General features: G+C 42.2%; 17 protein-coding genes, 1 long non-coding RNA gene and 1 pseudogene across 43 annotated transcripts; 9 read left to right on the forward strand and 10 right to left on the reverse strand.

Moving 5' to 3' along the window:
• Nucleotides 1–208: 208 nt before the first annotated feature.
• On the reverse strand, nt 209–23,328 carry zgc:101569 (enoyl-CoA hydratase). Of its 2 annotated transcripts, none has more exons than XM_021562661.2 (6): nt 23,005–23,328; nt 22,228–22,398; nt 17,635–17,732; nt 15,980–16,124; nt 7,854–8,003; nt 209–801 (listed from the first exon to the last, which is right to left on the reverse strand). In XM_021562661.2, the coding sequence occupies exons 1-6, from the start codon at nt 23,156–23,158 to the stop codon at nt 569–571; spliced, it is 951 nt and encodes a 316-aa protein (XP_021418336.1). In that variant the 5' UTR covers nt 23,159–23,328; the 3' UTR covers nt 209–568. The 2 variants fall into 2 exon arrangements, with proteins under 2 accessions (XP_021418336.1, XP_036799932.1); XM_036944037.1 differs by lacking the exon at nt 209–801 and adding an exon at nt 5,404–5,770.
• Nucleotides 22,387–46,508, forward strand: rec8b (REC8 meiotic recombination protein b). 4 transcript variants are annotated; one of them, XM_021562658.2, is made up of 18 exons: nt 22,387–22,536; nt 32,932–33,000; nt 33,303–33,445; nt 34,075–34,150; nt 34,924–35,044; nt 35,287–35,362; nt 35,456–35,523; nt 35,724–35,802; nt 37,226–37,301; nt 37,443–37,659; nt 37,876–38,013; nt 38,281–38,353; nt 39,081–39,253; nt 40,720–40,771; nt 41,525–41,591; nt 45,042–45,158; nt 45,517–45,623; nt 45,725–46,508. In XM_021562658.2, exons 1-18 carry the CDS (start codon nt 22,409–22,411, stop codon nt 45,904–45,906), a joined length of 1,962 nt encoding a protein of 653 aa, XP_021418333.2. In that variant the 5' UTR covers nt 22,387–22,408; the 3' UTR covers nt 45,907–46,508. The 4 variants fall into 4 exon arrangements, 3 of the variants coding, with proteins under 3 accessions (XP_021418333.2, XP_021418335.2, XP_021418334.2); XM_021562660.2 differs by having other exon boundaries at nt 45,754–46,508; XM_021562659.2 differs by lacking the exon at nt 22,387–22,536 and adding an exon at nt 32,487–32,754.
• Nucleotides 23,710–32,050, reverse strand: pdcd6 (programmed cell death 6). 2 transcript variants are annotated; one of them, XM_021562208.2, is made up of 6 exons: nt 31,817–32,050; nt 28,907–28,968; nt 26,237–26,281; nt 25,169–25,336; nt 24,704–24,813; nt 23,710–24,361 (listed from the first exon to the last, which is right to left on the reverse strand). In XM_021562208.2, the coding sequence occupies exons 1-6, from the start codon at nt 31,903–31,905 to the stop codon at nt 24,263–24,265; spliced, it is 573 nt and encodes a 190-aa protein (XP_021417883.1). In that variant the 5' UTR covers nt 31,906–32,050; the 3' UTR covers nt 23,710–24,262.
• A 2,665-nt stretch (nt 46,509–49,173) lies between the features above and the next one.
• On the reverse strand, nt 49,174–60,688 carry ipo4 (importin 4). Its single transcript, XM_021562664.2, has 29 exons — nt 60,309–60,688; nt 59,918–60,004; nt 58,920–58,999; nt 58,738–58,779; nt 58,410–58,539; nt 58,022–58,201; nt 57,850–57,915; nt 57,612–57,713; nt 57,419–57,502; nt 57,127–57,282; nt 56,973–57,026; nt 56,642–56,751; nt 56,193–56,431; nt 55,381–55,494; nt 54,962–55,075; nt 54,674–54,797; nt 54,396–54,507; nt 54,154–54,275; nt 53,851–53,928; nt 53,552–53,609; nt 53,338–53,443; nt 52,938–53,131; nt 51,583–51,633; nt 51,357–51,482; nt 50,877–51,103; nt 50,446–50,578; nt 50,035–50,139; nt 49,804–49,873; nt 49,174–49,707 (listed from the first exon to the last, which is right to left on the reverse strand). The coding sequence occupies exons 1-29, from the start codon at nt 60,372–60,374 to the stop codon at nt 49,577–49,579; spliced, it is 3,261 nt and encodes a 1,086-aa protein (XP_021418339.2). The 5' UTR covers nt 60,375–60,688; the 3' UTR covers nt 49,174–49,576.
• A 2,601-nt stretch (nt 60,689–63,289) lies between these two features.
• Nucleotides 63,290–66,239, forward strand: nanog (nanog homeobox). 2 transcript variants are annotated; one of them, XM_021562668.2, is made up of 4 exons: nt 63,290–63,785; nt 64,171–64,526; nt 64,628–64,744; nt 65,168–66,239. In XM_021562668.2, exons 1-4 carry the CDS (start codon nt 63,401–63,403, stop codon nt 65,450–65,452), a joined length of 1,143 nt encoding a protein of 380 aa, XP_021418343.2. In that variant the 5' UTR covers nt 63,290–63,400; the 3' UTR covers nt 65,453–66,239. The 2 variants fall into 2 exon arrangements, with proteins under 2 accessions (XP_021418343.2, XP_021418344.2); XM_021562669.2 differs by having other exon boundaries at nt 65,174–66,239.
• An 81-nt stretch (nt 66,240–66,320) lies between these two features.
• On the reverse strand, nt 66,321–72,363 carry tm9sf1 (transmembrane 9 superfamily member 1). 4 transcript variants are annotated; one of them, XM_021562667.2, is made up of 10 exons: nt 72,134–72,360; nt 71,922–71,998; nt 71,332–71,552; nt 70,880–71,011; nt 70,649–70,771; nt 70,192–70,544; nt 69,356–69,510; nt 68,539–68,724; nt 67,904–68,177; nt 66,321–67,498 (listed from the first exon to the last, which is right to left on the reverse strand). In XM_021562667.2, exons 3-10 carry the CDS (start codon nt 71,545–71,547, stop codon nt 67,105–67,107), a joined length of 1,833 nt encoding a protein of 610 aa, XP_021418342.2. In that variant the 5' UTR covers nt 71,548–71,552; nt 71,922–71,998; nt 72,134–72,360; the 3' UTR covers nt 66,321–67,104. The 4 variants fall into 4 exon arrangements, with proteins under 4 accessions (XP_021418342.2, XP_021418340.2, XP_036799933.1 ...); XM_021562665.2 differs by having other exon boundaries at nt 71,917–71,998; XM_036944038.1 differs by having other exon boundaries at nt 71,917–72,363.
• Nucleotides 72,364–73,781: 1,418 nt separating this feature from the next.
• LOC110490942 lies at nt 73,782–76,185 on the forward strand (annotated as a pseudogene).
• Nucleotides 76,186–83,611: 7,426 nt separating this feature from the next.
• Nucleotides 83,612–86,713, forward strand: LOC110490943 (vascular cell adhesion protein 1). Its single transcript, XM_021564361.2, has 6 exons — nt 83,612–83,624; nt 83,788–84,093; nt 84,224–84,490; nt 85,855–85,954; nt 86,065–86,122; nt 86,437–86,713. The coding sequence occupies exons 1-6, from the start codon at nt 83,612–83,614 to the stop codon at nt 86,683–86,685; spliced, it is 993 nt and encodes a 330-aa protein (XP_021420036.2). The 3' UTR covers nt 86,686–86,713.
• Nucleotides 86,714–111,405: 24,692 nt separating this feature from the next.
• LOC110489769 (phosphoenolpyruvate carboxykinase 2 (mitochondrial)) lies at nt 111,406–135,518 on the reverse strand. 3 transcript variants are annotated; one of them, XM_036944040.1, is made up of 11 exons: nt 135,392–135,512; nt 135,131–135,185; nt 122,025–122,237; nt 121,473–121,657; nt 120,776–120,982; nt 118,810–118,997; nt 114,625–114,787; nt 114,114–114,329; nt 113,143–113,280; nt 112,844–112,939; nt 111,406–112,601 (listed from the first exon to the last, which is right to left on the reverse strand). In XM_036944040.1, exons 3-11 carry the CDS (start codon nt 122,054–122,056, stop codon nt 112,123–112,125), a joined length of 1,704 nt encoding a protein of 567 aa, XP_036799935.1. In that variant the 5' UTR covers nt 122,057–122,237; nt 135,131–135,185; nt 135,392–135,512; the 3' UTR covers nt 111,406–112,122. The 3 variants fall into 3 exon arrangements, with proteins under 3 accessions (XP_036799935.1, XP_036799936.1, XP_036799934.1); XM_036944041.1 differs by lacking the exon at nt 135,131–135,185 and having other exon boundaries at nt 135,392–135,518; XM_036944039.1 differs by lacking the exons at nt 135,131–135,185; nt 135,392–135,512 and adding an exon at nt 133,272–133,840.
• Nucleotides 135,519–146,069: 10,551 nt separating this feature from the next.
• On the forward strand, nt 146,070–150,436 carry LOC110489770 (proteasome activator complex subunit 1). Its single transcript, XM_021562671.2, has 11 exons — nt 146,070–146,524; nt 146,829–146,861; nt 146,964–147,026; nt 147,167–147,268; nt 147,406–147,463; nt 148,894–148,991; nt 149,157–149,225; nt 149,341–149,408; nt 149,540–149,594; nt 149,706–149,792; nt 150,123–150,436. The coding sequence occupies exons 1-11, from the start codon at nt 146,486–146,488 to the stop codon at nt 150,201–150,203; spliced, it is 753 nt and encodes a 250-aa protein (XP_021418346.1). The 5' UTR covers nt 146,070–146,485; the 3' UTR covers nt 150,204–150,436.
• Nucleotides 150,437–150,688: 252 nt separating this feature from the next.
• On the reverse strand, nt 150,689–151,589 carry LOC110490944 (fat storage-inducing transmembrane protein 1). The gene is given in 4 exon segments (XM_021564362.2): nt 150,689–150,889; nt 150,891–151,254; nt 151,256–151,389; nt 151,431–151,589. Coding segments are annotated over 4 exon segments (858 nt in total).
• Nucleotides 151,590–156,175: 4,586 nt separating this feature from the next.
• Nucleotides 156,176–173,159, reverse strand: dcaf11 (ddb1 and cul4 associated factor 11). 4 transcript variants are annotated; one of them, XM_021562673.2, is made up of 15 exons: nt 172,976–173,159; nt 170,902–171,149; nt 170,459–170,586; nt 170,092–170,210; nt 169,939–170,003; nt 169,627–169,727; nt 169,301–169,447; nt 168,885–168,939; nt 168,313–168,381; nt 168,123–168,180; nt 167,675–167,860; nt 164,282–164,435; nt 157,947–158,099; nt 157,668–157,774; nt 156,176–157,444 (listed from the first exon to the last, which is right to left on the reverse strand). In XM_021562673.2, exons 2-15 carry the CDS (start codon nt 171,111–171,113, stop codon nt 157,373–157,375), a joined length of 1,626 nt encoding a protein of 541 aa, XP_021418348.1. In that variant the 5' UTR covers nt 171,114–171,149; nt 172,976–173,159; the 3' UTR covers nt 156,176–157,372. The 4 variants fall into 4 exon arrangements, with proteins under 4 accessions (XP_021418348.1, XP_021418351.1, XP_021418349.1 ...); XM_021562676.2 differs by having other exon boundaries at nt 170,902–171,124; nt 172,684–173,159; XM_021562674.2 differs by having other exon boundaries at nt 172,684–173,159.
• Nucleotides 173,160–175,431: 2,272 nt separating this feature from the next.
• Nucleotides 175,432–177,679, reverse strand: thtpa (thiamine triphosphatase). 4 transcript variants are annotated; one of them, XM_021562679.2, is made up of 5 exons: nt 177,537–177,679; nt 177,237–177,312; nt 176,603–176,842; nt 176,288–176,467; nt 175,432–175,665 (listed from the first exon to the last, which is right to left on the reverse strand). In XM_021562679.2, exons 1-5 carry the CDS (start codon nt 177,540–177,542, stop codon nt 175,565–175,567), a joined length of 603 nt encoding a protein of 200 aa, XP_021418354.1. In that variant the 5' UTR covers nt 177,543–177,679; the 3' UTR covers nt 175,432–175,564. The 4 variants fall into 4 exon arrangements, with proteins under 4 accessions (XP_021418354.1, XP_021418355.1, XP_021418352.1 ...); XM_021562680.2 differs by having other exon boundaries at nt 176,603–176,839; nt 177,537–177,663; XM_021562677.2 differs by having other exon boundaries at nt 176,288–176,842.
• A 393-nt stretch (nt 177,680–178,072) lies between these two features.
• Nucleotides 178,073–191,466, forward strand: zfhx2 (zinc finger homeobox 2). 4 transcript variants are annotated; one of them, XM_036944042.1, is made up of 6 exons: nt 178,073–178,552; nt 180,461–180,619; nt 183,803–183,857; nt 184,135–184,164; nt 184,267–188,318; nt 188,627–191,466. In XM_036944042.1, the coding sequence occupies exons 1-6, from the start codon at nt 178,454–178,456 to the stop codon at nt 189,017–189,019; spliced, it is 4,788 nt and encodes a 1,595-aa protein (XP_036799937.1). In that variant the 5' UTR covers nt 178,073–178,453; the 3' UTR covers nt 189,020–191,466. The 4 variants fall into 4 exon arrangements, with proteins under 4 accessions (XP_036799937.1, XP_021418356.2, XP_021418357.2 ...); XM_021562681.2 differs by having other exon boundaries at nt 178,078–178,552; nt 184,135–188,318; XM_021562682.2 differs by lacking the exon at nt 178,073–178,552 and adding an exon at nt 178,893–179,872 and having other exon boundaries at nt 184,135–188,318.
• A 7,056-nt stretch (nt 191,467–198,522) lies between these two features.
• On the forward strand, nt 198,523–214,892 carry pabpn1 (poly(A) binding protein, nuclear 1). Of its 5 annotated transcripts, none has more exons than XM_036944045.1 (8): nt 198,523–198,802; nt 198,833–199,078; nt 200,735–200,843; nt 202,543–202,610; nt 202,866–202,972; nt 204,140–204,227; nt 204,858–205,012; nt 214,314–214,552. In XM_036944045.1, exons 2-8 carry the CDS (start codon nt 198,932–198,934, stop codon nt 214,498–214,500), a joined length of 861 nt encoding a protein of 286 aa, XP_036799940.1. In that variant the 5' UTR covers nt 198,523–198,802; nt 198,833–198,931; the 3' UTR covers nt 214,501–214,552. The 5 variants fall into 5 exon arrangements, with proteins under 5 accessions (XP_036799940.1, XP_036799939.1, XP_036799938.1 ...); XM_036944044.1 differs by having other exon boundaries at nt 198,523–198,799; nt 198,831–199,078; XM_036944043.1 differs by having other exon boundaries at nt 198,523–199,078.
• A 5,210-nt stretch (nt 214,893–220,102) lies between these two features.
• Nucleotides 220,103–226,010, reverse strand: ngdn (neuroguidin, EIF4E binding protein). The gene is made up of 11 exons (XM_021562686.2): nt 225,917–226,010; nt 225,579–225,638; nt 224,827–224,898; nt 224,578–224,715; nt 224,292–224,376; nt 224,113–224,165; nt 223,495–223,615; nt 223,149–223,323; nt 222,852–223,002; nt 222,529–222,595; nt 220,103–220,265 (listed from the first exon to the last, which is right to left on the reverse strand). Exons 1-11 carry the CDS (start codon nt 225,956–225,958, stop codon nt 220,252–220,254), a joined length of 978 nt encoding a protein of 325 aa, XP_021418361.1. The 5' UTR covers nt 225,959–226,010; the 3' UTR covers nt 220,103–220,251.
• Nucleotides 226,011–229,617: 3,607 nt separating this feature from the next.
• On the forward strand, nt 229,618–231,286 carry cebp1 (CCAAT/enhancer binding protein (C/EBP) 1). Of its 2 annotated transcripts, none has more exons than XM_021562687.2 (3): nt 229,618–229,754; nt 230,025–230,342; nt 230,510–231,286. In XM_021562687.2, the coding sequence occupies exons 2-3, from the start codon at nt 230,025–230,027 to the stop codon at nt 230,825–230,827; spliced, it is 636 nt and encodes a 211-aa protein (XP_021418362.1). In that variant the 5' UTR covers nt 229,618–229,754; the 3' UTR covers nt 230,828–231,286. The 2 variants fall into 2 exon arrangements, with proteins under 2 accessions (XP_021418362.1, XP_021418363.1); XM_021562688.2 differs by having other exon boundaries at nt 229,627–229,754; nt 230,050–230,342.
• An 11,720-nt stretch (nt 231,287–243,006) lies between these two features.
• Nucleotides 243,007–254,653, forward strand: slc22a17 (solute carrier family 22 member 17). Its single transcript, XM_021562689.2, has 10 exons — nt 243,007–243,520; nt 244,428–244,949; nt 247,073–247,176; nt 247,628–247,782; nt 249,703–249,868; nt 250,522–250,637; nt 250,765–250,870; nt 251,735–251,958; nt 252,652–252,763; nt 252,958–254,653. The coding sequence occupies exons 2-10, from the start codon at nt 244,488–244,490 to the stop codon at nt 253,232–253,234; spliced, it is 1,722 nt and encodes a 573-aa protein (XP_021418364.2). The 5' UTR covers nt 243,007–243,520; nt 244,428–244,487; the 3' UTR covers nt 253,235–254,653.
• An 18,667-nt stretch (nt 254,654–273,320) lies between these two features.
• Nucleotides 273,321–278,475, reverse strand: LOC110489780. The gene is made up of 3 exons (XR_002468620.2): nt 278,189–278,475; nt 276,555–276,670; nt 273,321–273,378 (listed from the first exon to the last, which is right to left on the reverse strand). It is a non-coding gene; the product is annotated as an uncharacterized LOC110489780 (long non-coding RNA).
• Nucleotides 278,476–284,813: the final 6,338 nt, after the last annotated feature.

Raw genomic sequence — 284,813 nt, forward strand, 5'->3', positions numbered from 1 at the left:
AGGAAAGGTTTGTCGAGATCGGTGTAGAAGAACTTGACTGGCCTGCACAGAGCCCTGACCTCAACTCCATCAAACAGCTTTGGGATGAATTGGACCGCCGACTGCAAGCCAGGCCTAATTGCCCAACATCAGTGCCGACCTCACAAATGCTCGTGGCTGAATGGAAGCAAGTTCCCACAACAATGTTCCAACATGTAATGGAAAGCATTCCCAAAAGAGTGGAGGCTGTTATAGCAGCAAAGGGGGGACCAACTCCATATTAATGCCCATAATTTTAGAATGAGATGTTCGACGAGCAGGTGTCCACATACGTTTGGTCATGTAGTGTACATAGTCATACACTATGTAGTCATGTTTACAACTCTCCTTCCGTAGCCTCCAACTGCTCTTAAATGCAAGTAAAACTAAATGCATGCTCTTCAACCGAACTCTGTGTTGTTGTATATGTCAAACTGCTATGCTTTATCTTGGACAGGTTGCAGTTGCAAATGAGAACTTATTCTCAACTAGCCTACCTGGTTAAATAAAGGTGAAATAAAAAAAATAAGCATACCTAAATAAAGTGTTACTAGCGCTTTGAGGAGAATTTCCCGCCTCTTCCTGTCCCTGAGCTGAACGTGGTTGCCCCGGCGACAGACTCAGTCTGGATGATTGGCGCTCCATGGTCCATTTCGTACTGCAAGGCCAAGCTGAAGGAGGGGGCATCATAGACACTGTAGAGGGCAGAGGAGCGGTCTGCACGCATGCACTGCTGGGGGAAGGTGCTGATCTGCTCAGCTAGCTCCAGAGCTGCCTGCAGAGCTGAGACACACACACGCAAAAACACACACACAAGATATGTAAGTGAGCATTGTAAAGAAACAGACTCATGCGGAGGCAAATAAGCACATACATGTACACACATACACACCACCAAGCGTACATTCATTACACACCACCAACTGTACACTAATCAAAATCAAACTTTATTTGTCACATGCGCCGAATACAACACCTTACAGAGAAATGCTTACATAAAAGCCCTTAACCAACAGTGCAGTTCAAGAAAGAGTTAAGAGAATATTTCACAAATAAAATGAAGTAAAAAATAATAACAATAATGAGGCTTTATTACCTTTATTTATTTTATTTTATTTAACTAGGCAAGTCAGTTAAGAACAAATTCTTATTTTCAATGACGGCCTAGGAACGGCGACAGACTCAGTCTGGATGAGTGGCGCTTCTGCCTGTTCAGGGGCAGAACCTTGTCAGCTCAGGGGTTTGAACTTGCAACCTTCCGGTTACTAGTCCAACGCTCTAACCACTAGGCTACCCTGCCGCCCCAACACTTTATACAGGGGGTACCGGTACCGATTCAATGTGCGGGGTTACAGGTTAATAATAATAACAAATAGCGAGTAGCAGCAGTGTACAAAACAAATGGGGGGGGGGGGGGTCAATGTAAATAGTCCGGTGGCCATTTGATTAATTGTTCAGCAGTCTTATAACCCATAATAATGAGATGTTCGACTAGCAGGTAGAAGGGGTAGAAGCTGTTAAGGACCCTTTTAGTCCTAGACTTGGTGCTCTGGTACCGCTAGCCGTGCGGTAGCAGAGAAAACAGTCTATGACTTGGGTGACTGGAGTCTCTGAAATTTTTGGAGGCTTTACTCTGACACCGCCTGGTATATAGGTCCTGGATGACGGGAGGATTGGCCCCAGTGATGTACTGGGCCGTCCGCATTAGCTCCTGTCGCGCCTTACTGTCAGATGCCAAGCATTTTCCATAGCAGGCAGTAATGCAACAAGTCAGGCAGGATGCTCTCGATGGTGCAGCTGTATAACATTTTAAGGATCTGGGGACCCATGCCAAATCTGTTCAGTCTCCTGTGGGGGAAAGGTGTTGTCGTGCCCTCTTCACAACTGTCTTGGTGTGTTTGGACCATGATAGTTCGTTGGTGATGTGGACAACAAGGAACTTGAAACTCTCGACCCGCTCCACTACAGCCCCATCGATGTTAATGGGGGCCTGTTCAGCCCGCCTTTTCCAGTAGTCTACAATCAGCTCCTTTGTCTTGCTCACATTGAGGGAGAGGTTGTTGTCCTGGCACCACACTGCCAGGTCTCTGACCTCCTCCCCATAGGCTGTCTCATCGTTGTGGGTGATAACACTGTTGTGTCGTCAGCAAACTTAATGATGGTGTTGGAGTCGTGTTTGACCACGCAGTCGTGGGTGAACAGGGAGTACAGGAGGGGACTCCCCCCCCCCCCCCCTTAAGTTGTGCGAGGTCTTTGTGGGCTATACTCAGCCTTGTCTCAGGATGGTAAGTTGGTGGTTGAAGATATCCCTCTAGTGGTGTGGGGGCTGTGCTTTGGCAAAGTGGGTGGGGTTATATCCTTCCTGTTTGGCCCTGTCCGGGGGTGTCCTCGGATGGGGCCACAGTGTCTCCTGACCCCTCCTGTCTCAGCCTCCAGTATTTATGCTGCAGTAGTTTATGTGTCGGGGGGCTAGGGTCAGTTTGTTATATCTGGAGTACTTCTCCTGTCCTATTCGGTGTCCTGTGTGAATCTAAGTGTGCGTTCTCTAATTCTCTCCTTCTCTCTTTCTCTCTCTCGGAGGACCTGAGCCCTAGGACCATGCCCCAGGACTACCTGACATGATGACTCCTTGCTGTCCCCAGTCCACCTGGCTGTGCTGCTGCTCCAGTTTCAACTGTTCTGCCTTATTATTATTCGACCATGCTGATCATTTATGAACATTTGAACATCTTGGCCATGTTCTGTTATAATCTCCACACGGCACAGCCAGAAGAGGACTGGCCATCCCACATATGCTCTCTCTAATTCTCTCTTTCTTTCTCTCTCTCGGAGGACCTGAGCCCTAGGACCATGCCCCAGGAATACCTGACATGATGACTCCTTGCTGTCCCCAGTCCACCTGACTGTGCTGCTGCTCCAGTTTCAACTATTCTGCCTTATTATTATTCGACCATGCTGGTCATTTATGAACATTTGAACATCTTGACCATGTTTTGTTATAATCTCCACCCGGCACAGCCAGAAGAGGACTGGCCACCCCACATAGCCTGGTTCCTCTCTAGGTTTCTTCCTAGGTTTTGGCCTTTCTAGGGAGTTTTTTCCTAGCCACCGTGCTTCTACACCTGCATTGCTTGCTGTTTGGGGTTTTAGGCTGGGTTTCTGTACAGCACTTTGAGATATCAGCTGATGTACGAAGGGCTATATAAAATAAATTTGATTGATTGATTGATTGACTAAGTACACACCCCTGAGGGGGCCCAGTGTTTACGATCAGTGTGGCAGACGTGTTGTTGCCTACCCTTACCACCTGGGGGTGGCCCGTCAGGAAGTCCAGGATCCAGTTCCAGAGGGGGGTGTTTAGTCCCAGGGTCCTTAGGTTAGTGATGAGCTTTGTGGGCACTATGGTGTTGAACGCTACACTGTAGTCAATGAACAGCATTCTCACATAGGTGTTCCTTTTGTCCAGGTGGGAAAGGGCAGTGTGGAGTGCGATTGAGATCGCATCATCTGTGGATCTGTTGGGGCGGTATGCAAATTGGAGTGGGTCTAGGGTATAAGGGAGGATGTTGTTTATGTGAGCCTTAAGTGTTACGTGCCTCGAAGTGAGCATGAAAGGCATTTAGCTCATTTGGTAGGCTCGCGTCACTGGGCGCTTCTGGGTTTCCCTTTGTAGTCCGTAATAGTTTTCAAGCCCTGCCACATCCGAGGAGAGTCAGAGCCGGTGTAGTAGGATTCAGTCTTAATCCTGTATTGAAGCTTTGCTTGTTTGATGGTTCGTCTGAGGGCATAGCGGGATTTCTTATAAGCGTCCGGATTAGTGTCCCCCTCCTTGAAAGTGGCAGCTCTAGCCTTTAGCTCAGTGCAGATGTTGCCGGTACTCCATGGCATCTGGTTAGGATATGTACGTAGTCACCGTGGGGACGGCGTTGTTGATGCATCTATTGATGAAGCCAATGAGGTGGTATACTCCTCAATGCCATTGGATGATTTCCAGAACATATTCCAGTCTGTGCTAGCAAAACAGTCCTGTAGCGTAGCATCCGCGTCATCTGACCTCTTCCGTATTGAGCGAGTCACTGGTACTTCCTGCTTTAGTTTTTGTTTGTAAGCAGGAATCAGGAGGACAGAATTATAGTCAGATTTGCCAAATGGAGGGCGGGGGAGAGCTTTGTATGCATCTCTGTGTGTGGAGTAAAGGTGGTCTAGAGTTCTTTTTTCCTCTGGTTGCACATGTGACATGCTGGTAGAAATTAGGAGAAATGGATTTCAGTTTGCCTGCATTAGTCACCGGCCACTAGGAGAGCAATCTCCATAGACAAACATTGGCAGTAGAATGGCCTTGCTGAAGAGCTCAGTGACTTAACGTGCCACCGTCATAGGATGCCACCTTTCCAAATCAAATTTCTGCCCTGCTAGAGCTGTCCTGGTCAACTGGGAGTGCTGTTATTGTGAAGTGGAAACTTCTTGGTGCAACAACGGCTCAGCCGCGAAGTGGTAGGCCACACAAGCTCACAGAACGGGAGTGCTGAAGCTTTAAAAAGCTTTTTGTCTGTCCTCGATTGCAACACTCACTACCTAGTTCCAAACTGTGTGGAGTATAGGTGGTCTAGAGTTTTTTCCCCTCTGGTTGCACATGTGACATGCTGGTAGAAATGAGGTAAAACGGATTTAATTAAGTTTGCCTGTGTTAAAGTCCCCGGCCACTAGGAGCGCCGCTTCTGGGAGAGCGTTTTCTTGTTTGCTTGTGGCCTTATACAGTTGGTGTGGAGTGTGCAGTCTTAGTACCCGCATCAGTTTGTGGTGGTAAATAGACAGCTACAAATAATATAGATGAGAACTCTCTAGGTAGATAGTGTGGTCTACAGCTCATCATAAGGTACTCTACCTAAGGCGAGCAATATCTCGAGACTTCTTTAATATTAGACATCGCACACCAGCTGTTATTGACAAATAGACACACCCCCACTGCTCGTCTTACCAGACGTAGATTCTCTGTCCTGCCAGTGCATTGAAAAATCCCACCAGCTCTATATTATCCGCGTCGTCGTTCAGCCACGACGAGTGAAACAACGAGTGAACGACGAGTGAAACACGACGAGTGAAACAATTTACAGTTTTTAATGTCCCGTTGGTAGGATAATCTTAATTGTAGGTCATCAATTTTATTTTCCAATGATTGCACATTGCCCAATAGAACGGATGGCAGTGGAGGTTTACCCACTCACCTACGAATTCTCAGAAGGCAGCCCGACCTCCGCACCCTTTTCTCCGTCTTTTATCACTCAAATGATGGGGATTTGGCCCTGTTCCCGAGAAAGCAGTATATCCTTTGCGCCGGACTCGTTAAAGGAAAAAGATCCAGTTCGAGGTGAGTAATTGCTGTTCTGATGTCCAGAAGTTATTTTCGGTCATAAGAGACGGTAGCAGCAACATTATGTACAAAATAAGTTAAAATAAGTTGGTTAGGAGCATGTAAAATGTCAGCCATCCCCTCTGGCACCATTCTAAACATTCACACCACCAAGCGTACTCATACACACCACCAAGCGAGTGTTATACACAAACACACAGGATATATACCCTCTGTAGTTAGTTTCAATAAATACATTAGCATAGGAAACTTGGCAGCTATTCAGTTACAGCTACTGCTGGTGCATCCTCCCTTCCTCCTGCACTTCCTGCCTCTCTGTGCTTGAGCCAAGCCACTTTGTTCCCTGGGCCACATGAAAGCACTGGATGACATCCACATCTCCTATGGAAGCAAAGGGCTGATGTGAGTGATGCCCAAGTGCCCCCTCTCTCTTTGAGCTATCTCTAACCAAAGTGATCAGCCTCAGAGTCCAATTAGTCGGACTTGGCTGTGGGAATGACTTCCGAAAAGACTTAACTTAATCTTCTAATGTTTTTTGAGGAATTTTAACCAGGAAAGCACATGAAAAGGCTTTTCATAGGGATGAAGGAGTTGGAGTTCACACATTCATAGCAAAAATGCCATTTTGGAAATTATACATAGTCCAATTCAACTATCATTGCTCATAAATTTGATGAAGTTATTCGTAAGGTTTATTCCAACCAATGAAATGGCATACAAATTTGATAACTCTTGAGTAAAATAGCTTACATAAATCTGTCTAATCTACCACAGCCATTACATTGGAACAGATACAGTGGGGCAAAAAAGTATTTAGTCAGCCACCAATTGTGCAAGTTCTCCCACTTAAAAAGATGAGAGAGGCCTGTAATTTTCATCATAGGTACACTTCAACTATGACAGACAAAATGAGAAAAGAAAATCCAGAAAATCACATTGTAGGATTTTTAATGAATTTATTTGCAAATTATGGTGCAAAATAAGTATTTGGTCACCTACAAACAAGCAAGATTTCTGGCTCTCACAGACCTGTAACTTCTTCTTTGTCCTGTCGTTACCTGTATTAATGGCACCTGTTTGAACTTGTTATCAGTATAAAAGACACCTGTCCACAACCTCAAACAGTCACACTCCAAACTCCACTGGCCAAGACCAAAGAGCTGTCAAAGGACACCAGAAACAAAATTGTAGACCTGCACCAGGCTGGGAAGACTGAATCTGCAATAGGTAAGCAGCTTGGTTTGAAGAAATCAACTGTGGGAGCAATTATTAGGAAATGGAAGACATACAAGACCACTGATAATCTCCCTCGATCTGGGGCTCCACTCAAGATCTCACCCCGTGTGGTCAAAATGATCACAAGAACGGTGAGCAAAAATCCCAGAACCACATGGGGGGACCTAGTGAATGACCTGCAGAGAGCTGGGACCAAAGTAACAAAGCCTACCATCAGTAACACACTACCCGCCAGGGACTCAAATCCTGCAGTGCCAGACGTGTCCCCCTGCTTAAGCCAGTACATGTCCAGGCCCATCTGAAGTTTGCTAGAGAGCATTTGGATGATCCAGAAGAAGATTGGGAGAATGTCATATGGTCAGATGAAACCAAAATATAACTTTTTGGTAAAAATTCAACTCGTCGTGTTTGGAGGACAAAGAATGCTGAGTTGCATCCAAAGAACACCATACCTACTGTGAAGCATGGGGGTGGAAACATCATGCTTTGGGGCTGTTTTTCTCAAAGGGACCATGACTACTGATCCGTGTAAAGGAAAGAATGAATGGGGCCATGTATCGTGAGATTTTGAGTGAAAACCTCCTTCCATCAGCAAGGGCATTGAAGATGAAACGTGGCTGGGTCTTTCAGCATGACAATGATCCCAAACACACCGCCCGGGCAACGAAGGAGTGGCTTCGTAAGAAGCATTTCAAGGTCCTGGAGTGGCCTAGCCAGTCTCCAGATCTCAACCCCATAGAAAATCTTTGGAGGAAGTTGAAAGTCCGTGTTGCCCAGCAACAGCCCCAAAACATCACTGCTCTAGAGGAGATCTGCATGGAGGAATGGGCCAAAATACCAGCAACAGTGTGTGAAAACCTTGTGAAGACTTACAGAAAACGTTTGACCTCTGTCATTGTCAACAAAGGGTATATAACAAAGTATTGAGATAAACTTTTGTTATTGACCAAATACTTATTTTCCACCATAATTTGCAAATAAAATTCATAAAAAATACTACAATGTGATTTTCTGGATTTTGTTTTCTCATTTTGTCTGTCATAGTTGAAGTGTACCTACAATTACAGGCCTCTCTCATCTTTCTAAGTGGGAGAACTTGCACAATTGGTGACTGACTAAATACTTTTTACACTGTAACAAAACTTCAAAATGCAGTTAAAAAAATACTTGTTCAGAGTGAGGAGAGGAATATTACCAACAAAACCTCAAGAGAGGGCATATTTCTTACCTTGGCCATCCGGTACCACTCTGTTAGCCAATCCGAAGGCTAAGGCCTCCTGTGCCCCAATGGGTCTTCCAGTCAGAATCAAGTCCATAGCCCGGGAGAGACCAATGAGACGGGGGAGCCGGACTGTACCCCCATCAATCAAGGGGACGCCTAAGGAGACAAGGGAATCATCCATGAGTGACATTCTAAGGAGGGCTGCAGGACTTTACAGAGTGGTTGACTATTCTAGTCTTACTGTTGCACACAGACATACACATACGCTTATAAGTGGGTAGGTAGACTGTGAGGGAGTTTATCACTCATGCGTTCCACCCAGTGATGTAGTGTTAAAAATATATATGGGAGTAAACGCTGACCGCCGTTCGTGGTGAGTAAAGCAATGCTCCTTATACTTTTAATGCATTTTCTGCAAAAGGTGGGTAAACGCTCGTGCAAAATTAAAAAGCTGCATAAACAGTGTTGTCATGCTTTTACCCTCCACTACACACACTCCTGGTTGCACCAATGTATGACTTAAAAATGAATGTTTTTCCACCAACACTGAGTGGCTCCTAAAATATCATATTTCATATACAAATGAAATCTAAGTTTATTGGTAGCGTACACATATTTGTAGGTGTTATATCAGGTGCAGTAAAATGCTGACGTTACAAGCTCCAACAGTGCAGTAGAATGTCTTGCAAATACAATACTAATAAACAAATAATCAAAAATCAAAACAAGAAATCAAGATATGACAGTACGAGTCCAATTAATGATCCAGAGTAGCTAAATTAAAGTGACCATGTCCACCAGCCAGAGAATTCTGATAGTTGGATATTTGCGGAAGCCCTTGTGGCCGTGAGGCAGATGGAGGTAGAGTTTTACTGGCCTCCGAAGCACAGGGAGCTTGTGTCCTCAAGTCCTGTCAGTCAGAGATTCTGCTTGACCACCCATTATTAAGAGCATATGAGTCCAACATATTTTCATAACCTGAACTCATCTTTCTGGGTTTTCGGTGGGAGTTCCCCAGGGGAGAGTTGTGGAAACACTAATTCTATTCATTCATACTCCTCGCTACATTCTCGGAGTCCTTCAAATAAATCACATTTGAATACATTGAATACCAGTGTTAATACATCTGCAACCAATCGAGAGGCCTCGGGTCAAAAACTCAGCACATATGGCAACCTGACACAAGACAGGTTCTTAGGGAGGGAGCTCTTTGTCAGCAAATACATATTTCCCTGTCTCTACCGGTCAGGTCGATTCCGTTGAAAATTCCTATGAAAGAGTGTGCTGCCAATAGCCCAAGGTGAAGAAATCTGACTTCAATTCCATTATTTAAAAAACATTTTTTTAAATTTTTTTTACAAAGGCATCACAACAATAACATCGCATTACAGACTTTAAGTCCATTTGTTACATTTTCTCAAACAGGATGGCCAGTTTGAGCAATTCCACCCCACATACTGATGAGTCCCTCTCCCCCTCGCAAACACACACACACCACAACCCCCTAGTTTCTCTCAGGGCCGGAGGCTAGATTAGATTGTGGCGCAGAGAGCCTCTTCAGTCCGTGTCCAGAACTAACAGGCCAGATTGGAGAGAGAGGAGCCAGGTTGGGCCAGATAATCTTTAGTGCTGTTGGCACCGTGCTATCAGCCCTCGGAAGGGTCCTCTCTTATCCAGCAGCCGCCTCAAACCCTGTCTGTCTCAAACTAGTCCTGTTTGCATTAACACACCAGCCTATCCTTTGTTCCCTATGAATGGAATCCAGTGTGTTGGGCAACGGCCCCTTGAAATTGTCTGGGGGGGGGGGGGGGGGGGGGGATCTGAGAATGAGAAAGGCCATTTTGTGGATATACCAGAACTTCCTTTAATTCCTCATCTATTCAAAGCAGATAAATCCATCTAGAGTCATACCAGTTTTAACATTTTTTTTTGCGTGTGTCAGCAGAACCCATTGTCCAATAATAGATATAGGTGGTTCTCTTCCTGACTGTCAGCCTTATCCTCTGCATTGCAGGGGTAGTGCAGGAGGATATGCCTTTTACCACTTTTTTATCCAATGTTTTTTTTCTAAAACGCTGCTATGCTGGGGAGATGATGGTTAACCATTCACATTCCAATAATCATGTCTATGTATGCTGGTTGCAACAATGGCCTCACTTAGGGCTGTGGCTGTCATGACATTTTGTCAGCTGGTTATTGCAAAAGACTGCTTATAAGTCCTGTGCCATTATATTATATTATGGCATTGTTGAATACTTGTTTCTGATTGGCTTGAAGGGCATTATGTATATCTGCACGGTAGAATTCAATGGCTATAGTTCATTCTTACATGTTCTATGTTTGAGCTGCTTTTGAAAGAAAAAGTAGAATTGAAAACATTATTGGCATTGTTGAATTCGATTTTCATAATGGCAAGCTAGGACTGATGGTTTGGTTAGCTAAACGAGCAAGTCTGTTTGTTTGATTACCACGGCAACTACTGTAGCTACAGTGCCTTGCGAAAGTATTCGGCCCCCTTGAACTTTGCGACCTTTTGCCACATTTCAGGCTTCAAACATAAAGATATAAAACTGTATTTTTTTGTGAAGAATCAACAACAAGTGGGACACAATCATGAAGTGGAACGACATTTATTGGACATTTCAAACTTTTTTAGCAAATCAAAAACTGAAAAATTGGGCGTGCAAAATTATTCAGCCCCTTTACTTTCAATGCAGCAAATTCTCTCCAGAAATTCAGTGAGGATCTCTGAATGATCCAATGTTGACCTAAATGACTAATGATGATAAATACAATCCACCTGTGTAATCAAGTCTCCGTATAAATGCACCTGCACTGTGATAGTCTCAGAGGTCCGTTAAAAGCGCAGAGAGCATCATGAAGAACAAGGAACACACCAGGCATGTCCGAGATACTGTTGTGAAGAAGTTTAAAGCCGGATTTGGATACAAAAAGATTTCCCAAGCTTTAAACATCCCAAGGAGCACTGTGCAAGCAATAATATTGAAATGGAAGGAGTATCAGACCACTGCAAATCTACCAAGACCTGGCCGTCCCTCTAAACTTTCAGCTCATACAAGGAGAAGACTGATCAGAGATGCAGCCAAGAGGCCCATGATCACTCTGGATGAACTGCAGAGATCTACAGCTGAGGTGGGAGACTCTGTCCATAGGACAACAATCAGTCGTATATTGCACAAATCTGGCCTTTATGGAAGAGTGGCAAGAAGAAAGCCATTTCTTAAAGATATCCATAAAAAGTGTTGTTTAAAGTTTGCCACAAGCCACCTGGGAGACAGGTGGAAGAAGCCTGGAAGAAGGTGCTCTGGTCAGATGAAACCAAAATTGAACTTTTTGGCAACAATGCAAAACGTTATGTTTGGCGTAAAAGCAACACAGCTGAACACACCATCCCCACTGTCAAACATGGTGGTGGCAGCATCATGGTTTGGGCCTGCTTTTCTTCAGCAGGGACAGGGAAGATGGTTAAAATTGATGGGAAGATGGATGGAGCCAAATACAGGACCATTCTGGAAGAAAACCTGATGGAGTCTGCAAAAGACCTGAGACTAGGACGGAGATTTGTCTTCCAACAAGACAATGATCCAGAACATAAAGCAAAATCTACAATGGAATGGTTCAAAAATAAACATATCCAGGTGTTAGAATGGCCAAGTCAAAGTCCAGACCTGAATCCAATCGAGAATCTGTGGAAAGAACTGAAAACTGCTGTTCACTTAATGCTCTCCATCCAACCTCACTGAGCTCGAGCTGTTTTGCAAGGAGGAATGGGAAAAAATGTCAGTCTCTCGATGTGCAAAACTGATAGAGACATACCCCAAGCGACTTACAGCTGTAATCGCAGCAAAAGGTGGCGCTACAAAGTATTAACTTAAGGGGGCTGAATAATTTTGCACGCCCAATTTTTCTGTTTTTGATTTGTTAAAAAAGTTTGAAATATCCAATAAATGTCGTTCCACTTCATGATTGTGTCCCACTTGTTGTTGATTCTTCACAAAAAAATACAGTTTTATATCTTTATGTTTGAAGCCTGAAATGTGGCAAAAGGTCGCAAAGTTCAAGGGGGCCGAATACTTTCGCAAGGCACTGTATCTAGTAAACTTGCTAGCTACTTCAGTGGATGTTGAACACATTTCTAGCTGAAAATGTGTTAAATTATAGCCATGGTATAAAAGGGATAATCAACTCGGGGCTCAATGCGTTCTCTGGAAAACAGTGGAAGGTCAGTTCAACTCCGCTTGCACATCGTGGAACACACCTTCCGAGTCGTTCATTATTTTACATTGAACGCAGCCCCTCGATGATTATCCCTTACGTATATGATTTTATAGTAATACGAATATAATTTAACTTAGCTGATATTTGAAATGGCTATGTTGAGTGGAAAACGTGATCATTTGAAACAGATGTATAGTTATTTGGCAACTTTAGATGTGAATGATACAAACGTTAGAATGTCTTTGAAATCAAAACATTATCTATTGATGATTTGAGAAAGTAGCAAAAAAAAATAAGCTTGTTCCTTGCCTCAGGCTGCACAGCTGTTCTCTCGTCAAGTGATCATATTTTCACCCATCAGACTATTCTCAATTGAATCTGGTCTTTACTAGTAAAATTTGTTTAGATTTAGAATGGCCCATTATCAAATGGGCAGGAACAAGGGAAAAAAGACATGTCATCCGGCCGCTCGCTTTCCCGCCGGACCGTTTTTCAATGATGCCGGATAGGCATAGGTTTTATAGTGGAGCATGTGCTTAATTTGAGCAGCTGATATATACATATAAGAACACTTTCACTCCATGTTTGAGAAGCATGCTCTAGCTGCGCGACAGGTAATATTACGCCCAAACCCTGCAGCTACCCAGTGCTTGATTTGGAACATCAATAGTAACATGATTTCGCAACAAAACATATTTTACTAAACTGTTGACAGCCCCCCTGCGCGCTCTAGAAAGGAATAGAGAGAGTAGGAGATGGAAACGCACAGGGGTGAGATGCTGTATAGCTAAAGGTAATGTGTCAACCAATTAATTCTGAAGAAAAAAAGGCCTATTCCTAGGCAATTCAAAAACAAATGCACTATAATTGTAGGCCAACTCTGTAAGCCGCCCTGCACAATCAATGAACCAACAGCATTGCCTAGGGCTATACATTCTCTCCCAGACTCATGGATATACATCTTGGAGCATAGCATAAGGTAACCAGTCCATCCTGTATGAATAATAATACAGTCCACACTCAAAGGCAATAAATCAAATTTGTTTAATTTTGAAGTATAGGCTAGACCAATTATGTAGCAAAAACAACTTAAATCACTTTAGTTTTTCTGACTTTTTAATTCCGTTTTTTTTTTTTGGGGGGGGGGGGGGGGGGGGGGGCTCATGAGAAGCTCTAATGTGGGTATTGGTGTTTTGAATGAATCATCACCTTAAAAAGCGCTGTCCATTTTGTTGCCTTATTGAAACAACATCCACAACAACCATGTTTTACACTCAGTTTCAACCTGTTGTTAAACTTCTTTCTTCAAATGTATCATCAGTGAGGTGAGTTTAAAAAGCACAATACTGTTTTGATGATAAGAGTTTTGATTTGATTTTCAAATGCATTGATGTCAGAGTGATTAGAGGGACAATAGAGCCCTGAGTACCAGACCATTAAGACCTGAAGGTTGTTAGCAAGTTGGGTAAGAGGAGATTAACGTGACGGTCACATGGAATTTTCCTGCGGTCATGACTCATGGCTGCCGGTGTGGCGGTAATACAGTCACCACAACAGCCCTAGCCTCACTCTCATTCATTTGCTTCCTCTTGGTTCAAACACCACATCTATAGGTACAGTAAGACTGCCAGTACAACAGTGAAGTGTTGAACTCTGTGAAACAGTTTGGGCAGACGACTGATGTTTTTTAGTTTGAACTGAGCTGTGCTGGAGATACAGGCATCTGCACCACTTCAAAGCAAAGCTGTCCACAATGGACTCTCATGAGGGTTAATGTGATTAAGTTTGATGCGGATTAAAGATTTCCAGCCAAATCCGTACGGAACGGATACAGAGATGAGAACGTGAACCTTTAACGAAGGTTCACTTTGAAACACTCCGACACTCCATCTTGGAGAAATATTTTGGGCTTAATACACTGTCACAGGATTCCCTTTTTGTTCAGCACATCAAAGAAATATTTGGACGTTTTTTGGTGTCTGCGAGTTCATTGTTTGATGAAGGCCTCCCCATGGGCTCTGAAGAACGCACAGGACATTCTGAGAACTAGAGTTTAACTCACATCCAGTAAACCACAGAGACGCACAGTGCTGCAGGTGCCTTTCTAGCCACTAGCCAGATCCTCTAGTCTTAAGATTAGGGTGTGGTCTTTCTAGTCTCTCTGCAGGCTTGGGGTCAGGTCCAGTCCAGTATCACACACAGTCTCTGGCAGCTGTATCTCACCCCACCACCCCATCCATCTCACTAATTGGATATTTTAGCGCAGCCGGAACGTCCCGGAGCCAAGGCCAAGGACAGCCAGGAGGTTCGAAATTCAGGTTCTGCTAAGGACTCCCTGTAGAGGTTAGACTAACTGTCCACTCCTGTGCCCATGCACTGCTTAGAGGGGAAGTATTCAGCCATGCAGCTTCACGTAGCAGAGCTTTTGAATGGTATCCCCATGTCATCAATAACAAGTCATCGGATAGTTGTTTGAATTGGCCAACATGATGTCAGCTTTGGACCGGGCTGTGCTCTAAACATGTGGGCTATCCTATGATCCCTCGTTTTGGCCTTCCTCGTTTTTCCACACGAGACGGGGCTCCAATGAATCATGTGACAGGAAGCTGTCACTCACTTGTGTCTTCCATTGGGCCACATGACATAGATTATTATGACATAGGGTTATTCATTCAAACCACAGGGGATCCCTTGGGCTGATGTCCAAGTGTTTCTCCACCAAAAACGCTAACAGAATTCTCCCATTAAACTAAAGAGATGCAACAAGCCTACCAGAGAGATAGACTACAGAGGAGTAGAGTTACTTTTGATGAGTAGAGCCTTACTGCTATACACTCCAGGCTAACTACAGAGTGGAGGAACACAACGTCCACAGCTGATAACTGGGTATGGTCAAAATAACAATTACACTGCTAAACTCACATCCAATTATAGAACGAGCCACAGTGGCCAAACTAAGCTGGGGAAACGACTGGGGAAAGTGTTGACAAACAACCCAGGGGTTTGTGGAATGAGGCATAGCTGAGATGGTGTGGTGGCTGAACATAAGCAGCTGAGAGGAAATGTGCCTCTGCCGCCAACAGTGTCAAAACCTCACAGAGCACACATGCTCCACTCTGGGCTGCTTAAGGAGATCTAAAGTGAGCGATTAGTCATTCCCCTTTCACCAGCTCAATTCGGTACGTATCAAGGAAAGGAGACAATTTGAGGATTGAGGAAGCCAATAGACTATTACGATTTACCCCTAATGTCATGCACTTAGCGGCGTCAGTATGATGTGATGTGAAGAAGACGAGACATGGTGGCCATGCCCCTGCCACAAGACAGTCTGAACGGTGGCACTGGCTCTGGCCCTAGCTCTGGTCGCAAGTCAGGCAAGGGCACTGCCAGGATGCTGTTTAATTACAGAGCCAAAATGATAAGCCCCATTTAGAGAAAGAGACCCAGGATCTACCCGCTGCCAGTAAATTATAGTACGGCCGGTCCTATTTATAAACACAGAGGTCATATTTTTAACCCCGGAGGCAGACTGGTATCGAGATGGGAGATGCTACTACACGCTACATTCATTTCCTCTCCTTCTGGTTATCAGAGAGTGCAGCATGTACAGTACTGGTGTCTGTACATGCAATGCTTTCAAAGGCCATGGTCATTGCTGCTATCGCAGTTACTGAAACCCAAACAGGAGAAAGCTAAAGTGATAATGGCTTGAAATTCTATGTTGCTGTTGAAAGGAAAATGAATCAGGCACTTTGTAACAATTTTGACTTCCACTGGTGGGCTACGGGCTGCAACCTCACACAAGTACATGGCATACACACACACTTGTGGGGGGGGGTGGACCAGGCTCAGGGAGGTGGCTAGGGGTCATCTCGTAGGTGGGATACACATACCAAATCTGCGACAGAACACCCCCATGACAGCGCTCTCCTCCACCACTCTCAGGTCAGCCAACAGAGCCAGCTCCAGCCCTCCAGCCACTGCGTAGCCACTGACCGCTGCTATCAACGGCTTGGACAACACCAGTCGGGAGGGACCCTGGGAAGCACACAACATGACACACACACCCTGAGCGAGGCATGAAAAGAATACACTCCCTAAACAAGGCTGCAACTAGACTTCCTGCACAAACATACTCCCACAACAAGGAAGGACCTCGGTCTTTACAAGAATACAAGAATACACAAGCTTGAAAGACTGGCAATAGAGATAACAGATTATATACAGTGCCTTCAGAAAGTATTCATACCCCTTGACTTATTCCACATTTTGTTGTGTTACAGCCCAAATTCAAAATGGAGTCCACCTGTGGCCAATTCAATTGCTTGGACACAATTTAGAAAGAAACACACCTGTATATATAAGGTCCCATAGTTGACAGTGCATGTCAGAGCATAAACTATATCATGAAGTCCAAGGACCTGTCTGTAGATCTCCAAGATATAATTGTGATGAGACATATCTGGGGAAGGGTATAAAACATTTTCTAGAGTGTTGAAAGTTCCCAAGAGCCGAGTTGTCACCATCATTGCAAAATTGAAAAAATATGGAACTACCCAGTCTCTGCCTAGAGCTGGTCGTTCGACCAAACTGAGAAACTGGGCAAGAAGGACATTGGTCAGGGAGAGGTGACCAAGAACCCAATGCCCACTCTGAGCTATAGAGTTCCTTGGCTGAGATGGAAGAACTTGCCAGAAGGACAACCATCTCTACAGCACTTCACTAATCTGGGCTTTATGGGAGAGTGGCCAGGTGGAAACCACTCCTGAGAAAAAGGCACAAGACAGCACGCTTGGAGTTGGTAAGAACGCACGTGAAAGACTCTGAGAGCATAAGGCAAAAGATGATGTAGTCTGATGAGACAAAAATGTTGCAAAGCGCTATGTCTATAGAAAACCAGGTACAGCTCATAACTTGTCTAACACCATCCCTACTGCGAAGCATGGTGGTGGCAGCATCATGCTATGGGGATGCTTTTCAGCGGCAGGAACTGGGAGACTGGTAAGGATAGAGGGAACAATGAATGGAGCCAAATACAGGCAAATCCTTGATGAGAAACTGCTTCAGAGTGCAAACAACAGACTGAGGGGCAAAGATTTACGTTCCAACATGACAATGATCCCAAACATACAGCCAAAGCAAAATTTGAATGGCTTCAGAACAAGAATGTGAAAGTCATTGCGTGGCCCAGACTTGAATACCACTGAAAATCTGTGGAAAGACTTGAAGATTGCTGTTCACCGCTGCTCCCCATCTAACTTAACAGAGCTTGAGAAAATCTGGAAGGAAGAATGGGAGAAATTTAATAAAATTTGAATTCAGGCTGGAACACAACAAAATGTGGAATAAGTCAAGGGGTAAGAATACTTTCTGAATGCACTGTATGAAAGACATACCACAACTGAACTATTTATAAAGAGGGGTCAATAATGACAAACAGATACATTGAAAGTTAGGTTGTGTGTTATCAGTCATCAACGGTTCTGTGCACACTGATCGCGTGTGAGGGTGATGCAAAGTCAAGGAAGGTTTTTGCAGATGCGCGCACCATAGGAGCAGGACCTTTGGTGACATCTTGCTCCAATTTGAGGGAGGCAGTGTGATGGGCCAGCTCTTTCAGATCGTAACCAGCACAGAAATTCCCTCCTGGAAGAGACCACAAAATTACAAAGTATGGCAGCTGGCAACTGAAGAGGAAGGGAAAATGACGAGGATGAAAAAAAACACAACAACTTGAAGAAGAGAGGCAGGGCTGCAATTTAGAAATGAATGAGGAAATATGGCTGGCTGGCACACAAATGGTTTTCTGCTCTTGGCTTGGGCTCAGTCTCTCTTTACTGCACAATGCTCTCATTAATGGTAGAATAACGCACCCTGACCAAAGCCCCTTCCATTGGATTCATGTGGTAATTACAACATTACCCAGGAGGCCTACAAACACTAAGTCACAGGCGCTGAGGCGGAGGGCTGTAAAACGGTGTGACCGCTCTGTTTCTAACTGTAATGAGACTGAGGATGAGAAATGTGCTACAACACCCCTCCACTGAGACTGGCTTGATTACAGCAGCAGTGGATCTGAGGAGGAGTGTTCTTTAAAAGGCTGTGTCTGTGTAATTATATGCCGGTGCTTTCTGGATTTGATTGAATCTGTACGAAGACATATTGTAAAAGGACTATATCAGGAGATATTATGATATAATTTTCTGTTTTTAAAACTGATGAGAGCATATTGTGACTTCATGGTGAGTTTAGAATCAGAGAAACAAGCTACAACCAATATGCAAATTGTGCAGTGCACACAACTCTTTGGGGAAAAGCACTTTAAAAGTATTTTATTATTGATATTAATGGAAAAGTTGAAGTAACATACCCACATCTCAAGTTTGGATTTGGCCTCACGCGACAACACTTTATCGTATGTTCTCTACAATGGGGATAAAATGGCCTCATTGAAAGGTGCTACAACAGTGACCTTTGCAGCTATTTCAGCAGTTAGCAAACCTACAGATTCCCCCATCCCCCTTACTATAAAAACAGAGAAATACGATTCCAAAAAACTCAAAATATGTGCCAACAGATTTATAACAAAATTTATAACAGAGGTAATTACTCATAATTTAGTGAAAAGTACTGAAACAATTCTCCCAAAATGGCGATGAAAATTATCATGTTTTGGACTAATTTGGACCAAATAGCTTCCTTATGGCTGCACTGTTAGTATTCCAGACTGGACATGTCTAGCTGTCACCTCCACAAGTAAAGAGATTAGTATTTACCAGGGCAGTACCACATTTCAACCTACAAACTGGATTTACACTCCAATTAACAACGATGGCCAGCACAGGAATCCAAGTGCACTCTGCCAGATTCGTCCATTACGTTGGTCAAAGTTAAGCCAAATAACACAAGGCAATTACCGACACACTATTTTCAGTTCAGCGCCGAAGTGACCAGCATTTAGCAGCCGTCATTTCTGGGTTACAGCTTTGAGGTGTTTAAGCATTAACATAAAGCCTCTCTGCCGACGCTACACTCTAAGAGAGGAGAATTGATCCTGGTTGAAAAAATAATTTCCATTGTGGGAGTTCATTTGGATGGGGTGAGATTATCTTTTGGAGAGGTATTAAGTGTGTATAATTCTCGCTCCCTGGTTGACACAGAGCAGGGCCCTAGAAGCTGTGAGCATACATATGTTAATACAGACACTGCGGCGGCCGTCATGGCTGGCTCTCAGGACCCCTGTGAGCCCATCTCCTGGATGCTGTTAAATCAGGGCTAATTAGGCAGTGTGAGCGGGGGATGAGGAGGAGGAGTGGAGGATGTGATTCCCACTCATGGCTTCTAGCGCCTGCAGTTAGCCGGCGAAATGATTCAAAGTGAGTTTGATCTCTCACCCCAGCTGATTGGGCAGCATTGTTCTACATGTGTAATTAAGGATATCTAAATAATTGGTGACTGTTTATAGTGTGTTATTGGGAGCCCGCCCACATAATTATATTCTGCCGAAATGATAAGGAAGTCATGTTCTTAAGGGGTTATTATGAACACCTTGCTATGTAGGAATAAGATATATACAGTGCCTTCAGAAAGTATTCATACCCCTTGACTTATTCCACATTTTGATGTGTTACAGCCAGAATTCAAAATGGATGATTCTTTTTTACCCATCTACACACAATATCCCATAATAACAAAGTGAAAACATGTTTTTAGAAATGTTTTTATCGAAGGCACTGTAAATATCATAATAGCCTGAATGTAAATGTCCTTATTAGCATTCTGTTGTCAAAGACATACAAAATATACCGTTTCCATCCAATAAAAGGGGTGTAATTGCATCTCTATGAGTTTGCTGTCTACTGTTCTGTATGTCTGGGGGAGAGTGGGATGTCATGTTTGTACGTGTAACTGTTAGTGAGCCGTGGAAAGAAAATACATCAGGTGTTTTTTTAATAAAAAAAGAATATTCATTTTGGGTCAAAAAACACTAAAATCACCAGAAATTCAGCTAAAATGTGTTAAATTTAGGAAATCTGTTCTGAAGTATTCCCAAAATTAAAATAGAAAAGTGCCTTCAGAAAGCATACTTTCTGCAGACTTATTCCACATTTTGTTTACAGCCTGAATTCAACATGGATTCTTTTTTTCTCACACAAATGACACACAATACCCCATAATAAAAAACATGTTTTTAAAAAGGTTTACAAATGTATTGTAAATGAAATACATAAATCCAATTTACATAACTATTCACACCCCTGAGTCAATACATGTTAGAATCACCTTTAGCAGCGATTACAGATGTGATTCTTTCTGGATTAGTCTCTAAGAGCTTTGCACACCTGGATTGTACAATATTTGCACATTATTTTAGACAGCCATTTTTCAGTCTTGCTATAGATTTTCAAGCAGATTTAAATCAAAATTGTAACTAGGCCACTCAAGAACATTGTTTGCCGTCTTGGTAAGCAAGTCCAGTGTATATTTGTCCTGGTCTTTTAGGTCTTTGTTCTGCTAAAAGGTGAATTTGTCTAAAGACTTAACCAGGTTTTCCGCTAGGATTTTGCCTGTGCTTAGCTCTATTCCATAAATGTTTATCCTACAAAACTCCCTAGTGATTGTCAATGGCAAGCATGGCAAGCATACCCATAACATGATGACAGTCATGATGATGATGACATGCTTGAAAATATGAAGTTGTACTCAGTGATGTGTTGTGTTGTACTTGCCCCCATCCAACACAACAGTTTTACTTTAGTGCCTTATTGCAAACCGGATGCATGTTTTGGAATATTTGTATTCTGTACAGGCTTCCTTCTTTTCACTCTGTCATTTAGGTTAGTATTGTGGAGTAACTACAATGTTGTTGATCCATCCTCAGTTTTCTCCTATTACATCAATTAAACCCTGTAACTGTTTTAATTGGCCTCATGGTGACATCCCTGAGTGGTTTCCTTCCTCTCCGGCAACAGAGTTAGTAAGGATGCCTGTATATTTGTAGTGACTGGGTGTATTGATACACCATCCAAAGTGTATTTAATAACTTCACCATGCTCAAAGGGATATTCAATGTCTGCTTTTTATTTGTATTTTTACCCATCTACCAATAGGTGCCGTTCTTTGTGAGGCATTGGAAAACCTCCCTGGTCTTTGTGGTTGAATCTGTGTTTGAAATCCACTGTTCGACTGAGGGACCTTACAGATAATGGTATGTGTGGGGTATAGAGATGAGGTAGACATTCAAAAATCATGTTAAACACTATTATTGCACACAGAGTGAGTCCATGCAACATAGTGACTTGTTAAGCAAATATTTACTCATTAACTTATTTAGGGATTGCCATAACAAAGGGACTGAATACTTATTAACTCAAGACATTTCAGCTTTTCATTTTTAATTCATATGCATAAAAATGGAAAAAAACATAATTCCACTTTGAAGTTATGGGGTATTGTGTTTAGGCCAGTGTCACAAAATCTCAATTTAATCCATTTTAAATTCAGGCTGTAAAACAACAAAATGTAGAAAAAGTCAAGGGACATGAAAACGTTCTGAAGGTACTGTATGTGATCGTGTCTCAATGTATAAAATGATTGTATTTAAAAAATAATCTATTTTCGTGCTTAGTTGTGGTCAACTTGCAGTGTACACATTATTATAATTATGTTCCAGCCCCGACCATCCGCTACGACAAAAATCGGCTTGTGGCTGAATCTAGTTGCCTACTACTGCAATATATCATCATCAGCCATGTCTCTGGTGTTGTCATAGAGACCCTCTTTGCTTGTCTCTATGTGCTAATGTCATGGGCGGGATCTGAACCGAGGTCTACTGCAGAAGAAACCAACATCTTAACTATTGGTCCAAGAAGAAATTCCCTCTGACAGATTTTGAAGTCCCAGGCGGGGCTACCTCATCATGTGACCATGAGCAACTGCTACATTAACCTGCTGACCTAGCCTAGATGCCAGTCAGTTTCTGCTCTCTTGCCAACTCTTTCTGGAATTATCATTCAAAACACGTTTGACTTGACAATGGACTAGGCAAAAGCACAAACAGATCTGGGACCAGGCTACTGCTGACCTGCCATCAGAGGCTTTGCTGAGCTCCTGTCTGTAGTGTGCAAGGTGTATGTCTAACCGTTGCCATGCAGCACTGCTACGGTCAGGGCGGGGTCGCTGTCGAAGGCCGTGAGCTCGTCCAGCAGCCGTCCAGCCGTCTCCTGGTTCACCGCGTTCCGCACCTCGGGCCGGTTGATCGCCACGGTGACCACTGACCCCCTCCTCTCCTTCACCACAGTCCGCCCGGCGACTGCACAACAATGGGAGAGAAGAGAAGTGAGACCGCAGCACTTAGAAAGAAATGTCCCCAAAGCTGGGACTGGAATAGATCATGGCTGAGGATGAAGCTCTGTGGCAGAGAGCGTACAGTTGACTTGACATATTTACGGTAAGAAAAAGGGACCGAAATCAAGGTAGTTGCATCCAAAATAACTTCAACAAAAGAGATGAGAGATCCAACATCACCCCACCCATCCTACAATCATACAAAGTAAACAGTGTGAGAGCCAAAACACAATTCCATATAATATAGTATATGAAATAGTGTGACTTGATTCAATATTGACTACAATTTCATATTCCAATTGGAAGTCCTTGGAAGTCAAGGACAGTAAATTGAGTGTGCAGAACTCCACACAAATTATATCCACATATCCTAAATGCCTGTTTTGTAACAAAGTGATACATAATGGCGCATGTTTTGAGAAATATATGTCTCAAATATTTTATGAATATACTAGGCTCCACATTCCACTCTGCCGCATGTCCATGGTCTGGTCTGAAAGCAAGTATTTGCTGCCCTCGGCTGCCAGAGATATGCCATTGCATATGACAACTGTGTTCTTCGACGTACTACCTTTCTCTGATTCCTTTCCGGCTGTAGTGCTGTAAGGGCTATTTTTCTCAGAATACTTTTTTCCAAGTAACCGGACTAGGGCAGTAGCAGCTCGCCAGCTCAGATTTCTAGCTAACAAAGCACGTGTCGTACTCTGACACGCTCGGAGAGTCATAGTTGTGATTGACAAGCACAAATAGAAACTTCTGAAGCTTACAGGAACTAAAGTAGCCCTATTTCAAAAGTGAATGTCCCTTATGCACACCTACAAACAAAATCAAATAAAAATGTCTACCCATCAACAAACGTTCCAATGTTTACTAATAATGTGCAGCACCTTGCAAGTTCCCCCCCAGAAACAAGGCAAGCTGTAAGTAAGGTTCTGCACATGATTGGAGCATGCAGGGGTGTTAAACACAAGTGCAGACAGGAGAGGGCAAAGTTGAGCCATTTCTTGCACTGCAGTTGCACATTCCCGCACAGAGGTACATTTTCTGTAGAAAAGAAAGTTCCTAAGCACAGATGAATAGTTGTTAGTTAGAAGTACAGTGCCTCTTGACTAAGTCTACCTCTTCCCAGAAAAGGATTATCTTATCATCAAATCATGACAATTCTATTTATCCATCTTCAGTCAATAATTGTATACAGTAACAATTTATACTATTGTGTCTGTCTACAGCAAACTATTAGGTCTTTCCACCACACATTAAATTCAGAGCTCACAACTTTTTTTCAGGTTTCTTTTTTAATAAAAGGAGGTTCCTCTTGCATTTATACAGTTTAAGGCATCATGCACACAAAAAAATAAACGATACAAAAGCGTACTCTTCTTCTACCTAAAATAATAACAGGCTAACTTTTTTATAGATTTGCTGGTTAAAAATATGTCTTTACAAATATGGCATTAGCTGGCATGTCAGTGAATCTAAAAGCAGGCTTTGTGCCCAACCATAACCTGCTTTCACAGTATTTGTAAACATGACTTCAGCAAAATAGATCTGAGATTAAGAGTGTATGCTTTGAACATTGGCAAAAGTCCCCCAGAAGCATGCGGTTATTTGTCCTAAATGATATGTACAATGCAGGTTTACCTTAAACACAGATATTCATTATTAAGATAAGATTCAGACATTAAACAAACATTATGAACAATGACAGACAGAACATAATGTCTTTATATCCTATCCCAGAGTCCCAGTCATCTTGATCAAGGAAGACACGTGGATGTGGGAAGGATTTGGCTTTGGCACAGTTGTGTCCAGTTGTGCTGTTGGATCTACTATACAACGTTGAAAACCATGGATAGATACTGTTCATAAGAAACCTGGATCCAGCCGTCTTGGTCTGTGTCGTACCTCCTGAACACGTCGGTCAACCTCTGAAAGTGACAAAGAACATTTTACAGTAGATCTTGACTTAGACATACTAGCCAGTACAGATGCCATTTTGGTAAATAAACATCAATGGCCTCTTTCCCAGTCACACATTAAGCCTAGTCCAGGACTAAAAAGCATTCTCAATTGAGATTCTACATTGAAAGAGTTTAGTCAAGGACTAGGCTTAATCTGTGTCTGAGAAACCAGCCCAAAATACCATACTGAGCCAACACAAAGTCCAATTTCAACATGGGCTGTATATACTGTACACACAATATTTTGACAAAACAATGTAGGCTACATAACCAGTGCTATGTGCACAGGAAGCCCAGTAGGACGGTTACCTGTAGAACGATACAACACTGGATGAAGTCATCAAAGGCCACTTGTCCCTTCCTCTGCCTGTCAAACTTCTCTATGAGAGTATTGTAGAACTGGTCAGAGAGGCGATACCCTGAGGAGGACAGAGAATAGTCAACATCACAGAAACACATCTGTTCAACAACCCTTAACCAATTTGTAACATGCATAGGGCTTTCACCTGCTTACTTCACATACAGGACTAAGAACTACTACATTTCAATAAGGGTAGAAAACAACAACATGCATGCGAGGCGAACAATTAATATTGTCATGCATCTACACAACTATTTTGGCACATATCTTTATCCAGGCTCATGCATGTTGACCTTACTTGATCTTACAGAAAGGCATTAGAATATCGGATCTGACCTTGTGAACCACAGAAATGAATGTAACTGGTATAGCGGTTGGCCCGCCACCAGTATGGTCAAATAAAGAAGGCATACTTTGCTCACCGAATCCAGTCAGTGCCTGCTTAAGCTCGTTCTTGTCGATGAAGCCCGAGTTGTCTCTGTCGTAGGTGCGGAAGATGTTCTGCCAGTCCGTGATGTACTTCCACACTCCGGCAAACTCGTTGAAGTTCACCCCTCCTTTGTTCTCCCTGTCAAACATGGCTGTAAGACGGAAGTCAATAGAGAAGATATGAGTGAGAGCTAGAGGTCTGTTCAGAAGGGTGCAATGTTACAAAACAATGTTCAGATAGAAATGCATTTTGTAGAATATGTATGTTTTATTCTGTCTTAGTCTTATAGAATCAGGCACCATGTAAACTTTATTCATTATATTTCTCTCCTCAAAATTCTGAAATGTTACTACACTGAATAGACCCCTGAGAAACACCACCTAAGAAGAAGGGACAGCTGGGAAGTGTAGTTCAATGCTAGAAGGCATAACGTCAACACACTGGACTAAGGACTACCATAGCATCTGTTATGACACAGAGTTAAAGAAATCTTGCCCGTTTGAACTTTCCCCTGCGGTTTAATCCAATTACATCCTAACAAAGTGCTTCATCGCATGGAAGGCCCAGGGCTGGTCGGCTGGATGGCCATTTGAATACAACTGATTTACTGTGTACAGTACAGTCAGAGTGGGAAGCAATGGTGGATTATTGAGATTCAAAATAATAGCACTAAATATAAAACTAGTTGTATCTTCTTAGTATATTTTTCTATTCATATTCAGCTACACTTGGACTAAAGCAGATTCCAGCTAGTGAAAGGGTAAGTGTGTAAGCCAATCAATAGTCAGTGGATGGTTATAGATAGATGCCTTAAGAAATAAAAAAACACCTCCTGTTTGTTAGAAAGAAATGCTCCTTATTCCCCCTTTTACCAATAGCTGCATGCTTCCACTTAACTGGGGAGACGGGTTGAAATGTGTCACGTTAATGAAAAGGGTTGCTATGGGGATAACGTATAAAACAATGGTAGTACACCAGGTCAGAACAATATAGGCTTGTCATTGTGCAAGTTTGTTTGTGTGTCATGGGTCAAAGAGGGACAAATACTCACATATGATTGATCGGACTGTCACTGGGTTGAAAGGTGTCCATGTACCTACAGAGAGAAGATAGTCATTGTTGTTCAACAATCTTTTCTCTAAGACATTCTGCCACAAAAAGTTAAATTGCACAGGACGGCTGTGCCAAGTTAATTAATACATTTGGACTTTAATGAACTAGGCTATTTATAACAGAACAAGAAGAAGAGGGAAATAGGCCAAGTAAAGAGTTAGGAGGACTTAAGCAACCATTCTGTTCTTATCTTGGGTATTCTTTTTACCAAGCCAGTATTTTGGGTAACAGAGGAGAACTGCTGGAGATTTATCAGGGTTTCTTAAACCTTGCTGACTCACCATCTCAACCTTTTCACTCTCACTGCTCTGAGGGGGGAGAGAAAGCGATAGAGCGAGAGATAGAGGAGGCTTTGCAGTCCAGTAAAGTGAACCACTTTTCACATTAAGCCTTTCCTCTGCAACGACAAGCCTCGAACAGATGTCTCCCACTCAGGCCGCTCTGCCTCCTTATTCCGACCTGGGCTAGTTTTACAGCTGGGTGGGACTGGCTGGGATTTGGTCTGGGCCAAGGAACAGACATGAAGCGTCTGGACTACACCCAGAACAGAGAGAAATGGTCAGGTCTCCAGCCAGACTCCCCATTCTCCAGCAGCTGTGAGGTCAACAACAGTGACTGGCCATGTCCGAGAGAGGTGCCCTGTCTGTTGGTCAAGCCCCCAGACGGGCACCACAGGAGTGTGTGCGTGTTTGCGTGTGTGTCGAGGCTGCCCCCGCCCGGCCTGTGAGACAAAGCTTCCTCTGTCTAGCACACACACTGGACCTTCTCACTGCGCTGCCCAGTGCCCACTCATGACGAGGTTGGGGGAACAGGGAGTGGCACATGGAAGAAAAAAAACAGGGTGACCGCAAAACTGCGCCCCACAGGAGAGGCTTAGTGAGAGCGCTCTAACACACATACACACACCTCGAAAGGGCCTCACACAGGTTTGAATTCACACAGATACACACACTCATTCACTTACTACTAACTGCTCCAGGCAGGCTAAAACAGCATGTGCAAGGTTGAGCTCAACCTTGAGATAGAAAATGACCACCAGTTCCCCTCCCCTCACCCCTGTCCTACATGCAGTACAGGCAGGGTGCTGAGCAGGGAACCTCTTCTCCACAGATGCCAGACAATCTGCCCCGTTGCTGTCAAAGCCATACATGATTGTTTTGTGTTATTATTCTGCCCTTAGAAAAATGTTCATGAGGCGATTCAGGAGTAGTCAATGCGGGAGTTTTTCTCATTAGTAGATGGGCCTATATTCCCTTGGCACGTTGATTTGCCATTGGAACTACTCAGCACAGTGAATGCAATGCTGTCGATTTCAGCAACTACTTGGCTGGTTGCTCCGGAAAAAACTAAATAAAATCAAAGCACATTAATCTCAGTCGGGGAGGAGAGGTACATTTTGACAGGTGGTTGGTGCAGAGCGGGGCCTCAGAGGACCGTTAATATGGAGCGCTAGCTAAAAGACCCCGACACCTATAAAAGATTCCCTTTATTGATAGACTGGCGATGTACAACAGGGGCCATCTGTTTCTCATCAGGGAGCGGCACTGTCACAGGGTCTGATGGAGAGAGGACGTCAGCCCCGAGAGGACGAGCAACAGCTTATAGTGGTAACACTACACAGTCTGCCTGAGAGGAGGAGAGGGATATCAAGGGAAGGGGTGAGGGGAGAAGTGGGAAGACAGGAGGACAGGATCGATAAGAGAAGAGGAGAATGGAGAGGTGAAAAGAGCAGGGGGGGGGGGGGGGGAATCAGGAAAGAGGGAACAGAGAGGTCTGGGGGGGGTGTCAGCGTGATATAGTGACAGCACCGTGGCATGGTCAGTGAAGTGCATGGCCGAGAACGGGGCACAGCTTGCATTTAGTCAGCAGCCTGCACACAGTCTCACTGGCACAGCCAAATCATGACACAGCCCTACTAATGAACACGACTGGACTGACTGTGTGAACACTGCGCCTGCCTGCCTGCCTTCCACACAGCTTGGGTCATCAGTATTCTGAACCAGGGATACTACCAGATAACTGCTCCTTTCATCGCTCTTGGGCCTCAACACTTTTTCACAGTGTAAAAAAAACTGTTTGAGAGAAGAATGTCCATTCATACCCTTTCAAAACCCTTTCCGCAGAGAGACCTTGACCAATTCAAAATGTTGAGGTACAGAATACATGTTTGTTGTAAAGATGATCCCAACGTCTGGTGTGCTGTACTCTAGTAACTAGCGCCCTAAGCTACAAAACACGATGCTCACTCATAGCATTGATTCAATCATGAGCATATCTCGCCATCCAGCCCAGTGGAAAGACTAATGTCTGGTTGTGCTTGTGGCGTTGGCTAAGCCACTCCGCTCTGTCATATCTCAACAACAAAAGGGTGTTGAGTTAATTATCAGGTGGCACATGTCGTCAGCCATTTCCTGTCTCATTCAGGAAGTACTTTCCCTTTGTCACCAGACAACCTTTCCATCTGTTTTTTTGAGGTAAAAACAAAACGTCTGTGTCAATTTCAAGTTCAGACCACCAACTCTCCTCAGCAAGCTTCTCTCTGTTCCTCGCCAGGTGTTGAAATGAGAGGAGGAGGCGTTGAGGTCTAGAGGAGAAGGAAGAGACGTACCGTTCGATAAGGCCTGCTGGAGCTCTGTGTCTGATATCACACAGCTCCTGTCCTTGTCCACTCTGGGGAGGAAACACACAATTAGATACAGACAGGCAGACTGTATCAAACACACAATGCAGCCCAGCTGAAACCCTACCGGTGCTACGCTGTAAGCCCCTTGTCAGGATCTAAACACTCCATTCAATGGGAGTGTGTGGGCTGGGCTAGGGACAGGACGATGACTTGTGGGGATGGTGGATGGTGCTCGTTTTACACTCGCCACCATCCCCAACATCACAGATCAGTGAAAAGTGAAACCAAAACTAGCCAACATGTTTAACATGACAAGCATAGAAGTTGGGTACCGTACAGCACAAACAGATCTGGGATCAGGCTAGCTAATACTGTATATTGAGTGCAATGCCAAAGAAAGGAGACTTCAGATACTTTCTTCATCAAGAGAAAATAGATCAGAGATGCAATAAACTGTTTTGCTTTGAATTTACAATACACATAAATATCTTATTGCCTTCTATTGTACAATCTCAGAACCCACTGCCTTTCAGTATAAAGCTATGCGCTAGGCCATCTGTTATAGAAGTGTAACATCACAAACTAATTAGCCTAATTTTTTAAATCGTGTTCCAATTGAATACGATTAGAATGGTACAGTCGTTCTGTTTAGACGTGGGAGACGTTTTGTGAGAGTTGAACATTAACACAAATTAGAGGCCTTGCCTTCCAGTTCTGGAATAACCTCTTCTGTGAAATGTAGCACAATCCTCCAATGACTCACATGTTCCTTAGCAACCTCCCCAGACCAACCTACCAACAACACACCAACCCAACTGCAGGCCACATAGAAATACAAAACCTGACTTTCCATGAAGGCACGCTTTGTGACTTCCTCCAGAATGAAAGAAATGGAGTGCTTGGTCACACGGGGGACGTACCTAACCTTAACCAAACACTTTTAGAGTAGAGTCTGTGCTGTGCGTGTGTGTGTCTCACTGCTCAATCTCACTTACTTTGTTACCCCTCCTCAGGTTTGACTTACCTCACTGGGTTTTACATCAAATTAGGTGAATTGAAAGTGCGTCATTAAAATTCATTTCCCTGGCCTGAAGCAGAACCATCATCCCATTTTCTGAATGGTGCTCAGAACAAATCCCAAACATTAGTTGTACACATTAGTACTACAAGCAGCACAGCAGCCATTGGAATCGTAACATTTCACCAGCCTGTCTCAGTTTTTCCTATGGAGCTATTCAAGTTATGACATGCCTGGCGGAACTTAGTTTTCCAGTCAAATGGTTTAGCAGCTTATCTCATGCTGCCTCTCATGGTAGGGGGAAGTGGAGGTAGCTCTTCTGAACACAAAGCCGATTTTCAGACAAAATTATCCTAAACATGTGTTTACTCACTGACGGCAGACAGTGTAAGCAATTGTTTGTCTTGTCACGTATCAGATGTTGATCTATGCCTAGATGGCTCCTTTGCTGTTCTACTCTAGGCTATGTATTTGGCTGTGTTTACACAGAGTCCAATTCTGATCCTTTTTTCACCAATGGGTCTTTTGACCAATCAGATCAGCTCTGAAAACAATCTGATGTGAAAAGTTCTGATGTGATTGGTCAAAAGATTAGAATTGGGTAGCCTGTGTAAACTCAAGCCTTTTTGGCCTACATTTGACATGCCAGTGTAATAACACATGACCATGGACTAGTGAGTTTTGTTTAGGTCTAGTGACTACTTGTTTGTCATGGGATCATGTCATGGAATCTAATGATCATATAGGCAGAGTGGAAAAGGATCATTCTATGACTCAAGCCTAACAAAATGCTAAGAAAAGCACCAGGTTGCTGGTGACTAATGGATTTCCACTTTGACAACTCGAGTCATATGACCCAGAGTTCCAGCCCCAGTGTGTTGCTTCAGCTCAGGCTAGGTACACCTCTGAAGTGTGGAGTGTGTGGAATACTGATAGACAGATAAGACCAAGTTTTCTAGGTTTTGCCTCCTTATAAATTATTCTCCAAAGTGTTTTGTGTTTTACAAAGTGTTTTGCTGCCTGCAGCATTTTAATGTTGTGAGAAAGCAGAGCACCATGGATCCTCTGCAGTATTACATAACTCAATACCAGGGACTAACATGAAGCGAGACATCTCACTCACTCCTTTCTTCTGGTTGATATACAGTCAATGAACTAAGAAGACCAGGCCCAGCTGATAAGGCATTGGTGAATATGGGAGAACCACCCATTTAACAGACCGGTGACAATTTTTTCAGAAACGGTCATGAGTGGGACATCTTCATTTATCAACCATATTTGTCAATACTACAGATAGGGGAAATTAGATCTTCCCTCTCTTTCTACAACGTTTTGCCAGCTATTGTCAGTTTTAAGTAGTGGTAGATTGTCATGTCTGCTCTCTTGTCAGTCCCTGTAAAATAAAGTGTATTCAAAACTAATTGAATAGAATAACGGACCAACACAATAGAAACAGATAGCTAATTAAAATGATCTCATAATTTACTAACGTTACATGACTGACATTGATCATATCTACGCCCTATACTGGTTGTAACTGGTAACTGTATAGAATACAATTAAAAAAACAAGGCATTGTATGTGTGTGGTAGGAAAATGTCATATGCAAAAGTAAATAGAAAACTGACAGGCAAAATAAATCCTGATATTTGAATTTCTTAAAGAAAAACAAAAAATAAGTATTTCAAATGTAATCACCGAACCACGGCTATAATACTAAGACAAAAATAATAACTTTTTATGCATACCGAACATAAACTGCTATAGTATTATAATCTCTGCCCATTATGCCCTGTGGCAGCAGTTTTCAAAATGAAGCTCAAATCAATGCGGAGTACCGTTATTTCGATAGCCACGAAAGACGTCTTTCCACTCACCTCTGAAATATATTCCAAAGAAAACCTTGATCCGGCGCCGGTTGTTGTTGAGGTTGTCCTCTATACGGACTACCTGTATGATATGCCATTTTAAAAGCTTTTTAATTGGTGTTGTGAAAAATATGTGTACCCTGTACTCGTTTCAATCTGACACTGACATTCTCCGCGCAGAGGCGTGGCATCTAACTCACCACTTCCCGTAAGAAAATTTGGAAACGTCATAGGGCTACCTCCTTAGTGGGTGACTCCACTTTCACTCTTTTCACGCCACTTCAATACAAAGTGATTAACGTCGCAGGTTATGAGAGTAATAAAAAGTCACTTCGGTATCGAAGTGGCGTGAAAAGAGTTTCCCACTTCCACACGTTTTTGATTGGTCTTCTGCCCGGCCAAATGATTTACCAAAGCTTTCTGGTGTGAAATTCTAAATCACGTTATTGCACGAGACGCACTACAGGTTAGACTGCATGTTCTCCCTCACAGCAGTTTCTAAAGAAGCGACCTAATTAAACGTTTGAGTTTTAAATGATTTCCAACATAATCTGATGTTCACTTAGCTAGAACTAAAACATGTTCAGCCTACCATCTACCGCTACTATATTATCTAAATTACAGACTGATGTGTTTATCAGATCCATGTATTCATTCTCTAGCTATCTAATCTTTTTGGACTACTGCACTCTCCATGATTGGTCAAAAACCTAAACGTCATCAAGCTAGCTACGTTTGGCGCGAATTTCGATAACGCTGCTCTCTGAGGAGAATCTGCCTGTAACGTTAGCTGTCTAGCAGCTGACATCAACCCTTTTATTGATCAATCTGATCTTTTTACGTTCTACACACCAAATTGCAAAACAGTATTTCTGCATGAATTGAGGAAAGATGTTTTACTATCCAAACGTTCTTCAGAGGCACACCGGTTGCTTTTCCACTATTTGGTGAGTTGCTCTCTAGCATTAGCTAGCTAGCTAATATTAGCTAGGCTAGCATCCTCTTAGGCTGAGTTTAATATTTTGTAGCTTGTGAATCTCAGTCAATGTAATGTGAGTATGCCATCATCATCAGTGACCTTTCCATTTCTGGTATTGTCATGCTGTTTTGTTTCTGTGTTTTAGGTTGGCTGCCACCAAAGGGATCAGGATAACACGCAGAGAGCTTCTGAGGGTCAACGTTGGGCGGACATGGTAACCACAATCCTTCTCCCTTTCTATGTCTGAGGGAAAATATTATGTCAAGTGATCAACCCATGGTCCCTGCTTAGCTAGTCCCTGCCCCAGTATCTCTGCGTTAGAGATGTCAACTATGAAGTGTCTCCTCCCTAACACCCATGAAGCTCCGATTCAAACTCCCACGCATTAACGTTATAATGTAAAAATGTTTTTAAAAAACTCACAAAATATGGTGTTTGTGCCATGGCCATACACATCATTTGTGAATGTGATAGTAATCTGATGTCAATCATGTAGCTATGGTGGTGTATTTGCAGTGAGGACATCATGGATTACGTGACGGTCCAGGTGGCTCCACTCTGCCCTGGTCTCCCTCGGCCTCGCTTCTCCCTCTACCTGTCCTCCCAGCTGCAGTATGGGGTGGTTATCGTCTACCACCGCCAGTGTGGTTTCCTTCTGGGTGAGAGAGAGGGGAAGGATTAAAGTAAAGGGCATACAGAGATTACAGACTAACGCCATGTAAAGAGATGCTTGTCGAAATAGTCCGGTAATCAGAGACACTATATCAGGTCTAATGGCAAGACAAGCTACAGGACCAAGGACACTGATTGAACTGAAATGCAGCCTACCAGTTACTCTCCATCCATACACACTCATTGATACAACCTGAGACAATAAAGTATACAACCACATTGTTGCTAGAGGTCGAAATGAATGATTACGCTTAGATATACTCACTTATCATAACAGGCAACTCGATAGTCTGATATAGCCTCCTAAGCAGCCAGACATAAATCATGCTAACAGATACACAGATCCACTATCATATCGTGTTCAGGGTCACCAGCTTGTACAGAACCATGTGTTCAGAACCGCAGCTGTCCAGTCAGGAGGATGTATTTGTATGTATGCATGCCATGGCAGGTAGCCTAGCGGTTAAGAGCGTTGAGGTTGCTGGTTTGAATCCCAGAGCCAACTACGTGAAAAATCTGTTTAAGTGCCCTTGAGCAAGGCACATAACCCTAATTGCTTATGGATAAGAATGTCTGCTAAATTACCTCACCGCAAACTTTTTCTCCTTCCTTTTAGAGGAGATCCAGCAGACCATTGAGCGCCTGGTACGCTCTGAGAGACACGCACGCATCGACCTGGCTGACCCTGACAGGTGAAAAAACACACAAACCATTACCCGTATGTCCCATACACACATGCCCCCTTGAGTTGTCAGATATAACTGTCACACATACACTGAGTGTACAAAACATTAAGAACACCTTCCTAATATTTAGTTGCACCCCCTTTTGCCCTCAGAAAACCTCAATTCGTTGGGGCGTGTCGAAAGAGTTCCACGGGGATGCTGGCCCATGTTGACTCTAATGCTCCCACAGTTGTCTAGTTGGTTGGATGTCCTTTGGGTGTTCGATCATTCTTGATACACACGGGAAACTGTTGAGCGTGAAAAACCCAGTAGCGTTGCAGCTCTTGACACACCGGTGCGCCTGGTGCCTACTACCATACCCCGTTCAAAGGAACTTCAATCAGTGTAGATGAAGGGGAGGAGACACTAAAAAGGAGTTTTAATCCTTGAGACAATTGAGACATGGATTAAGTATTTGTGCCATTGAGGGTGAATGGGCATAACAAAAGATTTAAGTGGATTTAACAAATTACATCAATAAGGGATCATAGCTTTCAGCTGGATTCACCCAGTCAGTCTATGTAATGGAAAGATCAGGTGTTCTTAATGTTTTGTACACTCCGTGTATATTGACAATAATAATGGATTGGATTTATGTACTGTTTTTTTTATTAGGTCAAAAGGTACTGTACATTGTGTACATTGTATGGCGTTCACCACCAATGTGTCGCCTGGGTGATTCATGTCAGCCGTTTTGTAGCCATGTTGTAGTAATAACATTAGCACCCTTCCCTCCCCAGACAAGCCCCAAATGTCCCAGACTCCCTGTTCCTGCTGGAGGAGGCCGAGGGGGCACAGGACCCCTTCTTTGGGGTGATGGGCTTTGAGCACCTGCTGCCTAGTCCCTATAGAATCCCTCAGGTATACAACCATTTCTACACAATTTTTACCTAGTTAACACATTTCCAACGGTATGTCACTACAAAAATATGTAACCTCCATACGGCCACAGTCAATTCCTATGTACACAAAGTACACAAAACACCTTTTCAAGACACACATTTAACTTTACCCTCATTGAGTCACCTTGTGAGTTGATAATGTATTTATTGATTGAACACCGTTCTAACAACACTCCCTCTGTGTGTCTCGTTCATTTCCAGCCATGGCAGCTGATGGAGAGCATGACTCCAGAGCGCCCCATAGGGGCCAGTCCTGGAACTGCACCAGAGGACGGAGGTGAGACTGAGTGACAGTCTTATTTGGGATGGAAAATCCTCAGCAACAAATCTGCATTACTAATGTTTGTTGCCCTCTGTCTCTCACTCTCAGGTTTCAAATCCCCTCCTGATGCCATTACCCTGAAAGAGAAGGAGCAGCTTGTCATCGTTGCTGCTGAGGTGACCTGAATATAGTGTTGTAATATACTGATAAAAGGACATAGAAAGGCTATTGTGTATATTTATAAACCTTTACTCACTTTGCCTATTAAGAGACCATGTGAACACAACAAGGAATTTGGATCCAAAAGGATCTTTCCTGAGCTCTCAATCGTTCCTGAAGTTGAACTCAGTCTCCCTCTGCCCTTCTCTCCATAAAGTTTGAAGGAGCTGAGCTTCCTGAAGCCACTGGCAAAGAGATTGACATGCTTCTGGAGCAGCAGGACCAATTCCATGACGGTGAGAGAAGAGAGGGAGAGTAAAGAATAGAGCCCTGCACATGCCTGCAACGTTCAGGCCCAATTGCTTCTGCCAAATTAAAGGCCTTGCCGAACCTGAAATCAGAAATAACTTCCTTCATTATTATCCATTAGCTGCTGGTCTCTGTATGTCCTCCCCTCCCTGGGCTAGTGGTGCGCGTTTCAGCAGTTTATTCACCTGCAGTTGCTAATAACACATCCACAACCGCCCGACTACACAGTGCCTTCAGAAAGTATTCACACCCCTTGACTTTTTCCACATTTTGTTGTGTTACAGCCTGAACATTTCAAATTGATACAATTTAGAGTTTTTGGTCCCTGGCCTACACACAATAAATACCCCATAATGTCAAAGTAGAATTATCTTATTTGACATTTTTACAAATTAATCAAAAATGAAAAGCTGAAATGTCTTGAGTCAATAAGTATTCAACCCCTTAAGTTCAGGAGTAAAAATGTGCTTAACGAGTCACGTAAGTTGCATGGACTCACTCTGTGTGCAATAATAGTGTTTAGCCACAAAAGACCAGGGAGTTTTTTTTAATGCCTCGCAAAGAAGGGCACTTATTGGTAGGGAGATATAACACTATACCGGTCCATTGACCAGATTGGTGCACATTCAACAAATATGATTTAACAAAGTGGATATTCGTCAAATCTGTCATGATTTATGTATTGTAACAGGCCTACAATGTGGTAACTTAAGTCCAATTTGGATATATTTGGCTGTTTTCGATGCTGGTTAGCATAGCTAGCATATGGAATTGGTGGTGGTAGTCAGTTGTTTTTAACTGTAATGCAGTTAGTTGATTGGTGACGATGACATGAACAAGTGTTGGGGTTGACATCCATACAAACATTACACTCAGATTTTTACCTCAATATGAAATACACATATAAATAATAGACTAAATGTAGGCACATTTTGCTTGGGGGCAATGAGGATATTCAGGATCTTTCCCCCACGTGTTTCCATGGCAATTATATTGTGTTGGTCAAGTTTGATTTACCTTTTTACCACATCAATCACTACCCTGCATCCGCTCTGCTGCTAGTCTGCCTGTATAGTATCCATAGCAACGGCTCCGCTTTGGGCTGCTCAATGGCGAGATGCAAAAGAGCAGTTAGCGAGCTACTTTTCATCACTTTAAACTCCGGAACATTCTTATTTTCCGTTAAATAATCTCTCTTGTCGACTCGGACAATGGTCACCACGTTATGGTCTTAGTAAGATATGAGATAGGCTACTGTGCAACAGCATAAGCAAATTGCTCAGACCGTACCCTAGTAATTGATGAAAAAACAGGCCTTTGTAACATATTAGAACCCGTAAGACCAATAATGAAAGGGAAATAAGTGAGTAAATATACGTTTGCGTAAACTGGTGTGTGTGTGTTGTACAGAGCTAGAAGAGAGGGAAAGGGAGAGAGAGGGAGAGAGAACCAGGGACATGGAGTCAGGCATGACCTCCATTGACCAGTAAGTTATATGGAATAATCATGTTTTCTGACAGGGCAGGTCACCTTGATCTTCTATTATCTTCCCATGTCTTTTTTAAAACGTACTCTTTGTTGTATTGTTTTTCTTTCTCTCTGTGTGTGTGTGTGTGTGTGTCTCCAGGCTGAAGGTGTCGGTGGTGGTGGGGGACAGTGTGTGGCTGCTGGACGAGGAGACCGGCCTGCCCATGGAGGTGCCTTTAGAAGTCATTCCCATGGAGATGACCCCCCCTCCTCAGGTGGCCATGCCCTCTGCCCCAGATACCTCCGAGAGAGCGGGGGAGTCAGAGAGTCAGTCAGAGAGGGGGACGGAGAAAGCGGCAGAAAGTTCCTGTGGCGAGGTTTGTGTGTGTGTGTTCACACTGTTCTGTGTGTGACTCATCATGAGGACTCAGGAATCCAAGCATCCGTATGAACAAGATATTTCTGTCCTATATTTTCTCCTGCCAATTGTGTGGGTGTGTACAGGCTCCTCTCAGTTTGATCTATCCATTACCCTCCCATCTGCTGTCTTCCTCTCTGTTCTTGCCTCTCTCATCCCTCTCTCATCATCCCAGCTCCCCCATATAGATGCTCCTCCTCCTATGAGGCGGGGTCGCAGGCGCCAGCTCATCTTTGCAGACCCTCAGGTGCAGATCTCCCAGGATACCATGCGGGTGCAGATCGAGGACACTAAGGCTGAGACTCTGCTCCTGGTAAAACTCAAGCCTTCCACTACTTATCCTTCACTAATCTTACCAGAGTTGTGTTCATTACGGCATGCAACAGTAATGTTTTAAAGGGTTTGCAACTGGAAACAAAAATGTAAGTTTCTTATTGGACAGGTCCAGGTAGTCCCTCCCTGTTTCAGTGGGTTTTCTTCCATTTGGTGCCTGATGAACACCACCCACATCAGTGATTACTTCAAAGAAAATTAGGATATAATCGTATTCTCATTGCTTTGTTCTGTGCCTCCTCCTCAGTCTCAGGTGCTGATAAACTTTCCTGCCCAGAAGAAGCTCCTCCCAGCAGAGCTCTACACTGCCCCTTCTGGCTGTGAGTATATGACTCCTTTCCTGAGATGGTAGTAATATGGTCATTTAGTAGATGTTTTGCTTCAGCCAGCAGCATACCACCCTGCATACCACTGCTGGCTTACTTCTGAAGCTAAGCAGGGTTGGTCCTGGTCAGTTCCTGGATGGGAGACCAGATGCTGCTGGAAGTGGTGTTGGAGGGCCAGTAGGAGGCCCTCTTTCATCTGGTCTAAAAAAATATCCCAATGCCCTAGGGCAGTGATTGGGGACACTGCCCTGTGTAGGGTGCCGTCTTTCGGATGGGACGTTAAACGGGTGTCCTGACTCTCTGAGGTCATTAAAGATCCCAATGCACTTATCGTAAGAGTAGGGGTGTTAACCCCGGTGTCCTGGCTAAATTCCCAATCTGGCCCTCAAACCATCACAGTCACCTAATAATCCCCAGTTTACAATTGGCTCATTCATCCCCCTCCTCTCCCCTGTAACTATTCCCCAGGTCGTTGCTGCAAATGAGAACGTGTTCAGTCAACTTACCTGGTAAAATAACAGATACATTTTAAAAAATCTAAGCAACTCATAGTTCTTATATAGTAGTACAGTATGTGTATGAATCCAATGTAGCATTCAAACCCATAACCTGGATGTTGCCAGCACCTTGCTCCAACCAACGGAGCCACCTCACAACTGCCACACCATGAGGTTATAATGATGATTTCACTGAGTCTTTTCTCTCTCTTTCCTCGACGCAGCTCTACTGCACCCTGACCTCCTGTTGCTATGGAAACAGTGCGCCGTCCTCACTACGCTTCCTCGCACCGGGGAGAGAGGCAGAGAGGAGAAGACTGAGGAGGAGGGCAGCTCCGAGATGGAGAGAGTGAGGATAGAGGTGGAGAGGAAGAGGATGGACTCTAGCATGCGAGAGGTGAGCGGATCTACAGTACCAGTCAAAAGTTTGGAGGCACCCACTCATTCCAGGGTTTTTCTTCTATTTTCTGCATTGTAAAATAATAGTGAAGACATCAAAAATATGAAATAACACATATGGAATCATGTAGTAACCAAATAATCGTTCTAAATATTGAGAGTCTTCAAAGTAGCCACCCTTTGCCTTGATGACAGCTTTGCACACGCTTGGCATTCTCTCAACCAGCTTCGTGAGGTAGTTACCTGGAATAGATTTCAATTAACAGGTGTGCCTTGTTAAAAGTGGAATTTCTTTCCTCAATGCATTTTAGCTATTCATTTGTGTTGTGGGAAGGTAGGGCAGTATACAGACGATAGCCCTGTATGGTAAAATACCAACTCCATATTATGTCAAGAACAGCTCAAATAAGCAAAGAGAAACGACAGTCCATCATTACTTTAAGACATCTAAAGTTTCTTTAGTGCAGCAAAAACGATCAAGCTCTATGATGAAACTGGCTCTCATGAGGACCGCCACAAGAAAGGAAGACCGAGTTACTTCTGCTGCAGAGGATAAGTTCATTGGAGTTACCAGCCTCAGAAATTGCAGCCCAAATAAATGCTTCATAGTTCAAGTAACAGACACATCTCAACATCCGCTATTCAGAGGAGACTATGTGAATCAGGCCTTCATGGTCGAATTGCTGCAAAGAAACCACTACTAAAGGACACCAATAATAAGAAGAGACTTGCTTGGGCCAAGAAACAGGAGCAATGGACATTTGACCGGTGGACTGATGAGTCCAAATTTGAGATTTTTGGTTCCAATCGCCATGTCTTTGTGAAACGCAGAGTAAGTGAACGGATGATCTCCGCATGTGTAGTTCCCACCGTGACGCATGGAGGAGGGGGTGTGATGGTGCTTTGCTGGTGACACTGATTTATTTAGAATTTAAGGCACACTTAAACAACATGGCAACCACAGCATTCTGCAGTGATACGCCATCCCATCTGGTTTGCGCTAGGTGGAACTATTAATTCGTTTTTCAACAGGACAATGACCCAACTCACCTCCAGGCTGTGTAAGGGCTATTTGACCAAGAAGGAGAGTGATGGAGTGCTGCATCAGATGACCTGGCCTCCACAATCACTCAGACCTCAACCCAATTGAGATGGTTTGGGATGAGTTGGACTGCAGGGTGAAGTTTGACACCATATTCTTCTAAATGACCAATGCCGTCAGGGGACACTTGAGCAGGACATTTGTAAGCAGTAATTTACATAATAAAGACTTGTGGGTGAATTCAAATGTACCCAAGGGAGAAGTTGAATAAGACAGTGAATACTGTTAATAATATCTCAAATGACTCAGAGAGCCTGGAATAACAGCATCTAGTCTACACTGCTTCGTTTTTCATGTATACAGACAGTTCAGAAATGTCTGAAGTCTAGATGACTGTCTTTTCTCTCCTCTTGTATCCCCAGATCCCACGAGAGTTGCTGAAATCAGGAGGAACAGCCCCATCTGAAGCATCAGGTCAAACATTGTTTTCCTGTCAGTTACTTGAAATTATAAAATGACGCCCACAGGACTAGAATAAGATTCTACTTCTATGATGATGCCATTGAAATGTACATACAATCATTTTACCGCAGTAGTGTAAAGTACATAAGTAAAAATACTTTAAAGTACTACTTAAGTAGTTTTTTGGGGGTATCTGTACTTTTATTTTACTATTTCTATTTTTTTTACAACTTTTACTTCACTACATTTTCCCTAAGACCCAAAAGTACTCGTTACATTTTGAATGCTTAGCAGGACAGGAAAATTGTCCAATTCACACACTCATCAAGAGAGCATCCCTGGTCATCTCTACTGCCTCTGATCTGGCAGACTCACTAAACATAAATGCTTATTTTGTAAATTATGTCTGAGTGTTGGAGTCTGCCCCTGGGTATTCGTGTGTGTGTGTGTGTGTGTGTGTGTGTATATGTGTATATATATATATATATTTTTTTTTATCAATCTGGTTTGCTTAATATAAAGACTTAAAAATGATTTATACTTTTACTTGTGATACTTAAGTATACTTTAGCAATTACATTTACTTTTGATACTTAAGTTTATTTAAAACCAAATACCTTTAGACTTTTACTCAAGTTGTATAGTACTGGGTGACTTTGACTTGAGTCATTTTCTTTACCTTTTCTCAAGTATGAGAATTGGGTACTTTTTCCACCACTGCTTTACTGTTGCATTTTGATATCTGTTTGTGTTCTATGTTTTCAGCCGAGGTTCTTCTAGACGTGTCCAGAGAGGACAAATCCCTCGAGCAGATCACCCCTGTCAGCAGATGGTGATATGTGTATATATATGTATTTTATATATATGTATGTGTGTGTATATACAGTGGGGAGAACAAGTATTTGATACACTGCCGATTTTGCAGGTTTTCCTACTTACAAAGCATGTAGATGTCTGTAATTTTTATCATAGGTATACTTCAACTGTGAGAGACGGAATCTAAAACAAAAATCCAGAAAATCACATTGTATGATTTTTAAGTAATTAATTAGCATTTTATTGCATGATATTTGATAACCTACCAACCAGTAAGAATTCTGGCTCTCACAGACCTCTTAGTTTTTCTTTAAGAAGCCCTCCTGTTCTCCACTCATTACCTGTATTAACTGCACCTGTTTGAACTCGTTACCTGTATAAAAGACACCTGTCCACACACTCAATCAAACAGACTCCAACCTCTCCACAATGGCCAAGACCAGAGAGCTGTGTAAAGACATCAGGGTTAAATTGTAGACCTGCACAAGGCTGGGATGGGCTACAGGACAAAAGGCAAGCAGCTTGGTGAGAAGGCAACAACTGTTGGTGCAATTATTAGAAAATGGAAGAAGTTCAAGATGACGGTCAATCACCCTCGGTCTGGGGCTCCATGAAAGATCTCACCTCGTGGGGCATCAATGATCAGGAGGAAGGTGAGGGATCAGCCCAGAACTACACGGCAGGACCTGGTCAATGACCTGAAGAGAGCTGGGACCACAGTCTCAAAGAAAACCATTAGTAACACACTACGCCGTCATGGATTAAAATCCTGCAGCGCACGCAAGGTCCCCCTGCTCAAGCCAGTGCATGTCCAGGCCCGTCTGAAGTTTGCCAATGACCATCTGGATGATCCAGAGGAGGAATGGGAGAAGGTCATGTGGTCTGATGAGACAAAAATAGAGCTTTTTGGTCTAAACTCCACTCGCTGTGTTTGGAGGAAGAAGAAGGATGAGTACAACCCCAAGAACACCATTCCAACCGTGAAGCATGGAGGTGGAAACATCATTCTTTGGGAATGCTTTTCTGCAAAGGGGACAGGACGACTGCACCGTATTGAGGGGAGGATGGATGGGGCCATGTATTGCGAGATCTTGGCCAACAACCTCCTTCCCTCAGTAAGAGCATTGAAGATGGGTCGTGGCTGGGTCTTCCAGCATGACAAGGACCCCAAAAAAACCACAGCCAGGGCAACTAAGGAGTGGCTTCGTAAGAAGCACCTCAAGGTCCTGGAGTGGCCTAGCCAGTCTCCAGACCTGAACCCAATAGAACATCTTTGGAGGGAGCTGAAAGTCCGTATTGTCCAGCGACAGCCCCGAAACCTGAAGGATCTGGAGAAGGTCTGTATGTGGGCCAAAATCCCTGCTGCAGTGTGTGCAAACCTGGTCAAGAACTACAGGAAATGTATGATCTCTGTAATTGCAAACAAAGGTTTCTGTGCCAAATATTAAGTTCTGCTTTTCTGATGTATCACATACTTATGTCATGCAATAAAATGCAAATTAATTACTTAAATCATACAATGTGATTTTCTGGATTTTTGTTTTAGATTCCGTCTCACAATTGAAGTGTACCTATGATAAAAATTAGACTTCTAAATGCTTTGTAAGTAGGAAAATCGGCAGTGTATCAAATACTTATTCTCCCCACTGTATGTATGTACATACATGTGTGTGTGTGTATACATACATACATACATACATACATACATACATACATACAGTGGGGCAAAAAAGTATTTAGTCAACCACCAATTGTGCAAGTTCTCCCACTTAAAAAGATGAGGCCTGTGATTTTCATCATAGGTACACTTCAACTATGACAGAGAAAATGAGGATAATTTTTTTTCCAGGAAATCACATTGTAGGATTTTTAATGAATTTAATTGCAAATGATGGTGGAAAATAAGTATTTGGTCAATAACAAATGTTTATCTCAATACTTTGTTATATACCCTTTGTTGGCAATGACAGAGGTCAAACGTTTTCTGTAAGTCTTCACAAGGTTTTCACACACTGTTGCTGGTATTTTGGCCCATTCCCCCATGCAGATCTCCTAGAGCAGTGATGTTTTGGGGCTGTTGCTTGGCAACACAGACTTTCAACTCCATCCAAAGATTTTCTATGTGGTTGAGATCTGGAGACTGGCTAGGCCACTCCAGGACCTTGAAATGCTTCTTACGAAACCACTCCTTCGTTGCCCGGGCGGTGTGTTTGGGAGTATTGTCATGCTGAAAGACCCAGCCACGTTTCATCTTCAATGCCCTTGCTGATGGAAGGAGGTTTTCACTCAAAATCTCACGATACATGGCCCCATTCATTCTTTCCTTTACACGGGTCAGTCGTCCTGGTCCCTTTGCAGAAAAACAGCCCCAAAGCATGATGTTTCCACCCCCATGCTTCACAGTAGGTATGGATGCAACTCAGCATTCTTTGTCCTCCTAACACGACGAGTTAAGTTTTTACCAAAAAGTTATATTTTGGTTTCATCTGACCATATGACATTCTCCCAATCTTCTTCTGGATCATCCAAATGCTCTCTAGCAAACTTCAGACGGGCCTGGACATGTACTGGCTTAAGTAGCGGGACACGTCTGGCACTGCAGGATTTGAGTCCCTTGCGGCGTAGTGTGTTACTGATGGTAGGCTTTGTTACTTTGTTCCCAGCTCTCTGCAGGTCATTCACTAGGTCCCCCCGTGTGGTTCTGGGATTTTTGCTCACCATTCTTGTGATCATTTTGACCACACGGGGTGAGATCTTGTGTGGAGCTCCAGATCGAGGGAGATTATCAGGGGTCGTATGTCTTCCATTTCCTAATAATTGCTCCCACAGTTGATTTCTTCAAACCAAGCTGCTTACCTATTGCAGATTCAGTCTTCCCAGCCTGGTGCAGGTCTACAATTTTGTTTCTGGTGTCCTTTGACAGCTCTTTGGTCTTGGCCATAGTGGAGATTGGAGTGTGACTGTTTGAGGTTGTGGACAGGTGTCTTTTATACTGATAACAAGTTCAAACAGGTGCCATTAATACAGGTAACGAGTGGAGGACAGAGGAGCCTCTTAAAGAAGAAGTTACAGGTCTGTGAGAGCCAGAAATCTTGCTTGTTTGTAGGTGACCAAATACTTATTTTCCACCATAATTTGCATATAAATTCATTAAAAATCCTACAATGTGATTTTCTGGATTATTTTTCTTCTCATTTTGTCTGTCATAGTTGAAGTGTACCTATGATGAAAATTACAGGCCTCTCATCTTTTTACGTGGGAGAACTTGCACAATTGGTGGCTGACTAAACACTTTTTTGCCCCACTGTACATACATACATACATACATATGTGAGTTAGTGAGAGAAAAAATAAGAGGATATATAGTTGTATCATTATGTAGTTGTCTGGGTCCTGGTTGGATAGCGCTGAGACTTTGCCCATTTCTATCCATAAGTGTCACTTTTAACTAATACTGACTGTTCAGGTCTCCTATGGAAGAAGCCCCAGTGCCTATGGAGGCTATAGAAGAGGAACATGTGGCTCTACCAGACAGAGAAGAGGAGACAGACGGTAGAGGGGTCACTGCAGAGGGCCTGTTGAGGTGTAGTATTACTAATCACCCATCTATCATCACTACCCTGCTATCTATTCTATCTATATCCTAACATTTACATTTGAGTCATTTAGCAGACACACTTATCCAGAGCAACCTAGCGTTAGTGCATTCATCTTAAGATAGCTAGGTGGGACAACCACATATCAGTCATAGAAAGTGGGGGGTTCGTCAAGTGCAATTGTGTTGGTTCAGGAATTTGATGGCAAAAGTGGGGAGGCCAGCCAACAGCTTCTAACTCAGTCATTACTGCACTACTATTCTATCTTCTTTATATCTATTCTCTCTAACTGAAACTCTAGGCAGTGTTTTTCACATGGCTATCATCTCCCTCTGCTCCTTTCAGTGTGGTGTCCTCGTACCTCCTGAGGTTTGGGAAAGTCACCTTTTACTCTCTGTTGCCCCTGGAGGCAGACCGCACTACTGCAGCCCACATTCTCTCCAAACTGCTAGGTGAGAGCTGACAGAGAGAACAGAGGAAAAATGGATATCACTTGTGGGGCTATATGCATGTATGCATTCCAATATTGTTTTACTTAACTAACAACATGCAGGTATTTTGTGTTGTGTTGTGATGGTCCAGAGCTGGTGTCTGCTGGGGACCTGGCTGTATGTCAGGCTGAACCCTACAGCCCCATCACCATCATCCCTGGACCACTCAGCACCGTGCAGGCCTGAGGAACACAGAGGATGTCTCCACCAGGGTTTGACTTGGACAGGATTTCACCTCAGCTGAGTACCGGCACCTCAAATGTTCTACTGCTTGAGCTCCTGTTCCTCTTATGGAATATTAGCTTAAAAGTATTGTGGAGCTCCTGCACCTAATTATAAACAGTACCCAGCACGAGCACCGGCACCTATTTCAGTCCAAGTTAAGCAGTGGTCTCCACAGGATGTGTGCTGCCATACTTTTATAACAGAGTAATAATGTTCATGTCCCAAATATCATTCGTACGAGATCATCACCTCAAACTGATTTGTAGGACACACCCAAAACGATGACCTCTTGGAGTTAACATTTTTTGTAACCTTTATAAGTGAAACCTTTTTATAAGAAGTGAAATTACTGAAGGGAAAAGCTTTTTTTATTCAAAGTTGGTATTTTTTAAATTAATCTATTGAATAGCGTATATATTTAATACTGTACCTAGCATATTTTTTTAATACTCATTTATTTGTCAATTGTCATACAAGTTGAAATTGTTGACAAAGTTTTTGTTTAACCTTTGGTGGTTTTTGTATCTTATCAATTGTGGTATGATGTTGCTCTGTTCTTACGTTGAAGCATTCATTCAATGTATTTTTTAAATAAAATGCATGTTTACTCATTATTAATAAGCCTCAAATGTAATTCTATCAAGTTAAAATACTGCCATTATCTCCCAGTCATTTGGGATCTACTCAATAGATAGTGTTGTCCAACGTGGACTCAATTTAAGACCATATCTGACTAACTTTGATTTGGGGATTAACTATCTCTTTAAATTTGTGGTCAATCAATGATATTACAGTGGGATAGCCTTGTAGTTTGCTACACTGATGTATTTTTGAGGAATAGGCTACAGGGGGCAGTAGAGGATCATGAACAAGTCAGTCACCAACTCACCAGCAGAGGTTTACTCTGGACTATGACCTCATTGCTCTCTCCTGGATTGAAGTCATTGTGCCTAGCTGGCATAATCATATCTGATCTCATGGCTGAATTACTCAATACAATTAACTGTTGGTTAGAAGGAGAGGGAGTTGTGCAACCTGTATCACACAGCACAAGTCTGTAGCCTCATGCTGCAATATGCAAAAGAGGCAGAGGTCAATGCTGTGGTATATGGGTTAATGGTGACCTCAGCCTGTTTCTCTGCTGAATGCAGATCAGACCAGAATAGGCGTGACGGAGTGTCCATGTTTGGGGAGCGAAGGCATGGCTGCTGGGCCAGATATTTAATGTTTCATGTTCTAGTTCTGAACTAAGGAAACTGACATTACTAGTGTAAACCCTTAACCAAGATAATTATTGGTTCCTTTATTTTACTAATTGTTTTTTTTAGATAAATTTACCATTTACTTTACATATTCAAAGGTGTTGGGTTAAATGTAGAAGACACATTTCAGTTGAATGCATTCCGTTGTACAACTGACTAGATATCCCCATCTCTTCCTGCTAAGGCCAAATGATCAACTCTGCCATTGTCACTTCAGAGGGCAGGGCACTGAAATGCATCAGAAATGAATCTCTGAAATGCCCTGACATTGGAAAACAATTATATGTCCATCTGTTGGGTTGTTGGTGTGGTAACTAGGTGATAGGTTTGTTGTGAAACCCTGGTATGTCGCATGGGTGTTAGTCCCCATCGCTGTACTGGGGACAGAACACACACACATGCATATAAGAATTATCAGGGGGAACAGTTTAACGCTTTTTTTTCATGCTTACAATGTGACACCACACTGCCAATATTAATCGATCCAGGCTCACTGGCAGAGAGATGGGGAGGCAGTGAGACAAGCTGATCGGAACAATCAGTTAGGGTCAAAATATTTACAAGCGGTCAGCCAAAGTCACTGCATATATAACAAATTAACTATGTTTAAAAAAGAAAAAAGGGCATTTTGAGATGAAGTGTGGTAACGTGCCCTTTTGACCCTACAGAAAGAGTTAGCTCTTAAGCATGTCAATTTGGTATGTAAAGAGGATCGCTAGGCTTTCACACACACACCAGGGAAATCATTTTGAACATTCTTTAAGTGCAGTCTTTGTATTTTGTTGCAAGCTTTGACCTACAATACATTCACCTTGAAACACTGACTGATACAGGTGATTCATAAAGTACTTTCAAGTACAACTTAAGTCATTTTTGGAGGGGTATCTGTACTTAACTATTCATATTTGACAACATACTTCACTACATTCCTATAGAAAATGTACTTTTACTCCATACATTTTGAATGCTTAGCAGGATGAGAAAATGGCCCAATTCACACACTTAAAGAGAACATCCATGGGCATCCCTACTGTCTCTGACCTGGTGGACTAATTAAACACAAATGCTTAATTTTAAAATTGTGTTGTAGTGGGCAATCCGTAAATTTAAATATATAATTTTGCGGTCTGGTTCGCTTAATATAAGCAATTTGAAATGATTTATACTTTTACTGTTGATACTTAAGTATATTTAAAACCAAATACTTTTATACTTAGTATTTTACTGGGTGACATTCACTTTTGCGTAATTTCCTATTAAGGTATCTACTTTTACTCAAGTATGAAGGTGAGGGAACACTTGTGATAATCACCGGCAAAAGCATCAGTGCAATTAAACATGGATCAGTCACTTGGATGTTGAAATCAGACGTCCTCCAGTGATTTCCCAAGTATAAATACAATACTATGTCATGACTTATCTGGACCACCTATTGAGATGTGCCTTTTGTTAAGTAAATGAGGTGTTAAGAGGTGAAAAGTAGACTGGAGTGCCTCTACGTAGACTCTATAGACTTAAGTTTGTCCAGCTATTGCCGGTAATATGCACATGCCAGATGGATTTGAGTAGGTGATGTAACTAGTAGTTACTGATTGTGGGCTGAAAGAACTGTTGATAGAATGAAATAATAATTATAAATGGGAAGATCTGTTAGATTTGATTGCTGAATCCAGCAGAAGCTGTTAAGCAAGTGTGTTGAGTATCTGCCAGAAAGCATACGATGCCAATTGTGTCAGATGTAAATAAAATACTGAGAAAAAAAAGCCTTTTCATAATGAGTAAATATAAAATCCTGTAGTTTGAGAATAAAGAAAGAACTGGAGATACTATGCAACACACACCACACTGGAGTTCAGATGAGTGCATTGTGGCCGATTTGCCCCGATTCACAAAACCACCTTACTAAGCACGATGGGGAGCTCTCTGAATAAGGGACAGCTGAGAGAGAAACAATGGAACCGGAAAAGGGGGGGGGATCGTACGATGAGTGAGGGGAAAGGCAAAGAACACTGCATGACACTGACAAGTCTGCAAAAAAGGCATTTATCATGAGTTCAGTTCATTGTTTCATACTCAATACTAGCCCAGCCAGAAGTTAATCAAATTTGTGGCAAAAGGGGGACAGCAGCAAATAGATAAGAGGCTCTCAGGTACAACAAGGGTAACAAGTGACAAAAAAAAAACCACAGGTGACGCACACAAAATGAAATCATTAAAATAATAAAAACAGGCAATATAAATAAAAAAGTTAATACTGGGAACAACCTCTGAAAAATTATAATACTACCAATAGTAGAATGGTTCAAGTGCCGGAGTTTAGCAAATTTGAATGACCCAACTACTGTCCCATTTTTCATCTAGTAAAAAATAAAAAATACATTTCACTGGCTTTCACTGGAGAATGAAATAGTTGCTTGGTGTGGTGTGTTACGATTGGCTGACGGCCGCAGTCAGCTTCATCTTTTGCTCGGCGGGAAGTGACCTCACGGCACCCTCAAATTTCTGGGAGTGGCGCTGAGCGACGTCTCGGAGCAGCATGACCAGGGTGTTCTGGGTTTCTGGATGACCAACATTGTCATAACGTTTTATATCTACATACGACAACTTAGGTATACGAAGAAGAAAGGAAACCTGTCACGATTTAAAGTTCTTACCTGGATCAAGGTCCTTGGTTCCCAGGACGTGGCTGGAAGCAGATACTATTGGCTTAATTTGACTCACCACCTAAGGAGACAACACTTATTACTAGCCAACATTGTGGAATTACACATTCAGAGTTCAATTCTAGATCTGTGCGTATTTACATAGAAACGGACAATAAAGTATCATATGATGTGATCAGTTTAAGAAAGCCAAACAGGCTAAATAAATGAGTGGGAACATACCATTGCAGGGTTCTGTGAGTAGAGCATGGCCAGGCAGCTGTACACAGTCTTATTCTCCTCCATGTCCTCCTTCAGAGGGAGGCAGGCCAGGAGGGCAGGGAACACCTAGGACAGAGAGATAAGAGTTATCCATGTCAGCATCACTGAGGACACTCAACTCTTCAACTCGTGTGGCGGTGTACGTCAATAAGCCTGTGGCAAACTCACATTGTAAATCTAATATACAGCATTTGGGACATTGAAGAATTGGAGACAAGGCCATAGACACAGGTCACAGATATTCTCAGAGCAACTCAAAGTTCCATCAGAGCAACTCAAAAGTTCCACACAAATCTTCCAGAGTCATTACAAACACCTGGAGTTAGGCATTGGCCCGGCATAAAATCCCATGCATGAAAATGCAGACAGTACCTGTTCCAGAGGGACACCCTCCATGTGGCTCATGATCATCCTGCAGAGTGCAGCGCACAGATTGTCAATCACCCTCCTGTCCTGTTCTTTGGACAGCAGGTTGGAGAAGAGGGACAGCATCATGGGGTAGTCTCTGGGAGGGACAGGAGTTGAGGAAAACACCCATGGCTGCTGGACAGGCCAGTACTACAGTAATAGAATCTAAATCATATGGTCAGTGCTGGTCAATGTACCTAGCTACTCATGTGAACTATATCATTGAGTTAAAAGAGATTCTCCGTTACGTTTGTATACGTTTTAGCCAGTAGTTCTTAGTCGCCAAAGTACCGCAGCATGTCTTTAACAATGCTCAAACACAATCACATACACCCACATAGAAAAACACACACACACACACACACAGAGAATAGACACATTATTGAGAGGGATACTGAGCGACGAGTGGTCCAGCAGCCTGGGCCAGAGCTCCCAGTCCAAACACGCTGTTGTTGCGAACCTCGCTATCACTGTCTCTCACCCCGGCCACCAGCACAGGCAGCAGCCGATTGGACAGTTTACCAGCACAGGCTCTTCCCCCGGACACACTGACCAGGGATTGCAGGATCTCTCCGAGCGTGCCCACGGAGAAGGAACGGTCAGCCACCGTGCACGATGATTTCTGAGGAACAAATCCATCCTCATTCAATACACATCAAACTAAAGGTTTATCCTTCAGTATGCCTCTGTACTTAACGCTGACATATTTTACAAAATAAAAACAACATTCGTTGAATTTTTTTTTGTTTGAATTTCAACAGAAAATGAATTAGGAATTAGGTCTATTAATTTCTATATTGATAGATTGTCAACTGGAGTAAATGACTTGGGTTATTTGAACCCAATGCTAACGGTCTAGTGGTAGGTCGACTCACAGCCTTGTTCATGATGAGGGGCAGCAGCTCGTTGAGATGGGGCTGGAAGGTGTCCGCTGGTACGGCGGAGGCCAGCAGAGGAATCCCCTCACCTGCAAACTCCTGGAGCATGGCATCATACTCCGCCTAGAACACACAACATGGTCATATAATTTGCACCATACACTTGGAACTACATCCGATCCTGCCAGTGCTGGAGTGTGACGAAAAAGAGAGGAAACCCCACCTGCTGTTCGTCATCATCTGCCTCATCTCCTCCTCCGTCCTGACAGACAGTCTGTAGACACAGGGTAAGGGGAGGGTCAAAGGATTATCACATTCTTCTATTATGCTACGATGCCCTTTAACCCCTTATATTTGTGGGAATTGGCCTATATGGATAGAGCCAAATTGAAATGTTTTAACAGAAGAACTGTAAAAAGCATATGCATGACCGTGGTAGCAATTGAAAGAGAACACTTGGTCTGATAAATTATGGGGAAATTATAACAAAAAGTGAGGACACAACAGTTCACCTGACAAGTCAATGTAAACATGACACGTTTGATTTTATGTGCATTTTACATTTACTGTACTTTTCACAGCATTTGTCAATAACAAAGTCTAAAAATACTCCTGATACATTCAGCAACATAAGAATATTCATTGACATTTTGGAGTAGGTGCAAGATAAGAAAAAAAACTATTCCCAGGGTTTGAATGAGAGGTCTAACTGGTGTCTCCAACTGTGCACAGTTCATAAGTCAGTTCAAAGCACTTATGACTTTAAAATTATTTTGGCTAGTAAAAAGTCTTAGTGGCTGGTAGATTTTTAAATAGTACATTTTAGGCCCTGTATGCAATCCAAAAACATTTCATTATAAATCGCTATCTGGGTCAGGTTGGCATAATTTTAAAGCTTATTCTATTGCCAACATGACTAGCTAAGTTATACAACGTGATCTTACAGTGTTAGGCTTACAAAAGGCACTTCAGACAAACAGATCGGACTCATGAGTGCATTCAAGTGCATGTTCCGCTGCAAATGTTCTTCACAATACGACAAACACAGGCTCATTGAGTTCAGGACAACCCAGTCTATAACGCATGTCTTCCTTGTAACTGTGGATCAAACATAGCCATTGTAAATGTTGATCATGTCAAGTCAATTTTCAAATATGGAAATATGACCTGCACATTTGAACTCATAGGTGTATGGTTTGCTTGTATGACATCGAAGCGATATTTATTATAATCCTCAACATTTCATTTGTCAGAACACAGACTCCTCTCAATTTACAGCATTTCCCTCAGACAACAAATGTGCAAAAGTATCCCAATTAGCGGAAGGGATGGGGTATCTTGTCGCATGCAGTGCTGACGTCATGTATAGCATGTTACTGTATAGCCACTGGATTCCAATTTAGGCGCTGATCAATGACAAAATGGGGCATTTTCAACCCGTATATAGGATGACTGGGGCTGTGAGTGGAAAGAGCTACGTCCACACAAACACATATCCTAATATCAGATATCCTAAATTAATAAATGGGGGAAATCCTGTCTGTGAAGAGCACTCAGGCTTGGTTTGTGTCAGCTCACCCTCTTCTTGAGCACATCTCGGATGGCCTGACTGATCTCCTGCAGGCGCCCGGGGCTCTGCAGTGCTTCACCCTGGCAGGCCTTCAGCACGGCGTTCATGGCCTCCAGCACACCCATCACCACCTGGCGCTCACGCTCACCGCGCACCGCCTCCAAGAAGCTGGGAAGCACCACCCCCAGCAGCTTCTGCATGGCTGAGGGACGAACGGATGGAAGGAAGCTTAAATTGTTTTTTTTTTTTTAGACAAGCCTGACTAATTCCCAGAATGAATGTCTTAACTATTATCTCATTTGATACATTTAATAATTCTCTTTGAAAAACTCTATAATAGCACCACATAAGATGCCTCAGAAATTCAAAGAGCCAAAGCTCTGAAGAGGTAGAGGTTGAGTGAGTTACCCTGGTGGTTGGCCTCAGTGGGATTCTCCTGCCACACTTTATGTTGAGCTCGGCAGAACTGGCCCATGGCCCCGAAGGCAGCCCTGCGTACGTCCTCGTGGGGGAACTGAGGGGAGGACGGAACGCATGGTCAGAGAGTCAACGCTGACCAACATACAAACTACCCATGACACAAAGGGAGAAGAGGATGGATGAGCTGTGCTACAGTACTTACATCACGCAGCTCATAGACCTGCTGAAAGCTGGACTCCAGGAAGGGCTGGAAGGCGGCACTGAAGGGGTGAAAAGGATAAGGAGACATCAGGGACAACACATTTCCCTTTGCATACTGGAAGACAGTGGAAGTTTAATGAGGAAAAGTTGCTGCGAAGTGAGATGATTGTATCGACAGATTTACAAGGACTCTAGGCACAGAGGGGTCAACCGGAGTAGTGGCTAGCTGCAGATACCATGCAACCCAGATGGTTTGTGACATGCAACACTCAAAATAACTCTTTGCTCTTGAGTCTTTACCCGGTGTTGAAGGCAATCTCTCCCAGAGCATCACAGGCGTCCTCCTTCTCGTCAATGTAGGCGTTTTCCACACTGAACCTGGGGAATGGAGAGAGCACAGAGATTAAAATGGAGAAGGACAGAGGGAATCCCCTCCATCTAGTTCTTTAGGCACAAGCATGACAAACAAAATGGCTTCCATTTGTTTCAATTGACTAGTTTTATGTCAGCTGCTTTGAAGGTTTCATTGTGTCTTTACTCCTGCCCCACAAAAAAAACACATCAAAGGTCATAAAATGAAAGATAATCAGATGAGAAACGTACCCGGCTGTGTCTGGGTCCACGGTGTCGGCCCCCTCGTCATCCAAAATGGCATCTCCCTCGGCGTCATCATCATCATCGTCGTCGTCCAGCAGGACAAAAGTCTTGTCCTCCTCAAGGTGAGCCTAAGGATGAAAATTATTTTTAAAAACTATGTAAACTATATTTTTAGCAATTTCTCAATGGTGTAAGAGAATAGAATAGAGTGTGAATAGGAGTTATAGCACAGTGTCTGTCAGACTGACCGTGACTCCCTCTGTGGACTTGAGGGACAACAGCATGATGGTGGTGATAGCTGTGAGGTGGGGGCTCAGACAGTCTGGACTCACTGTGGACACAGCTGAGAACAGGCTGTACCTGTACACAGAAAGAGACAGAGAAGGATTGAGGGGGAGGAGAAGCACATGGGTTCAATACAAAGTCATCAGAAAGTCAGAAAACAGTCATGCACTCTGAACGCCAAACCCAACAGGCTGGCAGGACTTCTATTAGAGTGGGAGCATCTCAGACACACACTACATACGTGCAGCGCCGCAGGTCGGGGTCGTCGATGGCGTTGGTGAGGTTGAGTCCCAGCTGAACACACTCTGCAGCCAGGGGGCTGAACACATCCTTGCCTATGGTGCGGGCCAGCACTGACAGAGTATCTGACAGAACAAAGGAAACCCCATTCGTCATCTAGACGTGACTTGGGTTAAAAGACTATCTATGACGCAAGACAGATCAGCTCTAATCTGTCAATAGCATGGACTACAAGTGTCTGCTGGATGACCACATCAAACTGACTAAGGCTTAGAGATAGTTAGCCTACCTAGAGCCTGTGTTTGCAGAGCCCTCATCTCATCCCTTGTGTCAGTGAGGAAGCCCTTCAGGCTCTCAATAACAGGTGGGAAGTAAGGAACTAGCTTATCTTTGGCTGCATTGGCTGAAAGGAAGAGAAGGGATGAAAGGTTAATACAGTTACAGTGATACACATTCCAGTATTTTAAAATGTCTAAAATAGACACTTGATGCATCTCAATAGTCTCAAGTGTCCTCCTCTCCTTGTGTCCTTTCCATCTGCCCTGACCTGAAAGATGTTTTCAAAGCAACTGGCACTACTTTTGACTTTAGCAGTCCTTTGAGATAAATGTGGATGAAGGAAGACTCAAGCGGAAGCCATTCTAAATTATTGAGCTGTAACATGCGCTATTGAAAGGCTCAATCCTAAATGGACTTTTGCAGTGTTACCTATAGCTCCTATGGCACTGACAGCCAGCTCTTTTAGCTTCAGGTTCTCTGCGTTGCTGAGGGCAGACAACATGGTCTCCATCAGGGTGGGCAGGTAGGGCTCAATCTCCGAACCTGATAGAGGATGGAACAGTTCATGAAAACATCAGAACAGAGGGGGTTAAAAAAATTATTTCCCCCAAATGACATGTTCAAATCTTGCATTATCAGTACCTTAAAAGTAGTCTAGGAGCGAGACTAGAGAGCCAGAGGCTCAACATTTGTTTACAACAGCTTAGCATTTTGGCATCCTCCAATTAGTATAGAATAGAACCAAACAGACTTGGGTTGAATATTGGAATGCATTTGGAAATACACTTCCAAGTATTTGAAAAAACCCAAATATACTCAGGAATTTGAAAATAGTGTTTGAAATACGTTTTGGAAAATACTTTAACACAATTGCTAAAAAAATAAAAGTAATTCAAAAACTAAAATAAAAGTAATTTGGGCTGTGTATTTCAAAACACTCAAATAAACAGAAAAAGTATTTTAAATAACAAATACACATGTTTCTGAACCCAGATCTGGGACCATTTTTTTTTTTTACCTTTATTTAACTAGGCAAGTCAGTTAAGAACAAATTCTTATTTTCAATGACGGCCTAGGAACAGTGGGTTAACTGCTTTGTTAACGGGGCAGAACGACAGATTTGTACCTTGTCAGCTCGGGGATTTGATCTTGCTACGACACACTAGGCTACGCTGCAGCCCCAAATAATAGCAAGACAGTTGAGTATGGATCAGGATAAAGGTGAATGGGAGGATCCTCACCCAGGTTTTCCATGAAGTTCTCCAGGGCGTAGAAGGCCTTTGTGATGTGTCCGATCTTGGCCTGGTTCAAAGCCGACATGTAGCCCAGCAAAAGTGGCATCAGCTCGGCACAGTACTTACTGACCTCGGGCTGCAGGTGCTCTGAGAACTGTCCCAGGGCAAAGAGGCCGGCGCTGCGGACTACCTGGTTATTGTCTGACAGACTCTGGCACACCGTCTGCAGCATGGAGGACAGCAACCTGACACACAGAGGAACAGACGGACAGTGGGATTAGCAGGAAAGACAATAGTTCCATTTGAATGACAGAAAATAAGACAGAAAAACTTTGCTCTGGATTATTTCAGATCCAAAACACACTAAAGGACTGGATATTGACAAATGTAACAAATTAAATCAACTGTTTTTTGGACAGGGAGCCACTGAATAAGAGAAAGCAGCATCGACTCACTTGGTCCGTATGTGGTCGGCACAGCCCTCAGCCAGCACTGCCATACACATCAAGCCTGCCTTCCTCTCATAGGGGTTCTCACTGGCCAGGCACACCTGGGTCAGGGGCATCTGATGGACATGCCACGGGTCAGACATGCATACATAATAAAACTATTTGTACTTCTACGCATGGAAATGTGTGTACAACTCAGTATGACTGCAGGTTATAAACAATGCAGCTACTAATACAATGATGGCTACATACTGCTGCAGCACAGAGATGTCATGAAGTGTCTGACTGAAAGGCAAATTATAGCATTCATATAAAGCAAGTGAGTGTGTTTACTAACCAGCTGCTGGAATAGTTTCTCAGGGGGCATGTGAAGAGCCATGGTGTCAATAACCTGCAGTCGAAAAGAGATTATATTTTAGGCACAAAAAAAAAATATATATATAATATATATTCTGTTCTTTGTATGTGGTTATTTCTTAAGGGAAGTTGACCTGAGCAGCAAAGTGTTTAGGACTCTCGTTGTCGGTGTCGCCCTCGTCGCCATTCTCCTCATCCTCTGGGTCCTCCTCCCCAGGTGGGGGCGCTGCACTCAGCACAGGGAACACTGTCTGCAGGATGGGATTCAGCAGCTTCTGCTTTAGCACCGTCTGCAGGAGGCAGAGAGCACAGAATACATCACTGACAAGCTACACATATTTTAACTGACAAAAAGGATAAAAAGGCACAGTGCTCGGGGTGCATCTCCATAGTCTAAAGCATCCATTTATAACTGGGTGACTTTACCTTGCTCTTGAGTCGGATGAGAAAAGCGATGCAGGAAAGAGCCTTTACACGCAGGGAGTCAGTCAGGGTGGTGTCTGCACTGACCTGAGACGAACATACACACATTTCACTGTCAACAAGATAACCCATCACATTCCCTTCAATGTAAGTAAAAAGTCATTACAAATATAATTAGAAGAAGCTCTGTTCTCACCTCCAAGCAGAAATGGACAATTTCAGCAATGTGTGGCACAATGATGGACACCTCACTCTCCATCAGCTCATCAAACACCTCCATGGCATCACTGGCCTGACCCTGGTCAGAAACATTCCAATCAAGGGACAATAGTGTTTGAAGCTCCATTTAATAGTAATCCCAGAAGACTTATGCAATCATCAGTGCAATACAGCAGTGGTGCTAGTGGGGGCTGACATATTGAACTACACCCTACTTGGTCTGCCTTGATTAGGTGTTTGAGCGCAATGATCAGTCTTGGGATGAGGGCGCGCATGAGGTTCTGAAAGACACAGGACATTTCATTTCAGCACAGCAATGAAGGATGATGGTAGACTACATTTCTGTTCACGCCAAAAAGGCATAAAATAGATTGATTCTGGCCTCACCATCTCCTCTGTGCCAGTGTAGGCAGTCATAGCAGTGAGGGTGAGGATGCAGTAGTACATAGCTGTGGGGTTGTCCAGGTCTTGCAGCACGGTGCCAAACAGCTGCAGCAGTTGGCGGTAATGGGGCTTGAAGGGCTCTGGGTTGGACTCCACCACTTTGCTGAGCAAGAGTAGACCTACCTGAGAGAGACAGGGGTATTTTAGTGATTGGCTGAGGGTACCTAAGATACATAGAATGTATTCAAAATATTTTGATCTATGCATATTCTGACCAATCAGTAAGCAACCATCAAGAGCTGAAATCAAAGCCACATACTGCAAAACCTCTCTTTGTTCATGTACAACAAATACATCACTGCGTTTTAGTTCTGTCTATAGAAGCTGATACCTGTCTGTCCGTTGGGTTGTTGCTCTTGGTGGACTGGTTGAGGAGTGTGAATAGAGCAGGCCAGCGGTCTGGCGTCTCGTGTTTGACCATCACTGCACTGAGCTGTGAGAGGGAGTGGCGCACTGTGTGTCTGGAAGCAGAGGAGAGTTATTGTCAAGTTCAGATTGAACAAGTTTAATTGGTGTGTTGGATGGGTTAGTGGTAATGGTCAGATAGGTTGTAGCTATAAATCTGTATTATAACCCATTGATATTTTAGTAGGATATGCCTAGTTTTCCACCTCAAAAGCTATGTGACTGTTTTTATGTAAAGGATAAAAGATACTTACTCTGTCTCCTGCTGAAAAGCTTGTAGTACCACTGCTTTCAGACTAAGAAGCAAGAAAGAAAAAAGAAAAAAATACAATGGCAACATATAACAAATAAAGCTCAGTGGGAATTCATTCAACAGTCCAACACAGAAGACTTAGATATGGCTGATTGTGGGGGAATTAGACAAAGGGCAGCCAACCTCTCTCTGTGATCAAGGCTAATCTTCTTCCAATGCTTCTTTACTCTCATCCGCAACATCACTGCAGCTGACTGGCGGATCTGAAGGGAGGGTAGAAAAACAATGAATGCACTGAAGAGAGCTGGCGATAAGCCATACAAATAGAACACATACAACCGAGTAGGGCATGCAAACCCCTGGGTTACACATACCTTCAGAAAGTATTCACAACCCTTGACTTTTTTCCACATTTTGTTGTGTTAGAGCATTCGTTTCAAATGTATCAAATGTAAATAAAATAAAAACATCACTGGCCTACACACAATACCCCATAATGTCAAAGTAGAATACGTTTTTACAAATTATTTTAAAAAGAAAATAATTATTCAACCCCTTTGTTATGGCAAACCTAAATAGGTTCAGTAGTAAAAATGTGCTTAACAAGTCACATAATAAGTTGCATGGACTCACTGTGTGCAATGACTACCTCATCTCTGTACCCTACACATACAATTTCACACAGATTCAACCACACAGATCGGGGAGGTTTTCCAATGCTTCGCAAAGGGCACCTATTGAGCATGGTGAAGTTGTGAATCACACTTTAGAGTTATTAATTACACTTTTTTTAAGAATAATGGGCAAATGTTACACACTCCAGGTGTGGAAAGCTCTTAGAGACTTGTGCAGAAAGAGATTCACAGCTGTAGTCGCTGACAAAGGTGCTTCTACAAAGTATTGACTCAGGGGTGTGAATACCTATATAAATTAGATATTTCTGTATTTGATTTAATGCATTTGCTAACATTTTTTTATTTTTTATTAACTTTGTCATTATTGGTTATTGTGTGTAGATTGGTGAGAAAAAAAAATATTCACAAAATCTTTTCTGTTTTGAATTCAGGCTTTAACAACAAAATGCTAAATAAGTCAAGGGGTATGAATACTTTCTCAAGGCACTGTATCTAGCACACTGATGATAGGCGTTTGTCTAACTAATATGTAACCTAGTTACATACCTGTGGGTTCTGGGACCCAGTCATGACAGCACACAACGCTGGGATTATGGCTGGGTCTTTAAAAGCCAGCTTCAACTGGGCGGTGGCCTGTAGGGGGAGAAAAATATGTTGGATATGGTAAAAACTGACTGGAATAAAGAAAGCTATCCAGGCAGGCAGCTTAAACGTTAGCGAACTGTCAAGTTTATGAAGTGACTAAGATTGCGTTTGAATACAGTCAGTTAGCCACACTGGTTCGTGACGCGACATAATTTGGCTAGCAACAGGTGTCCATTTTGATTAACAGTTAGCTTAGTTAGTTAGCTAGCTAACGTTAGTTACCGGTGCTTGTTATCAAAGCATGTCAGGGTAAATCCCACATTTATAGGTTCAGTAAGGAATCATTCATTACCTGCTGAATAATCGCATTGTCAGGCTGCGTAAGTTGTAAGAGAATCTGTTCTAGTTCCCCAGACATCTTGGCTCTTCCGAAAATCTGTGTTTCTGATGGTAACGTTATTCAAAATGATGTGCTAAAAGTTGGCCCTTAACAGGGCTAAACAGTGAACTAACTTGACTAATGTGATAATTTCTCTAGCTAGTTAGCAACCTTGCTAACTAGCGCATCAAAATATTGATGGTTCTTTTTTTTACACCGGTTTAGTAACCCAAATCGGCGGCGGTTGAGATTTGAGTGTCGCTCCCAGTCTGGTTAGTTCCATCAAGTCACCACGCGGGACAGAACCATAGACATTAAACCAGGGACAGAACCCTAGGAGTTCCACGTGAACCGCGTTGTTAAAGGGACCACATTGAAATACACAAACACATCCTGCACAAATGTACAGCGCCTGCTTTTGGACGGAGGGTAAACCATGATCAGTTATTGTTAGTGAGCGAACAGCACAAACTACTATTTGCATGACTAATTCTGAACGTTTTGAAGTTGCAAAAACGTTGTTGTAGTTGAAAATGACTCAATTGACATGCATAGTAGTATAGGTGACAATTTGCATTTTCTTTAAGCAACAAAAGCGGGAGTACCTCGTCCCACACTGTGACACTAAAGACATCGATTAACGAAAAAACAACTTGCCTGACTGATCTTCCTGTTCCTATCTTTTGTTTTCACAGGCATCATATGTTCTTTTCACAGGCATCAAGGTGGACAACTCATTTTCTTATTAAAATGTAAACATTTTCTGTCATCACAAATTCTAATGTAAAGGTTTATCTAGAATAATATTTGGTGCCACAGTCTAAACATAATTATGATGTAGACCTTAATTCAAAGAACACTTACTTATAAAACTACTATACTTATAAAACGTTAAATACTGTACTATAATACGTATTGATTCATTGATGAGGTAAAACAAAACAAAACATTTTTTTTTTTTTACAAACGAATAAAGAACTGTCCACGAATATAGTCTACACACTCACGTATATATATATACGTATATATATATATAGTTTATATATATATAAACTTAGCCTTTATTTAACAACAAATTCTTATTTACAATGACGGCCTACACTGGCCAAACCCGGACGACTCTTGGCCAATTGTGCGCGCCATATGGGACACCCAATCACGGCCGGTTGTGATACAGCCTGGAATTGAACCAGGGTTTTTGTGTCTGACCGCTGAGCCCCTACATACACGTGTCCAAGTATGTACATTTTTCTGTGCAGCTACAAAAGATACAAAATGCATTTAGTGTACAAATAGGCCTAGCATTTAGAATAAAATCGCATTTAGGATACTGTCTTAGCTACAGTATCCCCCCCCCCCCCCCCTTTGGGACTATGTTAATAGTCCCATAGGCACAACATTATCACATATTTTCACCACAACTGTATAATTTAAATGTCAATGCAGCCAAGGAGGTGTACAACAAACAAGCATTTGAATGGTAATACTTGAGACAGTTTGTGCCAGTTTGTGAAAGTATTGCTACCAGGGTTGACCATACACAGCATTTACATGTCCAGCCATTGGTCACAAATTGTATCTGAGGGTAAAAGAGGGTAAAAGCTCAAGTACAAAGTAATCAGTGATCACCTTTGTATTTGAGGTGTACTAACTGCATGATCAACAACATGCTGTGAGAGACATGTAGATGGGGGTTTCAATTTGCACGTTTAAACCAAACAACAAAGACACATTACAATCCCTTTTGATTGAATCATGGAGTGATAATCACATCTAAACATGATGAGTTGCCCCCTGACAGTTATCTGTCTGGACAAAAACATAGGGAGTGTAAAGTAAAATAATAGTCTTTAGGCTATTTACTACATTCTTGTCCATTGCAATTTTGGAATTTAATTCAATTTCTGGAGATTAAATTAATACACATATTTCTACCACTCTCAGCCATTTAGGCCACCATTGCTAAACACATTTTTGTAGGTAAAAGGAATCCATATATTTATACCACTCACAGCCACCACCATTGCTAAAAATGTTTTGTCTCTCTCCACAATTCAAGAATTATGGTTAGACAACTGTTAACTTGGTTGAAAAACGGTTAAAATTAGTACTCCCCCGAGGGTACCTGAACAACAATGGGACATATCTGAAGAGACACTTTATGGCAGAGATGTGAGGAAATGAACATTCTGATCCAAGGAGAGATAAACATGTTTGACATGTGTAATAAATTAGGCCTACATAGAAGTGATAGGCTGTGCCACTATGTTTGATAGATATGTCAATTATAGTGATAACCCACTGGGCACAGACATTAATTCAACATATATTCCATATTGGTTAAACGTAATTTCATTGAAATGAAGTGAAAACAATGTGGATTCAACCAGTGTGTGCCCAGTGGTTCAATTCAAGAGTTGACAATAAAAATGTCTTAAAACGTTATGGGCCTATTTAAATTAAAATATGAGATAAGCAGGCTGAGCACAACACCCTAACCATTAAACGTCATTACCACATTTAATCAAATAAAGTATTTTCAAGGTGAAGAAAGGATCAAAGGTATCAATCAAATATGGGAACTCACAGTGGCACTGGCAATGATATTATAAATAACTAGCTATTAAGTGTGCGCTCTGCAAATAGCTAGTTCAATCTTTTAAAATATAAATGGTGATCGTTTTATGGATATCCGATAAAGAGGAATAAATTGCACCAAAATAAATCAACCATTCATTAAATTGTTTCTGTCAAATACCTTTTAGCATATTTCTGTCAAAACTATTTTGCTTGTACAAATTACTATTTAGTTCAAAATGTGTGTATAACGGAAATAATGAATGGACCCTTCCAGGGGCGCGGCCTCACTTCCAAGATACCTGAATGGAAGACTGATTGGCTGCGACCTTGACCCACACCCACACCATTCACCTATAAACAGCACACCAAGGAGTTTTTGAACTTCTGGAAGGGTGGTTTCGGAGTTTTCCATCTTTAGGAAACTGCGTGGTAATTTGTTTGGACGGTTTCTTGTTCACATAGGCCTATTAACGTTAGTGAAAAATATGGCAGACTGGAAGGTACCAGTGAGCTTCAACCCATCCTACCACGCTTTTGCCTATGGTCTCGTGTACCAACCAGGGGCTGAGCAAAACCATCCTAACTTCTCCAGCTGGACAGAGGCCACATACAACTCTGGGGTCAGCGCCAGCTACTACTCGCAAGCGCAGCCACAGCATCAATCACCATCCTGGAGTCCCGAACTAAACAATGCTGGCACAAGCAATGGCCAATACCCGGGTTCTGTGGTATGTCTTGGTGACCCTCACAGCCATACCCAGAGTGGCCGCCTCTTCATTTCCAACAACCGGGCTCCGCATGATTCGCAAACGGAGACCGAGCGGCCAAGTAGCGACACCCAGAGCGACTCAGAGACTCACACCTCACCAGGTAAATAACTATCCACATTACTGCTACAAGTATGTAGTTAACATTAGCTAGTTCTTGTTTTGTGGTAGGTAATCGCCGAGTAAGTCTCTATCCGTGTAAATGGGTCCTACTGTATTCTAGGTTACTAGTTTGTCTGTAACGGACGGTATCGCAGACACAGTGGTAGTTATTGCACTGTATTTGATGGGTCTCGGGCTAAAGTGACGATCTCCCCCTCAAACTAAGCCCATGTGTGTATATCCAACGGCATCTTACTGGTTATTTGTTATGAACCGCTAAAAGTGCCCACTGGCGCAAGGGTTTACTCTTGGTCAGATTGCGTGAGCAATCCAAACTGACTTCACATACAAGTAAGTGTACATACTTTTCTAATTTCCTCACTCAGAGTCTTTGAGTTCAGTGAACGACCGAGAGGAGTACAATCCGCAAGCCAACCATACCACCTGGGTGAGAAATGAGTTGGCGACAGCCAGTGGAAGCCCAAATAGCAGTGAGCATGTCTCGAGTTCACATCCAGAGGAGTTTCGAAGTCCACACGTTATGGGGAGTGAGAACTGCACCCTGCAGTCATTGCCCCCTTCCCCAGAGAAAGTGGACAAGAATATCCCCCCCAAAAAAGCTCGAACTGCTTTCTCAACAGGCCAAATGGATGCCCTTACTCATAGGTTTAACATGCAGAAGTACCTCACCCCTGCTGAGATGAAGACCCTGGCTAGACTGACTGGGCTTACTTACAAACAGGTGCGTTAAGGCTACTTACTGTGTTAAGAACAATCTGCACTTCACAAATGTATCAAATCATAGCTGGTATTTGTTTCTGTTGCCAAATGTTTTTTTCCCAGGTAAAAACATGGTTCCAGAATCGCAGGATGAAACTGAAGAGGCACCAGAAAGATGACAGCTGGGCATCACCTGGCTACCCCAACCCTGGCTACCCCAACATGCCACAGCGCCCCCAGGTGAACATAATTGTAGTGCTGTAACTTAATGTAGCAGGTGAATAAAGATGCATGAGCAGTGTCCCCACATCTGTTTGTTAGGGGAAACAGGAGTTGGGGTGAAACACAAACATCCACTTTCTGCCAACCCAGCAGAGAGTGCTCTGTAACCCTGTCCAATAGACATTTTCCTTACCCAATTAAGGCATTTGACTATTTTTTTTTTTGCAATACTACAATTATTGTATATATTGCACAACCAGCTGTCTAGCTTGTACATCCTGTTGGTCAGTAACAGTGGCAACAGGCTTGGACATAGTGCCTCGTCCACAATGGAGACCTGTCCCTAGTCTGGACAATGTCTTAAAGGCAGGACGATACATCACTACGCACAGCTGTGCTTTTGACTTTTATTGATATTAACCACCATCTGTTTTGTTTAAGTTTCAGGGCAAACCCCAAGCACAGATCCAGGACCACACCATTGCTCAACAGTTTCGAGAGACCATGTTAAGGAGGAGTCCTCAACAGAACCTGCCTTACTATGCTGTTGGGTATCCTCGGCCATCCTCTCCCCCCCAGCCCCCTGCAAGGCCCCCGGGCATCTGGCCCCTGCCCCCAGCTGTGACCCACCATGAGTACCCCAATGGCTACAGCACAAACCACCATACTAGCATCAACAGTGATGACTGGAAAGTCATGAGCCCCATGCACAAGTCTAGCCAATAACCAACAAGAGGTAAAATGTTAGTGGTCATGGTGGTAAATTTACTGGATTGTCAACAGTGTTTTTGTTTTGAATGATTATTACAATTAAGCTTCAGACAGGCAATTCTCCATTTGGTGACGAGGTGTTGGCTTATCTTATCAATCTGTTTGAACCATTCGCCGGCCCCATGTGAATTGTATCCCTTCGTATTCATTAAGAAAAATCTGAAGTTTGATGTTTTATACCTTCCAAAGTTCTTATCTGTGTATTTAATATCGTTGCTGTTTTGGCATTCTGCTTTTTGATACTACTCTGACGAAGCTTTGCTGTGTCTGCTGGAAGTGGCATGCTTTTATTCCCTCACTAGCCTATTTGTTGATGTGATCTGTGCAAGGCACTACTGAATGTTTGTTGGTCCATGCTGCACCAGATTTGTATCCTATTGGATGCTTTTAACATTACTGCCATGTTTTATGACCTTGTTGTACAGTGTGATGCCCCCCATGTCAGGGTTGTTTAGTAGGCCCAAAATGGGGGGGGGGAATGCATTGACATGTACAATAAGTGGTTTTCTTGGCTGATTTCAAAATACTACCTCCCAGTTTCAATTTGTTTACACTTTGTGCCTACAGAACAATGCCAATGTCTTCAGGTGTTTTTTTATTTTTAATAAATACTAGTTGTATAGTCAACCTATTAAATTGTGGGATTTACTTATCTTGGGTGATGTACTACTGACATTTTGGGCAAATGGTTTACTGATAGTTTAACTTGATTAGTCTTTTCTTTGAAGGCATAGTAAGCTGAACCCAGCAACCAACCTGGTGTAAATATGTACATTACTGCTTTGACACTGGTTTATGGTAATGTCTGTTACCAATGTTGTCATTTTTTTCATGAGGAAAGAATGACTTGGTGCACAAATAAGCCATGTCTTAAGGGGCAAATGTTCATTCAAAATACTTAGTTTATGTAGTTTCACCTAGCATACAATTGTAATGTCAGATACAGGCTTTCCACACTTAGTGTGTCTAATCCCAAGCTCTCGTGAGCTGGAATAGCTCCGCCCCATGCTGTTTCTGTACAAGTACATTCCCTAGCCCCATAATTGGGAGAACATGCGTGTTATCAATTGAATCAAACATGGCTTCCAAATGTTGGCCATTATGGGCTGTTCTCCCCTCAGCAGCCTCCTGTGAATAAAATCACTGAGTAGGCCTGGAACTGTCTTGAGCTAGCTCGGTGTGAATAGGTTGTAATAAAAAGATGTCTTTATTGAAAAGGTTGTATATTTACACCAGAACCAATCAGGATGGTGACTAGCACACTTTCTCCCATCGTTTATGCAAGAGCTGATCCTTCTGCCAGAGGCTGATGCCCAACTGCAAGCCTGCATCACATATTGCACAACACACTCATCCCTTTAAAGATACCCTTTCCACCTAACTGATTCCCTTATTCAACCTCCATGGCAGCCTTTCATATTTCTAGAAGGCCCCCCCCCGGCATATAAACAGACCCATTCCTATGTCCAAATGCATCCTTCACTTGTCAACCACTGACCTGTATGTGATTGGTGGGAAAAAAAACATTTTCTTAACCAATCAAATCGACTAAATGAAAGGACAAAGACATTCAAACTGGGCTGTTATGTAATCGGCTGTACATTCCATTAGTCCATCTTGAGGCTGCGGTAGATGTAGCGAATAAAGACCAGTGAGGCCCAGAAGGAGACAGTACCCAGCATGAGGGAAAAGACCAGCGCTGTGAGGAGTGAGTAACCAAAGAACTCTGCGCTCTGCACCAGGCCACTCATACTCGAACGATTGCGGTAGTAAAAGACTGAGTAGACAAAGATGAAGAGGCCCGTGGAACCTGTGCTCAGCACACTACGCCACCACCAGCGGTAGTCCTCGCCCGACAGCAGGAAGTAGGTGAGCGCCACCGAGATGCAGGCGCCCACCGAGAGGAGGATGGCGAACACGCAGAGGAGGATGCCGTACAGGGTGTAATGCTCGCGTCCCCACACGGTGGCGAAGATGTAGTACAGCTCCACTGAGATGGCACTGAGGGAGAGAGGTTAGGGGAATGAGTAGGCTAGACAATATACACACAATTTATGTCTGGGTGTTCAACATTCAGATTGTTTTAAGCAGCTAGCTCAAAGTAATCACAATAGATTTCCCTGACATGGAGGTAGAAAAATGAATCCTAAAACAAGACAGGAGTAGGATTACACACTAATGTTATAGATGCACTTTATTTCTGTTTTTTCTGTGACATGACAGCTACTAAAAGACACAACCACAAATGAAATGTGATCGATTGGTTTTATACACTGAATTATAGACTCTAGAGCGACAGCTGTTTAACTGAGACATTGAAAAAGCGCTCACTCATGACTCAGCAACGGGACTCCATTACCAAACACAGAGAGAAGCTCTCTGTTATTTTGATATTGTTACACACACCTGAAAGGCAGGAAGCCCCCAATGGCCATGTGTACAGCCGTGTGCTTGTACCAGGGCTGTGTGGGGATCTGGCGGGCGATGTTGCGTGTGCGACAGGGGGCCTGGAAGTTGCCTGCACGGTTCTTGCCCACAATGCCCCCGATGACAGTGAGGGGGAATCCCACCAGGACCCAGGCCCCCAGCAGCAGCAGCACTGTAGAGGCAGGCAGGGCCTGGGTGGAGCCGCTCCACCAGTGGACTGAGTTCACCACACTCCAAGTCAGGAACAGGGGAGCTGTGGGATTGAGGGAGGATGGTTAGAGGAGGGAATCAAGGAAGTAGGAAGAGAGGGTGGTTAACAAGGTGAGATGGGTGGAGAAAGGGAAGGAAGGAGAGTGGAGGAAGGAAGAAAGGGAGGGGAAAGAGGAGAAAGTCCAGTTCAAGCAGAGACGGAGAGAAGAGAAGTTTTATGGTAATTGAAACTCAACAGTTCGACACAGATCCTGCTAAAAAATGAACACGGTGTAAACTTTAGATGTTCACAGAGTTTTATTGTAATTGAAACTCAACCAAAACAAATGACACAGACAATATATATATGGAATATTTACTATATATGTATGACGTGATTCAAAAGACCAAATCTGTCCTCTCACCTGAGAAGAGTGAAGAGGTGAGGATGATATTCCAGACCCAGCGCTGGCCATGTATCTGTGTGTAGAAGCTACAGGAGCAGTATCCTGACACGCAGCTCGTCAACGCGTATAGCATGATGGCAGCCGAGTTGATAGCACCATGTCGATGCACATTAAACATTCCCAGCAGCGCCATGACGATGATCCCTACAGCAACCAGAGAGAGGTCAAATGGCAGAGCTTGGGGGAAGGAGCCGGTAGTGATAACCACAGTTCTTCATTTCTACAGACTATTTTGTCACAGGCATAGTACATGTACATTAAATCACATTTTATTTGTCACATGCCCCGAATACAACCTTACCGTGAATTGCTTACTTACAAACCCTTAAACCAACAATGCAGTTGTTATAGTAAAAACTATAGTAAAAACATTTAAAAAGTAACAAGAAAATTCCATAACAATAACGAGGCTATATACAGAGGGTACAGGTACCGAGTCAATGTGCTGGGGTAGTGGTCAGTCGAGGTCATTTGTACATGTAGGTAGGTGGTCACATCCAAGTTATGCATGTGTCCATGCTGATCAGATTTCCAGTTCTTGTCACACAGACATTCAATCCTCCTCCAATGGGGAGTAACAATGGAAAAGGAATGCAATGCATTTGATGTGCGCTAGAACTAGATGTCAACCGTCACACAACCATTCACAAATGGTCAAATTCAACCCTGATCTGCTTGTAGATATTCCTGAATTGCGATTCTGTATTTTGAGGAGCAGTAACTGTAAGATTTAATTCATGTGTTCTGAGTGTTAAACCAGTGTGTTGATGGTTACCTGTGGCCAGGGTTAGAAACTGAGCCCCCACTCCCAACACGGCACACAGCAGGCTTTTATAAGGGGGGAACCTAAAGACATCTGTGTGGATGATCTTCCAGCCATTATCCCCTTGGTCCAGATCATCACAGCCGCCCTCCTCCTCAACATTGTACCTACAGGAACAACCAGAAGAGAGAAAGATCTTGAGATATGGGAATGTCATTCGCACACAATTTAGCTACCATCTCCATACACAATCCTAATAAAACATGATATATAGTCACAAATAGACCTACTCTAATTATACCCAAACTCTTACATGCCAATATCAATGTGAGCTCTCCAGTAAAACAGAACATCCTTTTTAAAAATGTATTTCTATTTTTATTTTCTCCCCAATTTCGTGGTATCCAATTGGTAGTTACAGTCTTGTCCCATCGCTGCAACTCCCGTACGGACTCAGGAGAGGAAAAGGTCGAGAGACGTGCGTCCTCCGAAACACAACCCAACCAAGCCGCACTGCTTCTTGACACAATGCCCACTTAACCCAGAAGCCAGTCGCACCAATGTGTTGGAGGAAACACCGTACACCTGGCAACCGTGTCAGCCTGCATTGCGCCCGGACCCCCACAGGAGTCGCTAGTGCACGATGGGACAAGGACATCCCTGCCAGCCAAACACTCCCCTAACCCGGATGACGCTGGGCCCATGGGTCTCCCGGTCGCGACCGGCTGCGACAGAGCCTGGATTCGAACCCAGAATCTCTAGTGGCAGACCGCTGCGCCACTCGGGAGGCCCCAAAACAGAACATCATTAATGTCTAAACCTCCTCACTCTGTCCCCTCATTGGTCACCTGGCAAAGTCATTCTTGAGGACCCTCATGAGGATGATGATGACGAAGCCCAGCAGCAGTACCACCAGCACCAGGGAGTTGATAATAGACAGCCAGTGGATCTCTAGGGTCTTGGGGAAGAACGAGTAGTCCCTCAGTCTCTCGGCCCGCCGGGCGTGGTTCAGAGGGCTCTCGAACCAGTGCACGCTGTAGGAGAAGGACAGTGCCAGCCCGCCGCCCGTCCCCACCGCCCCATGCCCGGCGCCACCGTCCTCCAGGGGCACTGGCTTAGAGTCCTTCACGGAGACGTTGGCGAAGATCACAGAGTTTCCGTTGTACTCAATGTTGAAGTCCAGATGTGTCCACAGCCCCACCTATATACACACACACACCCACCCACACAGACAGACACATGATGCAGGTAGACTTATATTTGGGTTTTGACATGAGGGTCTGAAAGGGAGTCAGACTAACCCACCTTATGACTATGGGGCAGGAAGCCACTCTCCTCCATGTACCCCACAAAGCCCCAGATGGGAATGTCATCCAGGACAAACTCAAAGTAATACAGCTCCTCTATGGCCTCTCGGAGTTGGTCCACCTACATGAAAGTAGGAAAAAGGAAAAACATCACAAACTAGGTTTAGTTACACCTTTCCATGATGCAATGTACTGTGAAGTTCTGCGTATTTTGTCCGAATGCAAATACCTCTTTCTCTGTGAGGGTTAGCTGGCAGAGTAACTTCTTCTCTGTATTCTCTCTGAATTTGATTTCATACAGGGACTCTGCCATCCGATCCCCATCAAGCACTTCTCCTAGACTAAGGGACTTGTGGTGCACCTGGGGAAAAAAAGGTTCTCAGACGTGGTATGCCAAGTCTTAATAGAATTATTATACACACACACTACTAACATGCATCTGTAGAGCCCTACAAGCATAATTCATTCGTCATATATTTGCATATCTACTAGTGGAGGCTGCTTAGGGGAGAACAACTCAATGGCTAGAATGGTACAAATGGAATGGCATCTAACACAAGGAAAATATGTTTGATGTACTTGATACCATTCCACTTACTCCGCTCCAGCCATTACCACAAGCCTGTTCTCCCCAATTAAGGTCCCACCAACCTCCTATGATATTCACATGTATTCACTGACCTCTTTAGGTCTGCAAACAGGCAACGTGTAGTAATGATACGTTTCCTGAGGGTTATGGTAAGGACCAACTTTGTTGACATATAATGTTACAGGATCCCCTTGCTTGTAGCTCACTGTAGCCCATGTTATCTGTGGCACGAGACACAGGACCAAGATGCAATAACCTATCATCCGGCAGACTCCTTGCTGGTTAGGATGTTCAATTTCAGCCATCATGGGCCCTGTTGAAAATGAATAGATTCCAATAATTGAACAGGTCAATTGTCAAAGCCTTTAAGCATATTCAGTGAGAGCAAACCATTGCATCATGTCGATATAACATCACTTTGCTATATCAACAACAGCCATCACCTACATAGCGACTGTCCCTGGCTACCTGTGAAACAACAACACATCGATAGTGCATTGCAAGAGTAAACTCTGCAAAGAGTCTGTACGTAGTCAGTGTTGACTCTACTATCTACGTTATTACAGTTGAATAAACATACAAAATTACTTGCTTTCATCTAAAAAAAAAGTCCTCCAGCTACATCGAGGAACTAGCTATCGTACCGTGCATCTCGCTAGCTCTAGAACATATCGTACCAAACCTGTCTGCCCGCTGGATTCCTCAGATTCCAGGCCCAAGAATACTCGCCTCCTCAGCGATGTCCAGCTAGGATTGGATCTAAATATTGATACACATTTTTAATATTCTAGTTAGTTTCAATTTTGTTACTTCGATTATCTAGAAATCCAGATATGTATCTTATTTTTAAAGACACATGAATCGGGATGAAGAAGGGGACCGTCTCCACGTCACCTTAAAAAATAAAAATAGCTAACGATGACTGACTTTTCCGGAGTGGGCGGTGTGAAGAAGCAAAAACACACCTCCACAGTACCTATTTTCAAATCTCTTATATTTTCTATCTAAATAAAATATGATCAATATAATTATTTCGTTTGTGCATAGTAATTGTTGTTGTGTCTCCTCTGATTACTGTTTAAATTCATGATATTTCTCTCGACCGGATTTCCCTTAATCTCACTAACCAATCAAATATGTTTATTTACTTCCTGTCAAAGACACAGGCCTTTTAATCTGTTACCGGTCAATCGATGAACGATACTCGAAGAGTCCTGGATTGTCAACCCAGTCTCTCATTAATTTTGTGCAAATTGTAATGCCTTGATACAGTTTTCGCATTTTCTTCGCAGTCTGAAACAGCTGTGACACGAGAACAGCCAGTGAGTTGCATGTAAACAATGTTTTATTCGTATGTTAGTCATGATAAATCCTTATTTTATAAAATATTATATTGTAGAAAATATTCACATTCAAATATCTTCAAGTTGCTAACGTTAGCTAGCAAGCTAGCTGTCTAAACTCATTTATAAATTAATGCAGCCCTTAGCCGTGGTATATTGCCCATATACCACAATCCCCCGAGGTACCTTAGTGCTATTATAAACTGTTTACCAAAGTAATTAGAGCAGTAAAAATACATGTTTTGTCATACCCGTGGTATACGTCTGATATACCACGGCTGTCAGCCAATCAGCATTCAGAGCTCTAACCACCCAGTTTATAACAGACCTATACCACTGGTATGACAAAACATTTTTTGGAACTTAGTAGTGAGTGTTGCAACCAAGGACAGACGATTTTTAGGTGTTACGCGCTTCAGCACTCAGCAGTCCCATCCTGTGAGTTTGTGTGGCTTACCACAGTTGACCAGGGCAGCTCTAGCAGGGCTGAAATTTGACGATCTGACTTGTTGGAAAGGTGACATCCTATGACGGTGTCACGTTGAAAGTCACTGAGCTCTTCAGTAAGGCCATTCTACTGCCAATGTTTGTCTATGGAGATTGCATGGCTCTGTGCTCAATTCTATACACCTGTCAGCAACAGGTGTGTCTGAAATAGCCAAATCCACACATGTTTTATTTATGTATGTATGTATGTATATATATATATATATATATATATATATATGTCTTTTTCTTTTGTACCCCATTTTTCTCCCCAAGAGGCGAAGGTCGATAGCCATGTGTCACAAACACAACCCAGCCAAGCCGCACTGCTTCTTGACACAATGCATGCTTAAAACGGGAATGTACACGACCGTGTCAACGTGCATGTGCCCGGGCCACCACAGGAGTCGCTAGAGCACGATGGGACAAGGACATCCCGGCTGGCCAAACCCTCCCCTAACCCAGACGATTGGGGCCAATTGTGGGTCTCCCGGTCGCGACACAGCCCGGTATCGAACCAGGATCTTTAGTAACGCAGCTAGCACAGCGTTGATCGCTGCGCCACTCGAGAGGCCCGAATCCACTCATTTGAAGGGGTGTCCACATACTTTTGTATTTGTAGTGTATTGTATACATTGTATTTTATTCTAACCCATTCTAATATGATATTTTCAAGTCTCTGTTAGTCATGTGATTTCACTTGCATCCACCTAATGGGCACGTTTTACCAGACCATCCACATGCTTGGGCATGGGATCAAACCTGTCTACGCTTTTGATGGCAAGCCCTCACAGCTGAAGTCACAAGAGGTAAGGACGGGGGTCACATCAAGATCACAACTTTATTGCCCCTCCTTGGGATGTTGATATGCATTATTTATTTTCTCAAATGTTGAACAACATATTTTTTTTATTTAACTAGGCAAGTCAATTAAGAACAAATTCTTATTTACAATGATGGCCTACACCAGCCAAACCCGAACAACACTGGGCCAGTTGTGCGCCACCCTATGGAACTCCCAATCACGTCCGGTTGTGATACAGCCTAGATTCGAACCAGGGTGTCTAATGACTGTGCCACTCGGGAGTCTTAATCTAACTTCTCTCTCTGTGTGGTTTTAGCTGGAGAAGGAGGGCAGAGGCTGAGAACCTGCTGGCCCAGGTGCAGGAAACAGGTACAGGACGTCACCAACGACATGATACAGAAATTACACCAACACGTGTGTAGTGATGACCAATTTTTCTATTCACCACCAGGGGAGCAGGAGAACATTGACAAGTTCAGTAAGCGTCTGGTGAAAGTTACCCGGCAGCACAACACGACGAGTGCAAGAAGCTGCTCACCCTAATGGGGGTGCCATACATCAAGGTTTGTCTCAAGTTTTGTTCCTTTCCTTAGCCACCCATAAACAAATCAATCTTCTGTGCACATAGTTACTGTACACCTCGGTCCATTCATTAAGTATTGAACGTATCTAAATGATCTTCCATCTCACCCACTAGGCTCCATGTGAGGCAGAGGCGAGCTGCACTGCTCTGGTTAAGGCGGTAGTCGCCACGGCAACAGAAGATACGGACAGCCTGACATTTGGAGCAGGGGTCCTACTGAGGCACCTCACCCCCAGCGACGCAAAGTACTACTGAAGTTTATATACCACCTTACCCATCTTTCATCCCAGTCATACAGTTTATCTAACAGTATTATAACAATAGAAGCTGTGTGTGTGTTGTATATTTTGTTTTTGAGGTTACTTGTAACATTTCTGTTTCTCTATCTTAGGAAGCTTCCTATCCTTCTGTGAGTTCACCTGTGTTGTGACTGTCAAACTTTGTAAGAGTTTGTAATCCCAATTCTCCATTGTTTAATTTGCTCCTCTTAAACACACACATGCACGACAGTCCCACATAATAACCAGTCCCTAGTTTGAGTTCCAAACCGTCACGCAGCAGTTATCCCATTCCCAGAAGTCAGTGTGAGTGTTTGTCTCCTTGGCCCCTTGCAGAAGCACCCTGCCCCAGAGGACTGCCTGTATAAGGAGGCCAGAGGTCTGTTCCTGCAGCCTGACATTGTGGACTGCTCCACAGTAACCTCAAGTGGAGCGAGCCCAACAAGGACACCCTTATCCAGTTCATGTGTGCAGAGAAACAGTTCAGGTACAGGATAGGATCGACATAATATAACATCACTGAGGTTATATTCCAACCCTTATGGAGCCTCACTCTGATTTATTTGAGTAAAAAATGGCAGGGGTGAATCCTACATTGACGTCAATGCACGACTAATGGGAAATTTGACTTAATGGTGTAAATATGAGAATATACGCTTCAGTCACACTTTTGCATTCTAAATAAGTCGATTTTATTTGAATCATTTGATGTGGCACTGTACTTTCCGACAATGGCACATGGTTGAAATCCTGCTCCACATCCACATGATGTTAAGCCATGGTTGGTATGAGTGATAAAATGTCTCATACTGTGAAGTCTGTTTGTGCACAGTGAGGACTGCATTAAGAACAGCTGTAAGAAGATGATGAAGGCAGCACACCGGGATGACCTGACTCTATTCACCATCATTGGCTCTCTGAGAGGGAAACCTATACATATTCAATGCATTTCAGTGCCTTTAAACAGGGTATAGTAGTAGGTGCCAGGCACACCGGTTTGAGTGTGTCAAGAACTGCAACGCTGCTGGGTTTTTCACACTCAACAGTTTCCTGTGTGTATCAAGGACATTCAGCCAGCTTGACACAACTGTGGGAAGCATTGGAGTCAACATGCAACTCAATATTAGGAAGATGTTTAGTACACTCAGTGTATACCATACCTCATCTATGTTTGATTAATAAAAAACATTGTCCACACCATACTGTATCCATATTAAAATAATCCTCACTACTTCCTCCTATTTATTTAGGAATAGACTTCAAAGAGGAAGTCAAGCAAGGAAAGAGGAAGTTGAGGAGTGTGCGTGATAATTAGACAACTACAATTACAGTGTCTAGCCAAGTCTGTTCTTCATGTTGAAAATGTGAGAATGGGGTAGTGGTTAACGTATTCCAATTAAACTAGCAAGTTTTATTAAAATGCTTTTTTCTTGAATAAAAGTAATAATGAATTTTGTATTTTGATTTATATTTTTCCACATGCATTCCCATTTAAGCCCGGAGATATAGGACGGTGAGATGGTTCTATTGACAAAAGCTTTGTTTGATGCATTTTTTTTGGTTTAATTTTTCATGACGGAAACAAATTGTGGAAGGTTTAATAGAAAGGGGATTTTTCAAATATTAGCATATACACATTTGCGTGCGCTGTTTCACATCTGATTAGGACGCCCAGCACATAGCCTTTTAAGGCATCCACTTTAAGGCCCAGTGCAGTCAAAAATGTGGTTTCCCTGTGTTTTATGTATACATTGAGTGTATAAACATTATTAACACCTGCCTTTTCCATGACCTAGACTGACAAGGTGGGTCAAATCCACTTCAATCAGTGTAGTTAGAGGGGTGGAGACAGGTTAAATAAGGATTTTTAAGCCTTGAGACAATTAAGAAATGGATTGCGCATGTGTGCCATTAAGAGGTTGAATGGGCAGGACAAGATTATAGTGCCTTTAAATGGGGTATGGGAAAGGGAAAGGGGGATACCTAGTCAGTTGTACAACAATGCATTCAACTGAAATGTTCAGGGGCAGAATGACAGATTTTTTACCTTGTCAGCTCGGGGATTCAATCCAGCAACGCTCTGATGGTAGTAGGTGCCAGGCATACCAGTTTGTGTCGAGAACTGCAACACTGCTGGGTTGCACCCAAAAGACATCTAGCCAACTAGATACAACTGTGGGAAGCATATAGAGTTAGCATCCTTGTTAATTGCTTTCGACACCTTGTAGAGTCCATGCCCTGACAAATTTAGGCTGTTCTGACGGGGAAATTTAGGCTGTTCTGACGGGGACGGGGGGGATATTGCCCTTTTAATGTAAGAGCTTTTTGAAAAGACTGCCTGAAGTTTCTGCCTGCTTTTGGTGGAATGGAGTTTTGGCCAGTCTGGTGACATCACCAGTCAGTAAATTACTTAAAATACCAATCAGAGAGTTCTAAACCTCTCTGCCAGTAACAGCTAGTTTTCCATCTTCCACTCCCCACTCAGACCACACCTGACAGTCCTAGCAAAATTGCTCATGCTAAGAAGCTATTTTTGTTTATTTCTGACCATTTGAATTGAAAACAATCACAGTAAGAGCAAACTCGTGTTAAATGCCTTGCTCAAGGGCACATCAACAGTTTTTTCACCTTGTCGGCTCTGGTATTCTAACCAGCAACCGTTCGGTAACTGGACAAACAGTCTAAACGCTAGGCATAGTAATAGGAAGTATGTGACTGATGTGACTCAATTTAATTATAACACTTTTGTTTATCAGAAACCACTACGGGTGTGTGATAGCTTCTCCTTTCCTGTGGATGGTTTTCATGATTGTAAGGCAAGTGTTTGACTTTTTCACAATCTTATCTTTTAATTTTAGTGTTCAAATTAAATGAAGGAAATTCATTGCAAGTAATGAGATTTAAAATGTTCAAAGTACTGCTGATAGTTCATGTATTTGCTTCAAAACTGAAATACCTATTTGATATGAGCATTGGTGTAAAGTACTTAAGTAACAATAGTTTTTTTGAGGTATCTGTACTTTACTATGTATATTTTTGACAACTTTTACTTAACTACATTCCTAAAGGAGATAATGTACTTTTTATTCCATGCATTTTCCCTGACATGCAAAAGTACTTGTCAAATTCACGCATTATCAAAAGAACATCCCTGGTCTATCCTACTGCCTCTGATCTGGCGGACTCATGAAACACAAATGCTTTGTTTGTAAATTATGCCTTGAGTGTTGGAATGGGCCTCTGGATATTTGTAAATAATGTCTTGAGTGTTGGAGTGGGCCCCTGGCTATCTGTAAATTGTGTCTTGAGTGTTGGAGTGGGCCCCTGGCTATTTGTAAATTATGTCTCGAGTGTTAGAGTGGGCCCCTGGCTATCTGTAAATTATGTCGGAGTGTTGGAGTGGGCCCCTGGCTATCTGTAAATTGTGTCTTGAGTGTTGGAGTTGGCCCCTGGCTATCTGTAAATTATGTCTTGAGTGTTGGAGTGGGCCCCTGGCTATCTGTAAATTATGTCGGAGTGTTGGAGTGTGCCATCTGTAAAGCTATCTGTAAAGAAAAAAAGAAAAGTGTGCTGTCTAGTTTGCTTAATATAAGCAATTTGAAATGATTTATACTTTAAGGTATCTTTACTTGTACTGAAGTATGACAATTCTGTACTTTTTCCACCACTGGATACGGGGATGGTTCAATGCAATACATCTCTAATCCTGATAATGCCATGATTAAGAATGAATCATGAATAATGATGAGAAAGGAAGTTAATGGCTACATCAAAACACCCACATCAAAAAAATACTATAGTATCCACTGGAGTGTTTTTGCAGACGTTACTGTAGTATGTAATGTCTTTACAGACTAAGTCTTGAGATAAAATGATAAAAATGTTCCATAACCTGTTGGTCGGTAGGACTGGGATCTGAACAGATAGTTCAGCGGTTCTGCTCTTTTCTATAACCTGTAGAGAACACAATACATGCTCTAGACTTGGCATGTACAGTGCCTTGCGAAAGTATTCGGCCCCCTTGAACTTTGCGACCTTTTGCCACATTTCAGGCTTCAAACATAAAGATATAAAACAGTATTTTTTTGTGAAGAATCAACAACAAGTGGGACACAATCATGAAGTGGAACGACATTTATTGGATATTTCAAACTTTTTTAACAAATCAAAAACTGAAAAATTGGGCGTGCAAAATTATTCAGCCCCTTTACTTTCAGTGCAGCAAACTCTCTCCAGAAGTTCAGTGAGGATCTCTGAATGATCCAATGTTGACCTAAATGACTAATGATGATAAATACAATCCACCTGTGTGTAATCAAGTCTCCGTATAAATGCACCTGCACTGTGATAGTCTCAGAGGTCCGTTAAAAGCGCAGAGAGCATCATGAAGAACAAGGAACACACCAGGCAGGTCCAAGATACTGTTTGAAGAAGTTTAAAGCCGGATTTGGATACAAAAAGATTTCCCAAGCTTTAAACATCCCAAGGAGCACTGTGCAAGCGATAATATTGAAATGGAAGGAGTATCAGACCACTGCAAATCTACCAAGACCTGGCCGTCCCTCTAAACTTTCAGCTCATACAAGGAGAAGACTGATCAGAGATGCAGCCAAGAGGCCCATGATCACTCTGGATGAACTGCAGAGATCTACAGCTGAGGTGGGAGACTCTGTCCATAGGACAACAATCAGTCGTATATTGCACAAATCTGGCCTTTATGGAAGAGTGGCAAGAAGAAAGCCATTTCTTAAAGATATCCATAAAAAGTGTCGTTTAAAGTTTGCCACAAGCCACCTGGGAGACACACCAAACATGTGGAAGAAGGTGCTCTGGTCAGATGAAACCAAAATTGAACTTTTTGGCAACAATGCAAAACGTTATGTTTGGCGTAAAAGCAACACAGCTGAACACACCATCCCCACTGTCAAACATGGTGGTGGCAGCATCATGGTTTGGGCCTGCTTTTCTTCAGCAGGGACAGGGAAGATGGTTAAAATTGATGGGAAGATGGATGGAGCCAAATACAGGACCATTCTGGAAGAAAACCTGATGGAGTCTGCAAAAGACCTGAGACTGGGACGGAGATTTGTCTTCCAACAAGACAATGATCCAAAACATAAAGCAAAATCTACAATGGAATGGTTCAAAAATAAACATATCCAGGTGTTAGAATGGCCAAGTCAAAGTCCAGACCTGAATCCAATCGAGAATCTGTGGAAAGAACTGAAAACTGCTGTTCACAAATGCTCTCCATCCAACCTCACTGAGCTCGAGCTGTTTTGCAAGGAGGAATGGGAAAAAATTTCAGTCTCTCGATGTGCAAAACTGATAGAGACATACCCCAAGCGACTTACAGCTGTAATCGCAGCAAAAGGTGGCGCTACAAAGTATTAACTTAAGGGGGCTGAATAATTTTGCACGCCCAATTTTTCAGTTTTTGATTTGTTAAAAAAGTTTGAAATATCCAATAAATGTCATTCCACTTCATGATTGTGTCCCACTTGTTGTTGATTCTTCACAAAAAAATACAGTTTTATATCTTTATGTTTGAAGCCTGAAATGTGGCAAAAGGTCGCAAAGTTCAAGGGGGCCGAATACTTTCGCAAGGCACTGTAGGTCTTTCATTTATGGGTGGCACAAATTGGGATATGGGAGAGGGGAGTGGGCAGGGTATATGCAAATTAAATACTGTAGTATTTACTATAGTTTTAAAAAACTGTACTGTTTTTGCGGAATGTAGTGATTTTAGGGACATTATTGTAATATTTACTACAGTGTTTTTGTCACGACTCCTACCGAAGGTGGCTCCCCTTCCTGTTCGGGTGGCGCTCGGCGGTCGTCGTCACCGGCCTACTAGCTGCCACTGATCCTTTTTCCCCCCTTGTCTATTTATTAGTTGCACCTGTGTTTAGTTAGGTTAATTGGTTGGTCTTTATTTACCAGCCAGCCCGCCTACTGGATGTGCGGGATTATTTTCAGTGTACGATTGTACACGACTGTAAGTCACGGTTGTGTGTGTGTGTGTGTGTGTGTTGCTGAACTGTTTAGTTCCCCGTGTTTGGGGCATTTGTTTGGGTTGGCGTCGTTTTCACCGGTGTGGTGTATTAAAAGTATCTCTACCCTGAACTCTCTGCTTCCTGCGCCTGACTTCTTCCTTCACTACACCCTGGGCATTACAGTTTTTTTTAAATACCCACAAACAAAAGGTGACATTCTCTATTCTCACCTCATATGAAACATTTGATCTAAAATGGTGAAGTATTGAGCTAAATGTATAATTTTTGCTTCACTGTCCAAATACATACAGTGCATTGGGTTTTACATACGGTGCATTGGGAAAGTATTCAGACCCCTTGACTTTTCCCACATTTTGTTACGTTACAACCTTCTTCTAAATTGGAATAAATTGTTTTTTTCCCCTCATCGATCTACACACAATTTTGAGTCTCACAGCAAAGGGTCTAAATACTTATAGTACCAGTCAAAAGTTTGGACACGCCTACTCATTCAAGGGTGTATGTTTATTTTTTACTATTTTCTACATTGTAGAATAATAGTGAAGACATCAAAACTATGAAATAACACATATGGAATCTTGTAATAATCAAAAAAGTGTTAAACAAATCCAAATCTATTTTATATTTCAGATTCTTCAAAGTAGCCACCCTTTGCCTTGATGACAGCTTTGCACACTCTTGGCATTCTCTCAACAGTATTCTGCAGCAATACGCCATCCCATCTGGTTTGCGCTTAGTAGGACTATCATTTGTTTTTCAACAGGACAATGACCCAACACACCTTCAGGCTGTGTAAGAGCTATTTGACCAAGACGGAGAGTAATGGAGTGCTGCATCAGATGACCTGGCTTCCACAATCGCCCGACTTCAACCCAATTGAGATGGTTTGGGATGAGTTGGACCGCAGAGTGAAGGAAAAGCAGCCAACAAGTGCTCAGCATATGTGGGAACTCCTTCACCTACATTCCAAGTGAAGCTGGTTGAGAGAATGCCAAGAGTATGCAAAGCTGTCATCAAGGCAAAGGGTGGCTACTTTGAAGAATCTCAAATATGAAATATATTTGGATTTGTTTAACCCTTTTTGGGTTATTACAGGATTCCATATGTGTTATTTCATAGTTTTGATGTCTTCACTATTATTCTACAATGTAGAAAATTGTAAAAAGAAAGAAAAACCCTTGAATGAGTAGCTGTGTCCAAACTTTTGACTGGTAGTGTATGTAAATAAGCTATTTCTGTTTTTTATTAATTTTTGCTTTGTCATTATGGGTTATTGTGTGTAGATTGATGAGGAAAATGTTTTTAATCAATTTTAGAGTAAGGCTGTAATGTAACAAAATGTGGAAAAGCTCAAGCGGTCTGAATACTTTCTGAATGCATCATATGCTCTTATCCATAGCAACTTACAGGAGCAATTAGGGTTAAGTGAGTCGCTGAAGGGAACAGACATATTTTTCACGTAGTTGGCTCAGGACTTCAAACCATCTACCTTTCAGTTACTGGCCTTGTCTTCCTCACTCCTTGCATCCTCTCTCCTCTACTCTTCAACATTCATTGAAGGTGAAAATCTGAAGTGATCTTCTCCTCCAATGCCATTTGAGTAGGTGCAGAAAAATTGATTTCAGAGTGTTGTGTGAGTTAGGCTACTTTACCATTAAGTGTATGTTTGTACCGTTTCAGGTGAATGTGAATTCTGACATGGCATGTAGTACTGACAACATGTTTCTCATTGGCCTCTTTATGTCAGGTGAGTTTTCCACACAGCTCCAATTATTTGTAGTTATGAACAGGACAAAGAGGAAGTCATTCCATTTTATGGTATGAGCTATATTTCCATCTTTCTCAATGTGATTATAGAGTACAGTTGACTACGGATAATTGCAGTTTAATTGTCTCAATTCAAACACATTCTTATTATGTATTCCATATATGTGTACGCTCCAGTCTAGGGCATGTAATCTCGACATACAGTATCATGAATCACCTGTACATTGAAATAAGTTAATCTTATTGAACTATAATGGCATAATATCGACAGAGACTACTGAAAATATCACATAACCTCTCTGATGTTGACCTTGATATTGCAGGTGTTTTGGCCTGTTTTGGCCAAAGACATTTGATCACCACAATGCCAGAGAAATTGGATGTACTGAGTGGCTCCTGTGTTCAAATCCCATGTGCATTTGATGTTCCTCAAGATTGCTCTACATTTAACAGCACAGTAATTACCTCCGGAGTGTGGATTAAAGAATCACCATACTTTGGTGGCAGGCTTAACACTGTGATATTTAACAGTAGTAAGACATACAACACCTATCAAGGGAAGATAACTGGAAACATGTCCTGGAAGGACTGCACCACAGTCTTCTTCAATGTAACCTCTAGTTACACTAACATCTACTTCTTCAGAATTGAGAGTAGACCATTCAGCGCAACAGACCCTGAGAAGTCTGTTCATATAGTTGTCAGAGGTAAGAGACAATTTAACTGTTTATCCCCCCAAAAATTCTGTTTAGAGTCCTTGCATCAAATTACACAAGTAGAATAAGAACAAGTGGACAGTGTGGCTGTCAGTGTAAACTGGGCTGGGGAGTAACTGATTACATGTAATCATATATTACAAACAACGGTAACTGCAATTACTTACGTTACCAGCAAAAAATAAATTGTAATCAGATTACAGATACTTTTGAAAAAGTAGATGACTACTTTTTCGATTACATTTAAATTCAGAAATTATGTTTGCGGAATACAAATACGTTATGACACTTCTGTTTTCTCAATGACATTCAATTCAGCATTGAAAAAAGGTGCACGTTTAAATCAGAGACCACAATGAACACACCAAATGTGTTTGATGGATTCCAAAAGTAACTGGAAGTAATCAGATTATGTTACTACATTTTGGTAATCCGTACATTACATTACTGATTACAATTTTGGACAGGTAACTTTTAACTGTAACAGATTACATTTAGATAGTAACCTACCCAACCGTGAGTGTAAAATAAGTCAACCTGCAATGTATTACAGATTTGCCTCTCAGACCCAAGATTACTGTCTCAGGTGAGATGAAGGAAGAGAGGCCTGTCAGTTTTAACTGCTCTGCTGCAGCTCCCTGTCCCAAACACTCTCCTAAACTGACATGGACTCTCCCAACCCTGTTTACACCTGAGAACCAACTGCAAGAGAATTCAGATCAAACCAAATCTGTTCTCTCCACGGTGACATTCACTGCTTCACACCTTCATCATGAGAAGAACATCACTTGTACTGCAGTCTACCCAGTAGGAACAAGCAACAAGACAGCTGAACATACCATGACGCTTAACGTTTTATGTAAGATTTAGTCCCTGGATCCTGTAGATCATTCTGTCATTATGTTTTCACTGATGATTATGTCATAGACTGGTATTGATCAGACTATTCAAAATACCAGATACACTCCTAATTAACCCCTCTCCCCCAGTCTCTCCTAAAAACACCTCAGCCTCCCTCAGTCCAGCTGATCCAGTATCAGTGGGCAGTTGTGTGAATCTGACGTGCAGCAGCACAGCCAACCCTCCTGTGACAAACTTCACCTGGTTCCAGATTTGTGGGGGTAAACCAACACAGGTAGCATCTGGACAGACCTACACCATCAATGTGACTGTTGGTGATGGAGGGATGTACTACTGTGAAGCAAGAAATGATCACGGCATTGAGAAGTCAATGAAAGTGCTTCTAGCTATTGAAGGTAACACAGGGGCACATAGGACACAATCTTTGGTTAGATATACATTACATGACCAAAAGTATGTGGATAACTGCTTGTTGAAAATCCCATTCCAAAATTATGAGCATAAATATGGAGTTGGTCCCCCTTTTGCTGCTATAACATCCTCCACTCTTCTGGGAATGCTTTCCACTAGATGTTGGAACATTGTTGCGAGGACTTGCTTCCATTCAGCCACAAGAGCATTAGTGTGGTCGAGCACTGATGTTGGGCAATTAGGCCTGGCTCGCAGTCGGCGTTCCAATTCATCCCAAAGGTGTTTGATCGGGTTGAGGTCAGGGCTCTGTGCAGGCCAGTCAAGTTCTTCCACACCGATCTCGACAAACCATTTCTGTATGGACCTTGCTTTGTGCATGGAGGCATTGTCATGCTGAAACAGGAAAGGGTCTTCCCCAAACTGTTGCCACAAAGTTGGAAGCACAGAATCATCTAGAATGTCATTGTATGCTGTAGCGTTAAAATTTCCCTTCACTGGAACTAAGGGGCCTAGCCCAAACCATGAAAAAGCAGCCCCAGACCATTATTCCTCATCCACCAAACTTTACAGTTGACACTATGCATTGCATTCTCCTGGCATCCGTCATTGCCAGATTCGTCTGTCGGACTGTCGGATGGGGAAGCATGATTCATCACTCCAGATAACGCAGTTTCCACTGCTTCAGAGTCCAATGGAGGTCTGCTCTACACCACACCAGCCAACGCTTGGCATTGCGCATGGTGATTTTAGGCTTGTGTGTGGCTGCTTGGTCATGGAAACCCAATTCATGAAGCTCACGACGAACAGTTATTGGGGACTTTCAATGCTGCAAACATTTTTTGGTACCTTTCCCCAGATCTGTACCTCGACACAATCCTGTCTCAGAGCTCTACAGACAATTCCTTCGACCTCATGGCTTGGTTTTTGCTCTGACATGCACTGTCAACTGTGGACAGCTGTGTGCCTTTCCAAATCATGTCCAATCAATTGAATATATCACAGGTGGACTCCAATCAAGTTCTAGAAACATCTCAAGGATGGTCATGTAAACAGGATGAACCTGAGCTCAATTTTGAGTCTCATAGCAAAGAGTCTGAATACTTATGCAAAGTGTTTTTTTTTTGTGTTTTTTTTTTTACATTTGCAAAAATCTCTAAAAACTTGTTTTGCTTCATCATTATGGGGTCTTGTGTGTACATTGATAAGAATCATTTATTTAATCATTTTTAGAATAAGGTAACAAAATGTGGAAAGAGTCAAGGGTTCTGAATACTTTCTGAATGAAGTGTATAGTATACTTTAGAGAGGTTTTTTAAAGAAATTACCATAATATATGCTGTATTTTCAGGGCAAGAAGAGCCTCTTAACCCAAGGGTTTTGGGAATTGCAGGAGCAGGAGGAACCTTGGGAGTCATTTTGCTAATCATCCTGATCACTTTCTTTGGATGGTAAAATCTTTTCCCGGCCTCTGCAAAACTGTGTATTTATCTTGTGTTTGTGCTTTTGTATATGAAATCCTTCTCAGTGCATTCAGAAAGTCTTCTCAAATGTCTTCCAGGAAGAGAACATCTAGGCTCCCTGATGGACTTGAAAGGACAGACAATCCACTGGGACAGGTGGGAATAAGGCTAAACTTTTAAAACCCATCTACAAAATGCAATGAAGGAAGTACAAAAAAAATAATTTAAGAGGAAATTTAGGGTGAAAAGACCACACCGATAGCAATGATGCCACATCCTGTAAGAACAACAAATAATAACAGCATATTTGTTGAACTTTGTTCTTCTGTCAGTTTATAGCAATTGATATCAGTATGTTACACATCCTATTTGTAATGTGTTGTATAACTTAATGCCTTTAAAATGATCAGTTCATTATTCTTACAAAGTATGGTTCCTGACACCTTTTCCTTTCTGTGTTCTCTCCACAGAACTCCCCAGTTGGGATGGCGTATACTAATCAGGCCATGACCGGAGAGGAACCAGAGGAACCAGCAGAAGACCAGCCTGAGGAGATCCACTACGGTGAGATAGACTTCTCCAAACTTCGGCCCAAAGAGACCCCAGCTGTAGCCCTGGACAGGGAACAGGGGCAGGAGAGTGAATACGCTGAAGTCAGTGTGACCGGGAGAGGGGCCCAGGAACCTCCAAATCAAATCAAATCGAATTTATTTATATAGCCCTTCGTACATCAGCTGATATCTCAAAGTGCTGTACAGAAACCCAGCCTAAAACCCCAAACAGCAAGCAATGCAGGTGTAGAAGCACGGTGGCTAGGAAAAACTCCCTAGAAAGGCCAAAACCTAGGAAGAAACCTAGAGAGGAACCAGGCTATGTGGGGTGGCCAGTCCTCTTCTGGCTGTGCCGGGTGGAGATTTATAACAGAACATGGCCAAGATGTTCAAATGTTCATAAATGACCAGCATGGTCGAATAATAATAAGGCAGGACAGTTGAAACTGGAGCAGCAGCACGGTCAGGTGGACTGGGGACAGCAAGGAGTCATCATGTCAGGTAGTCCTGGGGCATGGTCCTAGGGCTCAGGTCAGTTGAAACTGGAGCAGTTTAACCTCCAGTTAAAACTACTTCAGGATCGGTGTCCGTTCCACGGGAAGGTTGAGCTAACGTAGGCTAATGCGATTAGCATGAGGTTGTAAGTAACAAGAACATTTCCCAGGATATAGGCATGTCTGATATTGGCAGAAAGCTTACATTCTTGTTAATCTAACTGCACTGTCCAATTTACAGTAGCCATTACAGTGAAAGAATACCATGCTATTGTTTGAGGAGAGGGCACAATTTTGAACATAAAAGTTATTAATAAACAAATTAGGCACATTTGGGCAGTCTTGATACCATTTTCTTTCCAGAAATGCAATGATTCATTGGCTCAGTCTAACATTTTTCACATACACTGCTGCCATCTAGTGGCCAAAATCTAAATTGTACCTGGGCTGGAATAATGCATTATGGCCTTTCTCTTGCATTTGTAGTATCTTTTACCAGATCTATTGTGTTATATTCTCCTACATTCCTTTCACATTTCCACAAACATAAATGTGTTTCCTTTCAAACGGTACCAAGAATATGCATATCCTTGCAACAGGGCCTGATTTACCGGCAGTTAGATTTGGGTATATCATTTTAGGCGAACATTGAAAAAAAAAGGGGCAGATCCTTTAACAACCTAGATGGGGTCTATGCACAAGTGAATAAGAAAAGTGCATTTTAAGCGTTTTGCCAATGGATATTAATTGTTTTTATGGGCAGTATGCATTTTGTAATTGTTTTCTATTAGTATTTAGTTGTTATATTCACCATTTTGTGCTCTTTGATTATTTGCATATTTGTAGAATTTTCTGTGATGAAAAGTGTTTAACTGTTACTACAGTGGTGGTTGGATGATACTCTCTATTTTAACCAATTTATTTTGAGTACTGATTTCACAGAGCATCTGTTTATTGCGTTCAACTACTGAATGCAGTTTAAGGCCATACAAAGTCAATGATGACTGAGGAAAGAAGAAACACAATTAGTTGGAAAGACAATGGCCTGATGCAAGACAGGAAGTTGGTGAAGTAAGTGTACATTTCCAGACTGATGATAAAATCTACTGGTCACTATTTTTCTTTTACTTTAATGCAGTTGCCAGAATAACAATATGATCTATTTTTTTATGTCTATTTCAATGTTGTACTTATCAGTTTTTATGTTGAGCAAGAGAAGAAATTGAGGCTGAATTTGTTGTTTATTAATTGCATTGTAATAAAAACCTTTACATTTAATGTCCATAATCTCTTGCTCTTATTGGTCCAACATTTTACATACAGTATCTCATGCCTAAAAATGATATCATAATTAAACCATCATGATTAGTCATGACTAGAGTTGATTCTTTGGGCGATAGCTTGAAAACATCCAATGCCTTTATACTTCATTACAATATGTCAGTAAGACACAGCAATCTCTAGAGCACGATGGGACAATAACATCCCTGCCAGCCAAACCCTCCTCTAACCTGGACGACGCTGGACCGATTGTGCGCCTCCCCATGGGTCTCCCAGTCTCAGCCGGCTGCGACAGAGCCTGGACTTGAACCAGGATCTCTAGTTGCACAGCACTGCGATGCAGTAGCCTTAGACCTCTGCGCCACTCGGGAGGCCTACAGTCATATATTTTGTGAAACCTACCAACGGTTTTCCTCTAGCTCCTGTCTGTTTTATTTCCTGTTTTCTAGTTTTTCCCGGGTTTTGACCATTCTGCCTACCCTGACCCTGCCTACCGTTCTGTACCTTGCCACACCACATTGGATTGTTGACCTCTGCCTGCATTTGACCTGTCATTTTGCCAGCCCCTGTACCAGTAATAAACTTGTTACTTCGACACTGTCTGCATCTGGGTCTTACCTGAAACGTGATAGTGAGATGTACTTTGTGGCATTTCGTGAAGACTTTGTTATACTGATCGCACTATACGCGTTTGTGCATGTATATATGGTTGTCCTTGTTCGGTGGAGACATTGGACGTCTTTCAGCGAAGTTCCTATTGGCAGATTCATTGCTAAATATGCAAGCAGACACTTTTTTTCCAGTATCTGAAAGACTACAACTTGTGGTGGGGAAAAGGAAGCTGACACCAACAACACAATCCTTTGGGCAAAACCAAAGAACTGACCAGACAACGGCTTCAACACGAATTCAACCATTGAGTATTTTTTGATGTTCTATTAACTACATGGTCAAATTCAACAATACGTGTTTCAACCAGAATATAGGGAAGATTTGAAAGCAAAAGTTGGATTTAGATAACATTAGAAGCTCAGATACAGCCGATGCCAGCACCAAGAGGGCAGATGACAAATACAAGTACTGTAAGTTATTTTTCCTGCAAGCCACCTGCGTTTATTTTCACTGACATTCCTGTCCTGCAGGAAATCATGCATAGAATGAGCAGTATGGCTGGTGGCATTGTCATGCTGGATGGTCACGTCAGGGTGAGTCTGCAGGAAGGGTACCACATGAGGGAGGAGGATGTCTTCCCTGTAACGCACAGCTTTGAGATTGCCTGCAATGACAACAAGCTCAGTCCGATACCGCTGTGACACACCGCCCCAGGCCATGACGGCTCATTCCTTCGCTGATAAACGTGAATCCGACCATCACCCCTGTTGAGACAAAACCTTGACTCATAAGTGAAGAACACTTTTTGCCATTCTGTCTGGTCCAGCGACGGTGGGTTTGTGTCCATAGGTGATGTTGTTGCAGGTGATGTCCTGTGCCTTACAACAGGCCTACAAGCCCTCATTCCAGCCTCTCTCAGCCTATTGCGGACAGTCTGAGCACTGATGGAGGGATTGTGCGTTCCTGGTGTAACTCGGGCAGTTGTTGTTACCATCCTGTACCTGTCCCGCAGGTGTGATGTCCGGATGTACCGATTCAGGGCAGGTGTTGTTACACGTGGTCTGCCACTGCGAGGACAATCCGCTGTCCGTCCAGGCGTCTCACAGTACGGACATTGCAATTTATTGCAATTTATCTGCAATCCTCATGCCTCCTTGCAGCATGCCTAAGGCACGCTCACGCAGATGAGCAGGGACCCTGGGCATCTTTCTTTTGGTGTTTTTCAGAGTCAGTAGAAAGGCCTCTTTAGTGTACTAAGTTTTAACAACTGTGACCTTAATTGCCTACCGTCTGTCAGCGGTTAGTGTCTTAACGACCGTTCCACAGGTGCATGTTCATTAATTGTTTATGGTTCATTGAACAAGCATGAGAAAGTGTTTAAACCCTTTACAATGAAGATCTGTGAAGTTATTTGGATTTTTACAAATTAACTTTGAAAGACAGGGTCCTGAAAAATTGATGTTTATTTGTTTTGCTGAGTTTGCTATGGTATAGTCTAAATCATCTAAATGCACCATGGTTTTAGCCTTGAAGTATGATGGCACTACCATGGTACTGCCATTGTTCCTAAATATTACCATGGTATTGCATCATTTATACCATGGCATGGATTTGAATCATGGAAATGTACCATGATTTTAGCTTTGAAGTATGATGGTACAGGCATGCACCTAAATAATACCATGGTATTGTCTCATTTTTACCATAGTATAGATGTGGATCATGGAAATACCATTGTTTTAACCTGCCATATACATTCTACCATGGTAAAGCACAATTATAAAAACATGATCATATGGTACCATCTTTTTTAATTATGTGTTACCATAGTACAATAGCAATATATTGCATTAAATAAATAAACCCCCTCCCCCAAGGTCAAAAGAGGTTGGTTGATTATACTGATGAATCCTGATAAAGTGAGAGCCAGGCTACAATGGTTGGTCCTAGTTTGTCTGTAACATAAAAAAAAAGTAAAATAGTTGCTTTGAAAATTAGTAGTAACGTTTTTTGCTAATGTTTCGGTTCCCTGTGTCGCCAACATGAAATGTGGGAGAATGTGAGATATATTTGTATCCTAATCTTTGGCAATTTGTAATAATTTACCGTCAAGGGGTGTTGTGCTTGTCTCGGGTTGCAGAGGGAGACTCTGGCTCTAGTGGTTCTCGCCAACTGAATTTTAAAAACTTTACTTTAACTTAACCTTTATTTAACTGGGCAAGTCAGTTAAGAACACATTTTTATTTACAATGATGGCCAAACCATCCCCTAACCTGGAAGACGCTAGTCTAATTGTGCACCGCCCTATGTGACTCCCGATCACAGCCAGTTGTGATACAGCCCAGGATTGAACCTGGGTCTGGAGTGAAGCCTCTAGCACTTTGATGCAGTGCCTTGGAACACTGCACCACTCAGGATCCCTGAAGAGAGAAGCACCAGAAACTATTTTAAATCATTAAGGTTTCAGACTCTCATTCGTCTTACCATATCCAGGTCCCAAGGTTTAAAAGGGTACACTACACTACTAAACAGCGTGTGTTGAGGTTTTTCACCATGAGTTAAAGGGGTTTAAGAGTGTACTAGGCCTATGCTTTGCTATAGTAGAGTGAGTAGTCAATATGCATAATGTGGTCACTTTACCCAAAAAACAGTGAGACACAGACCATAATAATACATGCTTTAATTTCTCACTACATGCTGCTTTTTTCATTGTACTACTGTGTGTCAAGGCTTTCCTCCTCTTCATCTGAAGAGGAGAGGCGAGAAGGATCGGAGGACCAATATGCGGCGTGGTAGGTGTCCATGGTTTTTAATATGAAAAACAAAACATGAACACATATACAAAATAACAACATGAACTGGCACCGAACCAGTCCCGTGTGGCACAAACACTGACACAGGAAACAATCACCCACAAAATACCCAAAGAATATGGCTGCCTAAATATGGTTCCCAATCAGAGACAACGATAGACTAATTGAGAACCAATTTAGGCAACTATAGACATACAATTTACCTAGACAGGGAACAGCCCCATAAACATACAAACCCCTAGACAGGTCAAAACACATAAATCCCCCATGTCACACCCTGACCTAACCAAAATAATAAAGAAAACAAAGATAACTAAGGCCAGGGCGTGACATCATGAGAACATTTTTGTAAGGGTATGCCTAAATGTGGCTACTAAACAGCAAACTACAACGTGACAACCAGCCAACTGAAGTTAGGTTTACCAGCAAATGTTAGCGCATGACTGGAGTTAGCTCGCTAGTTAGCTTGGCGCCTGATAACTTGTTATGTGACACGCCTCGCGTTTGTAACTTGTTAGCAAAAGTGTAACATCAGCAACTGTAAATCATTTTACTAGCTAGCTATGTAACATAATTGACGAGGGTTGACATTGGTTATGATTACGACGTGGATGCATTTCAATCTCACAAAATTATAAGCATGACGCAAGATACGATTCCAAGCAGATGTAAATAACAAGTATTGCATATCCAGCAAGCTAGCTAGCTAAGTTTACTAGCAAACAGTGAGGAGAGACAATAATACAACAATTTACTGTGGTAAAATCTGAAACTTTTCCCACAACATGTTTTGCCAAAGCATGCCTGATAGACATGGCATATATGCCTACCTACCTAGGTACATTTGTACGGTCTGGTCCCTGTGCAAAGTTTGAGGGTTATGCTATATTATTTTCTATTAGGCTAGATATTGTTGTAAATGTAATCTCTGTGCCCGTGCACATGTATAAATGTTCAACTAGTCTACCCTAATGTTTCTGTTATCCTGGCACAGTTCAACTGTCGTTCAAACTACAATAGAGTATAATTTATTTAAGTGTTTTGTCTTGTAGACAACACCGTGGTGCCTGGGCTTCTTCCTGGAGTGGATTCTGGAAACAGAAACATAATTCCTTTGCCTGTGTGTGTCATTGTAGCAGAACTGTATCCCATGAACTGTATCCTTCGAGGGATTAGACATTATGCTGGATTTCAAGCAGATGACTCACGAGGAGCTGAATGGCAGTTTGATCATGACCACACTCCTCTCACAGATTTACAAGTATTCCTTGAACTTTACTGGTGGTCATGATGAAATTGCCATTCAAAAATAAACATACTGTAAGAAAATACAGTATGATCAGTGTAGTACTCTTTGCTACTGATTGTTACACCAGATACTGTGATCTAATCAAAGATTTGTGGCATCCATTACTGGGAGTTACAGGATAGCTACTGTTTGGCGTAGCACATTAGATTTGACCAACTTACATGCTGACCATACTGCTCGCGTTGTGTGCACTAGCGTAGCAAAACAAATGTACACATACAGTTGAAGTCGGAAGTTTACATACACTTAGATTGGAGTCATTAAAACTCGTTTTTCAACCACTCCACAAATGTCTTGTTAGCAAACTATAGTTTTGGCAAGTGGGTTAGGACATCTACTTTAAGCATGACAAGTAATTTTTCCAACAATTGTTTACAGACAGATTATTTCACTTATAATTCACTGTATCACAATTCCAGTGGGTCAGAAGTTAACGTACACTAAATTGACTGTGCCTTTAAACAGCTTGGAAAATTCCAGAAAATTATGTTGTGGCTTTAGAAGCTTCTGATAGGCCAATTGACATCATTTGAGTCAAATGGAGGTGTAACTGTGGATGAATTTCAAGGACTACCGTCAAACTCATTGCCTCTTTGCTTGACATCATGGGAAAATCAAAAGTAATCAGCCAAGACCCCAGAAAAGAAATTGTAGACCTCCACAAGTCTGGTTCATCCATGGGAGCAATTTCCTAACGCCTGAAGGTACCACGTTCATCTGTACAAACAATAGTACGCAAGTATAAACACCATGGGACCGCGCATCTGTCACACCGCTCAGGAAGGAGACGCGTTCCTTATCCTAGAGATGAACGTACTTTGGTGCAAATCAATCCCAGAACTTACAGCAAAGGACTTTGTGAAGATGCTGGAGGAAACAGGTACAAAACTATCGATATCCACAATAAAAACCAGTCCTATATCAACATAACCTGAAAGGCCACTCAGCAAGGAAGAAGCCACTCCTCCAAAACCACCATACAAAAGACAGAATACGGTTTGCAACTGCACATGAGGACAAAGATCGTACATTTTGGAGAAATGTCATCTGGTCTGATGAAACAAAAATAGAACTGTTTGGTCATAATGACCATCATTATGTTTGGAGGAAAAAGGGGAGGCATGCAAGCCAAAGAACACCATCCCAACCGTGAAGCACAGGGGTGGCAGCATCATGTTGTGGGGGTGCTTTGCTGCAGGAGGGACTGATGCACTTCACAAAATAGATGGCATCTTGAGGGAGGAAAATTATGTGGATGTATTGAAGCAACATCTCAAGATGTCAGTCAGAAAATGGGTCTTCCAAATGGACAAGGATCCCAAGCATACTTCCAAAGTTGTGGAAAAATGGCTTAAGGACAACAAAGGTATTGGAGTGGCCATCACAAAGCCCTGACCTCAATCCTATAGAACATTTGTGGGCAGAACTGAAAAAGCATGTGCGAGCAAGGAGGCCTACAGACCTGACTCAGTTACACCAGCTCCGTTAGGAGAAATTTGTTTAGATATTTCAACCTGCGTGTCGCGATCGCATTCGGTGTTGGGGGGACAAAATCAATTTGCGGACGCATGCGCTTGTCCGGTTTGGGCATGGTGTTAGCAATGCCATCTTCGTCCTCGATTTAAATTGAGAAAATGTTACGTTATGAAAATAAATATTTTATTTTGCTCCATGAAGTAATCCAACAATGTGTACGCTGCCATCTTGTCTATTTCAAGTCTTCTCTCATTGATCGAGACAGGTCTCTGTCATTATGACATGCAACACTTTTGGGTGGACACCCACTTGTCTCGATCAATGAGAGAAGACTTGAAATAGACAAGATTTTGGCAAAAATCTTTGAGTAAATCACATTATCTGGTGTACCAATCTATAGCTACTGTTCTCTGCACTGTCTCTACACCTGAGACACACTCGGACACACGGAACTGTACTCCAGTTCATTAAAAAAAAAAACATTTTAGCATAACATTTTTGTTGACTAACCAGTTCTCTTGAGTTAACATGAAATAGTATACACTCCCCTGCTTAGATTTAGACAAATAAACATTCTTTGGATATCTGAAGGTCTATCCTCTGTTTGATGCTACAGAGTCCTTGAATGCTAATATACATATATTCTGTGACTCCATAAATGCAGACAAATGTATAAGATTGATAGAAAATATCCATATTTATTTTATGGTGGTTCTACATCAGGGTTCTCCAACCATGTACCTGGAGAGCTATGGTCCTGTAGGTTTTCACTCCAACCCTAATCTAGCACACCCGATTCTAGCTGGTTGATAAGATGAGCCAGGTTAGTTACTGGGGTTGGAGCAAAAACCTACATGTGGGTAGCTCTCCAAAAGAGGGTTAGAGACCCCTGTTCTACATGGTCTTCAGCTGAGCCACACCAGCTGTGTTTACAAAGGCAGCCCAATTCTAATATTTTCCCCACTAATTGGTCTTAAAACCACATCAGATCAGTTCTGAAAAATATCTGATTGGTCAAAACACCAATTAGTGAAAATATAACAGAATTGGGCTGCCTGTGTAAACGCAGCCATAGTTCTTTATCCAGCTTCGGTACACTGGCAATGGTGTTCAGCATAGTGGGATGGGGAAGCTGAGACTCTTTATGCTTACGTCTCGTCCTGTCTGCGGTGAACAGCCAGCTGGATAAGACTGACGAAAGTGGTGTAGGGCTTCTTAACCCCCAACTGTTTGGTCCTCTTGCAGAACATTTGCAGGTACTGTACGTCTCCTGGAAAGACATGGTTGTCGTATTAGCATTTTACACTTTTTGTGGAAGGGACGTTGGGCAATGCGCTTTTGTTGGTAATCAACCGAATGGGACCAGCTCGTGTATGGTTTAGTGACAATGAGAGGACATTGGGAGCTGCTTTTGAGAGGAAAGATTAGTCAACAAAGTGAATGGGCTGCAGAAGGTGTAAAAAGTCTTAGGAGGGCAGTTCTTACACAGAATGAATTGCTGTGTGGGAGATTGAGGAGAAATGGCACCTCAATTGCTCTCATTCACAACAACACATTTGCTGTCAAAGCCAGCATTTCCCAAACTAGGTCCTGAGGACCCTAAGATGTGAACATTTTGTTTTTTGCCCTAGACCTACACAGCTAATTCACATAATCAAAGCTTGATGAAGAGTTCATTATTTGAATCAGCTGTGTAGAGCTAGGGCAAAACGTGCATCCCTTGGGGTCCCCAGGACAAGTTTGAGAAACGCTGGTCTAAGCACAACCAAAACCCCCTTCCTCATCTCAAAGTACTGAGCTCATTGACTTTAACAGATCATTATTGTCGATAGTAGCCCATTGCAGGGGCTTTTGGAGTCTTTGTATTCTGTTTTGAGAATCTGCAGAGATAAGAATGAGGTGGTTGTGTTGATTTCATACCTTTCTGTGGCCCTTGCTGGTTTCTATCCCACTATCTTGCTGTGCTCCATAACCGCAAGGTGCGTGCACTCCCTCGTGTTTGTGTTCCCAAAATGGCGCCACTTTGGAGTATTTTTCAGCAGGCCACTGTGGACTGACTCCAGATAACCTTTTACAAAAAGAAAAGGTAAAAAGAGAAGGTATACTAAATTGATGACATGGTCTGGAAGGTACTCTGTGCTCCTCAGGCTTCCTCTAACCACCTGTAACACAAACATTACCCAAATCCTGTTTATACCATGCTTACTGTAAATGGAGCTATCTTAGCCATCAGCTTGTAAATATCTTAACCAAATTACCTTCACTTTGTGCAGAGCTAGGGGTTGGAAGCTCCTGTTGGTGGAATCAGATTCTGTACCCCCTACAATAAAATACACAACAATGCTACATTTATCCACCCCACTAATTGCATTGATATCTATTACACTGGCTAGCTTACCATACCTAACATGGACATTTTTAATATTGTCTGCTTGCGGTTAGCTAACTAGCATCACTAAATTGGCTGAGAACAAACCATAGATGATTCATACTCATTTTCACACTTGTTTGTAATTAGCAGAGCCAGGCACAGAACACCACACTGGCATAAAAACATTGTCCAAAAAAATCTTGTTTACAGAAGTTCTGAGATTGCTGTGTGTTCTTTCGAAGTACACACCGCCGTCGTCCAAGTTTGTGGGAATGCCCCATCTACCTTACCGGGTGGTATCTGCATTCGCTATGAATGCCGGAGTTTGTAATTCGCTATGAGCAGAAATCGAAACTTCCCGACTCTACCAGTGAAATGAAAATGTGCCAGTTCTAGCTTGTAGTTTGGATAATTGTGATGTTTATGATAAAAATGTAATGTTGTTAATATAGTAATGGCTATATGCCGTGACAGAGCCAGGGTGAAATTTCCTTTAATTGTATTTTCTTCGATTTTAGAACCTTTAGTTTACATGTACCCACATATGCACAATGCATTCTTCACAAAACTGTAATGAGCTTGTCAGTCCCTGTTGTCAGACCCACCCTATCCCCATCCCTATCATAATGCAGCATGAAAATAATGTAGTGTCCAATAGTCCTAGCTTTCTTTCTTCAAACATCCCTGTCTTATTCAATTATTCTCCATTCCCGACCCTGTCCTTCAAAGCCTTCAGCACTCCCTCCACCTAAAATTGTGGCTCAATTGTTCAAAAAGTGCTGTAATATCTAAACGGTTTACCCAATATGGATGAGTACACTCAAATTAAAGCTGACCTCATATTCTGTTACACCCTGATCTGTTTCACCTGTCTTTGCGCTTGACTCCACCCCCCTCCAGGTGTCGCCCATCTTCCTCATTATCCCCAGTGTATTTATACCTGCGTTCTCTGTTTGTCAGTTTGTCTTGTCAGGTTTTACCAGTGTGGTTTCCTGTCCCACTGCTTTTGCAAGTTCTGTTTCCCTGGTTCTGTTTCCCTGGTTCTGACCATTCTGCCTGCCTTCCTACCGCTCTGTACCTGTCTAACTCTGCCCTGGATTACAGACCTCTGCCTGCCTTTGACCTGTCTTTTGCCTGCCCCCTGCTTGGGTCAATGAACATCTGTGACTAGCTGTCTGCATCTGGGTCTTATCCTGAGTTCTGATATATTCATTGTTTGATTTCAAATCCAAAGTTTTGAAGTATAGAGCCAAAAGAAGAAAAAATGCTTCACTGTCCCAATAATAATGGAGGGCACTGTATTGTAATATTCAACCTTATAATGAAACATCCATGGCCACATGGAGGTTACTGTAACTATACATTTCTTATGAGATCATACAAAGCGGGCACTTTCAAGATAGTATGCGTAGGTCATCGCATGTCTGTGGAGAGCTTCACAATTGCTGTTTTAATCTGTGCAGAATCTTGAACGGCATTGATCAATTGCACCTTATACTTTTAATGTAATCTCATCTGCAATCCAGATTATTGGGTTCTGCTATTAGATGAAGAACAGTGAAAACACAATCTGTATAACTACAGTAAATAAAATATGACATTGTATTTTAATTTGTTAGACATTTGGGTGACAGTGATAGACATTAGGGTGCCAACTAAACCCCAAATCAGACATGGTTTTTCCATTGAAATGTTGTGCATTTGCCTCCCGGGTGGCGCAGTGGTTAAGGGCGCTGTACTGCAGCGCCAGCTGTACCACCAGAGACTCTGGGTTCTGTCTTAACCGGCCGCGACCGGGAGGTCCGTGGGGCGCAGTGGTTAAGGGCGCTGTACTGCAGCGCCAGCTGTGCCACCAGAGACTCTGGGTTCTGTCTTAACCGGCCGCGACCGGGAGGTCCGTGGGGCGACGCACAATTGGCCCAGCATCGTCCGGGTTAGGGAGGGTTTGGCCGGTAGGGATAACCTTGTCTCATCGTGCACCAGTGACTCCTGTGGCGAGCCGGGCGCAGTGCGCGCTAACCAAGGTTGCCAGGTGCACAGTGTTTCCTCTGACACATTGGTGTGGCTGGCTTCCGGGTTGGATGCGCACTGTGTTAAGAAGCAGTGAGGCTTGGTAGTGTTGTGTATCGGAGGATGCATGACTTTCAACCTTCGTCTCTCCCGAGCCCGTACGGGAGTTGTAGCGATGAGACAAGATAGTAGCTACTAAAAACAATTGGATACCACGAAATTGGGGAGAAAAAGGGGTACAATTCACACAAAAAAAGGTTGTGCATTTAGATCTCTGTCTTTTTGAGTGGGTGAATATAGGTTTTAATCTCATTGATCAACATCTCAACCACATATGACTCAATTATCCACATTGAAATGATGTTGCGTGCCCAGTGGGTAGACTTAAAATAGGAAGTAAAGCAAGGAAAGAGGATGTGAATGCAGGAGCAGTTGAGGGATATGTGTTAATTAGTCAGCCACAATGACAGTTCCTCTGTATTTTTTTGTAGAAGTGTTTTATTTCTGTCAGTAAAGAAATGTATAGGCCCTATAAATCTGTTGATTCAGTGGCGAACACACATTTTGCGTAAAATAATCAATCAGGGGGCAGCTGGGGTCCATTTCATTTGAAACTGATGAAACATAGCTAGCTAAGGCCTCCTCTACAATGAATCAAGTGACTGAAAGAAATTGTGGAAGATTCATTAGAAAAGGTAATGTGTTTAGCACATACATTTGCATACATTGTTTGCACAACTGAATGGGGCACCCCTCTCAAGGATCTGCCTAAATTTTTGCCTAAAATGACACCCAAATCTAACTGCCTGTAGCTCAGGACCTAAAGCAAAGGATATGCATATTCTTGGTACCATTTGAAAGGAAACACTTTGAAGTTTGTGAAAATGTGAAAGGAATGTAGGAGAATATAACACAATAGATCTGGTAAAAGATACTACAAAGGGAAAAAAACGTTATTTTGTATTTTGTTTGTACTATCACCTTTTAAATGCAAGAGAAAGGCCACAATGTATTCTTCCAGCCCAGGTCTAATTTAGAGTTTGGCCACTAGATGGCAGCAGTGTAAGTACAACGTTTCAGACTGATCCAACGAACCAAAATTCGTTCAAAATTTTGTATCAAGACTTCCCAAATGTGCCTAATTTGCTTATTAATAGCTTTTCATATTCAAAATTGTGCACTCTCCTAAAACAAAAGCATTGTATTATTTCACTCTAATAGCTACTGTAAATTGGACAGTGCAGTTAGATTAACAAGAATTTAAGTTTTCTGCCCATATCAGATATGCCTATGTCCTGGGAAATTGTCTTTCTTACTTACAACCTCATGCTAATCGCATTAGCCTACGTTAGCTCAACCGTCCCGTGGACGGGACATCGATCCCAAAGGGCTACCTCTACAATGAATCAAGTCACTGAAAGAAATTGTGTAAGGTTCATTAGAAAAGGGGATGTTTTTAGCACATACACTTGAATGGGGCACCCAGCTCATGGGTTTTCTAGTGTTGGTCAATTTCTTCAACAGATGATCAGGTCTATATAATTATCAAACATACATTAGTAATGGAACGGAAACAGACTCTTTGTTTAAGTATTAAAACTCTCCTTTAGTAATACAATTGTAGGCAGAAGTTGGTACAGAGTACAGTATATGATAGCTCTCTACAGGTTCTACAAAGTGTCTAAGACATCCTGTAACTCATATAGCCTCCCCAGTCCTCCTTGCATGACTTTCCCTGGCAACAACATTTTAATAAATCTAACCTCCCCTTGACAGCAGCAACCATCTTGTCAGCAATTAAAAGCTCAGAAGTGGGTTTGGCCGAAACTTGACCTTTCATCACAAGTATAGGGTCATAACAAGGTGAACGAGTCTAAGCATCTTCTGACAGGTGGCTGTTTTCATCAGGCCTGCGGCAGCCTTGTGTTTACAGAAAACCAGTCGCATTCTCAGAACCTCAGATAGCCACGGTTGGGCCCAGACAGGAGGAGTTTGAGTGTAGGCGGATTCTGCCTTCTGATAGTGTCTGAAGGGCACAACATTCAAAACAGGTGTTAACTCACACACAAACACACACACACACAGAGGTTTCCTAAAGAGGAGACCTTACAGTTTATCATAACACAATTTATTAACCATTTAAAAGGTTTAACCCCTTCACTAGCATCCTGTTAAATTAGTACTGTGGTATTATTTTTAACTAATTTGTCATTCACATGTTGGGAAGTACATCACTGATGAGATGTGAGATGTGCCACATGAATTTCAGAACTTTAGTTTGTCAGAACACACTACGGGTGTGTGACAGTCTCTTCTGTGGACCCGTCTACATGATTGTAATGCAAGTGTCTATCTATATTTGAATGTATCTTCAGACTAAATTCAAGTCCAATCAGACATGCTCACAATGATTTTAACCTAAAAGGCCACAGTGACTTTTTTTTTAATGTAACAAAAGACATTAAATCACACACATGTAATTTCAATAGGTGCAATAACTGGGCTATGTACAACATGTGGATTATACTATGTGTTTTACAACTCAAATATTATCAGGTCCAATGTGTGCCATGAGTATCATGTGCAATGTTTTGACTTTTGTATTGAAACGTGTCTGAATGTCCTGACTGCTTTTTTTACGTCTGATGTACACTGACTGTACAAAACATTAGGAACACCTGCTCTTTCCATGTGGAACCCTTTCGACACCTTGTTGAGTCCATACCCTGACACATTGAGGCTGTTCTGAGGGCAAAAGGGGTGGGTGGGGTGCAACTCAATATTAGGAAGGTGTCTGTTTGTATGTGTTCATATTTTCACCTGCCTGGGGACTGCAGATGGAAATGAGCTGTTAGCTACAGTAAATCTGTTAGCTACTGTAAATCTGTTAGTTACTGTAAAATTCTGGTGCAACACACCTCCTCTCTCTGTTCAGAGAAGTATGTTTTTGTTATAGAGTACATTGTCCCTGTACAAATAAACTTAATACAAAAATGAATTAAATCCAAGGAAATTCACAAGTAATGAGATTCAACATTTTCAAAGTTCTGCTATAGTTCATGTCTTAGTTTCACAGCTGAAATACCTATGTGATTTCTTTAGTTTATCATCCATCTGTCAGTGCCATCACACATCATTTAAAAGCCCACTTCATAGAGAATGTTACAAACTGGGACTATATGTAGTAAGTTACTTTGAAGAGATGGTAATTGGGTCTAAATACTGTAGGTGTTTGGTGATTGGTAGACTAAATTCAGTGTACTTCTCTTTAACTGCCATTTCCCAAAAGTTAGAGGTCGTGTTCCCCTGCTCAGACTTTGCATGCATCAACCAATGGTTGCGTACCACATTATCAACTGCTTTCGAGCACCAGATTGCTATAACATATGATGTGGTTAGCTGATACGTAAAATACCTATCCAGGCGGTGTAAGATCTGGCATGCATCAGCAACACCTGGGCAAAGGAACTCTCTTCCCACACGCCAACAAATAATTTATCTCAGCTTCAGATCGTCTAAATTCACCAAAGTTTGTGTGGTTATCCTTAGAGATAATACCTATCCAGGCTTACTGAGGGTATTGCTGATATGTTGTCAATAAAACATTTCTAGATAACATTTTATTTGGAAAAATGTGGCCAAAAATGTTTTTAAGTACATGTCTTTAGTATTTTAGAGATAGAAAAATGAAAAAGTATTTATCCATAATCTGCTCTGTAAAAGTTAGATCCTAAAGTGTCTTAACAAAATGAAACCAAAATATTTAGGTTGACTTCTTCCAGTGCCCAGAAAAATGGATTTGTGGTATATGCAAATATGCGCATAGAGAGTTCACCTCATTTGCATATTTGAATATAATATTTCAACAACAACAAAATCCTACAAAAAGTATTATATTTGTGTTTACATTCAACTGGTAAAAGGTTATTGTGATGTTAAAGGGGAAAAAATGACCCTATTAAGGAGTTGTGCCTGACCTTAGTCTGAATTCAAATACATTCTTATTATTTGCTCCATATATGTGCATGCTCCAGTCTAGGGCATGATGTCACGAGAATCACTCATACATTGAAATAAATTCATATATTTAGCTGTAGAGGCAGATTATTGGGAGAGACCGTACTGAAAAGATCACTTCACCTCCCTGACCTTGATATTGCAGGTGTTTTGGCCTGTTTTGACCAAAGACATTTGATCACCTTAATGCCAGAGAAATTGGATGAACTGAGTGGCTCCTGTGTGCAAATCCCATGTGCATTTGATGTTCCTCAAGATCACTATACATTTAACAGCACAATACTTACCTCCGGAGTGTGGATTAAAGAATCACCGTACTTTGGTGGCAGTCTGGACAATGTAATATTTAACAGTAGTAAGACAGACAACAGCTATCAAGGGAAACATTGTCCCAGAATAATTTCACCACGGTCATCTTCGATGTAACCACCAGTTATAATAATAGCTACTTCCTACTTGAGAGTAAACCATTCAACACAACAGACCGTATAGCTGTCAGACATAAGAGACTATTTAAAAGTAAGTCAACTATTATTACCATTTGAGATTCCAGTCCTTGCACTAAATAAAGCAAAATGTGTATGGATTGATGTGTATATGGACCTGTACCCCCGCACATTGACTCGGTACGGGTACCCCCTGTATATGGCCTCGTTATTGTTATTTTATTGTGTTACTTTTTTTACTTTAGTTTATTTAGTAAATATTTTCTTAACTCTATTTTCTTAAAACCACATTGATGGTTAAGGGCTTGTCAGTAAGCATTTCACGGTAAGTTCTACACCTGTTGTATTCGGCGCATGTGACAAATACAATTTGATTTGATTTGACTCTACAATGTATCAAAAACGTTCCACAGGGTTGCTGGCCCATGTTGACTCCAGTGCTTCCCACAGTTGTGTCAAGTTGGCTGGATGTCCTTTGAGTGGTGGACCGTTCTTGATACACATGTGAAACTGTTGAGTGTGAAAAACCCAGCAGCATTGCCATTTTTGGCACAAAACGGTGCTCCTTGCACCTACTACCATGCCCTGTACAAAGGCACTTAAATAATGTGTATTGCCCATTCACCCTCTGATTGACACATACACAATCCATATCACAATTGTCTCAAGGCTTAGAAATCCTTCTTTAACCGGTCTCCTCCCCTTCATCTACACTGATTGAAGTGGATTTAACATGTGACATCAATGAAGGATCATAGCTTTCACCTGTATTCACCTGGTCAGTCTATGTCATGAAAAGAGCAGGTGTCCTTAATGTTTTGTATACTCAGTGTACATGCATATATTATTACCAACCGGGGAATAAGACACAGGTCCTAGTGCAGCTCAACCTCCAGCTCCAGTCTCAGCCAACCCTCCAGCTTTAGCCTCAGCCCACCCTCCAGCTTCACCCCACCCTCCAGCTTCAGCCCAACCTCCAGCTCCAGCCTCAGCCCCATCTCCAGCTTCAGCCCACCCTCCAGCTTCAGCCCAACCTCCAGCTCTAGCCTCAGCCCACCCTCCAGCCTCAGCCCACCCTCAGCCCAACCTCCTGCTCCAGCCTCAGCCCAACCTCCTGCCTCAGCCCAACCTCCAGCTCCAGCCTCAGCCCAACCTCGTGCCTCAGCCCAACCTCCTGCCTCAGCCCAATCTCGTGCCTCAGCCCAACCTCCAGCTCCAGCCTCAGCCCAACCTCCTGCCTCAGCCCAACCTCCAGCTCCAGCCTCAGCCCAACCTCCTGCCTCATCCCAACCTCCAGCTCCAGCCTCAGCCCAACCTCCTGCCTCAGCCCAACCTCCAGCCTCAGCCCAACGTCGTGCCTCAGCCCAACCTCCAGCTCCAGCTCCAGCCTCAGCTCCAGCCCAACCTCCAGCTCCAGCCTCAGCCCAACCTCCTGCCTCAGCCCAACCTCCAGCTCCAGCCTCAGCTCCAGCCCAACCTCATGCCTCAGCCCACCTCCAACTCCAGCCTCAGCTCCAGCTCTAGCCCGACCTCCAGCTCCAGCCTTAGCTCCAGCCTCAGCTCCAGCTCCAGCCCAACCTCCAGCTACAGCCTCAGCCCAATCTCTAGTTAAAGGCCCAGATCCAGCACCAACTACAGACCCAGTTCCAGCTCCAGGCCCAGCTCCACTCCCATCTCCAACTCCACTCCTATCTCCAGCTCCACTCCCTACTCCAACTCCACTCCCATCTCAAACTCCAGATCTAGGCCCTGCACCACCCCCAGCTGCAAACAGATATTCTAAAATAAAAATGTTGCTCCATCTTTTCATAATCAGCAGACACATTGACCCAGAAAAAAACAAACAAGTGTATATAGTAAAGCCCACCGTTGCCCCTTCGTGAGAGCAGTGACCACAATGGGTATCTGTTCAAAGGGAATGTCCTGTTTAAAGTAATGGGTCAAGTCACTGACTGTACATGTCAATGTTATTCATCTCAATGACCAAAACATTACAATTCTGCATTGAAACAATGTAGAGAGCATTGCATATTACTTGTTGTGAACTTATGAGTTCTACAGATAGATTTGTTTTCTATTTTTAGCACTAGGCATTTGCTTTTCAAACCGTATGTTTTCTTCCAGCGACTGTATTTAGAAATTGGCACAAGGCGAACTGACAGCTGCAACCAGCAATATAAATATAATCCATAGATGGCAGTTCCCATTCAAGTCAGGACTGTCAGCCATTGCTAGCTTACCCATACATTTAACAATAAAATTGCCAAGGTAAGAGGTCCCAAAACCCTTCTATGGATTATATGTCTATGGCCACAATGCAATAAGCTGTTCTCTATTTGATCTTTCCATGACATAGAATGACCAGGTGAATCCAGGTGAAAGCTATGATCCCTTAGTGATGTCACTTGTTAAATACACTTCAATCAGTGTAGATGAAGGGGACGAGACAGGTAAAAAAAAATGTTTTTAACCTTGAGACAATTGAGACATGGATTGTGTATGTGTGCCATTCAGAGGGTGAATGGGTAAGACAAAACATTTAAGTGCCTTTGAACAGGTTATGGTAGTAGGTGCCAGGCACACTGGTTTGAATGTGTCAAGAACTGCAACGCTGCTGGGTTTTTCACACTCAAGAGTTTCCCCGGTGTGTATCAAGAATGGTCCACCACCCAAAGGACTTCCAGCCAATTTGACACAACTGTGGGAAGCATTGGAGTCAACATGGGCCATCATCCTCTGTGGAACACTTTTGACACTTTGTAGTCTCCATGCTGTTCTGAGGGCAAAAAGGGGATGCAACTCAATATTAAGGTTCCTAATGTTTTGTACACTCAGTTAATATGCTATGGTGTGGGGTGCATTTTCCTGGCATTGTAGAATATATGGCAAGGTACAATGAAGCTGTTCTGGTAGCTCGCGGTGGCCCAAAACCTTATTGAGACACTTGACTGTATGTTAGTGTTTCCTTTATTTTTGTCAGTTACATGTATGTGATTGTGATAAAAGTTAATCCACAGTTCATTTTTTGAAACTTGAACATCTGTTCCTAAATTATGCTCTCTGGTGTATTTTGAACATTGAGAGCGGACTCCTGCGGTTGGATAATAAAATGTAATTAAAGTGTTTTCTGCCTCTCGGGCCGCATACGGGCTTAGGTCCAACCCCTGTAAGGCCCTGCATTAATCTGGCCTTGCACCCAGTCCTGCTCTGTCCTAACACAATCAGTCCTACTCCTTCCTTAGCACAATCTTTTTTTGCTACACAGAGGCAGGATATTGGGAGAGTCAATAAAGAAAAGATCACATGACCTCATTGACGCTGACCATTATCATGTGCATTCATGTTGCAGGTGCTTTGGCTGCTGATTTCCATACCACGGACCTGAAAGCATGTATGCACTGAGTGGCTCGTGTGAAAATCACTTGTTCATTTAATATTTCTGAGGAAAAGAGGAATGAATATTACAGTACAAAACCTACCTTTTGGAGTGTGGTTGAAAAATGCAGACCAATTTAATCAGAATCCAAACAAGGTGATCTTCAATGGTGGTAAGACAAGCAACATTTATTAAGTGGATATTATTGGAAACCTGTCCCAGATCAACTGCACCACGGTCTTCTTCAATGTAACCACCAGGTACACTGATAAATAAATATTCAGGATTGAGAATAGACCATTCCTTCTAAAAATTCATATAAGGCCTTCTCAAATAAAAGTAAAGTAAGAAATCTGTTTAGTTGTTTATAAAGTATTTTCTCCAGCTACGATTACTTGTATCAAATTATATACAAATTATAGTATTTTCTCCCGCTACAATTACTTGTATCAAATTATATACAAATGTAAACAAGTGGCCAAATGGGGAGGTCAGATTCACACAGCTACCCACTGATAATGGATCAGCTGGACTGATGGAGGAGGACAGAAAAGTACTTTATGTTTGTGTTTGCAAGTATTACAGATTTGCCTCTCAGACACAACATTACTGTCTCAGGTTAGGTGAAGGAGGACACACCTGTCAGTTTGAACTGGTCTGCTAACGTACTTTATCCTGAACACCCCGCTGAGCTGAAATGGACTCTCCCAACAAAGTCCACCCCTAAGAAACAACAAGAGAATCCAGACCAAACCAAATCAGTTTTATTCACGGTGACCTTCACACCTTCATCAGGAGAAAAACAACCTTTACTGCAGTCTATCCAGTAGGCGTAAGCTACAAGACATTTGACCATATCACAACGCTTAATGTTTTAGAGCGGCAGGAAGCCTAGTGGTTAGAGCGTTGGGCCAGTAACTGAAAGGTTGCTATATCGAATCCCCGAGCTGACCAGGTACAAATCTGTCGTTCTGTCCCTGAACAGGCAGTTAACCCACTGTTCTTAGGCTGTCATTGTAAATAATATATTTTTCTTAATTGACTTGCCTAGTTAAATAAAAATCTAATATTTGGGGCCTGTAAATCAATCTATCATTATGTTTTCACTGATGATTATGTCATAGACTGGTATTGATCAGACAATTCAATACACCAGATGCACTCTTAATTAACCCCTCTCCCTCAGTCTCTCTTAAGGACACCTCAGCCTCCCTCAGTCCAGCTGATCCAGTATCACTGGGCAATTGTGTGAATCTGAACTGCAGCAGCACAGCCAAACATCCCGTGACAAACTTTACCTGGTTCCAGATCAGTGGGGGTAAACCAGCCCGGGTAGCATATGGACAGACCTACACCCTCAATGTGACTGTTGGTGATGGAGGGCTGTACCACTGTGAAGCAAGAGATGATCACAGCATTGAGAATTCAATGAAAGTGCCGCTAGCTATTGAAGGTAAAAAAAGAGGCCCATAGGGCACAATCTTTGGTTACATATACTTTAGAGATATTTTTGTAAGAAATGTGTGCTGTATTTTCAGGGCAAGAAGAGTCTGTTTACCTAATGATTTTGGGGATTGTAGCAGAAACTTTTGGGTTCTTTTTGCTTGGCAGCCTGGGTGGTAAAGGCTATTCCTGGCTTCAATGCAAAATGATTTATATGTGTTTGTGCTTTGTATATTAAAAGCTTCTCAGTGCATTCAGAAGACCTTTCTAAATGTCTTCCAGGAGGAGAAAATCTAGGACTTTTAGGGTGATGTGACCACACCGATGGCAATACCACATCCTGTAAGAACATCAAATGATAACAGCATAGCTATGCTGTATCTTCTTTGATTACTAAGCATTTAGATTGTAGCTCATTTATTGACAAATAGCCAGTCAAGAATGTAATTCTCTGCTTCCCCTGAACCTACAGAAGACATTTTTATTAACGTATCCTCAGCATGTGTTGTTTAACCTGCTTTACACCTGTTCCTCTCTATGTGTTCTCTCCTCAGAACTCCCTGTTTGGGACGGTGCACACTAACCAGGCGACGGCCGAAGAGGAAACAGCAGAAGACCAACCTGAGTAGATCTACTACGGTGAGATAGACTTCTCCAAACTTCGGCTCAGAGACCCCAGCTGCAGCCCTGGACAGGGAACAGGGGCAGGAGAGTGACTATCCTGAAGTCAGTGTGACCGGGAGGGGCCCAGGAACCTCCAGTTAACGACCTAGATAGGGTTTACGCACAAGTAGATAAGAAAAGTGCATTTTAAGTATTTTTGGTATGTACAGTATGTATTGAGTATTTGTTTTCTATTGGCAGATTTTTTATTTCTAACTTTGTGCAACTCAATTATTTGCATATTTGTTGAATTTTCTGGTGTGAAAAGTGCTTAACTGATTAAAAGTGTGGGTTCCACAAGCTATAGCAGATTCACCTGCAGATTCACCTGCAACTGAAGGCAGTTTAAAGCCATATAAAGTCAACTATGACTGCATTGCTTGCTCTCTGGGGTTTTAGGCTCGGTTTCTGTATAAGCATTTTGTGACAACTGCTGTTGTAAAAAGGGCTCTATAAATACATTTAAATGGTTGATTGCTTGAGGAGAGACACAAACTTAGCTGGAGACAGTGGTTTGAAACAAGACAGGAAGTTGGTGAAGTAAGTGTAAATAGCCTGACTGATGATCAAATCTATTGGTCACCGTTTCCCTTTTCTTTAATACAGTTATCTTTATAATATTATATACAGTCCATGTATCTTTTTAGGAGTTATCATGTCCATTTTTATGTTGTGTTGATCTTCTATCTACTTGTGTAGCCCCTCTATCTACTTTTGTTGACTTTTTTATTAGACCACTGGCAGAACAGCTCCCCTCCTTTGTAAAGGACACCAGCAGTCTGATCTCTATCATTGAATCTCTTGATTCTCTCCCTGAGAATACCTTGTTAGTTACTTTTGATGTTGAGTCATTATACACTAATATTCCACACGAGGGCGGTATTGAAGCTATGGAACATTTTCTTCTGCAACGTGACCCTAATGAACTACCTTCCAGTGCATGCATTGTAACATTGGCTGAAATAGTACTCACGCACAACTATTTCATGTTTCTAAATTATTTCTTTATTCAGACGAAAGGTACTGCTATGGGATCCCCCGTGGCTCCTAACTATGCTAATTTGTATGTGGGTTACATGGAGAAACAGTCTATTTTCAATCCTCTCAAATGTTTTCTTGCCTCACATCATTACTTGGAAACGGTATATTAATGATATTTTTGTTCTATGGAGGGGTGATGCAAAACAGCTCCAGGCATTCCATGCTTTTCTTAACTCCTGTTCTGAGCATCTGAGATTTACTATGCAATCTGATACACGTCAAATCAGTTTTCTTGATCTTCTGATCTTGTGTGAAGATAATGTTCTATACACTGATCTTTACAGGAAGCCTACTGATCGTAACAGTTTGTTGAGGGCTGATAGTTGTCACCCACTTCCCTTGAAAAATAGTTTGCCCTACAGCCAATTCTGTCGAGTCAAAAGAATTTGCAAAAAACAATCCGATTTCGACAGAAATATGGCTTAGACGCAAAGAAAATTCAAGGAGAGGGGCTACAAGAATGATCAGATTAATATTGCCATTGAGAAAATTCAAAACAAAACGAGACATGACCTTTTTCAAGGTCAGTCTCGCAAAAAGACGCATTCTTGCGTTCTAACTACCCGCTATTCAAACTGATCTGAATAAATTGAGGGAATTGTTCACAAACATTGGCACATCCTAAAATCCGATGATAGTCTCGGTAATGTGTTTTCGGACCTTCCCTTGGACGTATTCTCGCGGGGCAGAAAACTCAGAGACCAATTGGTACACTCTGATTTACCACCCCAATATATTCCTGAACAACGTCTATTTGAGCCCCTACTGGATGGAAATTACAAATGTAATGGCTGTGCTCAATGCAATGGCATTTATAAATGTAGATCCTTCCAACACCCACAAACAGGGAAATCGAGCCCAATAAAAGGTGTTATTACGTGCTCCACTAAGGCAGTTATTTATCTTATAACTTGTCCTTGTGGTAAAAAAAAATATGTAGGTAAAACAATTAAAAGTACGTATCTCAGAGCATCGTAGCACCATTAGGTGTAAAAACTTTACTTATCCAGTTGCGGCCCACTTCTTGGAGACAGGCCACTCGATTTCGTCTCTGCGTTATATTGGCATTGAACATGTCACCCTCCCTAGGAGAGGGGGTGACCTTGATAATTTATTGTTAAAACGAGAGGCTGCCTGGATCTTTAATTTAAAGACCCTTGCGCCCTTCGGTCTCACTTTGATCTGAAGCCATTCTTGTGATTATTGTGACTTTACCATTGTAATTGTTTGTAAGCTTGTGTAGTCTAAAATGAATCTATGATCGTATGCTATCCATTTGTTGTTTGAATGCTGTTCTTTGTATGACATTTTAATATTTGATTATTAACCAATGATATTAGGCCACTCTTGGCCATGATTACAGACACCTGTGTCTTTTGACACTATATAAACGAGTCATCCCGCAGTGTTTGTGATTATATCCTAATGAAAACAGCTTGGCTGTCGAAACGTTGGTAATTAAACTTTTGCATCTGAGCTCCTAGTGTGTGCGGCTCTCTTTTATTTTCGAGTGTTGATCAAAAGACACAATTGAGGCAGTTTTTGAGGTTGTTTATTAATTGCATTGTAATAAAACATTTAAATGAAATGTCCATTTAATGTATTATTGGTCCAACATTGAACATAACGTAAACATATCATTTTCATGCATTTTTATTGAAGAGTTGCCAAAAAACTGGAATTAATCTTTCACTCAATGAAATTTAGTTAAAATGTTTTGGTGTTCCCTGAGCCAATCAGATGTATTTCCTTCACATGTTCCAAGCCAATGGCCATTCAGTAATCTCAGTGACTAGTGAGAGGCCAGCAGTGCATTTCAAAAGATGTCGTTAATATTCTGCAAAATGTTAAAATGTATATGGATGTTAAACCTTGTTATGATAAGAGATTATTATTTGGGATAATAGCTTGTAAACAAACATCCAATGCCTTTGTACTTCATTGCAAGATGTCAGTAAGGCATTACTACACATTGATTCTACTCAAATATCCATTGACAGTGAGTGGCGACTGAACTGCATTCGTTAGTGATGCAGTCGCATCATATCATTGTATTCTCTTACAATTTAGAACCTTTGCTTTACATCTTCCCACATATACTCAATGCAGTTCCCCCCAAACTGCAATCAGTTTGTCAGCCACTTTTTCTTACCCCCCCCCCACACCCTACCCATCCCCACCATATTGCAACATCAGTGTAGTGTAATGTCCAATAGTCTAAACTTTCTCTCTTCAACTCTGACTCATCTGGGTCTATGCCTCTCCATTCCTGACCCTGTCCTCCAGAGCCTTCAGCTCTCCCTCCACCTGTTGGGGGAGGTCGGCTCCCACCTGCTGGGTAAAGTACGCCCGCAGCTCCTGGGTCTCCTTCTCCCAGAAGGCCTTGGGCAGGTCGAAGAGGGCCCCCATGTCCACCTTGCTGCCCAGGCCCTGCAGGTTGATGGCTCCCTCCTGTGGCACCCAGCCCACCAAGCTCTTCTTTGCTGCCTCGTCCTCCCTCTCGCGGCCGCAACGCTTGAAGATCCACTCCAGCACGCGTGCATTGTCCCCGAAGCCTGGCCAGAGGAAGGAGCCCGACGTGGGGTCCTTACGGAACCAGTTGACATGGAAGATCTTGGGCAGATGGGTGGGGGCCTTGCGGGTCTCCATGCTGAGCCAATGGGCCAGGTAGTCACCGAAGTTGTAGCCGAAGAAGGGGCGCATGGCGAAGGGGTCATGCATGATAACCTTGCCTAGGGATGAAAAAAGTAATTTTCATCAAAAGGTCATTGCTTTATACATTGACACTGCTGGAGAGGAATCAGGGAATACAGTATACCACCCAATCAGGGGATATTAGCCCTAGATATGTTTTTCCTGTTCTATTCTATAATTTTCCATTGTACTCTATAGACAGCTCATATCCACTTAAATGATGTACTAACACATGTAATTCTATGACAAGCTCTTTAATGAGGTTTATGAGGTACTGTACCTTTGTACTCAGCAGCTGCTGTGGCCTCAGACCTCATAGAGGCTCCCACAAACACACCGTGACGCCAGCTAAACGACTCATACACCAGTGGGACACCTGGGAAACAGAGAGGTCAGGGGTCAGGACAAGGCCAACAGTGTGACAGAGTGTCCCACAGCTACACACTGGGAGCAAGAATTTTAGAACATACAATTTCAAAACAGTTATAATACAGAATAACCTATTTTCCAGTTACATTAACCAAACGGTATCAGAAACGGTACCAGAGTTTAGTCATTGGATCATTAAAGGCCACTCACCCTCTGGCCTTCTGCCCCCGAAGATGATGGCATCGATGGGCACTCCCTCGTCACTCTCCCACTGCGGGTCGATAATGGGACACTGGGCCGCCGGGGTACAGAACCTGGAGTTGGGGTGGGCACATGGGGCAGAGTCTCCTGTGGAAGAAGAGAAAGAGGGTGAATACTATTAACAGAATAAAACATTATGACTGTATATAAATTAGTAGTACTGGTACATGAACATTTCTACAACTTTGATTTGATGATAAGCATATAAATAACTTAGAAACATGATTACATTGCTCTTAATGCTACTAGATTCATGGATAAACACGATGTAGTGATTTACAAAGAGTTTACTAATGGTTAACTCTAAGTAGTTTATGAGTAGACATTCTAATGAAGTGTTACTGTGTACTTTCTCTACCCAATGACAATATAAGGACAGTGTCACACCATGTCTCCAGGAGGCACTGTTAACACTACAGTGAGTCAACTCTACCTGCCCACTGTTAACACTACAGTGAGTCAACTCTACCTGTCCACACTACAGTGAGTCAACTCTACCTGTCCACTGTTAACACTACAGTGAGTCAACTCTACCTGTCCACACTACAGTGAGTCAACTCTACCTGTCCACTGTTAACACTACAGTGTGTCAACTATACCTGTCCACACTACAGTGTGTCAACTATACCTGTCCACACTACAGTGTGTCAACTATACCTGTCCACACTACAGTGAGTCAACTCTACCTGTCCACTGTTTAATTTTTATTTGACCTTTGTTTAACTAGGCAAGTCAGTTATGAACAAATTCTTATTTTCAATGACGGACTAGGAACAGTGGGCTAACTGCCCTTTTCAGGGGCAGAACAACAGATTTTCATCTTGTCAGCTCGGGGATTCGATCTTGCAACCTTTTGGTTACTAGTCCAACGCTCCAACCACTAGGCTACCTGATGCCCCACTACAGTGAGTCAACTCTACCTGCTTTCCAGGAGTTGCCATGCCAGTCGGTCAGGGAGACCCCTGCAGCAGGGGGGTCCAGTCCCTCCCACCATACCCCTCCGTCGCTGGTCTCGCCCACGTTGGTGAACACTGTGTTTTTGGCGATGGTCGCCATGGCGTGAGGGTTGGTCTTCAGGGACGTGCCAGGAGCCACGCCGAAAAAGCCGTTCTCTGGGTTGATGGCCCTGAGTTTACCTGAGGAGAAAGTGACAAGGTGAGTCACAGAGATGCATTAAAGGATTTGCTCCTTGAAGAAGTGATGTAGTCAACTTAATAATTTCCCCTCTAAGAAAAGGAGGGGAAAGGACTTGACAAGTGGGAGTTGCTGGTTTTAGTTGAAATGGGTTGTACAATCTGTCTGGCCATGAAATTAATAACATGAGTGTGAATGCTTTTGTATGTTACTGTTTGAGCCTTTACTAGTCTGTCATTGTCTCTACAGAAGCTCGGAGTCTCAGAGTGTGTGTTGAGTGTGCATCCCTCCCCTCACCCTGGCTGTCAAACTTCATCCAGGCGATGTCGTCTCCCACACACTCCACAGTCCAGCCAGGCAGCGCAGGCTTCATCATGGCCAGGTTGGTTTTCCCACAAGCACTTGGAAATGCCGCCGCCACGTAACGCTTCACTCCCCGAGGATTGGTGATGCCCAGGATCTAGTCGGGGAGGAGTGACAGGAAAGAGAGAAAGAGAGAGAGGGAGATATTTTCTGAGAGGGTAGGTGTGGCATTGACTGGGCAGTTTCTCCGGTAATGTAGGAACATCAGAAGGGACTAACTAACTACTCACTGCTACTGCATGAGGCACTGACTGTGTCACATACAGTATGCTCTAGAGGTCAACCGATTAATCGGAATGGCTGATTAATTAGGGCCGATTTCAAGTTTTCATAACAATCGCAAATCGGTATTTTTGGACACTGATTTGGCCGTTTTTTTTTTTTTTACACCTTTATTTAATCTTTATTTAACTACACAGGTCAGTTAAGAACACATTTCTTATTTTCAATGACAGCCTAGGAACGGTGGGTTAACTGCCTCGTTCAGGGGCAGAACGACAGATTTTCACCTTGTCAGCTCGGGGGATTCAATCTTGCAGCCTTACAGTTAACTAGTCCAAAGCTCTAACCACCTGTCTCTCATTGCACTCCACGAGGAGCCTGCCTGTTACGCGAATGCAGTAAGCCAAGGTAAGTTGCTAGCTAGCATTAAACTTGTCTTATAATAAACAATCAATCAATCAATCATAATCACTAGTTAACTACACATGGTTGATGATATTACTAGTTTATCTAGCGTGTCCTGCGTTGCATATAATCGTGCGGTGCGTATCGTTGCTCCAATGTGTACCTAACCATGAACATCAATGCCTTTCTTAAAATCAATACACAGAAGTATATATTTTTAAACCTGCATATTTAGCTAAAATAAATCCAGGTTATAAATCCAGGCAATATTAACCAGGTGAAATTGTGTCACTTCTCTTGCGTTCATTGCACGCAGAGTCAGTGTATATGCAACAGTTTGGGCCGCCTAATTTGCCAGAATTGTACGTAATTATGACATAACATTGAAGGTTGTGCAATGTAACAGGAATATTTAGACTAATGGATGCCACCCCTTAGATAAAATACGGAACGGTTTCAGTATTTCACTGAAAGAATAAACGTCTTGTTTTCGAGATGATAGTTTCCGGATTCGACCATATTAATGACCTAAGGCTCGTATTTCTGTGTGTTATTATGTTATAACTAAGTCTATGATTTGATAGAGCAGTCTGATTGAGCGGTGGTAGGCAGCAGCAGGCTCGTAAGCATTCATTCAAACAGCACTTTCGTGCGTTTTGCCAGCAGCTCTTTGTTGTGCGTCAAGCATTACGCTGTTTATGACTTCAAGCCTATCAACCCGAGATTAGGCTTGTGTAACCGATGTGAAATGGCTAGCTAGTTAGCGGGGTGCGCACTAATAGCGTTTCAAATGTCACTCGCTCTGAGACTTGGAGTGGTTCGAGCCCAGGGAGGAGCGAGGAGAGGGATGGAAGCTATACTGTTACACTGGCAATACTACAGTGCCTTGCGAAAGTATTCGGCCCCCTTGAACTTTGCAACCTTTTGCCACATTTCAGGCTTCAAACATAAAGATATAAAACTTTATTTTTTTGTGAAGAATCAACAACAAGTGGGACACAATCATGAAGTGGAACGACATTTATTGGATATTTCAAACTTTTTTAACAAATCAAAAACTGAAAAATTGGACGTGCAAAATTATTCAGCCCCCTTAAGTTAATACTTTGTAGCGCCACCTTTTGCTGCGATTACAGCTGTAAGTCGCTTGGGGTATGTCTCTATCAGTTTTGCACATTGAGAGACTTACATTTTTTCCCATTCCTCCTTGCAAAACAGCTCGAGCTCAGTGAGGTTGGATGGAGAGCATTTGTGAACAGCAGTTTTCAGTTCTTTCCACAGATTCTCGATTGGATTCAGGTCTGGACTTTGACTTGGCCATTCTAACACCTGGATATGTTTATTTCTGAACCATTCCATTGTAGATTTTGCTTTATGTTTTGGATCATTGTCTTGTTGGAAGACAAATTTCCGTCCCAGTCTTAGGTCTTTTGCAGACTCCATCAGGTTTTCTTCCATAATGGTCCTGTATTTGGCTCCATCCATCTTCCCATCAATTTTAACCATCTTCCCTGTCCCTGCTGAAGAAAAGCAGGCCCAAACCATGATGCTGCCACCATCATGTTTGACAGTGGGGATGGTGTGTTTAGCTGTGTTGCTTTTACGCCAAACATAACGTTTTGCATTGTTGCCAAAAAGTTCAATTTTGGTTTCATCTGACCAGAGCACCTTCTTCCACATGTTTGGTGTGTTTCTCCCAGGTGGCTTGTGGCAAACTTTAAACGACACTTTTTATGGATATCTTTAAGAAATGGCTTTCTTCTTGCCACTCTTCCATAAAGGCCAGATTTGTGCAATATACGACTGATTGTTGTCCTATGGACAGAGTCTCCCACCTCAGCTGTAGATCTCTGCAGTTCATCCAGAGTGATCATGGGCCTCTTGGCTGCATCTCTGATCAGTCTTCTCCTTGTATGAGCTGAAAGTTTAGAGGGACGGCCAGGTCTTGGTAGATTTGCAGTGGTCTGATACTCCTTCCATTTCAATATTATCGCTTGCACAGTGCTCCTTGGGATGTTTAAAGCTTGGGAAATCTTTTTGTATCCAAATCCGGCTTTAAACTTCTTCACAACAGTATCTCGGACCTGCCTGGTGTGTTCCTTGTTCTTCATGATGCTCTCTGCGCTTTTAACGGACCTCTGAGACTATCACAGTGCAGGTGCATTTATACGGAGACTTGATTACACACAGGTGGATTGTATTTATCATCATTAGTCATTTAGGTCAACATTGGATCATTCAGAGATCCTCACTGAACTTCTGGAGAGAGTTTGCTGCACTGAAAGTAATGGGGCTGAATCATTTTGCACACCCAATTTTTCAGTTTTTGATTTGTTAAAAAAGTTTGAAATATCCAATAAATGTCGTTCCACTTCATGATTGTGTCCCACTTGTTGTTGATTCTTCACAAAAAAATAAAGTTTTATATCTTTATGTTTGAAGCCTGAAATGTGGCAAAAGGTCGCAAAGTTCAAGGGGGCCGAATACTTTCGCAAGGCACTGTACTATACAGAGATATGTACCATACAAAGACATGTACTATACAGAGACATGTACTATACAAAGACATGTACCATACAGAGACATGTACTATACAAAGACATGTACTATACAGAGACATGTACTATACAAAGACATACTATACAAAGACATGTACTATACAGAGACATGTACTATACAGAGAAATGTACTATACAGAGACATGTACTATACAGAGACATGTACTATTCAGAGACATGCACTATACAGAGACATGTACCATACAGAGAAAGTTCAAGGGGGCCGAATACTTTCGCAAGGCACTGTAAGGTGCCGATAAGAACATCCAATAGTCAAAGTTTAATGAAATACAAATGGTATAGAGAGAAATAGTCCTATAAATACTATATTAACTACAACCTAAAACTTATTATCTGGGAATATTGAAGACTCATGTTAAAAGGAACCACCAGCTTTCATATGTTCTCATGTTCTGGGCAAGGAACTTAAACATGAGCTTTCTTACATGGCACATATTGCACTTTTACTTTCTTCTCCAACACTTTGTTTTTGCATTATTTAAACCAAATTGAACATCTTTCATTATTTATTTGAGGCTAAATTGATTTTATTGATGTATTATATTAAGTTAAAATAAGTGTTCATTCAGTATTGTTGTAATTGTCATTATTACAAATAAATAAATACAAATTTGGCCGATTAATCAGTATTTTTTTGGTCCTCCAATAATCGGTATCGCCGTTGAAAAATCATAATCGGTCGACCTCTAGTATGCTCAGATCTGAATCTGATAATCCATCTCCTGATATTGCAGGTCAGCACAGAATTCACTCTTTTACTCATTACTATGTTCCCTGTCTTCGAGCCCTGTCTGCTCTTCATGTCTAAGATACAGTATTCCTGTTGGAACCCCTTCAAAAAAGGGAAAGGTGGGCGCACCCCTATCAGGGTCCCCTACCCCTAGGTGCACCCCTATCAGGTCCCCGTTCTCACCAGCATGTGTTCGGCCAGCCAGCCCTCATCCTTGGCGATGCGCGAGGCGATCCGCAGAGCGAAGCACTTCTTGCCCAGCAGAGAGTTGCCTCCGTAGCCGCTGCCGAAAGACAGGATCTGCCTGGTGTCTGGCAGGTGGGAGATCAGCACCTTCTCTGGGCTACACGGCCACGAGTTGACCAGGGGAGCTGGGAGGATCGGAGGAGGAGGTGGGGAGCATGGGAGGAAGACGGTGATGGAGGGGGGGGGGGGGGGGGGGGGGATTTGAAAGCAAGGGATGGAATAGATGGAGAAAGACAAAATGAGGTGAGGCAAATGGTGCTTGAACGGCATACTGCTGAACATGTATAATTATGTAGGATACAGTTAATGTCAGAAGTTTAAATACACCGTAGCCAAATACATTTAAACTCAGTTTTTTCACAATTCCTGACATTTCATCCTAAAAATTCCCTGTCTTATGTCAGTTAGGATCACCACTTTATTTTAAGAATGTGAAATGTCAGAATAATAGTAGAGAGAATTATTTACTTCAGCTTTTATTTCTTTCATCACATTCCCAGTGGCTCAGAAGTTTACATACACTCAATTAGTATTTGGTAGCATTGCCTTTAAATTGTTTAACATGAGTCAAACGTTTCGAGTAGCCTTCCACAAGCTTCCCACAATAAGTTGGGTGAATTTTGTTATGGCCACTCCAATACCTTGACTTTGATGTCCTTAAGCCATTTTGCCACAACTTTGGAAGTATGCTTTGGGTCATTGTCCATTTGAAAGACCCATTTGCGACCAAGCTTTAACTTCCTGACAGATGTCTTGAGATGTTGCTTCAATATATCCACATCATTTTCCTCCCTCATGAGGCCATCTATTTTGTGAAGTGCACCAGTCCCTCCTGCAGCAAAGAACCCCCACAACATGATGCTGCCACCCCCGTGCTTCACGGTTGGGATGGTGTTCTTCGGCTTGCAAGCCTCCCCCTTTTCCTCCAAACACAATGATGGTCATTATGGACAAACAGTTCTATTTTTGTTTCATCAGACCAGAGGACATTTCTCCAAAATGTACGATCTTTGTTCCCATGTGCAGTTGCAAACCGTAGTCTGGCTTTTTTATGGCAGTTTTGGAGCAGTGGCTTCTTCCTTGCTGAGCGGCCTTTCAGGTTATGTCGATATAGGACTCATTTTACTGTGGATACTTTTGTACATGTTTCCTCCAGCATCTTCACAAGGTCCTTTGCTGTTGTTCTGGTAATGATTTGCACTTTTTGCACCAAAGTACGTTCATCTCTAGGAGACAGAACGCGTCTACTTCCTGAGCGGTATGGCGGCTGCGTAGTCCCATGGTGTTTATACTTGCGTACTATTATTTGTACAGATGAACGTGGTACCTTTAGGCGTTTGGAAATTGCTCCCAAGGATGAACCAGACTTGTGGAGGTCTGCAATTTATTTTCTGAGGTCTTGGTTGATTTCTTTTGATTTTCCCATGATGTCAAGCAAAGAGGCACTGAGTTAGAAGGTAGTCCTTGAAATACATCCACAGGTACACCTCCAATTGACTCAAATGATGTCAATAAGCCTATCAGAAGCTTTTAAAGCCATGACATAATTTTCTGGAATTTTCCAAGCTGTTTACAGGCACAGTCAACTTAGTGTATGTCAACTTCTGACCCACTGGAATTGTGGTATTGTGAATTATATATGAAATAATCTGTCTATAAACAATTGTAGGAAAAATGACTTGTGTCATGCACAAAGTAGATGTCCTAAACGACTTGCCAAAACTCTAGTTTGTTAACAAGAAATTTCTGGAGTTGTTGAAAAATAAGTTTTAATGACTCCAACCTAAGTGTATGTAAACTTCCGACTTCAACTGTATGTGATATGCAACAATGTTGTTGTTTTCCAAGTTTATGATATAACTTACAAGATGGCGATAGAGAGAGAGTCTCTGGGCAGTGGTACCTTTCAGTGGGAGAGGTTGCCCAAGGGAGTGCTGGCAGCGCACAAACTCTGCCCCCTGTGACAGCTTGTCCATGACTGGGGTGCCCATGCGTGTCATTATGCCCATGCTGGCCACCACGTAGGGCGAGTCCGTCACCTGCACGCCAAACTTAGACAGCGGAGAGCCCACCGGGCCCATACTGAAAGGGATCACATACATGGTTCGACCTGAGGAAGAATGAGGAAATTAAGTAATTAAAATTTTAATTGAGTGTTAGACATTATTTCCCATTACAGACAAGTCTCAGTTGGCTAGTTGAAAGCCTTGGTGTCTCAATACAATTTGAATGTTTCAGAGAATCATTTAACCCCACACTTTATTCCTAAACTCTACCATTTGATATTTAATGACTCTTGACCCTCTTACCGTCTAAATAGTCTAATTAGTCCAAATTGGACTTCAGTAGTGTAACATTATAACACAAAGTTGATTGTCAACTATAACATTTGCCATTGGCGCCTTAGCTAGTTATTTTAGAAGTTTAGGCCGGTTTTCTGTGATGCAAAAATAGGCATTTAAAAAAGTGACAAACCCAATTTGAATGAAGATTGACAGTCCATTACAGACAACTGATACAGGCAGCTGAAACTATAGAGAGGTTGTGTTAAACCTCTTGTCTGAAAGCCCCAGAGTAAAACGGCGTGTACAGTCCAGTACCTGCCATGCAGCCTGGGAAGCGGTCCTTCCTGGCCTTCTGGAAGTCACCCTCACTCATCCAGCTGCCCAGCTGGCTCTTAGCCCCCCCACCGGGGGTGGGGATGGTGTCCCTCTGGTTCTTGGTGACGATCACCGTCTTACTCTCCACGCGAGCCACATCCTTGGGGTCTGTGCGTGCCAGCCAGCTGCCCAGACAGAAAAGCCATAAACAGACTATTAATTATCTTATAATTCTTTATGGCAATGAGTATAACAGGCTTGGAGTCTGTTGTTGATCTCAAGCCACAGTGGAAAAGGTGACCCAAGAGATTCTTTGATGTGTGACTGAAATTGTTTCAGATTAATATTACAGAGTCAGACAGATAACTTTGTTTGACAGACTTAGTACTCTAAATAACGTACATTCAATTTAAGAATTCTTCACTAACCAGAATATTTTTTATGTATTCTGCTCTACATTAACTTAGATCACTAGTGAACTTAACCTGCTTTGTGACATAAAGACCAACATTCCTACTAAACCTGTGTAGCAGTGATCACAGCAGCACTCACCAGTTCTCATACTTCGGTAGCTTCTTCACCATGCCCTCCTTCTCCAGGCCAGCTAGGATGTGGGCCGACTCTTCTGCACTCCCGGTCACCACATGCACATTGGCAGGCTTGCACTCATCCACCGCCCCCTTCACAAAGTCAGCCACCGCTGGGGGCAGAGAGGGGATCGAGGCCAGGGAGCGGACCCCCACAGATGCCCCCACGCCACCCCGTCTGTACCAAGACACAGGGAGGTAGAAGTGGGTGTGTTACAGAGGTTTACAGGGGAGGAACTGTATTCAAACATACTGTACTATACAGACATGATATTAGGTTGCTGGCTGATAGCAGCTGTAAGAGGAGCAATACTATGATAATTTAGCAACTCGCAGTTATCAAATAAGATGTGCCCCAAATGGATATCAAATTTAAATCTGGTGTTAAAATAGGCAACACAATAGGAGAAACATTTAAATACTGGGTAGCAAGATGCACAATAGTAGCAAGATACACAATCAACCCCTTCAGTATGGTTTCAGGGATGCAATTCTATTGAGAGTAGATTACAGGAAAATGTGTCACTACATTCTTACTATTAGTGCTAGTATTAGAGCAATCCACAGGTAAATAATGCAATGGGGTAATCGACTAATGTAATGTCACTGAGGAGTAGACTTGGGTCCTTCTCCAAACGCATTCTTGGGAATTTTGTTTTACCTAAATCACGGCAAGCACTGTGAATGTGTTACTTCTGAACATATTCTAGAATAACATTTCATTATCAGCTGTATGGTTAGAAACAAATAATACCCATACATGTTCACTATTATTTAATCATCTGCACGAGACAGACATCACTATGACCTAAAACTCAAATGACTTTTAAGAGGACAGGCCATCGACAGACCTGACATATCCCTAACCAGCATGGTTTTCCTGCTCTTCCTTGGACTCCTTAATTATATAACTGAGTAGCAGGAAGTTGCCATTGGGATGCAAACTACAGCCTAGGGCAGTACAACCTGAGACTTCGGCTCAGAGCTCTTTATAATGGTGGAGGCACGTAGGGGGGCTTTCTTTTGTTTGTTAACAGCCCAGTGTTCACAAGCAAGGGCAAAACACAATCAATTACAACATGTGTGAGAGCTCTGGCTAGCTGACTAGAAACACCAGGCACGATGGTTGATGGTTTGACTAAAAAAAAAAATCTGAGGAGGATTCTATGTGTGCTCAGATGCACTCTTCAATTGAAACTTTGCTAAAAATAAAGAAACAAATTACTCTTTATACTGACGTGTCTAGGAACCTCTGGAGCTGGTTTGGCTATCTCTTTGTCTCTAGGAGCTGCCTCATAATTCGACTTGCATTCCAACTCATGGCTAGGTCTATTGACTAATTTGGCTAAGAATTTAAATCACACTATTCTACCTTGGTAGCTAGGTGAAAGACAGGTTCCGGTAAAAGGGCTGACAAAGTCTGTTCCAATTGGCTGCATTGTGGGTGTCATTAAACTTCCTGTGTAAACAACGGCCATTTCTAAAGGAAGGGTTAAAGGCTGCCCAGTGTCCTAGGTGCAAACTGAGAATATAGATTGTTGTTGATGGGAAAATGCCCAATGTCACAGGGAACAAGTATTGTTTAAACACTGTTTAACCATTTATGTGATAGGAAGTCATCTTAGATCTTCTCCAGTTTATGAAGTCTATTATAAGTGATTAATTTCTGCATGCAGTTGACCAGATGTGTGTATTGAGTAACTTCAGACTGGGAGGGAAGGAGAGAGAGACCTTTTGCCCACAAAGTACTGAGCAGGAAAAGAGAGAGCAAGCAAGAACACAAAAAATGAACCATAAGAGGAGAACGGTTAGGCTTTCCACCCTTTCCTCTGTGTAGATTGCCATTCTCAGGAACAGGTCACTGCAAGCAGACTTTACTGAAAATCTATAGAGCACATACTGTTGGAGCTTTTAAAATTGTATTTCACCTTTATTTAACCAGGTAGGCTAGTTGAGAACAAGTTCTCATTTGCAACTGCGACCTGGCCAAGATAAAGCATAGCAATTCGACACATACAACAACACAGAGTTACACATGGAATAAACAAAACATCGTCAATAATACAGTAGAACAAAATAAAACAAAAAGTCTATATACAGTGAGTGCAAATGACGTAAGATAAGGGAGTTAAGGCAATAACTAGGCCATGGTGGTGAAGTAATTACAATATAGCAATTAAACACTGGAATGGTAGATGTGCAGAAGATTAATGTGCAAGTAGAGATACTGGGGTGCAAAGGAGCAAGATAAATAAATAAATACAGTATGGGGTTGAGGTAGGTAGATAGATGGGCTGTTTACAGATGGGCTATGTACAGGTGCAGTGATCTGTGAGCTGCTCTGACAGCTGGTGCTTAAAGTTAGTGAGGGAGATATGAGTCTCCAGCTTCAGAGATTTTTGCAGTTCGTTCCAATCATTGGCAGCAGAGAACTGGAAGGAAAGACGACCAAAGGAGGAATTGGCTTTGGGGGTGACCAGTGAGATATACCTGCTGGAGCGCGTGCTACGAGTGGGTGCTGCTATGGTGACCAGTGAGCTGAGATAAGGCGGGGCTTCACCTAGCAGAGACTTGTAGATAACCTGTAGCCAGTGTGGTTGGCGACGAGTATGAAGCGAGGGCCAACCAACGAGAGCATGCAGGTTGCAATGGTGGGTACTGTATGGGGCTTTGGTGACAAAATGGATGGTACTGGTCCAAAGCTCTAACCACTAGGCTACCCTGCCGCCCCAACGATTGAACCCTGTGGCTCCCCCATAGAGACTGCCAGAGGACCAGACAACAGGCCCTTTGACACACTGAACTCTATCAGAGAAGTAGTTGGTAAACCAGGCGAGGCAATCATTTTAGAAACCAAGGCTGTCGAGTCTGCCAATAAGAATGTGGTGATTGACAGAGTCGAAAGCCTTGGCCAGGTTGATGAATACGGCTGGTTATGATGTCAAAGTTCAAAGTTGTCGTTTAGGACCTTGAGCGTGGCCGAGGTGCACCCATGACCAGCTCTGAAACCAGATTGCATAGCGGAGAAGGTACGGTGGAATTCGAAATGGTCAGTAATCTGTTTGTTAACTTGGCTTTCGAAGACCTTAGAAAGACAGGGTAGGATAGATATACAGTAGGATGACATCTATGAGGGTGCCTGTGTTTACGGATTTGGAGTTGTACCTGATAGGTTCATTGATAATTTGTGTGAGATTGAGGGCATCAATCTTGGATTGTAGGATGGCTGGGGTGTTAAGCATGTCCCAGTTTAGGTCATCTAGTAGCACGACCTCAGAAGATAGATGGGGGGCAATCAATTCACATATGGTATCGAGGGCACAGCTGGAGGCAGAGGGAGGTCTATAGCAAGTGGCAACAGTGAGAGACTTGGTGAATATTTAGAAGTAGAAGCTCGAATTGTTTGGGTACAGACTTGGATAGTAATACAGAACTCTGCAGGCTATCTTTGCAGTAGATTGCAACACCACCCCCTTTGACAGTTCTATCTTGGCGGAAAATGTTATAGTTAGCGATGGAGATTTCAGGGTTTCTGGTGGTTTTCCTAAGCCAGGATTCAGACACGGGTAAGAGATCCAGGTTGGCAGTGTGCTAAAGCAGTGAGTAAAACAAACGTAGGGAGTACTTAGGGAGTACTTAGGGAGTAGGCTTCTAATGTTTCTAATGTTAATGTTCTTTTGTCCTGTCATGTTGAGCCCAATTGTTAGAATCACTTGAGCGTCTGTCTAGAACTTAACTCACGGTAAATAAGAATTAGGGAGCCAAGAGTGAGTGGAGGTTGGTTTCTCTTTTTCTTTTAAACCAGGGATCATCAACTAGATTCAGCCAAGGGGCAATTTTTTTATTGAGCAGATGGTCGGGGGGCTGGAACATAATTACAAATAATTTGTTGACTGCAAATTGACCACAAGAAGCCCAAACAGATATAATACTTATTTTCCACCATAATTTGCAAATAAATTCATAAAAAATCCTACAATGTGATTTTTGTGGGCTATACTCAGCCTTGTCTCAGGATGGTAAGTTGGTGGTTGAAGATATCCCTCTAGTGGTGTGGGGGCTGTGCTTTGGCAAAGTGGGTGGGGTTATATCCTTCCTGTTTGGCCCTGTCCGGGGGTGTCCTCGGATGGGGCCACAGTGTCTCCTGACCCCTCCTGTCTCAGTCTCCAGTATTTATGCTGCAGTAGTTTATGTGTCGGGGGGCTAGGGTCAGTTTGTTATATCTGGAGTACTTCTCCTGTCCTATTCGGTGTCCTGTGTGAATCTAAGTGTGCGTTCTCTAATTCTCTCCTTCTCTCTTTCTTTCTCTCTCTCGGAGGACCTGAGCCCTAGGACCATGCCCCAGGACTACCTGACATGATGACTCCTTGCTGTCCCCAGTCCACCTGGCCGTGCTGCTGCTCCCGTTTCAACTGTTCTGTCTTATTATTATTCGACCATGCTGGTCATTTATGAACATTTGAACATCTTGGCCATGTTCTGTTATAATCTCCACCCGGCACAGACAGAAGAGGACTGGCCACCCCACATATGCTCTCTCTAATTCTCTCTTTCTTTCTCTCTCTCGGAGGACCTGAGCCCTAGGACCATGCCCCAGGACTACCTGACATGATGACTCCTTGCTGTCCCCAGTCCACCTGACCGTGCTGCTGCTCCAGTTTCAATTGTTCTGCCTTATTATTATTCGACCATGCTGGTCATTTATGAACATTTGAACATCTTGGCCATGTTCTGTTATAAATCTCCACCCGGCACAGCCAGAAGAGGACTGGCCACCCCACATAGCCTGGTTCCTCTCTAGGTTTCTTCCTAGGTTTTGGCCTTTCTAGGGAGTTTTTCCTAGCCACCGTGCTTCTACACCTGCATTGCTTGCTGTTTGGGGTTTTAGGCTGGGTTTCTGTACAGCACTTTGAGATATCAGCTGATGTACGAAGGGCTATATAAATAAATTTGATTTGATTTGATTTTCTGGATTTTTTTCTCCTCATTTTGTCTGTCATCGTTGAAGTGTACCTATGATGAAAATTACAGGCCTCTCTCATCTTTTTAAGTGGGAGAACTTTCACAATTGGTGGCTGACTAAATACTTTTTTGCCCACCTGTATACCCACGTTTTCAGTCACAATTTGCTTATACCACATAAAATAACTTGCATGATATTAATAAAAATGAAGCGTGGTTTGTTGAAATGTTGTAAGATAGGCCTAATGCACTTTTATATTTGTATGAAAGGATTAATATTTCCTTTTTGAAAGGCTAACGTTACTTGATGAAGACATGCTGTTATAGCAACTCTGTGCTTTTGTCTTGAAACTAAAATGTAATGAGTGTAGCCTACAGACAAGAAAATAAATCCTTCAACTGTCTGCACACACAGGCTTGTGGATTGTTGCATTATTCAAGAGTGTAATATGGTTTTGTTGCATTATTCAATAGTGTATACGTTTTAGAGGAAAAGCATCTGTCATTGTTCAATAGTTTATGGATCCTGGCTTGTGACCAATGTTCCCTCTAAGATGTGCGCAGCTCCCCCAGGGACTACCTTGCGAAAGACATATCAGCCAGCTCAGAGAAGCACAAGATTGAACTTCACTCAACTTTCTAGAGTTTTCCCCGTTAGTTAACACTATCAACGTTTCCCTTTACCGTGGGAATTGTGATCGAATCAACGCAATATTAGCCACTTTCAATGCAACATACCGAAACAAAATAAAGTATGCAAAACTTAAGATGCAAAACTGACTATGCAAGAGGTTTTGTTGTAGGCAAAACGCATCGTGTAGAATTCTATTGCATTGACAGAAACACTCAGGCCCTACTCTACACAGACCAGTGTGTCATAGCCAATCAGAGCTGCAGATATGCAAACAGACGTTTGCCATAAATGAATTTGTACCATTCACCAGTAGTGTAAAATACTTAAGTACAAATACTTTAAAGCACTACTTAAGTAGTTCTTTGGGGTATCTGTACTTTACTTTACTATTTATATTTTTGTCAACTTTTACTCCACAACATTCCTAAAGAAAATAATGTACTTTACACTCCATACATTTTTCCTGACACACAAAAGTACTTGTTACATTTTGAATGCTTAGCAGAACAGGAAAATGGTCCAATTCACACACTTATCAAGAGAACATCACTGGTCACCCCTATTGCCGTTGATTTGGCAGACTCACTAAACATAAATGCTTTGTTTGTAAATGATGTCTGAGTGTTGGAGAGTGCCCCTGGCTATCTGTACATTTTAAAACAAGAAAACTGTGCTGTCTGGTTTGCTTAATATAAGGAATGTGAAATTATTTGTATTTTTACGTTTGATACTTAAGTATATTTTAGCAAGTACATTTACTTTCGATACTTAAGTATATTTAAAACCAAATACTTTTAGACTTTTACTCAAGTAGTATTTTACTGGGTGACTTTCACTTAAGTCATTTTCTATTAAGGTATCTTAACTTTAACTTAAGTATGATAATTGGATTCTTTTTACACCACTGCCATTCACTTTGAACTGGACTGTGTTTACAGCATGAGCGGTCGTGAGTAGATGAGCTTGTTTTAAGATCAAAGCGAGAGCTACACTGCTGTTCAAATATTTGGGGTCACTTAGAAATGTACTTGTTTTGAAAGAAAAGCACATTTTTTGTCCATTAAAATAACATAAAATTGATCAGAAATCCAGTATAGACATTGTTATTGTTGTAAATGACTATCGTAGCTGGAAACGGCTGATTTTTAATGGAGTATCTACATAGGCGTACAGAGGCCCATTATCAGTAACCATCACACCTGTGTTCCAATGACATGTTGTTTTAGCTAATCCACGTTTATCATTTTAAAAGGCTAATTGATCATTAGAAAACCCTTTTGAAATTATGTTAGCACTCCTGAAATCTGTTGTCCTGATTAAAGAAGCAATAAAACTGGCCTTCTTAAACTTGTTGAGTATCTGGAGCATCAGCATTTGTGGGTTTGATTACAGGCTCAAAATGGCCCGAAACAAAGACATTTCTTCTGAAACTCATCAGTCTATTTTTGTTCTGAGAAATGAAGGCTATTCCATGTGCGAAATTGCCAAGAAACTGAAGATCTCGTACAACGGTGTGTACTACTCCCATTACAGAACAGCGCAAACGGGCTCTAACCAGAATATAAAAAGGGGTGGGAGGCCCTGGTGCACAACTGAGCAAGAGGACAAGTACATTAGAGTGTCTAGTTTGAGAAACAGACACATCACAAGTCCTCAACTGGCAGCTACATTACATTTATTGCATGGAATAGCCTGTCGATATACCATTAAAAATCAGCCATTTCCAGCTACAATAGTAATTTACAACATTGACAATGTCTACACTAGATTTCTGATCAATTTGATGTTATTTTAATGGACCAAACATGTGCTTTTCTTTCAAAAACAAGGACATTTCTAAGTGACCCCAAACTTTTGAACGGTAGTGTACATGTAGCGACTTGTGCACATTTGTACATTTCCTTTGCTAGTTAGTGAGTTATTAGCCCAGTTATAGCTACTTTGTAGTCAGCAATGGCACAAAACATGAGCACAAAACATGTGCATTTCTTGACATCTTTCAAAAGCGAGTCAGGTAAAGAGCCTTTTTTGTCTTAAAGGGGCAGTGTTGTATTTTGAGACAGGCTAAAATAAGCTAAGAAGCCAATAGGCAGAGGGTAGCATAATTTGGCTGATTCTCTGAGAATAATTATGCATTTTATTTTGAAACAATATTTTCAGTCACATCCTTGTCTGAATGACAAAGTGGATAAACAAGTTTTAATGTCAAGCCCTGCATGTATTTTTCAAAATTCTCATGGAATGTAGGCCTACATTGAACACCAAGCATTGGCCGCCTCTGTAGACTGAACGATAGAACAACTATTTCCATGTTAAAATGTTATGTTATGGCATTTTCTCCATATTTTTTTAATGGTAGGCCACTCTGGTAGGCCTACATTATAGAGGTCGACCGATTAATCGGAATGGCCGATTACTTAGGGCAGATTTCAAGTTTTCATAACAATCGGAAATCTGTATTTTTGGACGCCAATTTGGCAGATTTAATATATATATATATTTGTTCAACTTTATTTAACGAGGGAAGTCAGTTAAGAACACATTGTTATTTTGTTATTGGGTTAACAGAACGACAGATTTTTACCTTGTCAGCTCAGGGATTCAGTCTTGCAACCTTACGGTTAACTAGTCCAACGCTCTAACCATCTGCCTCACGAGGAGCCTGCCTGTTACACGAATGCAGTAAGAAGCCAAGGTAAGTTGCTAGCTAGCATTAGACTTATCTTATAAAAAACAATCAATCAATCATAATCACTAGTTATAACTACACATGGTTGATGATATTACTAGTTTATCTAGCGTGTCCTGCATTGCATATAATCGATGCGGTGCGCATTCGCGAAAAAGGACTGTCGTTGCTCCAACGTGTACCTAACCATAAACATGCCTTTCTTAAAATCAATACACAGAAGAATATATTTTTAAACCTGCATATTTAGCTAAAAGAAAGGTTAGCAGGCAATATTAACCAGGTGAAAATGTGTCACTTCTCTTGCGTTCATTGCACGCAGAGTCAGGGTATATGCAAAAATTTTACGTAATTATGACATAACATTGAAGGTTGTGCAATGTAACAGGAATATTTAGACTTAGGGATGCCATCCGTTAGATAAAATACGGAACGGTTCCGTATTTCACTGAAAGAATAAACATTTTGTTTTCGAAATGATAGGTCATTAATATGGTCGAATCCGGAAACTATGGCTCGTATGTCTATGTGCTATTATGTTATAATTAAGTCTAGGATTTGATAGAGCAGTCTGACTGAGCGATGGTAGGCACCAGCAGGCTTGTAAGCATTCATTCAAACAGCACTTTCGTGCGTTTGCCAGCAGCTCTTCGCAATGCTTGAAGCACAGCGCTGTTTATGACTTCAAGCCTATCAACTCCCGAGATTAGGCTGGTGTTACCAATGTGAAATGGCTAGCTAGTTAACGGGGTGCGCGCTAATAGCGTTTCAAACGTCACTCACTCTGAGACTTGGAGTAGTTGTTCTCCTTGCTTTGCATGGGTAACGCTGCTTTGAGGGTGGCTGTTGTCGATGTGTTCCTGGTTCGAGCCAGGAAAAAATAAGTGTTCATTCAGTATTGTTGTATTTGTCATTATTACAAATACATTTTAAAAAATTGGCTGATTAATCGGTATTGGCTTTTTATGGTCCTCCAATAATCGGTATCGGCGTTGAAAAAATCATAATCGGTCGACCTCTACTATATTATGATCAAATAGCCACAGTAGCCTACTTGAACACTGTTAAAAATTACTTAAAACGGGTACAGCCTCAGTGTTCACAGTAAATGTGCACCGAAAGTTGCACATAATTCTCACAACGTTCAAGTTTGCCCTCAGCAGACCTGAAATCTGCTCAGTGACCCCAAAAAAATTAGGGAACATTGTTTGTGAGTACTGTGATATTTACGGTCAATTTGAGCAGTGGACCAAAAATGTTGCTTTGCCAGCGAAAACTAAAGGTAAGGCAAGGATGTAATGTGAATTGAAAAGTAGAATTATCTTTAGCCACCACGCTCCTCAGACTCTCCTTTAGATCTCGTAGTGGGAATAGGACCTAGTCAGGGAAAAATGCGAGGACAAAGATAGCCATGAAAATGGATCATTTCTCAACCACTGTGGCCCTCACTTTGGGTTCCAGCTGGGCTTTGCTTAGTCTCATTTCCGCAAGGACAATGCAACACACCTCCAAAAATGTAGACCAATCACTGTGCACCACACACAGTCACACCCACACTCCCCCCAAATTGAATGTAAATAGCTTGGTCCATAGTGCATTTTCAGGAACTGAGCAGAAATGCACATATCACATGCAACCTACATACAGAAAAAAAATAATTCATAACACATAGACATGCATTGAGGCATTGAAACTTCTATGTCAATTAGGCGGCTACACAAATCCTGACAATCTCAAATTCACTATGATGCTGTTTCAACACACACATATACACACACACACACACACACACACACACCAATAACAAATGCATAGTAGACACACAAACATAGAACTCTCTCAAGTTTGTAAGACTGACAGTGTCATGCAGTTCACTCTGAAAAGTAAGGTAAGATGCACTCAAGACTGCTCACATACTTGTTCTTCTCCGTGTGACATCACCCAACAGCCTTGAGAAAGAGTGGTGAAGAAAAAGTGGAATGACAGAGATTCAAAGCAATAGGATCTTGAAATTCTGTCCGTCATTTTCTATCTCGGAGGCGAACAGATTTTGAAATCTGGTCAGTCAGGTTTGTGCACCTCCAAGTCGGTCAGACACAAACCAAGACACACAAAGTTGTGTGTGCTGTGCTATATGTCTGTGGCATTTTCTATTACGATCTTTCTTTGTAGTTCAGTGACATTGGGGTGATTCCATGTCATTTCAGCAAGCCATTACACCCACCATCTCAGATTGTTTTGAAATCATTTCTGCAGTTAGAAACAGATAAGATTAGCATTCCTGAACCATTATTTTGTTGAAATATAATTTTATTTATGAGAAATAATTAACTAATTGATAGCACTCAAATTGTACCTTTGAATGTATAGAACTCATTGGCTAGCTTGGACTTATTCTTTCCTCTGATAATTTTAAAACAAGACTGTCAATTTAACAGCAATTGACAATCAAGTTGGAGATGATGAATGGCTAATTGCAGTGCCTTGCATAGTCTTCAATATGACTTTCCATTTAACAATGAGGATATTTAATCCTAACTTTATGGACATGTCATTTCTAGTTTATGTGTCCTTTAACATTTGGTTACAATGCATCTCTGATATTCCCTGAGTTTTCCATCATAAATGTATACCCTATCATCATAAGGATGTTTGCATAGGATTGCTGCCAACAGCCATATCATGAGCGAAATTGCGATAACTGGTAAAAGTATCCTATCCACTATAGTGATATTACTAATTCATGACAACTCATTTTATACCATCATCACCATTCCATGATTTGCCTAATGCAGTTAAAATATTTTAAATGTAGCAAGGCTGGGAACAGTTCAAGTAGACAACGAATACACTATGTACAGCATACTGTACCATGGTTAGTCAATAAGGAAATAATATGCTTAAAATGGAATATGCTGAATACTCACCTTCTGATAACTCCAAGCAAAAGACACGACATCTTGTAAAATATAAAATGAAATAGATATCTTCACAAAAAGAGGAGAGGCGTGTGCGCTTTAGGACCAACCACAACTCATATCGGATTGGCCTATGAAGAAGAACTCTAATGTTGAGGTAACCTGGTGTAGGCTCATGAGAGAACCTTGTACTTTGCAACACGTGTAACTTATCGGAGAGGCATACGCCTTGATCCAGGTTCTGCGCTTCGTTCTCCAAACCGCAACTTCAATGCAAACAAATAGCCAACCGATTGCATATATACACCAAGCTAAATGTATATTTCTTTCGTCAAGTAATCCAGCAGTAGTCTTGGCTATTGATAACGCTGTCCGTTCAGCAAAGGTTAGGCTATTAAACAGGACTGTCTGAAAACAAATAAAAGGTCTGAGAGGAGGTGTCTCGCATGTTAAACTTGTTTGTTTTCTATAACACTGCAAAGAGAATAAACAAAGTAGAGCACTTCATACAACTATCATATCCTGTCCCTGCTCCTACTGAACATATCCACTGTTTACTGCCCATGCAACAAAAACGCCTCTACCGGCTGATGCAAGTTCTGACGTTTCTGTATCAGCCAAGACAGAACAGCCACCGTGGTGACTGGCACGTACGGCATATGGATGGAGAATCAAATGTTTAGGAAGAAAGTTGTTGAAGAGTCAACTGAATAAATGCAAAGTCGTTGAAAAAGTAGTACAGCGGAAGGATGTCTCATAATGACAACAGGCTATTGAAATTCTCTTGACCCAGATGGTCTAGATCCAAAAGTGTTATTTATAATGGGCATAAAATAGTAGGCCTACCTACGTTATTACACCCGCGACATTTCCAGTGCTTAGGTTTAGCAGGATCCTGTCGGAAATGGATCATATCCACCTCTCTGTTTTGGCCTGTTTCGTGTCCTGCTGAAAAGAGAAGACTCTCAGTCTAATCTGTCAATTTTAGGCTACCAAACCAGTTGATCAACTTCCAAATATTGTTTTACAAAGTAAAACAAAAGAGAGAGAGAGAGTAAGAGGCGTGTGGCACAGAACGGAGCACATATGTCATCACCAGGGAGTGAGCTGTGCATCATTGGGTGAGTCAGTGAAACTAGAAAGCATTTTTAGGATTATAATTTCCTCCTCATATTGTAGCATATAATATGTCTCCACACACCTAGGCTATTGATGGATTCAAGACCAGTTCGTTTTCATTGAGCTCAGATTCTCAGTTCTCAGTCCGTATCAAAATAGACTGTCATTTACGATCATGCAGTATTATGGTGCTTTCAAGACAACTGGTCGGAAAGTCGGAGCTCTAGAAAGAGCCCAGCCAGAGTTCCCCACTTGGAATTCCGAGTTGGATGACCATTCAAAATCAATTTTCCCAGTCGGAGCTCGTTGTTTTCCAGTTGTCTTGAACACAGTAAAATCAGAAGTTGGAGATTTCACAGCTCGGAGTTCCCAGTTGTTTTGCCAGTTTTGCCAGCATTAAAACAAGATTATGCCGAAGTCTCCAGTCACGTAGAATTGCATGAAATGCAATTTATAAACGCATGAAAAGGCCAATGCGTTTATAAAAGGCCAAACATTTCCCGGACCCTAGGTCACAGAAAAGGTTTCCACTACGCAAATGTGATGATATACATGCAATGCTTTAGTATAATGTTTCCGGTACCTCAGAGCTCCCAATGTCACTTCCCTCTCACGCTCACTTTTTGTTTACAAATGAAGCACTGCATAGGATAAATAGGCCTAACAAATTACCTAGGCTATGCCATCATGATTGACACCTGAGTTATGGACAGATAACGGCATAACCAATATTTTTTGTTATTGTTAACCTTTAATTTCAGCAGGGGGTCATGTGGAGGCCACGGTCTCTTTCGCAGATGAGCCCTGCATGAACACATCAATAAACAACAATTACACTATACATGAAAAACAAACAAAACACGAAAATCAAAACACAATCATATGAAACAAACATATTAATCAGTAAAAAGGCCCTCTAACATCCACCGGAATTACCCTAGAGGCACCAACTTTAAGGACTTTAGGAGATCGTTCCCCATGAGGCGCAAAAAAACATCAAGCAGATTTACCTAACTCGTGGAGATTGAAGGGATCTCCAGGGTAAGCGATGCCTGAGTCCGGGTCTGGTTATTTATACATCTGAAGGTTAACAATGAGGTACTGTAAGTGTATGCAAGAGAGCTTTATTAACCCAGGGCGTTATAGACAAAAAGAGCGCAGTGCATCGATCTACAAGATTTCAATGAGGGCCAGCCTACTTTCTGTTACAAAATGCAATGATGTGTACTGAGCCTATTGCCCATAATAAAAAGCAATGCGCTATGATAAACTGTGTCCAGTGGGTCCCAAATTACATTCAGATGTCGGACGATTTCCCCTTGAGTGGATAGTTAGAAGACCGGAACATACACTACCGTTCAAAATTCTGGGGTCACTTAGAAATGTCCTTGTTTTTGAAAGAAAATCATTTTTTTTGTCCATTAAAATAACATCAAATTGATCAGAAATACAGTGTAGACATTGTTAATGTTGTAAATTACTATTGTAGCTGGAACAGCAGCTTTTTTAGGGAATATCTACATGGGCACCTTGTGTTAGTTTATCATTTTAAAAGGCTAATTGATCATTAGAAAACCCTTTTGCCATTCTGAGCACTGTTGGAGGGATTGTACGTTCCTTGTGTAACTTGGGCAGTTGTTGTCACGTTCTGACCTCTATTTCTGTTGTTTTGTATTTATTTAGTATGGTCAGGGCGTGAGTTGGGTGGGCAGTCTATGTTTGTTTTTCTATGTTTTGGGGCATTTCTATGTTTTCGGCCTAGTATGGTTCTCAATCAGAGGCAGGTGTTATTAGTTGTCTCTGATTGAGAATCATACTTAGGTAGCCTGGGTTTCACTGTGTGTTTGTGGGTGATTGTTCCTGTCACTGTGTTTGGTGTCACAGGATAGGACTGTTTTGCGTTTTCACATTTCTTGTTTTTGTTAGTTTGTTCATGTGTAGTGATTTATTAAAACATGAATAACCACCACGCTGCGCTTTGGTCCGCTTCTCTTCCTCCTACAGACGAACGCCCTTACAGTTGTTGTTGCCATCCTGTACCTGTCCCGCAGGTGTGATGTTCGGATGTACAGATCCTGTGCAGGCGTTGTTACACGTGGTCTGCCACTGCGAGGATGATCAGCTGTCTGTCCTGTCTCCCTGAAGCGCTGTCTTAGGCGTCTCACAGTACGGATATTGCAATTTATTACCCTGGCCACATCTGCAGTCCTCATGCCTCCTTGCAGCATGCCTAAGGCACGTTCACACAAATAAGCAGGGACCCTAGGGATCTTTCTTTTGGTGTTTTTCAGTCAGTAGAAAGGCCTCTTTAGTGTCCTAAGTTTTCATAACTGTGGCCTTAATTGCCTACCGTCTGTAAGCTGTTAGTGTCTTAACAACCTTTCCACAGGTGCATGTTCATTAATTGTTTATGGTTCATTGAACAAGCATGAGAAACAGTGTTTAAACCCTTTACAATGAAAATCTGTGAAGTTATTTTGATTTTTACGAATTCTTTGAAAGACAGGGTTTTGAAAAAGGGACGTTTCTTTTTTTTTCTGAGTTTAGTATTTGACATAACAGAATGTCAAACTTTGATTAACCTTTATTTAACTAGGCAAGTCAGTTAAGAACAAATTCTTATTTTCAATGACAGCCTAGGAAGAGTGGGTTAACTGCCTTGTTCAGGGGAAGAACGACAGCTTTTCACCTTGTCAGCTCAGGGATTTGACCAACGCTCTAACCACTAGGCTACCTACCGCCCCAAATTGGAATAAGATGTCACATGTGCCCCTATTTATGCATGGGAATACCTGAGAAAATCACTTTGAGCTGTGTTCCAGGTGATTTTAGTCTTTTATGTCCAACAATCCAACAATGAAAACTATTTGAAATAGTTTTTTAACTAAATTATTTCAAACCCTATTTTTATTCTTAATTTCTTAACTCATCTGCATGCTTTTTGAAAGATAGCTTTTCATCAATCCAGATCAGTGGAGGCTGGTGGGAGGAACTATAGGGGGATGGGCTCATTGCAATGGCTGGAATGGAATTCATGGAATGGATTCAAACATGTGGTTTGCATATGTTTGATGCGTTTGATAATGTTCCATTTATTCCATTCCAGCCATTACAATGAGCCCGTCCTCCTACAGTTCCTCCCACCAGCCTCCACTGATCCAGATGCCCAGATAGTTAAAAGCAGGAACACGATCAATGAGGGCACCATCCAATGTATTTATACATAAATCATCAGATACATTTTTACGTGATTTGGAAAATAACATACACTTGATTTTACCTGCATTGGGTACCAATTTCAGTTTGACAAATGCTTTTTGCAGGGCAATAAAGGCAGATTGAAGCTCTGACAGAACCTGGCAGCTGTGGGGACAATAGCATATTTGTATTTTATTTGTATATATTTTTTACAAATAAACCAATATTGTTAATGTAAATAGTGAAAAGAACCGACCAAGAATCGATCCCTGTGGGACACCCTTTGTTATGTCTTGATTTAACACCATCAGTAAATACACAGTGTGTTCTGTCCTTTAAACAGTTTTCAAACCAGCTAAATGCAGCCTGGTCCAGGCTGATTGAAGAAAGACTCTGAATAAGTAATTAGTGGTCCATAGTGTCGAAGGCTTTAGACAGGTCAATAAAAAGGGCCATAAAAAGGGATGCACAGTGTTTCTTCTTATCCAAACAATTAAGAACATTCTTTAAAACCAAAGAAGAAACAGAAATGGTGCCTTCTGTGCATCTGTGGTTTGATTGCGATATGGGAAAATATGAGCATTATGTAGCCTACATGGATGTAAGTACAGTGCCTTCGGAAAGTATTCAGACCCCTTGACTTTTTCCACATTTTCTTACGTTACAGCCTTATTATGAAATGGATAAAAATAAAAAACATTCCTCAGCAATCTACCCCAGCAATACCCCATAATGACAAAGCAAAAACAGGTTTTTTGATTTTTTTGCAAATTTATAAAAATGAATAAACAGAAGTATCTTATTTACATAAGTATTCAGACCCTTTGCTATGAGACTCGAAATTGTGCTCAGGTGCATCCGGTTTCCATTGATCATCCTTGAGATGTTTCTTCAACTTGATTGGAGTCCACCTGTGGTAAATTCAATTAATTGGACATATTTTGGAAAGGCACACATCTGTCTATATCAGGTCCAGCAGTTGACAGTGCATGTCAGAGCAAAATACAAGCCATGAGGTTGGATGAATTGTCTGTAGAGCTCCGAGACAGGATTGTGTCGATGCACAGATCTGGGGAAGGGTACCAAAACATTTCTGCAGCATTGAAGATCCCCCAAGAACACAGTGGACTCTATCATTCTTAAATTGAAGAAGTTTGGAACCACAAAGACTCTTCCTAGAGCTGGCCGCCCGGCCAAACTGATAAACGGGGGAGAAGGGCCTTGGTTAGGGAGGTGACCAAGAACCCGATGGTCACTCTGAAAGAGCTCTCGAGTTCCTTTGTGGAGATGAGAGAAACCTTCAGAATGACAACCATCTCTGCAGCACTCCACCAATCAGACCTTTATGGTAGAGTGGCCAGACAGAAGCCACTTCACAGGAAAAGGCACATGACAGCCCTCTTGGAGTTTGCCTAAAGGCACCTAAAGACTCTCAGACTTTGATTGAAAAACAAGATTCTCTGGTCTGATGAAACCAAGATTGAATGCCAAGCATCACTTTTAGAGGAAACCTGCCACCATCCCTACGGTGAAGCATGGTGGTGGCAGCATCATGGTGTGGGGATGTTTTTCAGTGGCAGGGACTGGAAGACTAGTCAGGATCTAGGCAAAGATGAACGGAGCAAAGTACAAAGTTTCACCTTCAAACAGAAGCACACAGCCAAGACAACACAGGAGTGGCTTCTGGACAAGTCTCTGAATATCCTTGAGAGGCCCAGCCAGAGCCCGGACTTGGACCCAATCGAACATCTCTGGAGAGACCTGAAAATAGCTGTGCAGCAACACTCCCCATCCAACCTGACAGAGCTTGAGAGGATCTGCAGAGAAGAATGGGGAAACTCCCCAAATACAGGTGTGCCAAGCTTGTAGCGTCATACCCAAGAAGACTTGAGGCTATAATCTCACTCAAAGGTGCTTCAACAACGTACTGAGTAAAGGGTCTGAATACTTATGTAAATGTGATATTTCAGTTTCTTATTAAAATAGCAAACATTTCTAAAATCCTGTTTTTGCTTTGTCATCATGGGGTATTGTGTGTAGTAGATTGATGAGGGGGGTAAAACATTTAATCAATTTTAAAATAAGGCTGTAATCTCACAAAATGTGGAAAAAGGGGTCAAGGGGTCTGAATACTTTCCGAAGGCTCTGTATATGAGATTCATCTTCAGGTTATTGCTATCCATTATACCATTATGTGTTTTTTTTCTTCAAAGTGTAGTAGGCCTGAACTGCAACCAGTTCTGTCCACAAAAGTATTGTCTCCCTTTTCAGAATCTGCAATGCATTGTCTGAGAATGATGCAAATTGCACATTTCCTGTTAATGTTTCCAAGTTAGAGAGAGAAGGAGATAGGAAAACATGAAGGGGGAGGGGACATTGTATGGAGAAAGAGAGAGAGAGACTGACAGGTGGGTAGACAGGGGTCGAAGTAAGATAAGTCCACAGTGCCTCTGGTTAAACTTCAGCCTGTAAACAGTGACATGGCCTGCAGAATCAGCAGCCATATGCTTTTCAGGCACGTGGAGAACACCACACACATTTTGAATTAATGCACTCACTCAACCGCCCACAGATGCAGTCCTCAGTTATCAAAGAGAACATTCAGAAATGCTGCTGCTGGCAAAAAAAGGCATTTGAAGCTCAAGTAATGGTTGCAGTGTGGGCTAATACACCTCTTATCTTACATTGAGAGTCCATGAGCGAGGCCTAAAGAGGCCAATCATAGGAGGTTACATGTAGGCTGATATGGGATCAACAACTGCAAAAAGTAAAGTCTCAACCAGACCCTGGTCAGGCCAAGGAATGTCTGTTGTTCATTTGTTTGCATACTCAAATCAGGTCATAGAACCAGGAAAGAAACTCAAATGTCATCTTCAAAGAGAGATGTACACATTCAAAGAGAGAAGGCAGAGAATGCAATTATAAATCTGGTTTGGTTGAAATATTTTTTAAATGTTTGCCCTTTGTTTTTAATCAAAAGGAAAAGTATTGGGCTGAGGATCAAACAATAATTATTGATGCTTGTACTTTCATAACGTGACTAATGTATCAGTAATTAAACTTGATTCAGAATGGCATTCTTTGTTTGAACGTATACTATTTCATTGAGCACGTTTATGGTACAGAACACAACTTCTATTAATATGTCAGTCAACCTTTGCCACTCTTCCTTTGTTTCTCTTCTAAATGCTCCCCTCCCCTTTCTCATCTGTCATCCATTGAAAGACCTTTGGTCAGTATATTTCGCAATTAGGCAGAAGTGAAAAACAGCTCAAGTTTGAATCACTCACTCAATCACATCAATCAATGATTAATGGTTTCGCAAATACTTCAAGGTGACTTTTGCCCTTTGGATTAAATGCATCACAAAGTCTAACAAAATGTTCTGGCCCATTTTGTGTAAGTCTCCATTGACTGTAAAGGAGATACACTGAGTGTACAGAACATTAGGAACACCTGCTATTTCAATGACAGAATAACCAGGTGAAAGCGATGATCCCTTATTGATGTCACTTGTTAAATCCACTTCAATCAGTGTAGATGAAGGGGGAGAAGACAGTTTAAAAAATTATTTTTAAGCCTTGAGACAATTGAGACATGGATTGTATATGTGTGGCATTCAGATGGTGAATGGGCAAGACAAAAGACTTAAGTGTCTTTCAACGGGGTATGGTAGTAGGTGCCAGGCGCACCGGTTTGACTGTGTCAAGAACTGCAACGCTGCTGGGTTTTTCACGGTCAACAGTTTCGCGTGTGTATTAAGAATGGGCCACCACCCAAAGGACATCCAGCCAACTTGACACAGTTATTATTATTTATTTTTTATTTAAGCTTTATTTAACTAAGCAAGAACAAATTCTTATTTTACAATGACAACCAACCCCGACCAACCCCTCCCCTAACCCAGGCGACACTGGGCCAATTGTGCGCTGTCCTATGGGACTCCCGATCACGGCCAGTTGTGATACAGCACGGGATCAAACCAGGGTCTGTAGTGACACCTCTAGCACTGAAATGCAGTGCCTTAGACTGCTGCGCCACTCAGAGCCTTGAAATGTGGGAAGCATTGGAGTCAACATGGACCAGCATCCCTGTGGAATGATTTCGACACCTTGTAGAGTCCATGCCTCAACGAATTAAGGCTATTCTGAGGCCAAAAGGGGGTGCAACTCAATATTAGGAAGGTGTTCCTAATGTTTTGTACACTCAGCGTACACATTAAGTACATAGCCAAGAGAAAATTCAAGACATTTTCAAGCAATTTCCTTGTGTGCTTGTAATTGGTTTGCATCTTTCTCCTTTGACTGAAATTGAATGTCAGCCAAATTAGATAATTCCATCATTGCAACACACCATAGCAAAACAAGGACCCTCAGACAATACAGTCCTATATGACAAGTAACTAAGCTGCTGATGCTTTATTGGAGGTCTGGAGCAGAGAGGGGGTTATAATCACTGTTGCCTGGTATACATTTCTGGTCTTGTCTCATTGTTCTGTAGGGTAAATACTGGATGTCTGCCAAACTGATATGCTCCCACAAACATGTTTGAATACACTCTTAGAAAAAATGGTTCCGAAAGGGTTCTTCAGCTGTCCCCATAGGAGAACCCTTTTGGGTTCAATGTAGAAACCTCAGTGAAAAGGGTTGTACATGGAACCCAGAAGGGTTCTACCTGAAACAAAAAAGGTTTCTCCAAGGTGTTCTCCTATGTGGACAGCCTCATAACCCTTTTAGGTTCTAGATAGCACTTTTTCTTTCAATAACAATTGTAGGCTACACTCTTAGAACCACTCTTCCAGATCCTTTTTTTCTATGTTGCTTCATATATGGTACCCTTGGGTTCCATAAAGGGTTCTATATGGAACCAATTTCAGTTCTAGAACCATAAGGGGTGCCATATATGAAGCAAACATAGAACCCTTTTTTATAACCATCACCATCTCAAAGATGTTCCTAGAGCACAACTACTGAGCAAGCCCAGAAGCCCTAGAGCTAGACCCTCCATTCAACTGATCACTACCTACACCCTGCAAAGTCCAGAACTACTAGGCATCATCAAAAACATTGGGATATTCTACGCTTAGACCCAGCTCTAGGGAATACATTTCAGCAGCCTCCTGCAGTGCTTACTGTCAACTAAAAACATTAAAGACAGTGCAGCCTGGTTTCAGAGCATTTCTTATTATTCTGTACATAATTCCAAGACACTCCAGTTAAGATTTTAGCTAATTAGTAACTTTTCAGCTACTTACTACTTTTTAGGTACTTTGCCACTACTTAGCATGTTAGCTAACCCTTCCCCTAACTCTTTTAGCTAACCTTTCCCCTAACCCTAACCTTAACCTAACTCCTAAACTTAACCCTAACCTCAACCCCTAACCCCTAACCTAGCTAACGTTAGCGCAAGCTAGAATTCGTAACATATCCTACGTTTTGAAAATTCGTAACATATACTGAACAAAAATATAAACGGAACATTTAAAGTGTTGGTCCCATGTTTCATGAGCTGAAATTAAAGGTCTCAGACATTTTCCAAATGCACAAAAAGCATTTTTTCTCTCAAATGTTGTGCACACATTTGTTTACATCCCTGTTAGTGAGCATTTATCCTTTGCCAAGATAATCCATCCACCTGATGGGTGTGACATATCAAGAAGCTGATTAAACACAGGTGCACCTTGTGCTGGGGATGATAAAAGGCCACTCTAAAATGTGATGTTTGTCACACAACACAACGCCACAGATGTCTCAAGTTTTGAAGGAGCTTGCAATTGGCATGCTGACTGCTGGAATGTCCACCAGAGCTGTTGCCAGATAATTGAATGTTACTTTCTTTACCATAAGCCACCTCCAATGTTGTTTTAGAGAATTTGGCAGTGCGTTCAAGCGGCCTCACAACCGCAGACCAAGTGTAACCATGCCAGTAACCATAACATATCATACGAAATGGGTGATGGACATCCACAAATTAATACATACCATGCAAAACGTATCATATACTAAATGAAGAGACACGGATTTACGTAAAAAATAATATGAAATGCTCTGAGACCAGGTTGGACAGTGTTGTCAGATCCGATGTCAAGCTCAAACAAGACCAGGCTCCTGCTTATCCACCCTGGCAATTGTGGCAATTGTACCCAATGCCAGTACACCAAATGTATGAAAAGTTTCTCGCACTGGTGGAAAAAGTACCCAAATGTCATACTTGTTTTTAAACCACTCCACAAATTTCTTGTTAACAAACTATAGTTTTGGCAAGTCGGTTAGGACATCTACTTTGTGCATGACACAAGTCATTTTTCCAACAATTGTTTACAGACAGATTATTTCACAATTCCTGTGGGTCAGAAGTTTACATACACTATATTGACTGTGCCTTTAAACAGCTTGGAACATTCCAGAAAATGTTGTCATGGCTTTAGAAGCTTCTGATAGGCTAATTGACATCATTTGAGTCACCTGTGGATGTATTTCAAGGCCTACCTTCAAACTCAGTGCCTCTTTGCTTGACATCATGGGATAATCAAAACAAATCAGCCAAGACCTCAGAAAAAAATTGTAGACCTCCACAAGTCTGGTTCATCCTTGGGAGCAATTTCAAAACGCCTGAAGGTACCACGCTCATCTGTACAAACAATAGTACGCAAGTTTAAATACCATGGACCACGCAGCCGTCATACTGCTCAGGAAGGAGATGCGTTCTGTCTCCTAGAGATGAACGTACTTTAGTGCGAAAAGTGCAAATCAATCCCAGCAAAGGACCTTGTGAAGTTGCTGGAGGAAACATGTACAAAAGTATTTATATCCACAGTAAAATGAGTCCTATAATTGTATCTTTTTATTTAACTAGTAACTATTTAACTACTAAGTCAGTTAAGAACAAATTCTTATTTTCAATGACGGCCTAGTTCAGGGGCAGAACGACAGATTTGTACCTTGTCAGCTCGGGGGTTTGAACTTGCAACCTTCCGGTTACTAGTCCAACGCTCTAACCACTAGGCTACCCTGCCGCCCCATATCAACATAACCTGAAAGGCCACTCGGCAAAGAAAAAGCCACTGCTCCAAAACCATCATAAAAAAGCAAGACTCCGGTTTTCAACTGCACATGGGGACAAAGATTGTACATTTTGGAGAAATGTCGGAAGAAACAAAAAGAGAACTGTTTGGCCATAATGACCATTGTTATGCTTGGAGGAAAAAGGGGGAAGCTTGCAAGCCGAAGAACACCATCCCAACCCTGAAGCACGGGGGTGGCAGCATCATGTTGTGGGGGTGCTTTACTGCAGGAGGGACTGGTGCACTTCACAAAATAGATGGCATCATGAGGGAGGAAAATGACGTGGATATATTGAAGCAACATCTCAAGACATCTGTCAGGAAGTTAAAGCTTGGTCGCAAATGGGTCTTTCAAATGGACAATGACCCAAAGCATACTTCCAAAGTTGTGGCAAAATGGCTTAAGGACAACAAAGTGGGGGTGCTTTGCTGCAGGAGGGACTGGTGCACTTCACAAAATAGATGGCATCATGAGCCATCACAAGCCCTGACCTCAATCCCATTGGACAATTTGTGGGCAGAACTGAACAAGCGTGTGCGAGCAAGGAGGCCTACAAACTTGACTCAGTTACACCAGCTCTGTCAGGAGGAATTGGGCCAAAATCCACCCAACTTATTGTGGGAAGCTTGTGGAAGGCTACCCAAAACATTTAACCCAAGTTAAACAATTTAATGGCAATGCTATCAAATGCTAATTGAGTGTATGTAAACTTCTGACCCACTGGGAATGTGATGACAGAAATAAAAGCTGAAATAAATCATTCTCTCTACTATTATTCTGACATTTCACATTCTTAAAATAAAGTGGTGATCCTAACTGACCTAAAACAGGGATTTTGTACTAGGATTAAATGTCAGGAATTGTGAAAAACTGAGTTTAAATGTTTTAGGCTAAACCTCTGACTTCAACTGTTCTTAAGTATCAAAAGTAAATGTAATTGCTAAAATATACTTAAGTATCAAAAGTAAAAGTATAAATCATTTCAAATTCCTTATATTAAGCAAAGCAGATGGCACCATTTCACACGTTCTCTTGATAAATGCGTAAATTTCACCTTTTTCTTGTACTGCTAAGCATTCAATGTACTTTTGGTTGTCAGGGACAATGTATGGAGTAAAAAGTACATTATTTTCTTTAGGAATGTAGTAAAGTAAAAGTTGTCAAAAATATAAATAGTAAAGTACATATACCCACAAAAATGACATAAGTAGTACTTTAAAGTACAGCAGTTAGACTAGTGGTTAGAGTGTTGAGCCAGTAACCAAAAGGTTACTGGATCAAATCCATAAAAATCTAAATTACCATAAATTGAAATTCTCACAATGTGATCTACACGATTGCTGCCAGTGCTGGTTAATTTGTGTTGGAGAGACCTCATGGGAGTTACACACTAGAATGTGTGAGCACCGAAGTGCCATTCAAGGTGTTGACCCGAACATCGAAGTGGTCCTCCGTTTCATTTCCCCATAGGCTTTTTGCCAACGAGCCATGGCAGCGTTCGTGCCTACAAAAAGACTCCATTACTATTGCTTTCTATAGCAGGGGTGTCAAACTCATTAAATGCAGGGCCTAGTGTCTGCAGGTTATTAAACCCACAATTAAACTACAAATCCCACGATGCTGCATCTTGAGCTTCAAAACTGGAAAGTACGGAACACTGAAAAGTGTTTACTTGCTTTCATTTTCACTTTTTGTGCTGACTAACTGCGACTGTTTTCCGCGTTGTGTACAATTAGACATTTAGGATAATCGCGCATTCTTTCAACTATTTAATTATTGCCTATTATTGCATTGAAACGGGTATTTTTTGACTATCAAATAAATATATTCCCATCACACAAGATGACTTCCATAGACATTCGCCCGGAGTCCAAGAAGATGGTAGGTTGTCAATTTAAATTGTGTAATAACAAACAGAAGCCAAATGTAACCTAGAATCATTCATGGCTGTAGCTTACCAATATAATGTGTGTTTAGATAATTCACCAGCCCTGATAATCTTCAAGGCGTTTTGATAATTAGACCAACAGTAGATCCAGGTGAGGCCACATCAGGTGACCTTACCCCGGCTATCGTAGTCAGGTGTAAAGTAGAGACAGTGGGAGTTGGGTTTGCTGCTGTGCCTTGCATACAGTTTCATTTACAAAAATAAATACATCGTATTTCTTTGGTTTCAATTTCCTAGGTCGATGACTTCTGCACTCAGCTCACTAAAGAGGTAACTGACATATTTATTTTTGATAGTCTAATAAGCACATTTTAGATGGTAATCATGACTATGTCCAACGTTGGTAACTGATGTATTTCCTGCGCGTTATAGGCAGAGACCCTGGTCACATCATTCTTCCCTCAGAAGATTGCAGAGATGGAGATGCTATTGAAGGTATGGACAGATGTTGACCATGAAAAAACACCTTTTGATTTCAGTCCAGATACATTGACGCAATGCTATTGTAAGTAGGCAAATACGAGCTGTTTGTCAATGCTTTGTTTATCATTCATACCCCTTGAAATGGACCCCAGAAATCCTTTAGCACTGATGGCCTGGCAGCGCTGAAATCACCTCTGGACATCCCAATGCCAGACCCAGCTAAAGAAGAGGCAAAGAGAAAGAAGAAAGAGGAGGTACATACATTTCACTAATTCAGCATTATATCATGATTAACCCCTTGGATTACACTGGAATCATTAAAAGTAGTATCAACCATGCAAATTGATGAATCTTGCAAAATCCTTTACCCCGTTCCTCTTTTTTTTGTCAGAAAGAAGCAAAGGAAGGAAAGAAAGACAAGGACAGCGATAAAGAAGATGACGATGCAGGTAAAGACACAATACCACTGATGTACCACCACAGTTAGTTGTTAAATTGCTGTATGTACAGATCTGGGATCATCTCCTAATCTTAAAAACGTCCTCCAGAGATTTTTGTACTTTTACTGTTGAAAAACGATATCCCCACTTGTGCTATGTCATGACATACCTTGACCACCTTTTGAGATATACATTTTATTAAGTAAATCAGGTTAAATGAGGTGAACATTAGACTAGAGTGACACTTTAAAGGCCCAATGCAGTCAAAAATGTGATTTACCCGTGTTTTATATATATTTCCACACTTCGGTTGGAATAATTTCATCCTGTTTTGGTGGGATGGAGTTTTGGCCTGCCTGGTGATATCATCAGGTGGTAAATTTGGGAATAGACCAATAAGAAAGAGTTACAAACCTCTCTGCCAATAACAGCTAATTTTCCCCTCCCTCTTCAGACCACTGCCAGACAGTCCTAGCAAAATTCTTTCTTGAGAAATAGCTTTTTGCTAAGCTTCTTTTGTTTATTTTTGACCATTTTAATGTAAAACAATCACAGTAAGGTACTTAATTATTACCCAGAAATGGTTTGATATTGAGATATACCAAACATTATGAACACCTTCCTAATATTAAGTTGCACCCCCCCCCCTTATGCCCTCAGAACAGCCTCAATTCCTCGGGGCATGGACTCTATAAGGTGTTGAAAGCATTCCACAGGCATGCTGGCCCATGTTGACTCCAATGCTTCCCACAGTTGTGTCATTGGCTGGATGTCCTTTGGGTGGTGGACCATTCTTGATACACACAGGAAACTGTTGAGCGTGAAAAACCCAGTAGCGTTGCAGTCTTGACCCAAACTGGTGCGCCTGGCACATACTACCATGCCTCGTTCAAAGGCACTTAAACATTTACCATTCACCCTCTGAACATAGACAAATCAATTGTCTTGAGGCTTAAAAATCCTTCTTTAACCTGTCTCCTCCCCTTCATGTACTGATTTGAAGTGAATTTAACAAGTGACATCAATAAGGGATCATAGCTTTCACCTGGATTCACCTGGTCAGTCTATTTTTTATTTTACCTTTATTTAACCAGGCAAGTCAGTTAAGAACAAATTCTTATTTTCAATGACGGCCTGGGAACAGTGGGTTAACTGCCTGTTCAGGGGCAGAACGACAGATTTGTACCTTGTCAGCTCGGGGGTTTGAACTCACAACCTTCCGGTTACTAGTCCAACGCTCTAACCACTAGGCTACCCTGCCGCCCCGGTCATGGATAGAGTCATGTCATGGATAGAGTTCTTAATGTTTTGTATGCTCCGTTTAAAGTAGCTGCGTCTGAACTTTTAACCATTAGAGGGGACACACAAATCAAATCTTAGATCAGTGCATTGGGATAGCTTTGTCCTACTCTGGGGTTTCTGATGGTGTTTTTCCCTAGGGCCTGCCTGTGGTCCAATCCCCTGCAACGAGAGAGTGGAAAGTCTTCTGAAGGAGATCAAGCCTCAGATCCAGATACTGAAGGAGAAACTCAACACCGTCAGTCAGGCTTTTTGTCTCTGTTACTCTGTATTGGCCAAACTGTTATTTTACATCTAAGATTCACTAGCACATCTCTATTGCTAAATAGGTGAGAAGGCATGTGTAATTGTAAGGCAAGTGTGTATAGAAATACATACATTCTATAATCTCTTGCTCTGGCAGGTGTCAATGTGGGTGCAACTTCAGATTCCCAAAATTGAAGATGGGAACAACTTTGGGGTAGCTGTGCAGGTCAGTGTTATGAATTTCTGAGATGATTCAGATATTGTCATATCTGTTATATTATAGTCATTCATATTATGTTTGTTACCTGTGCAGGCCTATTTTCATGAATGTTTTTCCACAGGAAAAAGTGTTTGAATTGTTGACCAACACTCGCACAAAGATTGAGGGATTCCAGACACAGATCTCAAAGTAAGAGACTTAGACCAAAATAATTTCAATTAGTTGTGTAATTACTCTTTACCTACATACTATCTAATTATGTATGTAATCAATGTGTTAATGTGACTAACACACATCTTTATTATTTGATGTGTTGTCAGGTACTACAGTGAGAGAGGGGATGCTGTTGACAAGGCCTCAAAAGAGCCACATGTGGTTAGTATTACTCTGTGTTTTGTGTGTGTGTGTGTGTGTGTGTGTGTATGCACATGCTCACTTTCATTGGTGTGTGTGTGTTAACCATATTGCGTATACTTATAACTCAAGGGAGACTACAGGCAGCTGGTGCATGAGCTGGACCAGTACCAGTACTGTGAGCTGCGCATCGTGGTTCTGGAGATCCGCAACACTTATGTAAGCCAAGATGCCTGATGTATCATTCCTTTTTTCCCTTCATTAGAGTTCAAGTGCTCAGCATCCCCATAATGTTCAACCCAAAGTTGAATAACATTTACCAGTGTGAAGAAAAGTATTAACCTCAAGAGACCTCAAGTTGTCATTGGAAATCTTACCCTGTTAACAAATTGATTGAGTCAATAATTACAATGCCTCCTGCTATTTTCATTGTACTTACCTACCCTGACATCTTCCACTGTTTGATGCCCTTGACATGAAAGGATGGTGTAAGTGATGAAATATTTCAGTGATGTAATTACCCTGCTATTTCTGTCACCCACTCACCAGGCCGTGCTGTTGGACATAATTAACAAGAACTATGACAAGATCAAGAAGCCCAGAGGGGACTGCAAAGCCCTCATCTACTGATGATCAACTGACTGTTGTATGTGCACTGGAGACGGCAATACACCTACTCAACCATTCACTGGTTATGATACAAATCGTGTAGTGCAACATGTTAAGATGATTGTTGGGTAACTGAATACATTGACAGTTCATTTAAAAATGTTTTCATTTTCATCAATGATAAAAATAACCCTGCTGTATTACACAATCATTTTTATTCAGATTTCAAAATAAAGCAGTGATAACTGACATAATATGAAGTGAGTTGTGCTTTTTTGCCTCAAGGTGAGATTTGAAAGTATTTAAATATTTTGTTTAGGAAACGTGAAAAATTTGAGACTTTACTCCATCCTGTGGTAATGTACGTCATCGTCCTGTTATCCAATTCGATCTTATTGGTGTTAGGAGTTATCATTGAATATAAAGAACCAGAAAAGCGCAAGCAAAAATCATTACTTCGTTTTTATAAAATATCAGGCAGAGCCTTTTTTTGCTGTTAACCATTCTTATCCTAAGACATACATTTTTTGGTCAGTGCCTCCACACGTCATGGACATCTCTCTCACTGCTCTCTGAGTGGTGGTGAGTAGTCCCTCTCCAGGCCACCCAGGACAGCATCAGCTGGGTTGCAAATGATACCAGCCCTGCTACAGCCCCCTCCAGCCCAGATATCCTCGAGCTCCCCCCAGCAGCTGGGAGGGGAAACTATGGTAAGTGAGCCAGCAGACCGAACAGCATGATCAGCCACAAGCCCAGCGGGAGACACAAAGCAGGAACGGTGGGGCCTCCTGAGGGACCTCCTAGGGCCAGGTAGGGCCCCAATATGGCAGTCTCCTCGGCCAGGAGGAGGCAGCAGAGGAGGAGGGTGTCCTCGGAAACCTCCCAGCCTCGCAACAGCATGCCCGCTTTCAGGCATGAGGCCTTGCCCTCATGGAGCAAGAGTAAAGACTGACCTGGGACACTGGTTCCCTGGCCAAGATTCAGGCCCCCATCCAGTGTAGCAGGCATTGGCTTGTAGCCGCTACCTGCTGCATTCTCCAGCAGAGTCAGAAGATGGTGACAGCACCACCATGACAGCTATCCGTGAGAGGTGGCGAAGGGAGAGAGGGGGTTATCGACAGATGGAGAAGAGGAAGGAGCCCGTGAAGACACAGGCCCAACCCCAGCACGATCACAGGAACATCCTGAGAGAATTCAAAGCAGACTTCTACAGTAAATGTTAGATGGCTATATAGCTCAGGACAGAACTAGATGGTATGGATACTTGGTGAATATTATCTGTGTGAAATCAGGTAGCATAAAGAATACATTCATTATCAAAGGGTGAAAAGGGTGTCTGAATATGGCACTACCAAGCAGTCCAGCCCAAAGGTCTGTCACAACCACCAGAACTGTGTTGAGAAACATGACAAGCTTTCCTGGTCAGCTCTGTTCCTTAGCCACTGGTGTAATTTACTTATGTTCATTTTCAAAAATTCCATTTGATTTTGTCTTCAATCTTTCGGCCCGTTGTTTCTATTCACTTTTCTTCAGTCACATCTTTAGATGTTCAATTTTTTTTATCATCCTCTTCCTACCTCTTCCTGTTGGCTGAGAGTGTACTCTGTTATGGAGTACAGTGGGGCAAAAAAGTATTTAGTCAGCCACCAATTGTGCAATGATGCAGAAAAATGATTGCAGAAAAATTAATCCATGCTTTTGTCACTTCTAGGTTAGACTACTGCAATGCTCTACTTTCCGGCTACCCGGATAAAGCACTAAATAAACTTCAGTTAGTGCTAAATACGGCTGCTAAAATCCTGACTAGAACCAAAAAATTTGATCATATTACTCCAGTGCTAGCCTCTCTACACTGGCTTCCTGTCAAAACAAGGGCTGATTTCAAGGTTTTACTGCTAACCTACAAAGCATTACATGGGCTTGCTCCTACCTATCTCTCTGATTTGGTCCTGCCGTACATACCTACACGTACGCTACGGTCACAAGACGCAGGCCTCCTAATTGTCCCTAGAATTTGTAAGCAAACAGCTGGAGGCAGGGCTTTCTCCTATAGAGCTCAATTTTTATGGAACGGTCTGCCTACCCATGTCAGAGACGCAAACTCGGTCTCAACCTTTAAGTCTTTACAGAAGACTCATCTCTTCAGTGGATCATATGATTGAGTGTAGTCTGGCCCAGGAGTGGGAAGGTGAACGGAAAGGCTCTGGAGCAACGAACCGCCCTTGCTGTCTCTGCCTGGCCGGTTCCCCTCTTTCCACTGGGATTCTCTGCCTCTAGCCCTATTACAGGGGCTGAGTCACTGGCTTACTGGAGCTCTCTCATGCCGTCCCTGGAAAGGGTGCGTCACCTGAGTGGGTTGATTCACTGATGTGGTCGTCCTGTCTGGGTTGGCGCCCCCCCTTGGGTTGTGCCATGGCGGAGATCTTTGTGGGCTATACTCAGCCTTGTCTCAGGATGGTAAGTTGGTGGTTGAAGATATCCCTCTAGTGGTGTGGGGGCTGTGCTTTGGCAAAGTGGGTGGGGTTATATCCTTCCTGTTTGGCCCTGTCCGGGGTTGTCCTCGGATGGGGCCACAGTGTCTCCTGACCCCTCCTGTCTCAGCCTCCAGTATTTATGCTGCAGTAGTTTATGTGTCGGGGGGCTAGGGTCAGTTTGTTATATCTGGAGTACTTCTCCTGTCCTATTCGGTGTCATGTGTGAATCTAAGTGTGCATTCTCTAATTCTCTCCTTCTCTCTTTCTTTCTCTCTCTCAGAGGACCTGATCCCTAGGACCATGCCCCAGGACTACCTGACATGATGACTCCTTGCTGTCCCCAGTCCACCTGGCCGTGCTGCTGCTCCAGTTTCAACTGACCTGAGCCCTAGGACCATGCCCCAGGACTACCTGACATGATGACTCCTTGCTGTCCCCAGTCCACCTGACCGTGCTGCTGCTCCAGTTTCAACTCTTCTGCCTTTTTATTATTCGACCATGCTGGTCATTTATGAACATTTGAACATCTTGGCCATGTTCTGTTATAATCTCCACCCGGCACAGCCAGAAGAGGACTGGCCACCCCACATAGCCTGGTTCCTCTCTAGGTTTCTTCCTAGGTTTTGGCCTTTCTAGGGAGTTTTTCCTAGCCACCGTGCTTCTACACCTGCATTGCTTGCTGTTTGGGGTTTTAGGCTGGGTTTCTGTACAGCACTTTGAGATATCAGCTGATGTACGAAGGGCTATATAAATAAATTTGATTTGATTTGCAAGTTCTCCCACTTAAAAAGATGAGGCCTGTAATTTTCATCATAGGTACACTTCAACTATGACAGATAAAATGAGAAGAAAAACATCCAGAAAATCACACTAGGATTTTTTATGAATTTATTTGCAAATGATGGTGGGAAATAAGTATTTGGTCACCTACAAACAAGCAAGATTTCTGGCTCTCACAGACCTGTAACTTCTTCTTTAAGAGGCTCCTCTGTCCTCCACTCATTACCTGTATTAATGGCACCTGTTTGAACTTGTTATCAGTATAAAAGACACCTGTCCACAACCTCAAACAGTCACACTCCAATCTACACTATGGCCAAGACCAAAGAGCTGTCAAAGGACACCAGAAACAAAATTGTAGCCTGCACCAGGCTGGGAAGACTGAATCTGCAATAGGTAAGCAGCTTGGTTTGAAGAAATCAACTGTGGGAGCAATTATTAGGAAATGGAAGACATACAAGACCACTGATAATCTCCCTCGATCTGGGGCACCACACAAGATCTCACCCCGTGGGGTCAAAATGATCACAAGAACAGTGAGCAAAAATCCCAGAACCACACGGGGGGACCTAGTGAATGACCTGCAGAGAGCTGGGACCAAAGTAACAAACCTCAAAAACACACCAGGGACTCAAATCCTGCAGTGCCAGACGTGTCCCCCTGCTTAAGCCAGTACATGTCCAGGCCTGTCTGAAGTTTGCTAGAGAGCATTTGGAAAGAAAGAATGCTGAGTTGCATCCAAAGAACACCATACCTACTGTGAAGCATGGGGGTGGAAACATCATGCTTTGGGGCTGCAAAGGGACCAGGACGACTGATATTTTTTATTATTATTTTTTTTAACCTTTATTTAACTAGGCAAGTCAGTTAATGACGGCCTAGGATCAGTGGGTTAACTGCCTGTTCAGGGGCAGAACGACAGATACCTTGTCAGCTTGTGGGTTTAAACTTGCAACCTTCCGGTTACAAGTCCACCGCTCTAACCACTAGGCTACCCTGCCGCCCTGTGTAAAGGAAAGAATGAATGGGGCCATGTATCGTGAGATTTTGAGTGAAAACCTCCTTCCATCAGCAAGGGCATTGAAGATGAAACGTGGCTGGGTCTTTCAGCATGACAATGATCCCAAACACACCGCCCGGGCAACGAAGGAGTGGCTTCGTAAGAAGCATTTCAAGGTCCTGGAGTGGCCTAGCCAGTCTCCAGATCTCAACCCCATAGAAAATCTTTGGATGGAGTTGAAAGTCCGTGTTGCCCAGCAACAGCCCCAAAACATCACTGCTCTAGAGGAGATATGCATGGAGGAATGGGCCAAAATACCAGGAACAGTGTGTGAAAACCTTGTGAAGACTTACAGAAAACGTTTGACCTCTGTCATTGCCATCAAAGGGTATATAACAAAGTATTGAGATAAACTTTTGTTATTGACCAAATACTTATTTTCCACCATATTTTGAAAAGAAATGTATTATAAATCCTACAATGTGATTATCTGGATGTTTTTTCTAATTTTGTCTGTCATAGTTGAAGTGTACCCATGATGAAAATTACAGGCCTCATCTTTTTAAGTGGGAGAACTTGCACGATTGGTGGCTGACTAAATACTTTTTTGCCTCACTGTATGTACTGCAGCTTTATCTGTTCAGTGCTGTGCTGTACACTCCTATCATTGGTGTTCCAGTGTTCCCTCTACTTTATCTCTATACATTTAAACTCAAAAATCCAAAAAACACCTGCTCAACTGTAGCCTATGCCACATTGCAAATGTTATTATGGCTTTATTATAAAGTGCCTTTCTCTTCAACAGTCAATTTTACCACACATTGGATTGCATCTTGGTGCACAGATTTGTTTACAGAAAATGGTGTGCCTGGGCCTATGATTTCTTAATCTGGCCCTGCACACAAGATCAGCCTAATAGATTGTGAAATGTTTCCAACCAGAGTTGGTACTGTACGAATGCAATACAGTACAATACTCTTCGTACACCAGTATTGTGATGTAAGTATAATTGTGTCATATGTCACAAAAATTGTTAATACATTTAGAGTAAAAGCCAGTCTCTTTTTTTGGCCAAGTCCTCTTTTCTAGGCCCTCCATTCAAAGGCTCAGATGTCGATGTCAAAGCTTATTTGAATCCATCCGTGTTGTCTGTCTTTGTCACAAGCAACACATGCCTCAAAGAGCGTTCTCTAAAACTCATTCCACCATATGCTGCTCCATGTATCCCACCACTTAACATCTGAATGAATACAGGCAGATACGAGCCCCTGGTGGTTTATCTCAGAGATACTTACTAATAGTCTCAGAGGCCAGTCTCCAGACAGCTCCCATCCTATATTTGTGTTAATTGTTCACTCGTTCTCCTCCCTCGCTCTCTGAGAGTGCCAAGAAATCTGACTCGAATATTAGAGTTCAAACATTCCTGCCGTTACAATACCCCCCACGGACCTATGATGTGGCTCTATAGCAACTAATTGTCTGTTAGCTGTGGTTGGCTATGCATTAATTTAAAGCTGTTATGCAAAAAAAACTATTCCCCTCTTGCTTCTTATTGCTCAAGCAGCGACTTGTGAAAATCCATCTGTAAAGCAAATTACTGCAAAGACAGGTGACTAAAGTAGTAACAATTAGTTGTTATCAGATAACCTTTCCTGATATCAATCTGGGAATTCCCTTCATATTATTTCTGACGACTGTATTTGGCAGGTTATGTACTTCTACAAAACAACTCTGGTGAATATGTTCAAATAAATGTTTTATTGATATTGTAAAACAATTGAGATTGGAACATGAACATCGATATAAACACACAGTCAAACAACATACACACATTAATATGTGTGTACCTACTGGGCAGACGTCTAGTTAACGTCTAGTTTTGATTTACAATTGGTTGAGTTGTCAGCAAATGTGAATTCAACGTGAAATCAACAAAGCATTTCATCATCGGATTTAGGTTAAAAGTTTGGTGAAAACAATATTAAATTCCCTTAGGTTGATGACTTTTTGTAAATCCAATCAGTTTTCCATGTCGATTCAACTCCACATAAATTGTTTTTACGTGGAAACAACGTTGATTCAACCAGTTTTTGCCCAGTGGGTATCCACACGTGCACACACACATCTCCCAACCCTTCACTGTGTCTTAAACCCCAACACACATTATTCACACATTCAAATATTTGAATTGGAATTGTCGGACTCCAAAATAAGTTATTCTTACCCATGGACATTAATACCATTAAAGTATTATATCTTATACAGAATGGTCACAAGTCTTTGTGGCTGTTCACAATTCGCCTGTAATTTATAACATTGTTTTCGTCTACATACAGTATACATTATTTGGGTGTGATGCTTTTTACTCAAAGCATCAAAAACATACTGTTGTTAAGAGGCTTGTTGGGGGCTCGCGGAGCAAGCATTTAGTTAGCTTTGAGCTTTAATAGGTTCTGCATAAAAGACTCCAGCCCAACTTAGAAAAGGCTGCAGCCTTCTTTAGGCTATACTTGCATGAGGAGAGACATCAACTCTTCTTAACTGTCATGGTCTTAAAGTTAGATAGCATGGTTCCGTCTGCACTGTTGGTGGAAGGACTAGTGCTGTGTAGGAATACCACCACCTGTCAGAAGACAATGCCTCAACTGTCTCGCTAAAAATGTTGCCGTTCTCTGCAGATTGGCGAATACGGGGGTAATAATGGCTTCTGCACCAACACAGAGAAGTAAGAAGGTAGAATTGGGAGATTAACACTTCACAATCACACTATAATTATTGTTATCCAGCATTGAATCAATGAGATTTCACGGTTCGCTCTGAGCTTGTTGTTTCGCTCTCTCCCTCTGTTGTGGTTCCACCTCTCTCCAGAGTGATGTCACTGACTGACACGGTCAGGCTATCCCATACCTATGACATCATCACTTCCAGTCCTTCTTTCAGTCCCTCTCCCTCTCCTCATCCAGTGGGTGGGTCTGCCTGTGTTCCCAAACACGCACTGCTCCGTCCCACTGTGAAAAAATAAAATAAAGATTGAGGGAGAGAAAGAGAAAAATAATGAGTGAAGTGGGAATTTGAGGGAGGAAAAGGAACAATATGTTAAATCACAGGAAAGATAAGAGAACTTACAAGCACATTGATTTAATGAGATAGGTATTCTGAATGGTCTAAATTAACTTCCTGAATTGAAGCCATCCCCTCAGTGAAGTGGAGCAGAGCCAGCTAGAGACTTACGGAGCTGCTGATGATGTTGTCCTGGTAGGGATGCCAGCTGACGTCCCTCACACACGCGTCATGCTCAGAGAGTCTGGTCACCACACTGCCCGTCAGCACGTCATAGACTGGACACACACAGAGTCCGTTATACCCCTTTACAATGCTTTTGACTCCCATTTCTCTCTCCCACAGATACAGACCAACATACGTACACACTTTGCATTCTACATAAACAGAATCCAACTATATTTCTCTCAACACACACAAACACATCCACACCCAGGCATAGTGACCCACCGATGATCTTCCCAGTGGAGCAGCCGGTGTAGATGAACCTCTGTCCGGTGGTGAACTCCGGGGAAAAACGGCAGCGTATGAGTGTGTGCAGAACGCCGTGACCCCTGTAGGTCATCACCGAGGTGTCGCCGGTCAGCTTGTGTCTCTTCAGGGCTGGGAGGACAGGCGAAAAGAAGAACAGCAGGCAAACGACAGGTCAGTCAACACCGCCTTCTATTTACACAGTCAAATACAGCTGCCTTATGGCCAAAGATTTACAATAGGACATGTAGTAGAGGATAAATGCTCAAAAGATACTGTAGGCAATGTTCCCTCGGCACTGAGCAGATTTTCAGGTCTTCCAGCGCGTGTTTACTGTGAACACTGAGGCTGTACCTGCTTTAAGTCACTGTTAACAGTGGCCACGTGGGCTACTGTGGCTATTTGATCATAATGTAGGCCTACCAGAGTGGACTACCATCAAAAACAATGGAGAAAATGCATCCCATAACATTTTTTTCTCTACATTTTTTGGGGAATTTTACCCCGTTTTTCGTGGTATTCATGACTATTGTTTAGTAGCTAATTGTTTAGTAGCTAATTTTGTTTCGGGATGTTGCATTGGAAATAGCTAATATTGCGTTGATTCGATCACAATTTCCACAGCAAAGGGAAACGTTGATTGTGTTAACAGGGAAAACTCTAGAACAGTGGTCACCAACCTTTTGAGTCTATATCACAAGAGTCAAAATGAAAGCCAAGATCAACCGCTCAGATTTGATTTAAAAAACATAAGCCGATTCAACATTTTCCAATTAAAATAAAAATGAAAAGTACTGTAGCAATGAGGTTTGTGCAGTAAGCTATTGGCCTAATACATTATCCCCGCATATTAGCTTTGCTTGAATTGCCCTGCCAATGCATTGATGTTTGTACCATTATATTTAAACATTTATGGTAGGCTATATGATCACACCGGTAATAGATCTGTTGTTGTATTACTTATGAGGCACATCTGAGTGAGCATACATTTAAATAATTTGCTTTTTATTTTTCTGGGCTGATGGTGCCTGCATCTGATTGTCAGTGTCAGCGGAGGGAGAGCAGAAATCTGAGGGTTTTGAATACAAAGTGTTGAGAGTGCTGAGTAAGAACTTATACATGAACTCACTCAAAAACAGCAGCTCTTTGCTGTATTCGTTGACAGTCTCTCTCTAGTCATGTTTGAAACGGTTTTAAATCTCACAGTAACAACTTTGCTGTGGCTTTCTTTTATGCCCGCTACGTTTCTGCAGACAATCTGAGCAATCGACTACAATAGTGATCGACCGGTTAGTGACCACTGCTCTAGAGAATTGAGTGAAGTTCAAATTCTGTCTGTCCGTGGGCTGATATTTCTGCACGGCAGTCCCGGGGCTACTGCGCACGCTCGCAACTTAGAGGGAATATTGACTGTAGGTAGGGATGGGGGGGGGGGGGGGGGTGTATACAGTAGAATATTGAGCCAAAACGCTGGTATTATATTACAGGACTCCCTAAATTCTATCAGCATATCGATTGTGCTACCAGGGCGGGCAAATCCCTGGATCATTGTTATTCTAACTTCCGTGACGCATATAAGGCCCTCCCCCGCCCTCCTTTCGGAAAAGCTGACTACAACTCCATTTTGTTGCTCCCTGCCGAAAGACAGAAACTAAAACAGGAAGCTCCCGTGCTCAGGTCTGTTCAACGCTGGTCCGACCAATCTGATTCCACGTTTCAAGATTGCTTCGATCACATGGACTGGGACATGTTCCTCATTGCGTCAACAACAACAACAACATTGACGAATACGCTGATTCGGTGAGCGAGTTCATTAGCAAGTGCATCAACGATGTCGTACCCACAGCAACTATTAAAACATTCCCAAACCAGAAACTGTGGATTGATGGCATTGTTCGTGCGAAACTGAAAGCGCGAACCACTGCTATTAATCAGGGCAAGGTGACCGGAAACATGACCGAATACAAAGAGTGTAGCTATTCCCTCCGCAAGGTAATCAAACAAGCTAAGTGTCAGTATAGAGACAAAGTACAGTCTCAATTCAACGGCTCAGACACAAGAGGTATGTGGCAGGGTCTACAGTCAATCACGGATTACAAAAAGAAAATCAGCCCCGTCGCGGACCACAATGTCTTGCACCCAGACAGACTAAACAACTTCTTTGCTCGCTTTGAGGACAATACAGTGCCACTGACACGGCCCGCTACCAAAACCTGCGGACTCTCCTTCACTGCAGCCGACGTGAGTAAAACATTTAAACGTGTTAACCCTCGCAAGGCTGCAGGTCCAGACGGCATCCCCAGCCGCGTCCTCAGAGCATGCGCAGACTAGCTGGCTGGTGTGTTTACGGACATACTCAATCAATTCTTATCCCAGTCTGCTGTTCCCACATGCTTCAAGAGGGCCACCATTGTTGCTGTTCCCAAGAAAGCTACGGTAACTTAGCTAAACGACTACCGCCCCGTAGCACTCACTTGTCATCATGAAGTGCTTTGAGAGAGTAGTCAAGGACCATATCACCTCCACCCTACCTGACACCCTAGACCCACTCCAATTTGCTTACCGCCCCAATAGGTCCACAGACGACGCAATCGCAACCACACTGCCCTAACCCATCTGGACAAGAGGAATACCTGTGAGACTGCTGTTCATTGACTACAGCTCAGCATTTAACACCATAGTACCCTCCAAACTCATCATCAAGCTCGAGACCCTGGGTCTTGACCCCGCCCGGTGCAACTGGGTACTGGACTTCCTGACGGGCCACCCCCAAGTGGTGAGGGTAGGTAACAACATCTCCACCTCGCTGATCCTGAACACTGGGGCCCCACAAGGGTGAGTTCTGAGCCCTCTCCTGTACTCCCTGTTCACCCACGACTGCGTGGCCATGCACGCCTCCAACTCAATCATCAAGTTTGCAGAAGACACTACAGTGGTAGGCTTGATTACCAACAATGACGAGACGGCCTACAGGGAGGAGGTGAGGGCCCTCGGAGTGTGGTGTCAGGAAAATAACCGCACACTCAACGTCAAACAAAACAAAGGAGATGATTGTGGACTTCAGGAAACAGCAGAGGGAGCACCCCCCTATCCACATCGACGGGACAGCGGTGGAGAGGGTAGTAAGTTAAGTTCCTCAGCGTACACATCACGGACAAAGTGAATTGGTCTACCCACACAGATAGCATGGTGAAGAAGGCGCAGCAGCGCCTCTTCAACCTCAGGAGGCTAAAGAAATTCAGCTTGTCACCAAAAGCACTCAAACTTTTACAGATGCACAATCGAGAGCATCCTGTCGGGCTGTATCACCGCCTGGTACGGCAATTGCTCCGCCCACAACCGTAAGGCTCTCCAGAGGGTAGTGAGGTCTGCACAACGCATCACCGGGGGCAAACTACCTGCCCTCCAGGACACCTACACCACCCGATGTCACAGGAAGGCCATTAAAATCATCAAGGACAACAACCACACGAGCCACTGCCTGTTCACCCCGCTATCATCCAGAAGGCGAGGTCAGTACAGGTGCATCAAAGCAGGGACCGAGAGACTGAAAAACAGCTTCTATCTCAAGGCCATCAGACTGTTAAACAGCCACCACTAACATTGAGTGGCTGCTACCAACATAATGACTCAACTCCAGCCACTTTAATAATGGAAAAATGTATGTAAAAAACGTATCACTAGCCACTTTAAACAATGCGACTTAATATAATGTTTACATACCCTACATTACTCATCTCATGTCGTTCTGCCCCTGAACAGGCAGTTAACCCACTGTTCCTAGGCCGTCATTGAAAATAAGAATTTGTTCTTAACTGACTTGCCTAGTTAAATAAAGGTAAAATTAAAATATGTATATACTGTACTCTATACCATCCACTGCATCTTGCCTATGCCGTTCTATACCATCACTCATTCATATATTTTTTTTAATGTACATATTCTTATCAATTCCTTTACACTTGTGTGTATAAAAGGTAGTTGTGAAATTGTTAGATTACTCGTTGGATATTATGGTATTGTCGGAACTAGAAGCCCCAGCATTTTGCTACACTCACATTAACATCTGCTAACCATGTGAATGTGACAAATACAATTTTATTTGATTTTGTCGTTATGATACCGGAAATGGATGTGGCTTAAGGATTTCTGATTTACATTTTTTTTTTTAAATGGTGAGCCAACATGTTGAGAATTTTTCCTCCCCAAAACATGTTGTTATGGCTTTGTCTTGTCCCTCTGCAGCAGACATATAATGAGCAATATGTATGGAACATCGAATCGCAAAAAAATCACTGAATCAAATAGCAAAATATATAAAATTGTGATACGTATAGAATCGCAATACACCTAAGTATCGTGATATCATATCGAGGGGTCCCTGGCAATTCCCTGCCCTAACTGTAGGTAGACCCATGTCATCAATACTTGATGCAGCAGTTATGAGATGTTCTGAAAGCAAATGTTAAATCTAGACCAGTGATGGGAGCCCGGTTGCCAAACCTAGCCCGAAAGCCACTGCTAACTTAGTCTACAAATACTCTAAGAAATGTAGTAATAATGGTTGGATCAGCCTCCCGAGTGGTACAGCGGTCTAAGGCACTGCATCGAAGTGCTTAAGGCGTCACTACACACCCGGGTTCGATCCCAGGCTGTGTCGCAGCCAACTGGGAGACCCATGAGGTGGCGCACAATTAGCCCAGCGTCGTCTGGGTTAGGGGAGGGTTTGGCTGGCCGGGATGTCCTTGTCTCATCATGCTCTAGCGACTCCACGTGGCAGGCCGGGCGCATGCATGCTGACTTCGGTCACCAGCTGTACAGTGTTTCCTCCGACACATTGATGCGGCTGGCTTCCGGGATAAGCGAGCAGTGTGTCAAGAGGCAGTGCGACTTGGCAGGGTCCTGTTTCGGAGGACGCATGGCTCTCAACCTTCGCCTCTCCCGAGTGCATATGGGAGTTACAGCAATGGGACAAGACTAAAGTACCAATTGGATATCACGAAATTGGGATGAAAAAGGGGTAAAAAGATATATATATAAATAAATAAATAAATAAATACACACTTGAAGTCAGAAGTTTACATACACTTCAGCCAAATACATTTAAACTTTGTTTTGCACAATTCCTGACATTTAATCCTAGTAAAAATTCCCTGTCTTAGGTCAATTAGGATCACCACTATCACTCTATTTTGTGAAGTACACCCGTTCCTCCTGCAGCAAAGCACCCCCACAACATGATGCTGCCACCCCTGTGCTTCACGATTGGGATGGTGTTCTCCTCCCCCTTTTCCTCCAACCATAACGATGGTCATTATGGCCAAACAGTTCTATTTTTGTTTCGTCAGACCAGAGGACATTTCTCCAAAAGTACGATTTGTCCCCATGTGCCGTTGCAAAAAGGTAGTCTGGCTTTTTTATGGCGGTTTTGGAGCAGTGGCTTCTTCCTTGCTGAGCGGCCTTTCTGGTTATGTCGATATAGGACTAATTTTACTGTGAATATAGATAATTTTCTACTGGTTTCCTCCAGCAACTTCACAAGGTCCTTTGCTGCTGTTCTGGGATTGATTTGCACTTCTCGCACCAAAGTACGTTCATCTTTAGGAGACTGAACGCGTCTCCTTCTTGAGCAGTATGAAGGCTGCGTGGTCCCATGGTGTTTATACTTGAGTACTATTGTTTGTACAGATGAATGTGGTACCATCAGGCATTTGGAAATTGCTCCCAATGATGAACCAGACTTTGAGGTCTTGGCTGATTTCTTCTCATTTTCCTATGTCAAGCAAAGAGGCACTGAGTTTGAAGGTAGGCCTTGAAATACATCCACAGGTACACCTCCAATTGACGTCAAATGATGTCAATTAGCCTATCAGAAGCTTCTAAAACCATTACATCATTTTCTGGAAATTTCTAAGCTGTTTAAAGGCACAGTAAATTTAGTGTATGTAAACTTCTGACCCACAGCAATTGTGATACATTGAATTATAAGTGAAATAATCTGTCTGTAAACAATTGTTGGAAAAATGACTTGTGTCATGCACAAAGTAGATGTCCTAACTGACTTGCCAAAACCATAGTTTGTTAACAAGACATTTGTGGAGTGGTTGAAAAAAATACACTTGGTTTGGAGTCATTAAAAGTATGTAAACTTCAGACTTCAACTGTGTAATAAATAGAAAAAAATGGTTGGATAGATTTAACCATGTATACTTGCATAATACCTTAATCTAATGTGTAAGCTAGAAGAGGAACCAGTAATGTATAACAACCTTTTTGCCTCAAACGTCCCTAACCCCCTTCCCCAGGCCTCTCACCTCTCTGGGGCACCTGCTGCCAGCGGTAGTCCCAGTTCTGCTGGGTAACGGCCAGCCGCGAGGCCGCCAGGCCCTCCTTGGGGGAGAATTTCCTCACGTCCCACAGCTTGATGGACTGGTCCTTGGAGTTACTGATCAGATAACGTGCATCGCCCTGCCAGATGGAGAGGGCAGATTAATGATGGATGTACATCTTCCTGACAGAAATAGTTGTCCCTGCGGGTGATTTGTGCAGTCAACGGACACACAGAAGGTGTTGTTACCACAGAATGAGGGTAAAAATTCTAATAATACATCCTTCCTCACTGATCGACACCCTTTCTGATTGGTGAAACAGCACTGCATAGCTTTGACCTGTCCAGATTAATATTATTTTTTATTTTTTTACCATGTACAGTGCCTTCAGAAAGTATTCATACCCCTCAACTTATTCCACATTTTGTTGTGTTACAGCCTGAAATCAAAATGGATTCAATAGTTTTTTCTCTCTCACCCATCTACACAAAATACCCCATAATGACATGTTTTTAGAAATGTTTTTTTTTAAAGTACAGAAATGTCTAATTTGCACATACAGTACCAGTCAAAAGATGACACCTACTCATTCAAGGGTTTTAATTTTTCAACATTGTAGAATGACAGCTTTTCATTCTCTCAACCAGCTTCATGAGGAATGCTTTTCCAACAGTCTTGAAGAGTTCCCACACATGCTGAGCACTTGTTGGCTGCTTTTCCTTCACTCCGCGGGTCAACTCCTCCCATACCATCTCAATTGGTTGGAGGTCGGGTGATTGTGGAGGCCAGGTCATCTGATGCAACACTCCATCACTCTCCTAGCCCTTATACAGCCTGGAGGTGTGTTTTGGGTCACTGTCCTGTTGAAAAGCAAATGATCGTCCCACTAAACACAAACCAGATGGGAGGTGTATCGCTACAGAATGCTGTGGTAGCCATGCTGGTTAAGTGTTCCTTGAAATCTAAATATATCACAGACAGTGTCACCAGCAAAACACCCCCACACCATCACATCTCCTCCTTCATGCTTCACGGTGGGAACCACATGCAGGATCATCCGTTCACCTACTCTGTGTCTCACAAACACACAGCAGTTGGAACTCTGGGTCTTCCTTTCCTGTGGTGGTCCTCAAGAGAACCAGTTTCATCATAGCACTTGATGGTTTTTGCGACCGCACTTGAAGAAACTTTCAAAGTTCTTGAAATGTTCCGTATTGACTGAGCTTCATGTCTTAAAGTAGTGGACTGTAGTTTCTCTTTTTTATTTAAGCTGTTCTTGCCATAATATGGACTTGGTATTTCACCAAATAGGGCTAACTTCTGTATACCACCCCTACCTTGTCACAACACAACTGACTGGCTCAAACACATTAAGAAGGAAAGAAATTCCACAAATGAACTTTTAACAAGGCACACCTGTTAATTGAAATGCATTCCAGGTGACTACCTCATGAAGCTGGTTGAGAGAATGCCAAGAGTGTACAAAAGCTGTCATCATGGCAAAGGGTGGCTACTTTGACGAAACTCAAATATGATTTTTTTTAAGTTACTACATGATTCCATGTGTTATTTCATGTTTTTGATTTCTTCACTATTATTCTACAATGTAGAAAATAGTAAAAATCAAGAAAAACCCTGGAATGAGTAGGTGTGTCCAAACTTTTGACTGGTACTGTAAGTATTCACACCCCTTTGCTATGACACTCCAAATTGAGCTCCGGTGCATCAAATTTCCTTTGATCATCGTTGAGGTGTCACTACAACTTGATTGGAGTACACCTGCGGCCAATTCAATTGTTTGGACATGATTTAGAAATTAACAACTGTCTATATATAAGGTCCCACAGTTGACAGTGCATGTCAGAGCAGAAACGACGAAGTCCAAGGAAATGTCCGAAGATCTCCTAGATAGAATTGTGAGGAGGCATATATCTGATTCAGATATGGTCCCATGTAGCTCAGTTGGTATGGTGCTTGCAACACCAAAGTTGTGCGCTCGATTCCCACAGGGGGACCAGTACAAAATAAAAAGTATAAAAATGAATACACTCGCTCGTCGCTGTGGATAAAAGCATCTGATAAATGACTCAAATGTAAATGTACAATTCAGAGGGGTTGGGTTAAATGCGGAAGATACATTTCGGTTGAGTATCCCCTTATATCTCGTGAGGGTAAAAAACTATTTTTAGAGTGTTGAAAGTTTCCAAGAGCACAGTGGTCTCCAATATTGGCCATCTGACCAAACTGCAACCGGGCAAGAAGAACCTTGGTCAGGGAGGTAACCAAGAACCCAATGACCACTCTGACTGAACTACAGAGTTCCTTGGCTGAGATGGGAGAACCTGCCAGAAGGACAACAGTCTCTACAGCATGTCACCAATCCAGGCTTTATGGGAGAGTGGCCAGACAGAAGCCACCCCTGAGAAAAAGGTACAACATCACAACTGGAGTTTGAAAAAAGGAATGTGAAAGACACATTCTTTCACATAAGGCAAAATATTCTGTGGTCTGATTAGAAAAATGTTACTCTTTGGTCTGAACATATGTCTGGAGAAAACCAGGCACAGCTCATCACCCGTCTAACACTATCCCTACCGTGACGCCTGGTGGTGGCAGCATCATGCTATGGGGATGCTTTTCAGCAGCAGGGACTGGGTGATTGGTAAGGATAGAGGGAACAATGAATGGAGCCAAATACAGGCAAACCCTTGATGAGAACCTGCTTCAGAATGCAAACAGCCTTGGACTGGGGCAAAGATTTACATTCCAACAGGACAATGACCCCAAGCATACAGCCAAACCAACGCTGGAAAGGCTTCTGAACAAAATTGTTAAAGTCCTTGAGTGGCCCAGCCAAAGCCCAGAATTGAATCCCATTGAAAATCTGTGAAAAGACTTGAAGATTGCTGTTCACTGCCAATCCCCATCTAACTTAACAGAGCTTTAGAAAATCTGCAAAGAAGAATGGGAGAAAATCCCGAATCCAGATTTGCAAAGCTGACACAGACACCAAAAACGATTCAAAGCTTTAATCGCTGCCAAAGATGCTTTTACAAAGTATTGACTCAGGGGTGTGAACATTTATGTAAATTTGATATTGCTGTAATTAATTTTCAATAAATTTAGAAAAACATGTTTTCACTTTCTCATTATTGGGTATTGTGTGTAGATGAGAAAAATAAAGTAATCAGTGTTGAATTCAGGCTGTAACAACAAAATGTGGAATAAGTCAAGGGGTATGAATACTTTCTGTGGGCACTGTACGTACTCAAATAGTACTTTGATATGGATGATTACATACATTGTATCCTAATGTGTAGATAGATGGTGATTACAAATGCTGGACACACACACGCAGGTAGTGTTTTTTTCTATTACCTTGCTGTGTATGAAGGTGATGCCGTCTCTGTGTCCAGACAGCTGGCCCACGGGCTGGGGTCTGTCCTCCCGCAGCGTCCGCCTGTCCCACACCTTGCAGAGCGCGTCGTCGCTGCCCGAGAACAGCAGCTGGGACGAGCTGTCAGCAAAAGCCACCGCGTTCACGTCATCCTCGTGAGCATCAATCTAAGGAGATGGGGAGGAGGGAAGAGGAGAGGGGGGAAGTGTGTAAAAGAGTGAGGAGGAAAGAGATAGCAGAGGTCAACACAGTGAGGTGGGTTGTGATATACACAGAGGGGTTCCAAGATAAGAGGGACGCTCTTTATCGTCAGCAAGGCGATAGTGTGAAGCTTGTTGGGCAGACAGAGGGTGACCAGGGTGTGACTAAATACTTGCAGTGCAATGTCAACAGCAAATATGGTCTATAAGCACAGACACACACACAGACCTTAAGGGTTCTCCTATTCTGTTCACGATCAAAGACGTAGAGGCAGCCATCATTTGCTCTGTGAAGAAAATAAAGCAACGAAGAGTGAGATATGCACTGTAGGCTATTAAACGTGTCCCTAACCAACTAAAAAATATTAGAAATTGATCTGAAAATGTAAAATTGGGATGAAGAAATTGTGTGCACCAACCCTCCAAGGATCTCTTTTCCGTCTGTGGAGGCAGCCAGAGAAAAGACACAGAACCTCCTCTCGTCTGGGCTAAGAGGGAAGAACAGAACATTAACCAGCCTCCTCCACTGAGACACATCTCCAATTATGGAACATCATCTACAATCCATGGAAATAATTGGCCTAAAATGGTGCTGCTCTCAAAAAGTTGAATCCTAGCTTCAGAGAAACACGCGCGTAACTCAAAGTTCAGTGCAAGTGTAGACTCACTGATCAGTGAGTCCCTTTTACACAAATTCATATAATTTAAGTAAACAAAAGCATTGAAGTTACAAAGAAGTTAGGATTTGGCCCAAACAGCAGGAAATAAGTGGAAAAATCACATAAATGGAGTCACTCAGCTTTTCATGTCATACATTATGAACTCATCTAACTTAAATGGTTCCTGTTGCTCCATTATAGTGGCACACAAAATGAACAATGGCCAGTTGAAATGATAGCTAGTTCCAAGGTCAGGCATCCTTGTGAATGAAGGTAGAACAGTTTATTACCTGATTGGTTAAGCTATAAGTACTATGAGGGGAACCACTAACTTGAGGTCCAGGGCGGTATGGGTTTCACTGTCTCCATCTACACTGCAGACATGAACTAGAGGGGTACAAGAGAGCACACATCAGTACAAAATACACCCCAGTGACATCATGACAAGAAGTCCAAAATAGATATATTCTGGTGAAGATCATGATGGCAAAAAAACATCAGTTTTAATGTTTAGAAATCATTTTTTTCAAAATGAGTTAGAGTTGAGTTATTTTATTTTAGATCGACATAGCTGTGATTATCGACTGCGCCTCGTCTCATGTTGGTTGAAGCGCCGTCCTTCCACCTCACTATCTTCAAATTAAGTTATAATCCTACCCATTGCTTCATCTATGGTAAGGTCAGGGTGACTAAAATAGCAGCACCCCCCAGTGTGGGTGGTATCTTCGCTCTGGTGGCCTAGCCTTACTGTAATCAGACCAGCTGGAGTAGAGCACGTTGTGGGAGTCGGGGGTGAAGCATACGTCCAGCACGCTCCAGCCCACGTCCCTGGCCTTCACAGTCTGCTTCAGGTTAAAGCGCCCGCTACTGGTGTCATACAAACGGATGTTCTGGTCTAGGAAAGCCAGGGAAGGATGCATGTTTTAGAAATCAGTGGTCACTACAAATAAAAATGTGAAATTGTTTTAATATCCATTTTGTAAATGTACATGTAAACACAGCGATGTGGTTCGGAACTAAAGGAATTTCAATCATCTCCCCAGTCTACTGTAACGGTTGTGTTCACATCCTTACCTTGACAGGCAGAGAGGAACATGTTGCCATCGTCACTGTACACACCACAGAACGCTTTCTGCTGGTATGTGTCCTTGTGTGTCACATGATTGGGCAGGAAACTGAGAAGTGTAAACGGAACACCAATGGATTTCAGCAACAACAGGCTCCTCATCTGTTAACATTCAGGTCAATGGTCCGATAAATAAGGCTTTATTCATTACAACTTTTAAGTGGAACAATTCATAACACATCCCCTTTCACTTGTTTCTGCAATGAGTTTACGGTGCTTAGTTTTAGTGTGTGGATGTGAGGCGTTTTGGTAATACTCACTGTGAGCGAATGCGACTACACTCTCCGTGAGAAAAACTGGAGCCTCGACACCGGCCTTGTTCCCTCTGAGAGAGTAACACAAATCAGAATCACCCTCTAGACCTGAGGAACACAGTAGACCCAACATGCTTGCCCAACAATGCTTGCCCTCACCTCTGTTAGCATGTGGGTGAAGCTTTGCCTGCCTTTCAAGTCAGATGAGGCCGTGGTCAGGAGGATCTGAGTCCGGATTTCACTCCGGTCCAACTCCTGAGTGTCTGGCTGGGAGTCCACTGACAAGACACAGGAGCAGTGAGCAAGAGAACAGTGAGGCATGCAAGTAGGTGTACATGTGTAAACACACTTGTGTAACAAAAATGCCAATACTTTTTATTTTAACTGTGGTGTCAAGTACATTGGAATATCTATATGAATAGCACTAAATCAGATTTTTGGTAATTTTTCTTCCATTGCTTGCACACAAATTAAAAAGTAGGATTAAATGTGACTAGTGCACTCAATGAAACCCAGCTTAATTTACCGGGAGGGTTGTAACGGTCTCCTAGACGCCCCTCCCAGGCCCCATCACTGTCCTCGTCAGAGTCCGAATACGACTGGACAAGCTGCAGGCCTGTTGCTCCACTCCCATGGACCAGCCTCACCTGGCCCCTTCATGTACACACAAAGATGAGGAGAGGGATGGGGAAACACTTGTGCTCATTGACATGAACTAGGACGAGGCTACACATAGGACACAACTCCAGAGGAGAAAGCACTCCATTCTGCATTGGCATGATTTCCTTATAAGCGCCATTATAAAGGAAAAACTAACTTTTCCCCCTCTGCTGAGAAGCAGTAATGTGAGTTTGTGTTGAGTATTTTTTTTAAACTTGGAGCAGAGTGAACTTCTTTAGTGCTAGGTCTACTCTTTGGCTACTGTACAGGCTATGGTCACACCGTCTCCCAGTCCCAGCTCCAACTTACCTCCTCAATAGGTAAGCCAGCACTTGAGCTAAATCGACGTCCTCCTCTGCTGTTGACTGCCTGTCACCCTGCTGCCCCTCAGCTGATCTACGACTTCTACTGCTGTTACTGTTATTACTGCTGCTGCTCTGGTTGGATTCCGCTTCAGACTGGTCAGGGTTGCCGCTGGAGCCCCGACCGCCGGACATCCCAGAACTAGACTGAGAGCCCATATACCGAGAGCCTGCCAGGGAAGTCAATGATGTTGTCTATGAAAAGTGAATAATGATGACAAATGCTTTAAAGGCCCAGTGCAGTGAAAAACTTGATTTCCTGTGTTTTATATACATTTCCCACACTAAGACGAAATCGCTCCACCATTGCATAGTTGGAAAAAATTCTGAGTGTATGGAATCCTTGTACTATACTTATTTTGTCACATAGTTTGATTAATTTCAGTTGATCTAACACTGTGAAATATCTTTTCCATAACCAAAACTTTTTTTTCCCATCTGTTTGAAGCTGGTGTACAAAACCGAAAATAAAAGATGCAAAAACTAAACTTAAGAACAGGAAGCATAGAAATAGTTTACATAGGACAGGTCTAGCGCTTCTCAGACTTGCTTCCAGAATGACAGATCGAGCCTTCCGTGTTGCACAGTGGTCTAAGGCACAGTGCTAAAGTAGTCACTACAGATCCGGGTTTGATACCGGGCTGTGTCGTAGCCGGCCGTGACCAGGAGACGGCACACAATTGGCCCAGCGTCATCCAGGTTAGGGGAGGGTTGGCCGGCTGGGATGTCCTTGTCCCATCTCGCTTTAGCAACTCCTTGTAGCGGCCGGGCACAACCATGCTGACTTCGGTCGCCAGCTGTACAACGTTTCCTCCGACACTGGTGGGGCTGGCTTTCGGGTTAAGTGATCAGTGTGTTTCGGAGGACGTATGGCTCTCGACCTTTGCCACTCCAGAGTCCATACGGGAGTTGCAGCGATGAGACAAGACTGTAACTACTACCAAATGGATACCACGAAATTGGGGAGAAAAAAGGGGTTAAAAAAAAAAAAAACTACCCGCCAGATATTTGAATGACAGATCTATAACACATTTCTATGTGAATTTGGTAGGGTCGCCAAAAAGTGACATATTACAGCTGTAAGCCTGGCGGCAAATAAAACATATGTTTGCCATTCAGAGGGTGAACGGGCAAGACAAAAGATGTAAGTGCCTTTGAACGTTTGAGTGTGTCAATAACTCCAACGCTGCGCGAAAAAAGCGGTGCAACTCAATATTAGGAAGTTGTTCCTAATGTTTTGTACACTCAGTGTATATGGCTCTGATACTTGCTAATTCCTCATAGAGGATGTCATCCTCCTAAGGAGAATGAACTGGCAAATCAGCTGTCTACTCGCATACATATTTTTCCATTACATAAAACCACACCATTGGGTTACACCAACACCATTCCAACACAGAAAATGTGCTTATTAACATAGTTACTTAAAAAGGTACAATATGCAGAAATCGCTCCGCAATTTGCTGGTTTTTTAAATTCTAATAGTTCATCTAATTTCAGTTTATGTGACAAAACAAGTAACGTTGATGTCGACAAAAATTGTCAAAACCGCTGTGAAATAGCTTTTCAATGTGAATTTGGTCGTGTCGCCCCAAAGTTACATATAGCTGCTTTAATGAACATTTTGGGGAAGGTAAACTATTTAACTCATGTTGTAATTAACTATAAGTAATATTTCATAACAATCTGGAAACACAGGATAGTTACTTTAAAATAAACATCTGTTCACCTGTATGGGTGAGCTGCCTGACGTGTAAGAGATTGACCGTGTCTTCTTGACACAGACATACAACTACTATCAAAGACTTAGCTAGCTAAGAAAATGCAGTGGCAAAAATCATCAAGCGACTTGCTCTAACGTTCGTTACAAAAAACGAGCTAACCATCGCATGAATTGTCTGACTAGCTAGCTAGTTAGCTAATACAGCTAGCCTAGCCTAAAGATACCTACACTGTTCTAAGTATAAGGTTACACGCGCTTGACAGTTATTTGTTGCTGTATATTAAGCTAAAAAACTTGCCAATTATGTTGTCACGAGTCCGTTTAAGAAAACGGTTTTTATCTGTGGATGATACGCCGTTTTCGCTGCCGATGTTTTCAAGATAAAACCAGACCGAAGTTGCGAAGTCCGTGATGCGCCATGTTGTTTACAACATAGAAACTCATTATTTTTTCTATGGTTTACAATACTGGAGCAAACTGCGCGAGAACCCCAGCCCTTTTGGTGTCACATGACCTACTCCCGCGAGAACAAGCTACCAAGTCAGTCAATTGGTGCCAGTGCAAATTAACAGGACATGTTGAAACTTGGATGTGAAGACCTCAGAAAATTCACCTCATGCCTACAAAACTCTACACATGGATGGCATTCTCCACAGGAAAACTCTGAAATGAGGACATCCATAAAACCGCAGGGATAGCAACACATTATAGGGATGACATAAGGTTTAGCACTTTACCTAGCACTTCCCCTAGCTAGCCTAATCTCCTATGGCTGCTATACATTTGCTTTTGTTAATATTTCTTAAAAATATATATTTTTAGTTTATAATAGATATACAGTTAATGTCAGAAGTTTACATACACCTTAGCCAAATACATTTAAACTCAGTTTTTCACAATTCCTGACATTTAATCCTAGTAAAAAAATCCCTGTTTTAGGTCAATTAGGATCACCACTTTATTTTAATAATGTGAAATGTCAGAATAATAGGAGAGAGAATTATTCATTTCAGCTTTTATTTATTTCATCACATTCCCAGTGGGTCAGAAGTTTACAAACACTCAATTAGTATTTGATAGCATTGCCTTTAAATTGTTTAACTTGGGTTAAATGTTTCAAGTAGCCTTCCACAATAAACTGGGTGAATTTTGGCATTCCTCCTGACAGAGCTGGTGTAACTGAGTCAGGTTTGTTGGCCTCCTTGCTCGCACACGTTTTTCAGTTCTGCCCACAAATTTTCTATATGATTGAGGTCAGGGCTTTCTGATGGCCACTCCAATACCTTGACTTTGTTGTCCTTAAGCCATTTTGTCATTGTCCATTTGAAAGACCCATTTGTGACCAAGCTTTAACTTCCTGACTGATGTCTTGAGATGTTGATTCAATATATCCACATAATGTTCCTGCCTCATGATGCCATTTATTTTGTGAAGTGCACCAGTCCCTCCTGCAGCAAAGCACCCCCACAACATGATGCTGCCACCCCTGTGCTTCACAGTTGGGATGGTGTTCTTCGGCTTGCAAGCCTCCCCCTTTTTCCTCCAAACATAACGATGGTCATTATGGCCAAACAGTTCTATTTTTGTTTCATCAGACTAGAGGACATTTCTCCAAAATGTACGAGCTTTGTCCCTATGTGCAGTTGCAAACCGTAGCCTGGCTTTTTATGGTGGTTTTGGAGCAGTGGCTTCTTCCTTGCTGAGCGGCCTTTCAGGTTATGTCGATATAGACTCTTTTTACTGTGGAAAAATATACTTTTGTACCTGTTTCCTCCAGCATCTTCACAAGGTCCTTTGCTGTTGTTCTGGGATTGATGTGCACTTTCCACACCAAAGTACGTTCATTTCTAGGAGACAGAACGCGTCTCCTTCCTGAGCGGTATGACGGCTGTGTGGTCCCATGGTGTTTACACTTGGGTACTATTGTTTGTACAGATGAATGTGGTGCCTTCGGGCATTTGTAAATTGCTCCCAAGGATGAACCAGACTTGTGGAGGTCTACAATTTTTTTTCTGGGGTCTTGGCTGATTTCTTTATTTTCCCATGATGTCAAGCAAAGAGGCACTGAGTTTGAAGGTAGGCAATGAAATACAGCTACACCTCCAAATGACTCAAATTATGTCAATTAGCCTATCAGAAGCTTCCAGAGCCATGACATAATTTTCTGGAATTTTCCAAGCTGTTTAAAGGCACAGTCAACTTAATGTATGTAAACGTCTGACCCACTGGAATTGTGATGCAGTGAACTATGAGTCAAATAATTTGTCTGTAAACAATTGTTGGAAAAATGACTTGTGTCATGCACATTGTAGATGTCCTAACCGACCTACTTCAACTGTAGGTACACAACTATCTTAATGTATGATTGCACAGGATCTTTAAAAAAAATATATGTTTTGTATTTCATTTGGCAAGGGAATTATATACTACACTAACTCAATGGTATTAGTTGATTTGTTATTTCAAGGTTGGTAAGCAGGACAAGACCAACCACACAATGTGGAGATAAGAGGTTGGAAGACATTCCCATTCCCAATCATCCTATGTCTCCAGCAAAAGTGGATCCAAAACATGCTGAATGGCAGATGTCATTATCATTCAGTGACTCTGCAAGTGGACAGGGTGGTAGTTCATTATTCTTTAGAAGTGGTTGAATACCATGTACTAGGCCTATGACACCCAGACAGCATAGCAGGACATATGAGATTATGAAATTATGAAGTCTTGTGAAAGCAAAATCAAGGGCAACAATCATAATATATTTTCATTGTTTATTGTAATAACAAAGATAGACCATCATTTTTGTGTTAACCACTTGAATTAGATAAAGTTAAGGACATGCAGAATTTTCAATGACATTAGTCAGCTACCTTCCAGTTACCATTTCTTACAATATAGATGCACTTAGTAATTTTGCATAGTGTTCTGGGCAGTATCTTTGCAGGTACACATCCATTTTTCCTTGAACCCTCTGATCGCCAGACAAACCTAAAGATGAGGGGGAGAGGGTGAAATAGGGAAAAATAAAGAAAATATTAAATATTTCTAAAATAAATATAACATAAATACAAAATGAACCGTAAGATGTGACATTACAGCACAGAATAAAGTTGTAATAACATGGTAATGATATGGTAACAAGTTATAGTTACTTACATTGAAATGTTATTTGCCCAGATACCCCGTAATTTCAGTATAATTATATTCTTATTTCAGGGTTACACCACATACTTTGTGCCATAGTATAGAGGGGTAACAATACAGATCCCTTTTTCCAACCATTTTCCTTATTAAACTCTTATTTCATCCTTAAAATCTTATAACAAACTATTACCCTTAAACATGAATGTAATTATACTGAAATTAAGGGTTATGAATGTTTTATTGTGAGTATAAATAATTTGTTACATTACTATTACCATGTTTTCACAATTTTATTCCATGATGTAACATAAAGTGCTACCAAATGATCTATAAGAAGACATTAGTACAATACATCCATCAATCTGTATGATGCATGCTTTCTGGCAGAAACAACCATTACCATGAAAATTAAAAGAGAAAGAATAATAAGTGCATAAATGACTGATACCCAGCATCCCCTACTCACCCAGTCTTTGGGCAGTCTTTTCAATCTTCCTCAGTGCAGACTGAATGTCTTCTCCCTTTGGCACGAGAACCTCTATCTCCCCTACACAATAGCCAAAGTCGGCCTGGTCAAGGTCTACACGAACTCCACTTTCATCTCCTTCCCCCCCAAAAGTGAATGAACACCTCTGTGTTGTGAACTCTGCAAAGCAAACCAGATTCAGTTCCATCAGCCAGGACTCATTCCCTGTGGGGCAATTCTCTGCACCTTCAGTTTTGGGTGTGTCTTGATGGACCACTGGGTGCGTCTGGTTGGCAGTTTTTTGCTCCCCATTACCTTCTTTCATGAACTCTCTCACTTTCAACTGAATTTGAGACAGATTGGTTATCTCCTGATAGCGTGAACACAGTTCTGCCTTCTGAGGCTCCCCCACTCTGTCTTCTGCCTTTGTAACTGTAGTGCATTTGAGTTCCCAACATCCCTGGCGACAACGCAACCACACATCTCTCAAGGTGAGAAGGAAGTCTGGGGTGTCAAAATACTTGTCTTGGAATTGTTTCTGACCAATACACACTGCTGGTGAGAGAAAGGTTGCAAAAAAGAGGGAAGGGTGCAGAGAAAATGTATTACATATCGTTTGAATGAATGGTTTTCACTGCTGAAAAGGATGCAATTTTGTTTTTAATTTCTAAGTATACTGAGAAATGATATCAAGTAAGTATTAGAAATAAAATCTTTCCTGATAAAACTAAATTAACAGTGTAGTCTACATTTGAGCTTTCTTTACCAACCTTCATCAGCAGCATTCCACTATAATTAATCTAGTAGTTAGCCCACATTATACATTCAAATGGTGCATTCTATATTGTAAGTAGCCTACACCAATCATATTTTTTGGTGTTTCTAATATAAAATCAAGAGTTATGGAGATGCCCTCTGGGCACAATGGTACAACTTGGAGGCTACACACCTCCTATCTCTTCCAATTGTTTCTGAATGTCAGCGTCACAGACAAATTTCCTCTCCACTTCCACACTCATTGTACTCTGTAATGACACAAATTTATCAGCATCAAAATGCTCACTGTGAAATAAATTAATCTAACAACTACACATGATAAATTCAATTTGGGAAATAGTATATGGTCCCAATATTGGCCTTGCTGCCGTGTGGAAACGTAGCTACGATCTGTAATAAATACAGAGCGCGTGCAGGAGTAACACTAGATTAGTACATTAGCGTTAAACATTTGATATAGGCTACACCTCACCTCCATTTAACGACCGCTATTACCGATTCAACAGTCTTGTAAAATAGGTTCAAGACTGTTGATTGAGCTTTCACTAAATCACTGACAGCCGCAAGTATTTTAGGCAGGCGCAGTGTGGACACCTAGGTGCTTACTGCATTCATGAGCATCATAGCCCGTCATAATAACGCAGAACAATTACTTTACAGAGATTGGAAAACCATTGTTAGTACCGTTTTTAAACCTATAATCTATACTATTTGTATTTTTGTTATAACCGTAATCCCCCATATTTCGTGAATAATTAAACTATTGTCATGCAGTACTACACAATATGATGTACAGTAATATAAAAGGGCTTGGTGAACATACTGTAACAAGTGTCCTAATTGGACAGGGGTCCTATTAGGCCTAATTGGGAAATGCCAATCTCATTCTATAGCCTACTGATGGATTGAGAAACGAAATAGAGACCAAATAGCTCTAATCAAAGACATATATTGTCTCACCATGATTATAAGTAGATGTACAATTTTACGTAGCGTTTTGTCTAGATACATGTTCTATGCATGTTGTGATTGTTTAACATTTCAATATGTAGGCTATTCGCCCTGCTTGTTTATTTTAATCTGATGACTCCATAGAGGATCAGGATTTTGGGTATGCAATCTGATTCAATCCGGTTGATTGAATTCTACAAATGCTTTTTCAGATCAAGGGACATGGCTCTGGAGAGTCCCTCTCATCATGCTTCATTACATTAAACTGCAGCACTGGTTCGACGAGACAAATATTAGGCTATCTGAATAAACTAATATTGTTACATAAAGGTTTTATAGTGACGCCAAATGTATTCTTCCCTACTGAATGTCAGATATCAGCCTTGGGGGGAGCTGTCGTGTGTTTACTAGAGGGAAGAGGGGAAAGAGAGAGGGCGAATGAGGGAGGGAGAGAACAGGCGAGGGAGGGCGAGCAAGAGAAAACTTTTCAGTTTTAAAGAGCGAGAGGAAGCGTGCGCTGGAGCGACGACCATGCAGGTAAATGCATTAGCTAATTGCTCTGAAGTTAATTAAACGATATTGCCGTTTGCTTAATTGCGATTGTGCGTTTGAAAGATTGCTGTGCAAATGATAGTTTCAATCGAAAGATTAATGTTGTATATCAAATGGTTCTATTCACCGGATTCGAACATTAAATTCCAAACTTTTCAACCTCCGTCTCCGTTTCTTTTCACCCCACCACCCCTTTTGCCGTGCGCAGTGTGCAAGTAGTCTGTTTCAAGTAGCTTAGCATTAGATTCTTTTGTCAATTATTGCACGAAGCCATCAAATGATTGTAAAGATGTTCATAAATACTAAATATTTTGTATAATGAAGTAGATCATTAAAATGTGTTATCAGATTTTGTGGAATGGTGGGGGAGTAGGGGGCGCGCCGTTTTTTACACATCTGTAAATGGAACCCATATTCATTAATTAAATAGCTTAGTCCATGTAGGCCTCAATTTGCGCTGTTGAGCAGGCAGCGGGTGGTGTAATACTGGATCCCCGATTGGCAGCCCACAATCCGAGGGATAAGTGAAGCACTCGAGGCCGATGTTTTGGACGGAATATCTAAAGCCTACAGTGTATCTATTTGTAGTAGATCGGTATACTTCCGAATGTGTAGCCATGTACACCTGGGCTTAGTTTTTTTTTTCAGACTAGTTGAGGAAGCTTGACAGCGACGGGTTAAGTTCTTGTTAGCTAGTAGGCTAAGTGCCACGACTGTTATTTTGGTCCTTTTGTTTAATTTCGCAACGTTAATGAATAGACAATGCGATACGTAGTTTCGAGTCTGTTTTTAACCGTCTGATAATTGCAGGACAGAGTTGGTGTGTTTCTTGCATTTCATAACACAAGCTAGAAACAACTATTGCGACGTCGATTGCTTGGCTAACTAACGCTAGCTAGCTTGCTAGCTAATTGATTCAACACTTCGGCGTAGCTAATTAGGTTGGACGTTAATTAGCTAAAGAATCAAGAGCCATTTGGGCATTTTTATCCACGGCGTTGTTATATATAGCCTTAAACTATGTTTTATTACTCACTGCACTTTCTCAACTATAATAATCATGCAACCTTGCTGGTTAAACGATTTTTTCTGGGCACGGCTAGATAATTGGTGAGGACGGAAGTGGGCAAATACAAGTGTTGGTATTTGGGATTTGTTTTTGTTTTTATCGCGCCTCGATTAATTTAGTAGTATTCAAATTTGGATCTTAATAATAGCGACGATGTAAGTCGTTAAACCTAACCACAAAATTAAATTTCTGCCGAGTAGCATTGGAAAAGGACAATACTGCATTGAGTTCTCATGGTGAGGTATGTTGGCCATTAGGCTATTTTGTTAACGTTAGTGTGTGTATGATGTTCAAATGGCCATTATTCGCTTATTAGTTATAAAACGACATGTTTTGCATGACCCTAAATATCATGCTAGTCGCTAACAGTTTATGCTGGTCAAGGTCAATAATCAGGCCATTCACTTACATTTTAATTGAAGTGGTTTAAATGTTTCTTCGTGTCACATGACATTGCAATTACATGTCAAATGTAAAGTATTTTTTTTATTGCACTGTTAATTTGTTAATTGGTAGTCCTCAGAGGAATTTAATTTGAAGTTGATTTAATTGATTTGGACCAAGTTTAATTGATACTATTTTAGGTAGGTCTAATGTAGCCTAAACAATTAGGCTATCTATTTCTGTTATCTAATAGTTAATTATCTATATTGAGGCTGAACTTGGATTACTTTCTGTTTAGGTTTATTTTTATTTCCAACATACTTACTGAACATTTGCACTGTATAGCTTTTATTTTGGTTCTACAGAGAAACACCCCTGGACATGGTCATGATTTAAAATAAATATTTTGAATTCCACTAAAATAGATTTTGATCTTGCAGGAGGAGTCTGGTGAGACAGTGTGCGGTGACCGCAACGGAGTGGCGGTGTGGTTGTGCCCCCTGTGTCAACAAGGGTTACCAGACAGGGGCTCCCTTGCTCTGCACCTGAATGATGGGCATAGTGTGCTTCCTAACTGTGTAGACAAGTTGCTGGACATTGTAAGTAGTGCAATGCAAGTTCATTCTGGACTAGTATTTCTTCTTCTTTTTTCCCATCGCACGAGTCAACAGAACTTGACTTTTGTGTCTGTGTTTAATGAATGATTCTTGGATGACATCAAATATAATACATTTTCAATTATTGTACATGCATTATTTGTATATGTTATTGTAGGATTTTAGAACGTTTCCCAAAAGCCTCTTAAGAATAAGTTTAACTAACTTAGAATCTTTGTAAGAACATGGTTAAATCTCCGAGCTGTTTCCAAAAACCATTGTTACTAAAGCTGCATTTGAAAACGCTTGTTAGTTACGGACTGCCTTAGACCACTCATAGAACAGCTAATTGCGTCGTAAGCCGTTTTTTTTTTTGTGTACCGCGCCACTTTATAGACAGATCTCCACTAAACATCATCAAATGTTTCTGTCTGACTGTTAACTTCACAACGAAGTTGACAACTACAGTTGCAAGTCTTTAACTGTTACAAACAAGCAAATAAAAATATGCTTCAAAGGAAACCAAGATGACTGCTTTAAAATATAAATTGCCTACAGTATAAACTACGTAGGCCTATATAATTCAAGAATATTTAAAAACATTTAATGTTCATTCAATTGAGTTCTATTTTACTACTGTCTATAATTTTGCCTCAATATACAGTACTAGTCAAAAATTTTGGACACACTTACTCATAAACAGTTTTTCTTTATTTTTACCATTTTCTACACTGTAGAATAATAGTGAAGACATCAAAACTATGATGTAACACAATATGGAATCGTGTTAAACAAATCAAAATATATTTTAGTTTTTCAAAGTAGCCACCCTTTGCCTAGATGACAGCTTTGCACACTCCTGGTATTCTCTCAACCAGCTTCACCTGGAATGCTTTTCCATCAGTCTTTAAGGAGTTCACACATATGCTGAGCACTTGTTGGATGAGTTTCCTTCACTCTGCGGTCCAACTCATCCCAAACATCTCAATTGGGTTGAGGTTTGGTGATTGTGGAGGCCAGGTCATCGGATGCAGAACTCCATCACTCACCTTCTTGATAAAATAGTCCTTACACAGCCTGGAGGTGTGTTGGGTCATTGTCCTGTTGAAAAACAAATGATAGTCCCACTAAGTGCAAACCAGATGGGATGGTTTGCCATGCTGGTTAAGTGTGCCTTGAATTCTAAATAAATCACTGACCGTGTCACCAGCAAAGCACCATCACACCACCACCTCCATGCTTCACAGTGGGAACTACACGTGCAGAGATCATCCGCTCACAAAGACACGGTGGTTGGAACCAAAAATCTCAATTTTGGACTTATCAGACCGAAGGACAGATTTCCATTGCTTGGGTTTCTTGGCCCAAGCAAGTCTCTTCTTCTTATTGGTGTCCTTTAGTAGTGGTTTCTTTGCAACAATTTGACCAAGGTCTGGCTCAAGCAGTCTCCTCTGAACAGTTGATGTTGTCTGTTACTTGAACTGTGAAGCATTTATTTGGGCTGCCATTTCTGAGGCTGGTAACTCCAATGAACTTATCCTCTGCAGCAGAGGTAACTCTGGGTCCTCCTTTCCTGTGGCGGTCCTCATGAGAGCCAGTTTCATCAAAGCGCTTGATGGTTTTTGCGACTGCACTTGAAGAAACTTCAAAAGTTTTGACATTTTCCGGTTTGACTGACCATGTCTTAAAGTAATGATGGACTGTTTCTCTTTGCTTATTTGAGCTGTTCTTGACATAATATGAACTTGGTCTTTTACCAAATAGGGCTCTCTTCTGTATACCACCCCTACCTTGTCACAATACAACTGACTGGCTCAAACACATTAAGAAGGAAAGAAATTCCACAAATGAACTTTTAACAAGGCACACCTGTTAATTGAAATGCATTCCAGGTGACTACCTCATGAAGCTGGTTGAGAGAATGCGAAGAGTGTGCAAAGCTGTCAAGGCAAAGGGTGGCTACTTTGAAGAATCTCAAATATAAAATATAACTTATTTTTGGTTACTACATGATTCCATGTGTTATTTCATAGTTTTGATGTCTTCATTATTATTCTACAATGTCAAAAGTAGTGAAAAGAAAGAAAAACCCTTGAATGAGTAGGTGTTGCCAAACTTTTGACTGGTACTGTATTTCATGATACGAAACAGCTTGTGCAATGTGCCAAATCTTTATTTAGTGCATTATTATACAGACCTTCTAACATGCATGCATTTTGCGTACCTACTACGCAATTCTCTGTCCATGTACGAGATCTGAGTTTAAAGTACGCAGAAATGAATAGGGCCTGTTTTTTTTTGGGGGGGGGGGGGGGGGGGGGTTCTCTCCATTTGAACAAAAAATGTATCACTGAGTAAATTTAACATACCGTTTCTCGAGTGGCAACACACAGACATGTACAGAGTTTGAGTCAATAGAGATTAATACCTCATTATTCGACGTAGCTACCCCGTGTCTGCCCCTCCTGTTTGTTGTGATGCTGAGTTTGCCGACTGTCAGCTGTATGTAAACACATGGACAAATCTCTTTTCGACTCCATGTGTTGTGGAAAGGTAAACACTAATTGTTTCAAGCAAACATAAGATGGACATTCAGTGGGCTCGAAAGTGCCAGCACTTCACTCGCATTTGCTAGTGAAATAAATTAAATTAAAATACGAGTAACTTGTTGCATTTGTGCGAGTGTGATATACATTTTAATTCTGCGTCCCATTAGTTGTATTTTCCACAACATTACGAGGATTACGCAACCTGAGACTAACTTATTTGTTTAATCAAATTTAAAAAACTCCAAGAATAAAGGCCCTTTGTGTTCTTTCTAATTAGACCTTGTTAGTGATTTTTACCATCTGTGTAAATGGAATGCTGTCAAGCAACTATTCCAACCTTTTGTAGAATTGATTTGGCATAGTTCTATAATTGCGATCAGACTCACAGACGGTGGGTGCGCGCACGAGTGTGCTGGGGGAAAGAGAACCCCAATTCGGCGTGTTCTGCGCGCGAGTTGAATCTCCAATTTGCCGCGTGCGTCTGGTACTCTAAAGGGTTGGCAGGTCATAGAATCCTAGAACGAGTCACCAATTTATACCAAGATGCTCTCTTGTTGGACTGCAGCACTAAGCAGTGGGTTCCTGTGTCAGCAAAATTGAGTCTTAAGGTAAAATGTTAGTTTTCTCTCTTTACCAGGCTGCTCCCAAACAGGGGGCGAGTGGAGTGGACACCGATGTTAAGCATGATACAGGTGAGTTTGTCCTCTGATTAACAGCAGTACCTACGGTTTTGCACTGTCTTTATGAATTTGAGTTATGCATTATTTGAATGGATACAAGCATATTGAGATATTGAGTAGCCTAAACAATTAGCTTGTGTTAATTTTAAATGCCTGTTCATTGAAGGTTTAGACCTAAAAGTATCAATATGCTATGACTGTATTTGTGTTGTCAGTTAATCAGGATCTGTCAAGGTTCCATGGACCCAAAACACCTGCTGAAATATCTTGTCTTTCTGCTTCACATCAGATGCTGCATCATTACAACTGAAGCTTTTAGAAGCTTCAGACTCCCTCTCAGACCCATGTCAAAATAATGAGAACTCTGAAGGACCCCAGCAGAATTACAACAGTAGGCACACTCTCATTGGGCCTGGCGACAAAGATAAAGAGATGGATAAGGAAGTCGGAGTGAAAGACACGGAGGGAGGTGGAGTTGTCTTGGAGTCGGATCAGGAGAGCGATCAGTCCACAGAAACACCTGTCGACAATGAAAAGTCCACAGGAAAAAATGGTGTAATGGCTGATGGCGATGACAGCCGTCCATTCAAATGTAATGCGTGCTTAGAGGCTTTTCCTACCAGGACCACATTGTGTGTTCACTACAACTCTGCATCCCATGTGCAACGGATGAGAACAGGATCCCTAAAACAGGGTGGTGAAAATGACACCCCTGCTCCCTCAGTCTCTTTTCTGTCTCGGCCATATTTATCAAACAAGCCCTACCAGTGCGCTGTGTGTCGAGTCTCTTACAACCATGCCATTACCCTGGAGAGTCATTTGAAATCTGTTTTGCACCAGACCCGCAGCAGAAATGCAGGAATCTCTGCCAACAGTGCAACTGGAAATTCGGGAAGTAACAACATGGCTACTAACTTACTTGTTACCTCTGGGGGCAGCACTGCACAGTTGGTTTGCACCACCAGCAGCAATTGTGTCATCCCGGCAAGCCTGACAGCAGCAGCAATGACTACCAAAGACGGAGAACCTATTCAAACTCACCCGGCTCCCTCGCTGCTTTCCTCCCCTGTAGCCTCTGCTCAGGCAGTCTCTGCCTTTCTCACCCTCCTCACATCCAGCCCAAGCTCTCTCTCGCACTCCCTCCTCCCCTCTCTGTTTGCGGCTGGGGCGTCCCCTGCCACAGCCACACCTCAGCTCATACCCCAGCATCAGATGCTCATGCCCTTTATTGTGAATGGGCTCCAAACGCAAAGCCAGAGTCTAAACCCAGAGCTTTTGACACAGTCTGTTCCCCTTCTAGGTCTCAATGCTGCCCAGCAAGCTATCCTGGCCCAAAGACTCAGTAGCTTACAGAACCAGTGGCCAGCTGTCGACCTCCAAGCAACTACACAAACCTGTTCAGAAGACAACCAAACAAACAAGAGCAAATTGAAGGAAGAGACGAACGAGACAACAATTGAGGAGAAAAGGTCACTTAAGGCTGAAAAAGGGAAAAATTGGCCCCTGGAATGTGATGGAGAAAGTGAGATTTGTGAGGAGGATAGTAAAGGATATGCACAAGAGCTCATCAGCGCCTTAGTAAGCAAAAATAACAGGGTTGAGTCATGTAGGATAGATGAAGATAATGAAATGAAAGATGGCACAACATATGAAGGGAACTCTGCAGATGGAAAAGGGGAGGACATTGACAAGTGTATTGACCGCTCACCGTCTGTTACCAGCAACTCAAGCCTAAGTCCTACCACTTTAAATCTTATGCTTAGCCCTGATTGTACCCTTCAAAAATCTCAAGTTGGCACAAGCCCTTGTGCCTCTGTCTTGTCACCAAAATTGAGCCCCTTTAAACGCGCCTTAAATTCCTCTGATCCAACTCATCCCCATGCTAATTTGAGGGCTCGGCACTTCTCCCCAGGGCCCCCGATACTGTCAGAGTTCCAGATACAGGTTCTGCGTGCGTTTCTGGAGTCGCGTAGTGGGGCTGACGCAGCCAGTCCTCCCCGTGATGACTGTGAGTCGTTGGGCAGGGAGGTGGGGCTCAACGAGGCGGAAGTACATAAGTGGCTCACTGACGCCCGACGCGCCAAAGAAAAGCAGAAAGCTGGGGGCGCAGGGCACATGCGCAGCATTGCAGCCTATGGTAAAAGATACAAGCGTCTTGATAACAAAGAGGAGGAAGGTGCTCTTACAATAGATATGCTTGAGGGAAGGGACAGCGGTGAGGCCTCTGGCAGTCACGCAATGGATCTGTCCAATAGTGGAGGAAGGAGGAAAGAGTTGGGGAGGGAGAGCCAAGGGGACTCGTGTCTGGCCTCTGATTCAGACAATGAAGAATTCTACACCTCTGTCATCGTGAGTGAGGAGGACAGCCTGAGTGGTTCTATGAGGGAGGGGCCAGGCAGCCCTGCTAAAGAGGAGGCTCTGGTAGAACTGGCAGGAGACAAGGGCTCAGGAGGAGGAAAGGTGCTGCGCTCCACCACTGTGTTTCTCTCAGACGCCGAGGATGACGATGATGACGAGGAGGCTGCATCTCAGAGAGCAAAGAGAAGAAAGAGAAAGAGGGAGTTGGAGGTGGAGGTCAAGAAGGAGAGATTAGACCCCGATGTGGATTTGGAGCTAGAGGCCCAAGCTGATCCTCCTTCCCAACTTTCTATCGCCATTGACCATCGAGGGCTTCCAAGTGGCATTCTACACTCCCTCCCTCTATCTCTGTCCCTGGCTCCATTCTCTACTCAGTTCCTTAGCCCCTATGTTCTCTCTCTCCCTCCCTCAGTGGTTGGGCTTGGAGTTGCAGAAGGAGATGGAGGCAAAGTACCTGCCTTTCCAAACCCTCCTAACATCACCCGGTTCTCTGACCCTCTCATTACATCGCCACTCTCCCTCCTAACCCACACCTCCCACTACATGTCTAATGGTGGAGACTGTGAGGCTGCTTTAGATCTCAGCATCAGGAAAAGCCACAGCTCAACATCTGCTTCCTCCACCTCTCTCATGGGTGACAAGACTTCAGCACAAAAGGGCCGTCTGCTTGACGGGCTAGGTCTAAGGCCCACAGCTTTTGGGTTACCTGAGGAAGGGAGACTTGGTGTGGTCAAGTTCAAACCTGAGCAAGCAACGTCCAACAGCAGTGGCTTTGCCCGTGGCAATAACATGGCTAAGGCCAGCACTGTTTACATGAGGGCAGCAGAGAGGTTGAACACCTCCATAATTGAGAGAGAAAAGGAGCGGGAGAGGGAAAAAGAGAAGGAGAGGGACCAGAAAGGCAGGCCCAAAGCACGACGGTACAGGGACATGAGACGTTCCAGGACCATCATCCAGGCTGAGCAGCTCGATGTGCTTTATGGCTGCTATTTCAAAGATCCAAATCCTGGGAAACATGAGTTTGAGCAGATATCAGAGTGGGTCCATCTCCCAAAGAAAGTTGTACAGATCTGGTTCCAGAACATGCGGGCTAGGGAGCGCAAGGGTGAGGTTCGCTTCGTCAGTGATGGCACTCTGGCAGCAGTGGGCAAACCGCTCATCAAGTTCACCTGGCCACTGTCACAACCCATCTTCTCCAGCACCCCCAAATCAAACACCAACTGTAGCGTCTCAACTGTAGCCAATCCAGTACTGGCCCTCCCAAAGACTGAGGTGAAAGAGGAAATTGTCAAAATCAAAAACCATGTTCCTAACAGGCCCAAGGAGGTGGCCTCTTCCATTTCCTCCGTGAGCAGCAGTGTGTCTGCAGTGCCAAAGACCAAAATGGAGGTGACAAACAATGTCACAATGGTCAAAATCGCCCCCAAAAGCATCGCTCCATCTCCCCCTGTCGTACCCAAGGAGACCCGTCCTACCCCGCCTTGCCCCCTTCCCAAACATACACCTGAAGAGGATGTTGGGGAAAATGACTCTGATGAAGAAGTGGATGATCATAACCAAGAGAGGCCACTAGCTGGGCCTGGATCCACTAACCGCATGGTACCAAAAATGCCCTCTACTCCAATTAGCAAGTCCCTTGCTGCGACATCTCAAAAACAAAATGGGCTCAACTACTGGTCGGCCAAGGGCCCCTTTAAGATCAACACACTTTCTAGGGAACAGTTGGGTCTGTCAACCCCCCGTGCTCCCACAGTTGTCGGGGCCACTGCTGCCACCACTGCGCTCAATATTTCTGCTGCTGCCTCTACCGTAGCAATCACCACCACAACAGCAAGCGCAAGCCCTCAGACCACTGTCAGCATTGTCACCATCGCCAAGACCGCTCCATCGGAGGGAAGCTTCCTGCACCACTCCACCACCCGCAGGCCGCGCACACACCTGTCCTGTCTGCAGCTGTCCATCCTGCAGTCTTGCTATGAGACGTGCGCCCACCCTAACGCGCTGGAGTGTGAGGCAGTAGGGACGGAGCTGGGGCTGCCACTCAAGGTGGTGCAGATCTGGTTCCAGAATACCCGCGCCAAGGAGAAACGCTGGAGGCTGCAGCAGGAGAAACTGGTGAGACATTTGACTGTACAGTTTGCTATGCATTGGTGTGGGAAGTTGTTCATATTATTTTTACTTTGAAGGCTGGTTTCCCAGAAAAAGATTAAGTCTAGTTTAGGATTAAAAATATATTTCAATAGAGATCTCCACTGTGCAGGATTTTTGGTCTAGGACTAGGCTTCATCTGTGTCTGTGCAACCGTCCCTAAAACTTTACTCCTTGTCTAGAAGTGTGTATATGTACATTGAGGTCACTCACCACTAACCTTTTTTGTTGGAGTAACGTCTTTGTCTCTCTGTCCCTCTCTCTCCCTCTTCTAGTCTCCAGTGTCGTCAGATCCCTCCAAGAAGGTTGACATGAGCTCAGGCAGCTATCTGCAGTACAATGCTCTGCGAGCCCACCGTCCTATCCTTCCCAAACCGGTTCAGCTGACGGTCCTCGAGCCATCTTCTCCCCCAGCCAGGGGCCAGCCAGCAGGTCGAGAGATGCTGAGAGGCAGGTGCGAGGCCTGCAATGCAGGCTTTGAGTCCAGAGCAGCAGCAAGATCCCATGTCTTCTCCCCTCGACATCTAGCCACTCTGAGAACCACTAACTTTGGCCAGCCGGCGACCATCAACAACGGATCTGATACCGGGTCCAGTTCTGTCTCCGCCTTAGGGTCTGTTGTAGAGGACCCTCCAGCTTCCCCACCCCCAGCCAGCAGCACCAGCTAAGGCACCCGTCGGTGCTGGTAGAGACTCGGGACCCATTGGGCTCCTTACATTTTAAGAAACAAAAATTGGGCACTGGTCTTCCAAGCTAATATCCTTTGGTTTTCGATGTTTGGAAAGGCCCGGTTGCCCTTTCTCCCTCTCCTTGGACGTCTTTCTGCCGAGTTCTTGTTTCCAAACTGGACTCATTTGGATACACCGACTATTGTTACACTGCTTCACGCTTAATCAAAAGTTATCAAATGACTGATGAACATGTACCAGTCCCCTTTGATATTTTCCTGGTCTGCAGTTATAATCCTTGTCGTCTCATCCTTGTCCTTTAAAATTACTCTTACAATACTTGTGTATTATCCCCTAAAGACTGCTTATGCAAAACGATTAGGCCATTATATGACTGACTGCAAGATTCTTATCCTCATAAGTGCTCCTAGAAATTGAAGTTTTAATAGTGGACCAGGCACTTGTGTTTGAGACTGGGTCTGATATTACATTTCCCACAGTATACTCCTTCCCAAGTCATTTTGTTAGTCCAACTGCATCCTATAAGACTGGGACTACTGGGATTGACTGTACATGGATAGATTTGACCAGAACAAATGAAAAGTAGCTCTGTTTTAGTGGCTTTGAACGGAAGCAGTCTTGATTGTATCTGTATCCCCAACTTTCGGATACAGGTGGAGTGTGTTCAGTTAGAGATGGTGTTTTTCACTTCACTTGGATTTTAAAGGTACTTTTAACTGATTGTGACTAGAATTGGCACGTTAAACTGAACAGATTATTATCCCCTCCTGTTAGCACATTGCCTGCGGCTGAAATGTATAGTGCACTACTTTTGACTAGAGCCCTATGGGACTAGAGACCAACTCACTCTGTTTTCATGACAATCCTCTATAGATGGGGGGGAGAAGAGGCTGAAGAGGGCAGACTCATTATACAGCACTTTGATGCGTTTCACATTGTATGAAACGTTTTTATTCTTAAGCATTCTTATGCAGAGCGTATTTCTACTTAATGAAATATGTGCATGTTGGATGTCTTATGGTGAGTCACAATAATTAAATTGAAACATTGTTTTGTTGCAGTCTGTCAAACAAGGTATGTTTTGGCTTATTAAACTCCAAACAAAAGACGGATCAGACCGTAACGCCGTGCAAGGAGAGTCTTAGTCCAGTAACTTGTTAAATTATTTCCAATCTATTAATGCATCACTGGTGTGCAAGATCTATTGAATGAGTATGTGGAGCAAGAAAATTGTATGTTTCCTCCCATTTTTATTATTTGGTCAATGAAAATATCCACAACGGATCATTGCATAAGATTGGAACAAGTGCTATTGCTTATAACCATCAATATACATCAACTTCCTGTGGAGGTCAAATGAAAAAGACTTGACCAAGAAAAGAACAGGGTTTGAATTTTTGGGGTTTAATTTATATATATTTTTGTCTTGAAACATATGTGGTTGTAAGCTAATACTTGTCATCTTTGTACTGGGTAGAAATAATGCAACTCGTCCAGAAACAAAGAGAAGGGAGTCAGTTTGGTACTCTAGTCACCTTTTTGTAAGCAATAGGGACATGCAAAAAGTCAAGACGGAGCTAACAAAGAAGGTGCTGTTTTGAAGGACACAAACTACTAAATATGTTTTCCTTCGGTTTTATGTTGTATATTATTGTTATTAACAATGTTACTATTAATAGTTTTAACAAAATGCTAAACTAAATGATTTTTTAAAAAGAAATATATTACACAAAACTGATATTCCAAAGTTACCCTTCCTTTTGCTTTCTGTCATTTAAAAAAACCAAAAAGCAATCTTGAGGTTGGCAGAGAGCAGGAGAGATGTTCTTCATGCAAACTGTAAAGTAACTCCCATGGCTTGACACTTGAGCCAGTCCAACATTTTTACCATGAGCTACAGATTAATGCATTTCAGCCTTCACAACATGAGGGAGGCACTATATTGGGCTCAAAGACTAAACGTTTTAAAATGTCCTCCATAATTACTAATCATTTTTTAATGGTGTGGAGCTGTAGCATTTGTCTAAAACAAGGACTGGGTTGCAGGGCTTCAAGTATGGGATTACACAATGTTGCATTGTCCAAGGTAGATAGGTTTTATGGAGACCTGCTTTTTATTCTAATCATTTTTCATTGTCACTTGATTATCACAATTGTTATAACTGTACTACTTCTGCTATTGTTATCATTACTCATCACGGTTTTGATTATTATTGAACCATAACGGTTTTAATGATGCCTCTTTTCACAAGAAAGATGGTATTGGTATGAATATTGAACAATAATGGTGGCAGTGTGTTTTAAAAGATGTTTAGAATATTGACGAAGCTTATATTTTTCCTCACTTGTACTTTCATTTTGTGTTGGATCTCCCATTCAGTTTTCTTTTGGTATACAGAAAACAAATAAAATAAATTGAACAACAACAACCGGCCTACTTACCCATTTACATGCTATGTCAACCAGTTTCATTGCTTGGTAAATGAATTTCACTAGTCTCTTGTAATAGGCTACATGTTATCGTAGCCAAGAGAGTTGACGTATTTGTAAATTCATGATGAACATATAGCATAGCTGACTTTTTGCCATGGTTGTACTCTGCTGCGTGTAAGGTGTGACTGGTTATATGGTAATGAGAGTTCTGTCTCCATCAGGAACCTGGGGCCTCATTTATCAATATGTAGGCACAAATCTGCATAAACCATGCGTTGGATAATTTCCAAGCAGTGTGAGATTTTTCAATATGAACGTTGGCTTGAGTGTGTGTAAATTTACACACAGCCATGACCATTTGTATGCACAGTGCCAAGTGTTGGATGAAGGGAACTGCTTGTCAAGCGTAGAATGGGGAAAATATGTTTAAAATGTGTGAAATTGAGAGTAATTTAATTATTTTTCGATTGCATTGTGAATGCAACGTATCTTTGACATGCTATATATATACTGAACAAAAATTATAAACGCAACATGCAACAATTTCAAAGATATTACTTGAGTTACAGTTCATATAAGAATATTGATCATTTGAAATAAATTCAATAGGCCCTAATGAATGGTTTTCACATGACTGGGCAGGGATGTTGCCATATGTGAGCCTTGGAGGGCGTAGGCCCACCCATTTGGAAGCAACGCCCAGCCAATCAGAATACGTTTTTTTCCCCCACAAAAGGGCATTTTTACAGTCATAAATACTCCTCAGCACCCGTCCCCCTTCAGACGATCCCGCAAGTGAAGAAGCCGGATGTGGAGGTCCTGGGCTGGCATGATTACACGTGGTCTGAGGTTGTGAATCCGGTTGGATGTACTGCCAAATTCTCTAAAACGACGTTGGATGCAGTTTATGGTAGAGAAATGAACATTAAATTCTCTGGCAACATCTCTGGTTGACATTCCTGTAGTCAGCATGCCAATTGCACACTCCCTCAAAACTTGAGATGTGTGGCATTGTGTTGTGTGACGGAAGTGGCCATTTATTGTCCCCAGCACAAGGTGCATCTATGTATTGATCATGCTGTTTAATCAGCTACTTGATATGCCTCACCTGTCAGGTGGATAGATTATCTTGGCAAAGGAGTAATGCTCCCTAACAAGAATGTAAACACATTTGTGCACAGAATTTGAGAGAAATAAGCTTTTTGTGTGTATGGACATTTTCTGGGATATTTTGTTTCAGCTCATAAAACATGGGACCATCAATACTATAAAAGACAGATAATGGGAAGTTGAATGAGAGACGGCAGATCTTGCTTGATTTGGCACACGCTGCATTTCGCAGAGAGCATGTTTTAAGAGACAGGTGGGACTTTTTCTGCAGAAAGTACAGATTAGCTCATTAGATATAATTTCCCTAAACCAATCTAATAGGGTAGACCTACTTTATGACGGCAACACATGCCACTTCGGTGCACATCCAGGTGGACCATTAGGACAATTAAGTTGCTTTGGCAAATATACTTCAAATGACCAGGCACCACTCATCAATAAGCATCCATCTCCATCAGCTCCCTCCTGTAGGCGTATGGGTCAACTTTGCTGTTCTGCAGAATGAACGAGTCGTGCGTTCCACCTTGCCACCACATTCAGCAGCGTCTTTTGCGCATCACATAACCTATCACCTGCACAAAAAGAGTGGAAGCCTTTTCTATTCACATAGTTGAACTCGTTTTGGGATGGTGCTTTAATGGCGGTGTAGGTGCTGTCTATTGCTCCATTGATATTTGGGAACCCATTGACTGAATTAACCCTGTTGTGCTACGGTGTATAACAATTGTATGTTACAGTTCGCTTTGCTGATGATTGCATCAGAAACATTGGATCATCGAGGGATGTTTTTCACCTCACGCTGAAAAGTGTTGTTGCCAAAAACCCTTGGATGGATAGCACCAGTGGTGTAAAAATACTTTAAAGTACTAAGTAGTTTTTGAGGGTATCTGTTCTTTACTTTACTACTTTACTTTACTACTTTACAACTTTTACTTTCACTTCACTACATTCGTAATGAAAATAATGTACTTTTTACTTCTTACATTTTCCCTGACTCCCAAAAGTACTAGATACATTTTTAATGCTTAGCAGGACAGGAAAATGGTCTAATTCACACACTTATCAAGAGATCATCCCTGGTTATCCTTACTGCCTCTGGTTTGTCAGACTCACTAAACACAAATGCTTCGTTTGTAAATGACCTCTGAGTTTTGAAGTGTGCCCCTGGCTATCCGTAAATGTAAAAAACAAGAACATCGTGCCGTCTGGTTTGCTTAATATAAGGAATTTTAAATGATTTATACCTGTACTTTTACTTTTGGTACTTAAATATATTTTAGCGATTACATTTACTTTTGATACTTAAGTACATTTTAAACCAAATAGTTTTAATGGGTGACTCACTTTTACGTGAGTAATTTTCTAGTAAATTATCTTTACTTTTACTCAAGTATGACAATTGGGTACTTTTTCCACCACTGGATAGCACTTTGATGTGCACCGGAATGGCATGGGTTTGCCTGTCTATAGTAGGTCTTAAATCTTCGCAAAGATCTTATAAGATTGGTTTTGGGAAACGATATTTGATGAGCCAATCTGTAATGCACAAAAAACCTGTCTCCAAAACGCGCTCTCTGCTAAATGTAGCGTGTGCCAAATCTTCCAAGAGAGCAAGATCAGCCATCTCGCATTCGATTTCCCATTATCTCAGTCTTAAAAAAAAAAGTTATTTCAACAATGGTTTCACTTTCAAACATGCCTCTAATTCAGTGGTTCTCAAACGTTTTATAGTTCCATAACCCCTTCAAACATTCAACCTCCAGCTGCTTACCCCCTCTAGCACCAGGGTCAGCGCACTCTCAAATGTTGTTTTTTTTGTTGCCATCATTGTAAGCCTGCCACACACATTATTAAACATAATAATTAGTTTTTGTTACAACCCCGCTCGTGGGAAGTGACAAAGAGCTCTTATAGGACCAGGGCACAAATAATAATAATCAATAATTTTGCTCTTTATTTAACCATCTTTTAATAGAAAACCTTATTTGTTCATCGAAAATTGTGAATAACTTACCACAGGTTAATGAGAAGGGTGTGCTTGAAAGGATGCACATAACTCTGCAATGTTGGGTTGTATTGGAGATAATCTGTCTTAAATCATTTTCCACACAATCTGTGCCTGTATTTAGTTTTCATGCTAGTGAGGGCTGAGAATCCACTCTTACATAGGTATATGGTTGCAAAGGGCATCAGTGTCTTTAGCAGCTCGATTTGCCAAGGCAGGATACTCTGAGTACAGCCCTATCCAGAAATCTGGCAGTGGCTTCTGATTACATTTTCACAGAACCACTTGTTGCAATTTCGATGGTTCTCTTGTTCAGATATCAGCAAATAGACTGGAGGCAGGGCATGAAAGGGATAACGAATCCAGTTGTTTGTTTCGGGAAAGAAATTGCGCACCCAGCTCACTCAGGTGCTTTGCTATATCACATTTGACATTGTCTGTAAGTTTAAATTCATTTGCACATACAATGATGGAAATACCTGTGTGTTGTCCTTGTTAATGCAGACAGAGAAGAGCTCCAATTTCTTAATCACAGCCTCAATTTTGTCCCACACATTTAATATAGTTATGGAGAGACCCTGTAATCCTAGATTCAGATCATTCAGGTGAGAAAAAACATCACCCAGATAAGCCAGTCGTGTGAGAAACTCGTCATCATGCAAGCGGTCAGAAAAGTGAAAATTATGGTCAATAAAGAAAACTTTAAGCTCGTCTCTCAATATATATATATTTGTTTAAGTGTCAATGCTTTGTCCCTTGATAACCAGCACACTTCTGTATGCTGTAAAAGCGTTACATGGTCGCTGCACCTATCATTGCACAATGCATAAAATACACGAGAGTTCAGGGGCCTTGCTTTAACAAAGTTAACCATTTTCACTGTGGTGTCCAAAACATATTTCAAGCTGTCAGGCATTCCCTTGGCAGCAAGAGCCTCTCAGTGGATGCTGCAGTGTACTGTTTGCATGCGCGTTACCACTCCACTATGTCTCCCTGTCATGGCTTTTGAGCCATCAGTGCAGATACAAACACATCTTGTCCACTTTATGTCACAAAGCTGTCCAGTACTTTAAAAATATCCTCTCTAGTGGTTTGCAGAAGAGGATGTCTTCCTTAATTTACCCCCCATAAATGTAACAGACATACAGTATATAAGGAGCTGTGCCAGGCCCGTGGCGTCTGTTGACTCATCCAGCTGTAACGCATAGAATTCACTGGCTTGTATGTGAAGCAGCGATTGTTTCGAAACATCTCCTGCCTTGTCACTGATGCATCGTGAAACAGTTTAGTTTGATGAAAGCATTGTCTGTATAGTTTTTTTGTCCTTTTCCCCCAGCATTGTCCCAGCCATATCCGCGGCAGCAGGAAGAATTAAGTCCTCCACAATAGTATGGGGCTTGCCTGTCCTAGCCACTCGGTAGCTCACCATATAAGACACTTCTAGCCCCTTCTTATTAATGGTATCTGTTGCTTTTATACATGTCTTATTACTTGAAAGTCATCTTAATTCTCACTCAAAAAACTCCCGTGGCTTATTTTTCAAATTGGCATGTTTTGTTTCTAAATGTCTGCGCAAGAATGAAGGTTTCATCGAGTTGTGAGATAGTACTTTTGCACATAAAACACACTGTCACTGGGGAAAGGCACTACTCCCCATGTAAGTGAACCCCAAATCAATGTAGTTCTCATCATATTTGCGCCTCTTCGATGGTCCAACGCCCCTGCCTGTTGTTCGGTGCTTTCACGGGTAAGGGGGCAGTAGCTCTTCGGCTGCATCAGATTCACAACTTTCATGCTAGCTGGGCTAACAACAAATGTAGAATTACTGATGCTAGCATTGGATGTGTTCCTGGAAGCAGAACAGCTTGTGTCGTCGACAGGTGCAGGTGTAATACTGCTGGTAGTAGCAGTACTATCAGTAGAGCTGGTATATGTCTCTATGGACGCGAGCCATACTTCTTTTAACCATTTACCAATTTTAGAGCAAACAGAATGAGCAGCAGCTACACTTGGCTACATACGGACCGTTAGTGGAATTCCCACGAGAGAGTAACGGTTAATGTGATTGGATGTTAATTATTTGACTAGGCTACCTGTATTTGACATTGTGTTGCTATTTCGCTGAACACTAGATGGTTTCATTTTATTTTTGGCAGTGAAACAAGGCTATTCAGGCGAGAGAAAAAAACTCACTCAAATGGATAACCCTGTTGGAAAATATAAATAGACAGTTTTAAAATGTGAAAAAAACAACAACAACAAAAAACGTTTTCTTGTTTCTTTTAAAAATCTGAATCACATTTTTATTTGGCGTACCCCCGACGGCATTGCTCGTACCCCTGTGTTACGCGAACCCCAGTTTGGGAATACCTTCTCTAATTGAACAAAATACTTTATATGGATTATTATCTTAACAAATGTACTGATGGGGGTCAAATTATCTGTTAAGATACAGTATGTTGCATGAATTCACAAATTGAAAAATGATTTAATTATTAGGCCTACTCTCACAATTTCACACATTTTCAACACCTTTTCCCAATTCTACGTTTGACAAGCAGTTTCACCACTTGGCACTGTGCATACACATGGTCATGGCTGTGCATACATTTATGCACTCACAAGCAACCGTTCATATTGATCAATCTCACATTTTGCTTGGAAATTATCCCACGCATGGTTTACTCACGGATTTGTGCCTACGCATGATTGATAAATGAGGCCCCTGGGCTGTTGGTGTGGATGGTAGAGCTCTCGTTTCTGGACCGCAGGATAGTACGATAGCACCCAATACTTATGTGTACATCAGTCGGCTACACTGGTGGCAGAGGTGAGATACCTATAGGGCTTTTGTGAAAGCTCATTTGGATAGGCCTATGGAGCCTGGGCACATGGACGTAGTAGCATAAGCTGATGATAGTTCTACTGCGCCTGTGAGGAGCTCTCAATATACATTGGTTGTCTGCAGTTAGATATTTACAGTTATTACACATCCAGCCATTTATTTTATAGATTACAACCTAATCTGTAACCCAACCTGATCTGGTAGTTTAATAAAAAACAAACTGTATAAATTACATGGTAAACATTTAGCTATGTGCTTTATTCACAACACTTTCTCTCACTAGACTTTTCTTGCAGTAACATCAATCCCCACCATTTCTGAGAATTTTTGTCATTTTTATTATTTTAATATTGAAAGTGTGTATTGCTGCCAAAGATATGTAATTGATTGAGGTGGATTCACCTGACTCGAAGGTGTCACGCTAGCAGCAAATATTTATATAACTAAACCAAGATAGACCACAGCCTGTCATTTCCAATGGGAAAGAATTAGTCACAGTGGGCAGAACAAGCAAGGAGGTGGGAAGAGCCAAGCACGAGCAAACGAGAGCCTATTGGCCCGTTCTAGCATGCGTCGGTTTATTTCCGTTAGGGAACACCTACTCTGTGAAGTGCGCGTGTGCAATAACTCATTCGCCATTGCACTCGTTCTAATTTACGTGATTTAAAAAAAAAATTCGCAAAAGGTAAAGTGTACAAGACTTAGTCCACTCTGTTCATAACATATTCTAGTTTTGGGAACAGAAAACTGTAATGAGATCAAACGTTTAATCGATGAGAAATTTTGCAGAATGTTCCATCTTTCTCGTTGCTGGGCACTGTGCTTTCTCTCAATAACATATTTCGTTTTTGCAAATGCCAAGCGGATGCTTCACATTTATACATCCGGTGAAATATCTGTCTCATTTGTTCTATCTGTGCTCGTGCAGGAGCAGAGAATTAATTAAAATTCAGTCATCGGTTGAAAGACAAAATGGGTGGGCTTTGTGATTGACATACTTCTAATCGAATCAGAGTTTGAAGTGAAAAAGCGAAATTGGTAAGAATGCATAAATGTGCTGTAATATATCCAATAGACGACAACGAAAACGGTAGAAGGTGTGTCTACAATGCTTAATTGAGTAATAAGATTGCGAGTTTACGCCCGCAGTACGTAACTCCACCCCCGACTTCCATTTCTGAACTGAGGACACAGCACTCGCGAAGAGAATATTTTAGGTTATGTATATTTCTTAATGTAAATAAACTGTAACGTTAGGCTCTCCGCTGAAACTTTGATATACACACACACAACTGAAGTAGCCTTTGCAATTGTAGTTGGAACCCGTTCGGACAGTGGCTAGAGTCGAAGCTGGCCTTTTATTTCACGTTTTAACTTTCCTAAGCGGCGGTTTCCGCCGTTTTTTTTCTTTCGCCCCACTCACTCTCCCGCTGTGTGAGTAGGGGCCTGTAACGTTGGTTTAAGCCACGAGGCGCGTCGGATAAACCGGAATTGGGAGATGGCGGAGTTCGGTAACGGAATGGACTCAGGGATGACGGAAGAATCTCTGCTGGACTCAGACCCAGGGCACCCAGAACTAGAAGACCCGGGTGTTGGCGATGAGGAACCTGGATTAGAGGAGGGAGAGGCCGCGATCGAGGACCCGGTAAGTGAAGGGCATAGTTTATGCCCAAAATCTCACTCAAATTGAGACAATACATGTGTATTGTACGATAGAGATTGCGGGTGTAAACGCGTTATTTTAATCTGCAATCAGCTGTATTTTTATTATCTGTGGTCTTTTTTAAAAATCTCATGGTTGATATCCGACATTGAGGCTCAGTAGAAATGTGTGGTGACATGCGTGATTTTGGCGGCCATGTTGGCGCAGCAGCGTTGGTAGTTTCTCTGCGCCAGTGCTGTCGACCTAGTGGAGAAAAAATATTCCTTGCAAAAATGCAATACGGAGATGTAGACAGGGGCGAGGGTAGGACAGGCCGCCATTAGCCGCCGGATTGCGAGTCCATCCGCAGACACTGCGAGAGCTCACGGTAAACACGCCTCCTTTCTTTTCTCATACGCTGACAGCTGCTGTAATGGAAGCGCTGATGCGCATACGGAACATGATCGTCAACTCCGTGAAAATTTAAGTGATGACTAGTAAAAAAGCTTTAATGTTTTGACTATCTATCTAACTGTTATATAGCTAAAATGCTCGCAGAAAAGTATGCTGCACTTGCTCTGTTGTAGTAGGGATTTATGGATATTTGGGCTGGATATAACGTTAGTGGGAGGGAGCCGACGAGATAATGGTAGTTGGCTTGCTAATAATTGGGATGTTGCAGACATGCACCTGACACGCATGTTTATTCTTCCAGTAAAGTCATTGAATGACTTGCGAAACGCAAGCATTTTTAAACATGTAATTTTGACTATTATAAGTAGGTATTATCTCTTGATAAATTAGTGGGTAATGAATATTACTGTGGTAGTGTGCAAAGATGCGGTTTGAAAATACTCACATTAAAGCTGTTGGCTTGCATTTATGTTATCTACAATGTTTCTGATTTGTATATGCATGTGTGATAGTGGTCTTTGGCATGAATGTGTTCGAAAGCAATTATGTAAGCACGAGACTGGGGGTGCGGTATTTTTTTTAGGGCTGGGCTTGCATCCTTCGATATTTTCAGGAGGGAAGAGACTACACTAAATATGCGACAAAATGCAGCCAGTCATCACCGAATCAAATAAGCCATGTAGTTTCCAGGAATTTCACTGTTTCCTCTTGAAGCTGTTGAATTTGTCTATTGGTTGTTATGATCAATGGGGCCATGCAAGACATCCCCAAGACCTGGAATGGATTAACCTGCAATGCAAATTGTGTCAGTAGTCCAGGATGGATTTGGAGCAACTCCCACTGCGCTGCAATGCAGCAATGTCAAGGAGGCCTAAACCCAATAAGGGATCCCTCCCAACAGGATGTATGGCACCACTGTCTTATTGGCCATCACTGGGGCGGTGGGGATTCTTGCTGAGCGAGCAATCTGTGAAATGAATGGTGAAGCCTGATACAAAGACCCCGGGCCAATGGTCATGTGCTGCGAGCCTGTTCCACTCAGCAGCTAGTGCAGGAACAGGGTCATCTTAGGCTACTGAACTGCCAAGTGTGTCATGCGCTTGCACGGCATGGATGAATACGATTAAATAATTTATTTGGTACATTCTTTTTTGTTTTCTTCCCATGATGTCTGTCAAGCCTGCTGACTAGTGTGGTGTGTGTTGCAATTGATGAGTATTGATGTATTGATTTATTTATTATCAGGAGCTGGAGGCGATCAAAGCTCGGGTGCGAGAGATGGAGGAGGAAGCAGAAAAGCTGAAGGAGTTACAGAACGAGGTGGAGAAACAGATGAATCTTAGCCCTCCACCAGGTGAGTTTATTTGGGAAGAAAGAGTGATAAGGTGCCTCGGAAATTGTCTCCCAAAAATTACTGTTTGAGAAGACCGACTGATTTTTGTATTTCACTGAAGTTTCCAGAGCAGCTTCAAGACAGAGATGAATTCATATCAAACCCTTCCAAATATACACTACCGTTCAAAAGTTTGGGGTCACTTAGAAATGTCCTTGTTTTTGAAAGAAAAGCAACAAAAAAAATCCCATTAAAATAACATTGATCAGAAATACAGTGTAGATGTTGTAAATGACTATTGAAGCTAAAAAAATAAAAATAATAATTAAAAGGATAAATCTATATGGGCGTACAGAGGCCCATTATCAGCAACCATCACGCCTGTGTTCCAATGGCATGGTTGTGTTAGCTCATCCAAGTTAATCATTATAAAAGGCTAATTGATTATTGGAAAACACTTTTGCAATTATGTTACCCACAGCTGAAAACTGTTGTGCTGATTTAAAGAAGCAATAAAACTGGTCTTTTTTGTATCTGGAGCATCAGCATTTGTGGGTTCAATTACAGGCTCAAATTGGCCAGAAACAAAGACCTTTCTTCTGAAACTCGTCAGTCTATTGTTCTGTGACATTAAGGCCATTCCATACGAGAAATTGCCAAGAAACTGAACATCTCGTACAATGCTGTGTACTACTACCTTCACAGAACAGCGCAAACTGTCTCTAACCAGAATAGAAAGAGGAGTGGGAGGCCCCGGTGCACAACTAAGCAAGAGGACAAGTACATTAGTGTGTAGTTTGAGAAACAGGTGCCTCACAAGTCCTCAACTGGCAGCTTCATTAAGTAGTACCCGCAAAACAACAGTTTCAACGTCAACAGTGAAGAGACACCGGGATGCTGGCATTCTAGGCAGTTGCAAAGAAAGCCATATCTCAGACTGGCCAATGAAAAGAAAAGCTTAAGATGGGCAAAATAACACAGATACTGGACAGAGGAAGATTGGAAACAAAGTGTTATGGACAGACAAATCTAAGTTTGAGGTGTTCGGATCACAAAGTGCATTCGTGAGACATTGAAAAGATGCTGGGGGAGTGCTTGACGCCATCTGTCAAGCATGGTGGAGGCAATGTGATGGTCTGGGGGTGCTTTGCTGGTGGTACAGGATAAAAGGGGTCTTGAAGAAGGAAGGCTATCACTCCATTTTGCAACGCCATACCCTGTGGACGGCTCTTAATTGGAGACCATTTCCTCCTACGACAGGACAATGACCCAAAGCACAGCTCCAAACTAGGCAATAACTATTTAGAATACCAGCTGACTGCTTCTTCCCTATCTATAATCTCAGCCCTATTGAGCTGTTGTGGGAGCAGCTTGACCATATGATACGTAAGAAGTGCCCATCAAGCCAATCCAACTTGTGGGAGGTGCTTCAGGATGTATGGGTTGATATCTCTTCAGATTACCTCAACAAATTGATAACTAGAATGCCAAAGGTCTGCATGGGTGTAATTGCTGCAAACGGAGGATTCTTTGACGAAAGCAAAGTTTGAAGGACACAATTATTTCAATTCAAAATCATTATTTATAACCTTGTCTTGACTATTTCCTATTCATTTTGCACCTCATTTCATTTATGTTTTCATGGAAAACAAGGACACTTCTAAGTGACCCCAAACTTTTGAACGGTAGTGTATATAAATTTGTCTCAATTTTGCTCTAGCCGGTCCCGTCATCATGTCCATCGAGGAGAAAATGGAAGCTGACGCGAGATCTATCTATGTTGGAAACGTAAGGCTTCACCCTCTCCTTAACCTCAGATGGTGTTTCTATTTTGGGTGTATGTGGAATTCACCTGGTTAGGTGTTCAAGATGATTCTATCATATGATGAGTGTAGCAGAGTTTCAAATTGACATCATGCACGATTTCACACTACTTTGAATGCAAAAACCTTAATTTGGAGTTTAGCACTGAGTTGATTCTGTATTGCGGAATTGACTAGTCATTGTCAGCGGTATCTCACTGTTCTCCCTCTCTGTGGACAGGTTGATTACGGCGCCACGGCGGAGGAGCTAGAAGCCCACTTCCACGGTTGCGGCTCCGTCAACAGAGTCACCATCCTGTGTGACAAGTTCACAGGGCATCCCAAAGGGTAAATGCCTACACCCTCATTCCCTCCATTTGCAGTAGTGCTCTTTCACTTACAGACCTGTGAGTACACTATGCAGCGTTCTTCTATCAGTCATCTAGAGTAAATAAGATGTTTACAGCCTCTACCCTAAAGATTGTGTAGACAACATTTTACCAGCTATACCCTCTCGGCATCCCAGAGGGTAATTGCCGACATTCCATGTGCGGGTTAGAGAATTAGTGCATCTTTATTCACAGTTAAGTAAATACATTGTCCTAGTTATCTAGAGCAGTGTGATCTAGAGTTAAGACTTTCAGCCTCAAGATCATCTACATGCTCACACGTCTGATCGTCATGTTTTGAATTTGTATGATTTTGTACATGCAGGCCTTTACCTCAATGGGATCTTCCTGTTTAAATAAAGGTTAAAAATATTTGTGTGGCACTGATTCGCATGAATCCATTATTGAATAGATACATTTGGGAATTTCAGCTTGTAAGGTTACAGATCTGTGTTCAGCCGACCCATTATTTTTGCCACATTGCTCATTGACCCAGTCTGTAGGTGCTTGCTTGGTTAGACCTTCAGAGTGTGGTGTTGGGGGGTGTCAACAAATTGCATATCTGCATTTTTTTTGAAAACTATCAGAAATAAACAGCACAATGCAGAAGTGTCTATCACTTAGCAACAGCTACGGAGGAGAAAGTGGCTCTCTCAAAAGACTGAAACCACATTGCCCTAACTTTCTATAGAGATGACTTGGACTGCAGCACAGAGGATTTCTTTACTGACATGGTGGTCTAGCTCACTCAAGTGCCCATGTCCATTTTATAACCATGTACAATTCATGACTAGTATAAAAGCTTTTATCATTCCCTTTCCACTTAAAGTAATGCAATTATACTAGCTAATATTATTCTGTTTGATTCAGGTCTCAGTAGTGTTACTTTTAGTTCATTGAAAGTAACTGCTTATTCTAATAGCCTGGAGTTATTTTCTAAAGCTTGTATTTGTGTATGAGAGAAACCAGTTAGGATGATGATGATCAGGTTGCTAAACTGTTGCTCATCGCACATGTTATTGTCATTATTAGGGAATTATTGAAAAGAGGTGTCCACGATTGTTCAGTGATTTGTGCTCTGATTTTAGTGCTTCATGACGCTCTTGTATTTCTGCTGCTGTTGCAGGTTTGCCTATATCGAGTTTTCAGACAAGGAGTCTGTGAGGACGGCCATGGCATTGGACGAGTCTCTGTTCAGAGGAAGGCAGATTAAGGTGAGGACGCAACACTGTTTCATAAACCAGGTTTCCATTCAACCTTTTTGTATGCGAGTAAAGTACATGTTGGGGGAAAAAGTCATGCCTGCCATGGCAACTACAGATATTTATGTGCAAATATTGATATAATAACCATTTTGAAGTAAACTTGGGAGTCACGCGATATGCTGTGTGGTCCTCCCACTATGACTACAGTTTATTAGGTTATAGATTAATTAAGTTATGAACTTCCCAGGGTGGTGAAAGTGCATGGTGAGGAGTTTGATGCGCCTTTGTACGACATCATCACGCACAGCCTTTTTTTGTCCGCAGCAAGTCAGTTTGATGGAAACAAATCTCTGATTTGCGTTCATTGTTTTTATGCAGATTTTAGAATATTTGTATGAAAATCTGTCGCCAATTGGATGGAAACCTAGCTACTGTCACAGTCAATTCCGTTTCAAATTATGTAAAGAAATGGGGAAAATCTAAATTCTGAGCAATTTCTGTATGAACTGAATTTCAGTTCCATTTCCTACGTTAACTGGGTGTTAAATGGGACTGACCCCTGTACCCTTCTGAACTCTGTGGCCCCTGTGCTATTGTCTAACCTGTGGTTTCCGGTTTCCCCTGTCTTGATCTTGTCAGGTGGGTGTGAAGAGAACAAACAGGCCAGGTATCAGCACCACAGACCGCGGGTTTCCTCGGGCCCGCTTCCGCTCACGAGGAGGGAACTTTAACCCGTCGCGCGCACGTTACTACAGTGGCTACACACCGCCCAGAGGCAGAGGACGGGCCTTCAGGTGAGCACCCCGGAACACTCATACCCTGAGACTGAGAGACAGCTGGCCATTACCTGGGGGAGGGGAAGAGTATGGAAAAGTGAGGGAGAGTGAGTTGAAAGGCGGTAGAATTAGTGAGATTATGGAGGAAGTGAGGATGAGCAGAGCGGGAGATGGTGGGCAGTGAGGACACGGTAAAGCCTGAAGCCAAACCCCCCCCCACACACTGTTTGCAGATCTTAAAGCACCGAATTGGTGTAAGTAATTTGGTAGCGCAAACACTGAAGGGGCAGGTGCTAGTGTTGGTTTTCTGACCTGGCTTCAGAATGTGCAGTGAAGAGAGTACTGAGGAGAGAGTATGCTCAATTCTAAACATGCTCCTGCCCTAGACTCAGTGGGGCCATCAGGTGTCTGTCTATAGGCTGGTGGTTGAAACTGGGTGTATAGAGAATCATTGAAGGTACAGTGCCTATAGAAAGTCTACACCAGTCTTTCACATTTTGTTGTGTTACAAAGTGGGATTGAAATAGATTTAATAAAAACATTTCATTGATCTACACAATACTCCATAATGTCAGTGAAAATACAATTCTACACTTTTACAAAGGAATAAAAATGAAATGACAAAAATATAGTCGTTGTAGAATAAAAATGTGTAGCACCTGAAGGTGCTAAACAGGATTTTTACAAAAAAATTTAAATGTTCACATTTTAGTCATTTAGCAAATGCGCTTATCAAGAGCGATTTATATGCTGACCAAACCGCATGCACGTCCGCATGTTTATTTTGTCCCGCCACACCAGAAGTGATCAGGACACGCAGGTTGAAATATCAAAAACAAACTCTGAACCTGGGGACAGGTCGAAAAGCATTAAACACATATGGAAATGTAGCTAGCTAGCTTGCTGTTACTAGCTAATTTGTCCTGGGATATTAACATTGGGTTGTTTATTATACCTGAAATGCACAAGGTCCTCTACTCTGACAGTTCATAATAAGCGGTAAAACCTATTAGTTTTTTGTAATCTCTCCTTCTTTTTCTTCTTTGGACTTTATACGGCGGTTGGCAACCAACTTTACGGCGCATTACCACAGATGAACTGAATGTGGACTTCAGTTCATCTTCCAATCACCCATGTGGATATATGCTCTTAAAAACCAATGAGGAAATGGGAGAGGCAGGACTTGCTGAGCGCCACAAATAGAACAAAGTTCTATTTTAGCACCTGCCCATACAGAAGCTCGTGAGCAGTGTGGGTGCAATGATTGAATAACATGTGTGCATACATTTACAGTGCCTTGCGAAAGTATTCGGCCCCCTTGAACTTTGTAACCTTTTGCCACATTTCAGGCTTCAAACATAAAGATATAAAACTGTATTTTTTTGTGAAGAATCAACAAGTGGGACACAATCATGAAGTGGAACGACATTTATTGGATATTTCAAACTTTTTTAACAAATCAACAAATTGTTGTTGATTCTTCACAAAAAAAAAACAGTTTTATATCTTTGTTTGAAGCCTGAAATGTGGCAAAAGGTCGCAAAGTTCAAGGGGGCCGAATACTTTCGCAAGGCACTGTATTTTGCAGCGCGAGCGGTGTGGTCAGCATGTTACAGTATTGAGCGCATTGAACTACTCAACTTTTTAGAGTTTAACCCTTTTAACACTATCAACGTTTCGTTCTACTGTGGGAATTGTGCTAGACTCGGGAGGCCCTAATATTAGCCACTTTCAATCTAACATACTGAAACAAAACAAACTATGCAAGACTTAGTATGCCAAACAATCTGTGCGAGAGATTTTCTTGTAGGTAGAGCGCATTGGCGTAGGATTCTATTGCAAGGAACTCCCAAATGGCACTGCGGTTTAAGGCACTGCAGTGCTTGAGGTGTCACTACAGACCTGGGTTCGATCCCAGGCTGTGTCACAGCCAGCTGTAAAAAGAAGACCCATGAGGCGGCGCACAATTGGCTCAGTGTCGTCCGGGTTAGGAGAGGGTTTGGCCGGCCGGGATATACTTGTCCCATCGCACTCTTGTGGTGGGCCGGGTGCCTGCAAGCTGACTTCAGTTGCAAGCTGGATAATGTTTCCTCTGACACATTGGCATGGCTGGCTTCCGGGTTAAGCGAGCAGTGTGTCAAGAAGCAGTGCGGCTTGGCAGGGTCGTGTTTTAGGACACATGGCTCTTGACCTTCACCTCTCCCGGGTCCATAGGGGAGTTGCAGCGACGGGACAAGACTCACTACCAATTTTGATATCACAAAATTGGGGTGAAATTATTTATATATATATATCTCTCTCTCGCTCTCGCTCTCTCGACTGTGTTTACAGCATGAGCGGTCATGAGTTGCTGAGCTTGTTTTGAGATCAAAGCAAGCGCTGCATGTAGCCACCTGTGCAAGTTTTGTTGATATCCTTTGCTAGTTAGTGAGTTTTTATCCCAGTTATAGCCAATTTTTAGTCAACAATGGGGAGTGGTTGCTTCCTACAAGAGCACAAAATGTTTACATTTCTAGCCATCTTAGAAAAGCGAGTCAGGTCGAGAGATTTTTTGTAACTCTTAAAGGGGCAGTGTTGTATTTTGAGACTGTCTTGTAAAAGCGAAATAGGCAAAGGGTAGCATAGTTTGTCTGATTCTCTATAATAATGGTATGGGAATAATGCATTTTATTTCTTTAACTAGGCAAGTCAGTTAAGAAAATTCTTAGTTGCAACACGGCCGATTGTGCGCCGCCCTATGGGACTCCCAATCACGGCCGGATGTGATTCAGCTTAGATTTGAAACGGACTGTAGTGACCCCCTCTTGCACTGAGATGCAGTGCCTTAGACCGCTGCGCCACTGGAGCCCTTGTAAAGTGGTTTCTTGCCTCAAACAACGCATTTTCAGTCACCTTGTCTGAAGGACAAGTGGCTAAACAGACAGGGTAATATCAAGCCCTGCCTTTGTATTTTTTTTCACATCTCATGGAATGTGGGCCTACATTGAACACCACATATTGGCTGCTACTATAGGCTGAATGATAAAACCGCTATTTCCATGTTAAAATGTTATGGGATGCAATTTTATTTTTTAATTGTAGGCCGCTCTTGTAGGTAAGCACAGGCAAAATACTAGAGGAAAACGTGGTTCAGTCTGCTTTACACCAGACACTGCAAGAGGAATTCACCTTTCAGCATGACCATAACTGACAACACACAGCCAAATCTACACTGGAGTTGCTAACCAAGAAGTGTGACTCTTCCTGAGTAGCTGAGTTAGACTTTCAAGCTGATTTAAGTCTAGCTCTAGCTCTTATGAGACTTACCCAGGTAGCCTTGTGATTAAGAGGGTTGGGCAAGTAACTGAAAGGTTGCTGGTTTGAATCCCCAAGCCAACTTGGTGAAAAATATTTGCCCTTGAGCAAGGCACAACCATAATTTCTCCTGTAAGTCACTCTTGATAAGTGTCTGCTAAATGACTCAATGACTCATGTACCCAGCTGTAATCGCTGCCAAAGGTGTTGTCCATTTCAAGATATACAGTGCCTTGCGAAAGTATTCGGCCCCCTTGATCTTTGCGACCTTTTGCCACATTTCAGGCTTCAAACATAAAGATATAAAACTGTATTTTTTTGTGAAGAATCAACAACAAGTGGGACACAATCATGAAGTGGAACGACATTTATTGGATATTTCAAACTTTTTTAACAAATCAAAAACTGGAAAATTGGGCGTGCAAAATTATTCAGCCCCTTTACTTTCAGTGCAGCAAACTCTCTCCAGAAGTTCAGTGAGGATCTCTGAATGATCCAATGTTGACCTAAATGACTAATGATGATAAATACAATCCACCTGTGTGTAATCAAGTCTCCGTATAAATGCACCTGTACTGTGATAGTCTCAGAGGTCCGTTAAAAGCGCAGAGAGCATCATGAAGAACAAGGAACACACCAGGCAGGTCCGAGATACTGTTGTGAAGAAGTTTAAAGCCGGATTTGGATACAAAAAGATTTCCCAAGCTTTAAACATCCCAAGGAGCACTGTGCAAGCGATAATATTGAAATGGAAGGAGTATCAGACCACTGCAAATCTACCAAGACCTGGCCGTCCCTCTAAACTTTCAGCTCATACAAGGAGAAGACTGATCAGAGATGCAGCCAAGAGGCCCATTATCACTCTGGATGAACTGCAGAGATCTACAGCTGAGGTGGGAGACTCTGTCCATAGGACAACAATCAGTCGTATATTGCACAAATCATTTCTTAAAGATATCCATAAAAAGTGTAGTTTAAAGTTTGCCACAAGCCACCTGGGAGACACACCAAACATGTGGAAGAAGGTGCTCTGGTCAGATGAAACCAAAATTGAACTTTTTGGCAACAATGCAAAACGTTATGTTTGGCGTAAAAGCAACACAGCTGAACACACCATCCCCACTGTCAAACATGGTGGTGGCAGCATCATGGTTTGGGCCTGCTTTTCTTCAGCTGGAAGATGGTTAAAATTGATGGGAAGATGGATGGAGCCAAAAACAGGACCATTCTGGGAGAAAACCTGATGGAGTCTGCAAAAGACCTGAGACTGGGACGGAGATTTGTCTTCCAACAAGACAATGATCCAAAACATAAAGCAAAATCTACAATGGAATGGTTCAAAAATAAACATATCCAGGTGTTAGAATGGCCAAGTCAAAGTCCAGACCTGAATCCAATCGAGAATCTGTGGAAAGAACTGAAAGAACTGAAAACTGCTGTTCACAAATGCTCTCCATCCAACCTCACTGAGCTCGAGCTGTTTTGCAAGGAGTAATGGGAAAAAATGTCAGTCTCTCGATGTGCAAAACTGAAAGAGACATACCCCAAGCGACTTACAGCTGTAATCGCAGCAAAAGCTTGGGAAATCTTTTTGTATCCAAATCCGGCTTTAAACTTCTTCACAACAGTATCTCGGACCTGCCTGGTGTGTTCCTTGTTCTTCATGATGCTCTCTGCGCTTTTAACGGACCTCTGAGACTATCACAGTGCAGGTGCATTTATACGGAGACTTGATTACACACAGGTGTATTTATCATCATTAGTCATTTAGGTCAACATTGGATCATTCAGAGATCCTCACTGAACTTCTGGAGAGTTTGCTGCACTGAAAGTAAAGGGGCTGAATAATTTTGCACGCCCAATTTTTCAGTTTTTAATTTGTTAAACAAGTTTGAAATATCCAATAAATGTCGTTCCACTTCATGATTGTGTCCCACTTGTTGTTGATTCTTCACAAAAAAATACAGTTTTATATCTTTATGTTTGAAGCCTGAAATGTGGCAAAAGGTCGCAAAGTTCAAGGGGGCCGAATACTTTCGCAAGGCACTGTATTTGTTTTAATTTTCATCTTTAAAAAGTTAGATTTTTGCTTTTTGACAGAGTATATTGTGTAGATTGACAAATGTATAATTAAAAAATATGTTAATCCCACTTCGTAACACAATAAAATGTGAAGAAATCCAAGGGGGGTATAGACTGTTGCTATAGGCACTGAACGTCTATAAGCCTGCCTATAGTGGGAGGGGACTGAAGCGTTGGCTAGCATTGCTGAACATCATTCCAGCAAAATCAGTGAAGGTGTGTATCCAGAGGACAGTGGAGGAGAGGTTCCCTTTTTAGAGTGGGGTAATGGTGAGTGGAAAGGTAAGCGAGACTGGTGGAGGGAGTCAGATGGGTCAGTCAGTGTGGAGCGGTCTTGTTGCATGCACCACCTACAACCGTTTCAGAGGAGGCAGCCAAACTCTCAGTGCACGGCAGTGCGATCCTCCCAGGCTGTACATGTATGCGTGGCAGGCTCTTTGTACGACTTGGACATACATTACGTATACATACTGTCTGTGAGTGAGCATCTCTCCCATAGTGCTGGTCATTAATACTTAAAAAGGTGACAGGCAAAGAGTGACTTGCCTGGTTTTGTTTTCATTTGTTCGGTGTTAATGGTTGGACTCCATTTTAGAATGTTGACGCGACCTTAAGGACAATTAAGATGCCATGTACGTTTTAAATGCAAATGGGTGCCTTTAGTGTACCATGAATGGCTTCTATAAGTTCTCTAGGTAGACGCGTTAGCATTGTTGCTTAAACATTAATTGGCGCGTGTGTATATTTGTATAGTATTAGTTTTCCTGCTGTACTTTTCCTCTCAGTTAACTAGATGTTGTTCTAATGATTCACTGTTAGGAGACAGGTGCACTGTGTTCAGAGGAATATAATATATCCATCCTGTATGTTAACCTGGTGCAGCTGCTCCAGAGCTGTCTTTTGCCTGTGACCTTTCCAAAGCAACATCCCTGCAATCTGTATTTGTTTTCAATCCATACAAAAGCCTACCCCCTATGTATGTAAAACCTGGAGTGGATCAAAGCTCTGTGCACTGGGAGTCTGGTGTGTCTCCCTGGAGTGTGTGTCCTGCTGTGTCTCTCAGTGTGAGGTGAGAGGGGGTTCCCATGATGACTCATTGAGCGCTCACGGTGGTGAGCTCTGTCTCTGGGCCCATGTCCTGTTCAATATGTATTGCTGAGACTGAGGGCTGCAGAGCAATCAAACTGAGCATCCTCACCAACTGACATGCAATGAGATTCTGACCAATGGACCAACCTTGCCATTCATCTAGACTAATGGTATCTGTTGGTCATCTGTAGTACCTTATTTGTCCCCTCTGTGGGAGCTGCTGATATGATTGTCAATCAACAATCACTGATAGCATATTTTAGCCGGGCAAAAAAAAAGTATCTGCAAAGTCCTATTTAAGACAATTAGTAGGATGGCGTGATTTGGAAATTATGTGATTGAAAATGATTTTGGTCTAGTCAGAATCTCATGCCCCATGCACTCTGATAGATAGCTCATCAGCCTGGTCTCATAGACTACACATAATATAGTAAAGGTAAAACCGGGACACTCAAATTAGTATGATATGTTACATTTTTAATATGGTTACATAATACATAAATCGCAAACGTCTAGCAACCCATAGGTTGCGAGTTCAAATCTCATCACAGATCATTTGAGCTAATTAGCAACTTTTCTATTACTTAGCATGTTAGCTATAACTTTAACTGTTTTAGCTGACCGTAACCCTTTAACCTAACTCCTAAACTTAACCCCTAGCCTAGCTAACGTTAGCCACTAGCTAGAATTCGTAATATCATACATTTGCTGGTTGAGAGAATGCCAAGAGTGTGCAAAGCTGTCAAGGCAAACGGGTGGCTACTTTTAAGAATCCTAAATGTAAAATATATTTTGATTTAACACTTTCTTGGTTAATACATGATTCCATGTGTTATTTCATAGTTTTGATGTCTTTACTATTATTCTACAATGTGGAAAATAGTAAACAATTTAAGGAAAAACCCTGGAATGAGTCAACTTTTGACTGGTACTGTATGTTATGAATTACATCATATGAAATGGGCGATGAACATCCACAAATTTAATACATACTAAATGGAGCATCTTGAATTTATGTACAGAATAATACAAAATTCTGAGACCAGGTTGGGCTCATACATATTACCCAGAGATGGGCTAACCCAGTAGTGGTTTGCCCACTATGGGGAGAGTGCAGGTGCTTTGTCTTGTTGCTAAAACCAACTTGATTGTTAACTACACATTGGTGCATCAAATACATAGGCTAGATGGCCACTTGGCCAGGCAGTCCCACCCACTGCCTTCACTTCCGGAATGGAGGGTTCATTCCTGCAGCCTGATTTTGACTTCAGCATTCTAACCAGTGGTTTCTGCTTTAGTGTGACCCCTGTGTTTGTGGGCACTGGATGCCTGGGTCTGACGGTGGTGATGTGTGAAGAATGGAAAAGCAATGTGTGATTTGATTTTGATGCTGGCTGTGTCTGTGTTGAGATGGTCCAGGTTGTCAGGAGAATGGGTCAGTCGAGTCTGTCTGCATGCTGTATGTATGTGGCCTGTCCTATAGCATGTGAAGGACTGTTCTAGTGTGTCTGTCATTCTGTTGGGAGGGTTTGTGGGGTGGGTTGGAGGCTGCTGTTCTCAGGTTCTCTCCCAACAGTGACCTCAGGAGCTGCTCTCAACAGAGAGAAAGAGGAGAGAGAGAGAGAAAGAGGGAGAGCGAGTGCCTCACTGTCCCCACACCCCTATTATTTTTATAGTCCTGTATAATCTGAGAATTACACATTTTACTGTTGACAAAGCTGATTTCAGCTTCTTTCTGTACGGTCAATTATTCTTAATTGAAATTGTGGTAATTCAACACTTATCAAAGGCACAATGCCATTAAGATGGTATACATTAAAATCTTTATGCACCCCCCCAGTCTCCCTGAAGGATTGAGATCTCACCAGGCCCCCTTTCTACCTGCACACATACACACACTTGACACCTAAAATTGGTGTCTGTCTTTTTAAGCCAAGAAACTCACCCTCTTTTTCTCTCTCTTTTCCAGGGGCCGAGGGCGAACAACATCGTGGTATTCCCCTTACTAATACCCCCAAACACCCTTACTATCACCTCCTTGTCCCCATACAAAAAAAAGAATGAAAAAAGTCCCCCAATAAAGGAAGGAACCCTGAGAAGAAAAAAGACAAAAAAAAAGACAAAAAATATATATAAATATATCCTGGACAGACAAACTGGCCGCAGTGTGCGATTGTGTGTGAGCGTGCGTGTGCGGAGTTGGTGCGGTCACCCTGGTAAGGTATATGATGGCCGTTGGGGAGATTTGGTGGCATTTCTTTTGAGAAGATGTTATCTCAGGCTGCAGATGTGTCTCCTTTGTCTGGGTGTGAGGGTCACAGCCAACACAGCCCCCAAATGCTTACATTTGAAAAGCAAACATCGAGGATAAGTCAATCTTTTTTGCTTTTTTTTATGTACCGTACATGTGAAACTTCCAATAGCAAAAATGTTAATTTTTTAGGTTGTGGTATTGGAGTTCTCATATTCCCTTGTCTCGCTGACCAGTTGCCACTTACCCTGTTCCATCCTTTAACTCATCACTTTTGTTACCATCTCCCTTTGGTTCCATCCCATGCTCTCTTGTTTTCAGTATCTGACAGCGATTGCCTTTCAGTGGGTAAATAAATAAATGTAATCTCATTTTAGCCCATGGCATTCACCCCAAGAAAGCATGGCCAGAGCTCTGCCAACTTTACTTTATTTTGTGGGTCTGGTACTTTTTCCCCCTCCTTGCACCCCTCTGCCTTTCTGTGCTGCTTCTCCTCCCATTTGTCCTTCACCTCATCTCCATGTCCTTCACCTCCTCTCCGTGTCCCTCTTCTTTCTCCCCCTCTCCTCTCTCTGTATATTAGACCACTTCTTGTCGTTTCAGGTTTCAGGACCAGTGGAGGCTGACAACCCCTGCTCCGGTGGCCGCGGCGCCCCCCAATGTCTCGGCAGGGTCTCTCTCTCTCACTGCTCCTGCTATGCACACTCACCCCATCCTTTCTGTGTGGGGGGGAGGGGGCCAGGGCGATCACAGGGCTACCGCAGGGGGCATTTACTACAACAAGCGTTGAGCTGTCTTACACACACACACACACTAGGCCCACACACTTTGCAGACACTACACAACCAACCACCACACATATTTATAGAGTGAGTTAATGTCAAGATGACAGCAGCTGTTTTAGTTGGGAGAGTGAGAAAGATGGGACCAGAGAAGGGGCGGTGGGGGACCAGAGAAGGGGCGGAGGGGTAGGGGACCAGGGCCCTGGCCCCGTTTCGGACAGTGGCACAGGGGCTAAAGTAATTCATTAAAGAGTGGAGCTTTTATTTTAAGGGGGGTGGGTTTGTGTGGAGGGGATTGGTTTTTGGAAAAAGGAGTGGGTTTAAAAAAAAAAAACTTTAGCTTTTTTATTTTTAACCCATAAGTCTGTAATTAGAAAAAAAAATAAAGACTGTAAAAAATTACATGTTTGATTTTTTTTTTTCTCTCCAAGAGTTGCAAAGCATTTTGGTGTACTTAAGCGGTTCAAGACGGGTTCAAACCGACATTTGAATGGCGAACCGATCTGAATGGCGCAACATACATTTCTGTGCTCTCGGTTAAGGCCCTGGTTGTTCCGCTTCACATGCCGTCCTCCGCTTTAATCTGAGATGCAGTATGTGAAATTACATTTGCAATGCGTCACGTCACATTTTGTCGTATCCAGACAAAGGATCCATTTCCTCTGCCTGTGATCCTCACAACTTCGTTTACAATACCGCATATGAAACGGGAGACCCTAGCGATTGTAGCAAAAGTAGTATAATCTCGCTGTGGTGTTCTCGGCTGGATTTAGATCCCAACATGAAAAAATACAATTAATACCGCCTTTTGTTGGTAACACAATTAATATAATCATGTCGTGCATAAAACTGAAGTTGTAACGAGTCGCCAGGCATTTGAATTGCGTATGTGTGGCTGAGGACGCTGGGCAGAACATGATGGCGCCAGATAGCTGCCAAAAGTTGAACATACCGAAATTGTTAGGAGCGTAAGAAAAGCAATGCGTGAAACGTAAACGTACAAACCCTATGAACTAACATTTTGATGTTACACGTTCAATTATTACTTTACGTCTCCCTTTACTTGTTTACATAATTTTTATACGTACAAACGTGTCAGGAATGTGGCATCTGCAAATGACATGAACCGAACGTAGCTAAGCGAAGTTAGCTAGTCAAGCAACTAGCGTAGAAGCTAGTTGCTTTGCAGCTTCCGGTTTTCATTTTCAAAATAAGGCTAGAGCTTGTTTTAGAATGGCATTGAATAACGATGTTATACCAGTAGATGGCGTAGTATAGGCTTGGGTCTTGTTAAGCAAATTACCTATGCGAATTATACTATTAAGACAGAAGAGCAGTTTCTAGAATAACCGCCTGAGCTGCAAAAAAGAAAGTACATATGATTTAGGCTAAGCCTATTCCACTATAAATATGCCATGCTGTTAATGGCCATATAATTGCATCATTTTATAGCTGCGTAGGTTGGTGTGGTGATCATGTAACCTGATGAATCACACTTTCCAATATTTGGGAGCAAAAACTAGGGCTTAAATGAGGCATTTTGTATTTGTGAATTCCACTGTATGTGGGCTTGTTATAGCCGTTTGCATTAGTAGTAACCAAGAAAGTGCATTGCACAACCCCACCACGCAGAGGCTATATCAATACATGAGAAAACAAAATATGAAGTCTTGGCAAAAACCTGAACTGGGCTAAATAGCCAAGCGGTCACACATGGTCAAGACGATCCTATTATTGCCAGATTTGTTTTCACTGTCAGCCACTACATGTGCTTTTTCAACGGTTTTTCTCAATTATTTAGAGGCCTGTGAGCTAGGGTCTATAATAAAAAGTTAAACACAAATTAAGTTGTTATTCGTCAAGACACCAGTACCCAAAATAATAGCAAAATTGCAATGCCTACAATTTTATTTGAATAGGCCTAAATTAAACTTTGAATTATTAAAATGATAGACTAACGAACTTTTTGATAATTTTGAATACACACATGGATTTCAATAGACATGAATAACTTCCATTCTCTTTGATTTAGTTCCTATTGCCATTCAGACACATGACAATGGATGACTGACTTGAATGAAGGAATAATTAAATGTTCACATTTGTTGGAGTGATGAGTTGCACACATCATGCATGCTCTGCACTTCATTTGGCAAATAGGCCAAAATGGGGGAATAACGACTGGCTGCATGCCTCCAGAAGGGCATCTTCTAAAGATGAGGGGTACTTTTCGGAAGGCGCATGGTGCTGCATAGAAATCACAAGCTCTTCAACTGGGAAGCAGTGTCGCGATGGAGGAAAACGCAAATACGCAGACTACCTAAAACCACTGCAACAGAGGTATTGTAAAGTGTGGGAATAAGCTCATGCCAGATTTAGCCTACGTTTAACCTCAGATGTTTATGACCCGATCCATATAAATGTCAAAATACTTTAAATTCATATTAAATCCTCCTACAGAATATGATTTGGCAAGATTGAACGATGAAATACATTTAAAAATAATCTATAAAGACACCAGTGGTCATAATTCATAGATTAATAATGGGTGTTTAGTGAATGTTTCATTATTCCTGGTATATACTACTGGTTATGATTGCAGAGCCCAGAGAATGGGATGGTGCAATATTGAATTAGTCATATTTTGATCAAGTGCATGCATGGGGGGATGTCTAGTCACCCAGATATATGCCCATGCTGTAGAGATACACCTAGCAGACTGGAACTTCCCTGTTGTATGTATAATACAGCTAGCGCTATCTAGACTTGTGCTGGCAAACAAATCTATTACATTAGTTTATTTATTTCACCTTTATTTAACCAGGTAGGCAAGTTGAGAACAAGTTCTCATTTACAATTGCGACCTAGCCAAAGCAGTTCGACACGTACAACAACACAGAGTTACACATGGAGTAAAACAAACATACAGTCAATAATACAGTAGCAAATTAGTCTATATACAATGTGAGCAAATGAGGTGAGATAAGGGAGGTAAAAGCAAAAAAGGCCATGGTGGCAAAGTAAATACAATATAGCAAGAATTGAAATACTTTTTTTTTTTTTTAAACACTGGAATGGTAGATTTGCAGTGGAAGAATGTGCAAAGTAAAGATAGAAATAATGGGGGTGCAAAGGAGCAAAATAAATAAATGAATGCAGTAGGGTAAGAGGTAGTTGTTTGGGCTAAATTATAGATGGTCTATGTACAGGTGCAGTAATCTGTGAACTGCTCTGACAGCTGTTGCTTAAAGCTAGTGAGGGGGATAAGTGTTTCCAGTTTCAGAGATTTTTGCAGTTCGTTCCAGTCAGCAGCAGAGAACTGGAAGGCAAGGCGGCCAAAGTAAGAATTGGTTTTGGGGTGACCAGAGAGATTTACCTGCAGGAGTGCGTGCTACAGGTGGGTGCTGCTATGGTGACCAGCGAGGTGAGATAAGGGGGGACTTTACCTAGCAGGGTCTTGTAGATGACCTGGAGCCAGTGGGTTTGGCGACGAGTATGGAGCGAGGGCCAGTCAACGAGAGCGTACAGGTCGCAGTGATGGGTAGTATATGGGGCTTTGGTGACAAAGCGGATGGCACTGTGATAGACTGCATCCAATTTATTGAGTAGGGTATTGGAGGCTATTTTGTAAATGACGTTGCCGAAGTCGAGGATCAGTAGGATGGTCAGTTTTACAAGGGTATGTTTGGCAGCATGAGTGAAGGAGGCTTTGTTGCGATATAGGAAGCCAATTCTAGATTTAACTTTGGATTGGAGATGTTTGATGTGAGTCTGGAAGGAGGGTTTACAGTCAAACCAGACACCTAGGTATTTGTAGTTGTCCACATATTCTAAGACAGAACCGTCCAGAGTAGTGATGTTGGACGGGCGGGCAGGTGCAGGCAGCGATCGGTTGAAGAGCATGCATTTAGTTTTACTTGTATTTAAGAGCCATTGGAGGCCACGGAAGGATAGTTGTATGGCATTGAAGCTCGTCTGGAGGGTTGTTAACACAGAGTCAAAAGAAGGGCCAGAAGTATACAGAATGGTGTCGTCTGCGTAGAGGTGGATCAGAGACTCAACAGCAGCAAGAGCGACATCATTGATGTATACAGAGAAGAGAGACGGTCCAAGAATTGAACCCTGTGGCACCCCAATAGAGACTGCCAGAGGCCCGGACAACAGGCCCTCCGATTTGACACACTGAACTCTATCAGTGAAATATTTGGTGAACCAGGCGAGGCAATCATTTGAGAAACCAAGGCTATCGAGTCTGCCGATGAGGATGTGGTGATTGACAGAGTCGAAAGCCTTGGCCAGGTCAATGAATACGGCTGCACAGTATTGTTTCTTATCGATGGCAGTTAAGATATTGTTTAAAGTTGGCATGCTGCTGTTTTTTTAAATCGCTAGTTTCTACTTTTATGCTTGATTTTGGCAAAAAGAGTAAAAGCTTCTTCCTGAAAGGCAGGACTATGCTTCGTGAACATGGATAGGACAGACAAGAAACAGTGACCTTGATCTTTTCCAGCGCCCTTATTAAGATGCGGTGCCTAACACCCTCAGAGTTAGAATGACAATTTACACATTTTACTTCAAGGCAAATTGCATTTTTGTATTTGTGGAGCATACCATGTACGTGTTATATGTAAAATAAACCTTAAGCAGTGAATTAAGTTTTATTAGCTTAGGAAGAAACTATCAAATACTTGGAAGTAAAGATGCCATAAAATTCGAAATTTCTCCTGATTGTAAATTACGTATCTCTGAAAGTGGAACTTATATGCATGTATTGGAGTTGTAGAGATGACCCAATTTTGGCAATCTATACATACTGCTGCACAGAAAATATGTTAATGTACAGTTTGAGCCCGTGTCTCAATCATCTTAATGAAAATGTGAGAGAAAGTGTTTATCACATACTATGGCAAAAATGTATTCTGTTACTGTGGGCTTTAATTCCTCTCCTACATTTAAAATGTGGATTGACTTTCTTCCTCGTGAAAAAGCTCACCTATGACCTCTAACAGAAAGCCCAGGTTCGATGGTCTCCACTACATTTCAAACTGGACAGAGTGAACGGGGTGACTAAGGAAGTGTATGTATACATGTAAGGTGCTGTGAAACTAATTTGCTAGTTGTCTCCGCTAAAACTGGAAATATTTAATGCAATTACTGATAGTGCTGCTTCTGCAAAAAATTTAACTTTTGTATTTTGTCTGCCACAGCGACCGTGGATTGTGTTTTTTTTTTTCAATTTAAAATTATCTATCCAATAGCCTCTTATGTTACAAAATGGGCAGTAGATGAGTTAATGTAATTCAACAATTCTCTTGAATTTGAGCAAGAGTGAATTCAGTTTGGATAAATGTTTAACCATATTCTATTAGACCATGTTTGATTGTCCTTAAATGGCATTGTTTTAAATAAAAATCCCTTGTCCAGAAAGTGTGGCTTAACCAGTCACCATTGATGCCCAATAAGGAAAACATATCTGCCCTGTGAATTCGAAATGGGGGGAAATTTGCATATTCAAATGTTTTGGAGCATCATCTTGAAATGCACACAGGACTGACTGTCAAACAAGGACTAACAAGGACTAATGATAATATCGAAGAAAAAAAAAACACATTGGGTGAAATTCTCCTTTATAATACACATGGTTTAAGCACCTACAATCACAAAACAATCCTGAAAAGTTATTCAAAGTGAACGGTCCCATTTAGCCTAAATCACCATTCTTCATCCTGCTTTGTGGTTTTAGGATTCCATTTGTGATCCTATCTTCTGAAAGCTGCAGGCAAAGAACAATGTTGATTAACTAACGATGCATAATCACTGCACTCCAAGTCATTGTAAAATGGTCTAACATTGAGAATCAATTGAATACAACATTTAACATAAAATAAATCACTGATGGCCTGACAATGAGTACTGTTAAATGCAACGCACACAATTTGATTGTCAGATTAGTAGTAGTTCAATTAACGTTTACATGCTTTGCAAGAAAAACGAGTTCCCTAATAATCCTGTTTACATGGACATGTCTGAAATCAGGCTACTGATCATCAAGGATATCAACCACCCGAGCCATGGCCTGTACGCCCCCTATCATCCAGAGGGTGAGGTCAGTACAGGTGCAGCAAAGCTGTGACCGAGAGACTGAAAAACAGCCATCACTAGCCGGCCTCCACCCAGTACCCTGCCCTGAACATAGTCACTGTCACAAGCCGGCTACCACCTGGTTACTCAACTCTACACCTTCGAGACTGCTGCCCTATATACATAGACATGGAACACTGGCCACATTAATAGTGTTTACATGCTGTTTTACTCATTTCATATGTATATACTGTATACTAGTCCATGCCACTGACATTGCTTGTCCTAATATTTATATATTTCCTAATTGCATTCTTTTACTTTTAGATTGTTGTGAATTTTTAGATACTACTGCGCTGTTGGAACTAGGAACACAAGCATTTCACTACTGCGCTGTTGGAGCTAGGAACACAAGCATTTCACTACTGCGCTGTTGGAACTAGGAACACAAGCATTTCACTACTGCGCTGTTGGAGCTAGGAACACAAGCATTTCACTACTGCGCTGTTGGAGCTAGGAACACAAGCATTTCACTACTGCGCTGTTGGAGCTAGGAACACAAGCATTTCACTACTGCGCTGTTGGAGCTAGGAACACAAGCATTTCACTACTGCGCTGTTGGAGCTAGGAACACAAGCATTTCACTACTGCGCTGTTGGAGCTAGGAACACAAGCATTTCACTACTGCGCTGTTGGAGCTAGGAACACAAGCATTTCACTACTGCGCTGTTGGAGCTAGGAACACAAGCATTTCACTACTGCGCTGTTGGAGCTAGGAACACAAGCATTTCACTACTGCGCTGTTGGAGCTAGGAACACAAGCATTTCACTACTGCGCTGTTGGAGCTAGGAACACAAGCATTTCACTACTGCGCTGTTGGAGCTAGGAACACAAGCATTTCACTACTGCGCTGTTGGAGCTAGGAACACAAGCATTTCACTACTGCGCTGTTGGAGCTAGGAACACAAGCATTTCACTACTGCGCTGTTGGAGCTAGGAACACAAGCATTTCACTACTGCGCTGTTGGAGCTAGGAACACAAGCATTTCACTACTGCGCTGTTGGAGCTAGGAACACAAGCATTTCACTACTGCGCTGTTGGAGCTAGGAACACAAGCATTTCACTACTGCGCTGTTGGAGCTAGGAACACAAGCATTTCACTACTGCGCTGTTGGAGCTAGGAACACAAGCATTTCACTACTGCGCTGTTGGAGCTAGGAACACAAGCATTTCACTACTGCGCTGTTGGAGCTAGGAACACAAGCATTTCACTACTGCGCTGTTGGAGCTAGGAACACAAGCATTTCACTACTGCGCTGTTGGAGCTAGGAACACAAGCATTTCACTACTGCGCTGTTGGAGCTAGGAACACAAGCATTTCACTACTGTGCTGTTGGAGCTAGGAACACAAGCATTTCACTACTGCGCTGTTGGAGCTAGGAACACAAGCATTTCACTACACCTGCAATATCTGCTAAATATGTGTATGCAACTAATAAAACATGTTTTAATTTGAATTTGACGGCACTCTGATAAATGCATAAAATAACCAACCAAAATAAACGTTCTACCACAGCGTCCATGTTATTTTTGGGAAGCATATTTGAATCGGAGTTCGGACATAACATTTGTATGTGAAAACTACTTCTAAAGCACATGCATTCAATTGTTCCAAACACCTCACTCGCACTAAAGAGGGAAGCTCGCTCAGCACATGCGCAGATCAAATACACCGCTTGACCGCCGATTAAGGTGTTTGTGTCTTAATAACTCGAAAGATTGTTTTAATCGGTGTATGCTTACTTCGTTTTTGACCGTACGTATATTAATATAAGCAGAGTAAGGTGTTTACATGACTATTGCATAATCTGCCTACTGCCATAATCAGATGAATATCAAATTAATACTGTGCATGTAAACATATTCAATGATGTCAACAAAACTCAGGCTCACCTTTTCTTTTAGTTTTCTTCTTCATTAGTTTCTTCTTCTTCTTCTTGGGCCCCGGGTTATCCGTGTCCTGGAGGGAGGGACAGAGAATGTTTATATCAACACTATCATATATTCATAACACAGCAGTGGAGAATACATCTGAAGTGTGCCCATTATTCCTGGGACCACCTGTATGTAAAATATTATGCAAGCATGACTAAGTCGCTTTGGATAAAAGCAGCTGCGAAATGGCATATATATCTTATATGATCAATCACTGCATGTCAGCAAGGAGTGTGACCTGTAGAAGACTGGTGTGTGTCACGTAAATGTGTCCAACTCACCTGTCCTTCTCCGCCCGTCAGGGCTGTGATGTCACTGAACCGTGTGATGCCACTCAGCTGACCAGACATTCCCAGCATTCCTCTCTTCTTAGCACTTCTCTCATTTCGGGGCACTTGCAGACGCACCATCATCGACTCCTCAAAGTTTTTCCTAAAGGAAGAAAATAAATACATGAAGGGACTCCCTCCAAATGAGAGGGCTCAAACTACTGTAGTACTAGACAGTTAAATGAGTCACAAATCTATAATCTAATTGATGATTGTGTGATCAATGTGTCTGATGATGACAGCACGGACCTGTGCAGCTGCTCTCGGCTCTGTCTATCTGTCTGGAAGTCCCTGTGCTCGCGGATCTCCTCGGGAGCGTCGCTGTACTGCTGCCGGAGTTCCTGGATCACAGAGCTGCGTAGGGCGGCACGCCTCTGCTTGTCAGCCAGCTCCTTCTTTTTGTCTGCATCCGTCAGGTCTCCCTCTGTTGATCAAGTAAAGAGGTCTTATATATCACAGCCATGGTTTTGTAAAATCATCCATCACAGAAATAAGACAGCTTTGGGTGCATTTTTAATTGGAGGGGGGGGGGGGGATGTGTACATACGATTCAACAGAGAGGAAGATTAAAAAAACAACTTATATTTGACATTACCATAGTGCATTGGGGCAATCTTGGGGGGAACATATTTCTTGCCACTAGATGGCACTTTTTTCTCAGCGCCTTCAGCCTTCTCTCCACCATCTTCATCCCCCGAGTCTTCTGATTCACTTAGCTATGGAATTAAAAAAACATTTTTTAAAGACATTCATAAGCTGTTGTGCAAACCAGATTTCATTCTGTGATAGGGAACAAAGAACACAATGAATAATAATATAATTAGGCAATAAGGCCCGAGGGGATGTGGTATATGGCCAACATACCGTGGCTAAGGGCTGCTCTTATGCACAATGCAGAGTGCCTGGATACAGCACATAGCAGTGGTATATTGGCCATATACCACAAACCCCCAAGGTGCCTTAATGCTATTATGAACTGGTTACCAACGTAATTAGAACAGTAACAATACATCTTTTGTCAAACCTGTGGTATATGGTCTGATATACCACGCACGGCTGTCAGCCAATCAGCATTCAGGGTTCGAACCACCTAGTTTATTATGTCTGATATACCACGACTTTCAGCCAATCAGCATCCATGAGTCAAACTACCCGGTTTATAATTGTATTCATCTAACAGACTGAGGGATGCCAAGAGATGAGAAGTGCTTACTTTGCTAACAAGGTTATCCGGATTGGGACGGAAGTGCAATGGGTCATTTTCCCCTACAAAATATAAAATAAACAATTTACAATACAATCAAGGAATGTATATCACATGCATTCTGATTAGTACATACATTTTTCATAACAATTAAAGACTTGCTTCCTTTCCTCAATATCACATCTCACCTAAGCTCCCAGTCACTGCTGTGCGCACCAATTTATCAATCTGATATCTCAGTTTCTGGTCCAGAGGGCGCATCTTCTCTAAAACCTTGTAGAGCAACACAATAGTTAGAATATAGCAACAGAGGTCCAAGATGGCATTCATGAGCCCAAACAAGACCAAGAAGACTATACAAAAAGTCAACCGTAATTTGAATTTGGGATGATGAAAATGGGAGAGGTTGCACATGCACAGCCCCACACACTGAGTGGTACAACATGTAGTGACCAGCAATGAAAGGCATCTTACTGTTCTGACGGTGACCAGTCTGTGAAGGGCGCCACTGTCTTTCACACTACCACCCTCTGATTTAAGACTGATCAGGTGAGTGACATCTTGCAGGTAAAACAGCAGCAGCTGATATCTAAGGTCAAGGAAAGACAAACCCTACAAGAGAGTGGGAAATGTACATTTGCATTAGGCATTTGAGCGAGACAATGCTTCATGTTTATGTGAACTCTCAACGACCATATGTGTGAATCCTATTATAGTACTTACCTTGGATGTTTGGAATTTTCCACCTTGGACCCTCTTTAACAAATCTCGAACCTGCCCTGTAACTGATGCCACCTAGGATTGAATGTGTACAGACAGACCTTAAACATCTGAGTGACTGGTAATAGATATGACTGATAAACAACACTACCGTAGCTATGTCACATCATTAGCAAGGAAGCTACAGAAGACAAACAGCCAGCTGAATTATAACTACAGACCGTACACCAGATAATGTGATATAAGCAAAGATTTTTGGTATCAATTACTGGACGTTACAGGTTTGCCTATACAAAACGTTGTCATAGATTTTTCAACTGAATCTTCTAAAATATATGTGCCCAGTTGCAGGTGGTTCTAAAATAAATAAAAATGTTTGCTCCATGAAGTGTACGCAGACATCTTGTCAATTTTAAATCTCTCATTGATCGAGACAGGGGAGTGTCATCATGACATGCAGCACTTTGGGGTGGACCCACCTGCCTCAATCAATGAGAGAAGATTTGAAATAGACAAGATGGCGGTGTACACATTGTTGGATTATTTCTTGAAGCAAAATGTTCATTTTAATAATGGAGCCTTTTCGAAATGTAAAAGAAACACCTGCAACTGGTCACAGACATTTGACGTTTAGTACAGGTCGTTTGGCATAGGCAAACCTGTAACGTTAACGTTCAGTAATGGATGCCACAAATCTTTGGTTATATCTCATTATCTGGTGTCAAATCTGTAGCTAGCTGTATTCTGAACCTAACCTGTTCAGTAAGACTGTTCAACAGCCGCACAGCATTGGGTCCATCACTGTCAATCAAATCCTGAAAGAAAATAGCAAATCAAAATATTACAATAAGTACTGCTTTCAAAGTTGGTAAGCCCAGGCAAACACTGTCCCATAGTTAACTTGTACAGCTAACGTTAGCTAGCTACAGGATTTAGCTAATTAGTTAGCTATGGCGCGCCCTGTGTGAAGTGGCTAGATAATTGTGGTGTGTTTAATCATGAGATATGGCAGCAATAGGGGTAATAATATTGAAACGTTTAAAGAGATATCCAAAATTTTGACATAAAACGAAAAACATAAAGCTCAACTCACGTTTTCGCTATAGGAAGCCGCCATTTTGATTGAAAGTTGCATGTACGGAAATTGCTAAGGGACAGTGGAATCGCAAGAAAGAGTTTCGTAATTCGTATCACGCTGACTACATGTCCAAAGAATTATGGAAAATGCACTTATGCAAAATGCCCATGGTGAATAAAAACATAAACAACTAACACAACATAATAACCTCATATTTTGGGTTATGGACGAGTGCTGCCCCATGTACAGTGCCTTCGGGAAGTATTCAGACCCCTTGACTTTTTCCACATTTTGTTACATTACAGCCTTATTCTAAAATTGATTAAATTGTTTTTACCCCTCATCAATCTACACACGTTAAACCATAATGACAAAGCAAAAACAGATTTTACATTTTTTTTGTGCAAATTTATTAAAAATTTAAAATGATATCACATTTACATAGGTATTCAGACCTTTTACTCTGTACTTTGTTGAAGCACCTTTGACAGCAATTACAGCATCAAGTCTCGGGGTAAAAACCTGTTTCCGCTTTGTCATTATGGGGTTTGATTTGATATATGTGTCAACGACCAATAAACTTTGATTTGATTTGGTACGGGTATAATGTATACTTATACACTGAGCGTACAAACATTAAGAACACCTTCCTAATATTGAGTTACACCCCCTTTTGCCCTCAGAACAGCCTCAATTCATTGGGACATGGACTCTACAAGGTGTCCAATGCGTTCCACAGGGATGCTGACCCATGTTGGCTCCAATGCTTCCCAGTTGTGTCAAGTAGGCTGGATGTCCTTTGGGTGGTGGACCATTCTTGATACACACAGGAAACTGGTGAGTGTGAAAAACCCAGCAGCATTGCAGTTCTTGACACAGTCATACCGGTGCGCCTGGCACTTGCTACCCTACCCCATTCAAAAGCATTTAAATATTTTGTCTTGCCCATTCACCCTCCGAATGGTACATACAAAATGAATTTCTCAATTGTATCAAAGCTTAAAAATCCTTCTTTAACCAGTCTCCTCCCCTTCATCTACACTGATTAAAAGTGGATTTAACAAGTGACATCAACAAGGGTTCATAGCTTTCACCTGATCAGTCTATGTCATGGAAAGAGCAGGGTTCCTAATGTTTTGAACATTCATTGTGCATAACACATACTGTATATCCACACAAATACAGTATGCATAAAGTATGCATAGCCCTTGACTTATGACACATGTTGTTGTGTTACAGCCTGAATTGAAAAAACATTCTCACCCATCTACACACAATACTCCATAATGACAAAGGGAAAACATGTTTTTGTTACAATTTTGTACACTGGTGTAGTATAAGACCGATGATGTTGTAGACGATGTACTTCTATAGATAAGACAGTTGAGATGTACTAAGTTCATGTGGCATTTATAGGTTATATTCTTAAATAATTAATGGTTATATATTATTGACCATAGAACAGCATTACATTTTTTTCTGATTGCTGAGGCACTATCTTTGAAACTATTGGCTATTTTTGCAAAACTCTACACACAAACCACAAAACTTTACACCAAAGCAGCAAAACATTTTACATCTCTTGCAAAGCAACCAATTCTTGCAAAACTCTTCAAACTCTTTTTAATCAATACAGTACACACAAACTATCATTTCATTAAGCACACGAAGCACCAACTACGCACTGACAGTATAAATGAAAAGCACTTGTGGCTTTTGTTTTTTCTGCGTGCAGGGCATAGCAGTTTGCAATCAAGTTGTGTCATACATGTAGTAAACACACATACACACAGGTATCCAAATGTGTAAAGCATGGATGTGTATTCCCGAATATAACACACTATCAATACAAATGAGGGGGGAAAGTGTAGAGTGTAGAATAGAAGAAAACAAAAACATTTGTGCTAGAAAAAAAAAGAAAAACAAAAATTAGGCTACATCTCGCATTCTTTGTGGGTCTGGCCATAAAACTTCATCCACATCACATGCGATGTTGTCTTGAGCTAGGCAGCGTGGAAAGTATCGCCTGGAGTGCCGTACCCAGGCCTGGCATGAACCCTGATCCATTGCCTGTAGAAGGGGATGCGTTGGTGGGGCTGGCGAACATACACGTTCCGACGCCATGCAGAGAATCATTATTCAATAGGATTCAAGAACGGAGAGTTTGGGGGGAGATTGAGCGCAGTGAAAAGTGGGTGACTTGTGAACCAATTGCGTACCACAGCAGCCCGGTGGAAACTAACATTGTCCCAGATGATAATGTACCTGGGCTGCTCTGGCCCCTGGTCATTAGGGAGTCGTCTGTTGTGGAGGGTTTCCATAAATTTGATAATGGGGGCAGTGTTGGTGAAGGACGCCGTTTTGACTAATAGCCGCACACGTTGTTATGTTGTCACCACGTTGTCCCGGGACGCTGATGATGGCACGGTGCCCGATGATATTTTTGCCGCGGCCCCTTGCTTTTGCAAGGTTGAAACCTGCCTCGTCCACATATATTAGCTCATGATGCACTGCATCTGCTTCTAGTTCCATAACTCTCTCAAAGAGACAAGACAAAACAATGTAGCACAGTGCGAAAAGACAGGGATCAGTCAATATGATGTAGCACCATACACTTCCAGATCCAGTACCAATGATAGGATAGTATAGCTTACCTGCACATATTCATACCTCAGTTGTTTTACACGGTCTGAGTTTCTTTTGAAAGGGCCTCTGTAAAGCTGCTTCATCCTAATTATATTGTGTTTCAGTAGACGAGACAGTGCAGAAAGACTCACTCTGTTGACGTTTTGGAATATGGTGTTATCTCATTTTGAAATAGCCGGATGATACCTGCAACAGTATAGCGGCTCAGATTTGGTTGAACCCATTGCCCAGCCTCCCTCATGCTCATCCTATGGTTGACAACATGGTCAACCACAGTCGCTCTGATTTCATCAGTTATTGTGTTCCTGACTCCCCTTCATCTTCCTCTTCCCTGTCCTCTCCTTCTCCCCGTCCTACTTCACCTCTTCCTTCCCCTCCTCCTCTTACTTCTTCACCTCCTCGTCCTCCTCTAGTTCTCACCCATTGCCCTTGAACAGGCAGTTAACCCACTGTTCCTATGCCGTCATTGAAAATAAGAATTTGTTCTTATTAACTGACATGCCTAGTTAAATAAAGGTAAATAAAAATAAAATCTTACTCTCTGTCAAATATTGGCCTCCATTGTTGTCCAACCAAATGTTTACCTGTGGCCTATTTATAGTGCTCAAGCTCCGATTTGTAAGTGAACTCATTATCTAAAAGTGTTTTCACATCTGTCAATGTGGAAAAGCAATTGGTGAAATAGTGTATCAACATAGAGACCAATGTTTACAATTTTGCTAGAAGTGTGTTTTTAAATTGCAATATGAGTGTACAGCAGAGAACATCCATTCAGTTTGGCACACTTGGTAAATGCATTGGCTGCAAGTGTTAATGGTTTTAGAGATAGTACTTCAAGAATCACTGTTAGTGTTTAAGCATTCAGAAAAAAACTGTAAAAAATATCCCAGAATGTTTCTTTAAAGATGCCCATGTACAGCCACATATACATTTTTTTAAATGTAAAAAAACCCAATAATGTCAGGATGTGATCCTAAAAAAGGAGAAGTAAATTAAAGGCAAGAAACAAGGCGATAAGAAAAAAACAAGCCCATGGGTGATGAGAGAGAGAGAGAGCGCGAGAGCGAGAGAGAGGAGGTGTTTAACTTAGAGGAAGTGATGGTGTGATAATCAGATGAGTACCTGTCTTTACAGTGTTTATGAGCAGAACATTGAGGGAGGAACTCACAAAATAGAAAAGGCAGTACGACGATAAACAAATTCAGAGGTAAGTCCGTCAATATCCTGGAAATCCGGGAAATGCTCATAATATATTGAAACGCGTACATAACCGACAGTTATGTACTGTAGGCTACGTGTCGTTTAAAAAGAGAATTTCATCATAGATGGAAATAAATCTTGACAATGTTAGTACTAGAATGTTGTTATACAATTTAAAACACTACAATAGGCCTATAGTTATCATGTAATTAATTAACAATGGACGTGATAATGAATGTGTGTGAACATTACTATAATGTGTCTGAATCCCTAACAGATGTCTCAGTGTTCTGTGATTCAAGAGTATAGCCCTCCAGTTTCTGCCACATTCACAACCTTCGGTCAGACTCCCACCCACGCTTCTACAACCGTGGCCTTGAACCCTGACCCATCGACCCCGGCACCCTTTACCAATGATATGACTCAGATGGATGGGATTCCATACAGCCAGTCGATGGGGGCTCAGGGATTGGTCAGGACGGGCAGTAACAGAATGACAGAGCAGATGATGGGATTGTCATACCTGTCCTACGCACCTTGTCACAACACACCTTCCACAGAGAATGTCGGCCAACAGAGTCACATACTGCAACAGGTATATGGATACGCCGCTTGGGTTCTGTGTTCATGAGAATGCATAATGTTGCAATTAACGTAGTTCAATGTTAAGTTTTTTTCCTTCTTGCATCCATTTTGTCTTTTTCAATTTCAAAGTTATCTCTTCCTTCCAAACCCTCTACATCCCTCCTCCCTGTCCTACAGGATTTTTCTCCCTTCCTCCTCCCCCTTCCTCCCGGCCCCCTGCGAAGCCCCCTGCAGAAGAGGGGCCTGACCAAGGACACCATGGAGTATCGACTGCGGCGGGAGAGGAACAATATTGCCGTGAGGAAGAGCCGAGACAAGGCCAGGCGGCGCATACAGCTCACCCACCAAAGGGCTCTGCAGCTGCATGAGGAGAACCACCGGCTGCAGATTCTCATAGGGCAACTCACACATGAATTGGACACTCTCAAACACATCTTGTCACAGCGTCACCTACAGCCCAGGGGTGAGAATGCAGCCAGGGAAGAGGGCTGTTGAGTGTGTTGGGGAATGTTGTAGAGAATGACAGCAACTATGTGTGGTTCTGTATGAAAATATGCTCTTTTGTTACATTGGTGGAAATTGTACATTGTTATAAAACAGTCACGTAAGTGCTTTCATCTGGGAGTATCCCAAATGTTGATATAATGCAGGGTTAGTGCCTAAGTCAACAAAGGCTGTGAGTCAAAGAACACAAAGTTCCAAGTACTTTAAAAGTATTTTGTCTTTGGTTAGATGACACAGATTTCAGCACACTTTCTACCTCCTCTACCTTTTCTCTGAAATGACATGGCAAGAATGATTACCCAATCTGATTACCCAATAACTTTTATGGTTTCAAAAAGATTCATTGAATTAAGCACCACTAAGAATAAGGCAGTTAACAAGAAATGTTAGATATCAGGCAAAAGTTATGTCATTGTGCAATTCAAACATTTTTGAATAAAAAATATTTTATAGCTCTTTCTCAACTGTCTATGTTAGCTGACTTACAGTAAAATCAAGGTACAAAAAGGGACCAAAATAGTATTTTGGGAACAACACTAAACATTTGTGACCACTACTGCTTTAAATGAAAATTAGTTAATGAATCCAGGCATATGCCATTTCTCATTTTAGCTGATAATATAACATAACGCACCTCAATATAATAATAATTCCACTTTAGCCCAATCTCCTCCATGTGATTGTATTGCATCTAAAAATGGCTATAGTAATGGCTATGCCTAAACCCAGTTATCTCCTGCTATTTAGCTTCTCCAGTGAAGTATTTTATGTAAGGGCACATATAGAGATGCCCCCCCTTCACTCTGTTCACAAAGGCCGTTAAAAACAAACACAATGACATGGTCGTTTTATGGGTAGAAAGCTGGGCCAGCCTTTGTGGGACGGGTAATATTTCAACACAGCACAGGACAGAAAACCAAAAAAGATAGCATCAGCACACAGGAGTGAGCCTTCCTGTGGCAGCGATTGCAGTTAAGGGACAGATAGATAGGAAAAAAATGTTTGGGGCCACACATCTTTGATAAAGTACCATGACATGTGCTCATAGTCTTTCTTTTTTCTTTACCTCTAGGAAATGTTATGTTTGTTAAACAGGGAGTAAGACAATGCATAGTTAGCTGTATACTGATGCTGGTTATTAGAGTGCATGCAATGGCTATGAGAGTGCATGTGTGTGTTGAAATTACCCTCAATGTCTCTGTGGGGCAATCTGTGGTCCCAGGACTGCTGCAATGTCTCCACAGAATGAGGAAAGACAGTATTTCACCTCATCCCAAGTTACTCAACAGCAAGCATGTTAGAAAAAGATATATAAACCCACAACTAGAAAATAAATGGAGGGGGTATTTTGCAACAGGAAATTAACAGACGATTTTCAAACACTTATTGTCATATTGAACATCATAGACAAAGCTTAAAGGGGCAATCTGGGTTTGGCACATCCATTTCTTGACTTTTAAATGAATGAAATAGCCATTGATTATTGAATAATTTCACGTATAATCGCCACATGAACTAAGTTAAACTGTCGTACCCTATCAAGCAGTTTTCTGATTGACTGTTTTCTGGTTGAACCCCGGCCATAAGCCTGTTTTAATACCGTTTGTCATTGTCGTTGTAGTTTTAAACCAGGATTTTTATCACACGGTTGGCCAGTCATTGCATCCATAGCTCTGTCTGAATTTGAGAGTGGTTACATTTCTCCAGCCCCATCCATCAGCTGTTTACCAAAGCAAGTACCTGCTTGTTTTTTTTCTTTGAATCACTGATTTCCCCTTTAACATTCAAAAAGCCTATTATTTCAAGTATGTTACCAAGTTATTCAGACCCATGAGTTGTCAACAAAAAGCAGGTGCTATTTGCATGTACAAATGTCACGAGGTGCATCTCTCCATCACATTTGTATTGGTGTCCCAGCACTCTTTGCTGTAAAATGCACATCTTAGTGTGGCATTAAAAAACTGAAAAAAAACAGAGGTTTAAAAAACATAGGTTTTAAAATGGTTGATTAGTGACTCACAAATTAATTTGCCATATTTCTATATATTGCAGCAACCTTAGTAGGCCTACAATACCTAGCAACTACGTCAAGATGTTCGAACCTTTTGGTGTATTGACAGTCTACATTGGTGTCAGAATTGGGATGGCTCCCCAGCACATCCATCAAAAACCACTTGTTAGAAGACACTTGTTAGAATGTAGCGGGGGACATGCTTTCCCGAATTAACGGGGTAATTAGGCGACATAGTGAACACACCTTGAGACATCTTCAAGAGGTTCAGACCTCTTAAGCCCTGTTTATACCTGGTTCTAACATGCATCCTTTGTCCTGATCTTGTCTATATTCTGATTGTGCCCACATTTTCAGACAGGTGTAGACGATTAAAAGATGCACATCTAATCATATGACTACGGCCCAGTACATCACTGGGGCCGAACTCCCTGCCACCCATGACCTCTATACTATGTCAGAGGAAGGCCCCAAAAACTGTCAAAGACTGTTATTTAAATCTTTATTTAACCAGGCAAATCAGTTAAGAACAAATTCTTATTTTCAATGACAGCCTAGGAACAGTGGGTCAACTGCCTGTTCAGGGGCAGAATGACAGATTTGTACCTTGTCAGCTCAGGGATTTGAACTTGCAACCATTTCGGTTACTAGTCCAACGCTCTAACCACTAGGCTACCCTACTGTTCTCTCTGCAAATGCAGGGCAAGTGGTACCGAAGCGCCAAGTCTGTGACTTAAAAGGCACCTGAACAAGCTTCTATCCCCAAGCCACAAGACTGCTGAACAGTTAATCAAATGGCTACCTGGACTATTGACATTGACCCCCTTTATTATTTATTTATCTTAATTATTTTGCACTGGCTCTATGCACACTCACTAGACTCTATCCATACTACACTGACACTCCAACACACACACACACACACACACACACACACACACACACACACACACACACACACACACACACACACACACACACACACACACACACACACACACACACACACACACACACACACACACACATATATGTTGATGCCACACACGCACTCACACATAGACATACTTTCACTGCTGCTACTCTGTTTGTTATATATCCTGATTGCCTAGTCACTTTTCTTTTCAGTTGTTCCCAACACTCTCACCTTAAATCTTAACACTAAACCATTAACACTTGTAGCCAATGCATTTACCAAGTGTGCCAAACTGAATGCACGTTCTCTGGTTAACACTCAGTTTGTAATTTTATAACACATGTTTGCAAAGCTGTAAACACAACTCAATGCTTTACACTCAGTTTGAAATGTAATAACACACTTCTAGCAAAACTGTAGAGAGTAAGAAGGGTGAGAACTAGAGGAGGACGAGGAGGACGAGGAAGACGAGGACAAAGAAGTGAATAAGTAAGAGAACGAGGAGGAGGAGAAGGAAGAGGTGAGGTAGGTCACGGAGAAGGAGAGGACGGGGAAGAGGAAGCGGAAGGGGAGTCAGGAACACAATAACTGATGAAATCAGAGCGACTGTGGTTGACCATGTTGTCAACCATGGAATGAGCATGAGGGAGGCTGGACAATGGGTTCACCCAAATCTGAGCCGCTATACTGTTGCAGGTATAATCCGGATACTTCGAAACATGGTCGACTGTTCACCCCAGAGCAGGAGGCCCACATTGTAAATATGGTCATTGCAAATAACTGCATCAGACTCAGAGAACTGCAGGACCACATAATGACAGATAACACCATATTCCAAAACGTCAACAGAGTGAGTCTTTCTGCACTGTCTCGTCTACTGAAACACAATGCAATTAGTATGAGGCAGCTTTACAGAGGCCCTTTCAAAAGAAACTCAGACCGTGTAAAACAACTGAGATATGAATATGTGCAGGTAAGCTATACTATCCTTTCATTGGCACTGGATCTGGAAGTGTATGGTGCTACATCATATTGACTGATCCCTGTCTTTTCGCACTGTGCTACATTGTTTTGTCTTGTCTCTTTCAGAGAGTCATGGAACTAGAAACAGATGCAGTGCATCATGAACTAATATATGTGGACAGGCAGGTTTCAACCTTGCAAAAACAAGGAACGTGGCAGAAATATCATCAGACACGTTCCATCATCAACATCCCGGGACAACGTGGTGGCAACATAACAACGTGTGCGGCTATTAGTCAAAACGGCGTCCTTCACCATCATGCAATCCTAGGTCCATACAAAACTGCACCCATCATCAAATTTCTGGACACCCTCCACAACAGATGAATCCCTAATGACCAGGGGCCAGAGCAGCCCAGGTACATTATCATCTGGGACAATGTTAGTTTCCACCAGGCTGCTGTGGTACGCAATTGGTTCACAAGTCACCCACTTTTCATTGCGCTCAAACTCCTCCCATACTCTCCGTTCTTGAATCCTATTGAATAATTATTTTCTGCATGGTGTTGGAAGATGTATGATCGCCAGGCCCACCAACGCATCCCCTTCTACAGGCAATGGATGAGGCATGTGGAGACATGGATCAGGGTTCATGCCACGCCTGGGTATGGCACTCCAGGCGATACTTTCCACGCTGCCTAGCTCAAGACAACATCGCATGTGATGTGGATGAAGTTTTATGGCCAGACCCACAAAGAATGCGAGATGTAGCCTAATTTTTTTTTTTCTTTTTTTTTCTAGCACAAATGTTTTTGTTTTCTTCTATTCTACACTCTACACTTTTCCGCCTCATTTGTATTGATAGTGTGTTATATTCGGGAATACACATCCATGCTTTACACATTTGGATACCTGTGTGTATGTGTGTTTACTACATGTATGACACAACTTGATTGCAAACTGCTATACCCTGCACACAGAACAAGCAAAAGCCACAAATGTTTTTCATTTATACTGTCAGTGCGTAGTTGGTGCTTCGTGTGCTTATCCAAATGATAGTTTGTGTGTACTGTATTGATGCAAAAACACCATTTTTTTTAAAGAGTTTGAAGAGTTTTGCAAGAATTGTTTGCTTTGCAAGAGATGTATAATGCTTTGTTGGTTTGGTTAAGGTTTGGTTAAGGTTTGGTTAAGGTGTGTAGAGTTTTGCAAAATATCCTAGTTTCAACGACAGTGCCTCAGCAATCAGAAAAAACTGTAAAGACTGTTTTAAATTTTGATCTCTTAACAAGTGTATAATTTTTCTTTAGGCTCCCCTAATTGTATATATATATTTATATTTAAATTACATTATAATATAACTGTTTTTAAATTATGAAATATTAGATCAATTTATTTCAGAATAATTTTGTTAAACCCCTTCACAGAAACCACTTTATGTCACCAAATGTTTTCCAACACTTTTGGGACATTTTTGGACAATTTAGTGTATTGTTTTCATGTTATTTTACCTCTTTTTCCCACCAATTTCGTGATTACAATCTTGTCTCATCGCCACAACTCCCCAACGGTCTCGGGAGAGGCAAAGGTCGAGTCATGCGTCCTCCCGAAACACAAAGCCGTGCTTCTTAACACCCGCTCGCTTAACCCAGAAGCCAGCTTCACCAATGTGTCAGAGGAAACACTGTTCAACTGATGACCAGAGTCAGCCTGCAGGTGCCAGGCCCGCCACAAGGAATCGCTAGAGCGCGATGAGCCAAGTAAAGCCCCCCCGGCCAAACACTCCCCTAACCCGGATGATGCTGGGCTAATTGTGCGCCGCCCTATGAGACTCCCGGTCACGGACGGTTGTGACACAGCCCAAGATTAAACCCCAGGCTGTAGTAATACCGCAACACTGCGATGCAGTGCCGTAGACAGCTGCACCACTAGCGAGGGCCCTAATTTAGTGTATTTTCATCCAAATATCAGATTCAAATCATTTTCAGTTACCCCTCATCTTTACCAGTGACGACTTTTGGCGTGTTCCTCTGCTTAGATGTTGCTGACCCCTGCCAGATCTTAAAATGCCTGGATATGTATTTTACATATCAGCTAACCACATAATTATGTGATAGCAATCTGGTGTCCAATGGCACAGTTGATGATGTGGCACGCAACCATTAGTTGATGCATGCAAACGTCTGAGCAGGGGACTACAACCAGTGTTACATTTAACCCTGCAGCCTGTTACAGAGTATGCAGGCCATGGAAGAACTGGGACATTTTAAGCATCCAGGAATTGTTTACAGATACTTGCGACATGGGGCCGTGCATTATCATGCTGAAACATCAGGTGATGGCGGCAGATGAATGGCATGGTATCTCTATGGTTTCAAATTGACATTGATAAAATACAATTGTGTTCATTGTTCGAAGTTTATGCCTGCGCATACCATAACCCCACCGCCACCATGGGGCACTCTGTTTACAATGTTGACACCAGCAAACAGCTCGCCCATACGACACCATACACGTGGTCTGAGGCAGTGGTGGAAAAAGTGCCATATTGTCATACTTGAGTAAAAGTATAGATACCTTAATAGAAAATGACTCAAGTAAAATTGAAAGTCACCCAGTAAAATCCTACTTGAGTAAAAGTCTAAAAGGATTTGCTTTTAAATATACGTAAGTATCAAAAGTAAATGTAATTGCTAAAATATACTTAAGTAAAGTAAAAATCATTTCAAATTCCTTATATTGCAACACAAAACTCAAAAACGTTCTGGGACATTGTAAAGTCCATGGAGAATAAGAGCACTTCCTCCCAGCTGCCCACTGCACTGAGGATAGGAAACAATGTCACCACTGATAAATCCACTATAATTGAGAATTTCAATAAGCATTTCTCTATGGCTGGCCATGCTTTCCACCTGGCTACCCCTACCCCGGTCAACAGCACTGCACCCCCCACAGCAACTCGCCTAAGCCTTCCCCATTTCTCCTTCTGCCAAATCCAGTCAACTGATGTCCTGAAAGAGCTGCAAAATCTGGACCCCCACAAATCAGCCGGGCTAGACAATCTGGACCCTTTCTTTCTAAAATTATCTGCCGAAATTGTTGCAACCCCTATTACTAGCCTGTTCCATCTCTCTTTCGTGTTGTCAGAAATTCTCAAAGATTGGACAGCAGCTGCGGTCATCCTCCTCTTCAAAGGGGGGGGACACTCTTGACCCAAACTGCTATAGACCTATATCTATCCTACCCTGCCTTTCTAAGGTCTTCGAAAGCCAAGTTATCAAACAGATCAACAACCATTTCGAATCCCACCGTACCTTCTCCACTATGCAATCTGGTTTCAGAGCTGGTCATGGGTGCACCTCAGTCACGCTCAAGGTCCTGAACGATATCTTAACCGCTATCGATAAGAAACAATAATGTGCAGCCATATTCATTGACCTGGCCAAGGCTTTCGACTCTGTCAATCACCCCATCCTCATAGGCAGAGTCAACAGCCTTGGTTTCTCAAATGATTGCCTCGCCTGGTTCACCAGCTACTTCTCCGACAGAGTTCAGTGTGTCAAATCTGAGGGCATGTTGTCCGGGCCTCTGGCAGTCTCTATGGGGGTGCCACAGGGTTCAATTCTTGGGCCGATTCTCTTCTCTGTATACATCAATGATGTCGCACTTGCTGCTGGTGAGTCTCTGATCCACCTCTACGCAGACGACACCATTCTGTATACTTCTGGCCCTTCTTTGGACACTGTGTTAACTAACCTCCAGACGAGCTTCAATGCCATACAACTCTCCTTCCGTGGCCTCCAACTGCTCTTAAATACAAGTAAAACTAAATGCATGCTCTTCAACCAATCGCTGCCTGCACCTGCCCACCCGTCCAGCATCACTACTCTGGACGGTTCTGACATAGAATATGTGGACAACTACAAATACCTAGGTGTCTGGTTAGACTGTAAACTCTCCTTCCAGACTCACATAAAACATCTCCAATCCAAAGTTAAATCTAGAATTGGCTTCCTATTTCGCAACAAAGCATCCTTCACCCATGCTGCCAAACATATCCTCGTAAAACTGACCATCTTACCGATACTCGACTTTGGCGATGTCCTTTACAAAATAGCCTCCAACACCCTACTCAACAAATTGGATGCAGTCTATCACAGTGCCATCTGTTTTGTCACCAAAGCCCCATATAAAGTGGGGCAAACAAGTATTTAGTCAGCCACCAATTGTGCAAGTTCTCCCACTTAAAAAGATGAGAGAGGCCTGTAATTTTCATCATAGGTACACTTCAACTATGACAGACAAAATGAGGGGAAAAAATCCAGAAAATCACATTGTAGGAGTTTTAATGAATTTATTTGCAAATTATGGTGGAAAATAAGTATTTGGTAACCTATAAACAAGCAAGATTTCTGGCTCTCACAGACCTGTAATTTCTTCTTTAAGAGGCTCCTCTGTCCTCCACTCGTTACCTGTATTAATGGCACCTGTTTGAACTTGTTATCAGTTTAAAAGACACCTGTCCACAACCTCAAACAGTCACACTCCAAACTCCACTATGGCCAAGACCAAAGAGCTGTCAAAGGACACCAGAAACAAAATTGCAGACCTGCACCAGGCTGGAAAGACTGAATCTGCAATAGATAAGCAGCTTGGTTTGAAGAAATCAACTGTGGGAGCAATTATTAGGAAATGGAAGACATACAAGACCACTGATAATCTCCCTCGATCTGGGGCTCCACGCAAGATCTCACCCCAGACTCACATAAAACATCTCCAATCCAAAGTTAAATCTAAAATTGGCTTCCTATTTCGCAACAAAGCATCCTTCACCCATGCTGCCAAACATATCCTCGTAAAACTGACCATCTTACCGATACTCGACTTTGGCGATGTCCTTTACAAAATAGCCTCCAACACCCTACTCAACAAATTGGATGCAGTCTATCACAGTGCCATCTGTTTTGTCACCAAAGCCCCATATACAGTGGGGCAAACAAGTATTTAGTCAGCCACCAATTGTGCAAGTTCTCCCACTTAAAAAGATGAGAGAGGCCTGTAATTTTCATCATAGGTACACTTCAACTATGACAGACAAAATGAGGGGAAAAAATCCAGAAAATCACATTGTAGGAGTTTTAATGAATTTATTTGCAAATTATGGTGGAAAATAAGTATTTGGTAACCTATAAACAAGCAAGATTTCTGGCTCTCACAGACCTGTAATTTCTTCTTTAAGAGGCTCCTCTGTCCTCCACTCGTTACCTGTATTAATGGCACCTGTTTGAACTTGTTATCAGTTTAAAAGACACCTGTCCACAACCTCAAACAGTCACACTCCAAACTCCACTATGGCCAAGACCAAAGAGCTGTCAAAGGACACCAGAAACAAAATTGCAGACCTGCACCAGGCTGGAAAGACTGAATCTGCAATAGATAAGCAGCTTGGTTTGAAGAAATCAACTGTGGGAGCAATTATTAGGAAATGGAAGACATACAAGACCACTGATAATCTCCCTCGATCTGGGGCTCCACGCAAGATCTCACCCCGTGGGGTCAAAATGATCACAAGAATGGTGAGCAACAATCCCAGAACCACACGGGGGGACCTAGTGAATGACCTGCAGAGAGCTGGGACCAAAGTAACAAAGCCTACCATCAGTAACACACTACGCAGCAAGGGACTCAAATCCTGCAGTGCCAGACGTGTCCCCATGCTTAAGCCAGTACATGTCCAGGCCCGTCTGAAGTTTGCTAGAGAGCATTTGGATGATCCAGAAGAAGATTGGGAGAATGTCATATGGTCAGATGAAACCAAAATATAACTTTTTGGTAAAAACTCAACTCGTCGTGTTTGGAGGACAAAGAATGCTGAGTTGCATCCAAAGAACACCATACCTACTGTGAAGCATGGGGATGGAAACATGCTTTGGGGCTGTTTTTCTGCAAAGGGACCAGGACGACTGATCCGTCCGTGTAAAGGAAAGAATGAATGGGGCCATGTATCGTGAGATTTTGAGTGAAAACCTCCTTCCATCAGCAAGGGCATTGAAGATGAAACGTGGCTGGGTCTTTCAGCATGACAATGATCCTAACACACCGCCCGGGCAACGAAGGAGTGGCTTCGTAAGAAGCATTTCAAGGTCCTGGAGTGGCCTAACCAGTCTCCAGATCTCAACCCCATAGAGAATCTTTGGAGGGAGTTGAAAGTCTGTGTTGCCCAGCAACAGCCCCAAAACATCACTGCTCTAGAGGAGATCTGCATGGAGGAATGGGCCAAAATACCAGCAACACTGTTTGAAAACCTTGTGAAGACTTACAGAAAACGTTTGACCTCTGTCATTGCCAACAAAGGGTATATAACAAAGTATTGAGATAAACTTTTGTTATTGACCAAATACTTATTTTCCACCATAATTTGCAAATAAATTCATAAAAAATCCTACAATGTGATTTTCTGGATTTTTTTTTCTCATTTTGTCTGTCATAGTTGAAGGGTACCTATGATGAAAATTACAGGCCACTCTCATCTTTTTAAGTGGGAGAACTTGCACAATTGGTGGCTGACTAAATACTTTTTTGCCCCACTGTACTACCCACCACTGCGACCTGTAGGCTCTCGTTGGCTGGTCCTCGCTTCACACTCGTCGCCAAACCCACTGGCTCCAGGTCATCTACAAGACCCTGCTAGGTAAAGTCCCGCCTTATCTCTGCTCGCTGGTCACCATAGCAGCACCCACCCGTAGCACGCGTTCCAGCAGGTATATCTCACCTGTCACCCCCAAAGCCAATTCCTCCTTTGGCCGCCTCCCCTTCCAGTTCTCTGCTGCCATTGACTGGAACAAACTACAAAAACCTCTGAAACTGGAAACACTTATCTCCCTCACTAGCTTTAAGCACCAGACCAGATCACTGCACTTGTACATAGCCCATCTATAAATAGCCCAAACAACTACCTCTTCCCCTACTGTATTTATCTATTTATTTATTTTGCTCCTTTGCACCCAAGTATTTCTACTTTGCACACTCATCTACTGTCAAATCTACCATTCCAGTGTTTTAATTGCTATATTGTACTTACTGTGCCACCATGGCCTATTTATTGACTTTACCTCCCTTATCCTACCTCATTTGCTCACATTGTATATAGACTTCTACTGTATTATTGACTGTATGTTTGTTTAATTCCATGTGTAACTCTGTATTGTTATATGTGTCAAACTGCTTTGCTTTATCTTGGCCAGGTCGCAGTTGTAAATGAGAACTTGTTCTCAACTTGCCCACCTGGTTAAATAAAGGTGAAATAAATAAAATAAAATAAGATAAAAAATATTAAGCAAACCAGACGTCAACATTTTTATTTTTAAAATTTTTACGGATAGCCATGGGCACGCTCCAACACTCAGACATCATCTACGAATGAAGCATGTGTTTAGTGAGTCCGTCAGATCAGAGGCAGTAGGGATGACCGGGAATGTTCACTTGATAAGTGTGTGAATTAGAACATTTTCCTGTCCTGCTAAGCATTCAAAATGTAACGAATACTTTTGGGTGTCAGGGAAAATATATGGAGTAAAAAGTACATCATTTTTTTAGGAATAGAGTGAAGTGAAAGTAAAAGTTGTCAAAAAATATAAATAGTAAAGTGCAGATACCCCCAAAAAACGACTTAAAGAAAATACTTTTACTTAAGTACTTTACACCACTGGTCTGCGGTTGTGAGGCCGGTTGGATGTACTGCCAAATTCTTTAAAACAAGATTAAATTGTCTGGCAACAGCTCTGGTGAGCATTCCTGCAGTCAGCATGCTAACTGCACGCTCCCTCAAAACTTCTGTTGTGTGACAAAACAGCACATTTTAGAGTGGCCTTTTATTGTCCCCAGCACCTGTGTAATGATGATGCTGTTTAATCAGCTTCTTGATATGCCAAACCTGTCAGGTGGATGGATTATTTTGACAAATGAGAAATGCTCACTAACATGGATGGAAACAACTTTGTGCTCAACATGTTAGAGTATTTTTGTGCTTATGGAACATTTCTGGGATTTTTCATTTCAGCTCATGAAACATGGGACCAACACTTTACATGTTGCGTTTAGATTTTTGTTCAGTGTAGTACAACTCATAATGTGCGCTTTTTCAACCTTGAGAATAATCTATGAATTATGGCCCCACCATGCGGCAGATGGCTTAATTTACAGTGAAAGAGGGGACGTCTCCTCAACGATTTCACCCGATTTCTCACGAGTCTGAATGTCGCTTCCCCCATTGCAGTTTTCCACCCCCTTTGTCCCAGAGAGGATCGGTTCGACTATGGCTGTCACCCGTCCCCTTTAAGATGATGTCGGAAATAATTATGTATTATTTAATTACTTAACACTTCTTTCATGTCGGCGGACATACACTTGGGTCGCGCAACATCATTAGAAATCAGGCACCATAGAAGTCGAGCATGACAATATAGCCCAAAAATTGCTTCATTAGGTGTCTATGTTGAAACTGCGTTTTCTTCTCTGAAATTACTTTAGTTTCTAGTGCTTCTTCATACAATACTACCCTGGGACAGTAGCCTATGTTACAGGAGGATGGAATAATCGACAGCCGACAGAGAGAATACGCATAGGAAGAGTAAAGGGAATGCGGTGAAAATCCAACTCAGTTCGGAACACTGTTCCCTTTATCCCCTGCAATGTTTTGGCTTTACCAAAACGGACGTTTGAAAGTGACAGTGGGCAATCGTTAACCTACCGGATGTATTATAATATCTGACGACTATAGTAACACTGGAAAGGGGTAAGTAATTGTGCTGCTATTGTCCCCATGCCACCCAAACTGTGACAATATTGTATATTTACAGAATAATGTAGTTTGCTGTCTGTCTGCCCGGGGCAGGTGCGTGCGTGCACTTGTGTCAGTGACCTAATATGACACCACCATTTCAGTGTAGGCTTGTCATTTATTCATCCCACGGGTTGAATCAACGTTGTTTCAACGTCTTTGCAATGAAATGACGTTGAACCAACGTGTAAAAGACGTTGAATTGACGTCTTTGCCCAGTGGGATCGTACAATGTTACTTGAATGTTCTTTTTTCGGGTGGTTTGTGTGTTGCTCTATGTTACCTCTATTAAAATATGCGTTTGCTCTTTTCCTTCCATGCAGTACTGTTCCCTGTCTGAAAAGCCTCTTATGTAACTGGAATTCCTTTCGCAGAACTTCCTGGCCTTGTAGCAGCCTAGAACATTAACATAACGGACCATGTGCACTTGTGGCTGATAGTGTAGGCTCACAACAACATGTTCAAATACCTTGTTTTGATCTTGGGCAATAGGATACAGCTGTATAATGTATTCCCTACACGTGTATAGCAATGCTACAAATAAACACTTCCTGTGTGAGTCACCCAGCAATAGAATGGGTATATCCACCAATGTAATATAAAGCTTATCATGATTTAATGTGGTTGGCATTGCTCCCTCTATTATGGGATTGCCAGGGTTTATGATTATGCACTATAAAAGTAACAAAACGAAAAAAAAGACTGTTTAAGTCTGTAAATAAATAAGAATGAAGATTCATTCACTCACTGAACAATTGTTGTTATTTCATCATATTCTGCAGGTGCACTGTAGCTAATAATATATTTGGAAGAAAGTAGTCATGGTCAGTGTCATTATTTTTTAAATGTTTTCCCTCCACAGATATTTCCCATATTTCCTACTCCATCTGAGGATCGACCACAACCTCTCTGACCCTCAGTCATGACATCACCTGAGTCCCCCATCCCCTCCCCTTCCCCCTGTCCGCCTCCCCCCCTCCCCTCTTCTCCCACTCCCTCGTCTCCCGCTCCCTCCTCCTCCCTCCCGCTTCCCCCCTCCCTGCCTCCCACGGGGGAGGTGATGGTCCTGGCCCTAGGGAGGAAGAAACAGAGGATGCTCATCTGTCTCTCCCTCTTGCCCAATCTCTTCCTGGCCTTCCTTCTCTCCTCGGATCCCCTGCTCACTCTCGCGTCGCCCCACCACTGCCGCCTCCCAGGACCTTCGCCTGCCCCGCAGGTCCTCAACGCCTCCCTGCCCTGGGAGAAAGGGGGCAGAGTGGGTGACAGCGGGGGGCTGTCTCAGTGCAAGCAGTATATCAACGGTACCCAGTCCGGGGTGGAGAACTGCGATGCTGGCTGGGACTACAATGTCACAGAAGGATTGAGAATTAACATTGTTACTGAGGTACCTCAAGGAACTTTGTCGGTCTCATTGTTTTCTTGATTAGTTTGTATTTCCCGGTCTCAGAATCCAAATTACGTAATGCATTACTGAGTATATTCTCATAAGTGAAGCACTGCTTCCCTTACATGGTAAAACATGCCTTCACCATTAACACTGCTTTGATTAAATATGTCATAAACAGTCACAGCACTCTCAGTGTCAGAAAACATGATCCATTGCTTTGCAGCAGTAAGGATGTGTGTACTTATTATAAAAATGTCTTATGACGCTTCAGGCCTAATGTCTTTAGCAGAACTGTTGTCCACCACACCCACAATTTTCCATGGTCTTTAGCTCTCACTTGGCTCACTGTGGACTCTCTCTCTGTTTGTTTTGAATTCCATGCGTGACGCGGGTGGGAAACCTGGTGCTTCTGTAAGCTGTTCTGTCGGCCCGTTGCCCTCTGTGGTTAGCTAAACATACACTGGTCTCAAGGAGTCATTGTAATTTAAGAGACAGACAACTGCAGCGCCTTCTACCATGTGCTTGTAGACAGCAGGAACACCATCCAGTCTCTCTGTTCATAGACAGAAGGCTCGATTCAGCGGTTGATTTCAGAGTGTAGTTTTACCTTTAGTCATGATCGACCAGTATAACGCCACTATGCTGCTTCAGCAACTTCTCTCAGAAGCCAGAACAGCCCTCACCAGTCTCCACCATTAATCAATAAGGCTTCAGTAGAAATACTGAACTAAACATCTTTAAGCAAATGCCTTGTAACACCATTTTGTAGTAGAATTGTCAGGGCAGATGTCTATATGCTCCTTTGACATTGAGGTTTTAGTATAAGAGGGAAGAAATGGAAGTCATAGGTCTCGGGCAAAGGGTATTATAATGCTTTTGATTCATGTTCATAACTGGTTTGGGCAGTTTGTGAACTTGTTTGTGTGCAAGTTTGGCATTTCTTATTTTTTCCAAGCACGTCCATATGAATGCTATCGACCGTGCTCTCATTTGTGAGGTAACTATACTGAACAAAAATATAAACGCAACATGCAACATTTTCAAAGATTTTGCTAAATTACAGTTCATAATAGGAAATCAGTCAATTTAAATAAATTAATTATGTCCTAATCTATGGATTTCACATGACTGGGCAGGGGTGCAGTCATGGGTGGGCCTGGGAGGGCATAGGCCCAGCCAATCAGAATGAGTTTTTCCCAAAAAAGGGCTTTATTGCAGACAGAAATAGTCCTGGGCTGACGTGGTTACACATAGTCTGCGGTTGTGAGGCCAGTTGGACATACTGACAAATTCTCTAAAACGATGTTGGAGGCGGCTTATGGTAGAGAAATTAACATTAAATTAACTGGAAACAGCTCCGGTGGACATTCCTGCAGTCAGCATGTCAATTGGGCACTCCCTCAAAACTTGAGACATCTGTGGAATTGTGTTGTGTGACAAAACTACATATTTTAGAGTGGCATTTTATTGTCCCCAGCACAAAGTGTACCTGTGTAACGATCATGCCATTTAATCAGCTTCTTGATACACCACACCTGTCAGATGGATGGATTATCTTGCAAAGGATCAAATGCTCACTAACAGGGATGTAAACAAATTTGTGCACAACATTTGAGAAAAATAAGCTTTCTGTGCTAATGGAACATTTCTGGGGTCTTGAAAAAGGGACCAGCACTTTACGTGTTGCGTTTATATTTTTGCTCAGTGTATATAGTTCAGCCATGCCGAACCAGGGATAGGATGAGTGATAGATAGTATGTGACAGGCTCTTCATGTGTCCCTGCATAGGGTCCTATTACATAAGGCATTGTTAGCAGCAGCTTCCTGACTCTGCCCAGAAACTATGCTATCTCATTGTAATCACTTAGCTTTCAACAGTAGCAAATGCACCAACGGAGCACTTCAGATGTAATAACAAAGCCATGCTCAAGTTATTTCTAACAAAATGGAAATGATTGAAATAACATTTCAATATAGTGTAGTTTGGTTGAAATAAGTTGTTTTGTATTACCTGGAACAATGTCCTATTGATGGAATGAAACATATGTCTACCTCCCTCTCTTCTCTTTCTGTAATCTTTTGTTGGTTCTCCACCTCCTTCCTTCTCTCTCCTCTCCCAGTGGGATTTGGTGTGTGGTCAGTACTGGCTGGTCCCAGTCGAGGAGGTGTCCTTTATCCTGGGTGTTCTGACAGGATGCCTGGGACTGGGCTTTGCTGCTGACAGGTAAGATGACACTAGAAATACAGAGGAAAAGGTGAGGGTTAGACTAGGGGGGTGAGACCTCTTGAGGATTGAGAGTCAGATGAAGCCAATTGAATTAACAAACAAAAAATGATGCTTTCGGCAACAGTTTCACTGACTCGGGCCTAGACTGCACTTGAATCTAGACAATGATCCTGGTGCAATGAACATGGTTTGAGTATATTTGTCATCTCAGTCCTGAGAAAGTCTGGGAATATACAATAGGTGTCCATAATATGTATTTTACTATGTATTTACATGGTCATGACAAAACATTTGATCTAAAATGACCCTTTTCATTACTAGCTTAATCGAGGTATGTTTATGAGGCCTATGCCTGGCTTTAATTTCCATGAAACTGGCCTATGGTGTTCAGAGGCCTCTGCTTATGCCCTAAGATCTTTGTATTTTCTCTTCCTTGTTTTTTTCTCAGACTGGGCAGGTTGAAGACACTGCTCTCCTCGCTAACCCTCTCGGTGGTATTTGGCGTGCTCGTGTGCGTCTCTACCTCCCCCCCTATCTTTATTGTCATGCGCTTTTGCCTGGCTGCTGCTAGTGCTGGTGTCTACCTCACGCTTTACATCACACGTGAGTACTATCCAGATACTGATGCCATAGTACAGTGGTTCCAAAACTGTGCGAAGGGTCGGCAGAGGGGGGTGCCCCCCCCAAAGGAACTCAGTCTGTCTTTAAATGTATTCTTGAAAGTTGGAGTAGTAGAATGCACAAGGTGCAATTTTGAAATTGGATAGTTCTTCTTGTCATGTAAGTCATTGCATTCAGTGCCTTCACAAAGTATTCAGACCCCTTGACTTTTTCCACATTTTGTTAGGTTACAGCCTTAATCTAAAATTGATTAAATTGTTTTTCCCCCTCATCAATCTACACACAATACCCCATAATGACAAAGAAAAAACAGGATTTAGGATTAAAAATAAATAATAATAAATAAATAAGGAAATATCACATTTAGATAATTATTCAGACCCTTTACTCAGTACTTTGTTGAAGCACCTTTGGCAGCGATTACAGCCTCGAGTCTTCTTGGGTATGAGACTTGTCCCGAAGCCACTCCTGTGTTGTCTTGGCTGTGTGTTTAGGGTTGTTGTCCTGTTGGAAGGTGAACCTTTGCCCCCAGTCTGAGGTCCTGAGCGCTCTGGAGCAGGTTTTCATCAAGGATCTCTCTGTACTTTGCTCCGTTTATCTTTTCCTTTGTTCCTGACTAGTGTTCCAGTTCCTGCCGCTGAAAAACATCCCCACAGCATGATGCTGCCACCACCACGCTTTACCTTAAGGATGGTGCCACTTCCTCCAGAAGTGACGCTTGGCATTCAGGCCAAAGTGTTCAATCTTGGTTTCATCAGACCAAAGAATCTTGTGTCTCATCATCTGAGAGTCTTTAGGTGCCTTTTGGCAACTCCAAGCAGGCTGTCATGTGCCTTTTACTGAGGAGTGGCTTCTGTCTGGCCACTCTACCAAGGCCTGATTGGTGGAGTGCTGCAGAGATGGTTGTCCTTCTGGAAGGTTCTCCCATTTCCACAGAGGAACTCTAGAGCTCTGTCAGAGTGAGCATCAGGTTCTTGGTCACCTCCCTGACCAAGGCCCTTCTCCCTTCTCTCAGGTTGGCCGGGTGGCCAGCTCTAGGAAGGGTCTTGGTGGTTCCAAACTTATTCCATTTAAGAATGATGGAGGCCACTGTGTTCTTGGGGACCTTCAATGCTGCAGAAATGTTTTGGTACCCTTCCCCAGATCTGTGCCTTGATACAATCCTGTCTCTGAGCTTTACGGACAATTCGTTCGACCTCGTGGCTTGGTTTTTGCTCTCACATGCACTGTCAACTGAGGGACATTATTTTGACAGGTGTGTGCCTTTCCAAATCATGTCCAATCAATTTGTAAAAACATCTCAAGTATGATCAATGGAAACAGGATGCACCTAAACTCAATTTCGAATTTCATAGCAAAGGGTGAAACTTATGTAAATAAGGTATTTCTGTGTTTTATTTTTAATAAATTAATAAATGTGTGTAGATTACTGCAATTTTATTTAATCAATTTTAGAATAGCGCTGTTACGTAACAAAATGAGGAAAAGGTCAAGGGGTCTGAATACTTTCCGAAGGCACTGTACCTTAGAGAGCTATTCATAAAGTGTCAGAAATATCCAGATCAACTAGCCCATGTCAGCTACCATTTTTTTATGTCGTTTTTTTAGCCTATAGATCATTTTTTTGTCACTCAAATATCACGACTACACATTAGACATGTTGAAATGTATAGAATTGCAAGAAAATGAGCTTTAAAACTGTATTTGGATGCCATGGGGGGGCCCGCGAGTGAAAAAGTTTGGGAACCCCTGCCATAGTACACAAGGCTCTAAATAATAGCATCAAAACACTACTGCACCTTAAAACTATTTTGAGAATTGACCAAAGACCAAACCTGTTTACTAATTGTACAACATTGTTGTGTCTGTAATCATTAATTGTTCTGTTTGTTTGATTGAAAGGTCTTGAACTCTGTGATCCCTCACTACGTCTGCTGGTCACCATGGTGGCAGGACTAACTACGGTTTCTGGGGAGCTGCTGTTGCTGGGTGTTGCTCTGTCTTGCCAGTCCTGGAGGGGTTTACTCGGAGCGGGGGCTGCACCACTCTCTCTGTTCCTCACCTACGGGTGAGTGTGTGTGCTGTGTTGGAGGACAGAAACCTATGCACAAGGGAATGGGGAATATGGTAGTAATTTGATTAAAGACCTAAATGCAAACTAACTTGTTGAGAGCATTGTATTGATTTAAAGCCCCCTGCTTCATTCAGCAATTAGCTCAAGTCAGAATACATTAGCAGTTGTCTTCAAGGTGCAGTGTTCTTACATTTACATTTTAGCAGACACTCTTATCCAGAGTGACTAACAGGATAAATTAGGGTTAATTGCCTTGCTCAGGGGCATATTGGCAGATTTTTCACCTAGTTGGCTCGGGGATTCAAACCAGCAACCTTTCAGTTACTGGATCAACGCTCTTAACCACTAGGCTACCTGCCTCCTTTAGTTAAACAGCATTTACTTTAATTGCAAATAGCAAATTTGACACAGAGAAAATAAAATGCAGTCCTCTGTCAGTTGGTGGAGCACGGTGCTTGCAACGCCAGGATAGTGGGTTCGATTCTGTAGTGGACACGCATGACTGTAAAAGTCTCTTTCAGATAAAAGCCTCCTTTAAGTGGCATATTGTTCTTTTTTTCATTCTAATATAACATTGCCGTTTCAGGAGAGAGTATATCGTAATATGGAAGCTAGGAATTTACATGAAAATGTCTGTTTTGTTTCAGTATTCCAGGAGTATTTCCTGAGTCTCCTCGCTGGCTTCTTCTCTCTGAGAGATCAGCTGATCTGAATTCCTTCAGTGAAAGAAGAGATAGAGAGAGGGATGACGAGAGCTTCACAGGTGTGTGGGAACCATGTTGTCTTTCTGTGTCGGTCTTTTCATGAGACTTGCTGTCTATTGTTTGAAAACGTCTCTGCTGATGCCTCCAACGTGACATGGTGTTGTGACATTGTTGTCGTTATTGCAGAGTTGGACTCGGAGCCGTCTACCTCTACTTACCCCCACCTGTCCTTCCCAGAGCTTGTACACAGCCGGAACATCTGGAAAAACATGTGTGTGCTCGGCTTCACCTCGTAAGTCACCTAACTGTGTTGTTCGAAGTTAGCCCACACACGTTTGGTCACACTTTAAAGCTGGAATCCTTAGTTGCCACATTCATTTTTGGACTTATAAATGAATTGTAAACAAAATATATGTAAACAAACACTGTATAGTCTCAAAAGATGGTTACAACTATGATTTTGATATCATGGATGGTCAGTCCTTGCATCCATATGTAACAGTTCAGCTTTCGTCCGTCCCCTCGCCCCGACCCGGGCTCGAACCAGGGACCCTCTGCACACAGCAACAACAGTCACCCACAAAGCATCTTTACCCATCTATACCCATCGCTCCACAAAAGCTGCGGCCCTTGCAGAGCAAGGGGAACAACTACTTCAGGCCTCAGAGCGAGTGACGTCACCCGATTGAAACGCTATTAGCGCGCACCACCACTAACTAGCTAGCCATTTCACATCGGTTACACATAGCCCCGTCTATGAATTTGAGAATGGTTACATTTCCCCAGGCCCACCCCTTCGCTTTTTACACACACACACAGGTATTGTTTAAATGTATGATTTTAGCCTTAAATAGTTGCACGCATCGTAGTATTAGTAGTACTGCAGTAGTTACAGTACATGAAAGTTTAACTTCTTTGTTTAGTTACATGTAACTGCACCGGTTACTCATTTCAAGTAATAACAACATTCTGGTAAGCAAACATAGTAGTATCAGTATGTAGACCACATATAGTGTATGCATTACATACAAACAACCTAATGTATAGGTTTGCCCTTGCTTCTATCAACATTGTACTGGTAAGCATACATAGGACTATAGTAGTTGCCAAACAGACCATGATTTTCCATCTCCATCTCTCTCCTGTTGTCTGTCAGGTTCATTTCCCATGGCATTAGTCATTGTTACAGCTCATTTCGGGGTGATGTCAGAGGCACTGCCCCCAGCTTCTATTGGACCTATCTGCTGTCCGTCTGTGCGGGAGGAGGGGCCTGGCTGTTGTTATGGGCAACCGTGAACAGGTGCGGTCGCCGTGGTATCCTGCTCCTCGCCATGACAATGACAGGGCTGGCATCTCTGATTCTCCTCGGACTGGTGGAGTGTAAGTTGGTGCTCAAGGTGGAAGTTGCCCTTAATAGATGTAATGTCCCCTGTTCCCTCTAAGCTGCGCGTGTAGAGAAATGAACATCAAAATTTCTGTCAACAGCTCTGTTGAACATTCCTGCAGTCAGCATGCCAATTGTACGCTCCCTCAAAACTTTGAGACATCTGTGGCATTGTGTTGTGACAAAACTGTACATTTTAGAGTGTGCTTTTATTGTCCCCAGCACCAAGGTGCACCTGTGTAATGATCATGCTGTTGAATCAGCTTCTTGATATGCCAACCTGTCAGGTGGATGGATTATCTTGGCAAAGGAGAAATGCTCACTAACAGGGATGTAAACAAAATTGTGCACAACATTTGAGAGAAGTAAGCTTTATGTGCATATGGAATATTTCTGGGATCTTTTATTTCAGCTCATGAAACATGGGACCAACACTTTACATGTTGCGTTTATATTTTTGTTCAGTATAGTTATGACTCCGTAAGTTTTCAATGGACATTCATTACTGGAAGCACAGATCCTTTTTGCATGGTGCCACCTTGTGGCTGAATGGTGGTATATCAGTTCATGTAGGACACTGCAATGGCAGTAAAATCAAAGCCATGTCTCAGTTTCAGCTGTAATCACAAGCCAGTCAGAGACTGGGGAGTTCAGTGCTAAGTTAACTCTCCCTCCTGTCCCTCTCTTAGATCTAAGTGAGACGGCCATCACTGTATTCTCAGTGATGGGACTTTTCTCCTCCCAGGCGGCTGCCTCTCTCTGTGTCCTCTTCACTGCAGAGATCATGCCCACCATCATCAGGTAAGGACCAGTAACTCATAGACTGTCACAAGAGTCTTCCTGTTCTTTGTATTAGGTGTATTATTTGGCCTTAAAGGCATGTTAGACTTCAATGTCAATGGGTGTCATTTCAGGCTTGGTTCTCGTATTATCTCTCTTCGCTGGCCTTTCCTCTTTTGGAGATCACTGACCTTTGACCTTATTCTCTTGTCCAGGGGCAGTGGCGTGGGCACGGTGTTGGCCCTGGGCTGCGTGGGCCGCCTCACCTCGCCCCTCATGGACCTACGCAACCACTATGGCTACTTCCTGCACCACGTGGTGTACTCCACCCTGGCCCTGCTGGCCGTGCTCTCCATCCTGCTGCTGCCTGAGAGCAAGAGGAAACCACTGCCCCAGACACTGGCCGATGGGGAGCAGTACCGACGCCCCCCGCTGGGCCGGAGGAGGAGGGACAACGTTCCCCTGCTGGCCACCCCCAACCCAGAGACCTAGCCGCCCAAACATCACACTTCAGTCATAACGCCAGCCCAGAGTGTCACCAGGTCCATGCTGCAGAAAGGAAGATGGGTAAAAATGAAGAGGGAGAAGTGTTGTCTGGTTAAGATGGTTGTGTAGAGCCAGTGAAGGGACATGGTAGAATCAACCACACAATCTACTCTTCCTAACATATCATTTTCTAGTCATTCCTAACACAGGAGTGTGGGTGGGGCGGCCATGCGTCGTTCGTCTGTCTCCATTTCTGCCAATGAAGTGAGTGTGTGTGTATGTACGTGAATGTGTGTATGCGCACGCGTATGTGTGGCCCCGGTCGGATGGCGGTGTGGAGAGTGCTCGTCATGCAGTGACCTGTCCCCCCTACCTTTCCTATAAGGCCTGTGTGTCACGGAACGGCATCAGCTGCTTCGTGCTCATGCTCCAGAACGCCCACCTTTGATGTGTATGATCTGACAGAGCATGGCATCACACACAGCTCACAGAGGCAGATCTACTGTCCTGTAAATACCATAAACCTAGTTTCTTTAACTTAATGAATGCTGGCTTATCTGTTGATAAAAAACAGTAGGAGTTTTGTTACATAGTGCTGGATCTTGGAAGAATGCTTTTGTACTGTGCTTGGCACTTAGCCAAGTTGATAGAGCACATCTGTCTACTGCTCTTAAAGGCAATGGGGAAAATAACATGGATTGATTGAAGATGAATTGAGTTACGTTATAATTGAGGGTTGTTTGAGGAAGCTTTGTGAACTTGCATCAAATAAATAGTAATAGGCGCCCTCCTACAATCAGTTGATAAAAAAGAGAGAAAATTACTGTAGTACCTCAAACTTGATTGGATGTGATAAAATTATATGAATTACATTTTCAGATGTGGCCTGGAGCCAATACTGTTTATGGGTCATTAATCTTGATGGTCTTGTCTAGGCTCTCAGACCCACCTTACTGTAGGCTCCTCTGAAGACAGGAAGAGATGATAGAAAGAGTGTCTGTGCATTCAAATCTGAAAACCTTGTGTAAATAGACATGTATGGTAGAGAATGGATGGACACACCTTTACACTCCCCTATGTGTTTATTTAGACAGTGAAGCTAAAACTTTTAATTTGGCTCTATACTCCAGCATTTTGAGATCAAATGTTTCATATGAGGCGACAGTAGATAATGTCAACTTTTATTTAAGGTTATTTTCATACATGTCTGTTTTACCGTTTAGAAATGCAAACTAGTCCCCCCCCCCCATATGAAGGTGTCATAAGTATTTGGACAAATTAACTTATAGTGTATTACATTTCGTCAAAAGTGTAGTATTTGACCCCATATTTGTAGCACGCAATGAATACACCGAGCTGGTAACTATACAAACTTGTTGGATGCATTTGCAGTTTGTTTTGGTTGTGTTTTCAGATTATGTTGTACCCAATAGAAGTTAATGGTAGATCATGTATAGTGACTTTCACTGGATCTACAGTGCCTTGCGAAAGTATTCGGCCCCCTTGAACTTTGCGACCTTTTGCCACATTTCAGGCTTCAAACATAAAGATATAAAACTGTATTTTTTTGTGAAGAATCAACAACAAGTGGGACACAATCATGAAGTGGAACGACATTTATTGGATATTTAAAACTTTTTTAACATATCAAAAACTGAAAAATTGGGCGTGCAAAATTATTCAGCCCCTTTACTTTCAGTGCAACAAACTCTCTCCAGAAGTTCAGGGAGGATCTCTGAATGATCAAATGTTGACCTAAATGACTAATGATGATAAATACAATCCACCTGTGTGTAATCAAGTCTCCGTATAAATGCACCTGCATTGTGATAGTCTCAGAGGTCCGTTAAAAGCGCAGAGAGCATCATGAAGAACAAGGAACACACCAGGCAGGTCCGAGATAGTGTTGTCAAGAAGTTTAAAGCCGGATTTGGATACAAAAATATTTCCCAAGCTTTAAACATCCCAAGGAGCACTGTGCAAGTGATAATATTGAAATGGAAGGAGTATCAGACCACTGCAAATCTACCAAGACCTGGCCGTCCCTCTAAACTTTCAGCTCATACAAGGAGAAGACTGATCAGAGATGCAGCCAAGAGGCCCATGATCACTCTGGATGAACTGCAGAGATCTACAGCTGAGGTGGGAGACTCTGTCCATAGGACAACAATCAGTCGTATATTGCACAAATCTGGCCTTTATGGAAGAGTGGCAAGAAGAAAGCCATTTCTTAAAGATATCCATAAAAAGTGTCGTTTAAAGTTTGCCACAAACCACCTGGGAGACACACCAAACATGTGGAAGAAGGTGCTCTGGTCAGATGAAACCAAAATTGAACTTTTTGGCAACAATGCAAAACGTTATGTTTGGCGTAAAAGCAACACAGCTCATCACCCTGAACACACCATCCCCACTGTCAAACATGGTGGTGGCAGCATCATGGTTTGGGCCTGCTTTTCTTTAGCAGGGACAGGGAAGATGGTTAAATTTGATGGGAAGATGGATGGAGCCAAATACAGGACCATTCTGGAAGAAAACCTGATGGAGTCTGCAAAAGACCTGAGACTGGGACGGAGATTTGTCTTCCAACAAGACAATGATGCAAAACATAAAGCAAAATCTACAATGGAATGGTTCAAAAATAAACATATCCAGGTGTTAGAATGGCCAAGTCAAAGTCCAGACCTGAATCCAATCGAGAATCTGTGGAAAGAACTGAAAACTGCTGTTCACAAATGCTCTCCATCCAACCTCACTGAGCTCAAGCTGTTTTGCAAGGAGGAATTGGAAAAAATGTCAGTCTCTCGATGTGCAAAACTGATAGAGACATACCCCAAGCGACTTACAGCTGTAATCGCAGCAAAAGGTGGCGCTACAAAGTATTAACTTAAGGGGGCTGAATAATTTTGCACGCCCAATTTTTCAGTTTTTGATTTGTTAAAAAAGTTTGAAATATCCAATAAATGTCGTTCCACTTCATGATTGTGTCCCACTTGTTGTTGATTCTTCACAAAAAATACAGTTTTATATCTTTATGTTTGAAGCCTGAAATGTGGCAAAAGGTCGCAAAGTTCAAGGGGGCCAAATATTTTCGCAAGGCACTGTATTCCACAGCCTTCTCTGAGCGAAGGGCAGAGATGTGGGCTAGGCAGGATGGGGTTTGGAGTTAGGGAGGGAAAAATACACTTACCTAACGAAACGCCTCCCTCTGCCGGTCTTTGGTAGTTTCTTTACAATGCACTCAACAATTATAATATTAATATTGATATTATTGATGATGAAAATAACTATTAACAACTTGACAATAGTAATAAAATGTTAGACAATGCTGTTTGCTTAAGATTATCTGTTAAGTAATCCAGCAATGTAATTATGTAAATAACTTTAACCTGATTTAATTGAAAATAAAATGTTAAGTAAACAATGGGCTGTTATGTGTCTTGTCTGTGTATTGATGTCGTCAGAAAGCAATCATATTGATCTTGTACATGGCCTTTAACATTGTATCATTGACATTTTGTTTTGTACAAGTTCCCCCCCAGAAAACAACTAAAGAGATTTTTAAACAGTATTTCTGATAACATGACTGGTGGCCAGATTGTGTTTTTGTGACAGTAACATCATTTTAGTGTAATTGAATGCTGGCCGGCAATGATATAATCATCTTTATTACCTTGCAAAACATTGCTGACACCAGTTCAACTGCTCTTGTCAACCAATAACAAAAACAGTGACACTAAAAAAAGCAGGCTGCTGTTTACTTCTATTTCTCTGCAAGGTCGAGTAATGTTTAGTGAGTTGTTCGCTCATTTGTGTCTGGAAGTAGCTAGCATGTTATCTTGGGTGCTTGACTGCTGTTGTTAGGACAGAACGCTCGGATCAACCCTTAAAGAGATGGGTGGGGCTAAAGCTTAAAGAGGGTGTGAACGATGCTGAATGAGTGTAGACAAATAAGAGCTCTCCAATAGTAGTACCAAACAATTCAAAGGCCGTTTTCTCAAAAGCGAGTTTACAAGTTAATCAACTTTCAAAGCAAAATTACTTTCCCATTGTTCCTCAATAAAAGTCTCTACTTTTATCCAATGTAAAAAACACCATTTCAAATTTGCGACGTAAGACCGATTTGAGCTGGTCGGTCACATATTATATTGGCGTTTTCCTTTTTTTTGTGCAAGAAAAAAATAAAACATGCCACCTGCTGGCAGACAAGCCACACAACACCCATAAACAACACATTCATACAATAAGAAATAAAACATTAACACACAATTGACTGCTTAACAAGGATAAATAATAGTGATACAGTTGATTCGGGTCCTTTACGGCACCAGCTAGGTTGTGATTGTGGGCTTGGGTTAGGAAAACTAAATTAAATGGGTGCATCGTTCCGGATGTGTACAGGCTTCTAATATATACAGCATATGCGTCACACTTGAGTCCTAACTCATGGAAAACAGAAAGGAAACAGAAAGCTGCACACTGCTGCTCATGCTCCCAGGTGATATTTATTTACAACAACATTTCGACCCTTAGGTCTTCATCAGGCATCCATATCCCAGGCGGGGGTGGAAGGTCCTGTATATATACAGTGCCTTGCGAAAGTATTCGGCCCCCTTGAACTTTGCGACCTTTTGCCACATTTCAGGCTTCAAACATAAAGATATAAAACTGTATTTTTTTGTGAAGAATCAACAACAAGTGGGACACAATCATGAAGTGGAACGACATTTATTGGATATTTCAAACGTTTTTAACAAATCAAAAACTGAAAAATTGGGTGTGCAAAATTATTCAGCCCCCTTAAATTAATACTTTGTAGCGCCACCTTTTGCTGCGATTACAGCTGTAAGTCGCTTGGGGTATGTCTCTATCAGTTTTGCACATCGAGAGACTGACATTTTTCCCATTCCTCCTTGCAAAACAGCTCGAGCTCAGTGAGGTTGGATGGAGAGCATTTGTGAACAGCAGTTTTCAGTTCTTTCCACAGATTCTCGATTGGATTCAGGTCTGGACTTTGACTTGGCCATTCTAACACCTGGATATGTTTATTTTTGAACCATTCCATTGTAGATTTTGCTTTATGTTTTGCATCATTGTCTTGTTGGAAGACAAATCTCCGTCCCAGTCTCAGGTCTTTTGCAGACTCCATCAGATTTTCTCCCAGAATGGTCCTGTTTTTGGCTCCATCCATCTTCCCATCAATTTTAACCATCTTCCCTGTCCCTGCTGAAGAAAAGCAGGCCCAAACCATGATGCTGCCACCACCATGTTTGACAGTGGGTATGGTGTGTTCAGGGTGATGAGCTGTGTTGCTTTTACGCCAAACATAACGTTTTGCATTGTTGCCAAAAAGTTCAATTTTGGTTTCATCTGATTAGAGCACCTTCTTCCACATGTTTGGTGTGTCTCCCAGGTGGCTTGTGGCAAACTTTAAACAACACTTTTTATGGATATCTTTAAGAAATGGCTTTCTTCTTGCCACTCTTCCATAAAGGCCAGATTTGTGCAATATACGACTGATTGTTGTCCTATGGACAGAGTCTCCTACCTCAGCTGTAGATCTCTGCAGTTCATCCAGAGTGATCATGGGCCTCTTGGCTGCATCTCTGATCTGATCTCTGGTCTTCTCCTTGTATGAGCTGAACGTTTAGAGGGACGGCCAGGTCTTGGTAGATTTGCAGTGGTCTGATACTCCTTCCATTTCAATATTATCGCTTGCACAGTGCTCCTTGGGATGTTTAAAGCTTGGGAAATATTTTTGTATCCAAATCCGGCTTTAAACTTCTTCACAACAGTATCTCGGACCTGCCTGGTGTGTTCTTTGTTCTTCATGATGCTCTCTGCGCTTTTAACGGACCTCTGAGACTATCACAGTGCAGGTGCATTTATACGGAGACTTGATTACACAAAGGTGGATTGTATTTATCATCATTAGTCATTTAGGTCAACATTGGATCATTCAGAGATCCTCACTGAACTTCTGGAGAGAGTTTGCTGCACTGAAAGTAAAGGGGCTGAATAATTTTGCACGCCCAATTTTCCAGTTTTTGATTTGTTAAAAAAGTTTGAAATATCCAATAAATGTCGTTCCACTTCATGATTGTGTCCCACTTGTTGTTGATTCTTCACAAAAAAATACAGTTTTATATCTTTATGTTTGAAGCCTGAAATGTGGCAAAAGGTCGCAAAGTTCAAGGGGGCCGAATACTTTCGCAAGGCACTGTATATATATAATATGGGGCAGTACTCAGGGACATCACTTCCTGAAACAGGAGGTAAAAAATGTATAACATAGTTTCACAACATTCAAATTCAATGTATCAAAATATATGAACATACACAGGGAATGTGATCAATGTTTACCGTATTATACATACACATACAATATTAAATTAGTGTGAAAAAACAAACACAATTTGGAATTATTGAAACTATAAAATGGTTTCAAGTCAAACTTCACATTAAGGCCAAGAAGAGACCCTGTGGATCCAGAAACATTCCCTTTGAAGAGGTTTCCTCTCAATGTCCACTCCTCTACGTGACATCTTGTTCGGGGGGGGATGCATTGAGCACGTTGGCCACATTTGTAATTACCCTCCAAACCTTGTCCAAAAAAATATTTAACCACAATATCTCCCTTGTTTGGGGGTCTTTTAAAGACCATACATGGGGGATATTTAAAAATGGGTTTCAATTGTGGGTCCGTATCAATAATGTACCAGTGCTTCCTAATAATGTACTTAAATGCCTTCCCCAATGGTGAGTATTGGGTAAAGCATGATGGGACATGTTCTGCTTTTTCTTTGACTTTAATTGGTACCATTCCACCTATTCCGCTCCAGGCATTACCACGAGCCCATCCTCCCCAATTCAGGTGCCACCAATGTCCTGTGGTCTACATCCAACCCAGATAAGGCAGATGACACAGAAAATATCCTGCATTCCTGGACACTGTCCCAGATACTAGTCACAACACACTTTGGGAATAGTCAGACCATGGCCCAGGAATGGCCTTTTGGGTAATGGATGAATGGATGGATGAAAGGGTAATCCAATGGGTTTAGGGGTTAGGCAGGGGCAATGGCTACCGTGTCCTCGGCCTTGTAGGGCTGGGCAGCTAGGGGTATAAATCTGACCTCTACCATGTGTCCCATCTAACAGCCTCCTCTGGATCTGGGATGAGTATTGGATGTTAGCATGTCTTGCCTGCCCCATTGCATGTGCCAATCCTTTCACCTTCATCACTGTCTCATTATTTGCCCTTATCTCCCTTCCTTTGCAGAGGTCACTCAACGCCAGAGAAAGCCCTGACAAAACATATGGATCAGGCTCTATGGTTTAAACAAGGTAACCTAAAGCTACTTCAACAAGATAACTTCCCCGTTAGCGTTTCTTCATTTGTAGTAATACTAGCTGAAATGTAAACATCATCCCGTAACCTGTTGTGTGGAACTCCTGCTGACTCGTCTGGGCTCTACTACCACGGGAACACTGTGAGGACAGAGACAGAATGGAAAGGTCAGTGTTTCAGCATCTGCGTCTTTCATATGGAGTAATTCCTGTAACACACACTTAGAAAAAAAGGGTTCTTCGTTTGTTCCCATAGGAGAACCCTTTTTGATTCCAGGTAGAAGCCTTTTGTGCTGAACAATATTCTATTTAAAAAACTTTAGTGGTGAAACAAATTCCATGTTAAACCTTTTATTAGTGAAAGGATTCTACATGGAACAAACATAATTATTTTCAGAGGGTTCTCTTATGGGGACAATTGAAGAACCATTTATGGTTCTAGTTACCACCTTATTTTCTAAGAGTGTATGGGGTTCATATTGTGTTGTAATTGCATACACAGACAGCATGCTTTTCTTTGTCTCACTGTAGATATATTGTTAACTGTTACTGGGTGTCTGGGTGTAAGGAATGTTGTATGTACACTACTGTTTTAAAGTTTGGGGTCACTTAGACATTTCCTTGTTTTTTAAAGAAAATCACATTTTCCCCCCATTAAAATAACATCAAATTGATCAGAAATACAGCTCAGACATTGTTAATGTTGTAAATGACTATTGTAGCAGGAAACGGCAGATTTTTTATGGAATATCTACATAGGCGTACAGAGCCCCATTATCAGCAACCATCACTCCTGCGTTCCAATAGCACGTTGTGTTAGCTAATCCAAGTTTATCATTTTAAAAGGCTAATTGTTCATTAGAAAACCCCAATAGCACAGCTAAAAACGGTTGTCTGATTAAAGAAGCAATAAAACTGGCCTTCTTTAGACTAGTTGAGTATCTGGAACATGAGCATTTGTGCCCAAATAATTTGAGCTTCTACTTTTAAAAATCCACCTTTCCAGAAACAAGTCTCTCATCTTCACCTTCTGCCCCCAGCTGTGTCCTGAACACCATATGTGAATTGATTGCCCCCCATCTATCTTCAGAGCTTGTGCTGTTAGGTGACCTAAACTGGGACATGCTTAACACCCCGGCCGTCCTTCAATCTAAGCTTGATGCCCTCAATCTCACACAAATGATCAATGAACCTACCAGGTACAACCCCAAATCTGTAAACTCAGGCACCCTCATAGATATCATCCTAACCAACCTGCCCTCCAAATACACCTCTGCTGTCTTCAACCAGGATCTCAGTGATCACTGCCTCATTACTTGGGTACGTAATGGGTCTTCGGTCAAACGTCCACCCCTCATCACTGTCAAACGCTCCATAAAACACTTCAGCAAGCAGGCCTTTCTAATCGACCTGGCCGGGTATCCTGGAAGGATATTGACCTCATTCTGTCAGTAGAAGATGCCTGGTTATTCTTTTAAAGTGCTTTCCTCACAATCTTAAATAAGCATGCCCCATTCAAAAAATGTAGAACCAGGAACAGATAGAGCCTGTGGTTCACTCCAGAGCTGACTGCCCTTGACCAACATAAAACCATCCTTTGGCATATGGCATTAGCATCAAATAGCCCCCGCGATATGCAACTTTTCAGGGAAGTTAGGAACCAAATACACAGGCAGTTAGGAAAGAAAAGTCTAGCTTTTTCAAACAGAAATGTGCATCCTGCAGCACAAACTCCCAAAATTCTGGGACAATGTAAAGTCCATGTAAATAAGAGCACCTCCTCCCAGCTGCCCAGTGCATTGAGGATAGGAAACACTGTCACCACCGATAAATTTTAATAAGCATTTCTCTACGGCTGGCCATGCTTTCCACCTGGCCACCCTGGTCAACAGCCATCCACCCCCCACAGCAACTTGCCCAAGCCTCCCCCATTTCTTCTTTACCCAAATCGAGATAGCTGATGATCTGAAAGAGCTGCAAAATCTGGACCCCTACAAATCAGCAGGGCTAGACAATCTGGACCCTCTCTTTCTAAAAACTATCGGCCGAAATTGTTGCAAACCCTATTACTAGCCTGTTCAACCTCTCTTTTGTAACGTCTGAGATCCCCATAGATTGGAAAGCTGCCGGGGACAACCCCCTCTTCAAAGGGGGAGACATTCTAGACCCAAACTGCTACAGACCTATATCTATCCTACCCTGCCTTTCTAAGGCAGATCACAGACAATTTCGAATCCCACCATACCTTCTCCGCCATGCAATCTGGTTTCCGAGCTGGTCATAGGTGCACCTCAGCCACGATCAAGGTCCTAAAGGATATCATAACCGCCATCGATAAGAGACAATACTGTGCAGCTGTTTTCATCGACCTGGCCAAGGCTTTCAACTCTGTCAATCACCACATTCTTATCGGAAGACTCAACAGCGTTGTTTTGTCAAATGGCTGCCTCGCCTGGTTCACCAACTATTTCTCAGACAGAGTTCAGTGTGTCAAATCGGAGGTCCTGTTGTCCGGACCTCTGGCAGTCTCTATGGGGGTGCCACATGGTTCAATTCTCGGGCCGACTCTCTTCTCTGTATACATCAATGATGTTGCTCTTGCTGCTGGTGAGTCTCTGATCCACCTCTACGCAAACGACACCATTCTGTATACTTCTGGCCCTTCTTTGGACACTGTGTTAACTAACCTCCAGACGAGCTTCAATGCCATACAACTCTCCTTCCGTGGCCTCCATCTGCTCTTAAATGCAAGTTAAACTAAATGCATGCTCTTCAACCGATCGCTGCCCGCACCTGCCCACCCATCCAGCATCACTACTCTGGACAGTTCTGACTAAGAATATGTGGACAACTACAAATACCTAGGTGTCTGGTTAGACTGTAAACTCTCCTTCCAGACTCACATTAAGCATCTCCAATCCAAAATTAAATCTAGAATCGGCCTCCTATTTCATAACAAAGCATCCTTCACTCATGCTGCCCAACATACCCTCGTAAAACTGACTATCCTGCCGATCCTTGATCTTCTGCACATCTATCACTCCAGTGTTTAATTGCTAAATTGTAATTATTTTGCCACTGTGGCCTATTTATTGCCTTACCTCCCTTACCTCATTTGCACACACTGTATATAGACCTTTTCTCTATTGTGTTATTGACTGTATGTTTGTTTACTCCATGTGTAACTCTGTGTTGTTGTTTGTGTCGCACTGCTTTGTTTTATCTTTGCCAGGTCGCAGTTGTAAATGAGAACTTGTTCTCAACTAGCCTACCTTATTAAATAAAGGTGAAATAAAAACGTTACAAAAATTTGTGGGTTCGATTACAGGCTCAAAATGGCCAAAAACAAAGAACTTTCTTCTGAAATTCGTCAGTCTACTCTTGTTCTGAGAAAATAAGGCTATGCCATGCAAGAAATTGCCAAGAAACTGAAGATCTCGTACAGCACTCCCTTCACAGAGCAGTGCACTATCCCTTCACAGAACAGTGCAAACTGGCTATAACCAGAATAGAAAGAGTAGTGGGAGGCCCCGGTGCACAACTGAGCAAGAGGACAAGTACATTAGAGTGTCTAGATTGAGAAACAGATGCCTCACAAGTCCTTAACTGGCAGCTTCATTAAATAGTACCCGCAAAACACCAGTCTCAACAACAGTGAAGAGTCGACTCCGGGATGCTGGCCTTTGAACGGTAGTGTATATGTAGGAAAAAAGTATTTTTTTCCCTGTTCTATATTTCATCTCAATTCTATTTCCCATAACCTGTTCATTAATTCTGTTAAACCGCAATAAATCTAAGGTAATGCTTTTACCTTATGTATATAAATATTGATGAAGCTACTGGTCCTCTGATATTTATTATACTATTGGAACAGTCTACCAGTGTATGGGTGACTCCAGACGTTTCCCATGCCCAGGAGCATGTGTCAGCTCACCATTGTCTTACGTCAGATTGCACGGCAATTCCGCCTTCACTGTAATAGTTAATAGTTACCTGGACTGCCTGCAGTGACGTTATTTTGCACTGACTCTATGTACATTTACAACACTATACTGTACAGTGCATTCGGAAAGTATTCAGACCCTTTCCCTTTTTACATTTTACAGCCTTATTCTAAAATGTATTAAATAAACGTTGTTTCCCCCTCACAATACCCCATAATGACAAAGCGAAAACAGGTATTTTGACATTTTAGAAATGTATTAATGATAAAAAAAACAGAGATACCTTATTTACATACGTTTTCAGATCCTTTGCTATGAGACTCGAAATTGAGCTCAGGTGCATCCTGTTTTCATTCATCATCCTTGAGATGTTCACATGTGGTATATTCAATTGATTGGACGTGATTTGGAAAGACACATACACGCTATCTAAGGTCCCTCAGTTGACAGTGCATGTCAGAGCAAAAACCAAGCCATGAGCTCGAAGGAGTTGTCCGTAGGGGTCCGAGACAGGATTGTGTCGAGGCACAGATCTGGGGAAGGATACCAAAAAAGGTCTGCAGCATTGAAGGACCCCAAGAACACAGTGGCCTCCATCATTCTTAAATGGAAGAAGTTTGGAACCACCAAGACTCTTCCTAGAGCTGGCTGCCCGGCCAAACTGAGCAATCGGGGGAGAAGGGCCTTGGTCAGGAAGGTGACCAAGGACCTGATGGTCACTCTGACAGAGCTCTAAAGTTATCCTGTGTAGATGGGAGAACCTTCCAGAAGGATAAGCATCTCTACAGCAGTCTACCAATCAGGCCTTTATGTTAGAGTGGCCAGACAGAAGCCACTCCTCAGTAAAAGGCATAGGACAACCCACTTGGAGTTTGCCAAAAGGCACCTAAAGGACTTAGAACATAAGAAACAAGATTCTCTGGTCTGATGAAACCAAGATTGAATTTTCTGGCCTGAATGCCAAGTGTCACGCCTGGAGGAAACCTGGCACCATCCCTACGGTGAAGCATTGTGGTGATAGCATCATGCTGTGGGGATGTTTTTCTGCGGCAGGGACTGGCAGACTAGCCAGGATCGAGGGAAAGAGGAATGGAGCAAAGTACAGAGACATCCTTGATGAAAACCTACTCCAGAGCAGTAAGGGGTCTGAATACTTATGTAAATGTGATATTTCCGTTTTTTATTTTTGTATAAATTTGCAAACATTTTAAAAATCCTGTTTTTGCTTTGTCATTATGGGGTATTGTGTGTAGATTGATGAGGGGAAAAAACAATGTAATCAATTTTAGAATGAGACTGTAACGTAACAAAATGTGGAAAAAGTCAAGGGGTCTGAATACTTTCCAAATGTACTTTATATACACATTATATACACACTAACACTACACTGACACTCTCACACAAAACCCACACACATTCACATAAATTACATACATACGCACACACACACACGACATACCGACACAACGCAAACACACTATACACGCATACCGACACAACACAAACACACGTACACACACACTTTTACACTCATAATATGCTGCTGCTACTCTGTTCTTTATTTTAGTCTTATTAATATCTATCCTGATGCCTAGTCACTTTACCCTGCCTTCATGCACATATCTACCTCAAATACATCATATCCCTCCATGCACATTGATCTGGTACTGGTACCCAATCAATAGTAACTCTTGTGTTACTATTGTTCTTTTTATTGTAATAATTGTATTCATCACATGTGACAAAACAAATACAGTTATATTTCATTTGACTCCTTGGCAACAAGATGGTGATTGTGAAGTCATGACATTTGACTGTTGGTTGATGTTAGCTCCCTGGCAATAGGATGGTGATTGTGTAGTCATGACATTTGACTGTTGGTTGATGTTAGCTCCCTGGCAATAGGATGGTGATTGTGTAGTCATGACATTTGACTGTTGGTTGATGTTAGCTCCCTGGCAATAGGATGGTGATTGTGAAGTCATGACATTTGACTGTTGGTTGATGTTAGCTCCCTGGCAATAGGATGGTGATTGTGAAGTCATGACATTTGACTGTTGGTTGATGTTAGCTCCCTGGCAATAGGATGGTGATTGTGAAGTCATGACATTTGACTGTTGGTTGATGTTAGCTCCCTGGCAATAGGATGGTGATTGTGTAGTTATGACCAGGATCATGGAACAGAAATAGAGCAGTCAGAAAAAGTAGGTGGTGTCAAGTACCAGGTCAATATATTCACTAGTTATGCTAACACTCACACTGTCTGTAAACTAGGCTCAGGGAATACAATTGCAGCATTGTTCATTTTATTGGAAAAGTAACACATTCTTTAGAAGGAAATGCAATCTCAACCCTCACACACAGATACAATATGTAGTCTACTGTAAATCAAATGAAAATGAGGTAACTCGCTGGCAAGTATGATACAGTATGATGGGGTTATAATGGATTGTAATTGCTGTCATAAGCATGTAAAAGATCCTGACTAAATAACTGTCATTTTGAGTCCATTGGATAATTAATTCAAGATCAGCATTGACGTTCCCACCCTCAGCTACTTGTCATACCCACCAACTTGTAGTGAATGTTTCTCAAAAATGATTTCCTGCTCATGACCTTAACAATTAGGCAGGTGGTAGGATTCATTTGTCACCAAATGCTTATAGCACCTACGGCTCTAGTCAATCCGAAGCGTTACAGATTCCCTGATAGAAATGTGAAGGTGATTTCCGATTGAGCCGACATATGCAGAGTTTACCGTGAATGCAGTCTCCACTAAAGTGGAAACATTGCATTTAAAATGTCAATCATGCTGTAAAACTGAATTTCCACAATGTGTATTGATAGAACCCACAATGTACGCTACTTCACAAGCTGTCCGACTCAATCAAACAAAGGCCCTCAGCAGGAATGCCACTGGGTTATTTTTGCACTCAAGGACAAAGGGAGGGAAACAATGTGGCGTAAACAATACCCCTGGGTCTTTCCACGAAATGAGTCCCTTTTGCGAAGTGTAACTTGGTGAAAAAAACGTTTGATATGACCTAATTTTAACATTCTGTCATGAAGAGCAGATGTTCAACTAATCCCAAAACATATTCTATACTATAGTAAGTGCCTATTAAGTGCCAAATAAAGTAACAGGGTTGATCAACCTAAGTTCCAAATAAAGCAACAGGGTTGACTGCAACAGCTTGACATATCAGGGTTGAGGTTTTCATCTTAAATCAGCCATACATCCCTTTGTGACAGTGGGAATGGAAGCTTGTCGCTGCAACAGGGAGGGGCAATAGAATGTAAGCTTCACACACATTTCTTTTATAGCCTGTCTATTTCTGGGTAACAGGGTTGACATGTTATGCTCGACCCACTCCGTTTTCCACCATAAAACACCAGCAAATGGCCTAAAAGAGTAGAACCACCTCAGCTTTTTTTACACAAGAATTTTACTATTAGAAGTTAAAAGTTTATTTTGAAAAAAATATTTGTTCAGTTCACATAACAGAGTTGACCTTAAAATGAGGGACAGGTTTTTTTCGTCCTTAAAATGAATCACTAATCACATGAAATCAATAATACTCTTCAGTAATGACTTTGTCAAAGCAACAAAATAACAAGGTCTTTACAATGATGATGAAAACTTGGAACATTTTGGGGTTAAGTGGGTTAAAATCTTCCTAGAATTCACAATGCAGAATTTGTACACTTTAGCAAGTCTTTATTTGGATTTATTGAATTTTACGTGTGGTCTATATTAATGGGCACGTCACATAATATAACAGGCTTTTAAAATGCAATATTGGTGCACAATTTCTACTTAAAACATCAAAGGGACGCCTCCCGGGTGGCACAGTCGTCTAGGGCACTGCATCGCAGCGCTAGCTGTGCCACCAGACACTCTGAGTTCGTGCCCAGGCTCTGTCGCAGCCGGCCGCGACTGGGAGGTCCGTGGGGCGACGCACAATTGGCCTAGCGTCGTCCGGGTTAGGGAGGGCTTGGCCGGTAGGGATATCCTTGTCTCACCGCGCACCAGCGACTCCTGTGGCGGGCCGGGCGCAGTGCACGCTAACCAAGGTCGCCAGGTGCATGGTGTTTCCTCCGACACATTGGTGCGGCTGGCTTCCGGGTTGGAGGTGCGCTGTGTTAAGAAGCAGTGCGGCTTGGTTGGGTTGTGTATCGGAGGACGCATGACTTTCAACCTTCGTCTCTCCCGAGCCCGTACGGGAGTTGTAGCGATGAGACAAGATAGTAGCTACTAACAATTGGATACCATGAAATTGGGGAGAAAAGGGGGTAAAAAGGACGCAAAAGGGACTCATTTCGTGGAAAGATCCAGCTGAGGTTATACCTCACAAGCCAACAAGTTGAGAGATGGCAACAGCTAGGCCTCATTATTCTTTTTATCCCACATTTAGCCACACACTGTTTTCAATGAAATTTTTGTATTATGTAAATTCTGCATTTCTTCAGTTTTTCTGTAAATTGTGAGCAAGAATGAATAAAGTCAACAGCAATAACTGATGCAGTGGGATGCCTGGGATACCAACACTCAAACCGACACCAGTGCTCTTTATAAAGAGAGACCATAGCTCTGAGCACAGTATCTACCAACACATCATATGATTGCTAAGGAAAGCATTGTTGGGGACATGTTGGATTTCTGTATTCTTCAGGTAACAAAATCTCGCCACATTAATTACAAAATACCTTCCCTAATGAGTTAGCTAATCAAATAACCGTAATATCTTTCAACGAATTGGACAAGCACAAACAACATAGGACTACACTACTCACAATAGTACAGCATTTAGGACGTCTTATTTACTTACACAATCTGTGTGACAGATACATCCTCAAAATGTCGAGGGTAGACAGTCTTTAAAAAAGAAATGTAATGTCTGTGTTGTGTCCACTAACAAAGTAAACCTCTCCACTTGGTCAGACAAGGTAAAAGCTGATCTGGAAATAAATACAGTAATACAATTCTTTCAATATCATTTCTCTTTAACTTGGGTTATTGATTGTGAAAATAGTGAACAAGTGTGAAACACAAAAGCGGCATTGACCAATTAGGCTATTATCTAACACACATTTCTGATGAACAACCTGCATTTGGAAAGGTTTAACATAATGGTAAAATAAAATGACATTGGAGAAGATTTTACATGTATTTACCATATTATGAGCAATTAAGGACTTTCATGGGAGTGTTTGATTAATGTCTTTGCCCGCAGACATGAATCAGGTCCTATAATTAGCAGGCTCCTCTACGGCAAATACAAATACCTCTCCACAGCAAATAGGGTTCTCAGCACAAGGTAGGCTCAGGGTTCTGATATCCCATTTGATGTTTTCTCTCTGAGATTTGATCATGTTTCTATTACTAACATGTAAATGGTTGTAGGTAATTGTTTTTCTGGCAATGATCAAAAACAGATCAATTGAAAATGCTGTGATGCTTTGATAGGTTAACAAGCGCACTGCAGCACCACCACAAGCTGTGGGATGTGGCTGGGGAATTAATCAATTCTGTCAAATTCATGAACATACAGTGCCGTACATAATTATTGGGACAGTGAAGCATTTTTTCTTCTTTTGGCTCTATACTTCAAATCTATGCTTCAAATCATACAAGGTTAAAGTGAAGAATATCAGCTTCATTTGAGTGTACTTTCATCTATATTGGGTGAACCGTTTAGAAATTACAGTAGTTTTTGTACATAGCAAAATTATTGGGACAAATTCACTTATATGTATTAAAGAGTTAAGGATTTGGTCCCCTATTCATAGCACGCAATGACTACAACAAGCGTGTGACTCTACAAAATTGTTGGATGCATTTTCTGTTTGTTTTGGTTGTTTTTCCGATTATTTTGTGCCCAATAGAAATGAATGGTAAATAATGTATTGTGTCATTTTGAGGTCACTTTTATTGTAAATAAGAATAGAATATGTTTCTAAACACTTCTACATGAATGTGGATGCTACCACAATGACGGATAATCCTGAATGTATCATGGATAATGACGAGTGAGAAAGTTATATACGCACCACTATCATCCCCCCCCCCCCAAATGCTAACCTCTGTTATTGTAATGCTGAGAGGTTAGCATGTCTTGAGGGTATGATATTTGTGCATCTGTAACTTTCTCACTCATCATTATTCACAATTCATTCAGAATTATACATAACCATGGTAACCCACAGTAATGTAGAAGTGTTTAGAAACATTCTATTCTTATTTACAATACAAGTGACTCCAAAATGACACAATACATTATTTACCATTCATTTCTTTTGGCCACAAAATAATCTGAAAAACAACCAAAACAAACAGCAAAGGCATTCAACATATTTGTAGAGTCACAAGCTTGATGTAGTCATTGAATATGGGACCAAATACTTACATTTTTACTACTTTAACACACATAAGTGAACTTGTCCCAATACTTTTGTTGCCCTAAAATCGGGACAAATGTACAAAAGTGCTGTAAATTCTAAATGGTTCACCTGATATGTATGAATATACCCTCAAATTAAAGCTGACAGTGTGCACTTTAACCTCATAGTCATTGTTTGATTTCAAATCCAAACTATTGGAGTATAGAGCCAAAAGAAGCAAGAATGCTTCACTGTCCCAATAATTACGGAGGACACTGTGTGTTGAAGGTTGTGTGAGCTTCTACTATTTGCATTGGTCCTTTGAATTTGTGCTTGTTTTCCTGCCTGCAATGCACAAGTTGTGCTCGCAAGGGATTCACTTCAGTCTGAGAGGTCAATGTAATGAACTTAAGCTACTTCACTCCCATGCGTCACTGCAGAAATCTTATAGTGAAGTCATTTTTGTTTTGCCATATTGCTGTACATAGCTCTAACACTGGAGAGTGTCAAAGCACGAAACAAGTCTCAGAACAGCCAAAAGAGCCTAGCTAACCTTTCAAACGCATGATGTCTATTTCGCATGACATGAAGGTAAAGTTTTGTCAATCGGACCATTTTAGGCTTGCCGATGTTAATGGTAGGGTTATAATAAATATTATTAGGTCATAGATTATGGACAACTAACCAAGCATGGCTACATGTCTTACTGTATAAAGACACCATACATGTTTTTATTTTGTGGGTCACATGAATGTTAAATAAAACAAATAAAAAATGCACAATATTAAAGAGACATTTAGGCTACTGAAACAGTTCTGCCTTACTCATTTATTCAATTAATGACATTACTCATTATTGATCAACACAATATTTATTCAACAAAACATTCACTACATTACTGTACTAATCAACAAAATATTATTACAGATGGTAAATATAGGAACATCTATTTCCCACTAAGGAGTAAAATATTTAGCTTACCTTTAATTAAAAATACAAAGACTACAAGGAAACAACGAGCTAACACTTCGTCTGTTTTCCCCTGTCTACAGTACGGGTGAAACCAGTGTGTGTGACCTCCTAGGCTGCTAACTCAGAATGTTCTCCCTGTACTTCCCACGCTGCCCACATGGGGAAGGTAGAAAACAAGCTGTACCATTAACCACCTCTGTACTGGCTTCTCCTGACACATCTGGTAAGTTATCAGAAGTCATGGACTGTCCTACAACAAAAAATAGAGATAACATTAAAGTGAGGTCCTGTAAAATGAAGGCTATTTTCTCAGTCTTTGAGACCGACCATGACACCCACTCATTTCCTATGAATACCTGGGAATCCAACTAACCATATTTGGGGAATCTGATAATAGTATATTAGTTCAACCTGGGTGAAATTATAACACTACTATGACTGTGAAATTATAACACTACTATGACTGTGAAATTATAACACTACTATGACTGTGAAATTATAACACTACTATGACTGTGAAATTATAACACTACTATGACTGTGAAATTATAACACTACTATGACTGTGAAATTATAACACTACTATGACTGTGAAATTATAACACTACTATGACTGTGAAATTATGCACATTCCGTAGTAGACACCAGAGGTGGCATGCCTGTAACGGCTGTCGTGGGTTGAAGAAGGTGAAGAGGACCAAAGTGCAGCGTGGTACGTGTTCATGATGTATATTTATTTTAACTCAGAACACTACGACCAAAATAACAAAAATAGACCAACACGAAACAGTTCTGTCTGGTACAGAGACAGAAAACAACTACCCGCACCCTTAGTGGGAAAACAGGCTGCCTAAGTATGGTTCTCAATCAGAGACACCGATAACCAGCTGCCCCTGATTGGCAACCATACCAAACCTAAACATAGAAACCCAACACCTAGACATACAACATATAATACCCACCCACATCACACCCTGACCAAATGAAAAATAGAAACATACAAAGCAATCTAGGGTCAGGGCGTGACAGTACCCCCCCCCCCCCCCCCAAAGGTGCGGACTCCGGCCGCAAAACCTGAACTAATAGGGGAGGTTCTGGGTGGGCATCTGTCCGCGGTGGCAGCTCTGGCGCGGGACGTAGACCCCACAGGGCGGCTCCGGCAGCTCCTGACTGACGGGCGGCTCCGGCAGCTCTGGACAGGAGGGAGGCTCTGGAAGTGCTGGACAGGAGGGAGACTCTGGAAGTGCTGGACAGGAGGGAGACTCTGGAAGCGCTGGACAGGAGGGAGACTCTGGAAGCGCTGGACAGGAGGGAGGCTCTGGAAGCGCTGGACAGGAGGGAGGCTCTGGAAGTGCTGGACAGGAGGGAGACTGGAAGCGCTGGACAGGAGAGAGGCTCTGGAAGTGCTGGACAGGAGGGAGACTGGAAGCGCTGGACAGGAGAGAGGCTCTGAAAGTGCTGGACAGGAGGGAGACTCTGGAAGCGCTGGACAGGAGGGAGCACCTGAAGGGAGGAGACAGAGATCAGGGCGTGACAATGCACATAGGGGACACGGGGGAATGTCACCCTCAGAGCTGCCCTGTTCATCTTTTTTTATGTTGTTGTTTCGCTGTAATACCTAGTAATTTTATGAAGTTGGCTTTAGCCAGCCCAGATACTGTAGGTCCCCAAACTCATAACTAGCTGCCAAGAAGCCATTTCAAGCTATCAATCAAGTTTGCATAGCTAGCTTGTCTAACTGCTGGGAAGTTTGGTAGACTTTCGCAAGAAATATCTACATGTAATGAATAAGACTCACATTCCTTTCAATCTTTTACCCAGATTTTAGCAGCGATGCAGAGAAGCATATTTTGTTTCTTTATATAAATAATGACACTCAAGATGAAAATCCTTAAACGAGATAATGAGGATTCATATCAGCCTAATCGAGGTGTAGATTACATCTCACATTCCAGTGTTTGAACTTGTAAACCAGGCTGCATGGGATTTCTCTTAATACAACTCTTAGTGCAGCCAATGGCAATGTCTGCTTTAATTTTTTAAAATATATATATTTTTTATTTCACCTTTATTTAACCAGGTAGGCTAGTTGAGAACAAGTTCTCATTTGCAACTGCGACCTGGCCAAGATAAAGCATAGCAATTTGACACATACAACAACACATGTTGTTAATAAACAAAACATAAAGTCAATTATACAGTAGAACAAAAGAAAACAAAAAGTCTATATACAGTGAGTGCAAATGAGGTAAGTTAAGGAAATAAATAGGCCATGGTGGCGAAGTAATTACAATATAGCAATTAAACACTGGAATGGTAGATTGGCAGAAGATGAATGTGAGAGATACTGGGGTGCAAAGGAGCAAAATAAATAAATAAATACCAGTATGGGGATGAGGTAGGTAGATAGATGGGCTGTTTAACAGATAGGCTATGTACAGGTGCAGTGATCTGTAAACTGCTCTGACAGCTGGTGCTTAAAGCTAGTGAGGAAGATGTGAGTCTCCAGCTTCAGAGATTTTTGCAATTCATTCCAGTCATGGGCAGCAGAGAACTGGAAGGAAAGACGACCAAAGGAGGAATTGGCTTTGGGGGTGACCAGTGAGATATACCTGCTGGAGTGCGTGCTACGAGTGGGTGCTGCTAAGGTGACCAGTGAGCTGAGATAAGGCAGGGCTTTACATAGCAGAGACTTGTAGATAACCTGTAGCCAGTGGGTTTGGCGACGAGTATGAAGCGAGGGCCAACCAACGAAAGCGTACAGGTTGCAATGGTGGGTAGTGTATGGGGCTTTGGTGACAAAACGGATGGCACTGTGATAGACTGCATCCAGATTGTTGAGTAGAGTTCATTCATTATGCCAGAAGCCACTTGTGGATTTGACAGCTCTAATGCAGTTCCACCTCCAACACAGCTAAAACAACCGCTATGTGGATGTCGGCTAAAGTGGATCTGATTGAATAGAGCCCTAAATGTCTGTTTTTACTTGTTATAAGTTAGTGCAGGTCTCTGTGTATGGTGTTGAGATGTTTAACCAGAGACACAGTACATTATTATTGTTATTATTAGTGTTATATGCTGCCACTTATCACTACTCTGGACGGTTCTGACTTAGAAAATGTGGACAACTACAAATACCTAGGTCTGGTTAGACTGTAAACTCTCCTTCCAGACTCACATTAAGCGTTTCGAATCCAAAATTACATCTAGAATCGGCTTCCTATTTCGCAACAAAGCATCCTTCATTCATGCTGCCAAACATAAACAGACTATCCTGCCAATCCTGTAACTTCGGCGATGTCCTTTACAAAATAGCCTCCAACACTCTACTCAGCAAACTGGATGTAGTCTATCACAGTGCCATCTGTTTGGTCACCAAAGCCCCATATACTACCCACCACTGCGACCTGTACGCTCTCGTTGGCTGGCCCTTGCTTCATATTCGTCGCCAAACCCACTGGCTCCAGGTCATCTATAAGTCTTTGCTAGGTGAAGCCCCGCCTTATCTCAGCTCACTGGTCACCATAGCAGCACCCACCCGTAGCACGCGCTCCAGCAGATATATTTCACTGGTCACCCCCAAAGCCAACTCCTATTTTGGCCGCCTTTCCTTCCAGTTCTCTGCTGCCAAAGACTGGAACGAATTGCTAAAATCACTGAAGCTGGAGACTTATATCTTCCTCACTAACTTTAAGCATCAGCTGTCAGAGCAGCTTACTGATCATTGCACATGTACACAGTCCATCTGTAAATAGCCCCATACTGTTATTTTTATTTTGTTGCTCCTTTGCACCCCAGTATCTATTTCTGCACATTCATCTTCTGCATATTCATCTTCTATCACTCCAGTGTTTAATTGCTAAATTGTAATTATTTCGCCCCTATGGCCTATTTATTGCCTTACCTTCCTAATCTTACTACATTTGCACACACTGTCAATAGATTTTTCTATTGTGTTATTGACTGATCGTTTGTTTATCCCATGTGTAACTCTGTGTTGTTTGTGTCACACTGCTTTGCTTTATCTTGGCCAGGTCGCAGTTGTAAATGAGAACTTGTTCTCAACTGGACTACCTGGTTAAATATAGGTGAAATAAAAATAAAATAAAAGCAGACATTTAATTATAAAAATACATAATTTAATTTCATTATTTTGTGGAAGCTATATTATAAGTTATAGTAAAAAATAATAAATGTGACTTGGGCAAATTTAAACCAAAAAAGTACCCAAATCATTTATTTGAAGTATAATTCAATCACTTAAGGAAATGTACTGATTTTGTTTATAATTATACTACTTATTATTACATCTAAAGCCTGAGTTAATATCCAATTTTCTCTTAGCTGTCAAAAACACAGTATGCCTTGCACATTGAATACTGCATGCTGACAGTTCGATAGGAGTTAAAGATAATGTCATTATGACTTACCTTGGTCAGTGCTGATTCTGTGCTAGAGGAAAATTTGCTTGATGTACATGTAGTAAAGTAATCTTTATATGATATCTGAGGAATGATCTAAGATTCTGGAAAGCAATACTGCATGTTGAATAGTACTTAAGAAATTCTGCTTTTTTTTCAATCTGGTGAAAGTCGCAAGAAAAATGCAGAAGCAACATATTATTTTGTTGGAAATCCTTTTAAGAGCCACACAGCACTCTGGTGTGGAGTGGAAGTTACCTCTGCATCACTTTGCTGGCCAACTGCACATCCTCTCTTCTTTCACTCACTCCCTGTGAGAGAAGAGATGGTCGTAGCCTGAGGGAGCAGTGGAGATGGTGTGGCAGTCTGTAAATCTATGGAGACAAAGGATGACTGGAGAATAGGTTAAGGGGAATCCATGTGTTCCAGTACATCAAACAAGTCTCAAATAAACCCATAAAGGGGTAGTTCACCCAAATTACACATTTACATATCAGTTTCCTTGTATCTGGGATATTGACTTGCATTGGTTTTAGGTCAGAAATGCAAAAAAGTTAGCATTTGTAGACAGTGGCCAGGTAAACAAAACCAAAGCATGGATTGCTGTATTACCTAGTCCATAGACTGCTTACTGGTTAATGAAACCAATATGTAATTTAGTAATTTAGTTGAACCATCCCTTCAACCCCGAACGAGGGAACATTGCGATATAGGGCAGATCTCAAAAGTCTCAAATGCACCCTCCCTAACCCCACGACAGCTGGGAATGGGAGGGATTGGGACACATTGAGGTACACAGACTGGTATGTTTAGCTCTGAAAGCTAATTACAGAACCTCGAGGCTGAAGCGAGGCACAAGGTGTGAAGTTGTATGAGTTAAAGGGGATTACAGTAGACAATACAGGGCACTTGCACACACAGGTCTTGAAGGAGGTAACTTTCTTTCCAGCTGTGTCAACCACTACATTACCACCTTGTAGACAGCTTCACACTTTCACTAGTCTCTTCCTACAGCCAACGTGTCTCAGACACGACGTCTGTTGCACGAATCTGGGTAGTCATCAACTGAGACCCCCAAAAATTTTTTTGGATAATGTTGACGTTGACCCATTTTAAACTATTTGAATGTCCAGATTCCTTTACACATCTACACAATTATGCAACACGTCCCGAACTATCTCTGGAGGTGGTCAGGAAGATCTGATCACACTCAGTTCGCAACCCGTCTATTGATCATCTAACCCTAACTATCACAACAGCTAACGGGGATCCTAATAAAATAATACAGTGTTGTAACCAGGGCTTAAGACTGAGTTAATGCATACACTAAACATAGGATCCTATTAAAATAATACAGTGTTGTAACCAGGGCTTAAGACTGAGTTAATGCATACACTAAACATAGGATCCTATTAAAATAATACAGTGTTGTAACCAGGGCTTAAGACTGAGTTAATGCATACACTAAACATAGGATCCCTATAAATCACAAGAGAAAAACTATAGAAAATATTATTTACCAAGGTTTCAATTGGGATATTGTCTTTGAAGGTGAATGACATCTGCCATGGTAAAAGCAGAGGAGTAATGCACCTATTATTTTAAAGGAGAAACTGATTGTAAATTCGATAAATGTTACTTAATTATGTGTAAAATTAACAATATATTGTATTTTTCCATGACGCCCTTGGTAGAGTCCCCTTTTGTTAAAATCTTAACATGAGTTGCTTGAGGAAGGTATGTGTTCTTTCATGGCCAGGAATTATTTATGTGAGAAGGCTGCAGCTCTTTAATACACACATTTCTTAAAAGATAATATCCCTGCACCTGCACATTGAGTACTGCATGCTGACAGTCCGATAGGACATACAGATAATGTCATTATGACTTACCTTGGTCAGTGGTGATTCTGTTGCTAGAGGAAGATTTGTGGAGGCTACTCCTGCATCACTAACCTATATCTTTCTTTCACCTACTGTCAGGGAACCCACGTGCCTTGGTGAGGGAAGAGATGGTCTTAGCCTGGGGGAGCAGTAGAGATGGCCTGGCAGTCTGTCAATATATGGAGACAAATGACAACAGAAGAATAGGTTAAGGTGAATCCATGTGTTGAAGTACATCAAGCACGACACACGGCAGCTGGGAATGGGATCCTTAGCGAGTCATTGAAGGGCAGGGGATGGTATGTTCAGCTGTGGAAGCTAATTGCAGAACCTCAAGGCTGAAGCGAGGGCCAGGGTGTGAAGTTGTAAGAGTCAAAAGGGCTCCAACATGCATTATACTATACAGGGGTGATATGCACAGGTCTTGAAGGATGTAACACCCTTTACAGCTATGTCACCAGTACATCATCACCTTGTCAACAGCTTCACACTTCCTCCACACTGTACAAACGATGACCTGACAGCTATCTTGATCTTTAACAGTGTGACACTTACAAATCCAAGACCTCATGCCCCTTGTCTCAGCACCTTATCAGATATTCACTCAGTCTAATTGAGAAATACACAGGGGCTAAAGCATGTTTTTGTGTATGCAATATACTAAGACTGAGTTTATGCAAACTTTACACAGAGGACGCTAATAAATGGCAGGGGAAAAAAACAAAAGGTTATTCACCAAGGTTTCAATAGCATATTGTCTTTGAAAGTGTTACCGGTATCTGACATGTTGGACACATATAAACGTTAGGTACCCTTTTTTTTAAGGAGCACTGATATTAAAATTGGATATCTTTGAATTAATTATGTGTAAAATAAACATTATCTTCTGTTTCCAACTCAGGTATGACGCACCTGGGTGAAAGTTGTGTTAAAACCTCTCTGGTACAGAGCGTCCCACCTCGACAACAGCCAGTGAAATTGCAGAGTGCCAAATTCAACATACAAGTATTATACACCGTTTTAAAGATACACTTCTTGTAAATCCAACCACAGTGTCCGATTTCAAAAAGGCTTTACTGCGAAAGCACACCATGCGATTATGTTAGGTCAGCACCTAGTCACAGAAAACCATACAGCCATTTTCCAGCCAAAGAGAGGGCTCACAAAAGTCAGAAATAGCGATTAAATTAATCACTAACCTTTGATGATATTCATTAGATGACACTCATAGGACTTCATGTTACACAATACATGTATGTTTTGTTCGATAAAGTTCATATTTATATCCAAAAATCTCATTTTACATTGGCGCGTTATGTTCAGAAATGCATTGTCTCAAACAAACATCCGGTGAAAGTGCAGAGAGCCACATCAAATAACAGAAATACTCATCATAAACATTGATAAAAGATACAAATTTTAAACATACGGATAAAGATAAACTTCTCCTTAATGCAACCGCTGTGTCAGATTTCAAAAAGGCTTTATGGTGAAAGCACACTTTACAATTATGTTAGGTCAACGCCTAGATACAGAAACCCATACAGCCATTTTCCAGCCAAGGAGAGGGCTCACTAAAGTCAGAAATAGCATTAAAATTGATCACTTACCTTTGATCATCTTCATCTGGTGGCACTCCCAGGTCTCCATGTTAGACAATAAATGTTTGTTTTGTTCTCTAATGTCCCTCTTTATGACCAAAAACCTCCTTTTTGTTTGCACGTTTTGTCCAGTAATCCGAATGCACAAGGCGTATGCACTAAGTCCAGACGAAAAGTTTTTAAAAAGTACAATAAAAGTTAGAAGAAACATGCCAAACGATGTTTAAAATCAATCCTCCAGTTGTTTTTGTCATAAATAATCAATAATATTTCAACTGGACAAAAGCTTCGTCAATAGGAAAGGAGATACAAGAAAGGCGCGTTCCCGATCAGGCTCATGGCTGATGTCTGGAAATTTCCACTGGCCTCTCAGTGAAAGTGCTGTTTCTCCCTAATTTTTCAGCAGAGTAAAAGCCTGAAACAATGCCCAAAGACTGGCCACATGTAGAAGAAGCCATAGAGCTCGTGAACTGGGTCCTAAGTCTTTGAATGGTGGATAGGCTTTCAATGGAAAAACAGCCTTTCAAAATAATAGTACTTCCTGGTTGGATTTTCCTCGGGTTTTCGCCTGCCATATCAGTTCTGTTACACTCACAGATCAGTGATCTGAGTGAAGAGGAGGGGAAAGAAAAGAGGGGCCGAAGGGCGGGCTGCCTCTGAGAATTCGGAGGCGATCGAATAAAGCCATACTTCCCTTCCCAGGTTATGTATTTTTGTAAATAACAGCTGGTGCACGATATCTAAGGAAGTCTCGAGCTATTGCTTGCCTGAGGTAGATGATTTCATGATAAGCTGTAGACCACACTACCTACCGAGAGAGTTTTCATCTGTATTCTTTGTAGCTGTTTACATACCACCACAGTCAGAGGCTGGCACTAAGACAGCATTGAATGAGCTGTATTCCGCCATAAGCAAACAAGAAAACACTCACCCAGTGGCGGCCTCCTAGCAGCCGGGGACTTTAATGCAGGGAAACTTAAATCCGTTTGACCAAATTTCTATCAGCATGTTAAATGTGCAACCAGAGGAAAAATAATTCTGGTCCACCTATACTCTACACACAGAGAGGCATACAAAGCTCCCCCTCGCCCTCCATTTGGCAAATCTGACCATAATTCTATCCTCCTGATTCCTGCTTACAAGCAAACATAAAAGCAGGAAGTACCAGTGACTAGATCAATAAAAAAGTGGTCAGATGAAGCAGATGCTAAGCTACATGACTGTTTTGCTAGCACAGACTGGAATATGTTCCGGGATTCCTCCGATGGCATTGAAGAGTACACCACATCAGTCATTGGCTTCATTAATAAGTGCATCGATGACATCGTCCGCACAGTGACCGTACGTACATACCCCAACCAGAAGCTATGGATTACAGGCAGCATCCGCACTAAGCTAAAGGCTAGAGCTGTCGCTTTCAAGGAGTGGGACTCTAACCCAGAAGCTTATAAGAAATCCAGCTATGCCCTCCAACAAACCATCAAACAGGCAAAGAATCAATACAGGACTAAGATCAAATCATACTACACCGGCTCTGACGCTCATCGGATGTGGCAGGGCTTGCAAACCATTACAGACTACAAAGGGAAGCACAGGCAAGAGCTGCCCAGTGACATGAGCCTACCAGACGAGCTAAGCTACTTCTATGCTCGCTTTGAGGCAAATAACAGTGAAACATGATTGAGACCCCCAGCTGCTCTGGAAGACTGTGATCACGCTCTCCGCAGCCGATGTGAGTAAGACCTTTAAACAGGTCAACATTCACAAGGCCACAGGGCCAGACGGATTACCAGGACGTGTACTGCGAGCTCGCGCTGACCAACTGGCAAGTGTATTCACTGAAATGTTCAACCTCTCCCTGTCCGAGTCTGTAATACCAACATGTTTTAAGCAGACCACCATAGTGCCTGTGCCCAAGAACACTAAGGTAACCTGCCTAAATGACTACCGACCCGTAGCACTCACGTCTGTAGCCATGAAGTGCATTGAAATGCTGGTCATGGCTCACATCAACACCATCGTCCCAGAAACCCTAGACCCACTCCAATTTGCATACCGCCCCAACAGATCCACAAATGATGCAATCTCTATTGCACTCCACTGCACTTTCCCACCTGGACAAAGGAACACCTATGTGAGAATGCTATTCATTGACTACAGCTCAGTGTTCAACACCATAGTGCCCTCAAAGCTCATCAATAAGCTAAGGACCCTGGGACTAAACACCTACCTGCAACTGGACACTGGACTACCTGATGGACCGCCCCCAGGTTGTAAGGTTAGGTAACAACACATCCGCTACGCTGATCCTCAACACAGGGGCCCCTCAGGGGTGCATGCTCAGTCCTCTCCTGTACCCCTTCTGTTCACTCATGACTGCTCGTCCAGGCACGATCATTCAATTTGCAGATGACACAACAGTGGTAGGCCTGATTACCGACAACGACGAGACAGGCAATAGGGAGGAGGTCAGAGACCTGGCAGTGTGTGCCAGGACAACAACCTCTCCCTCAACGTAATCAAGACAAAGAAGATGATAGCAGACTACAGGAAAAAGAGGACCGAGCACGCCCCCATTCTCATCGACGGGGCTGTAGGGAGCAGGTTGAGAGCTTCAAGTTCCTTACTGTCCACATCACCAACAAACTAACATGGTCCAAGCACACCAAGACAGTCATGAAGAGGGTACGACAAAACCTATTCCCCCTCAGGAGACTGAGGAGATTTGGCATGGGTCCTCAAATCCTCAAAAGGTTCTACAGCTGCACCATCGAGAGCATTCTGACTGGTTGCATCACTGCCTGGTATGGCAACTGCTTTGCCTTCAACCGCAAGGCACTCCAGAGGGTAGTGGGAACGGCCCAGTACATCACTGGGGCCAAGCTTCCTGCCATCCAGGACCTCTATACCAGGCGGTGTCAGAGGAAGGCCCTACAAATTGTCAAAGACTCCAGCCACCCTAGTCATAGACTGTTCTCTCTGCTACCGAACGGTAAGCGATACCGGAGCATCAAGTCTAGGTCCAAGAGGCTTCTAAACAGCTTCTACCCCCAAGCCATAAGACTCCTGAACATCTAGTCTATTTGCATTGCCCCCCCCCCTCCTCTTTAAACCACTGAATATTAAAGGACATTATCGCCTATTTCCTATATTCTTTTATCTTTTTTTTGCCCAAAAAGTAGTGTGTAGTTCCAGTAGTTAACAACACCACAGAAAAAACGACCAAGATTTGAATTTGGTTCACCTCCCACCAAGATACTGCAAAATGCGATTTAATTACTAGTTGGACTACATGTATTTCACTACTCCCCAATGCTGAAATATATCCCTTGATTTAAAAGAATATGATGTATTTGTACTTTAATAAAATGTTGTACAACTGCCTCACATTATCATAGAAACTAAGACCACTATAGCTTTAAATCATAGAAAAACTAATGTTACAAAACATTAAGGACACCTGCTCTTTCCATCACATAGACTGACCAGGTGAATCCAGGTGAAAGCTATGATCCTTTATTGATATCACTTGTTAAATCCACTTCAAATCAGTGTAGATGTGTAGAGACAGGTTAAAGAAGGAGTTTAAGTCTTGAGATATGGATTGCGTATGTGTGCCATTCAGAGGGTGAATTGGCAAGACAAATGCCAGGCACACCGGTTTGTATGGAGACAGGACACAGTTTCCTGTGTGTATGAAGAATGGTCTACCACCCAAAGGACATTCAGACAAATTGCCAAAATGTCACGTTCTGACCTTGGTTCCTTTGTTATGTCTTTGTTTTAGTATGGTCAGGGCGTGAGTTGGGTGGGTTGTCTATGTTCGTTTTTTTCTATAATTTGGGATTTCTGTGTTCGGCCTCGTATGTTTCTCAATCAGAAGCAGCTGTCAATTGTTGTCCCTGATTGAGAATCATACTTAGGTAGCCTGGTTTCACTTTTGAGTTGTGGGTGTTTGTCTTCCGTATCAGTGTTTGTTACCACACGGGACTGTTTTGTTTATTCACGTTTATTGTTTTGTTCCAGTGTTCTGTTGTGTTTGATTAAACATTATGGACACTTACCACGCTGCGCATTGGTCCTCCGATCCTTCTCGCTACTCCTCCTCAGAAGAGGACGAGATCCGTTACAGATAAGTGATCATGTCAAATGTAATCATATTATCATCGATTAACGATTTTTTACACTACTTTAGCTGAACAGCGTACCACTTACCTTAAACTCCCCATACCATTTCAATACTTTACTTATAATCATTTGGGACACCTGGGACCATCATGTGACAAAAACCTCCAGTGGACCATGACATAATGTCCCAAGAACGTTCAGGGGACCATAACACAACTTGCCAAGAACGTCCTAAAAACTTTCTCAGGAACGTCAACAAGACAAACCGGGAACTAGACAAAACTTCCAGGGGGATCATGACACAACGTCCCAAAAACGTTCAGGGGACCATGAAACAACGTCCCAAGCACGTATTAAAAACATCCTCGGGACGTCCCCGGGACAAACCGGGAACTTGGCAAAACCTCTAGGGGACCATGATACAACATCCCAAGAATGTTCAGGGGACCTTCAGGAGACTATGATAACGTCCGAAGAACGTCTTCAAAAATTCCCTGGGACAAACTGGGAACTATAAAAAGGTACACCAAGAGAATGCTGACCTGGTCCTCAGTGACATCCTGGGAACTTACAGGGACCTAGAAAAAGGTCCCCAAGAGAACGTTCCTTTGGGACCATTACACAACATTCTTAAAGCGTTCTAAGAACGTCAGTGGAATAATACAGCATTATATTACAATAAGCCAGTTATTATCAGTCATTTGGAGCCTATTGGAAAATGCTCACGTAGAAAGTTTATAGCAAGTAATAATACATGATGTGGTAACACCCTAATGTGGTAACACCCTAATGTGTTACCACAAAACAACCATGGAAGCATCTGTGAGAATACAGCTGATATAAAGAAAATGTTATTTGCTTATTCAGTATTAACTATAACTTAATGATTCTAAGACTGAATATAC

The sequence above is a fragment of the Oncorhynchus mykiss genome, chromosome 15 (assembly GCF_013265735.2).
Source record: "Oncorhynchus mykiss isolate Arlee chromosome 15, USDA_OmykA_1.1, whole genome shotgun sequence".
Lineage (NCBI taxonomy): Eukaryota > Metazoa > Chordata > Actinopteri > Salmoniformes > Salmonidae > Oncorhynchus > Oncorhynchus mykiss.

What these genes read in the sequence shown, in the direction of transcription:
- pdcd6 (XM_021562208.2), bottom strand. Translation starts at nt 31,905, where the DNA reads ATGGCATATCATACAGGTAGTCCGTATAGAGGACAACCTCAACAACAA. An exon ending in GACAGTCCGATCAATCATAT is followed by an intron (nt 25,337 to 26,236) that starts GTGAGTATTTGT and finishes TCCGTCTTACAG; the next exon opens with CCATGTTTGACAGGGAGAAC. An exon ending in AGTGTTGTATCGTTCTACAG is followed by an intron (nt 24,362 to 24,703) that starts GTAACCGTCCTA and finishes TGTCACTTTCAG; the next exon opens with AGGTTGACCGACGTGTTCAG.
- LOC110490943 (XM_021564361.2), top strand. An exon ending in CATGACGCTTAACGTTTTAT is followed by an intron (nt 84,094 to 84,223) that starts GTAAGATTTAGT and finishes CCTCTCCCCCAG; the next exon opens with TCTCTCCTAAAAACACCTCA. An exon ending in CTGATCACTTTCTTTGGATG is followed by an intron (nt 85,955 to 86,064) that starts GTAAAATCTTTT and finishes AATGTCTTCCAG; the next exon opens with GAAGAGAACATCTAGGCTCC.
- ipo4 (XM_021562664.2), bottom strand. Translation starts at nt 60,374, where the DNA reads ATGTCTGGGGAACTAGAACAGATTCTCTTACAACTTACGCAGCCTGAC. An exon ending in CTGGGTCCCAGAACCCACAG is followed by an intron (nt 59,000 to 59,917) that starts GTATGTAACTAG and finishes CCCTCCCTTCAG; the next exon opens with ATCCGCCAGTCAGCTGCAGT. An exon ending in TCATCCGACTCAAGAGCAAG is followed by an intron (nt 57,283 to 57,418) that starts GTAAAGTCACCC and finishes TGCCTCCTGCAG; the next exon opens with ACGGTGCTAAAGCAGAAGCT.
- dcaf11 (XM_021562673.2), bottom strand. Translation starts at nt 171,113, where the DNA reads ATGGGCTCTCAGTCTAGTTCTGGGATGTCCGGCGGTCGGGGCTCCAGC. An exon ending in GTTCCTCTCTGCCTGTCAAG is followed by an intron (nt 169,448 to 169,626) that starts GTAAGGATGTGA and finishes TGGCTTTCCTAG; the next exon opens with ACCAGAACATCCGTTTGTAT. An exon ending in TCACCTTCATACACAGCAAG is followed by an intron (nt 164,436 to 167,674) that starts GTAATAGAAAAA and finishes TCCATCTGGCAG; the next exon opens with GGCGATGCACGTTATCTGAT.
- LOC110489770 (XM_021562671.2), top strand. Translation starts at nt 146,486, where the DNA reads ATGACTTCCATAGACATTCGCCCGGAGTCCAAGAAGATG. An exon ending in GCCCGGAGTCCAAGAAGATG is followed by an intron (nt 146,525 to 146,828) that starts GTAGGTTGTCAA and finishes TCAATTTCCTAG; the next exon opens with GTCGATGACTTCTGCACTCA. An exon ending in GCACTCAGCTCACTAAAGAG is followed by an intron (nt 146,862 to 146,963) that starts GTAACTGACATA and finishes TGCGCGTTATAG; the next exon opens with GCAGAGACCCTGGTCACATC.
- pabpn1 (XM_036944043.1), top strand. Translation starts at nt 198,932, where the DNA reads ATGGCGGAGTTCGGTAACGGAATGGACTCAGGGATGACGGAAGAATCT. An exon ending in AGGCCGCGATCGAGGACCCG is followed by an intron (nt 199,079 to 200,734) that starts GTAAGTGAAGGG and finishes ATTTATTATCAG; the next exon opens with GAGCTGGAGGCGATCAAAGC. An exon ending in TCAGAGGAAGGCAGATTAAG is followed by an intron (nt 204,228 to 204,857) that starts GTGAGGACGCAA and finishes TGATCTTGTCAG; the next exon opens with GTGGGTGTGAAGAGAACAAA.
- zgc:101569 (XM_021562661.2), bottom strand. Translation starts at nt 23,158, where the DNA reads ATGACTCTCCGAGCGTGTCAGAGTACGACACGTGCTTTGTTAGCTAGA. An exon ending in CGGAAAGGAATCAGAGAAAG is followed by an intron (nt 22,399 to 23,004) that starts GTAGTACGTCGA and finishes ATTGTTGTGCAG; the next exon opens with TCGCCGGGCGGACTGTGGTG. An exon ending in AGCAGTGCTGCATGGCAACG is followed by an intron (nt 17,733 to 22,227) that starts GTTAGACATACA and finishes GGTCTCTTCCAG; the next exon opens with GAGGGAATTTCTGTGCTGGT.
- cebp1 (XM_021562687.2), top strand. Translation starts at nt 230,025, where the DNA reads ATGTCTCAGTGTTCTGTGATTCAAGAGTATAGCCCTCCAGTTTCTGCC. An exon ending in AGAGTCACATACTGCAACAG is followed by an intron (nt 230,343 to 230,509) that starts GTATATGGATAC and finishes CCTGTCCTACAG; the next exon opens with GATTTTTCTCCCTTCCTCCT.
- ngdn (XM_021562686.2), bottom strand. Translation starts at nt 225,958, where the DNA reads ATGCAACTTTCAATCAAAATGGCGGCTTCCTATAGCGAAAAC. An exon ending in TGAACAGTCTTACTGAACAG is followed by an intron (nt 224,899 to 225,578) that starts GTTAGGTTCAGA and finishes ATTCAATCCTAG; the next exon opens with GTGGCATCAGTTACAGGGCA. An exon ending in AGCCGAGAGCAGCTGCACAG is followed by an intron (nt 223,003 to 223,148) that starts GTCCGTGCTGTC and finishes TTCTTCCTTTAG; the next exon opens with GAAAAACTTTGAGGAGTCGA.
- thtpa (XM_021562677.2), bottom strand. An exon ending in ACAATTGGAAGAGATAGGAG is followed by an intron (nt 176,843 to 177,236) that starts GTGTGTAGCCTC and finishes TTCTCTCACCAG; the next exon opens with CAGTGTGTATTGGTCAGAAA. An exon ending in AAAGACTGCCCAAAGACTGG is followed by an intron (nt 175,666 to 176,287) that starts GTGAGTAGGGGA and finishes CCTCATCTTTAG; the next exon opens with GTTTGTCTGGCGATCAGAGG.
- tm9sf1 (XM_036944038.1), bottom strand. Translation starts at nt 71,547, where the DNA reads ATGATGGCTGAAATTGAACATCCTAACCAGCAAGGAGTCTGCCGGATG. An exon ending in CACCTCTTCACTCTTCTCAG is followed by an intron (nt 68,178 to 68,538) that starts GTGAGAGGACAG and finishes TCAATCCCACAG; the next exon opens with CTCCCCTGTTCCTGACTTGG. An exon ending in GGGGGCTTCCTGCCTTTCAG is followed by an intron (nt 67,499 to 67,903) that starts GTGTGTGTAACA and finishes TCTCTCCCTCAG; the next exon opens with TGCCATCTCAGTGGAGCTGT.
- LOC110489769 (XM_036944039.1), bottom strand. Translation starts at nt 133,303, where the DNA reads ATGTCGTGTCTTTTGCTTGGAGTTATCAGAAG. An exon ending in CTACCGAAGTATGAGAACTG is followed by an intron (nt 121,658 to 122,024) that starts GTGAGTGCTGCT and finishes CTGTCTGGGCAG; the next exon opens with CTGGCTGGCACGCACAGACC. An exon ending in GCAACCTCTCCCACTGAAAG is followed by an intron (nt 118,998 to 120,775) that starts GTACCACTGCCC and finishes CGATCCTCCCAG; the next exon opens with CTCCCCTGGTCAACTCGTGG.
- slc22a17 (XM_021562689.2), top strand. Translation starts at nt 244,488, where the DNA reads ATGACATCACCTGAGTCCCCCATCCCCTCCCCTTCCCCCTGTCCGCCT. An exon ending in TCTCCTCGGACTGGTGGAGT is followed by an intron (nt 251,959 to 252,651) that starts GTAAGTTGGTGC and finishes TCCCTCTCTTAG; the next exon opens with ATCTAAGTGAGACGGCCATC. An exon ending in ATCATGCCCACCATCATCAG is followed by an intron (nt 252,764 to 252,957) that starts GTAAGGACCAGT and finishes TCTCTTGTCCAG; the next exon opens with GGGCAGTGGCGTGGGCACGG.
- nanog (XM_021562668.2), top strand. Translation starts at nt 63,401, where the DNA reads ATGGCAGACTGGAAGGTACCAGTGAGCTTCAACCCATCCTACCACGCT. An exon ending in CTGGGCTTACTTACAAACAG is followed by an intron (nt 64,527 to 64,627) that starts GTGCGTTAAGGC and finishes TTTTTTTCCCAG; the next exon opens with GTAAAAACATGGTTCCAGAA. An exon ending in ACATGCCACAGCGCCCCCAG is followed by an intron (nt 64,745 to 65,167) that starts GTGAACATAATT and finishes GTTTTGTTTAAG; the next exon opens with TTTCAGGGCAAACCCCAAGC.
- zfhx2 (XM_021562681.2), top strand. Translation starts at nt 178,454, where the DNA reads ATGAGGGAGGGAGAGAACAGGCGAGGGAGGGCGAGCAAGAGAAAACTT. An exon ending in TAGACAAGTTGCTGGACATT is followed by an intron (nt 180,620 to 183,802) that starts GTAAGTAGTGCA and finishes TCTCTTTACCAG; the next exon opens with GCTGCTCCCAAACAGGGGGC. An exon ending in CGATGTTAAGCATGATACAG is followed by an intron (nt 183,858 to 184,134) that starts GTGAGTTTGTCC and finishes GCTTCACATCAG; the next exon opens with ATGCTGCATCATTACAACTG.
- rec8b (XM_021562658.2), top strand. Translation starts at nt 22,409, where the DNA reads ATGGGAGAGAAGAGAAGTGAGACCGCAGCACTTAGAAAGAAATGTCCC. An exon ending in TTGTCATCGTTGCTGCTGAG is followed by an intron (nt 35,524 to 35,723) that starts GTGACCTGAATA and finishes CTCTCCATAAAG; the next exon opens with TTTGAAGGAGCTGAGCTTCC. An exon ending in ACTGCAGAGGGCCTGTTGAG is followed by an intron (nt 45,159 to 45,516) that starts GTGTAGTATTAC and finishes TGCTCCTTTCAG; the next exon opens with TGTGGTGTCCTCGTACCTCC.